This window comes from Miniopterus natalensis, chromosome 1 (genome assembly GCF_054644295.1).
Source record: "Miniopterus natalensis isolate mMinNat1 chromosome 1, mMinNat1.hap1, whole genome shotgun sequence".
NCBI lineage: Eukaryota > Metazoa > Chordata > Mammalia > Chiroptera > Miniopteridae > Miniopterus > Miniopterus natalensis.
The window spans coordinates 53,486,477-53,738,598 of record NC_142081.1 but is presented as its reverse complement, the minus strand read 5'-3'; the positions used below and the strand labels follow the sequence as shown (position 1 = coordinate 53,738,598).

Below are 252,122 nucleotides of genomic sequence, written 5' to 3'. Positions count from 1 at the left end.
ACACAAACATTCAATCCACAGCACATAAAAAAGAAACAGAATCTAACTTGATATGAAAACATCTGACACAAGAGTCAATAAAACAATACAAATCTTTACTGAAACCCTCCTGAGGAGGTGGAAAGGGAATTTTGTGCCACATTGCACACAGCAAGACTTTCTCTATTTCTCCCTCAAACCCTGTTTTCCCTCTCTCCAAATCTCTCAAATCAACCACTTCACCTGCCTTCACCTGCCCTTCCCTCCTTACCCTCTCTCTAAGATTCTTCAGCCTACCCCGCTGGCCTTTTGTTAGGTAGAGTTTTCCCCCTTCTCTCAGCTTCTCCCATGTTTTCCACAAAGGAAAAGCCTGGGATCCACTTTTAGTTGAAAGGTCCTAGTTATATCTAATATAATACTTTTAACCCTGTACATTAAGAAAATGGAACTAACACTATAAGGCAATACATACTTAAATGCTAAGTAGACAGAGAATTGGATTTCTAGATGTTTAGAGGAGAGAAAGGGATCTCTATGCAGAGAGGTCATGGAGAAGAGAGGAGATAAGCTGAGGGTTGAAAACATGGGGAAATGTTTTACAAGTGAACAGTAGAGCCCCCCTCTCCTATGGGATAAAGAACTCCTGTAAAAGGAAGGCCGAAGACAGGCAATTATACAACCTGTTTAGCAGGTAGAAAAACCAGCAGGCTGCATAGAGGGAAAGAAAAATAAGATGAGATTGGAAAGTGGGTTGGGGCCAGAACATTGAAGACTGTAGGGAAATAAACCCCATTAAAGAATTTAGAGCCTGGGAGTGGCATGATGTAGAAAATTAATTTTTTGTCACTATGCTGCAGGGACTAAAGAACAGGAATCCTTTAAGAAAGGAGGTCAGGAAGCTTGCGCAGTCTCTGGGTCTTGGTGATGAGCGTGTGCTCCAGGGACGTGGCAGCAGACACGAAGCAGAATAGAAGAATTACTGCATGAGCTCATGGTAGAACCACCATGGCTGGGGGAAGCCAAAGATGACTGGCTGGATGAGGCATGAACAGAAATGACGAATGGAGGAGGAAATTGGGAATTTGGGAAGAAGATGTCAAGTTCGATGCTTATTATATGTGGCAATTCTGAAGGCAACTTGGCCAAGGGGAGTAGCCAGTAGGCAAAGGAGATGCAGAGGGCTGCTTTGGGGACACTTGGGATTTAGATTTGTGAGCATCTGTAAGAAATTATATTCACCAGCTAATTAAAATTGCATATTCCCCCCCCCCCCATAGTTCAGAGTTTTGAGTCCTAATAAACCTTCAAATCAACCCTGAAGAGATGGATAACCCACTTGCTAACCAGCATTTGTTCTTTGAGTTTCAGATATATTCTTAGGAAGAGATACTGAAGGCAAGCAGGGTAGGAATTCTGAGTAATTAAAAAGGCAAGGAGGAACTCCTTCTAAATACCAGAAATGGACTCTGCTCCCAGAAAACAGCAAACGCCTACCCATCTCCATTGGGAGTGGTGGTTGGGATTCTGGGGAATGAGTACAAAATTGCAACCATGCAATGTATTTGCTTCTGGATGATTTGTGAATAACAAATATAAGTGCATGTGGATAATCAATTAAAGAAAACTGCAAAATGTATTATTCTTTTAAGAGAGAAGTCTTCATTTAAACCTGTCTACAATACACCGTATCAAATTTACATTACCAGAGTTAATTTTGCAGCTCTGGACTTAAGATTTGAGAATACATTAGAATTACTCTCTCGGTCAGGAAACTACAGGTGTATTCCTATTGCTGATTTCAAACCAAAATGCTTTCACCTGAGGCTTCAGGCCAGTAGCCTCCAACTTTTTATCACTAAAGGCTTCCTGTATTAATTCTTCACCAGAGACTTGTGCTTTCAAAGATTTTGTTCTGTATTTATTAAGTACAATGGATATCCATTTCCATTAGTCTAGGTGCTCATCAGCATGAAATAACTAGCATTGGAATGTAAAGTTGATATAGTTAGTTGGGCAGAGTTGTCACTGTTTCTAGGATTGACATTATGACTTTACTAGGCCCCTAGAAACTCAGGGAACCCAAGATAGTGAGCACTTTTTTGGGCCCTTTCTTTGCCCCTTAATCCTCACCAACCCAAATCCCATATTTTCTCTGCAAATCTCAACACCCTGATTTTGCTCAAGCTTTATCTCACACTCATATGTTTTTGCTTCCAAAGTGGAAAATGCTGTTCTCTGCTAAGATCTGGTTTTCTAAGATCATGTACCCATCCCCCAGTTCCTGGGAATATTAACTGCTAACAGCTATGTCCCTAAGTGAACACTGTCCTTGGCTGAAGGGAACAGCCTAACCCAAGGTGACACCCTCTCCCGGGGTGTGGTACAATATTTTCAACATTCTTGAAAGCCTGCTATAAATGATATAAGTTCAATACTATTTGAGATAATAGGAGAAAAAACACAAATTACTAATATCAGGAATAAAAGAGTAGATGTTATTAAAAATCCTATGAACATTGAAAGTTTAAGAAAATATTACAGATAAATTTGTGCCCACAGATTTAGCAACTTAAATTAAATGGAAAATTTTCTTGAAAAGCATAAATTACCAAACTAATATGAAAATAACAGAAAAGTTGAAGAGTCTTTTTAGCTACTAAAGGAATTAAATTCATAATTAAAAATATTTCCATAAAGAAAACACCAAGTACAAGTAGCTTCACTGGTATATTTTATCAAACATTTGTGAAAAAAATATGAACAATCCTGTAAAAACTCATTCAGAAAACAGAAGAGAAGCAAACTCATTTTATGAGCTCATCATTCTCCTGATACGAAAACCAAACAAAGACACGACAAGAAAAGATAGGGCCATATCCTTTAAAAATATCGAGGCAATAATCTTAAACAAAATTTTAGCAAATTAAACCAAACAATATATAGAAAGAAAAATGAATCATGAACAAATGGAGTTTATCCCAGAATGTAAGGTTGTTTTAACTTTCAAAAATCAATGTAGCCCGGCCAGTGTTGCTCAGTGGTTGAGTGTCGACCTATGAACCAGGAGGTCACAGTTCTATTCGCCGTCAGGGCACATGCCCAGGTTTCGGGCTTGATCCCCAGGGGGCGTGTGTAGGAGGCAGCTGATTAATGACTCTCTCTTATCATTGATGCTTCTCTCTCTCCCTCTCCCTTCCTCTCTCTGAAATCAATAAAAACATATTTTTTAAAAAATCAATGTAACTCACCATATTATCAGATTAAAAGAGAATCCCCATATGATCATCTCAAGAGATGCAGAAAATGCATTTGATGAAATTTAATACCAAATTATAATCATAATTAAAAGCTTTCAGCAAACTAGGAAATAAAGAGAATGTCCTGATGAAAGTCATCTATGAAAAACCTACACTAATATCACCTTTAATAGTGAAAGACCAAATGTTGTCACCTTTCAATCTGGACAAGGGAAGAATATCTGGTCCCGCCACTTATAGTCAACACTGTAGTGGAAGTCATCCCATAGTGTTATCAGATGAGAAAAAGGAATGAAGGATACAGATGTACAAATTGGAGAGGGAGAAGTAAAAGTGCCACAGACAAAATTATCATGCACATAAAGTACACTAAGGATGTACAAAAAAAAATGGCTAGAGCTATAAATTCAGCAAGGACACAGGACACAAGGTCATTATTAAAAATCCGTTATAATTCTATGTGCTAGGAAAATATTTATAGACTAGATTTTTTAAAAAAACGTTTCAGAGCATCGTCCCATACACCAAAAAGGTTGTGGGTTCTATTTCTAGTCAGGGCACATACAAGAGATAGCCGACCGATATTTTGCTCTCACATTGATGTTTCTCTCTCTCACTCTCACTCTCTCACACTTTCTCTCTCTTCCTCTATCTCTAATCAATGGAAATATATCCTCGGGTGAGGATTTTTTTTTTTAAATTTTAAACAATATTATTGGGTAGTCTAGTTTTAGTTTGGCTGAGTAGGCTCCTACTTGAGTAACTCTTCCACTGATAATAACAGTAAACCCTGAAAAAATATAAAAACAAAACAAACAAGAACAATAATAAAATTATGTTGAGAATTTTTGAGTGTGAACAAAAGCAGGTAAATTTTGGAGAGAAGCTATCATCTAAAGGAAGGAAATAGCACAGGGTGAGTATCCCATTTCTAATGGCTTTAAGTCTAAAGACAAGCTGCAGCCAGCACTGTGAAGGGTGAATAAAGCTGTGAGAAAACCCATGGTCTTTCTGCACTAGAGAAATAGAGTACAAAGTCTGGGGCAATACAACTGCTGAAAAGTGAGGGTAGAATCCCCAAAGGAGAAGTACAAGAGAGGGGGGTCATAAATTTTGTGTACATACTCATCCCAACCCTTGGACAGACTGCAACCAACCCAGGTAAGGATATGAGAATTGAACTGTAATTTGAACTACTGCCCAAGATACAGCGTCTATCGTTTGGATCCAACAAAGTTAATTGCCTATTAAATCAAACCAAACAAAACCACAGCTCTCTTTGGAGAAATACAACAAAATCAAAAGTCTTCACAACTTAACATTTACAATGTTCAAGATACAATCCAAAATTCTCAATATACAAAGAAATGAAAACATACAAGCAACTTTCAGGAATCAAGACAATCAATAGAGACAAACTCCAAGATGATCTAGATGTTAGAATTAACATACAAGAATTTTTAAACCAGGTATTATAATTCTGATCATTGAAGCAAATGAAAATATGCCCATAATGAATGAAAAGGCAGAGAAATAGGAATTATAAAAAAGAACCAATGAGTAATACTAGGATTGACAAATATAATATTTGAAATTTTAAAATGTACTGGATGAGCTTAATAGTAGAATTGAGAAGATAGAGAAAAGAGTCAGGAAATTTGAATATCAACCAATAGAAATTATCCAATAAGAAGAATGCAAAGAAAAAAGACTGAAAGAAACTTACAGAGCCTAAAGGACTTATGGAACCATATCAAAAGGTCTAACATACATGTATTTGAAGTTATAGAAGAGAAGAAAGAGAGGAGAGATTATACAATTTTTTAATAATAGTGACCAAAATTTCCTTATTTTGGAGATAGTTATATTTACAGATTGCAAGTGCTCAGCAAACCCTAAGAAGAATAAATATGAAGAAAAATGCCCGGCCGGGCATGGCTCAGTGGTTAAGAGTCGACCTAGGATCCAGGCAATCAGGGTTCGATTCCCAGTCAGGGCACATGCCTGGGTTGCGGGCTGCAGCCGATCAATGACTCTCTCATCATTGATGTTTCTATCTCTCTCTCTCCCTCTCCCTTCCTCTCTCTGAAATCAATAAAAGATATATTTAAAAAAAAAAAAAAAAAGAAAGAAAGAAAGAAAACTATGCTGATACTGCTGAAAACCAAAGATAAAGAGAAAATCCTGAAAGAAGACCAAAAAATGACATTATACACAGGGGAACAATAACACTTATGAATGCTGACCTCTCATCAGAAATAACGGAGGCAAGAATTATATGGAACAATATCCTTAGAGTGTTCAAACAAACAAATAAATTGTCAGTCTGAAATTCTATATCCAGCAAAAACATCTTGAAGACCAGATATATTTTCATTTAATAAGGATATCATTTAAAATACCATCAAAAATATAAAATAAACTTAATAAAATACATGCAAGACCTTCACACTAAAAATTATGAAATATAGCTAAAAGAAATTAAAGACTTAAATAAATGGAAAGATTATGCTAGATTGAAAGATTCAATATTAAGAAGTCAATTCTTCCTATATTGGCCTATAAATCTGCAACCTATAAACATAATCCCAATTAAAATCCTGTAGGCTATTATTCAGAAATTGAAAAACTGATTCAAAATTTACAGGGAAAATACAAAGAACCTAGAATAGCCAAAGCAGTTTTCTATATAGTAATTCTATTAATTGCTAAGAGTGAGGTATTAAAATCCTCAACTAGAACTGTAGATTTCTCTCTCTCTCCTTTCAACCTAGTGGTAGCAAGCACCACTTGGCATTGCCTCCTTACTTTTTGTTGCTTCTGTATGGGCATGAAGACTCAGCTCACCACTGGATTCTAGAGACACTACCCTGTTGTGGAAATCAGAGCACTGTTGGCTTCCATTGGACAGGGAATGGAAGATCAGCTTCCTGCTCAGCCTTGTTGACAGCCTAGAAAATTGGAAAACAGTCTGTTTTTGTGGGGTAGGAGAGGGGACTGTGGGTTTTCTGTTGGTGCTTGGACAAAGTAGGGTGGGTATTACCAAAAATATTTTTTGTTCTTTGGCCACCCTTTTTCCCATTCTTTGACAAGGGGGAATAGAGTTGTTTTCTGTTTTGGGCGGGGTTGGGGGGGTGGAGATTTTTTTGTCTGTGCCTGTTGGTGGTCCTGAGTTGGAGGTTCTTGAGCTCCCTATTCAAGATATATGAGAGTCTATAGGGAAATTCAGAAACTTACCACCTTATTCCTCCTTAAGTCCTGAGGTCTCTAGGGAGCCCATCTTCTTTCTTCTGCCTTTCAGAGACTTCCTATGTTCACGGTTGTATTATGTCCAGGGATTTTTAGTTGTAAGGAGAAAGACCTGAGTGTAATGGGGCTACACAATCTTAGACAAATCAGAAGTTTCCCAAATAATTTTTAAACAGAAATCTCAAAGTTAAAGGATGTACACTATAATTAAATAATCAAGACTGGATATACACTATAATTAAATAAACAAGAGAGTTCAGAAGTAGGTCCACATGTATATGAGTCATTGATTTTTGATAGAGGTGCCAAGGTAAGTCAATGAAGAAAGGATAGTCTTGCCAATAAATGATGCTGAAAAAGTGACAGCTACATGGATAAAAATGAGCCTTGGACTTTATCTCACACCACGCAAAAAAACTTAACTCAAAAAGGAGCTATGTAAAAATAAAAATTTTAAATTTTTAGACAAAAATATAAAGGAATACTTTTGTGAACTTTCAGTAGGCAAAGATTTTTTTAGACAGGAAAAACAAAAGCACTAATCATAAAAGAAAAAAAATGATAAATTGAACATCATAATTTAAAATTTTGTTTATCAACAGTTAAGAAAATTCAAAGGCAAAAGGAGAAATGGTTGAGATACATACTTATGACATAGAACTTATAGTAAAATATGTTATGAACCCCTACAACTCAATAATAAGAGAACAACACATTTGTAAAATGTACAAAATATTTAAATTTCATTAAATAGTTATCAAGGAAATGCAAATTAAAACCACAACATGAGCACTACATACTGGAGGAATTAATTCACTGTATTGATAACTAGCCCTGTGAAACAGGGCTGGCCTTGGAGCCAATACAAATACACAGATTTGGAATCTGAAACTTCCAAAAGCAATAACGTCCTGAATTCCAAGGAATATATAACAGAAATCCCTAGAGGTAGCCTTCACCCCAGAGGCCGCATACTCCATTCCTTTGTCCATCCATATAAGCTGCTAGTGATGAGATGTATGGAATGCAGCAGCTGAAAACAGAGAAGAAATAAACTGCATATTAATATCTGCGTACCCCATGGATACCAGAACATAATGTTCTTTTCTTATCACCTCAGCTTTGTTGGCTGCTTCTCAGGAACCAGGAAGTAAATGAACATGTATTTTTCATACATAGAAGCATGAGTCTCAAGAGAATGAAAAGATAAGCCATAGAATGTGAAAATATATTTGCAAAACTCTTAAACATCCACAGTACGAAAAGGTACTCCCAATTTAAAAATAAGCAAAAGTCCTGAACAGACATCTCACCAAAGATATACAGATGGCTAATAAGCACATAAAAAGATGCTCCACATCATATGTTATTAGGTAATTGTAAGGTAAAATATCAATGAGATACCATTACACACCTATTAGAATGGCCAAAATCTAAAGCACTGACACCACCAAATGCTGACAAGGATGTGGAGCAACAGGAACTCTTATTCATTACTGGTGGGAATTCAAAATGTTGCAGCGCTTTGGAAGACAGTTTGGCAGTTTCTTATAAAACTGAACATGCTTTTTCCCATATAATCCAACAATCACACCCTACTTGAAAACTTATTCCACACAAAAACTTGCACATTGGATGTTTATAGGAGCTTTATTCTTAATTGCCAAAACTTAGAAGCAACCAAATGTCCATTAGGATGAATGAATAAACAGTGGTATATCTAGAATAATAGAATATTATTTGTCACTAAAAACAAATGGCTGTCAAGCCATGAAAAGACATGAATGAACCTTAAATGTTATTACCAGGTGACAGTAGCCGATTTGAAAAGGCTACATACTGTATGATTCCAACTATATGACATTCTGGAAAAGATAACACTATGGAGACAGTTAAAGATGAGTGATTGCAAAGGGTTCTGGGGTGGGAGGGGTGAATAGGTGGAGCTCAAAGGAATTTTAGGGCAATAAAGTGATTCTATGTGATATTATAACGAAGGATACATGTCATATTACATTTGTCCAAATGCATAGAATATACAACACCAAGAGCGAATGCTAATGTAAACTATGAACTTCGAGGGCTTATGATGTGTCAGTGTAGGTTCAGTTGTAACAAATGTCCCATTCTGGTTTGGGATATTGATAGTAGGGGAGGTTGTGCATGGGGACTGTTAGGGGATACATGGAAACTCTCAATACTTCTCCTTCATTTTTGCTCTGAACCCAAAACTGCTCTAAAAAATAGTCTATTTAAAAGATATATGTAAGTGTGAGCAAGTAGGATAACTATTCCTGATGTGCTCTGCCTGGTGTACCCTACTAGTTACTGCAAGGCACATTCCCCCAAAAGGAGAAATAAATAGAACTTAAATGTGTTACAGGAGCCAAAAAATAATGATTTTTTTCCAAACTTCTTTTCCCACTCTTCACCTTGGTTCTCTAACCAAGTCTATCCCAGCTTTGGGAGTTTCAAAATTCCATAATTAGAAATTCACTTATTCATCATTTTTAGGGAAAAGTAATACCTTAAACGTTATTGACTATTTACTTCTCTTGTATGAAGGTATAGATTCAGCTTCTTTGCTTAGACCAGGTTTTTTTTTATTGTTTGAAATATTACAGATGTCCCTTTTTCTCCCCATTGACCCCTTCCACATCACCCCCATCTCCCTCCCCAGTCCCTCACTACACTATTGTAGACCAGGTTTTGATAAGAGATACTTGGTAGAAACCACAGATAGGCAGAGATGGAAAAAAGAGAGAAGGAAGGGGAAAAAAAACACAGAAATGGAAGACTGGACATAATGAAGATAAATTTGAGGACTTTACTAAAAGTCAGCCCCAATTTAAATTTTAAAACTTTCAAATACATTGATTTTAAAACAGTGCAGTTGTCAAAATGAATCATTTCTGCTTATAGGGGAATGTTATAAAGTTATCTGCCATTCCCTCTGATTTCTGATCTTGGATAAGTCCTTAATTTCCCTATGAACCAGTTTCTTTCCCAGCTGTGGGATAAAAACACTGCTTGCTTATTTCCAAAGCCATTCTGGGAGAGGGCGGAACCTGGAATAAATCAGAGTAGTGTGGTCCCACCCTAGATATTCTGACATCAATGAAAACTAATTCAAATGAATATCAAGTGTAGCTTTGATGGAGACATAAATCACAGAAAGGCAACCTGCAGCCGAAGAGGAACACATAGGTGGATGATATTGTCCAGCTGTGGCACTGTGGGTGAAATCTCACAGGAAACATAGAACGGATATGATATATTGGTCCCTGTTATTAGAGCAAGCTAACAGCACCCCCTTCACTCTCTCTACAGAGTCCTTAAGTCACTGCCACCTGTTCCCACATTGATTTGCCCTTCTCCTGAGTTCCCCAGGCTGAAAACCCCAGAATCAAACAAAGAGGGGAATATATGGACAGAAGCAGAGTCCCAAATGACAGCAAGACTGTGGAGCTCCACACCAGAAAGGGGCTGGGAGCTTGATATATATAGCCTCCAGGAACACAGGTGGCTTGTAGCCAAGTGGCATGTTTTTGTTAAACACTGTATATTTCAAAGCAGTGAACAACTTAATGAGCCTACTTTTCTGTGTAAGAACATTCTTTTCAGATGATACAAGTCCACCTCTCCCAGGGTGACCCATCTCTCCAGGGTGAACTGGCGGTCACTGAGAGCTACGTGCTTAAGATGGCATTGGTCACATCAAGCATTAGAAACATTTTACCTAACAATCCATAAAGGTTTGCCCCACAAAAAATCAACTCTTATTCTTCCAAGCATGGGCTTAGTGTGGGCTTTCCTGGGAAGTAGGTGTGTGCAGGAGGTGAGAGGCGCGTGAAACAGCCATGGGGCCCCCACTGCACCCTCATGAAGCTCAAGGCAGTCTGCATAGAGTTGGCAGCCCTACAGACTGGAGATCCAGAGATACTGGAAGTGTTGCTTCAGAGCTTCCTGACATAGTCTGAACTCTAACTATTGAAGTAATAGAAACTGAGTCTTCTAATTTAAGGAGTCAGCACAAATTTCCACAGACCATTATAAATGATTGCATGTCGCTCGTCCTGCATTTTCCACGACAACAGTGGCTTCAAGAACCACAGGACAGACAAGATGTAAATCTACACATTTTATTTAGTAATTAGGTGAGCATCACCATCGTTCATTTAATCAAATTCTCCTTGACCTTAACCTCATCTTTATCATGTCTTCAAAAGCAATAAGCTGTTCAGTTTTTACCTGGAAGTTTGTATCACATCAAGAAATGTCATAGACTCCAAGAATTAAGTAGCTAGAAGAAATTTCAGTAAGTCATTTAATTTAACCACCTCTCACCAGGCAAAACTATTTAAACATACATACATACATATATATATATGTATGTATGTATGTATGTATGTATGTTTATATATATATATTGTTTATCATATATATGATTTTTTAAAGACCTCCAAGTATGCCAATTTTATTTATTTATCTATTTATTTATTTTTAATCCTGACCTAAGGATATTTTTTTCACTGATTTTTAGAGAGTGGAAGGGAGAGAGGGGAGAGAGAGAGAAACATCAATGTGAGAGAGAAACATCAATGTGAGATAGACACATCAATTGGTTGCCTCTTGCATGCCCCAACCAGGGTCGAGGATCAAACCTGCATCCCAGGTATGTGCCCTTGACCGGGAATCAAACCCTGAGACCCTTTGGTCCATGGGCCAATGCTCTAACCACTGAACCACACCAGCCAGTGTAAGATATGCCAATTTTAGATATCACTTAGTGACTGATTTTAGCAATATATTTCCATCTCTTTGTTTTCATAATCTAGATATATATATATATAATTACATATTATATATTATATATTGCTTATATATTTTTAGAAGACCTCCAGATGTACTAATTTTAGACATCATATAGTGACTGATTTCAGCAATATATTTGTTTTCATAATCTAGATATATATAATTATAAATATTCTCCCATCTCTCTATCAAGAGATTATTGTTGTTGCACCTAAAATGGCCTCTTTGAAACAGGTTGGACACATTTTGCAACCCTTATAAAAAAAGAATATGCTCAACATATTTAAAGAAATTTAAAAAAATTTAAAGAATTAGACAAGATTAATTTATTATGAGTTTTATAGGAAATAGCCTTAAAATAGTTATTAGAAGTATTAAACCTTTACCTTTGGATAAGTAGGCAAGAGTAGGAGCAGGAAAACCAATTAGGAGATTATTGGAGTGGTCCAGGCAAGAGATGATGGTGGCCCAGACTAGAATGACACCCATGGAGATGGAGAGGAGTGGACGCAGTCAAGGTTTATTCTGGACATAAAACCAGTGGGAAGTGCTGATGGATTAGCTGTATGGGACCAGAGAAAGAAGTCAAGGATGAATTCTAGGATGGAATGGCCAGATGCCTGGGATCTGCTTCAAAATGCCCTGGATGAGGGGGTGGGGGTTAGTGGTGGAAGAGAAGTGAGATGCTCATGAGTTGATCACTGTTGAAGCTGAGTGATGGGCACATGGTTTCACTTTGTATTCTGCCTCTTTTCTTTATAAGAATACACCTTATAAGGCAAATACGCCTCTACCCAGTGATTTCAATTCCAAAAATCAACCCTAAAGAAACACTCAGAACTAAAAACAGATTTTTCTATAAGGATGGTCACAGCACACTTATTTCAATATTTATAATATTGCAACGTTAGAAATAATCTTGTTGACTAACAAAGGGCAACAGTTAAATATATAAATATGACTATATCATATGATCTGCCTATTAAAAATCATGCCATTAATGATTTGAGGAAAGGATGACAATATAATGGAAAGTTGAAAAAACAGGAAATAATATGAAAATAATTCATATTTCAGATTAATTGAAGAGAGAAAAAACTGGAGAAAGCAAAAAGAAATTTGGTGTTTAGAGAGCTCAGAGCAACTCTCTAGAATGATAATATGTTCAATTTGGGAGAACTCAAGTTCAATAGCATTAATAGCAACTCCCCACCCATTTCCTTTATTGCTGTTGCCTCAATATGGTCTCAAACCCACAGAAAAAAATACTTCATATGTCCCACTTCAATGAATTCTAACTTCATGATGAAAACTAGGAAAAAGTATCGTTCAATGACAGCTGCTACAAAAATGTGTCAGCATTACTTGCAAACCCTGGGAGGCAGAGATATACCCTTTTCTGGGAAAAATTGGGAAAATGAATAAACATTACAGGAATTTGTCATAAAAGTACTGAAATTACAATCCAAGTTGGCAGGATTTCTAAAGAGTTTTCCTAGCCTTTGCGGTCTTCTGGGAAGACTCAGGGCTTCCTCCACCCTGAGACTGGGCATCTCTCTAGCAGGCCTGACCAGGAGGACTATGAGGACAGCCAGCTACAAGGTGGCTGTGAACCCTGAGACATGGCCACTGACTCCTGGATGGCAACAGGTGTCTCGGTGAAATTCGGACTTCAGGCTACTTAAACACACAAGCGTTAACGCTTGGCCTGAGGGTTTTGTGTCAAGAAGCACAGGTTTTCCTTTTCTTTTTCAATTTATCTTTATTATTGAAAGTATTACAGATGTCCCCCCTTTTTTCCTCCATTGATCCCCTCCACCCAGCATCCACCCCACCCCCAGGCCTTCTCCACACTATTGCCTGTGTCCTTGGGCTGTGCATATATGCATAGAAGTTCTTCGGTTAATCTCTCCCCACCCACCCCTGCCTTCCCGCTGAGATCTCTCAGTCTGTTCCATGCTTCTGTGTCTCTGGATCTATTTTGTTCATCAGTTTATGCTTTTAAAAACAGGAATGGATGAGAGCCTCCAAGGAGTAAGGACTACTTCTATTCTTACTTCATTTTGTTTGAATGCAGCAAGTTTTCTTGAAAGGACACATTTTTATTTCTCCCAAGTCCGGAAAGGGACACATAGCTGTTGTTGACACAAAGTGCCCCCCTCCGGCACATCAGGCCCATGCTACCCCTGTGTTGTTCAGACCCCAATGCATATGCGCAAAGTAGAGTGTGCAGAAGGCATGTGTCAGAAGAGGGGACTGCATGTGGGCAGGAGGAATGTGTTTACAAGGCGGTGCCTTGGTGAGGAAGGGACAGGCACAAAGCCATGGGTCAGAGCTCACATTCTCTTTCATCTGAGCTCTGTAGATACAAATCACCCAGCACTGAAAAGATAATGTAGACCAAGCTACACTATGCACTTTTCTTCTGTGTCCTCCAAGCCCAAGGTGTTATCTTCCTCTGAGGCAGCCCAGATCCAGGCTAGAAACCTCAATATATTCATGAGATTTATGAAGAAAATCAGCCCTAGTCTCCTCTGCAGATTTTTCTATCACCTATGGACTCTCCTGAATTAAAAGGAGTATGACTTTTGCTTTGCAATGAAGCAAGATAGAGCTTTTTGACTCTGGAAAAACCTACAGTGGATTAAAATGGTGATTGACCCACATGCAGTAATTCACAGTTTATTAGCCTATTCAATATGAAACAGAGTTTCTGTTGTATCATTTTTTTTAATTGCTCCAAAGTGATGTTAAAAACAAAAACAAGAAGTACACTTGAAAGAAATCCAGATAGCCAAAGAATAGCAAAGATATGATTTACTACAACAGGGTATTCAAACATTGAGACTGACTTCTGATTTCTGATGTTTGTATGTTCTGAGACAAGAACTGGAAACAGTCTGTAAAATAAGTTAATTAGACTTGGATGGCTTTGATATCTAGTGGGACGCTCATGATGTATTTTATGTATCTTGCATGTGACACATGATGATTACAGCATATGAGGTAATGTTATACAATACATGGTGTGCATGAATTAAGAGAGAAATATGCAGCAACATAATCATTTGGTACACAGATTCTTGACAGTCCATTTATATTCTGAAAGGAACAGATTTTTAGCTTATTGAGTTTGAAGTTACATATATTGCCAAAAAATAAACAACCATATTCCCATTTCTTCCAGGCAAATTATTTCTCATGTTGACAGGCATAAAGTGACTGTTCTATGTAAATGATTGTAAAATCTTAGCTCCTCGACAGGAAATTATTTTTCTCCTTTGAGATCAGATGATGAGGAGAGTAAAAAAACAAAGAATGGGGGGGGTACCTAATTAACTAATTTAATTTAATTAATATTTTCTAATCAATATAAAAGATATGGCCAAGAACACCAGAATAAACCCCTTGCCTGAAAATGTATAATGTATCCGTATACATAAATAAGGATTCTCAAAGATGTAATAAACATGGCTACTTATGTACAATAAAAATTGAGCCCTGGCCCGTCTAGCTCAGTGGTTAGAGCATCGGCCTGTGGACTGAAGGGTCTGGGATTCAATTCCAGCCAAGGGCATGTACCTCGGTTGCAGGCTCCATCCCCAGCCCCAGTCAGGGTATGTGTGGGAGGCAACCAATCGATGTGTTTCTCTCATATCAATGTTTCTCTCTCTCCCTCCCACTCTCTCTGAAAAGCAATGGAAAAAATATCCTCAGGTGAGGATTTAAATAAATAAATAAAAATAAAAGTTGACTGTTCTTTATCTTTGACACAGTGGAGTTATGAGAGGACGGTGCAGTGCTTCTGGGGAAATGTGGGGTGGGGTAGAGTCTACCTAAATACAATCAACCAAAAAGCTGAGGTTCAAAAGCTTAGATACAAAATTGTATCGTACTAAATACCACAGTATAGTACAGTGTGGTATAGTGTAGTAAAATAGAATATATATTTTACAGTATAGTCTATAGCTCCTGCTCAAGGGGCTTTAATTTATTTGGGGAGATGTGACTAATAGTGAAACAATGGACAAACCATTAAAGACTAATGTAAATGATTGCTAAACACTATAGGAAGACTGTAGACCTGTGGAAGTTCACAGGAAGCGAGTTCAGAGTTGTCAGTGAAGGCTCTGTGGAGATGACACTTGATTTATACCCCAAATGATAGGTGTGTGATCTATTTAAGCTAAAGGGTGAATAGGCTGTCCAGGCTGAGGAAGAAATGCATGAACGTACATGGAATGCACTTTGTGCATGGCAGGGACATTAAGAGACTTACCTGAGAGCACAGAGTACATGTAGAGGAAAATGGAAAAAGCTGTTGGTTCAGTAAAGGGAAGTCAGACCGTGAAAGGCCTCAGAAACCTGGCAAAGGATTTATGTTTGATAGGAGGGAGTGGTAAGATGAAAGCAACTTTAAGGAACATTCATCTGGTGTCCACGTGCAGGATAGATTAGAGCAGAGGAGGCTGGAGTCAGGGAACTTCCCTGGGAAGTTGATGTACTGATCCAAGAATGAGTTGGAGAGAAGCTGGGAGGGTGGGGGGCAATGACAACAGGGAGACAGAAACAGACACAAGAAACAAGATGAAAGAAGTCAGTAGATTAGCTGACTGAGTATCAAAGATATCAGAAGTGACTGAAGACAAGGTTTCAAACTTAGAAAATGAGAGAGAAAAACTAGTGTTGATAACAGAGGTATCAAAACCAGGATGGACAGATGGTTGTGGAGAGACCAGTTCATCTATAGACATCCTAAGTGCTCACATGGACACCAGTTCATTTGTGGACATCCTAAGTGTTCACATGGACTAAACTCATATCTACAGTTTACTATTTTTAAACTCTAGATCTAAATCAGGGGGTTAAACAGCCTATCTTTGGCATTCAGAAGTCTAGGGTGAGAGTTAAGGCTATGATAGCCAAGCCTTCAGGCTCTCCAATGGTTATAGGATTGGAGGAAGACAAAGAGCCACAGAATCTGGGAAACCATATTTTTGGCTCCTCACAGTCATTGTGGGTGTGAGAAGAAAAGTGAGTGAAAAAAGGTGCGTTTGACTCTTAGTATACCTTAAAATGCCATCAAAAACACTGTCAGGTAACTAAGACGATACTCATAAAACTTCAGATCTTTTTAAGATCCATACAGAATAGCCACCTGTTGCATAAACAGAATGTAAGCACTGAGAGCACAGGATTTTTTTTTTTCCTGATCTGTTCATTCATGTATCCTAAGCACTAGAATAATGTCAATACATAGTAGACCTTCAATAAATATTTGCTGAATAAAATGAGTAAATGAGTGAACGAAGAGATCTGGAAGATGAGATATGATAGAACTGATGTTTTGTTGCTTGGGCCTCGCAGGTCCTTTGACACAGCAAACCATGCAAATAGCATTTCTACTGCAGAGAGACAGGAGGTGAATCCTTCCTGGGATCCGAGGCCAGTGTCCTGTGGGCAGGGGTCCAGCAGGGCTGGAGAAGGAGCTTCACTCTGCAGGGCAGGGGAAAGGCTCCCAAGGATATTTAAAATCATTGCTCTTTCTAACTCCCCTATTATAGATAACAGGCTGTGAGAAGAAAGCCCAGCACAGCCGGAATGATCTCATACTTAGTAAAATTCCCTAAAGCATGCATAGTCATTGTTTCATTCAAGGCCAATATCTGCAGCCAACATCGCTCCTCCCAGCACTAAGCTTCAGATTGGATCCGCTGGGACACCGCCATCCCAGAAAACACAGTGTTGCAGCCTCGCATACTTTCTGCATGTGTGATGCAGGGGTCTCCCCGAAAGGGTGAGATTTAGCTACAAGGGGACCTTCATTTCAAAGCCTAAAGGGTTGAGCCCTCTTGATCTTGCTGGGTGGCTGTCTACGAGTTAAATGTAATGAGCTGAAGCTGTCTTTAGTCAGACTTTGGCCTCTCTGGGTTGAGATGACTAAACTTTAGTAATTTTTCACTCCTCTCTGATTTGATGGGTGGTATTTCTGCCAGAAAGGGACAAAGTCAGTCCAAAGGATTCTCTTTTCCCATAAGTAATCCTGTCTGCTGTCTAAAAGTGTGAGGGGAGAAGACTCGGGATCAGACAAGGTTAGAACAGACCTTAGAAATCCTCTGGTCCAGGCTCCTAAACTCGTGTAAACAAGGGCCAGGAAGATGACAGAAAATGGTGAAGGGGAGTCACAGGGCCTGTGTCAAACTGGAGATGTGATAACCCACCCCAAGAACTCACATTGAAGGACTTTACGACCCCATGCTGGCCAGACCAAGCACATCTGTGCACTGGTTAGGCCCCTGAGCCAACGCAATCCCTCATTTTACAAGTGAGGTACCTGAGGCCTGGAGAAGGGGAAAGAACATTTTGTGATAGAAAGAACACTGCCCCGAGAATCTTGAGACCTGAGGTTCTAGACCTGACTGCACACATCAAATGACCTTGAGTTAAGGTTGGCCTCCTGGAATCTCATTTCCTTATCTGTAAAATGAAGAATTTCCCTAAGATCCTGTGCTCTAAAATTCTAGAACTACCCAAGGGCACCTGATTAGTACTCACGGCTTGTGCAGGTTGTGAAAACCAATAGGGAGGGAGACCCAAAACTCCTCAGAGCCACACGTGGGGCTTTCTCATTCCTAATGAGCCATCTTTGAGCGCCCTCATGTCTCAAGCAGGCCTTCTGAAGATGGGATCTCTGAAGACCTGAGTGTACCTGCTCCTTCCCATTGAGTGTGATTCAGCTAACACCAAAAAGATGGATCCAACTGGAAAGAGATATGGACCTCCTTGTTTTGTTTCAGTTTGATAGAATTTTCACCACCACTATTACTTCTCCTCAAGGAACCTACAGGCTGCTTGAGGAAGCAGCTCAGTATTTAGTAAGACACAATTCATCATGGCAAGTTCTGTACTGGAGGTCTGCACTAAATATTTTTTTTAACTATTAGACTGTAGCATCAGGATACTAACTTAGCAAACATGTGATGCCCACTTATCCTCCACTATGCCTTGAAACATTCTGATTTTTCCTGACCACACCATTGGAATCATGCGTGTCCTGTAAGATCTCACCACACACAGCACATCAGTATCATCTGGAAACTTGTTAGAAATGCACATTTTCAGGCTCCACTCTGGGCCTACCGCAACAGAATCTGCATTTTAATCGAAGCTCCAGTTGTTTTACACATGCATTAAAATTTTGAGAGGTATCACAAGGTTCAATTTCTTCATCTGTGAGATGGAGAGACAACTATTTGCTCTACCTGTCTCACTAGGGTTCACAAAAGAACTGAATAGGACACATAAAAACACCTCGGAACAAATCAGCTGTGAATTCCTCAGCGTGTACCAGATTGCTTTACACATTGAAATTGCAGAACACTGATTGACTTATGGAAGGATTGTCACAGCAGTCCATCCCATTTGACTTCTACATCAATTATTAAATATCTGAACCTTCATACTATTTTTATCTTGTAAACTACATATGTTCTCTGTGAACCTCAGGAAATTCCATTAAAATGATTTCTGTCTCAGACTATACTCATGTTCTTGAGCCTTCTTGGTCCCTGTGTGGTCATCTTTCAGAATTCAATTTGACCTACAGTTATTACTCCCACTCTATTTTATGGAACACTTTCAGCCAGCTACATGATTTAATGGTTTTAAACACATCATTATTGCCATTATTTCATAGCTCACATGCCTAAAATAATACATGACACATTTTTAAATGCATCTGAAGACATTTTAAATTTTTATTATCTAGAAATTAATCAAATCTACTTATTAAATTTTGCCACCCAGGATATCTAAGTCTTGGTTCTAGTTGGCAATTGGGTGGTCAAAAAAATTTTAAGGGGGATTTACTCTAAGTTATCACAAGAGGTTGAAGCCAGACCCCACAGAGGAAAGCGAAAACTCAGATATCATCATAGCGAATGCCCTCTTAGGTGGCCCAACATAAAAACAAATGATTCAACAGTGCAAAGCCCCCAACTGATTTCACAGAAGTGACTGATGAAGGCACTTAGTATAAAATGTTCCTCAAACTCTCTGGAGGGCCAATTATGAGTCGTGTATTATTAGGGAAATATGAGGAAGTGGGAAGGATCCAAGGCAAGGACTCATAAAGTCAGATTAAGAGGCCATCCCTGCAGGCACTTAGACTGGTTCTCACCACCCCTTCAGCTTTCTCTTCATTATAAAGTGCTGCAGAAATAAAACCAGTTGAATAAATACCAGAAAACTATGGGGAAATGTGCCATATTAGGGACACCATCATGACCATCTTCCCATGGTCTGGGGATCCTCTGTTCTGTTACAACATCCCCCCCACTGCCTCTGTTCACTTCCTAGTGTGGATCATTCCACCTGCTGTGTCCCAGCTAGCCTTGTCCTGGGGGCCTTTGGCCGCCCTATTGAAGGCATGCTGGGGTGTCATCAGCAGTAGCTCATCTCTGTGGAGACCAGAGCGATGCCTAGCTCTCTGCAACCTGGTACTCACAAGATGGAAAGCAAAACTTGGACTGAGGATTCTGCTGGCCTATAGTCTCCTCCTCTTGAGCTGTTTCATCTATTATCTTATGGTCCCTATAGCTGGACAGGATATAGATTTCATTTAGTTCAAACTCTCATTCACATATAGCTTACTCTCTGGGGCCCACAAATGTGTCCCAACTGCCATCTTAAGTCTCTGAACACTTTGTAACTTCACAGAAAGCTCAGAATTCTCCTCATCAGCCATTATGCAGGTTCTGAACAATCAAAGCAATCCTACCTTTACATAAAAGTTTCTTTTGCCTCTGGGTTTGCAGCTAACTCTATTATAATTAGAACATTTACTTTATTTTTAATATTATGGTGCATCAGGAAACCAATGATGTGATGGAAGTATAACACAAATTATCCAGTCAGAGGATATGACAATGCTTTTGATGCAAATTATAAATCCCATATCCCTGCAAAACCCTAATAAAGCATCTTGCCAACAACTCCTCCCTTTCCCCCTGCCACTTAAACAACCCTGGTGCTTCCCCATGTGTCCCCTCACCCCACCCTGCCAAGGCATGGCTTGCCCCCTCCTCTTGGGAACTGTGAGTAATAAACTATCTTTTAAATGGCAATCACTTCCTCATATGCTAGTCTTCCTATATCCAGAATGTTTTATTAGTATGTTATATTTTAAATTGGTCAAATGTGAGCCCGAGTTTGATTGCCAATCACTGGACTTGCCTAAGGAAAGGAGGTATTCAGTACTGCCTAAATCTCTCCTGGAAGGGTGCTGAGAAAGGTGTGGACACAGAGAAGGTCCCTGTTGCCCATCAGGTCACCTGCTGCCATCTCACTGGTCACCTGTATTGTGCCCACGTCCCAGCATCAGGCTGCTGCACCTGTGCTGCCCTGCTGGGCCCTGGCCGACGCACGCTCCTGAATGAAATGTCATGGCTACTCAGAGTGCAAGGACCTGGGCCATGTTGGGGTGGAATCCTCCAGAGCCAGAAACCATTCCTAAAAGGGAAATATGGCAGGGATGAGGGAGACTAGGCAGAAAAATGAGCACGGGGACTATGAACCAAGAGAGCAAAGCTGGGCTTCTTGTGGAAAATGGTCCATCCAGGCCACACCGTTCCCCAAACACACACACACACACACACACACACACACACACAACTATTTCTCTCTTCCCTGTAAGAAAACTTCATTAGGGTTTGAAATTGAATGGCAGAGCCCCACTTGGCTTTCTCAGACCTTTCTAGTTGTTATTACCTTCATCAAGTCAGGGTCAGGAAGCCTAGGTTATACCGCCCAACGTTTTTGAAAATCAGAGACGGAGTAGGCCTTTCAGGCAGGTCATCCTTCTTTCTAGTTCACTCACTCTTCACCCACACGCAACAGGGTGCATCAGCCGAGTCAGAGCCCACGCCAGGAAGTGCCGCCTCCCAGAGGTCCTCTGTGCAAACCAACCTTCCAGCCGGCACTGGGTGTTTGGAAAAATTCTTATAGGGAATTTGGGACATACTTCTATTTTTATTTTTAACTTTTTATTTTGAAATAATTTTAAACATTAAAAAATGTAAGAATAGTACCCTAAAAACCCATATACATTAGATTCACCAATTATTAGTTTGACCAATTTGCTTTATCACTCATTCTCTCTCTCCCTGCCTCCCTCCCTTCCCCTTGCTCTACACACTCACACTCACACGCACACACACACCACAATTGAGAAGAGTCCTATTAAAAAAGAGTCAGCAGCAAACCCAGAGATAATGAAAACTTTATGTAAAGGTGGGGTGACTATGACTGCTCAGAATCTGCGTATCAGCTCCCCCTTGTCCTTTCTCTCCTAGGGAAGTTAGAATGGCTCTAAAATCAGCAGCCAGCCAGACAGGTACGTTAGAACCCCTTGCAAGCAAGGATATAATGAGGAAAGGTAGGGCTGTCCTCCTCTATCTCGAATTTAAAATATTTAACTTAGAATTTCTGAAGTTGGGCCAGACCATGGGCTATGTGGAATATGAGCTTTCAAGGAATAGGAAGAGGTTGCAGGCTTGTCCTTGATTAGGACAAATATTTATACGTGTTGAGGAAAACTGTGTTTCTGCATTGTATTTTAAAGTTAATGTGTTTTAGCCACTTTTATATGAAAAGTAAATCTTTCAAGAAGGAAAGTCCTTTAGATCAGTTGTGTAGTCTTTTTTAATATTAGCAGAGTTAATTTATACAATAAACGAGTCAAAGCATAGTTACTGTATTAATTTTCACTAGGTTGGTGGGTGAAGTCAGCCTCTTAAGACATGGTTATCATTTTAACTGGACAGTTTTCCACATACACATTTTAATAAGTGTAGTTTCCTATAACAAACATTTATAGTCACAACTTAACAGTCCTTAATGCATTACAACAAAAATATTTTTACAAACATATTTAAATAGAAACTCAACTTTATGATAACAAGATACAGATTTAAATTAAATTTTAAGATATAATATGTAAATATTTGCTCTTTTCCCTAAAAAAAATCTAATGGCTAACCTAGTGCTTTATTTTTTTTATTACGACCTTTTTTTTAGAGAAGTTTTAGGTTCACAGCAAAATTGAGAAAAAGGTAAAGAGATTTCCCAATACCCCCACCCACACATGCGTAGCCTGCCCCACTATTAACATGCCCTCCCCCACAATGGTACATTTGTATTTACATTGCAGTTCACTCTTGGTGTTGTATGTTCTATGGGTTTGAACAAATGTATAATGACATACAGCCATCATTATGGTATCAGTAGTTTCACTGCCCCCCAAATCCTCTGTGCTTCACATATTTATCACCTGTCCCTACTATCAACCACTGATCTTTTAACTGTCTCCATAGTTTTCCCTTTTGCAGAATGTCATGCTTCGATATTTTTTTTAGCATGTTGCTTCTTAGTATTAAAGTTCCTTATTTGAAATAATTTATGGGCCTCACTTTAATTTTAATCAAAGCTGAATTAAAGATATTTGGAGCTTTTAAAAATGTGTTTATATAAGAGGTTTTTATGTGCAAAATTATATTCTGGACATCTTATATATTGTGAAGAAGCAGACTCCATCCTCATTTTAGAAGTGAGCAAAACTAAGATTTAGGAAGGCTAGGTAATTTTTCCCAAATCACAATACTTGTAAGCAAGTCATAGGATTGGGACCCAGATTTTTTACTCCAAAGCTCATAATTTTTTGCTACGTGCCCTTAGCTTCCTTCACAGAAGTGCAACCACTAGATAAACCATCCATGAGTCCTAAGGCAATGTAATTTGTTCTGTGTGAACCCGCAGAAGTGCATAACAGCAACTTGGGTTAGCATTAGTCATCTTGTTTTGGAAGCATGCTCCAGGAGAAGTGTGTTCTTCCCTGTTTACCATGTGTGGGCTCTCCCTCTGGTCACCCCCATCCTTCCCAGCGAGGAGTCTGCACCAACTGCCATCGATGTCTCTTCCTCTTCAGGCTGAGATGACAGGATTCCATAAGCTGCCAACACCTAGGAAGGGGCCTTAATATTTTGGAGCAAAAGTGGATGCTACTGCATTATTTCTGGGTGTTCTCTCTACAGATCCAGCTTCTCTGATCTTCTGTACAGCTTCAGTGATGTCATTTCTCCTTTTCTTCCTTCCACAAGCCCTTGACATATTTCCAACTTCCAAGTACTTCATCAAGAATCTCCATCTCCTCCTGCCCCCCACCTTCCTACCCTGAGTACTTGATCTGTCCTAAGAGTTTCTTCATCTCTTCTAAGAAGCCAGAATATTGGTTGTATCATAAACTTTATCATGTTATCTTCAAGCTCAGTCCCTACATGATTAGTAATTTCCTCATGCACAAAATCAAGCACAACACAAACAAGGTTACTAAGGAAGTGTTTTGTGTGTGTTCAGACTTCTTGAATTTTAATGTATTATCATGGTTCCCCTTGAAAATGTCACCTAAAAATTAATAAAACTTCCTGTTTACTGCTAAATTAATCATGCAGGGACTTCTAGAAAGTTCCCTATTAAACACTGCCCAAGTACTTAACAATAAGTGGTAACTTTCTATACATGTACTATGAATATTAGTATATCAAAAAAATCTTTTAAAGTTATTTTAATACAACTTCTCAAAAATATTTTAGTGAGAAAGTTTTGTGGCAAGCTATTAACATCCATGGAACATCAATTTAGAAACTGTTCGTCTAATTGTATGAAAGCATCTGAGTATATTAAAATATGGGAAATATTTTAAATGTCCTCCTGGGAACTTGAAGCTGTCATAATTCACAATGATAAACATTTGATGGACCTTTGAAGGCAAATAAACTAACCAGTATTTGATGAGTGGAAAATAAAGGCAGATCCTATTTTTTGCCTAACAGGCATTCTTGGAATCCCTAGGAAAAATTTGAATAGTGAAAACTAGAACTTCTGTCACTCAGGAATGTTGTAACCCTAGGCAATCATCTTTCAGTACTGGAAAGCACGCTTATTGTGATCAAAATGCTAACTCTATATAGGGCATGCAGAATGGACCCAATTCAATGACAAATAAATATGAGAGTGAATCACATGCATATTTTTAATGTAAAAATAAGTATATGTTAATTGTACTGTAAAAATTGATTGAAAGAGAATTTTAATAGAGAAAGATGAAGTAGAAAGGCATCAGGGGAAGGATATGCCTGGTGGGAAAAAGCATGGAGATCTTTCTGAAGACCATGCTCTGGTGAGAGTCCTTTTATTTCCTCTGTATGAATCCCATCATGTCTGTGCTTATCCAATGACTACTTATTAAATCAATATTAGGTCTTAAAGCTTTATGGCATGTGCCTTCTAGCAAAACTGAGATTTGACAAATGCACCTGGAAATTAGACTATTCCAGTGGGGGAGGCAAGGAGCCAGAACTTGTTTGTTGTTCGCATGTGTTGATGGCGTCATGGAATTCCAGCATATAAATCATATGATTATTTCCCCAAGGGTCTATTGTCATTGCTACATATATAAACTTATCAGATAATTCTGAATGAGACATCTTTTCTGGGGGCTGTATGGGGCAAAGGCACGAGCAGAACAGTCAGCACAGGCTCCTTCTGGCAAAAAGAACTTTTCCCCAGAATTGGTCTAGGGTTTTCCTCTGGTCTAACATGCCATGGGTTCCTTTCAAGTTAACTGCACAAAGAAGACAGCAAAGGAGAAAGAGGCCCAGGTATAGGCAAAGGAATCCAAACAGAGGACACTGTCTCTGCATGTGGTCCACAAATGCAACAGGTGCCCTCATTCCTGACCTGTTTGAAACTGAGAGCTAGATGGTAATAAACAAGTCCATTAAAACAGTCAATGGCAAGTCCTAAACATTTTACTTTAACCAAAGATATACAATGTAAACTTATTTACCATGTTTATAACTATTTTCTATGTATTGTATTTGTTCTTTGTTTCTTCTTTCCTCTTTTCTCTGTTTTCTCTGGTATTCATCGAACATTTTGTATAATTCCATTTTATCTATTCTGTGTACATTTCAAAAGAAATGTATTATCTGATGCTTTTCCTTTCTTTATATAGATCTGAGTTTCTGACAATATCAATTTCCTCCTCCCTAAAGAACTTCCTTTAAAAATTTTTTGCAGGACAGGTCTGTTGGCAATGAATTCCATCAGTTTTGTATTCCTGAGAAAGTCTTATTTCCCCTTCACTTTAGAAGGATAATTTTACTGGGTATAGAATCTAGATTGGTAGTTTTATTTTTAATTCACATCACCCTTTTCTTGCATGGTTTATGATGAGAAATCTATTGTAATTTTTATCATTGTCCCTCTGTAAGTAAGAGTTCTTCCTTTGGCTTCTTCCAAGATTTGCTCTTTGTCTGCAGTTTGAATATATGTGTAAGTTAGTCTTTTAGTACTTATCCTTCTTGTTGTTCTCTGGACTTCTGATTCTGTGGCTTGGTGTCTGCAGTTAATTTTGGAAATTTTTGGTTATTATTATTATTTCCAAATATTTCTTCTGCTTTCTCTCTGGTGCTCCAGTTATATGTATGTTACACCTGAAATTGTCCCACATGTTTCGGATGTTCTGTTTTCATTGTTTTTTCCCCCCATTTTTGTTTTCTGTTTGTATTTCAGTTTGAGAAATGTCCATTGCCATCTCTTCAACTCACCGATTCTCTCCTCAGCTGTGTCTAATCTACCAATGAGCCTATTGAAGGCATTCTTTTCTGTTACAGTGTTTTTTACTTCTAGCATTTCTTTTTAATTGTTTCTTAGAGGTTCCCTCTTTCTACTTACATCATCCACCTGTTCTTGCATGTTTTCTACTTTAACCGTTGGAGTCCTTAACATATTAACTATAGTTATTTAAAATACCCTATCCGATCATTTCAAATCTGTGTCATATCTTAGTCTGATTCTGATAGTTGCTTTGTCTCTTCAGATACTGTTTTTCTTGCCTTTTACTATAAATTATAATTTTTTTGTTGGAAGCATACACTATTGGGTACTGGGAACTGAGGTAAATGGCCCTTTAGTGTGAGGTTTTATGTTTGTCTGGCTAGGAGTTGGGTTGTGGTTAATGTTAGCTGTAGCTATAGGTGCCAAGGGCTTCAAATTCTTTTAGTGTCTTTGCTTATGTCTGCCCTGGGTTTCCCTAAGAACTTCCATTCAGATAGACTCTGAATCGTACAGCTCTTTCAGCTGTAATCCACTGGAGCCCCATTGGTGTGGTGGCCAGGTGATTAAATCTATCCTTTAGCAGGCCTGTATCCCTGGATTAGAACCTTCTCCAATGTTCATTTCCTGTTTTCCCCATCTCGCTTAGGGGGTACAGGGAGGATAGCAGGGTCTATCATCAAAGAAATGCCCTTTCTCCAGATGTGTTAGGTGTTTGGTTTTCCGCCCTGAAGAGTAGGCTTTTGTGATGGAGAATGCTTGTTCATATTTCACAATAGTTGCTTTTCCCTTCTTCCTGCCAGAGCTATAAGGGGATCTTTCTTAGATCTTCACCATGAGAATGTGGTAAGGTTCCATGAAATGTAGAGACTCTCCTCCTAAGATTAAACCCCCAGGAGGTTTTAACTCTCAAGCTAGTCCACAGTCAGCCTCTAGCCAATAAATCAAAATGACCATTAAGTGTTCATATCACTCTATGATTCCAGTAGTTCTCCAAGTAATCAGATCTCAGCTATGACTCTCTAGATTTGCCTGTCTCTTCAGATTTCAAGGTGGTGATTTGTCCTACAACCTCAGTTTGCTGGTGGGTCCAAAAATGATGTTAATTTTCAGTTTGTTCAGCTTTTCCTTGTAAAGGCAGGAGTGACAACTTCTAAGCTCTTTACATTCAGAGCTAAAACTGGAAGTGGGAGCTACATTTTAATAGGTGTATCAGAGAGCCAACAGATACCAACTGAAGAAATACCAGAATTTTTAAAGCATCCTTCCTCACTTTGAGAACAATTAACAAACACTTGAGAAATTGATTATAAATAACTTACGTTGGTTAGTCTGTAAAGCAAAACTCCTGGAGAGCATCGCTAAGCAGCCTTGATTCAATGACTCTGAACAAGGTGTGTGGGGTTTTTTTGGTATCTTCACCTGAGGATATGTTTTTATTGATTTTAAAGAGAGGAAGCAAGAGTGATAGTGAGAAAGAAAGAGAGAGAGAATCATCAGTGTTAGAGAGAAACATCCATCTGTTGCCTCCAGTACACACCCTGACCAGGGATTGAACCCACAACCTAGGTATGTGCCCTGATGGGGAATGGAGCCGCATCTTTTTGGTGTATGGGACAACAATCCAACCAACTGAGCCACACCAGCCAGGGCACAAATTTCTTAAATATTCTGCAGTTTAAACTTTTCACTCATTCAGAATTTTTTCCACAATTTCTTTTCACTTAGTGATGACTGCAGATTTAAATGAAAAGATAAATATGTATGATTATGGCTTTGCTAACATTAATACGTCTGGACAGATATTTGAAGGGAATTCAGAGAAATGAAGCATTTAGTACTTTAGCAATTCTTTTTATAATTAAAAAAATTGTGTAGCGCTGGTAGTAGAAATCACACACAGAGAGAGAAACATACATGTGTGCACACACACACACACACAAAGAAATTCAAGAGTTAGTCAGATTGTCAAACCAAATAAAAGAATTATTTGGACACAAACAGCAATGTGGTGGTTGCCAGAAGGAAGGAGGTGGGGGTAAAGGGGGTCTTAATACATGGTGACTGGAGAAGATATGACTTTGGGTGGTTGGCACACAGAGCAATATACAGATCTTATAACATAGAAACCCACACCTGAAACCTATATGTTCATATTAACCATTGGCATCCCAATAAATTTAATAAAAAATAAAGAAATAATAAATAATGAAAAGAATTCTTAATCTGCCCTAGCCAATTTTGTTCAGTGTAGAGTGTCAGCCCGCAGACTGAAGGGTCCCAGGTTCTTTTTTGGCCAAGGGTGTGTACCTGGGTTGCAGGCTCGATCCCTGGCCCCAGCCAGGGCTTTTGCAGGAGGCAACCAGTGGGTCTCTCTCTCTCTTTCTCTCTCCCTTCCACTCTCTCTGAAAAGCAATGGAAAAAATATCCTCAGGTGAGGATTAAAAAAAAACACAACTACAAAAAAGAATTATTAATCTGACACCATCTTCATAAAACATTTAGTGTCTTATTGTAGATGGCCCTCTAGTAAGTGTTTTGCAAATTTGATTTCATTATTTGTCCACTAAGCCATTGATAGGAAGAAAATTCTGAGGTTTCAATCTTGCTTAGGAAAAACATCAAACCAAGCCACAAAGAAAGTAAAATTTTTACATCAAATTTAAATCTACAAGTGTACATAGGTAAGAGGAAGTTCAGTTTGGAAATAAGGGACTCAGAAGAACTACTCAATATGTCATAGATTGTACAAGATAACAGCATTCTAACACTGATGAACAAAAGTAGGTGTTCAAATGAAGACTCCATGGTGGCGGTTCAGTCTTTCAGCGGATTTGACACACATTTCACATCTCCTGGGGTGTAAAAAATGTAGTTGAATGTTGAAAACATGCACTTGGCTCTATGCCCCAGGAAATTAAGCAGCAGAGAAATCAGAAACAAACAAAGCCATTAACAAAAGCCAGTGGATCCTTATGAAACCCAATTGGGTTGTTAAGAAATTGTTAGGTTTCTTAACAACTTCATTGTTTGTTGATTAAATATGGTTTTTAAGTGCTTAGTTTCCAGAAAAGACAATGAGACAGATCTCTTAAAAAGAGCCTGATTTGGAAATGACCTGGAAGCCTGCAATCACTGTTGGCAGGGATGCCAGTTGTGGTCACATTCAGAAAATCAGTCAGTAAACATTGATAAGCTAAATATCTGATGTTAGAAATAAGATGGTTTTTCTTTTAAAAAGAAAAACACCTTTTTATGATGAGATAAGAAGCAATAAGATTTCTTTCTTTAGATATACCTTTAAATTTTACTTGAAATCTATATTGTTTCTTTTTTTTTTTTTTTTTTTTTCAGGCTACATGAGAAGTGATAGATGGAAATAGATATGGCTAGAAGTGCAAAAAAATTTATGGCCATGAAAAATCTCTCAGGTGAAACTGAAGTTGAATAACTGTTCTAAGAATGTAAAGTTTAGCTACCGATAGCCTAGGAGCCTTAATCAAACTAAGGATAACTTGGGATAAATTGTTCTGCTCAAGCTTGAGGAAAGAATCAAGTTATAAACAGACCATATTGTTAATAGATATAGTTACTAAAGAGGTAGAATTTTTAAAATAGCAACTACTGTTTCTTTTAGCTTCTCATTTCAAGAGTAGTCCATGCTCAATTAAAACCCCTGAAAATCAGAGACAACCTCTGTCACATAGAGGAAAACTCTCTCTCTCTCTTTTTTTTTTTGGTTCCTATTTTTTTCCATTGATTTTTAGAGAGAGTGGGGGGTGGTGGAGAGAAAGAGAGAGAGAAAGAAACATCCATGTGAGAGAGACACATAGATTGGTTGCTTCCCACAAGCGCCCAGACCAGGGCCAGGTATCGAACCTGCAACCCAGGTACATGCCCTTGACCAGGAATTGAACCTGCAACCCTTCGGTACATTTGCAGATGCTCTAGCCCCTGTGCCACACTGGCCAGGGCAAAAAATATATCTTCTACAATGCCACCAACCAAAGTTAACTACTGCTATATTTCTGTCCAGTATTTTTTATGCAAATAGGCCTATGTTCTTTACCAAAAATCTCATCATTTACCTACTGCTTTTCTCTTAGTAATGTGTAGTGAATATATCCCATGCCAAAAATATTTTTCCATATAGCATTTTAGTGTCTGTATATTCCATTGTATAAATATTCCTTAATACTGTATATTTAATCAATATATGGGATTAAATATTTTTAAAGCCCAATAGGCCTTTCCCAGATTTTCTTATTATAATTAATTTTGTGGTAAACAGTATGAACATACATCTTACTACACATCTCTATCTTCTAGATTTGGAATTCCTGGGTTCAAAGGAAGTCCTCATATTTTTTAAATTGTTTCAATAAAAATTCTTTTTGAAAAAAGACTCAGTAATACAATCATATTATGTCCATGCTCTTTTAACATATTATTTTTAATAATATAATATTTTACAAAATAATAGTTTAATAACCAAATAGTAGGTTATCTGCAGCCAAGGAATGCCTGGCTACTTCCCACATTATGGGCCATTGTTCAAGAACCGCCTGGTGGTTGCAATTTAGACAAGTATGAACCATTACCAATAATTGGGTCCTTTTATAATCTCAGTCACCACATTCCCATATTTCCCACTGTCTCTCTTTAGAATTTCAATTCTGTAAGTTCTTTGACCCCACCCGGACATCCAACCTATTGACCCTGTCACCTACTTACTGTCCAGCAATAGTGTTGACTTGTTTTCTTTCTTACCCAGCTTAGGCACCATAAAAAAATTATTATAATTACTCTCTCACATTCACCCCTACTCCCTTTCCCTTCTGGCCCTCTGTAAGTTTTTTACCTGGAAAACTTTCTTGGGTTTACCTGGCCAACCACAATCCTGGAAAATCCAACTCTTCACCCACTCTTCCAAGCCTGCACCCAAGCAACTGAGTATGGGTGGAGAAAATCAGACCACCATACTGACTTGTCTTAGTTTGAATTCATGGGCTCTCAATACTGTCTGGAACTCCTACACTTTTCATGTTCAGTTCAATTCCACACGGTCTCCTCTCTTCTCAAACCTATAACACTTTGCCCTCCTCCTTAATTTTTTTTATTTTTATTTTTATTTTATTTTGCTAACCTTGGTTATTATGTTACTGAGAAAATAAAAGCTATCAAAAGGATAAATCTACATGTCCCCCTCCACTAACTCTATCATTTATGAACCGGGACATTGCCCTCCCATTTCAAAGGTGAACAAATCAACTTCTACATCTAAGGCTAACTTACTTCTCTCTACTGGATTATTCCCATTAACAAGCAGACATGCTCTAATTTCTTCTATCTTAAAAAGCCAAATTTTAAAATTTCTTTATTAATATCCTTCTTCAGCCCATTTCTCTGCAAAACTCCAAGAAAGAGCTACCTCTGCCTGTTATCTCCATGCCTTCTTCTCTTGTTCATTCAATGCCACTACTCCCCTAAACAGCTCTTAACAAAAAGTGTCAACAATTTCAATGTTATCAAATCCAGTGGTTATTCCTCAATCATCCAACCCATCCTACTCAATGTCTAGCAGTATTTGATGTAGTCAATCTCCCTTACTCTTTCATAAAACACTTTCTTCACTTGGCTCTGTCCAAGATGGCAGTTTTTGGTTTTCCTTGTCAAGTGCTGTTCACTCCTTGTCAGTTGTTTTGGCTGGCTCCACTTCCTCTTGCCAACCTATAATCACTGTGGTGTCCCAGAGTTCAATTCTAGGACCTTGTCTACCCTCTATCTGCATTCCCTTTTCAGACATCTCATTCAGTCCCAGCTCTATGTGACAACTGCTCTTAAATATCTCCAGTTCTGACCACTCACCTGAACTCTATATTCTATAGGCTTATCCTCAGACTATGTCCAGGATCCCACCTCTTTTCTCCAGTTCCAACATTACCATGCTAATCGAATACATATCACACCAGGTGTACTGCCATAGCCTCCTCTTTGGTCTGGCTTCCATTTTTATTGTAGCCTTTATTATAGCCTTCACCCAGCAACTAGAGTGATCCTTCTAAAAAGTAAATCAGCACTGGCCAGTTTTGCTCCGTGGTTAGAGCATTGGTCCATGGGCTGAAGGGTCCTGGGTTCAATTCCAGCCAAGGGCACGTACCTTGGTTGCAGGCTCAATCCCTGGTGCCAGTTTGGGGCACGTGTGGGAGGTAGCCAATCGATGTGTCTCTCTCACATACATGTTTCTCTCTCTTTCTTTCTCTCTCCCTCTCTCTGTTCCTTCCACTCTCTCTGAAAAGCAACGGAAAAAATATCCTCAGGTAAGGATTAAATAAATAAATAAATAAAAAGTAAATCAGGTCATATTACTCTTTTGATACAGGGTCTATAATGTCTCACTTTGAATAAAGGTAAAGTCCTTATCAGAGCCTATAAGCCCCTGTACCTTCTTGCCCTTATCTTTACCATGTCTCCCCCACTCACTTCATTTCACTTACACTGACCCCTTACTGTTTCTCAAAGAGGTCAAGTGCACTTCTAGCTCAGGGCCTTTACAGTGTGGGTCCTCAACCTGGAAAGTGCTACCCCCCATACTCACAGGACTCTCTCTCTCTCATTTTTATGTCCTTGCTCAAATGTTATCCTGTCATAGAAGTCTTTCCTGACCACCCTAGAAAAAATATATTACACGCTCACATACGTACACAGCTGTCACTATCTCCCAATGTCCCTCTTATTATTGTGCCTATTGCCACTTTTCATATTATACATGTCAAATATAAATTTGTTTATCCCCTCCAATAAGAAGGGGCTTGGTTAATATTCCCAATGTCTAGAATTCTGCCTGATACATAATAAGTACTAAACAATTTTTTGAATAAAGGACCAAGCAGGCTAACTAGGAATACTCATGCATTTCAACCATAAATGAGAGCTTAGAGAGTAAAGCAAATCTTTCCAAGTAATTGCAATCTGAAGGGGAAGTTTTTCTTGGCCATCCACATAAGTTTTTTGCAATTATAGTATATGAATGTGGACCATCAACCACAGGAAAAATTAAAATAAAACTCAGGCCACAAAGAAACTGAAAGCAATAATTAAGGGCTAGGGGAAGGATTAGACAATTAGTCACCACTTGCTTTGCCAGAGTGGTTAAGAGCACAGGCTCCGGAGTGAGGCAGATCTGAGTTTGAGTCCACACTGCCTCACACCTTGAGCAAGAGAGTTACTCTCTCTGAGTCTGACTTTTCTGATCTATAAAACATGGTTAAAACTTTCCAGAGTTATTGTAAGAATTATATGACATAATGTTCTTAACACAGTCCCTGCTACATAATAAGCATTTAATATATGCTGGCTTCATTCATTTACTATTTTTAATACATTATCATACTACTATACAATTCATCACCAGTACATTTCATTAACAAACACAGCAGTTGCACACACATGTCCTCCAACAGAATGCCGTAAGGAATAAGGGAAAGTTTAGCTTTACTTAGAAGATTCTTCATGCTATGATTATGTAGGCACACCCAGCACAGAAATCCACATAGAATACCATTAAGAGGTTCGTTAATTCACACTTACTGAGGAGCACATAAAATAACTGAACCCACACTTAGATGAGATCTCAGTTCAATGAACTATACATACCCATTTAGAATGTGTTTCTTACATGCTTCCTATCCTGCTGCACTAAGGAGCTGGTCAAAAGGCTTGGCAGTGAGGCCAACGGAAGAGTCTCTATGCTGATCTGTCAAAGTTTCTCCTCTTTGGGTTCCATGATACTCTTGCTCTATATTACCGGTTGATCTATGCTGGGGTATCTTTGACTTGGCTTTAGTTTCTCCTGTTGCTAATCTGATTTCTAGTTTATGTACTTCTTCAAAGTCTTCTCTGAATCTTGAGTCTACTCATTAGTGCTAGGAATAGCTAAGTGATACAAAAGTCCATAACAATCCCTTTCTCCTTTATCCATTCAACAGATGTGTAAAAAAGCTACTGTGTGACAGATCTCATGGCAAGGTAACAGAAATTAAGACAAGAACAGCATTTGACCTCTCCTTTGGGAGCCAGAGTCTAATGAGGAACACAGATATTGAATGTGTGTGTATGTGTGTGTGTGATAGGAACTATAAGGAGTGAATTACAGAGTTCTCTGCAACACACAGAGTACCACAACCAGACTTAAAATACCAGGGAATTGAGAGAGTTATATGTAAGGAAATATTTTTTCAAGCTTTTTGACTATGGCCCACACTAAGAAATACAATTTAGAGTGCAACACAACACACACACACACACAAAACCAAAACAGGTATTTCATAAAACAACGTTTATTTTTCTATTTTATTCTATTTCATTTTTTTCTATACTTTGTTTTTGTTGCTGGTAAATACCTATTAGATTAGGAACTAAGAGTAGCAGACACATATTCCAGGCAAAAACAAAAAAGTAATGCACAAAGTTCTGAAATGAATGCATGTTAATTCATTCTTCTCACCCTCTTGCTGTGATTGTGATTATTGGCAACCAGATTCTGCTTCCACCTCATTTTTAGGTGCCTTCCTGTACTACCAAGACTAAGAAATAAAAACTACATTTCCCAGATTCCCTTGCAGCTAAGTTTCTGCATTTGAAATAGGTTATGCAAGTTAGCTGCAGTATCATGATTAGAAAGTTTGAATTGCAGGAGATTTTAACACCCTATTGACATCAATGGATACTTTGGAACAAATAAAAATGAGAACACAACAACCCCAAAATCTATGTGACACAACTAACCACTAAGCCAAACTGGCTAGGGCAATCAATTCCATTTTTATACACCAATAATAAACTATCAGAAAGGGAAACTAAGAAAACAATCCCATTGACAATTGCATCACAAAATAAAATACCTAGGAATAAATTTAACAAAGGAGGTAAAAGACCTGTACTCAGAAAATTATAAGACACTGAGGAAAGAAATCAAAGAAGATACAAGTAAGTGGAAGAACATACAGTGTTCATGGATAGGGAGAATTAACACCATTAAAACGCCCATACTACCCAAGACATTCTATAGATTTAACAAAATTCCTATGCAATTGCATATGGCATATGGCATATATAATACCAAAGTCATATTTCACAGAACTAGACCAAATATTCCAAAAATTTATATAGAACCACAAAAGTCCCTAAATAGCCACAGCCATCTTGAGAAAGAAGACAAAGTTGGAGAAATCATACTACTTGATATCAAACTATATTACAAGGTCATAGTAATCAAAACATCATGGTACTGGCATAAAAACGGACATGTAGATCAATGGAACAGAATAGAGGGCCCAGAAATAAATCCACACCTTTATGGTCAATTAATATTTGACCAAAGGAGACAAGATCATACAATGGGGTAAAAATAGTCTATTCCATAAATGGTGTTGAGGAAATTGGGCAGATACATGCAAAAAAATGAAACTAGACCACCTTCTTACACCACACACAAGAATAAACTCAAAATGGATTAAAAAATGTTAGACTCAAAACCATAAAATTCCTAGAAGAAAACATAGGCAGTAAAATCTTGGACATTTCTCGTAGCAATATTTTTTCTAATATATCTCCTCGGGCAAGGGAAATCAAAGGAAAAATAAACAAATGGGACTACATCAGACTAAAAAGCTTTTGCACAACAAAGGAAACCATCAACAAAATGAAAAGACAACCCACTGAATGGGAGAACATACTCACCAATGTTACATCTGATAAGGCGTTAATATCCAAAACTTATAAAGAATTTATAAAACTCAACACCAAAAAAGCAAACAGTCCAATAAAAAAGTGGGCAAAGAATCTGAATAGACATGTCTCCAAAGAGGACATACAGATGGCCAAGAGACATATGAAAAGATGCTCAACGTGACTGATCATCAGAGAGATGCAAATTAAAACCACAATGAGATACCACCTCACACCTGCCAGAATAAATAAATCAACAAACAACAGGGTTTGTTCAGCTGTGTCTTCAGTCATGTTCACCTGAAGCAGACCCTGATATGAGGATTTGTGTGCAAGTGATTTACTAAGGAAGTACTTCCCAGAGAAGCCATTAAGGGGGTGAGGGAAGTGGAACTGGGAAAGGAAAGAAGCCAAGTGACGGTGCAATTTCAGTCACAGTTCTAGCCTCATCCAGATCCCACAGAAGTGCTTGCCCCAGGAAAAATTAAATTACCTCAGGAGGTAAATTACACTTCAGAGGTTGACCCAAATTAAGACAAGAGAGCTGGGCTTTCAAAACCTCACACGATCTTCTCCACTGGCCACATCTTCGGGGGATGGAGAATCCCCTGCACTTGCAAAATGCCTCTAGGAACCCCAGGGCAGCCTTCTGGAGAGAAGCAGGTGGTTAAAAGCAAAGGGCTACAGAAAGTGAGGGAGGGCACAGAAATTTTAGAAGGGATCCTCAGAGGAACGGGGAGGACTGGGTCCTCTACAGGGTGATTTCTGTAACTTACACCAAACCTTACAACAGATACCATCAGCAACAGTTCATAAATTGCTGGTTACTCACTGTCAGGTAGGTTATTAAGACCCACACTAAAAATACTATTCAAGCTGAACCTGAAACTAAAATAGGTTTGTTTCCAGAAATGCCATCATATATGTAACTGTTATAAAGCAAAGGCCTAGATTCAGCCCTTTAGACTTCAGATTTTCTACCTCAGATATAGGATTTTGTTGAAATATGTTGGCTTTTTTTTTTTTTTTCTTCATTATCATAGGCATCTAGCAAGAAAAAGAAAACTGACATCTGCAGTTGAATGGGATCTTGCACCCTTCCACGTGGTGGAAGGGATGCAGCCATATTAACCTCAACTCCAATGTACCACGCCTGTGCACCATGAGGCCCCCTGCTGGCTTCCTCCGTGAATGTGCAAAGAAGTATTTCCGAGAGACAGAGACAGAGACAGAAAGACAGAGAGATACGAATAATTTTACTTTCTGTTCATTTATTTCAGAGTCTAGTGAGGATTTTTTTACTGTTCCACAATACTTATTTCTCCCAAAGTACTTTTCCTTCTTCAAATCATCAGTTTGACAAGCTTGGTTTGCCACAGGCCATTAATAAGCCATTACTAATTCCCTTCCCTTCTCCAAACCTTTAATTTTAAAACCTAGCAAAATTGGATAAAAATATGTTTTTAAATGTCAGAGGGAACAAAAAGAAAGTAATTATTGTATTATTGATAGTGAGAATAACTGAAATTCTTTTTGATTATCTGATGAAAATTTCACATCTAGTCTTTAGCTGACAAGATGTGATTAGGAGCAAAAATATCAACTGGGATCATAGCAATGTATATCAAGAATATAACTTGAATATAATGTAGGAGTTTTAATTTAGGTATGAATGCCTCGTTTACTAATGGTAATATCATTAGAAAAGGTGGTTGGGTTACTTGTAGCTAGGTATCCTAGGTCATTAGTGCCTGGCTGTTCTCATTAGAAACCCTGAGCTCCCGGTTAGCAGCTCAATAGAGGAAACCCCTCAGCTTTCTCCCCAGGGCAGCCGAGGTGATAGAACCCATGCGTGGGTCCATGCATGACTGTTATACCTATTGATAACTGATGGCAAAATTGCTGCCTTTCCCCAAGCGATAAATATTATATTCCTTATATTCCCAGGGAGTAAGGGTGAGTGGGGGTGAGGGACTGGAACAACATTCAAGGTGCCTCTTGATTTATGCAATCCCGAGTCTTTGTTCTCTGTGTAAAAGCCCACTCAGAGAAAAAGCGCCTGTTCTCACTTTCTTCTTTAACTAAACTAAAACATTAAGGCAACATTATCAACCAACACTGAGGCTACTCGGGAATTTTCCCTTTCTGCTTATCCTGGCAATTCCATCAGCATTTTTTGAACCCATTTCCCATTATCACTTTCTAGTTTTATAATTCTCCTCAATAATATTATATTAACTACTCAAAGTATTACTGAAACCCAACCTATAAAAATTCTCATATTTTCTAATCCATAAGCCTAATATGCTTTTGATTGAAAATCAAGGGGTTTATTTTCAGAAAGTAATACTATCCCAGGCCACAAAAAAAAACCTCAAGTTCTCAAAACTGCAAAGACCATATTCTCTAACCACAGTGCCATAAAATTGGAAGTTTATAACTAAAGGACAGGTGGAAAAAGTCAAAGACGCTTAAAAACTAAGAATCCATTTTTAATATAATTTTTAGTGAAACAAGAATTAAAAGTGGCTGAAACTACCAATTTATATATAACAAGAGGCAACAAGAATGACAATGTTATACCTTATAAGGTGAGTTTCTGCCAAAGCTGAACTAAAGGGAAAAGTATAATCTTAATGCATTTTTTAATAAAATTTAAAAATAGGCTTGGGGAAGGGGTGGGAGCGGGGTGGAGGGGGGCAACGAGGGAAGGGAGAGGGGAATATCTATAATACTTTCAGATTAAACCTATTTTAAAAAAGAAGTTTTATAATTTTAATATGCTATTTGAAAAGTATAAATATAGTATGTGAAGAATCTAAAGTAACTGGGCAGTTTCACTCATTACTCCAATAAAAGGATGAATTGCAAAGTAAATAAATACCACAAGTGAAAAAAGAAGGAAATATATATAATTTAATATAAAATTTCTATATATGTGAAATATTTAGGAGGGACTATTTGAAAAGACCAATAAGAGAGACAAAACTAAGCACACACTCATACACAAAGGCAACAAGTAAACACATTAAAAGTAATAAAGGAGGTAATATTACAAGTAAGAAGAAAATATAGAAAATTCATGACAGAATGCCATATAAAACTATCACAATAAATTTTAAAATCTCCTTGTAAAGGATGATTTTCTAAGGAAACATAATTGTATTAGTTAAATATTGCTGCATAACAAATTCAGTAGTTTAAAACAGTAAACATTTATTACTGTTCATGAGTTTGTGCACCAGCTAGGTGTTTCTTCTGGTCTTGCTGGGCTCGCCTACTAGTTTGCAGTCAGCTACAGGTTAATTAGACAGTTCTGCTAATCTTGCCTGGGATCTTGTACATTTTAGGAGATGATGGGCTACAGGCTGGCCTAGGATGGTCTTGGATGGGACACTGTGATTTCCTCCATGTGCTCTCTCATTCTCCAGCGGGCAAGTTTTAGCTTATTCACAAAGAGGAGGCAGAGTTCCAAGAGCAAGAGCAGAATTACACTAGGCCATATGAGGCCCAAGCTAGGAAACGGCACACTGTCACTTCTATCAGATCTATTGGCCAAAGCAAGTAACGAGATCAGCCCAGATTCAAGACGCCAAGAAAGGGAATTCACATCTTTTTTTCTTTTTTTTTCTTTTTTTAATTGATTTCAAAGAGAGGAGAGAGAGAGAGAAAAACATCAATGATGAGAGTCATTGATCGACCGCCTCCTGCACACCCCTTGCTGGAGATCGAGCCTGCAACCTGGGCATGTGCCCTGGCCAGGAGCAGAACCAGTCCCTCAGATCATAGGTGGGTGTTCAACTGCTGAGCGGGGTGGGAATCCACATCCTGACGGGAAGACCTGCAAAGCCACACTGGGAAGCACATGGATACCATGGGGCCATTAATTGCATCCATCCATGCAATCAACCTACCACAAAAACTGACCAAGAGAAAATCTGCATATACCATGAAAGACACTGAAAGGGCTGTCAAAGAACTACCCCCAAAATATGTGTCAGACCCATTGCGTTCAAATCATTACCTATTCCCAGCAAGTTCTTTCAAATACTGGAGGAACAGAGAATTTCTGTGCTGTAATACTAATCCAGGGCAAAGAGAAAATAGGAAAAACTTGCATTCATTCTATGAAGCTGACATAAGGCTGATACTGAGATGTCAAAGAAAACTATAGGTAAATATCATTTGTGACTATAGATCCAAAATATTATATAAAATATTAGCAAATAAGATACAGAAGAATATAAAAGATATGAAATGGAATGGTTTCTTTTAGGAATTCAAAAATAGTTTAATATAAAAAGCCTGTTGCCAGGCCAGCGTGGCTCAGCAGTTGAGCATTGACCTAGGATCCAGGAGGTCATGGTTCGATTCCCAAACAGGGCACAGGCCTGGGTTGCAGGCTCGATCCCCAGTGGGGAGGGGGGGGGAGTGTGCAGGAAGCAGCCGATCAATGACTCTCTCATCATTGATGTTTCTGTCTCTCTCTACCTCTTCCTTCCTCTCTCTGAAGTCAATAAAGATAGATTTTTTAAAACCTGTTAATATTATTTATCATATTAATCAAAATTTAAAAATACATTTTATCATCTTAAATACTAAAAATATATTTGTCAAGACTTATCATTTAATTACTAGCAAAATAGGAATAAATGGAATTTCTGTAAAGTGGTCTTGAAAATTGTTTCAGGCCAACATCCAACAGCATCCTTAAACATATAAAGCATGGTTGGGTTAAGGTTATAGTTATTGTGTTAAAAAAAAAAAAGAAGAAAGGATAAAGGATTTACAGTTCATTATTAGGAAATGGTAAGCATATTTAAACAAATTTAAACAAGAATATTAACAACAGATATTTGAAGACCTTTATTATACTAATATGTGTTTTCAAAACATACTTGACTACTGAACTCTTTTTAAAGGATATCAAAGGGGACTGAGAGAAACACTACTACAAAGATATTCTCTTTTCAATCACATATAAGGCAAGAATGAATCCTGTTACCGCTGCGATTTAAAATCATTCCAGAGAGAAACAGGATGGTGGCGTAGCCAACAGCTGCGCCCGCCGCCTCCCGCAACCACATCAAAATTACAGCTAAAATACAGAACCACCGTCACTCAGAGCCTCCTGAGATCTGGCTGAACAGAAGCCCCACAACCAGGGACCTGAAGGAGCACCAAGACCGGTAGGAGGGGCGGAGACGCGGGCGGATCGGGGCTGAATTGTGGAGACTCGACCCGGTGCCTCGGGTTAAACTGGGGAGGGAATCTGCGTGGGGGAGGTTTCCCCGAGGAGTGAGGGGTCCCAGCCCCACAGCAGGCCCCCAGCCCAGGGCTCCAGGGCCGGGAAGAGACGTCCCCACAACTCCGGTCTGTGAAACCAGCGGGGACTGTCCCTGAGGGTCGCGGAGGCTGCGGGAGCCCCAGCAGCTCCTCTAAAGGGCCCGCGCACGGACTCACTCGGACGCTCCCTCTGAGCCCAGCGCCGGGCAGCAGCCAGAAAGGACCTGGGACACTCGGGGAGGAACTAACCTGCCTGAGATCCGGGCGAGAAGTGGAGGGGCGGCTTCCTCCCAGGCAGAAGAGCTGGCAGAGGCCACTGCTCCTGTGGCGAGTCCTCCCCGCACACAGCCGGCAGGCAGGCGCCATGTTTGAATCGCCAGCACCTGACTCTCACCTTTGGCCCCGCCCCGGGATTCCCGGAGGCCCCTCCCCTCCCCACCTGCAGCTCATCCAGGCCATTTCCAGGGGCTTTTCTCTGCAAGTGGCCTCTCGAGCCTCATGCTTAGGACTTTCCTCAAATCTCTCAAACAAGCAGCAGCCGGGCCCATACGGCTTGATAAGTGGCCCCAGGCCTGGCACTAGCGGCAGCCTGCATTGGCTCATAGCTTGGCCTCTCCTGGGCACCTCCAAGCCCAGCACAAGTAGCAGCCAACTGTGGTTTGCTGTGTAGCTCATGCTGGGTGGCCCTGGGCAAGGCACAGGCAGAGGCTGACTTTCCACCTCCCAGGAGGCTCCAGAGACAGTGCACCTGGTGGTCAGACTCGGCCACGCTGGATTACAACCCTACCACATCCAAGAGTGACACTCAAGGGGCGCACTTGGTGAACACCAAAGCTCCACTGAAGTAAATCCTGCTCCATAGGGGTGTCTCCAGCACAGCAGCTCTCTGGCTGTAGTTGCAGCTGGTCCTCACAGCTGATTGGCCTGGGGGTCAATTCCTCCCAGGGACGCCAACAGCAACCAAGGCTCAGCTACAACAGGACAGTGCACACAGCCCACACAGGGGAGCACCTAGAAGGCCCAGCTCAGGTGACTAGGGAAGCTGAGCCACTGAGCCCTACAGGACACCTACTACACAAAGCCACTCTACAAATTCCAGGAGACATAGCAGCTCTACCTAATTCATAGAAACAAACACCTAGAAGCAGCCAAAATGTGGAGGCAAAGAAACATGTCACAAAGGAAAGAACAGAAGAAATCTCTAGAAAAGGAGCTAAATGAACAAGAGCCAAGCAAGCTAACAGATACAGAGTTCAGAATTTTGGTTATAAGGATGCTCAAGGATATTAGTAAGACTATTATAAAAACAAGTGAGACTATTGATGACCTAATAAAATATCTATCAGAAATGAAGGCTACAGGAACTGAAATGAAGAATAATTCACAGGGAATCAACAGTAGAGTAGAGGATGCTGAGAATCAAATCAGCAATTTGGAACATGGGAAACAAAAAACACCCAACCAGAAGAGCAAAAAGAAAAAAGAATCCAGAAATAGTATAAGGAATCTCTGGGACAACTCCAAGCAGTCCAACATTTGTATTATTGGGGTCCAGAAGGGGAAGAAAGAGACCAAGAAATTGAAAACCTATTTGAAAAAATAATGACAGAAAACTTCCCCTACCTAGGGAAAGAAATAGACTTACAAGTCCAGGAAGCACAGAGAGTCCCAAACAAGAGGAACCCTAAGCGGCCCACAACAAGACTCATCATCATTAAAATGCCAAAGGTTAAAGACAAAGAGAGAATCTTAAAAGCAGCAAGAGAAAAGCAGTTAGTTACCTACCAGGGAGCACCCATACAACTGTCAGCTGATTTCTCAACAGAAACTTTGCAGCCCAGAAGGGAGTGGCAAGAAATATTCAAAGTGATGAAAAGCAAGAATCTACAACCAAGATTACTCTACCCAGGAAAGCTATCATTTAGAATTGAAGGTCAGATAAAGAGCTTCACAGATAAGAAAAAACTAAAGGAGTTCATCGCTACTAGACCAGTACTACGTGAAATGTTGAAGGGTCTTCTTTAACAAGAAGCTAATAACAAAAGAATCTGACAAACTAAATGGATCCAGAGACATTGATGCATGCAACAGATGATCATATTTCAGAGGGAAGAGGGAAGAGGGGTGGAGGGTGGGAGGAGATTAACCCAAGAAGTTATATGCATATATGCATAACCCATGGACAGGGATAATGACGGGGTGAAGGCCTGGGGAGGGGGTGGGAGCAAGGTTGACGGGGTCAATTGGTGGGGGGGGGGGAATGGGACACCTGTAGTGCTTTCAACGATAAAGACAAATTAAAATAAAATAAAATAAAATCATTCCAGAAGTACTAGTCAATACAATCAAAAAAGCTAACAAAATAAGGAATAAATATTTTGAAATGGAAAGGGCAAAATCATTGTTATTTACTGCTGGCAATTGCCTAGCTGAAAGGCCAAGAAAAACTACTGGAAGACTATTAAACTAGTAAGAATCCAGCCTTCTACTAATTAATACATAAACTCAATAAGCTCCTTATATCCCAATATTAGTCAATAGAAATTACAATATAGAACAACAAAAACTATAAAATATCTAGGAATAGACTTAAGGAGAATATAGGACCTATAAAATAAAAATAAAAAGCAATACAAAAAATTTTTTTCTGAAAAACATTAAATATTAAAAGGACAGATGTAGCATGTCTCAAATTGAAAAATTAAATGCTGTAAAAATGTCAGTTTACCTAAACTAATCATAAATTCTACAGAATTCCAATGACATCTAAAAATGTAATCAAATAATCAAAAATTTTATCTGGAGAAAATGTTAAATATCCAGGCACCAAAGGTGGAAACCATAAAAGAACAGAGTATGTCTATATGTCAAAAAAGAAAAGCCACCATAAATATTAAAAAGGTACACAACACATTCAGGAAAATATTTGCAATATATATGACACAAGGATAATACCTGAGAGATAAAAAAATACAAATAAAATAATTTAAACCTACATCTTAGGTAATTTTAAGAAATCCAGTCTCTTATTGACATTTCTTAAAATTTTTGGAAAAGATTTCCTTTTTTCTACCCACCAATTCCACTCCAATCTCTCACTTGTTTTCTCCTTGATGGCGTCTCCCATTTCAGAACAACCATCTAATGTCCACATATTTACGGAAAATTCTCTCTCTTACATACATTATCTCCTCTCTCAGCCCCACCCCACCCTAGGATAATAACCTCTAGGCCTCAGTAATTTCCAGAAGTACTTTCCCCCTACACAGAACAATTAAGGAAAACAACGCAACATGGGTATCCTTGCTCCAAATCCTATCTCCTCCAGGGTTATACACCAGTGTGAGCTGAAGATATGCTTCTTCCTCCTCATTTTTCCTGATGCCCACAAGACTCAGTTCACACAGAGACATAGACAACTGGCAAATATTAAATATAATGCCAGAACTGAGAAGGATGTGAGGTAATGGGTACCCCCATACAACAGGAGACGAAATGTTAAGCAGTTCTAGGCTTGACGGCCAATAGACATTGGGCATTGAAATGCATAAAAATATAAACACCCTTTGACTCAGAAAATTTCTTTCTAGAAGTTTATTCCAAATAAATAGTTGAGCAAGTGTTTATGGCTGAAGAATGTTTGTTACAATATTGTTTATAATAGCAATAACATACATATACATATCATGGAATATTATACAACCACTATCATGATGTAGCTCTAGATTAACTGGCCAAACATCAGAATCATCAGGGGAGGCTTCCAAACATATGCATCTTGGACTTCATCTCCTGAGAGTGTGATTGATTCTATAAGTCTGGTATGTGCCTGGGAATCAGAATTTTCCAGAACTTTCTAGGTAATTCTGACACAGAATTCCCCTATCCGATACAAAAGTTTATTTTGAAGTTATGTGAATTATAATAGTGTGTGATGTTGGTGCCAAAACTATAGACACTAATGGAACAGAATAAACTGTCCAGAAACACTCACATTGAAGAAATTACTCTGGGAACTAAGTGGGATTTTATACCTTTGGAGAAATGATGGTTCGTTCAATATAGAACATTGTGACCACTGCCTGACTACTTGGAAATATTTCCGAAGACTAAAAATTAAATGTAAAAATAAAACCTTAAGAGTGCTGAAAGGACAGGCATACACACAGACACACACACACACACACACAGAAATAGTTACAGACAAAAATAGTTACATAATCTTGGAGGAAGAACCCTGCTTAGGACCTCTCCCTAATGAAAAAATCATCCTATGTACACCTGAACTCTCAGAGGATTTATATTCATAATTTTTAAAATATGAAATAATGTATTTAAAATATTATACAATTTCTTCATTGTTTCTTTAAAATATCAAAATAACTTTCAACATTTATTTTTGAGTCAAAATGCAGTGGTCAAACTTTTCCTTGGGTTATGGGGTTGGAAAAGCCTTCTTTTTCCAACTTAAAGTACCCAACCTGAAAGATGACCATAAGTAGGTAATAATTTATAGCAGACTACTAATTTACTTAACTTTCCTTGTGCCTTCTGAGGGAAAGCAAGCTGATTAATTTCATATACGTCTGTCTGTTCAACATACTTTCTTGCATGTCTTCCCAATCATTCCAAAGAAGCAGAAAATACCCCAAAACTGAAAATATCTGAAATAAACATTGTTTAATAGTAAAAATGTAAAGATAACTTCAAATGTTGCTCTGATGAATACTTTTCAGGTTCCAAGAATAAAATTATCTCTTTATGCTTTGATTATGGTCTTTTATCCAGAGAAATGATTTTTCATATATTGGTAAAAGAAAATCAACCAGTATAGTCACCTCCATCCTTCTGAGGCTCATGGTAAAGGAAAAAAAGGAGAAACTTTAGCCAAACAGGGGCCCATGGGTCACAGTTCCTAACACTTCTTACAGAGTGGGGCATATGCTGATGGGAGATGTAGAGGTAAAGTTAGATGATGGTCTGTGGGTCCCCAAGGAAATCAACTCCCTCCAAATTTGTCAGAGACATTAAATGGGTTTAAAAATGTGAAGTACTTAAAATGTTCCTGATACATAAATAGAAATCCCTAGGCACATGCTAGCATCAGCCTGTGAAAGGAAGTATCATGGACGAGGTTCATGTCCTGTGATTTCCTCTAACTGTTGGACCAGTTGGTCATAACCTTGACCCTTCTCAAGAGTAGCCAGAATTCTACAATATTTACATGTGAAATATTATGCTACAATGTCAGGAATTTGCTTTAAAATGCTCCAGAAAATAAAGGTGTGTATTGGGGAGGGAAAAATAGATAAAACAACATTCTAGTATTTAGTTACACACGAATCATATTTTAACATTTCAAACATACTCAAAGTCAAACTAGCATATTACAATCTAGTTGCATCAGCCAGCTGTGTATTTACAAACCAGAGGCCTCACTTAGTAGACAGAGAGATTACTAATTTCTCTTGGGAAAATCCCAAGTCCCAAAAGGAGTCTGGGGCCCCCCACCAAAATGTATCTTAGAACTCATAGTTTAGCTTTGTCACTTTATTCCAGCCTCAGTTTAGGATTTTCCATAGAGTGGGACATCTAGACATACGTACAGCCCCCTAATAACCCCCCAAAACTCTGACCTTGTTTCCCTCGAACCCATTTAGAGTATCTTTCAGTTCCAGTGAGCAAGCAACCCCTCTCAGCCTACTCTCAGAGGCAAATCCAATCACCACAGCCTGCTTTCTATCAGCCAAGACATCGATGAGTATTTTACATTGGGGGATTTATCTCTGTTTTCCCCACATAGCATATTTTCCAGTGTTGCTAACCAACAAGTCATGAACCCACATAATGGGGTTCTCGAGATTATTAAGGCCAACTATTCTGAGAATTCCATGAGTTTCATTTTCTAAGACAGTGGCTACTGGGTGGAAAATATGCTAAGACCCAAAGTCCCCAAATTACTATCCTTATTTCCCCTTCACTCTAATTTTAACCAGAGGTCATTCTCATTAAAAAGCCTCTGGGGTCTTTGATAGATGTAAGTTTTATACTCGCTGAGAGATCCTTGGCCCTTTCCTGTGGCTGCACTTGTGCCGGTCATCCAGCTGCTATCAATTAACATTCCATCAATTTCCCTGTCAGTTTGGGTTAGGTTTGACTGAGTCACAGGTACAGTCTACTTGGCAACATTTTTATCTCACAATGTGCTTACCATAGTCGAGTTAGAATCTTTAATGAAGTTGCATTCAAAAACAAAAACATTTATTGAGCACTTATAAATTATGTGAAAGGCACTGTAAATTTGATCTCATTCCAATGACATAGACTCATTGTTCTAATTAATGTTGGCTAAACTAATTTTTTATAAGAGATTGTTTAAACAATTATTCTGTTAGACCAAGACTAATCTTTTGGCCCTTGTTGAAAAAGTACATGAATGATAGAAAGAAAATAGAAAGGAAAGGAATTGAGGGGCAAGAAAGAAAACTAAGAAAGAAAAGAAACATAAGAATAAAGAGACAAGAAAGTAAAAAAAAACAAGAAAAGAGATCAAGGACAAGTGAAAAGACAAACAGAATGACTAAACAGGAAAGTGAAATAGTGAAAAGGAATTAAAAAAAGAAAGTCAACAGAGAAGACAGAGAGGGGCAAAAAGAAAAAAGTTTTAAAAAATCAATAATGAAAGGAAGCAAAGTATTTCTATTTCCTTCAATATGTCAAATTAAATAGCCAGGAATTTTCTCCTAGTACAATACACTTCAAAATATCAGATAAAAGACATGTTATATATTTTTTATACAATAGGTCTTTACAGATGTACAGTCAGCTAATGATCCACAAAACAGCTAATGATTGTATTCCCCTCAAACCCATCTAGAGTATCTTTCAATTCCAGTGAGTAAGCAATCCCTGGAGTCATTAAGTAAATAGTTTATATGGCAAGAAAGTTAGGAAAATCCTCAGAAGCCCCAAATCACAAGAAAGTATGAATTGAGAGTGTAAGCCAGGACTGAAGTCAAAGGTTACAGTAAAAATATTTGTCAATCCCTAGTGGCCTGTGGGAAAAGGGGCATAGGGGAAGAAGCACAGGGCCCATGGAGAGAGAGTCAGATCAGATACCCCCACATAAAGCAAGACTCCTACAAGGTAACACTCTTAGTAGGCAAGATAGAAAATAAAGAAATGAAAGTCCTATAGAGAGAAAATTATAAAGAAATTTACCTATCTCAGACTTGCCTCAGGTAGAGAAAATAAAATTTCTCTCCTGAAATTTCTAAAATCATAGCATGGAGCTGAATTTCTACTGGGTTCAAAAACCTTTTTTAATTTAAAGGGTTCTCAGGTTGTACAGGCCCTATGCATTCTGTAGAAGCAAACACAGTTCTTTGCTAAGTAGCATACCTTAATTAAACACAGGATTCAGTGAATTTCTAAGAAAAAAGTTTCAAAGCACTTGAGTTCTTATTTAAAAATGTCACCAAACTTGAAGAAAGAATATACTTCAGAATTATACCTACAAAAACTGGGTATGTTAGAATAATAATTTTAAAAATTAATATAAAATAACTTTGCTTAATATGCTTTAAAAATAAGAACTATCAAAAATATGCCAAGGAATAAGAGTTTATCAAAAATAGCAAGAAATCATTTCTTGAAAAGCACAAAAAGTGTTTACAAATTAAAGTTAGAAATTCAATGACAGATTAAACAGATTAGACACAGCTGAAAAGAGACTTTGTGAAGTGAGTAATAAGACTAAAGGAATAACTAGAATGCAATTCAATAGATACAGACACAAAAAATATGAAATAGAAGATGGATTGAAAAGTCTGAACTACAATTAATCAGAGTCCTAGTGAAGGAGGTAATGGGGAGAGACAATATTTTGAAGAGCTTTTAGCTGAGACTTTTCCAGAATCTTTTTAACTCATGAATCTTCAGATTCAGGAACCCCAATGAATCCCAAGCAGAATAGATACAAATAAATATTCACCTAGATACATTGTAATGAGATAGCAGAACATCAAGTTAGAAAGATGATGATCTTAAAAGAACACTTCAGTTCCCCCCTGACCCCCCAAAAAAAGAGTAGCCAAGGAGTAAAATAACAGATTACTTTCAAAGAAACACCAATTAGACCAAAAGCTGATTTCTCACCAACAATAAAATCACAACAATGGGATGTCTCAAAGACTGAATGAAGTTGTCAATTTATAAATCTATACTCAGCAAAGTTTTCTTTTAACATTGAAGTGAAAAAGAAATTTAAAAAACCTTTTTCAGACAAACTGAAGGAATTAACTTCCAATATATATTTACCAAAGGAACATCTAAAGCAAGCACATCGGGAAGAAAATAGTCTCAAAAGGAAAGTCTGAAATGCAAGAGGAAATACTAGTGAGAAAAATAAGAATATGAGTAAATCTAAACAAACAATAACTGCATAAAAATAATATATAATATGTAGGATTACCTTTTAAGATAACTAAAATCTGCGCAACAAAAGCATAATACATAAAAATTGAAAGCAGAAGAGTGTAAAAGATATACCAGCCAAATACTAATGAAAAAAACTGGCATTGCTATATTAATTTTAAGTGGAAGGGGAATACATTATTAAAGATAATGAAGCCTGCTGGGTAGTTTTTTAAAGTTTTAGTAAACCAAGAAGAATAAGAATTCTAAATGTGTATGAACATAAGACAGCGTCAAAAATATATAAAGAAAAATTGAGACAACCACAAGGAGAAAATAATGAATTCACTGTCCTAATGAAAGATTTCACATACCTCTGAAAATAATTGACAGACTGAGTGAACAAGAAATTATAGGGACATAGAAAATTTAAACAAACACATTTGTCAAGCTTAATCACATGTAAAATAAGGACCTCCAAAATAGGTAATATACATTCTCTTAAAACACACAAGGAACATTTGAAAGGAAATGGGGAGATATTAGGTATAAATCAATGTGGATAGAAAAAGTAAAGAAATCATTAGTACCTCTTCCTGAGTTCTAATCCCTGCCTAAATACTAACCAGTATCCATTCTAAACAAGAATGAAATTCCTTCCTAGAATTTCAGGTGGAGGGACTTCAGAGTTATCTACTCCAACCCTATGCCTAATCTAAAAGTCTCCACAACATTCCCCTAAAGCCTTAATCTAACTTTGGTTTAAATTTATCCATGATGGGGAACTGTGGTGCCTGGGCAGCCCTGCCATGCTCAGCTCCTCCTGGCCTTTAACTAGCTGACATGCCTGCCAAAGAGTCATTCTTTCACTGCAGCAATTCAGCTGTGCCTCTGAGATAACTAGTCATTATCTTAGAGCCTGTGCACAATGTCACAGGATGGGTCTGGTGATGATGTAAGAAATTTTACGCAGAACCCAAACATTATACCTAGGTGACAGGGCTTACTAAAAGCAGTGTTATTGCCATGCAAGGCAATTATGTGGAGTTTCAGAACAATGTGGCAAGGCTTTGTAAGCCCCACTCAGAGCTTCCCGCAACCTGGAAGTACCTCAGCTTGGACTAGCGGAATGTATACACATCTCCCATTAAGAGTTTTAAAAACTTGTAATAAGCCCGGCTGGGCGTGGCTCAGCGGTTAAGTGTCGACCTAGGATCCAGGCGATCGGGGTTCGATTCCCGGGTCAGGGCACATGCCCGGTTTCGGGCTGCAGCCAATCAATGACTCTCTCATCACTGATGTTTCTGTCTCTCTCTCTCCCTCTCCTTTCCTCTCTCTGAAATCAATAAAGATATATTTAAAAAAAAAAAAAAAACTTGTAATAAAAAACAAATATAATGAAAAACAGCAAAATCCTGCCCCATCTTTTCCTACTCCCAATTCTTGTCCTCCAGGGACAACAATTTTCAAATGCTTTAGCTGTGTCTTCTGGAATTTACCTCAAATTTCTTAATAATGTGTTTATGTTCATTTTTCTTAATTTTTTTAGCTTTATGGCCCACAAATGATGTTATAAATATCCAAATGGAAATGGCCCTTGGCAGAAAAAAGATTCCCCACCCCTGCTTTAGCTGTCACATATTTTAAAGAAATTAAGAGAAAAAGTAACATTTTATGTTTACTATTTCTGAAGCTCTTTCTTTTTTCCTCTCTCCTTCCCTCCTTCCTCTTTCTTTCTTTCTTTCTTTCTTTCTTTCTTTCTTTCTTTCTTTCTTTCTTTCTTTCTTTCTTTCCTTCCTTCCTTCCTTCCTTCCTTCCTTCCTTCCTTCCTTCCTTCCTTCCTTCCTTCCTTCCTTCTTTCTTTCTTTCTTTCTTTCTTTCTTTCTTTCTTTCTTTCTTTCTTTCTTTCTTTCTTTCTTTCTTTGTATTTCCTTCCTTCTTTCCTTTCTTTCTGAAGAATGAGGTTTCCACCTGGTCTTATTTTCTATTATCCTGAAGAACTTCTTTTAGCATATCCTTAGTGTAGTTCTATTGACAACAAATTCTCTTAATTTCCTTTTATTTGAAAAATGTCTTTATTTGCCTTCATTTCTTAAAGAATATTTTTGTTGATATAAATTTTTTAATATAGAATTTTGGGCAAACGGGTGTTTTTTCCTCTTACAGTACTTTAAAGATGTTAATTAGGTGTCTTCTGTCTTCATTGTTTCTGAGAACTCACAGTCGTTCAAATCACTGTTCCCCTATATGTAATTTATTGTTTTTCTCTGGCTGCTTTCTAGATTTACTCTTTATCCTTAGTCTAAAGTAGTTTTACTGTGCTCTAGTTTGGGATTTGCTAAGCTTTTATAAACTGTAAAACTTATAATTTATACAAAATTGAGGTACTTTGGACATTATTTTTTTGAATGTGTCTTTGTGTTGTATTTGCTTTTTCTTCTTACTTCTGAGCCTTCAATTATACATATGTTAAATGTTTCAATGTTGTACCATAAATCCACAAGGTTCTATTTCTTTGTTTTTGCTCACTGTACTTCTGATTAGATAATTCTGTTGATTTATCTTCAAGTTCAGTGGTTCTTTCCAGTCTTCTCCTTTCTGCAGTTAAATTTTATATTTCAGGTAATTTAATTTTCAGTTAAAGAATTTGGTTCTTCTCATGGCTTATTTTCTTCCTGAAATTTCCTATCTTTTCATTCATTGTAAGCACATTTTCCTTTACATTATTGTTCATACTTATATAACTGCTTGAAAATCCTTTGTCTGATAATTACAAATGCTGGATCATATCAAGTTTTATCTTTTTTTATTGTGATTCTTCTCAAGAATAGATCATATTTTTTTGTTTCTATTATGTTAAGTAAATTTGGATTGTAGCCTTGACATTGTTAACCTTATCTAGGGAGACCTTGCATCCTGTTACATTCCTCTAAAGAGTATTATTTTTTGTTTTATTTTTGTTTTGTTGTTCATTTGGTTTGGTTTAGCAGATAAGTAACTTAGTCAGACTTAAACTGCAAGTTTTTGTGTCTTGGGCACTAGCCCAAATCTGTTATTTTATCCTTAGCTAAGCTACTTAATATCTGACCCACCCATAAGGAGTTCAGGGATCAGTAGAGTTTCAGCAAAAATTTTTACACAGAATTTTTGGTTTTGCCCTCTGGATTTCTCATTGCCAGAATTCTTCCCTCAATTTCCAGGGACTGATTGCCTTAAGCTCTATTTTCTGATTTTTCAGATCAGAAAAACTATTGGTTTTCTATAGGTATTTCAGCTTCCCCATGTAGCCAACTGTGGTCAGCCTTGAGGATAAAGCTGTAAAAAAAAACAAAGGGAACTCACCCTTTGCCATTTCCTTCTTCCAAGTACCAATCCTCTCCATAATCTGTTTAATTTGGTCAGCCTCCATTGCTTCCAGGAAATCTTCATTTGGTTTTTTTCTCCCCACAGTACTTATCTCTGAGGGGATGGATCTACTAGGAACTTAATCAGAAACTCCTGAAGTGAGCCACCATTCTTGGAGATATGAATTTTCTTTTTAATCCTTTAATATATTATCTACATTGAACCAGTTACTTTTATAATCAGGAAAATTATTTTTTATTATATTAATATTGTACCACAAATAAAAACTTTCCATTCCAAAACTAAAACTTTACATTTATACAGAGAGCACTGGGACGTAGACATTCTTTGGAGAATGATAGTAAAAGTTTTAGGAGAATGAAGCAGAGCTGAAAATTATACAGCAAGAATTCAGGCTCTAAATCAAAAGAAAAAGAGAATTCAGGCTCTAAAATAAGAACATCTCTACGACAAAAGAGACCTCTGAGAAGGTATTGCACCTATCAACATTAGCAAGGAGGAAATCAAGGAGAGCTTACCTGGTCAGTATTTTCATTTCTAGGTATCCTTGTTAGCAGTTACCCTTCCCTTCCTGGTGTAGGCCCCTCTCCTTCCAAAGTACTCATAGTCCATAATACACTTAGTGAATTTGATTTCCAACTTCCTCGAAAGCATAAGTCTCTCCTCAGTTGATGAGAATCTGAGTGGACAGCTGTAAACTTTCTAGTTCCATGAGAATCATAAATTTTTATGTTTAATATCATCATTAGTGATGAGAAGATCTATGTGAAACCAACTATGTGATCTTGAGTGAGTCATTTCCCCTTGACGTCTTAATTTCTTCACTTGCACACTGAGCAGCAAACTAACAGAACTTCAAGTTTAATTTTTTTATCTTTAAAACTCTACAGAATTAGACATAAATTCTATACAATATAAACATACTTTAAATATACTTTTTAATTCTTTTTCCCCCTAAAATCTGCTATCCTATATAAAAAGCCACTAGAGGGGAGTAAAACATTAGATGAAAACATACCACAACTCACCATGGGTATCTTGTATAAATTATATTTGCAACTGTTGCCTAATGTCTGTAGTTTCTAATCAATCCCACTTAATTGCTTTAAAATACAAAGATGGGAGGGAATCACCATTTCCGTGTAGAAATATTCTGCTTTGTGGAATACAGCCCCAAGCTAGAGGCTAGGGAGTCGTCTTCTCTTAAATTCACTAGCTAATGGAACAAGATCAGTTCCTTAGAAAGCCCATTCCATTTCTACTTTTCTATTTATTTACAACTGAGTTACAGCAACCAAAAAGATTCCCTAATCCTTAATTCAGAAGAGATGTTTCATCCTGACAACTAATTCTCACTGAAAGGCAGGAGCAACCCCCGTCTTCGCGGCCCTTGAGTAGTTCCATGTTTAGAGAGACCTCAGAACCCTGTCTGCATTCCAAGTTCTTTGCACCCAAAGGCTGAAACAAAGATCCCTTAGATGGGATTTCTCTCTCATTAAGATGATGAGAGACCCCTGGCCCAGTAATTTAATACTTTTACTTTGAAGAAATACAATTTTAATATAATTTGCTCATCTCTTTCATGGTCAAAGGAGATCTGAGCCTCTGGTTCTTACTCTCAGGGAACCAGCTGCAGAGAAAAGAAGGGAGGAACAGAGGCAGATGGTGCCCCAGTGGGGCCCCGCTGCAGAACTGGAACAGAGGACCAGGTATTAGGAGACTCCGTTTACATACTTGTTCTTTGAATTCTATTTCTGGGGTGGAGGGGGATTCTTAATTTCTTAGTTTCCCAGTAGCTGCAGACTGATAAAGTAGAGAGAGCATTAACTTCAGAGTCAGTTGGACAGATACTAGGTTAATGAATTGGCTTCTGTGTGACCCGGAGCTATTTATGTAACCTTTTCTGAGTCAAAATATGTGAAGCAGGGCTCTTGGTCCCAGGGAACATAAACCAAATTCAAATTAGGCTTCTATGTATACAATGACATGAGCGCCCCCCACTTTCTCTCTCTCTCTCTCTCTCTCACTCATCTCTTTCTAGCCTTTCATTATAGAGTCCCTGAATTTCATTCCAGTAGCATACTACTTTCTTCATCTTGCTAGTAGAGGAGGATCCCAAAATTGACACCCTCCCAGAAAGACAGTCTTTCTCTCAACAACTGTCTATAAAATTCTAGAGACAGACTGATTGCTTGGCTTGAGTCTGTGCCCATCTTTACGCCAACTCACAATCACCTTTATGGCCACTAGGACTAACGACTAGGGTTCAGATAAAACACAGGATGCCTTGCTAAATCCGAATATCAGGTGAACGACAAATAATTTTTTAAACATGAGTCCCATGTCATATTTGAGACATACTTGTACTAAAAGGGTATTTGTTGTTTATCTGAATTCAAATTTCCATTCTAATTGGCCCGTGTGCTATTTGGGGCATATTTATCTACCCTGCATGTGAGCTCGTGTAGGACTGTCCAGGAAATCACATGTGCGTCAGATAAGTTTCTGTTTGATGTTCTGATGCCTACATGGCTGGTGCCCCATCCAAAGACCACTGCCAACCTCCCTGGCACCACCACCTCTGCCAGGGGCCTACTTTTCCCTTTGCACACTGTTTGAGAGAGTAACCAGGTGTGCTGTCTCGTACTGCTGATGTGTGAAGAGGCTTTTGTGAACCAGTTTGCAGCGATTACGTATAATTGCACAGTTCCCACTAGAAGGGCACTCCACACTTGAGCTACAAATGATCTGTAGAGGACAACCCATACTTATAAGTGACTGATCTTTCTCTTTATCCAGTTTTCACTATTTTCAAGTTTTCATTGTTTTGTAGCATTAAAAAAAAACTATGACAAACTGTTGTTCATATGCTTGCTTTAAATTTTTTTATGTAAAAGTAAGGTACAGAACACTGGGTACAATATGCCGCCACTGAAAAGAAGGGCTATTTATATACATATCCCTGTGTACAGAGACTCAGAGTAATAGGTTTGCTTCAAGGATGGAAAACTAGAGGACTGGGAATCAGAGCTGGGGAGGAGACTTTTCACTGTACATCTTCTTATAATGTTAAACTTACACTTAACATTACTATTAATGTTTAACTTATCATTAATAATTTTAAAAATATAAACTTACTTTTGAATGAATTCTCACCAGATATACGGATCATTTTATCTGCTGCACCTGCAGCTCATCTTTGCACGGAGCGGCCAGCCAGTCCTCGCCTCTTCCCTAGGCCTCTCCCAAGCTCAGCCGGCTGTAGCAGCAATGAGATACTCCACCTACGACTCTGTTCCTCCTCAGCAAACACAGGGCTTGTGCCAGTTAACTTCATGGGCTGTAGTGACTGTGCTCACCACTGGGACAACCGCCCACACATGTGCTCTGTGGGGAAAGGAGAAACCCCGGTAACATGGAGACCCAAGATTTCTGGACCAGCATTAGTGAGAGCTCCAGAATAAAACGAATACATTTGTACCATTTAAATTGAAACCAGGCCTCTCTGCTTAGGATGTGCATCTTTTATTAACAAAGCCACACCCACGGCGGAGGCAGTATATATGAGATATATGGAGGGCTCTTTCTCTGGTTTTTCACTAATAAAAAACTCATGTTATGGGTTTGGCCTTCAACAATGATCTAGAGTCTCTAGGATCGTGGTAGCAGAGGGAATGAGAGCACATCAATTTATTTTGTGTTTTAAAAAAACACAGTGAAGCTTCGTGTCATTACAAAGCCACGAGTCCGAATGATAGTGAGATTTGCCAGCTGGAGCCACCGAGGAAAGGGCTCTTCGTGGTAAAGCAATTATGTGTCTTGAGAAAACAACCAGGATGTGTTGCAGGCTCAATGGAATTCGCTTAGTAAGTTGCACATTTGTCATTGTAGGTCAGTTCTTTGGGTGCCAGAAGACATAACTTCTTCATTATATAATCAAGTGTTTGTCCTCGCTGGAAAATGAGCCCCAGAGAACGTCCATCACTCGGCTGTCTCCAAAAGCCTTTCTTTGGCCAGCTCGGGGTTCTGCTGTGAGCCCAGCACGGGGAACGTTTTGAAAGCTGCCTGGCACAGGGTTTTGTGCCCTCGGCCATTTATCTTTGCACCTTCCCTGGAAGACTATGACCTGACCTCGTAAATAGGCTGATGGGAAAGGGGAGAACAGCAAAGCGGGAAGTCAGGGGATTCCAAGTTTTTCATCTTTTGTCTGCCACGGCAACACCTTAATTACTCTGAAGGACTCAGAGGCAAAACATTGTCATTTTTTGAGATCTTTTTTCATCTTCTAGTGCCCATACTCATATGCGTTTGCTCTAGAGTCTTTGAAGCCCTGGCCAGGTAGCCAGCTGGTTAGAGCGTCATGCCCATATGCCAAGGCTGTGGGTTCAGTCTCTGGTAAAGGCGCACACAGGGAGTGACCCGTGCAGGCCTAAGTAACTGGAACAACAAATCAGTGTTGCTTGTGCTCTCTCTTCTCTCTAAAAATTCAATAAATAAAAATTTAAAAAATAAAATCTGTGAAGACGTCTTCCAAGAACAAAACTTTTCATTTCTCCTAAGGCAGCCTCCTTGGTTAATCTTACATATTTGGGTTTTGAGCAAGTTCCGAATTTCTTCTGGTGTTCACTTTTGCTTCCGAGGGGACAAATACACGTAAATAATTAGATCTGCTCCAGAGAAAAGACTTTTGAAAGTAAACTTCCTGCAATATTTATTCAGGAGTTGACTTGAAGAAGATGAGACACCGAGAAAGTGGGTCTCACCACCAATCTGGAAGCTACACGTTCGTCATTGTAGGTCAGCTCTCCTTCCCAGTGAGAAGGAGACACACTTAGGAGCCTTTCCAGCCCTCCAGCCCTCCCCTTATATCGGTGCCCAGCAAAATCAAGTCATATGAACCAGTCACTGGCGGCTGGAATTGGGGCCACTGGGACCAGCTGGTGCCAAACAGGACTCAGCTCTGGAGCCGGGACTGAGTCATGCGGGAGGAACAGACATCCCCCCGCCCCCCGCTTTCTTGCTCTGCCAACAAGGAAGAAGTAGGTAGTAATGTTGACTACACAAGCAACAGTGTCAGCAATACGTCCCCACTTTTCGTCCCCACAGTTGTGGGATCTGGGTTCACTGGTAACTGATGGAATGAAGATTCGAACCAAATTTGACTCCAAAGTTCTGATCACCCTCAGCGTCTAACCTGAGAAATGTCTGGTTTGTGCTAACTGGGCGGGAGCTATTCAGCACACACCTAATCTAATCTTAGGAAGGCTCTTTTTTAGGACAGTGCGGCAACTCCTGTTTTTAGTATGAAGGCTTCTTATTATTGACACAGTAGAATCCACATGTATTTTGGGGGGGGATGCAATACCAATGTTCGCAATGCATGGTTTTGGTTTAAAGACAATGCTTGCTGAGCATATGGGTTCATAGTCACCTTCATATCCATGGCCACGGTGGATACCTGCCCAGCCCCATGAGAGTCTTTGTGCAAGTCCCCTCACCTTTCAATCCTTCCTCATCTGTAAAATGATTAGAAGACCTATTTTGAAAGGCTGTTGGAAGGATTGGGACAGAAGTGTGTGTGCAGATCTCAATATGATGACTGATCTATTATAGGTATCCAAAAAGCAGATGCTGTTATTTTGTGTTAATACCTAGGCCAAGCCTTAAGTAACCTAAGAGGTAAGAATTTTGGAAAACTTTTAATCAATTAAAGCAGAAATCTGAATTCATGGGAAGGTTAGAAACAATTAACATGTGAATACTTGAGCATCCAAGAATCAAAGTAACCAATGGGTAATCAGAGTCTTGTAGACATTGCAGAGTCGATTGTGAAATTGTACCACATTTTCAAAAATCTCCAAAAAGCTCATCAGCAGCCAATAAATCCATTAATGTCTATAGGGCCATTGTGATAATGCAAGAAGTGGGCTCACCCTATGTTCTTACACAAATGAACTAGACTCTAGGGTGCATGGGGTCGGGAAGCACAGGAAGCAGAAATTGGTCCCGCATGCTATGTACACACGATTAATAAAACTGAGAAATCAAACTCGTTGTGAGGAAACAAAATCTTTCAAACAATCCTATCTTTAAAACCACATTTTTTGTTGGTTCCATTAATTTACTCATCAGACATTTTTAAGAGCACAAGACTTAATTCAATCTCTGAATTTTCATATTATTGTTGAACTTTATGAAAGAAGTCCTCCCATTTCTGTTACTTTTTAAAATGAAGTTTCTCTTTGATGACATTCACTATTTTGATTCCTAATTAATTTCCTGTTCTGGCCCTTAAGGAAAAATGTTGTTATAATAATATCAAGAAGTTTTAGAATGACTTATTTACTGCTAGGAAATTTCTAAATGTCTTTTAAGTTTTCTTTTTAGATGAACCATTATCGGTTGAATTCTAAAATGACAAAAGATGATTCTATTGTATTATAGGTTTTCCGGTTGTGTTGGTAAATCCCTAGTTGCAACACAACCTCCCTACAATGTCCTAGTCCATGAATCTCCACTGAAGAGTAAGACCTGGTTCTCCTCTCTTTTTTTCCCCTATATTCTACCAAGAAAGCTAGTTCAAAGGATTTCGCATGTGGAAAAGCCTGCTGAACTCATTTTCCTTCTTGGGAGCATGGGGAGAGAAGTGGAAGGAGAGGAAAAAGGAAAGAACTCCCCTTTAAAATGAATTCCAGCTCACCTAGAAGCCAAGCCAAATAGAGACAGTATAGGGATTAAGACTGTGAGCTCTGGAGTTAAAAAAAAAAGACCTCAGTGAAATCGGTTCCTTAGTGTGGCAAATACATCGCAGCGCTGTAAGATGTTAACAATGGGGGAGCCTGGGTGAGAGGTGTACGGAGACTCTCTGTAATACCTTTGTAACTTTTTTGTAAATCTAAAACTATTTTAAGTGAAAAGTTTATTTAAAAAAAAGAGGCCTGGGTGTGACTTCTGGCTCTCCCCTGTGTGTGCTGTGTTAACTTTGAGCAAATTATTTAACCCCTCTGAGCCTCAATTTCACTCATCCAGAAAGTGTCCCTGCGGAGCCCACTTCAGAAACTGCTGCGAGGATGAAGCGAGCCGGCGAAGCTGCTGCGCCGCTGCGATGCCGGAGGCGCCCGTAAGGGGCTGCCAGCCCAGGGGGCGCCCACCGCCGGCCGGGTGTTGCAGGGCTGAATGGAAGGCGCACCCGCTTACGCCCCCCACATCCTGCTTCCTTCCTGATTTCTCAGTATCTGCTGATGGACAGCACAACAGTCTTCACAATCCGTCAAGCTCTAACCCCCTTGGTGCTTCTTTTACCCTTGACCTCGTATGCAGTCGGGCGGCAGGTCCTGCTCAGCCTGGTGCTGTAATGTTCTCCCCCTACCACCGCTCCTTCCCTAACATTCCTACGCTGGCTCTGGCCTTTTCCTGCCTAACTGTACCAGGATGTTGTCATCCTGGCTTCCCGGCCTGTTTCCTCTGCTCCTCAAAGCCCCCCTATAGCATGGCCTCACTTATCCCCTCAATCTCCCACTCTCCATTTTCTACTAACCCAATTTCTCATTCATCAGCTTGGGCATTCAAGACCAATTGTGACCGAGCCTCAATTGACCTTCCAAGCTGCATTTCCCACCACTCCTCTTTCCAGCCCTAGCTCTCCCTTACCTGAATCATTAGCTAGTTGTGTGATACACCTAAACATTAATAACAGCAGACACGAAGTCCCAGGGATGCTAAGGAAAAAGCCAAAGGTCATAGAGTTCATGGCAAAGCAGACTTCAGGTTATCGATGACGCTGTAAGTCAGTGCTTGGGGAGAACCCAACATCTACCAACATATAGCAATGATGGGGAAAAAGAGAAAGAGAAAAAAAGACATTAAAAAAAAAAAAAGATACCTCTCAGGGCTTGAAAAGTTAAGGTCCAACCTGTTCTGGATCCAAAAGCAATAGAGTCCAGGCATTCCTGCAGAACAGCAAGGGGACAAAGGACAAGCTAGATGTTGAAGCTAGTAGCCCCAGGGAGACTAAAAAGCTAGTCATTGCCTGAGGCTACAGCTTATATAAAATCTATGCACCAGAGAGACTACAGGATACAGGCAGAGCCTTGCAGCCAGGACCTGGGCCAAGCTTCCTGCTGGCTTAGTGACTAGATTTAGGATAACACTAATGGATCAGAAACCACCTACACAAAGCCTGATCTTGGACTGGGAACACAAGGGTCCGTGTGGAGGCAACCAGAAAAATCTAGACCAGGCGGAGGCAGATTACTCAGAAGGAAAAAAATAAAACAGTATTTTTTGCTGTTAGACTGCAAGCTTCCATTCACATGGGGGAAACTAAATCTAGGAAAGGCAATAAAGCAACCATTTCGATATGACCTCACTCCCAAGGGACACCATAATTCCTCTAGAAGTAATTTTAAAAGAAGTATTCTTAAGTCTTTAAAACATAAAGAAATAAAATCTATTAAAAAACTAAGATTACTAAATAAAACAAGCAGACATTATGCAAAAAGTGTAGGTATGAACACACCAACCAGCAATCCTGGACATGGAATGAACAAAGACAGAATTAGCAAACTAGAAGATGGTCCTGAGGAATTCCACAGGACAGCACAGAAAGAGACAAAAATATACCAAAAAAAATTAAGAGACACAGAGGATGAGATGGTGTTTAGTAAAAGATCCAGAAGCAGAGAATATAAGAAATGGTGAAGCGACATTCGCCTCCTTCAGATCTTTACCCAAATGTTACTATCTCAGCATGACGACCCCCCACTGCTGCATCTAAAGTTCTGACTGCCCCCTGCCACCACTCCTTCCCCTTATCTGGCCTTCATTTTCCCCATAGAACTTACCAGCTTCTACCATACTTCATAATGAGGTATATGTATGGTCTCCCCTGGCTAGAATGTGAGAGCTATGAGTAGAAACTCGTCTGTTTTGGTAACTGCTGTATTCTCCTAGAACATGGACAAGCAATTGCTACACTTCGTGCTTGTTGAATGAATTAATAATTAATTACTGGCTGAGTACTTTCCATCATGGTAGAAGAGTGAGACCTGTTTGAAGGTAAATGGCAAAGATCTAAAAAAAAAGTTATGCCCTGGCCGGTGTGGCTCAGTTGGTTGGAGTGTCATCCTGCGCACCAAAAGGCTGCGGGTTTGATTGCTGGTCAGGGCACATACCTGGGCTGGGTCCAATCCCCAACTGGGGCATGTATGGAAGGCAGCCAATCAATGTTCTCTCTCACATCAATGTTTCTCTCTCTCCCTTTCCCTCTCTCTAAAAAGATCCGTAAGCATATCCTCGGGTGAGAATTAAAAATAAATAAAAATTTTAAAAGTTATAATACATTACTGACAATCGGAGCAATTTTAATAGACTGTATGTTTATGAATATTCAGTTTCCTAAATATGACTATTGTGTTTATGTAAGAAAATATTTTTGTTCTTAGGAGATGCATGCTGAAGTGTTTAAGGATGAATTGTCATGATATCTGCAACTAACTTTAATAGTTAAGGAAATATATATATATATTTATACGTTACATACATGCATGTATATGTATATACACAAATATAAAGCAAATGTGAAAACTTAACAGTGAGTAAGTCTAAATAAAGGGTATATAGGTATTTATTTTCTATAGATTATGAAGTTTTCAAGATAAAAAATTGGGGAAAATAAGTACATAGAAAAGAGATAGAACTCCAGTACTAAGCAGAATAAATAAAAATAAAGGAACTGCTGGTAATGTGAAGAGGTCAGCAATTCCATCCCTCCCCCCAAGATAACTATAAAACTAGGGAAAGATAACGAAAAACAACCACTTCAGGGCTCTGTAAGTCAACCAAAGGGAAGCAACAAATTGAGAGGCTGCTGGACTTTGGAAGATCATTGGGGCTCTCAGATATTCTTACCTGGGGTTCCCACTCTCTTCCCCAGCTTGATGGGTGAGGTAGTGCTAACAGGGCAGGGATGGCAGTGAAAACAGCTTCCCTATATACCAGGCCATAAAACAAGCCTCAAGAAGCTTAAAAGGATTTAAATCATTCAAAGTATATTCTCCAATGACAAAAAGTTAAACAACAAAGAAATTTTGAACATCCTTAATAGTTGGAAATGAAGTGGCCTATTTCTATATAACCTATGGGTCAAAAAAGAAGTCACAAGGGATATTAGAAATTATTTTGAACTAAATGAAAACAAAAACACAGCATATCAAAACTTATAAGATATGACTTAAATAGCCCTTAGAGGAAAATTCAGAGGTTTAAATACCTGTATTAGAAAAGAAAGGTTTCACATCAATAATCTAAGCTTCCCTTAAGAAGAGTGATTTAAACCTAAAGCAAGTACTAGAAAGGAAATAAAGATCAGAAGGGGGGGGGGGGAATCAATGAAATAGGAAACAGAAAAATAGAAAATATCTAAGAAACCAAAAGTTCTTCAGGGGGAAAGATCAACAAAATTGATAAACCTTTGGCTGACTGGCTAAGAGAAAAAGCTGACATGGAATATCAAAATCCGGGATGGGAGAGGGCTTATCACTACCAACTCTACTGAAACTAAAAGAAGTGTAAGAGCTTTAAGTCAACAGCTTAGTTTAGATGAACAAATTCCTCAAAACCTACAAACTACCAAGACTAAAGAGAAAATCTGAATTAAATTAAACTTATTACTTAAAAATCTGCACGCATGCACACACAAGCCCGTTATACTGCTTCACCTAGTGATCTATCCAGTATTTAAAGAAGAAATAATACCAATTCTCTACAAATTCCTTCAGAAAATAGAGGCAGGGGAACACTTTCCAACTCACTCTGAGGCCAGCATTACCCTTTTATCAAAGCAAGACAAAGTTATCAGAAGAAAACTAGAGGCCAGTATCCTTCGTGAGCATACACATGAAAATCCCTAACACAATATTAGCAAACAGAATCTAGTAACACATAAAAAAGATTAAACACCACCATGAAGTTAAATTTATGCGACCATGTTGTCCATGGAGCTCCCGCTTCCTTTCTGTTCTGACTTCACCCTTCAGATAGATGCAAATCGCTAGAGCTGGTTCGGTCCCTTCATTTGCGCAATTATCTGTGTACACCTTCCTTGGTGGTTGTGTGTAAAGTGTTTGAAATATCTTAACCCTACTGATAAAAATGAAGTATGGATATAAAAAAATTAGGTTGAAATCATAGTATCAGAAGAGATTAGGGACACCATAAAAGGAGCAGAAAGCAAGATTTCCAGTTTCAACCTTGATGTTGAGGACTTAAATAACTGACTAGGATTTAAAACAAAGATGAAAAGGTAGGTGAGCAATGAGCTAGATTCTCAGTTCTTATCCCCGGGGCTTAGAATGATCATTCATCAACCGGATCCATGAAGTCAGCTGGTTTAGGAGTTTTCCTAGAGTCAGAAATTCCAGCCAACCTATTAAACAGGGGGCACTGCATCCTCAGGAGGAGTGAGACTTTGGAGAGATGCTGTGTTCCTTTCTCTGCCTGTCGACTCAGAGCCCTGCAATCCGGTGCTAAGTTTTAGGTTTCTCTGCATCTGGTCACCGGGGAAGGTGAGAGCTTCCCAAGCTCCAGAAGGTTCAGTTACAGGTTCTTGCTTTTAGAGATGACTGACAGCAGGAAAAGGGTTCATCTTGCCACCCGCCCCACCACCGCCGTTAGCCTGGTTCTGGGTAGAAAATATACCGAATGAAGCCACATGCACCGTCCGTAATGTGGTTGAGGGTGAGAGGTGCGGGAGAGGCACCTGCTACGCCTCGAGCCTTCACAGGCCTCTCTAAGGACCTGGAAATGGATGCCTCTAAAAACAACAGATGTCGGGGTCACTCATTCCTGCATGGGTTAGAAGGATAACCTTGAACCCACAACATTAATAAGTTAGCCAACTTCTACATTATAAATGAACATAACAATCTAACAGTTAACAATGTTTTGCTGTATGACAAGGTTTATCATTTCCATTTTTTAAAAGTAGTATTTCAGGTAAAAGACTGATTTCAATATTCCCTCTCAGTGCACTATTTGAACCAAGTAAAGGCATCAATATTGTGATTATTTTTTGATGTAACTGAAACGTGATTTATCATACAGCGCTTTATTGCCATAAGGTCTTCTGAATCGTTTTTTCGTCTCATTCCTGAAGAATATGTCCTAAAACATGGGAGCACTCACAGATTCTTTAAATAAGGAGAGTGTTTCAGATGGAAAAGTATTTCAGGATATAGAATCAGATGTTAGATAAATTTGGCTAAGTGCTTTCTTGGTGTCATTGTTTGGTGTAATGCATTTCATTAAATTCGGGGTGGGGGGGAAATCCCCAAAACCGGTTGTAAGAATGAAAACTCAAGCCGTTTGCATTAAATTTTCAGTGTCACTATTGTCATCTCACCTCGTATCCTGATGTTTCCCAAATTGTGAAATACTGTTGCTCACTTTGCTACCTCCCATCACTATGTAAGGAACTTAGTTATTTAATGGAATATCAAATTCTTTTAAAATAAATCACTTTAGGGGAAAAAAGAAGACTGTGAAACCATAAGAGACAGAAAAAGTCCCTGGATGTCATAGGAGATATGAGCTAACACAAATGTCAACTAAAAAATTTATGCTAATATGTTAAATAATGAAACCGGGACACAGCTACATATTTTATGGCAATCCTTACAAACCCTCTTTTTTACTAAATGAAAGCGAGGGTCAAAATTTTGAGAAGATACTTCCAGGAAAAGTACATCTAGCTATATAAAGCCTCATTAAACACAGCCAGTTTCAAAAATGAAACTTGGCTGATCATCCATACAAATCATCAAAGTTTACATTTTTCTTCTGGATGAATTTCAAACACAATGTCAATACAACATTTCTATATTATGAGTTACAAAATAATTCATAACAATTCCATAGACCATATGCAAGTTTATTTAAATAATTTAACACTGCACAGAGAGCTAATTTATAAGTATAAAAATAGATGGTTTAGCAACCAAATATAAACGCCACACGGAAACAGATTACACGGACACCATCAGGCCTTTGGAAGATGAAGGCGACATTAATCTCTCAAGTAATTTTATGAGAATACTTTACTCATATAATAGATGTTATTAAAACATCTCAAAATAGACTCCCACAAATTTTTCAGTATGAAGTCTTCCCTTCCAGTTTTTTTGGTCAATATAGTCTTCTTAAATACTGTACAACAACTAGTCCAGATTGACAAAGGGGCTATCAAAGCCACTGTCCTGTTGGCTAGGCAGAGGAGCCATCGGTTTTCTCGAAGGCTGCAGATGCACTGCAGATGGCTCTGAGCTGCTCGGTTTTTTGAAATCTGACGTTAACATCTCAGCCTTACGATGAGCTGGGTGTCCCAGAGCCACCTTCCCCGGCTGGGAATACACGGTTTCTTCTGACAGGTCTGCAGCGTGACCACTCCGACATTTCATCGGCTGACAATTCTTACTGTTTTTATCGGAAAGACAACCAGCTGCTAAAAACTGTTGGCAGTGGCCAGCCTCGGCGAGCGCATCCAGAGCTTCTCGTGGCCCTCCATGTAGAAATGAGCCTTCGTGACCGCGGTAGGGGAGGGTGGCACTGTTGGAATAGGAGCTCAGGGAGTCGCCAAGGTCCCCTCCGTCCCTGACGGGCGCGTCCTCCACGCCCAGGCAGCCTGTGGCCCCGGACCCGGCGTTCCCGCGGCCCGCGGGCGGGACACCCCTGTACACCGTGACCCCAGGTCTTCCGTTAGGACCTCGCCAAGTTATGGGTGTGGATCCGGACTCCGAGGGACAGGGGCCGTGTCTGGGCGAGGATTTCTTTCCGAAGCTTCCAAGAAAGGGGTACTCGGCTGGAGGCAGACAGGATCCCGGGCCTGCGTCACTGGCCAGGTCCTTCCTCCTGTGGGAGCCAGAGCCCCCCCTGCCTTCGTAGGGCACAAACTCCGGAGAAACAGTCCTTGGCAAAATGTCTAGGTGCTTGTGGCTGCTGTCCCCAAACTGAAAGTCTGACTGCGACCCTTTGGGACCCACGAGCTTTAGGTCCCCACGCTCCGAGGCCTCCAAGCGGCTCCTTAAGTCACAAGCAGCCCTCCTCCTAGGGACTTGGTCGCCCGAACTTTTGGGGGGAGTTTTCATACCGTTCGAGCTGCTTTCACTGTGACACGGTACATCCTGGTTCACGTCACTGCTTTTTGATTTTTCAACACCAATCTTCTCTGAAGTCAGGGGCAGTACTACAATATACAAGGGAACACAAAATTAGGGGAACAGAAAATTAGGAGAAAATTAACACGGAAAGGGAAGGGGAAAAAAATTACATTTTTATGTAATTCCCAAAGAAGGCATATTTACTTTAATCAGCCTCAAAATATATCAATGCTGAACATTTTAAAATAATCTTTGACACATATCCACTAGATCAAGTCGGGTAATTTTGTTATTGAAATCTGATACATTATTATTGCTAGCTGCCTGATCCATTATTTTCTGATACAGGTGTTACAGCATTTTAAGAGACAACTGGAACATTTCTAATCCTGTTCTCATGTCAAATACGGAGTTTCTGATGAAGGAAGTTTACTGGAGGACAAGTACCCCACTACCCAACACTTATGCCCACACACAGTACAAACTAATCGGAGTCTCTGATTTAATTAGCTGACATTACAAATGACCGGAGGCAAAGCAGCCACAGGGCATAGAATCAGGGGCTTCGTATCTTGCAATAGTGCAGCTTGGTCCCCAGCCCATGAAAAGGGTTTGCTTCTACTGGGAACACTGTTTGTACACGATTGCTCCGAATCTAGAAAACTCTTTCCTTGTTATATGCCACTGTCCCCTTCTACCCAAGGTTCCCATTCCCATTCCCAAGTTTTCACAGATAATCTTTGGGATCTGAAGAATGTTTACTAGTTTCAGACTCATAGGTTCCTAACCAATCTCTGCCTGAAGCTTCCCAGAGTCCAAAAATTCCATTTCCCCACAGATATGTTCAAAATCCCCCTGTGGAGAGTTTACCAATATTTTCATAAGCTTTTGTTTTATATATTATAAAGTACTTTTTTTCCTCCCCTATATAGAAAAAGAAACCATTTATATAGCTTCTTGGGAGGCAGTTCCTTTATCATGAACTTCGGTCCTTTTTAATGCTAACTCTGTAATTTACCTAATATTGTATTAACTCTATAATTTATCTGATATCAACACTGCATTTGCCAAGTATGGCATCCTCCACTCCTTTATTTTGAATTTTAAATGTTTTTCCTGTAAAAATAATGTATGTCTGGATTTTTAAAACTCTGTTTGAAAGCTGTGATCTCTTAATAAGTGAGTTTAAGCTTTTCACATTTCGTGTGATTCCTGGTATTTCAACCAATCATTGTTTTCTACTTACCCATGCTTTCTAAGTGTATTTTTCCTCTTTCTTGATTCCGTTAGATTGAAACCCTTTTCTTCCAAGTTTTTCCCCACCGGTTTGAAAGTTACGTACTCTATTCCTATTTCCCTGTGGTTATCCTTAAATTTCAATCCGCATACTTAAACCTGTATTTCTCTAGCAATGGCTAGACTGATCAGTATCTATACACTCTCCTTGAAAATAGTAAAAATCTTGACATACGGTTAGTTTCCTCTACAATATTCTCTTACATTTTTCTGAGAATACTATACTTTTCTAACATGCTCAGGTCTTGCTGTTTGTTCTATGAACTCCATTTCCTTAGGTGTGAGTTCTGTGTTTGTTTTGAGTTTGGTGTCTTTTTCCATGGTGCTGGCTTTCTATAAATATATAACGGTTCTAGGTTGAATGCTTATCTTTCAGATGCCCTGAATGCGCTATCTCTTTGTGCCGTTTGTTTAAAGGAGTTGGGAATGGAGTGGGGAGAAACGAGCTGCAGGACAGAAAGACCTAAAAGCAGGTACTCTGGCCCTGGCCAGGTGGCTCTGTTGGAGTGTCATCCCGTAGGCCAAAAGGTTGCAGGTCCGATCCCCAGTCAGGGTGTGTATGGGAGGCAACCAATCGATGTTTCTCTCTCTCTTTCTCTCTTCCTTCCTTTCTCTCTAAAATCAGTAAATATATCCTCAAGTGAGGATGTTTCTATCTCTCTCTCTCCCTCTCTCTGAAATCAATAAAGTTTTTTTTTTTTTTAAAAAGCTGGCACTCTGGGCATGTGGCTCCCAGTCTGCGCCTCGGTGTGGCTGGCCACCAGGAGCTCCGCCCAGCTTCCAGGCCCTTTGTTCCTGTTGCTCTCACCCAGCCCGATACTGGGGTTGAGAAAAGGAGAGAAAGAGAAATAAAGAGGGGGACCCTACCTGGTTGCTGCTGTTCTGGAACACCAACTAATTATCCTATAGGCATCCCCCAGGCTCCCTTCTCCTGTAACGTACACCTTCACATGGGCAACAGCTTTGAGATCGCTCGCTTGTGGCTTCACCTTCCGGCAGTCCTGACAGAGGTTCTCATCTTCAATCTTATTCTGTCTTCTTTCTATCAGGATTTCTCATGGCTTCTGGTCTATCAATTATAACTTTTCTAAGCCCGGTTATAATTTCTTCCTTTCTCCTTTTATAGCTGTTGTTTATAATCTTTTCTGGCATTTCTAGGGATGGAAGCAGCAACCGAAAGCTCCCTCGGCCTACCTGAACTGGAAACGACACACTTTTTTGTACATTTCCAGTTTAAGTGAAAAAACACACAGGAGTTAATAAATTACCTCTCACTCCCTACATTTCCTGCTCTTTTTCATTCTAAAAATGTTAAATATCTTTTTTTAAAAAACCCAAAAAGATACAAGGAGAGAAAGCCCCTTCAGGTGGCTCGTGCTGACATACCTGACTCCGTAGTTTTGCTCTGGGATCGATTAGCAACAGGCGTTTCCAGCAATTTCGCCATTGTAGCAAGCTTGCTAGCAGCGTTCATAATCCTTTTCTCAGCTCTGTGGGAATTCCAGAATATTAAATGAATTTAGTTTAAAGGAAAAAATGAGTTTCCTCCGCCCCAGGATTTCTGTTTTCCTAGTAGCTCTGCCAACTTAGGGGAGCACAGCCTTCAGGCCTCTCTCAGCCCCCAGCGGCTGGCCAGGTAGAGACAGCGAACAGCGTGACGAAGGGGAATGCTCAGAAAACGACAGCATGCCCAGACGGTACTCTAGGGACACAGTGTGTGTTTAGACCAAACTTACCCCTCCTGTTTCCCATTGTCCTGCAAGATCTGCTGGAGGCAAGTCAGATAGTAGGCGCGCATCTTGCGGGTGGTTTCCTGGCGCTCTCGCAGCACCTCTGCCTTGACCATCTCCGCAGCTCTCTCCTTGCTCTCCCGGATGTAACGGAGCATGTCACCTGGCGGGCAGGGGGGCGAGGGGGCGGGGGACCCCAAGGACGCACGGTTATTACCAGTTCTTCAAAAACAGGAGAGGCAGGCTTCAGACCAATTTTCTAAGAGATGAATTGGTTATAGGTATAATTTAAACACCACACTTTTCCACAGTCTTTGAAATGGAATATTTCAGATCACTATTTTGGGAGACTCAAAGGAAAAGGAATCTAAAGGTCCTTTTAGAATGACGGCAGCCAGATATGGTAAGGAAACAGAGCCTATTCCCTGGGGAAATTCCGTCATATTGTGAAACACCGAGGTGAGAAAAACATAAATAAATACAGGGTGGGGTAAGAGCAGGCTTACAGTTGTTTGTATGGGAAATACAGTAATTAAGAAATAATAATACAAGAATAAACCTTCACATACTTCCAGCTGTAAACCTACCTTTGCCCCACCCTGTACGAGGCACAGAAATGTTTTAGTTATTTATTATGTCCACTTAAAAGAGAAAAAAGAAATATGCAGAAAAGGAGGAGCCAGAAAGGAAGAGAGAGCAGATCCAGAAAGACAGGAGGCCACAGGTGCTGAAGAGGCTCATATTCTTCTGCCTACTTGTGCTCTGGAAATCCATGTCTCATTATTTATTCAATTCTTTCAGCACCACTTATGAGCATCCAACTAAATGTAACCTTACCATCCATGAGAGAGATGTACAAAATGCTGCTACTGCAGGGAAAGGAATGGGACTTAGGTTGCCTTCTAAAATTCACGTTTAAAATAGTTCACAAGCTTTCAAAATCTCTTTTTAGCTTTAACTCAGTATGCCTTGGTTGGCACTACCATTAGCTACGGTTGACATTTTTTTTACCACGTCCAGGCCTACAGGCTACATCTACAATATCGCCATCCCTGTTATATTAAGGATTCCAATTCATAAAGGAAACTCCCTCTTAATATCAGTAAGCTTTCCCTTAAAATCAGATGTTCTCTGCAAAAATATGGGAAGTGGGGAAAAATTAAAATGAAGTACAAGTCAACACAAAATCTCCAAACAACTTCTAAAATGTAAAACCACACACACACACACACACACAACCCAAACAAGTTATCATATTAGGATGGAAAAATGCTTAAAACTTCACTTGCCACCCTAGCTGGTATGACTCAGTGGTTAGAACGTTGGCCTGCGGACCGAAAGGTGGCAGGTGTGATTCCCTGTCAAGGGCACATCCTTGGGTTGCAGGTCCGACCCCCAGCCCTGGTCTGGGCACGTGTAGGAGGCAACCAATCGATGTGTCTCTGTTACATAGATGTTTTTTCTCTCTCTCTCCATGTCTTTTCTCCTTTCCACTCTCTCTAAAAATCAATGGAGAAAATATCATCCAGTGAGGATTACAAAAAAAAAAAATTCACTTCCCAATTAATATGATTGCTAATAAAAATTGCCCTGTTTGTAGTAATAGGGCCTCTGTTAGCACAAGCAACACCTGAGAAGCAAATCCTCTTCATTGATACTAAATGGGCTTCTCAAACATCTACACATGATTCCGATGATCTACCAATTATATTTGGGACCTAAGACCTGCTCTGCTTGTTTTGTTAGAAATAAATGCAATTTTAGGAGGTAAATATACATTTCTTCTATATAAACGTTGGTTATTGTTCTGGGACATAAATATATTCTATGCAATATTGTCGTTAAAAACCAGGAGGCAATCTACTGGGAAAGCATAACCAAAGAAATGCCCTGCAGGGTGTGCTACACCACCAAGTACTGCAGAGGACTTGATAAACAAATTTATGTCCATGATTTAAACCAATATCAAAATAATGAGAAACAAGAGAATGACTCCTAACTAGATCCATTTTCCATGGTCCTTAAAAGTTTATGGTAGGGAAAAAAAAAATAACTGCTAATTTAAAGCTTATGTGACAGTTTCTTTGCTACCAGTTAAGTTATAAAATTATAAAATTTTTAGTTTAATATTAATGTCCTAAAAAGAAACAGGATAATCAACAATATAAAAATAACTCTATCCTCATGTCACTTCCAAAGATAGTACTTGAGCAAAATGATCCACTACTGTTTAATTAGGAATGGTATCAGTGGTAAGAGCCTAGAACAAAGTAGTTTGAAAAATCCCCACAAATTACTACCGCTAGTAAGAAAAAAGTCCCAAACCACCTGAAAATCTTGGGAATCTATCTCGTTAGGGACTTACGCTTGATTTTTTTCACTGCTTTAATGTACTGCCCACGAAGTTCCTCCAAGGCCTCCTGGGTGTATGGCAGACAAGCATTTTCAATGGCCCCTTCTGACAAGGACCTAAAAACAAACGACAGATTGAAAAAACACAGACTGTAAGTGAAAAACTTCATTTGGAAAAAAATCTATCTATATATTCCAATAAAATAAACTGAAATGTGCTTAAAAATTCACATATGAGAATCTATGCAGCTGCTGAAAAGCATATTATAGGATATCTGATGAGATGGGGAAATGTTTATCTTAAAATGTTACTAAAAGGTCACAAAAAGCTTATATAATATTCTCAATTTTTAAAACATGTGCACATGGTGTGTGTATATAAAGGAGCTTAAATAATATAAAACAATCCATTGACCGAGGGTATCCTAGGGATAGGACTTTGGAAGATTTTCTTCTTTTTTATACTTTATGCCGTACAGTCATGCACCACTTAATGATCGGGATACGTTCTGGAAAATGTGTCACTGAGCTGTTTCATCACGGTGCGAACATCACGGAGCGCTTACGCAAACCTGGACGGCACGGCCTACTCCACACCTGGCTACATGGTATAGACTATGGCTCCTAGGCCAGAAGCCTGGTCACATGTGATTGCACAAAACAGCATGAGGTTAAATCAAGCACAAGACCAAATGACAGTCAAGAAACATGGTAAACATAAGCCAGTAACACAGTTATTATCATCATCAATATTATGCACTGTACGTAACTGCAGGTGTCACACTTTCGTATGGCTCAGCAGGTTGGTTTACACCAGCATCTCCACAAACACTGAATAACGTGTTGCATTTCCACAGCTACGGAGTCACTAGGAACAGGAATTTTTCAGCTCCAGTCATACGCGAAGTCCCATCATTAACCAAATCGTTATTCGGCACAGCACTACGTAACAATAACAATAACTGATCTCCTTGGTATAATATTATTGACATGACTGATATAACAAATTTAAAGATGCTTAGAAATAAGCAATTTCCAGTGAAAGTATACCTTGGTGGCATGTTACAAAGTGTTCTCAGTTCTTCCAATTTACTCTTCATGTCATTGTTTTCTTCTATTAATTCTTCAACAACTTTACTATTCTCTTCTAAAAAAACAAATTTATAGTATATTGATCAATTAATCTCTTTTCTTTTTCTCAGCCTCCCGTTCTCTTAAGTCCCAGCCCAAATGTTTATAGAGGAAACTGCAGAATTTCCCGTTGCTCCCCGTGTCATTCATTCCCTGATGAACCCTAATCTGACCACTCTGTCTTCTCAGCACTTAAAATCTGTATTGCATGTTCGTCTTGCTTTGGGTTACACACTGTTCTGGAGTGGTTCCCAATTGTTTCATAGGCATGGGTTTCGTTTTCCAACTAGACTGAAGCTCTGGACAAACTCCTAGGTTTTCTAATTCCCGGTTCCCCGTGGATCCTGGTGCAGGGTCTAATGACCACTGAACAAGCACCTCAATACAAAAGTATTTTAAAATTAGGCTTAAGCAGGTGCCATTTTCAAAATTAAGGTAAGATTTTCAATTCCTTGAACTTTTAAAAAAGCAGATGAGACTGACGGAGGCCATGACTTTCAGAAACGTGTATTTAAATGCTAGCTCTGCTTCTTTCCAGTTGGATGAGCTTAGGCAAATTACTTAAACTATCTGAACCTGAGTTTTTCATATGAAAAATGGGATAGTATTACCTACTTTGAAGGTTATAATAGAGATAAAGCAATAAATGCACGGCACTTTATAAAAGGCCTGGCAATACCACTGTTGGGTAAGTATGAACGTGGCACCTCATGTTTCCTACTCTCAACCCTCTCAATACTCCCCACTAATGGGGGAATGACTCACTCTCTTACCCCTAGCGATTGATGTTAACTTCTATATTTTTAAACCACTCACATTTACTCTATCACTTTCCAATAAGTGCCACCAAGACAGTGGAAAGGCAATTTCGGAAACAAAGGGAAGCAACCACAATAGTAAAAATATTATCAACAGATTTACATTAAGACAAACACTAAAATTAAACTATCGAATGCCTTTAATTCTGACCCTGACCCCTTTTAGTAGCCCACTGTTTTGAGCTAAGTGCCACTTTCTTGGATTATTTCTAAGTCCACAAATTACAGAAGATATCAGCCTCAAAAAGCACTATGTAGAATCACAAATTTATGATCACAAGGAATGGTGCTAAACATTACTTATAAATAAAAATCACATCCAACTGCCCCTGTCATTTTATTATATAAAACAGATATTTTTGGTTTTCACCTAATTTTACATTATATCGACATCTACAGTTGGACAAATGAACTAAATAGTTAAGCAATCACTGTGGGAAGTGTAATTGTGTAAAGTTTTTTTCTCAAAATTCCTAAAACCCTTTTTGCCTTAAAGTAATTATCATCTATCTTTATCAGACTTAGCAAGCAGAGGGTGGAAGAAGAACAGCTTCTCTTAGTCAACAGTGTTTACGGACTGCTATGGCGCCAGATACTACGCTAAGTGCAGGGACAGGACTCGGTCCCTGTCACCATCAAGTCTAACTCCAAAGGAGAAGACAGATGACCAGTAACTGCAAGGATGATGAATGTTATAAAAATCACAGGCGGTCGGGGGGAATGTCTGACAGAAGAACCTAATCAAGCCTGGGGTGGCTGGAATTACCTCCCTGAGAAAGTCACTCATCGAGGGACAGATGTAGAGAAGTTAGCCAGGCAATGTGGACAGGATGAGAGGACAGATGTTCTGGTAAAGTGAGAGAATGCAAAGAGGACCACAGAAAAGAGACAGTGAAATCCGAGCCAGGGCTCTGTGAGCAGGAGAGAGGGCTGGGGAAAGATAGGCCGCAGGGGCTGGGTCATGAAGGGTTTTTCAGACTCTGCTGAATTAAGTATTTGTATTTCACATTGAGGACCACATCTAGCCCCTGAAGGGCTTTAATGAGAGTGTGATGATCCAATTTACTTTTTTTAAAAGGTTGCTCTAGCTGCCTGATAGAGAATTAGATGGGAAGGGCAAGACTGAAAGTAGAAAGACTCAGCAAGTGACAGGCAAGCATTAGAGGTGAAAAAAGTAAACCTATCCACCTGGTCTTTTGTGGATGATGCAATTATTTGGGATCATGGATTCAGTCCTTCATTCATTCAGACAACTACTATTGTCTGCTATATAGTGGGCACCATACCCACAAGGGTGAACAAAGACAAAACGTTCCTTATCCTCAGGGAACTTACAGGTTGGAAAGGGCACCAGGCAAGTAACCACAAAATTAAATGCAGAATGGTAATGAAGGAGGAGCCAAGGGCTATCGGGCCACACAGGAGGAAAATCCAGGAGGGCTCTGCGGATAAGGCCTCTTCTCAGCTGAGTCTTAAAGCATGTGGAAGAGTTAGGCCAAAAAGAATGAGTGGATACGGCATGGGACAGAGTGACAACCTCGTACATAAGATCCAGCAGTAAAAGGAAACACCTGACCAGCTCAGGAACCTGAGCTATTTCAAATGTAGAGAGTACAGAGCACGGGATGCAGTGAAGAGCGAAGGTAAGAGGGTGCGTCCTCACAGCTTCCCTTCCTACCAGGGCGACGGAAAGTTTTAATAATTTCCCTGGAAACACGGTGAAAAAGGCACCAGGAGGAGGCCAGGTCAGACCCGCACAGCTTCGTTCATGTCTTTCCCCTCTGCCTAGAATGCTGTTCTCTTTGGCAAAGACTTTCATCTTCCAAGGCTTAGTCAAGCCTTCCTTCGCTCTAACAGGGGGAAGAGTTAATTAACATCTTTTCTTCCAAGTTTACAGGGGCACACGGCCAGCAGCGCTCAGTGCTGCAATTATTAATCTGCCTTCAGTTCTCCTCACTTGATAGGAAGCTTCTGGAAGGAAAAGAACAGTCTTGCGCATCTCCATCTAAACTGGAATTTTGTCTGACGCATTGACTTCAGTATCCCCGGGGCCTACGATGCCGCCCGACACACACTGAGCACTCAGCAGCTGCTCAACCAGAAAGGGGAGAGAGGAACGCGGCCTTCTCATCAGAGCTCCAATTTTCCTCTTCTGAGTTCAGTAATAATTTGGTTAGTGAAAATAAGGCCCAAATTAGTTTACACTAACCCCCAAGGAGGATCGGTGCCTACATCAGCTAAAACGTCACATCCGAACATTTCCACTAGGATCAGAGAGATTTATGCTGGGAGCGGGGCTACCTCCAATGCTAACCTCCGATTTTTTCCACCACAGCTTTGTGCTTCCTTTCTAAGTGCTGAAGATGCCTACAGCATTTCTCCAGTTTTCGTTTCAGATCTTGACATTCCTGCTTTGCCTTTTCGAGTTCTTGGAAGCCGTGTCCACAGCATGAATCTTTAAGTTCAGGGATCTTTTCCTCATCTGCAAAAATTAAATGGTAGCAAACATTTATATTGATTTAGACTAAGGGAGGGAGGGAGGGAGGGAGGGAGGGAGGGAGGGAGGGAGGGAGGGAGGGAGGGAGGGAGGGAGGGAGGGAGGGAGGGAGGAAAAAGATGACCAAATGGCATAACTAAGGCTTTAGTGTAACTGGAAAAAGTATGCTGCTTAAGAGTTTAACAGGGTTTAAATCCTGTTTCCATTATTTACTGGCTGTGTGACTCAGAGTGCATTACTTAACCTCTCTGAGACTTAGTATTTTAATATGTAAAATTGAATAAAACCATTTATTTTAAATTGCTATGAAAAACAATGCTCAGACTTTAGTACTAAATACCATTCCCCACTAAAAGGAACCTGGGATCTTCTAGAAATGGCTGACTCCAGTACTGGGACACAGTTATACCCAAGACAGGACTAGAGTATTTTGCTATACCAGAAAGTAAGAAATTATTCAAAAATATAGCCAGTTTGAAGAGGTTTCACTAGCTGAATGTGGGACAATTTGAACACTAATTCAATACAGTCATAAGTTACAAAATATTTTTTAAATAGGAATTCCTGAGTCATACCAATAATCCTACCAATAATGGTATGGATGGATGGATGGATGGATGGATGGATGGATGGATGGATGGACGGACAGTAAGTTGGCAGGTATACAGGAAGATAGATGGACAAATAAACAAACAGATAGACAGATAAATAACTACACAAACTGGAGGGGAGGATTCTTAATTATAACAACATGCCAAGTACCAACTGGTAAGAGTGGAAGGAGGACTGGAGTTGGAAAAATTATAATTTTGCAACCACCATAGTAAAGACTGGATTGGGTAAGTATCATCAATGATTGTTAAATATGAGAAAAATAGTTTCATTATCTTAAAAATGTCTCCCCACATACTGCTTATTAGTTGCAAGGAGGGGAAACCAGTGAAGACAACTGGACAAGACATGGACCAGGTGCTCAAATGAACCCCACCAATGAAAGATATCATGCACCTCCTGATGTGATATCACCCATGCTGCGATCCCACCAAGAAAACACACCTGAATCTAGTCATGAAGAATCATCAGACAAGCCCAAATGAGGAAAGTTCTGTTAAAAGCCTTTGGAGGGTGTGTGTGTGGGGGGGGAGTTGAAGAGAGTGGAGAATATGTCTCTCAAAAATGTCAATGTCATAAAAGGCAAAGAGTGGTTGTGGAAATATTCTAAGATTCTAGATTAAAGAGATACAACATCTAAACCTAATGCCTGATCCCAGAGTCCTGTGCTAGAGGGGAAAACATGCTATAAAAGGCATTATTGGGTCAATCAACAAAATTAGGATACAAATAGTAGATTGACACAATATTTTCACCTAATGTTAAGTTTACTGTACTAAGGTTATACAAGAAAAATTCAGTTTTTGGAAAATACACACTGTAGTATTTAGGGGTAAAAGGGCACAATGGGTGTAACCCACAAATGGTTCAGGAAAAATGAAATATTCACATAAACATCCATACAGAAGGGCACAAAATGGGGCAAAATGTTATCAATAGGTGGATCTAGGTAAAGGGTGTATGAATATTCTTTGCAAATGTTTTTATTTTTGTAAATTCTCTGTAAGTTTAAAATTATTTCCAAATTTAAAAAACGATTTAAAACTGTCAGGAGGTATAAATGTATGAAAATTGTTTGGCCCAGTACCTGGCATACAGCAAGAACACAATAAATAATAGCTGCTGCTATTAGTAACTGTAAAATTTAATATATAAAAGTGATACAAAAAGTAGATTATTGCTATTAATATAATTGATATAATAAAGTAGAAATACAAATTGGCACAAGCTCAGAGGCCAATGTCCAACAAGCTGTTGTAAGATCACTGGCCCAGCAACATTATTATTAGCTTTCTCCTGACTTTTTAGTTTCATTTTATTTATTTATTTTTTAAAATATATCTTTATTGATTTCAGAGAGAGGAAAGGAGAGGGAGAGAGAGAAACATCAATGATGAGAAAGTCATTGATAGAGCCCGCTACCTGGGCATGTGCCCTGACTGGGAATCGAACCCTGATCACCTGGATCCTAGGTCAATGCTCAACCACTGAGCCACGCCCGGCCAGGCTTTAGTTTCATTTTAAATGGTGTCATTTATGTCCATGAGCACTGAAGGGTTAATAAAGCATCACTTTGGTACCATACACTGCATTTATATTTTACTTTTATGATACTGTTATAAAACTAAAAACCGGGCAAATACCCACTAACAAGAAAATAGATAAATTACTGCATATTCTTATAATGGAATACTATACAGCAATGATAAATGAATGAACTAGAGCTATATGCATTAACACTGACAAATCTTAGAAGCTTGATATTAAGTAGAAAAGGCAAGTTACGAAAACTTTAATGAGTACTGAACCATTTTTACAATGTTAAAAGACACACAATATAAAGCAACAGCTTTTTTAAGAATCCTATACTTGATCAAAACATAAAGAAAGGCAAGAGAATAACTTTTAAAAATCAGATTATTTGTTGCCTGGGGTTGTGGGGAAGGTATAGGAGTGAAGTCGCCATGACACGCACAGCAGTCTTTAACAGTATTGGTAATGTTCAATTTTTTAAGTCTGACAGTGGGTTCCTGGTTGTTAGCCTTCATAACTCCCATGAGTATTACACATATCTTTTGCATATATCAAGTATTTCATAATTAATGTTTAAATTACTTTTAAAAATAATGAGATATAAGAAAACTATAACCAGTCAACAGTGCCACTCTCTTGTGATAGGATTGTAAAGGACTTTATCTCTTACTACCTGTTTTGGATTATTTAATCCTTTCTAATGCATTTGTTAATGTCTTGTTTTTGGGGGGGAAAAAAAGACTGAAAAAAGAAAAGTAAATCCTTTTATAGTCTGATTTGATTTAGTTCAAAACTCATTTCTTTCATATTGACAGGATTTCCCAAAGCCAAATATTATCTAAAACTACATTTCACATAATAAAATATGAGTCTCAGGCTATTCCAAATATAACAACAGACATAAAATGACACTGAAAAGTAAGAAGCAAGATACAAATTAAGGTGGTCTTAGCACACACCGCATTAGCAATTAGGTATTCTAAACCATCTAGAATTTAGAAATAAAGGAAAAGGGTCTATGAACAATGAGAGAAACAACTGTCAACTGACATCTTCAGAGGTTCCTAAGATCCTGGTAATATCGTCCAATGATTTAGAAATGTGTGGAAGCTAAGGTTGTTGGCTTAGTACATACAATTTGTTCCAGCAAGTCTTAGTGTTGAGGTGACAGACAGAGTGTGTGTGTGCTCGCAGGTGGGGGGAAGGGGTAGGCTGCAAGGGCTCAATGTCCTGCAAGGGATCAGGGCTACTAAAAGACATGCCAATTCTCAGCTCAAAACCTCAGTGACCAGGAATATAAGCCCTATACCCCTCGGTGAGCTCTGAATACCTTGAGTACATCACACTCATTCTTCTTCATAATGACAGCTCTAAGTCATTAAGGGAAAGTTCAACTGTTAATTCATCAAATATTCACGGAACACAAACTATGGCCTTTCACTCTGCCTTGTGTTGGCGAGGGGAAGATAAAAACACTGCCCCAGCCCTCAAAAAACTCACAAATAGATCAGAAAACACCTAAGACACTTTGGAAACATTTCCATTAAAAAAAACAGTTGAAATAAACCGGTAATCTGAATGAAAAAGTCTCAGTTGTCTGGCAATTCTCCTGAAACCCTTGATTTCTCAGTAAAGCCAGGGAATGAAATCATGACTGCTCTCCTAAAAGTCTCAGTATGCCCCTCCTGATCAGAACCACTTCTGAATGGAGGGAGGGCCATAAAAAGGTAGAAGTAACCCTGTCTTCTGAATGCAAAAATGAAATCTAGGGGGAGGACACACATCGGGGAGTAATATTACTCATTCATTCATTCATTCATTCATTCAAAAACTATGTACACCTTTGCTCTCCTTTCGTCTACAAAGCAACCCTCTGGAACTGCGGTTATGGGTGTTACAAAGATCAGTAGGAATCAAATTCCATTACCAGCTTCTGCTTCTGTTTCTTTCGAGGCCGAGGCCTGAGCACGGTGTCCAGACGTGGACGCAGGAAGGACGACCAGGACTCCAGGGTCTCCTTGGCCAGTGACACCCGTGGCAGGATCCTTACAGACCTTAGCCATATTTCTCTGAAACAGGTTATCTTTACAGTTAATGCCTAGTAGATATCTTCACACAGTTCTCTATTTAACATGCTAATATTAAAAATACAAAACAAAAACAAAAAACCCCACTGCCTGTAAAAAATCTTCCCTAAACTATCACCAATATTTTTTTTATGGTGTTAATGTGAATACTGTCATTATTATGAACTAATCTCTTAGGACCATATTTTTCAATTAAAACACTGTCTAGCAGAGGCCTGGTGGCCAGCTGTGAGACAGATAGGAGATCACATGAATTTAAGATATTTTTATAGTTTATGTGATCAAACCATAGGACAGACTAGGTGAAATCAAACTTGTTCTTGAAAATTCAGAACATTTTTATTGTAGCAGGAATCAAATTCATTAGAAACTATAATACAAATCTTTTGCCTTCTATGAATTAAAAGTAACAACAGTAAAAAAAAATTTTTTTAACTTACATAGTATACTATATGTTTCTAAATATTTTAATATATGCTGCCATTTTGAAAGGAAGGCCAACTGAATTCCAATGTTAAAGAAACTGAGGCTCACCGAAGTTAAGCATCTCTCACAACACCATTTTTTCACTAACACGTATTGAACACTTTCTGCCTGTTACAGGCAATATAGCTACTAAACTAATTAATGGTGAGGAATTACTTAAGGCAATATTTTCAGATTCTGGACAACTACTAAATCCCAAAGAATGGTCTTAAGAGGGCTGTCTTGCTTAATTACTTAAAACACATTATATATGTTTGATTCTAGAAGCCTTGATTTTGATTATGAGACACTCACTTAACTGACTGTCAGGAGACCTACCTACGATGCCCAGCAACAGCAGAGATCAGCAGTTAATGAAAAGAGGCAAATTCCGAGCACCCAAGATGACATGTATGGAGTTGAGGCCAAAAGGAGTAATACAAGTGGCGCCCAAAGGCAGTCAATGTTTCCAGTTTCTACTCAAAACTGGAGAAAAGCTAAGATAACAAAAAATGGTGGGAAGAAGCAACCTTTTCGACTTAGCTTTGACTTGACTTTGGTGGTAAGAAAAGATAGAAAGCACATCCTTAAGTCTGTTTGAAATTTTTAATCCAATTGACATTTCTCTCTTCTTTTATCCACTATGAGCCGTTGCATTAACATATCTTGGTAAGACAGTCATTTCCTTGGACACTTGATTTTTAATTCATCTCATCCTTTCCATTTCAAAAAAAACTTCTGATCATCTGTTATTTTATAAATACCGGTAGATCAGTGTTCCTGTTTTAATATTCATGAACAGTTGTAAAAACTATAAAATTAATAAATCACCAATCACAGCTCTTCACATTTATGGCACCTATACTGCAAATTTAATATCTCTGCTTTACCTCAAGTTTCTGAAATGAGTTAGCTTTAAAACAGCAAAAGTCAAGTATTACTCTATGACAAATGCCAGATTATGTATTTCAAAGCCACCCTTTTCTCAGGAATGGAATCTGATCCCACCCAACTAAAGCCGCAAAAGTCTAAGTTCTTAGCCAAATTACGTGATTCGGTCTCCATAGACATGTAAGCCACATTAAGTCATAAAAATGACCTTACACTGTTTGCACAAGTATAAGCCCTATAAAGAGACCCCAGGTTTGATTACACATTAATGGTAGGAGAGAGGTGTTACAGTCTCTTGATTTTTGTAGCAGAGACTGCCTTTTCAGGAAAGCAAACTTGAAAGCATATATAATGTGATTTTCCCATCACTTCTCATCATTAAAACCTCCGATAGATAATTCTTCTTAATTATCTATTTTTCCCCAAATTCTCAATAAAGTAGTATAAGCACTATTCATGGGAAGTAGTCTCACCCAAGTATTCTTAAATTGAAAGCAACTACTAAATAGTAACATCTTTGTGAAATCAAGAATTTAAAATATCAACTGGAGTGAAATGGGGTGGGGTGCACTAATCTTTCAGATCCCTTCAGCTCTAAAATTCTGGGCTGCATCATGTGTGTCCTACAGAAACCCAAGGGATTTGTATGTTCTTTTTCCAATGACCATGATACTATATGACTACCCAAGGTAGTAAGTTAGTTATCCCCACGGATGGGACTAGAACTCAGATTTTTTTCCCCTAGCTTATAACTCCTTCCAGGAGGTATTAATACCAAATGCTCAATCCTTGCGTCGAAAATCTTTAATCATGCTATCTTACTGAATTAACTCATATCTCAACTTTTTTATTATTATTGATTTTTAGAGAGAGAAGAAGGGAGAGGGAGAAGGAGAGAAACATCCATTTGAGAGAGAAACACTGGTTGTCTTCTGTATGCTGCCCGAGTGTGGATCTAACCTGTAACCTAGGTTTGCGCTCCGAATGGGGAATCTAACCTGCACCCTTTTGGTGTATGGGACAATGCTCTAACCAACTGAGCCACGCTGGCCAGGGCTCATATCTCAACTCTTCTGTCAGACAAACCTTATAATATTGGCGTGGGTTTTTTTCTTCCTCTAATTCCAAATGTTGAAACCAGCTGATCACAATGCCTAGAATATCATTCTGGATTTTTCACGGATCCCTATTTTCTTCGATCATAAGGGAGCGAGACTTTGACTTTATCAACTGTTCCACACAAACTGAAAGCTGGTGTCAGAAAGTACTCATACAATGAAAAGAACACAACTACTTCATTACACCTGCACGTATGCAGGCCACCAACAGAACTGGGCTTCAGAGCTCAGTGTGAGCGAGCCATACCTCTCCTTGCTGGTTTCTACATCAACATTCTGTGTACTTGGTTGGCATTCTTTTGCCTACGTGAGATATAAATTCCTTGAGGGCAAGAAATAGGTTTCTAAACTCTTTAGGAGCTCTTAAGAAACCCTAGTTGAATATGTTGCATAGTTCTTGAACTGGTAATGCCCAAAAAACAAAACAGGAATGAGAGTTACTCAGTTTCTGAAATCTTAGGCCCTTACAAAGGATAGCTTTTTTTAAAAAAAAAAAAGCTGTCTAGAGACTAAAAGTTCTGCCTCATATTTATGGCACTACGAAGAAAGTAATGTTTTTGGCAAAAAAAAAAAAAAAAAGGCAATCCTTTGGATTTGTTACAAAAAGTTTTTTAAAACCACTGGTCAAAAAAAAATAAAAATAAAAATCAACCCAAGTCTTACATCTATTAAATTGTAAAATGAAAGGAAAAAAATACCGTATGCAACTTCCACAGTCACACTTGATGTTTACGTGCTCTTTTCCCTTCTCGGGCACATACCTTTTCCCAGTCTGGGGTGGCATTTTCTGGAAGCAGGGACAGCATATCTTGAAGTGCCTTCTGAACGCAGGCCTTTAGTTTTTCAAGATATCGCACAGACACCCATTTTGAAGAGCAAGTTGATACGAGTTCTGAGAGCTGCCTGTTCCCTGGACCACCGGCATGCTCCTTTCGGGTGTCCTCTAACAGAAGTTCAAGGACAGTCAGGATGTCCTCCTCATACTGACAGATTTCCAGCTGGATCCGCCTGGCCTCCTGCACCGTCCACTCTCTGCGACTCTGGTCTAGGCAGGTTTGCAACTCTGTCTCCTTCTGAAGCAGCAGTTCAGTTTTTTGTTTCAGAAAGTCGTCTTTAGCTGCTGCAAGCACCTCATTAATCTTATTTCGATGATCATCTAAAAACTGCCGGTAATCTTGCTCATTTTGTTCCTGAATTCTGTGGATTTCTTCTTGCTTCTCTTTGTTCCACTCACTCCGGGCCTTGGCCAGCTCGGCCCTGACAACCACGGGGACCTCCTGGTCCTTTAACTCGAGCTCTCTCTGGAGAGAATGAATCTTCTCTTCCAGTTCCTTGCCAGGTGGTACATTTTTCTTCATGTTTTCAAGCTCACTTTTCCATTTCTCTTTAGCTTCAGAAACAGCAGACGATATCTAAAGGGTATAATGTACATTTAAAAATCTTTAAGATTCTCCTCATTAATAAAACAATTAAACTAAAGTAACTATTTGGGTTAACCTCTGGACTTAGTAAGAGATTTAAAATCAAAATTAAGGGGAAATAGTAAAGTTAGATAGTATATCTAAAATATTCTAACACTATGCTTAAGGGCTTTTTCCTTCACTTTAAATCACCTAACATTTTATCCTATATTATTTAAAAAACAAAATGTCAGGTTTTTAATGAAGAATTCGAAGTTTAAACTGACCAAAAATATGTATATGTAATACTTATTCAAAACTAATTTTAGAAAAAAATCCACATAACTTTTTTTATACAGATGCAGTCTCAAATTTTATCTAAATCCCCAAAACAAATTAAGTATCTTTTACTTAAAGCAAAAACAGCCTCATTAGGAAGTCTTACTGTTATTCAGAAATATAACACATATCTGCATATACTTGCTGACAAACATAATTGTATTTTAATGCAATTTTAGTGGTTAAAACAGTTCATTAAATGACAACAGCAAAGAGAAAAGGTCATTTTTCCCTTAATCTAATTTCCTTTTATAATAGAACAGAAATAGATCATAGAAAATAAGAGTATGTAACCAAAAAGTAATGGGGGATCAAACACCGGGGCTCTGGCTCCTGCCCTGCCCAGTACGGAACAGAGCTTATCAGAGGGGGCCCTGGAGACAAACTGCTGTGGGATCCCAGGAATTAACAGCTTTGGAACCTCAGGCGCATCCTCAACTTCTTTGAGCCTCAGTTCCCTTGTCAATAAAATGGGGTAGCCCTGGCTAGGTGGCTCAGTTGGTTGTCCTGTACCCCAAAAGGTTTCCGGTTTGATTCCCGATTAGGGCACATACGTAGGATGCAGGTTCGATCTCAGGTTGGGGTGCATACAGGAGGCAACCAATCGATGTTTCTCTCTCATATGAATGTTTCCCTCCCCACCCCCCTCTAAAATCAATAAAAAAACAATATATCCTTAGGTGAGGATTAAAAAACAAATAAAATAAATAAAATAAAATAAAATAAAATAATAAAATAAAATAAAAAAATAAAATAAAATAAAATAAAATAAAATAAAATAAAATAAAATAAAATAAAATGGGGATAATTACCATGTCCTCCAGGTAGAGTTATTTTAGGATTAAATGACAAGGAGATAATCCATTTAAAGCACTTAGCCCAGAGTGTGGCGAATAATGACTGAGTAATGTTATGTAGTTATAACTGCATTTGGCTCCTTGGCCTTGGAAAAGTCAATCTCTTTAGGATTTAGTGTCTTCATCTACATAATGAGCAAATTGGATAATGACCTGGAGTCCCTTTTACTTCTAATACTTCCTGAGTGAATCCAAAGAAGTCATAAGAATACAAGTGTTGAAAGAAGAATTGGGCATCTCCAAAGGTTTGGCCTAGAGAGTGGTAACTGCTATTAATTAACATTATATATATGCTCTGAATGTTGAGATAGGGTATCTGCTTACTAAGTGTTGTATTATATAATTATAGCAAACACCTCCACATATACAGATTTATAAACACACATTACCTTTATTCACTACAATAGTATGTGGTCCTAAATAGTTGCACATAATAAAAAAAGTGTTGAAATAATTCCATTTTAAGTTTACTAAAAGAACCCAATATCTAAGATGAGCTTTACAAAGGAATTCACAGTAAAATTCTTTTGCTACCAGCAGAATAGTTCAGTCATGAAGAATGCTTTAGAGAAAACAGGTCATGTCGCAATGGGTGCCTGGAAATCACTGCCAGGTAATGGGTGGAGGTGGTGATCCCACGGAATGTGGAAAGCCAGACCAACCTCACTAACGGTGCACATTCTCTCTCAGGGAGCGTCTGACAGCATTTATTGGCTCAGTGATTCCCGACTTTGCTGAACATTAAGAGCACCTGAGGACCTTCTAAAATTCTGATGCCCAGGACATACCCCACACCAATTAGAACATCAAGTCTGGGAGTGGGAGCCGGGCAACAGTAATTTTTTTACAGATCCTCAAGTTTTTCCAATGTGCAGCAGAGTGTGGAACCGCCAAGCCAACCTGACTGCTTCGGGACTCTGGGAATTGGCTTTAAGTTTCCACACACTTGATGATCACTCTAATCCTGCAAGAACCCTCCTGCCAGTGCTTTGGAACTGGACCTGGCCCACCTCCTGTGGTTTGAGGATGGATGCCCAACATGTTAACATTATGCTTTGTGGCTGAATAATTATCTAGAATAGTGAGTAACTCCCACCCCTAAGTGCTCCAAAGACCAGCAGTGTCATGTCACCTGGGAGCCTGTTAGAAATGCCAATTCTCAGGACTCACTCCAGACCCACCAAATCAGAATTTCCAGGAGTAACCTGTGTCTGCTCCATTTTGAGAAACACCACACTGTCCTCTCGTTTCTATATTTCTGCACTTACATACATTCAGGCCTTCTGTTCTTTTTGTGTTGTAAATCCTCACCTGAGGATATATTTTTCCATCGATTTTTTTTTTCCATTATATTTTTAATTCTCACCCAAGGATATTTTTTTCAGAGAGAGGAAAGGAGAGTGTCTGCCTCCCGCACACACTCCCACCAGGCATAGGGATGGAGTGGTCGGGGTGTGCAACTGAGATACATGCCCTTGGCCGCAAACGAACCCAGGACCCTTCAGTCCTCAGGCCAATGCTCTAACCACTGAGCCAAACTGGCCAGGGCCATTGATTTTTTTTTTAGAGAGAGTGGAAGGGAGGGAAAAGAAAGAGAAACATTAATGTGAGAGAGACATCAATTGGTTGCCTCTGGCACATGTCCCAACCAAGGGCCAGGGATTGCACCTGCAACCCATGTATGTGCCCTGAGCCAGGAATTGAACCTGCGACCCTTTGGTGCGTGGGCTGGTGCTGTAACCACTGAGCTACACCATCCAGGGCCATGTGGAAGGCAACCAATCCACGTGTCTCTCTCACACTGATGTTTCTCTTTCTCCCTCTCCCTCCTTCCCCTCTTCTACTCTCTCTGAAAATCAATGGAAAAAATATCCTCAGGTGAAAATAACAAAAATAATAAAATAAAAAGCATAGAGAATATAATAAACACCCAGGTATTGCCGCGTAACTTAAAAATATATTAAAATAGATTTTTATTTACGTTGAATTATTTCCTTCAGTAATTTGTGGCATAAGATTATGAATACAGGCAGGGGTGGGTGGGTGGGGAGAGAGTAACCTAAGAATTTATGTGCCTATATGCATAGTCCATGGACACAGACAATAGTGTGGTGAAGGCCTGCAGGGTGGTGCAGGGTGGAGGGGATCAATGGGGGAAAAAGGGAACATTTATAATGCTTTCAACAATAAAGATTAAAAAAATAAAATAAAATAAAGATTATGAATACAACGTATAAATAGTTTATAATGTCTGTTAGGCACATTATTTTCCAAAATGGATGTGACATTGGGAGAGTAGTGTATGCTTGATATTGCAATCTAGTATGTTTTTTATCAGCTGTTAAATAACCAACATTTTTTGTTAAGAGAGATGTTAATTTTTTTTTTTTTTTAATGTTTTTATTGATTTCAGAGGGAGGAAGGGAGGGGGAGATAGAAAATCAGTGATGAGAGAGTCATTGATCAGCTGCCTCCTGCACACCCCCTACTGGGGATGGAGCCTAAAACCTGGGCATGTGCCCTGACCGGGACTCGAACAGTGACCTCCTGGTTCATGGGTCGACACTCAACCGCTGAGCCACGCTGGCCGGGTTCTATGATGTCTTTTGTATTACAACTAAGAAGAGAGGATTTGTACATATGGCACAAAATGGCACCTTAAGTTTGCATGTCTCCAGTCTCATAGGTATGAACATCTTTCCATTGGTTTTTGCCATTTGGAATTCTCATGAAGAGTATTTGTTATTCTCTTTGGCACACTTATTCATAGATGCTTGTTTTTCATAACATATATTAGTATTAATGTGCCTCATGTTTGACTCATTTATTTTCCTTATTTTTATCACCTTCTTTGATTTTTTTTTATAAATAAAAATGTTTTAAATGTTTGTACATGTTAGCCTATTACTTTATCTATGCTACTGTGTCTGTTGCCTCAAAACATATTATGATAGAGATCTGAAATATTTTATTTAATTTAAAAAAATAACTCCTGCCTGGCCGGGCGTGGCTCAATGGTTGAGCGTCGACCTAGGATTGAGGCGATTGGGGTTCGATTCCCGGTCAGGGCACATGCCCGGGTTGCAGGCTCCATCCCCAGTCAGGGGCGTGCAGGAGGCAGCCGATCAATGACTCTCTCTCTCATCGTTGATGTTTCTATCTCTCTCTCTCCCTCTCCCTTCCTCTCTCTGAAATCAACAAGATGCATTTTAAAAAAACGATCTTTAAGCATGCGAAAGGACAGTGTATAGCTAATAAACAGATAAGCAAACACCTATCCTCAATTTCTCCTAAAGATCTGGCAAGATAGAATGAAATTTAGTTTCACAGGTAAAGTTATCTCCTATTATGCAAGTTTCAAGGCCCTGAAATATATTCTCTCTCCCTGAACAACTTGACGACGATGAGAACTGGTACCACTGGCCAAGCTCTGCCCTAATACATAACACCCATTCTCACATTCAATCCTTCACCAGCCCTATGAGTGGGCACCAGTTCCCAGGACTGAGATGAGAGAAGACGGAAGGAGAGGCCTCCTGAAGCTTCCTCCCGGGACAGTGCTCACCCGTTTGGCCACGGAGCTCTCCTGTTGTTCTTCCCACCTCTTCTGTTCTGCTCTGACACGTGCCTTATACTCTGCAAGCTCGGGAAGCTCTTCCAGCCACCGACGACGGGCATTCTGCACAGCGGTTTCTACCTGGAGGATATTGCGAGAGAAAGAGCTACTATGACGTCATGTGTCTTTTACACTGCACTGCACTACATCACAGTTACGACTGACTTCAAGGACCTCGCCTTACCCCAAACAGTGGAGTCTAATCCTTCTGGTCTAAGCCTCCCTTCCCACACTGTCCCATGGAAACCCTCAGCAGGAAGTGGGGATGGATGAATGTCTGATGGCCAGGACTGTCTCAGAAAGCTTCATGCAAAGTACCAACTGCCACTGCCCTCTGTATCGTGGGGAAAGGAGAAGGCATGCACGAGGAGCCAGCTCCTCAGTCCTCACGCCCTACACACTCACACTCACACTCACACACACACACCCAGGCACACACCAACATAGTTTAGAGCCTTGTATCTGGCAAATTTTCCTGCTGTCAAAAATGAGTTTGAGACTAAAGAATAAGGGAAATACATGAATACAGGCAAAAATGTAAGACTTGATGAATTAGAAGGGTAATCTGCTTGCAAATCTGTTACAAGTTTCTACCAGATCATTTATTAAATAATCATTCTTTATTCTCTTGTTTTGAAATACACACAGATACACATATCCATATATCCATGCACACACACAAAAGCACAGTTGATATAAGAGACCGTGTTCCTCACTAAAATGTTAAATACATTTACAGGTAAATTCCAAAGAGTTAAAAATATGGGAAAAAGAATAAAGTTCCTATAGAAATGTATATCCCTTAAAATGTTACTGTGAACAATTTCCTTTACGCTGTACCACGCCACTGGTTTCTCTTCGCAAGACCTGTCATTTTATAAATACCAAAGCTGACCCCTTCAACATGCCTCTTTGTCTATAGAACATTTTCTTACTCTGTTCAAGTCTTACAGTCAACATTTCAGAAAATTATTTTGTAACTAATTGAGGATATCCTTGATATCATTACATACATTTGCCTGTTTCCAGACTTTAAGGATGTCCTGTAAAATCATGTGGAATAATTTAACAAATAAGCAGAATTTCAAGTATTTAACAAAAGCTGAGTATATTTTTCAAAATGTTACTTCAATATTATTATCTTAATTACTTCTAATAAGTAATAGTTCTAAATAATAAATACACAACAGATACTATCATATTAAGGTTCCAGGAATTTCTAAGGACTAGAAACCCTATCAGATAGTCTGGGCGATCAAAACTATTTTCAAAATAATATGCAGACATTCTCTATCTTTTTTACTCCTGTTCTCTCGTGTGGAAACAGTATCTCTCTCCAGGCCACATGTTATGTGACGGTCTTACTGCTCCGACAGCCAGTGGAACATGTGCTAGAGGAGTCTTTTTTTTTTAATTCTTATGTAAAGGTAATCCAAGACCAAAAAATTCGAGAAGTACTATAATTGATAATATAGATAAAACAAATAGCTCATCTTTATTCTGTTAACACAGAGCTATACTTTTCTCAGTATGATAGTTCTTGGAAACCAAGCGACAAGCCCCAGTTAAAAGTGAACTGGCTTCTTGAGTGTGTCCAAGGGGAGGCAATGGCACTGCTTTTGGGCAGAAGATGGGATTTATAGACCAGGTCCCACTTAAGGGGCAGGCCCGCAGACTCAACTCCACAAGTCTCAACGCAAACACTGCCAAAGACCTTATTTAAGTTTGCGTATCTATAACTACTTTAGTGGGATATTTTCTACACAGTTAGACATGAAAAATCCATAATTAAATTGTGTTTAATTCAGCTGTCGAGCCACCATCTTTAATCTTAGGTATCTGAATGCCCGGAGTGACCTCAGAGAAGCAAACATTTTGTAAACTGAAATATATAGAAACATTGAGAGGGCATTATGTTTATAACAGAAACATAATGACGAAAATTTTAGGAACCACATAAAAGTTCTCTACCCTAGCATGCACAAAAACTTTATACTTTAAAGTCATGAACCAGTTCAATGGTAGCATTTTAGAGGCTTTTGTTAATAGATAAGCAGTTCCAATAATTTTACTAAAATAAGCCTATTACCTGTTTGGCGATGTTCTCACAATATTTGAGTTCCAGCTCAACCTCGAGTTTCTGCAAGGCCGCCCTGACAGCCATTTCCCTTTCCTGCTCTAAGTCTTGCTGGATCTTGCGCTTCTGTTCTTCCACCATGACTGCCATCGCTTTCTGGGAAACGGCATCAATGGTGGTTACTTGGTCTGTTTGGCTGTAGCAATCGGAGGTCTTCTTTTTCGTTGCCTTTGTAGTGTGATCCAGCTTAGACTGCCACTCCTTTTCAAGCTGTTGAAGGAGTTCTTCTTTCATCTGTTTTCAAAAGAAAAATCATATGAGAAGAAAAATATTCAAATAATTATTACCAAAAAAAAAAAAAACAAAACTGGAAAGGCTAGCCAAAAAAGCAACCACAGCTGTGTCTGAAAACCATCTAATTACATGAGGTTTGGAAATTCAGTCTGTGGAAATATATTCTCAAGCAAATCCTGAAAAGCACTCTTTGACCTTACCTATGTGACAGAAATCACACGGAAGGTTTCAATATGTTGTGTAAAGTCAGGCTATCTTGCTCTCAAGATGCAACCTGCTGGAGGCTTTGACATTGACAATACAAAGATGGCATGATAGGGAGAGGGGGGGAGAGGGGAGAGGGGAGAGGGGAGAAGGGGGGGCCTGTGTGGCTTAGTGGTTGAGTGTCGACCAGGAGGTCATGGTTCGATTGCTGGTCAGGGCACATGCCCAGGTTGCTGGCTGGATCCCCAGTAGGGAGCATGCAGGAGGCAGCCGATCCATGATTCTCTCTCAGCATTGATATTTCCCTCTCTCTCCCTCTTCCTTCCTCTCTCTGAAATCAATTAAAAAAAAAAAATTAAAAAAAAAAAAAGAGAAGCGGGGGAGGAGGAGGGAGGGAGGATGGAGGGAGAGAGAGGGAGAGAGAGAGGAGGGGAAGGGAGGGCAGAGAGAAAGAGAGAGGGGGAGAGAGAGAAGGGAAGGGGAGGGGAAGGAACAGAGAGAGAGAGAGAGAAGGGGAAGAAGGGGAAAGGGGGCACTTTTGCTATTAAAATGTGTTTTCCCATGAACACAAGGCTTTCCACAAAGCAGGCACTCAGTATATCTAAGTAGTGAACCTAATTTTACTCCCTGGAATACATTAGAATCTTGTTATGATACTAAATTCTACTGGGTGGACCAGGCATTCAAGAGGGGGCCGTTCTTCCATCTTATGATTTCCACTTTCAGAAGTGTAGGAGGGTGGATCCAAACATAATCAGTCTTAGGCAAAACTGAAAGAGTGAAATCTGCTTTCCCTTTCCGGTTTCTCACCCTCCTGGACCCAGGGCTCTCAAACTGCTTCCCTGGCGCCCAAACCCTGGCTGTGGTGCGTCACTTAAAGCGGCCATCCCGTGTAGCCGTTTCTGCTTTCCTGACATGCAGTAACACTGGCCGTCTACCTCATCCCCGGATAAATAACTGGTTAGCAAATCCAACTAAAAAGCAATTTGCAATAATGTAAAAATAGAGCATTTGTTTTGTGCCATCCAGATTTTAAATATGTTGTGTAAGGACAGGCGATGTATATCCATATTCCAGAATACATATTTTTATATGAAGAAATGACTAGTAGGAAGAATGTTAGGTGCCAGTACCACAGCATGAGATTAATGAAATGCTCTTTGGGAAAGGGGATGGACAATGGGGAACAGGGAGGCAGAAACATAGGACATCTTCAGGTATCCCCAACCCCAATGAATAGCAATCTTGTGGGATCTAGTTTAAATAAGCTTCAGAATACATTTCTCTTCCAACTCAGTTTTTAAGATCATAATTTGGTTCTTAATGTTGTAGGAAACTGTTAGCATTTCCTAATCTCATTCGCTACTTAGGTAATAGAAGTACTATTTCATGTTTCTGAGTCTACCCAGTCATTACTTTTTGATTACATCAAAAATCAAAAAGCACCCTAAAAAGCCATTATATCCTGAATTGGTTGAAGAAGCAAGATGGGAAGGGGGTTTAAATAAAATTGGGGTGAGTAAACTACTAATAACCCAATTCTGAGAAGTTATAATGAGTGGTTATGTACCTGGCAATGAAAAGTTATATGTCTGCTCAGAAAGAACTGTCTTTCAATGGCCAATACGTCATTTTTTAAACACAGTGACAGAAAGAAATTTTAACCCACAGCTCTTTCTGTTCTTATCCCAGTGTGCTTTGGCTAACATCACTTCATTTTCAAACTGCTATTTAATATCACTCTCTTGCTCTTTTAGCCACTTGGGTGTGCGTGTTTTTTCTTTCATAATAAAGGTATCTTGGTACTTTTCTTCAAGTTCCACCTGCAGTTTGCTTATATAGTCTTCTCTTTCCTCCAATAGCTGTTCCTTTAAACAAAATCCAAGTAAATATCTCTGTGTAACACTAATATTCTCCAAGTCAAATTTATAAAATAATGGTTACATGTATGCAATAGAGAGCAGAAACAGACACAAATGATCTTTCCAAATACTGTCAACTGGTCGAAGGAACTGCTTGTAAAGGCCTGTATACATCTCAAATATTAGATAAAAAAATGTACGGTGGCTCTATGAAAAGAAAAAAATCTAATATAATAAATATATTCCCAGAAGACGAAATACTCTTTTTAAAAAGTGAAACTGCCATTTACACCCCACCCATCAAGGGATTTTATCAGCTATCATAGACCAGAAAAAATTTACATTTCTGAAAGCCTTATACTTTGAGATAAGCAAAAAATTACTGCTCCATACTAAAAGCTATGCATTCTGTGATAAATCCAAATTGGGATTTTTCATTGCCAAAGACAAAATGTTTTCTATCAAAACTAGCTAAAGCATTATCAAATAAGAACTGTCAAGTGTGTTTCTAAGCTATTCATAAATAGTCTCTGTGCATTCTAGGAACCCAGTTCATCTGAAAACTGGAATCCCTTGCGTTATGTTACATCACTGCAAATAAAACTCTTCTCAGGGGTCAAAATTGTTATGGGGAAATTTTTAGGAACAGTTTCCTTGAGGTGCCACTGAGATGCCGTGAGCAGCTACACACGAACGCCCACAAACCACAGTGCCAGAGAAGTGCACCTCACACACCCACTGCCTGCGGCAACTGAGCTTTTGCTCTGTAGCTCTTGGCATTATTTCTAATTCATGATTACTGGTTGTCTGGGTTTTTTCTGGTTCACAGTTGACCTGGACTATTTGTCTTAATTGCTGGTGTATTCCTCTCCACCACTGGCACATGCCGAGAATATGGTCTCTGTGTCTGTTCAGCGCTCTGTGATTTCGGAAACTCTCCGGTGACTGAGGGACCCATTTCTGCACATTCAGGTCTTGGAGCCTGCAGCTGTACTGACTGCAGGACAGTCTTAGTCACACGGGTGAGAAGGTTGTCCAGTGTCACATCACGTAACACTGGTATTATTTTTTGTTTGACTACAAAAGAAATCCTCAAATTTTCCTCTGTGTGTGTCTATCCCTCCAGAGTTGTTTCCATATGTATCTGCATTGCCTTTGGACCCACATCAGAAAACTGCTGCCAATTTTTTCTGAGTTTGTGGGTATATAGTTAATTTTGCTACATTATAAACCAGCCAAAATTTAGTCACTGAAAACAACAAACCTCTCTTATTTCTCATGATTCTGTGGGTCAGCCAGAGCATGGCTCTGGTCTTAGCCAATGCAGGTGGTCTCTGCAGCTAACTGGGCTACCTGGCCTAAGCGGGCCTCACTCATATGTCTGGTGGTTAGTGTGATGTCTCCAAGGACAACGGCGATGACTTGATCACGTGTCATCACCCAATAGGTTATCTCAGATCATTCACATGGTGGCGGCCACAGGGTTCCTAAGAATACCAGGTTTCCAAAAGCCCCAATGCATCAATGCTTTCTAAGCACCTTTTTGCATAATATTTGCTAATATCCCATTGACCAAAGTAAGTCATGTAGCCAACATCAAATTCAAAGCTGAGAAACAGACTCTAACCCTTACTACCTTTTATTGAGAACAGCCACAAAGTCACACTGCAAGGGGACGTGCATTCAGGGGTAGGAAGAAGGTCTGGCCATTTTGCAATTGACCACAGTGAGGAAAACCTTGCTTTCCTCTCTTCACAGAGAAAAATAGTAGATTTATTGGGTATAGGGATCTGCCACCTGAACATACTACAGAAATATCTAATTCAGAAGGTTTAACCACTAAAGGGAAAGAAATATTTGGATAGTTTAAAACATTTACACTTGTTTTGCATGGCTCCAACAGCCGAATACCCTCTAACTTGTAAGGGCTGACTTAGCCTGCATTACAACTAAATACATGAGGCTTGCTGTGCATAAGAATGGCATTATGAATGGGAATATTGAACATCTCTGCCTTGTCTGTGAGTCTGAAGGGTTTGTGTGCCTGACTGTTTTTCCCTTTCTCTGAACAAGCCAGGTTAACACGTGAGGAAAAGTTCTGTGTGTTAATAGCAGCTTTAAAACTTGGAATTGAGCTCCTTCTTAACCCCCAGCAGACTCAGCAATTGCTTCAGAAAAGAGCACATATGAAATAGGAAAATGCAGCCTTGGACTCCTGGTGTTGACTGTCTTATAAATTCTGTATCCAGACTAAGTCCCTGACCTGAAGCTCAGTGGCAGGAAAAATGGCTTATGCCCTGCAGAGAAGGGCTACCCCAAAAGTCCCTTAGTTTTCTCCAGGGTCTAATAACATTCTTCCACTGTGAGTGTGAAATATATCATAGGAAAACAGGTTGGTATATCTTTACCTACCTCTGAAGGATATGAAATAATTAAGGTCTCTTAAGTTTAAACTTCTGTTCTAACTGGCTTCTCAAGACTCATAAGCCTTATAAAGGGCTTACCTACATCTAAATAAACTAAAGAAAAGGCAGGAATTAAATAAACTTCTCATGCTTTAAGTAAATTGGCCCTTTAAGTTTGGGAGTGTGTAACTACAAAGGGACAGATAGCACAAGGGACTATTCCAGGGTGAGGAAACTGTTCTGTATCCTGATCAATCTATACACATGTTAAAAATATATAGAACTGTATCCCAAATTTAAAAATGAGTCAGTTTTACTGTTGGACAATTTTTAAATTTTAAAGAAAAAAATTTAACCTGTGTCTTTGGAAAGGCCAAAGAGCAGTTTTGACTTTCCTTCTTGCCCCAGTGTAAGCACTCAAGAGCCAAAGTATCGGTCTCTAACAGCTATTAATTGCAACCGACCAACATGACATCCAATTTTACAGCCAAAGTAATACTTTTTTTTTTTTTTAACCCTCACCCCAAGATACGTTTTTATTGATTTTAGAGAGAGGAAGGCAGAGAGAAAGAAAGAGAAACATCAATGTGAGAGAGAAACACTGATCAGTTGCCTCTCACATGCGCCCCGGCTGGGATCAAACTAGCAACGTAGGTATGTGCCATGACTGGTCACTGAACCTGCAACCTTTTGGTGTATGGGACGATGCCCAGCCAACTGAGCCAACTGGCCGGGGCCAAACTGATTCTTCTGAAATTACCAGGAAATATATTCCTGAAAAGAATGACTCCTTTGAGAGAATTGCTCTTATGTTCTTGCCAATTTATATATTTTCTTAAAAAAAGAAAGAATCACACTAGAGATCTTCCCCCTATTTTAATTTTTAAAACATTACTGAAAGCTATGTCCTTAATTTCTAGGTAATTTAAGATCCCTTCTAACTCGTACACTGCCAGCACTAACTAAAACAGGTCCTTTTAGAACTTATTTTTCCAATACACGATATGTATACATGGCATGTTTTTTTTACCGTATTAATCTACTCAAAAATAATCAAAATATTAAATGAATCGAGTTCCTCACCTGCTCTTTGCTATTCTTTTTAAGTCTGTGGTAGCAATAGCTTGCTTTAATGTAACTTATTCAAAAACCTCTGTCTAGAACATTTACTCAGGCCTTTAAAAATATTTTCTAATCTTGACGCAGGTGGCTTTCAAACTGTGGTCTGTAGCTGGTCCAAAGCGGGAGTCAGCTGTGTGTCTGGATGAGGCTCTGGCCAGGAGAGGGAAGACAAGAGGAGGTGCAACTCTTTACATGTGGCTTGACTCCTGGACACTCACCAATGGCAACTTGGAAGATTCAGGCAGGAGTAGAGAGTCCACGGCAGCCCCTCCCGTTTCCCTGGAAGAGGTCACACTAACACTGACCTTTCTCTCCACAGCCTCCGGGCCACCACCTTCCCTGCCATGAAACCAAAGTTCAAACGCCTGCTCTCCCCCCAGAATGAAATGATGCTTCAATACTGGCAGAGAAATGGGTCAGAGGAAAACGTCTCTGAAGGAATACTTTGAACAGGGCTCACAGAACTAGGTAGGGTCGCCCGAGTAGCCAACAAGCAAAACGTAAAATAAGGGTCCTTGGGTTTCGGACCCAAAGTAACTCAGGTCCACTCTTATTTTCAGAACTCATTTTTGCCTCCTAGAATAAATCGATGTGGAAGAATGATTTTCTCCTACATGTGCCAATTCCTAAGAAGCTTTTAATAACCATCTCAACACTTAACTGGATTTTGTGAGCTCTATTAGTGTGATATAGCCAAAGGAAAGAGACTTCTACCTACGCCTTCCCCATTGCACAAGAGAACAAACTCACCGGTTTCAATGACAACGGGGAGACCGGAGAGGTCAACAGAAGGAAACACAGTGGGAACATGTACTTTACCTTCTCCCGAGCCTGCTGCTCCTTTTCAATGGTCTTCCTGAGCGTCGATTCGAGATTATCCTTCTCTTTGCACACTTCCAGGTAGCACTCCTGCACAGCAGCCATCTCCTTAATCACCTTATCTAGCTCAGACCTGGGAGACACAAAACCAGCAACTGAATGACAGCAAAAGCATACAAGGGCCGCAGCACAATTCTCTCTGAACGAGGAAAGGGGCAATGTTGTCTTATAGTTTCAAGGGCAGCTAGACTTTTATTCTCACCTAAGTTGCAAGCGAGTCCCCTCATAAACCTCAAAGAGCTGCTGCCTCTCCAAAGCATGCTTTGCCAACAGGCTCTCGCGAATCTGGGCTTTCACAGCTTCGTGGTGCTGCTGGTAAGTCCTCTCGCACCTGTGAGCAAGACGGACAGCAGGTCCTAAGGCAGTGCCCGGCGATACTAGGAACACCGGGGCCACCTGGTTTCCCTTCCTTTCCCCCACTCTTCTCTAACGCAAATTATAGTTTAGGTCAGATGGGTTTTCCCCAGCCAAAAACGGTAATAATTAATTTTCTCTCTTTTTTTAAAAAATATATCTTTATTGATTTCAAAGAGAGGAAAGGAGAGGGAGAGAGAGAGATAGAAACACCAATGATGAGTCATTGATGGGCTGCCTCCTGCACGCCCCCGACTGGGGATGGAGCCCACAACCCGGGCATGTGCCCTGACCAGGAATCGAACCCCGATCGCCTGGATCCTAGGTCGATGCTCAACTGTTGAGCCACACCCGGCCGGGCATTTTTCTCAATATATAAGAATCTCTTCAAATTTTTTTCTTCTTCTAATGTTTCCAGAAAAAAAATAGAAACTTGGATGTCCCAGTCATTCAAATGGAGTTAATAGTCTCTGATGAACTTGTTTATAAAAAAATGAACTGATATAATCCAGGGTGTGGTTCCAACACTGCAAGTCATCTACATTAAACAGAAATGCTTAGCAGTACCAAACTCACAAGTAAGTTATGCTCCAAAAGTCCGTTTCTAAGGTTACGATTTGGTATTTGAAAGACATATACCCTCTCATAGATTCCTTCCTTATAAAGAATAGCCTTTAAAACATTATTAAGCTATACCGTCTCAATGAACCACCATTTGATGGAACTATAGAATCCAACACACTACGTAACATCACTTCTATGGAAAATGAGTTCCAAATTCTAATTTGAGAAGCCAGGGACTCATCTTCTCCAATCCAAGGTCTCAATAGGGAGGGTTCACTCCATCAATTCTCTGGAATCTTTTTTTCAGGTGGGAGGGGAGGAGGATTGGAGAAAAGAGAAAGGGAAGGGTGCCCAGGAGGCAGGCATTAGGCTTCTACATAGAATTTACCTATCAACAGTTTCTTGTTTATCACGGTCAAAATCTTGTACCATTTGTCTCATTTGATTACATAAGTCCTGATTTGTGGTTCTCAGTTTTTCTTCAGTTTCTTTAAGTGCCTAGATACAAAAGAATAAAGTACTTAGTAGAAATAAACATTTTCAATACTTAGTCTAATCTCATTTTTTAACATCATCTGTACTTTAGCTCTACCCTGTAACATTATCTGACATATCATTTTCATAATTCTACAAAAGTGTCTTCATGCCTTGATAAGAGAACGGAATCATTTATTTGACAAGGAGCTTTCTGAAAGAAGTAAAAATTGAAATTTTGTATTTAATTTGAAATATATGAAATGAGAACACTTAACCAGAGAAGTATTGGCTAACTGATGCCTTAAAATAAGTCTTCAAATTAACAGTCTTCTGTAACCTTCTAAATATGCAAAGTTTTACTTTCTGGTCGAGGGCTGGCTAAGGCGGAAAGAACACCTCTATTAGTCATGCTACTGTATGGACAAAAGACTGGATTTACACTAACCTTCTAATGAAGAAACTACTACCCACGACCAATACTAAAGGGAAATAGATGGAATCCTTAGCCACCTACTAATATCCTTGTCTACTAACTCACATTGCCTCTGTGTTTTTGAAAAGTCTATTATATGCTTTGCATTTAAAAAGGCCATGGAAATTCTGACAAAATATTTAAAAATTTTTTAATTACCTGATTTTGTTGTTGCAAAACTTGAATTTCATCTTTAAGTTGCAGAATATCATCTTTGACAATCATTTCAGAAGTAGAAGTGTCAGGCCATAACAGATTAGTTGGTTTCTCTGAGGTATCTGTTTTAGGCTAAATGTTTTAAAAAAGTCAAAAGTTTTTCAGGTTTCTAAAAAAAGTCTAAGAACTTGTTTTGAAATAATGTCACACTTATAAGGAAATTACAAAAACAGTACAAATAATTTCCATATACCTTTCACCATCGTCCCCAAATATAAGAGCCACAGTACAATGACCAAAACCAGGAAGCAATACTATTAACTAATTTACAGACCTTATTCAAAATTTTCTAATTTTTCTCGAATGTTCTCTGGTTCAGGGTCCGATCTATGATTCCACATTGCATTTAGTTGTCACATCTCCTTAGTCTCCTCCAGTCTGGGACAGTTCGTCAGTCTCTGTCCTTCAAATCCATGGACACCCTACAACCAATTATGTTGTAGGGTGTCCCTCGACTTCTTTTTTTCTGATGTCACTTCATTAGTAAATGCAGCTTATGCATTTTTGGCACAAATGCCACAGAAATTACGTGCATGCTTTTCAGGGGAGACATGATACCAATAGGTCTCGTCACTGGTGATGATCAGTTGATGGCGGCAGTGTCTGCCGGCACCTCCACTGTACAGTTACTATTTTCCACTTATAATTCATAGTATCTTATAAGGAGATAGTTTGAGACTCTGCAAATATTCTATTTTTCTTCATACTTTCACCCACTAAATTTAGCATTTATTTATTTATATAATCAGTATTGATTCATAGATACATATTTTACTCACTAGGTACAATTTTAAAGACTCATGATAATAGACTCTGGCAAATTTTTTCCAGAAAGCTCATACAAATGTATGCTCTCATGAGGTTGTCCACCTCTTAACCTCCAATGGCAGTGACTGTCTGGAAATAATGTTTGCATTTGATGGGGTAAAGGGTATCTAGCAATTGCTTTCATTTGCATGCCTTCTATTGCCATCAGAGTGGAACCTCTTACATACATACCTTCATTGTTCATTTGTTTTACATCTGCCCAAATTTGTCTGTTAATATGACTTTATTTTATGAGTTCCTTATTTTATGAGTTCTTTATTCACTGAGGGGCCACAAAGATTTTTTTTAAAAATACCTACATTATTGGACTTGTTGGTTAATGTATTTACCCCAACCCTGAGCTCTCTTACACAATGTTTAAAAAATATCCTGTACCAAGGTTCATTCTACTCATTGGGGAGGAAGAAGTATGTGTATCTCATGTCCATGGGGGGTGACAAAACACCAAAGCTATAATCAGCCTTTATGGAAATTGATGAGACACCTAAATGTTTTTGGCCTCATTAAAGATTTCAGCAGGACTGCGCTTACCCAACATGGATTTCTATTCACATGTCCTACCAGCTTATTTGCTACGTTCTTTTAAAAAAAAAAAAAAAAATGTCTTTATTGATTTGAGAGGAAGGGAGAGGGAGAGGGAGAGAAAGAGATAGAAACATCAATGATGAGAGAGTCATTGATCGGCTGCTTCCTGCACGCTCCCTGCTGGCGATCAAGCCCGTAGCCCAGGCATGTGCCCTGACCCAGCATCGAACCGCCATCTCCTGAATCATGGGCCAACTGCTGAGCCACGCCAGCTGGGCTATTACATTCATTTATTTACATCTGCTCAAGGTTGAAGTTTCCCTTCCCACCTGGCTCTCCTAGATTCATCCTTCAGGACAGAAATCAATTGTTGCCTCCTCAAAAACGTCATTACCATTCGCCATCCACCCTCGCCCCCAAGCTGTTAGTTTTCCTTCTCATAGCACTTTGTAACTAGCATCACCCTTATCACACTAAGTAGAAGTGTCCATCCCATTACCGAGCTGTACTGTTGAATATGGCAGCCATTACCCATGTGTGGTTATGGACACTTGCAAGGTGGCTTGTCCAAACTGAAATGTGCTGGTAAGTAGAAAATACACACCAGATTTCAAGGACTTAGCACAGGCACACAAAAATGCAAACCATCTTATAATAATTTTATACTGATTACATACTGAAAATATTTTGTATATACTGGGTTAAATAAAATATATTAAGTCAATTTCACTTATTACTTTTACTTTAGTGCAAATACTAGATTTTAAATTACCTATGTGACTCCACTGTATTTCTATTGGATGGTACTGTTCTAGACACTAAGTTCCTTTAAGAAAATGGCCATTGTTTCTTTTATCATTGAATCCCACAAGACCTTGCACAATGCAGCTTAAAAAAAAAAGTTTAAACTGCATAATTTGTTCTTTCTCCACATACTTCCCAATCCTGTTGTCTGACTTTAAAAAACTAAATAGAAAACTCCATTAGAAATGATATGGGAAGTAAGTGAAAAAGGCATTTGAAGGTGTCCATGGGCTAATTAGATGTTTGCGAACTTGAGTGTTTATTTTAAAAAACCACCTCTTGGCTAAATTACTGTATCCTCTCCCATTCCCCCATCTAGCAAGTGGATCGATGTGTGTATTAATTCAACAAATGTTTCCTGAGGAAATATGCAGAGAATTATCAACACAATCCTCACAAGAATTTCCTATATAGTAGGCTGAAGCAGAACTGACATAAGCAGCAAGGGCTGAAGTCACATTTTAAGAAAAACTGAATGCAGACTGCTGGAAAAGCGCTCTAGCAAAAGAGAAGCTGGACGAAAGGAATATTCAAAGAGGAGATAACTCCCTTTGCTTTATTGATCAACTAGACCACAGAGGCAAAGGGACAGGCTAAAACTAAGGAACTACATAGGGCACGACCATCATCACCGCCACATGTGAAAGTGTATCTGTAAGACCAATGCCATCAGTAATTTCAATATAAAACACAGAAGGCACCAAGATACCTGAGCTCAGGTTCAGGCTCACAATCAGGTTCCTACTCTCCTAAATCTTAGCATATTCTCACCAAAAAAGCTTAAGCTAACTCTGATCTAACACAAATTGAGACATAAACTTTCATTCCCATCCTTTTTAAGAAACATATGGAAATAGTTAAAACGGTTTGATTTAAAGATGTTAGATGTGCTGGGGAAAAGGGGTTGCTCTCATTGGGTTGTTAACACTGAAATCAATGTTGTCCTCATCAGAGATACTCAGAAGAGGGAACCAGACTGGGCAGGCCTTTAACAGTAAGATCACACTATTATTTCTGGAAAATAAATTAGACGCAATTAAAATTCCACAATAATAAGGCGCCGCAGAACATCCTGCAAACTTTGTTTTAATAGCACTGTTTTAAGGAACACGGTTCCTAGTTTAAAGGATTGGGAGATAAAACAGTACTAACGTAGGAAGTAAAACATTATTTCCATCTAGGAGTTAAAGGAATACACCATCTACATTAATTTTCCTCCTTCCCTTTCCTTTTAGTTGCTAAGTCTCTTCGCACTTTTTTCTACTGGGCGTACAGATGGGTTTGAATTTGTGAAAAGGCAGCTGTCCAAGGAGGGCCACCCTAAAGATCTCTGTGACAGCACCATCCTGGGGAAACAGCAGTCACCTATTTATTATTCAAGTGTTTTCATTTAATCTTGCTTCGAGATTGGCTCCGTAATCCCAGGAGGGTCGCAAACTGCTCCAGCTCATTTCCTCATCTATCAAGTAAGGAGGGTAACTGATGGATCTAAAGGTGGGTCAACGACTCTGACACAGCCTGATTCTGTGCCTCTCCCCCCGTAACACCACCATTACATAATCGATGTCCTTACATAGAATGACTTTCATTATAGAAATATGGCCAGAGAAATCTCACAGACAACATGCCCACTGGAGAATTTAGCTAGATATTAGGTAGAATTTAGTGCATGTCGGTCCAAGCCAATCTTGAGGAAATGCAGGCACCTTGTTACATAGGATGGATGCCTCCTTGGATTTGTGATAAAAAAAATCTTATCTAATTGGCATCTCATTTACTAGGTGCCAAGGGTAAGCAGAAAATATATTCCTTTAAGTGGCATTTCCTTCTCTAAATTTTACTTCTAAAAAAAGTCAAACGAACTCCTGAAAGACAAAGGTTTAATTTACATGTGAGAATTGTAAGCATCTCCTTTATTAAGCCTTTTATTAAGCGTACGAACCTCAAGCTCCATGCTTTTTAGACCCTTCTCCACTTGCTGTAGATCTTCGATTTTCTTCCGACAGCCTTTGAGATCACTCTGCAACTGAGACACCAGGCGGCGCTTCACCGAGTTGCTGTCCAGCAAACGCTGCACTTCTGCTTTCAGCTTCAGGATCACCTCATCTTTGGAAAGCTCTTTATTTGGGTCTTCTTGTTGAGCAATACTAATGGAGAAATTACCATATTTAAAATTAAATGAAGTAACAAATCAAGCGTGGTTACTCCTTAAATGCTACTAACTGCAATGGTGGCCATGTGTTGTGACCTATACAACTATATACTATCATTTCAAGAACAATTTTAAACTTGGTCACACACAAGGATGTCACTTTTGCTATGCCCTCAGACACAGGAATGCATTTATTTATTCATAAGAAGACCATTCTACAGCTGAGTGCTGCTGCCTCATTGAAAGTTCAGTCACATGTGCCCGGCCGGGCGTGGCTCAGCGGCTGAGTGTCAACCTAGGATCCAGGCGATCGGGGTTCGATTCCCGGTCAGGCCACATGCCTGGGTTGTGGGCTTGATCAATGACTCTCATCATTGATGTTTCTATCTCTCTCTCTCTCTCTCTCCTTTCCTCTCTCTGAAGTCAATAAAGATATATTTTTTTTAAAAAAAGTTCAGTCACATGAACTTCAGTAGAGCACACACTTGTGTTTGGTAAGCTGCACGATGTATGTGCATGTCCTTTATGACTTCAACAGAAATAACACAAAAACAAAGCAGGAAAAAATAGTAAATACAAGCCATCCTAACCTACAATTTCTGTATCTCTTTGACTAAAAACACAAGTCTGAGTGGATATCTGAGCAACTGGGGGAAAAAAATAACAAAAATAAAAGCCATTTCATCTCAACTTTAGTTTCAATAAATTTCAGAATTGGAATGAGAATTTCTGTTCCTTCTTGTGACAGATTAAAAGAGCCAGATTTTCCTGTCTTAAAAAACTAGAAAACCAAATAAAATATATGAAACAATGATTTCCCATTATTAGGTAATAGGCAGCAGAGCACAGTGACCCCTGAGAACAGGAAAAGAGGCAAGGTGAGCCTCTGATGTCACACTTGGTGCCTGCAGAGCTTCCGGGGGGGGCGCGGGGACAGCCCAGACAGACCCAGCATCTCACTGAGCTGCAAAGGCTTCAGCGTGGGGAGGGCAAGGCGGCTGGAATTTGAGGAGGAAAGGGAAGCCACACCGAGAGCTCTAGAGACCCGCGTGAATGTGAGGAAATCACCTCAAGGCCAGGGAAAGAGCCACCGGAAAGACTGGGGCTGGGAATATCTGTATTCCAATGAGCCACAGCGGAGAGACTCCTAATCCACAGGGCATCAAATACTGCCTGAGTAATGGGGCCAAATTAGCCCCAGGTTAAAGGTTGCTCTAACCCTAATCTAACAAAACCCACCAAAAAAGGCCTCCAAAGGATATAATGGATTCCAGGGAACTTAACTGTGTCACAGAAAAAGAATAACAATACGTTTAAATATACAGTAAAATCCAACATGGAAAATATAAACTTCTAAATGTCCAACATCCAATCAAAATTTACCAGACATGCAAATAAGCAGGAAAGAAAATAACCAGGAGATAAATCAATCAATAGAAAGTGAACCACCAATGACACAGGCAAGAGAATTAAATAAATATATAACATATGTTCAAGAGGGTAGGGGGAAAAACACAATGAGGAGAGAAATGGAAGGCATAAAAAAGGTTCAAACTGAACTTATAGAGACAAAAAATTACAATATCTGAAATGAAAGATATACTGGATAAGATTAATAGCACAGTTAACATTGCAGAAAAGACGATCAGTGGACACTAAGATATAGCAGTAAAACTACAAAATTAAACACAGAGAGAAGACAAAAACTGAAATACACAGAGCATATTAACTTTTTCAATCTAAGCATAACGGAAGTCCCAGAAGAGGACAGGGGATAGAAAAAATATTTGAAAAAATAATGACCAAAAGCTTCCTATTTGATGAAAAGTAAAACCCTATAAAGCCTAGAAGCTCAATGAATCTCAAGCAAAAAATAAAAAAAAGAAGAAAAAAAACATAAAGAAAACTACCATAAATCACATCAACATTAAATTGCTGATACAGAGAGAATACGGGAGGACGACTAGAGAGAAGATATCCAGAGAAAGGAATCCTGAATTGTGTATAAACTTGCACAAGCTTCAGTCTAAATTCTGAACTATGCACGCACAGAACAAAACACACTCAACAGAAACATATGCACATTGTGCCAAGAAATAACTCTCAGAATCTATGGACAGTAGAATGAACAATAAACTGTGAAATAGTCACACAAAGCTCTCTCTCTCACACACACTCACATAAATAATTGAGCTCCAGCCACATGCTACATGAGTCTCACAAACAAAACGTTGAGTGAAGAAAGCCTCAAGAACACCTGTATCTATGAAAGACCCGCAGGTAACACCCACACTTAATGGGGAAAATGACTGGATGCTCCCCTCTAAGATCAGCAGCAGGACAAAGGTGTCTGCTCTTGCCACGTACAAGAAAAAGAAATAAAAAGCATCCATATTGGAAAGAATGAAGTAAAACTATCTCTATTTTCAGACGACATGATCTTGAATATAAAAAATCCTAAATCCACTAAAAAACTTGGTCAACCAGTAAATAAGTTCAGCTCAGCAATGGGACAGGATTCAAGATCAATAGACAACATCAGTTGTATTTCCATATACTAGTAATGAACCGCCTGAAAATAAAATTAAGAAAACAATCCAGCAAAGAGAGTAAAACACCTAGAAATAAATTTAACAAAAGTACATAACTAGGACACTGAAAACCACAACTATCGAAGTAGATGACTAGCCCCAGCAGGTGTGGCTCAGTTGGTTGGAGCATCAGCCCCAAAAGGTGGCAGGTTCCATTCCGGGCCAGGGCACACACCTAGGCTGAAGGTTTGATCCCCGGTCAGGGTGCATGTGGGATGTTTCTCCCTCACATCAATGTTTCTCTCTCTCCCTCTCCCCCCCCAAAATATCAATAAAAGTAGATGACTAGTACACTAAAAGAAATTAATGAAGATCTAAATAAATGGAAAGCCTGGATGGGCGTGGCTCATCGGTTGAGCATCGACCTGGGATCCAGGCAATCGGGGTTCAATTCCCGGTCAGGGCACATGCCTGGGCTGCGGGCTCGATCAATGACTCTCTCATCATTGATGTTTCTGTCTCTCTCTCCCTCTCCTTTCCTCTCTCTGAAGTCAATAAAGATATATTTTAATAAAAAATAAAAAATAAAATAAATAAATAAATAAATAAATAAATAAATAAATAAATAAATGGAAAGATGTCCATGGTCAGGGATCTGAAGACAACATGAAGCTGGCAATAATCCCAAACTTGAACTAAGCTTCAGTGCAACCTCTATCAAAATCCCGGCCTGTTCCTTTGCAGACACTGACAAACTGACCTAAAATTCATATGGAAATGGAAGAGACAGAGAATAGCCAAAATAACCTTTAAAAAGAACAAAGTTGAAAAATTCACACTTCCCAATTTCAAAGCTTACTACAATGCATGGCAATCAAGAGAGTGTGGTATTGGCATAGGACAGACATACAGACCAACTGGAATATCGATCTCAATTGAGAGCCCAGAAATAAACTCTCACATTTACAGTCAATTGATTTTCAACAGGGGTGCCAAAACCATTTGACGGGGAATATTCGTTTCAACAAACGATACTGGGACAATTGGATATCTACATGCAAAAGAATGAAATTAGACCCCTATTTTACATCATATGCAAAAATTAACATAAAGTGGATCCAAGACCTAATATAAGAGATAAAACTCTGAGAAGAAACCGTAAGTATAAATCTTCAGGACCTTGGATTAGGGAACGGTTTCTTAGACACCAAAAGCATAAGAAACCAAAGGAAAAACATGAGCGGGACCTCCTAGACGGTTCCGCTTCAGAGGGTGCTATCAAGAAAGTGAAAAGGCAACCTACCGGAGACAATATTTACAAATCATTCATCTGACAAGAGACTTTATATTCAGACTATGTAAAGAACTCTTAAAATAAACAATGGAAAAAATCCAATTTTAAAATGGGATAAAGATTTTAATAGCCCCAGCCGCTGTTGGTCGGTGGGCTCGCGCACAGAGGGTGCCGGGTTCGATTTCCGGTCAAGGGCATGTGCTGGGTTGCAGGTTCCATCCCTGTCCCACTTGGGGCGTGTGGGGGAGGCAACCAATCGATGTTTTTCTCTTTCTCTCTCCCTCTCCCACTCTCTCTCTCCCTTCCACTCTCTCTAAAAATCAAGGGAAAAAAATACATCTTCCAGGGAGGATTAACAAAACAAACAAAACAAGAGATTTGAACAGACATTTCTCCAAAGACGTACAAACAGCCAGTCAACACATGAAAGGATGTTCTACTTCATTAACCATCAAATCAAAACCACATCATTCAAATCAAAGCCACAATGAGAAACCATTCCATACCCATTAGGACAGTAATTTCTTTAAAAATTCATAAGTGTTGACAACGGAGAAATGGGGTCCCTCATACACTGCTGGCGGGAATGCAAAATGGGGCAGCCACTTGGGAAAACAGTTGGACCGCTACTCAAAATGCTAAACCTAGAGTTACCAGATGACCCGGCAATTCCACTCCAATGAATATATCTAAGAGAAATGAAAACATATGTCCACACAAAAATATGTGCACAAATATTCATAGTACTACTCATAATAGTGAAAAGGTAGAAACGATTCAAACAAATGTCTATTCGCTGATGTATGGATAGACAAACTGTGGCATATTTCCACAATGAAATGTTATTTGGCTATAAAACGAAATGAAGTGCTGATATAAAGTGTTAAGTGAAATAAGCCAATCACAAAAGACCACATATTATATAATTCCATTATGTGAAATGTACAGAACAAGCAAATCAAACAGAAACAGAAAGTTCACTAGTGGTTTCCTAGACCTGTGTGGGCAGGAAGGAGTAATGGGGAACAGGGTTTCTTTTTTTGGGATACCGAAATGTTCCAAAATTCAGTTGTGGCGATGGTTGCACAGCTCTGTGACTACACTTAAAATGGGTAAATTTTATGGTTTGTGAAATAAATAAATAAAGCTATAGAAGAAAAAAAACAAGCACAGACACCTAATGTATGAGTTCCATTCCTATGAAGGCAAACCCAATCTACAGTGTTTAGGTATGAATAATTCGGTCTTAAAAGGATAATTAAAAACAAAACAAAACAAAAACAACACAGAAAATAATTGCCATAACAGTCAAGATAGCAGTTACTCTCTAGGGTATGACTGGAAAGAGAAATATGGGCAATTTCTTGACCTGGGCAGTGGTTCCATTAAGTTTATGCTTCACGCACTTTTCCTTATGTGATATATTTCACAACTATAAAGGTTTAAAAAGTAAAATAAAACTATGAAAGTACTAGAAAAATAACATCAACAAATAAAATTTTAAACAGGAAAAGTGATAACTCTCAACACCGGCTAGGTACATAGAAACAGGTACTGTCAGGATGTGGGAAATAAGGCAAGCAAACTATAGGGCTGCTTGGCAACATATATGAAACGCCTCACATAATGTGCAGTACCCTTGAGCAAGAATATTCATGCATCTTACAGAAATAATCAAAGATGTGAATAAAGCTTTGCTACAAGGATGCTTGTAATAATAATACTGTAGTATTTATAATTTTTAAAAATTTAAACAGTATGTTACTAACTAAAGTATGTTAAATTCATCCACATACCCATTAGTAAATATATATAACAATATTTACTGATATCTAAAGATTTCAGAATATATTAAGGCACATTATAAAACAGTATATTCTGTATTATTTTATCTCCTAGAAACATCAAAACAGATCATGTGGAAATTATATACCAAAATGTGCCCTGGACGGTGTGGCTCAGTTGGCTGAGCATTGTCCCATGCACCAAAAGATCTCCGGTCCGATTCTTGGTTAGCGCACATGCCCAGGTTGTGGGTTCACATCCCCGATCGGGGTTCGGTCAGGAGGCAACGGATTGATGTTTCTCTCTCACATCGATGTTTCTCTCTCTCTTTCTTCCTCTCTCTTTCTAAAATCAACAAAAATATATTTTTAAAAAAGAAATCATATAGCAAAATGTTAATAGTTTTCTTCATGGGAAGTGAAGTAAGATTATGGGTGCTTTTAATTTTCTTGTTTTCTTAATCTGTATTTTCTATTTTTTCCATAATAAAGGAGAAAGTTACTTTTAAAAAAGAGAAGTATTGATAGTATACACCCTTAATATGGTGTTATGAAAATGGAACCTCATCACTGTGGTCTTCCTCCATAAAACCCATGAGGAAAACATAATTGTGAGATAAACATCAAATTCCAATGGAGGGGCTTCCTACAAAATAGCTGACTAGTATTTCTCAAAACTGTCAGGGTCATCAAAAACAAGGAATTTCAGGAGGAAACTAAGAAAATATGATTCCTAAATATAATATGGTATCCGGATGTGATCCTGGAACAGAAAAAAGACATCAAGTAAAACTAGGAACACCTAAATCAACTATGGATACATTAGTTAATGATACTGTATTAATATTAGTTCATTAATTGTAACAGTACTGTGCTGATGTAGGGTGTTAATAGGGCAAATGGGTGCAGATTATACGGAAACTCTTGGTACTATATATATATAATTTTTTTTTGTAAATCTAAAACTGTTCTAAAGAACTAATGTTTATTTCTTAAATAAGAAATAAATAGTACTGAGTTGTAATTTTTACTATTTTCAGTTTCAGATTATTCCAAAGGAAACATTATATATATACTATGTGTACACATACACATATATACACAGAGAGACAGAGAGAATGGAGAACATATTAGATAGTTTTAAAATTATGAAAGGAGTGCCTTCCAATCTGCTACATATTTATTGATATACACTTTTGTATATGTAATATATATAGTGTAAATATTCTGTATAGATCTCACTTATTTAAACCACTTCTATTTATATAGAAATAGAATATATAAACATAAGAAATAGAAATATATTTATATAAGAAATATAAAACATTTTACAATGCATGTGCCTATGCCGTAAGACATGGTGAACTAACTTGAAGCAGAGCACTGATTTTGCTCAGTTAACAAATTATGCATCCCTCATTTCTTTTCTTACTGAATGCTGACCGCTGAAATAGCACATCATGTACTCCTAGAGTGAGCCAAGTCAGAGGGCAGAGAAAGCACTTGCTAAAATAATTTTCTCTTCTTTCCCGAAAGGGAAAAAGTCAGCGGGGGTGACCAGTCCTGCATAAGGCTCTCTTCTGAGCCCTGTGGAAGTTGGTTCCCCTGAATCCAAATAAACTGTAGTCCCTTGTGAAGCCTGCTGAGAAGACCAAAGGGAAAAGGCATTCCACTTGTTAAATGTTTATTATTTGAGCTTCGTGGCCAACTATAATACGGGAGAGGGGAAGCTGTCTGCACGCCGCATGCAGATTTAGTGACTCAAATTCCACGAATGTGAAACAGGACACCGGGGCTAAACCCTTCAAGCTTACTAGGCGGTAGCTCGAGGGAGGTAGTGGTTGGGAATAAAAGCGTTGAGCCGCTAATAATTGGGTCAGGGATTGGAAAGCAGCTCAAGTCAACAAAGGACTGAAACTCTCGACACTGGAAAAGCTGTCGCTTCCTCTTGTTCTAGGAATCGCAGTCCAGTGGAGAGAAGGTGTAAGTCTCTTCTCTCCTGTATCTCCTCTCGCTTTGACCTAAGAATAAATGTTTTTACTTTCTCCTCTAAACTGAATTCTTATCTATTAAACTGCTGGTAGGTGGGGTTATTATAACTAAACCCTTCTTCACATATCCTGTGTGTCACTGAATTTCTTCTCCTGCGCCTCGGTGACTACCTACTGTCTTACTCTTCTCTTCCCCAGCTCTACAGGGCTGGCACCCCTGGTACTAGAAAGCGACGTGACGTCTCAGGTTTAGTATCTATGGGGATGGGCTTTCAGTTACTAAAGGATTTCGGCTACGAGGACTATGAGTACTAATTAAATAGAAAAGGCAAAAGTAGAATACATTTTAGTAGACATCATGATGAAGTCAGTCTGCTTGAAAAGATACATCTATATAATTTATATTATTATTATTAATTATTATTATTACCACTTACCCAATTCCCAAGCTAATTATGGCACAAATTAAGATAAAGCAATAGCATACTGGAAAGAAATCTTTTCTGGCAACAACTAAATCTTTAATCCTCTTTAAAAAAAAAAAGGCATAATGAATAAAGTTTAAGGCCAAAAGGTTTGACTGTCATGTAAACATGGAACAACAGGTTTACGGGACAGTCAAGTTTTGGGTTCGAGTACTGGCTCAGCTGATCATGGTCTGCCTTCTAGGGCAGAAGAGCTTACCTCTTGGAGCTCTAGTTTTCCCAGTTCTAATAATGTGATAATGGACCTGATGCTTTTCTCGAGGGTGAGGTGAAGATCAAGAACCTTTTAGAAAGTATATGTTGAGTAATATAAGATCTGATCAATGGTATATTTTAACCAATCAACTATTAAATAATAATAATAATACTACCTTTGATCAAGTACTGCACGGTCTGGGACACATTACATAAGGCCCTTCATATTCATTACCTGTTTTAATCCTCACTGAAACCCAAGGTGCAGGCTGTCATCCACTTAATAGAAAAAGCCTGATGAGAAAACAGGCTCAGAAAAGTCAAGAAACTTGCCCAAGGTCATAAAGCTACTAATAAATGCCAAAACTATGATTCAAAACAAAACCTGAATCATCTGGCATTAGCAGGAAATGAGGCATTCACAGCAGTGAATTTTCCAGATGATACCTTAACTAAAATTTTATGTAAGTCTATCTAAAAAGATATAATGCATACACCCTCTTGCACTTTAATTAACTAACCAAGCTGAAAGCTTTCTTGGACAACTGGGGATCATGACTGGATTCTGATGTCGACCAGCAGCTCCAGCTGCTGTGCTCCTATAGACCCCTCCTTGTTGAGGCTGAGCTGTCTGGCTAAACCATGGCAATACCTCTCCCAACCCCCAGCCCCAGCTACTCTTCCATGGGTTAGGAAATCAGATAACTCATGGGGTGCAAACAAATCTAAGTCAGTATGGCCCTGGGATAAGAGCCTGAAGGTGACGCCTACGAAATACACCACACAACTTAGCTCTGCAATTTCCTTCTTTCCTTTCCTCTGGGTTGTAGCTGCTGTCTTCAGAGGTGGCAGTCGCTCAAGACCGACCTCCAGACAAATGGAGCCTTACTAAACTAAAATAATATCTTGTTTCACATTATTTCCAGATCACTTGAGTTTTCGATTTACCAAATTTCACCCTACAGTTCTGAAAACAGAATCCAGTACTAAAATACATAAGTTCTAAAACCTATTGAAGAGCAAACCCTTCCGGAGACTCATATACTTGTATTTAGCTGCATGATGCCTGAAACACACAGGTAGTGGGAACCAAACAAGAATGACTGAGGAGGGGGAAGGAACGGGGGGGGGGGGAGGGGGCATTGGGGAGAAAAAGGGACATCTGTAATACTTTGAACAAAAATTTAAAAAAATTAAAAATTAAAAAATAATAATAAATAAATAAATAAATAAATAAATAAATAAATAAATAAATAAAAGAATGACAGTAACAGTCTTGAACTAGAAACCCTAGGGTGGGCCAAATGCATTCAAGAAAGGCTTTCCTCACCCAGAATGTAATCCCTTCCAAACAGCCATCTCTCATCTTATCCCAGACGAGTAAAGGGAATAACTACCCCTTCATCCACCAGGCATTACACTGAGCAGTTAGCTGCTTTCAAGTACATCTCCCTCTCTCCACCAGACAAAAGGTAAACTCCCTGTGGGAAGGGAGTATTTCTGTCTCATCTTTTGTATACAACTCCCAGAGCCTTGCATCACACCTTCCAGGGAGCAAGTGCTTCAAAAAGGTACATCTTCTCCCTCATTCATCTTTTAAGTGCTTAATGGTTCCTAAATACACTCCCTCCCCTGACAGCACCACTTCCTCCCATCTGTCCCTGGGAGGGACCATAAAACAATCCATTCCAGAAGACTGCTAAAATAGCTGTGTTAAGCAGTGGTATAAAAGACAAAAATTCCTATTTTAAAAGTAAGACCACAGTAAGATTCCTAGGGAAAATTAATGCTTATTTTCTCGTATGCCACTGATACCAGGCACCTGCTTTCAACACAGTGTTACATAACAAAAATAATACGCTTCGCCTTAGTAGTAAAACAGATACATAATCTCGGTTGTAGAATTTACCCTGTGCATTTTAGCTAGATTAATCTTTTTTTTCTTAATGAAATTGATGTGCCCATTGGGGCTGAAGACAGTACAAATATCAATTCTTGAGGTTTCTGTTCGCTTTGATCTCAGACATTTACACTTCACAGGATATTACTAAAATGTACTGCCCCACATTCAAGGACCCCCGTCAGCTCCTCGTCTCGTGCCTGATGCCACCTGTTTACCAAACATCATCGGAATTACTAACGTGGACTCTTCCACAGCGAACTATTTTCTCTATACCTCTTAACTTCGGATTTTTTCCAGTTGACCTTTGGAATACCCAGATCCATGTACGATTCGGTGAGTTCTGTGTTTGGTTCTCCTGCTGAGTCACTGGGAAGTACTCCCAGTTTTGCGGCAGATTCATAGAGAGAAATTTCATCTTTTAGTTCTGTCAATTCTTCCTACGACACAAAATTATCAAAAGTTATTTTCATTATTTTCCTATAAGAAGGAACCAGCCATTCCATCAATGCTTCAAATTCATTTTAATGGTCAAGACAAGGCAGAAACGCTTCTTCAAACACATTTTGGCACACATTACACGTAGCTTCGTAAAGGCCAGCACGGCTTAGGCTTCCCAGTAAACTGAATGCACGCATGAAAGGCGAATGAGAAAAGCAAAGGCAAGCAGCTTCTCTCGCTCCCTCCTCACCGTGTGTCCTCCACAAGGAGTGTCCCTTGAGCTGAGAAACTGGGGGCAGCACTTTTTGGCTCACAGAGTAGAGGACGGAGTAGACTCATTTACCAACAACGTGCTGTACTTGATAGCCTGCCAGTGGTGAAAAGGCAAAATCCCTCTTTCCAGTGGAGGCAACACTGGACCTCTCCCTCCAGCATCTCCCTCTTCCTCCAGCGGAAAACATACAGAGCGCTGCAGGAGGTGACAGAATTGCAGCCACACCGTCGGATTCCCACACCTGTGGATAACTCACCTCTGGGACACACCCGTAGGTAGGCCCGGGCTTGACTACCCAACGGTGTGGGTGAGATTGTGACTGACTCTCGTGGGCTGCTCTGGAGATGGCCCAACCACCTTTTTTTATGTAGAGAAACCCAAGGTGCAGAAAGGTGATGTAATTCAGTTACCCGGAGTCTCTCCCAAGGGGCAACACTCACCTGCAGAGCCTTGTTCATGCTTTCACTCATAGCATGTGCCTTCTGCGCCTGCTGGAGCTGGAGCCGCAGCTGAGCCACCTCCTGCACTGAGCCTATGGGGGGAAGAGTCACGGAACACACCAAATGTAAGTGGCCAGGGCACCTATGGCATACAGAAGACATGAATCCACAGAGGCTACAGAAGGTGGGATTCTGCTTTATTACCTTTTTATTACCTTTTCAGGAGCACGAAGGAATAGCCAGTGGACCCAGAAGGCACAGGTCTGGTCCACACATTTCCAAGACTCAACAGGGCTCCGCATATGTCCTTGGGAAGTTGGAGACATGGGCCACTGTGACCTTACTATGAACCGAATCGTGTCTCCAGACCTAAACACTCCAAAGTCCTTTAACAGGAGTGTCACATTCCAACTCATAGAAAGCCAGAGGAAAAATTCTCTGGAACCCATTTCTACCCTCTAATAAGAAAACTACATCACGTTGCCTTCAGCTTCTTTCTAAATGCTTTCATTTCCACAGTCCTGACCTCCACAAGTGCAAGAAGCCTATTAGGACTGTGTCTGAAACTCGGTAACCTAGTGTTTTAAATGTACCAAGGGAGGGTCCCATTTAAATTTTTTCTTTTGTTTTTTTCTTTTTTTTTTTTGGTAGGAGGTAGGTTTCCGTTTACAAGGAACTTTATTGGTTTCCTCAAAAGAAAATGAGCATCTGGGAAACGTTTAAGCAAAGTAATGATGGCATATTATGCAACTAAAGAAAATCATACTTTCAAAGCCTTTAATGGCAAGGAAAAGGGCTCATAAGTTATAACATTGGAAACAAAATAACACAAAACTAAACAGGGAGGGGAGACCTAAGTAGAACACCCTTCAAATTTTGCCCCCACCAAAACATACACACACATATTTAGTCTTTGATGTTAGCACTTTTGACTTTTTTTCTAAGAGAGGGGAAGGGAGAGTGAGAGAGAGAGAAACGTCGATGTAAGAGAGAAACATGATCAACTGCCCTTGCACACCCCCAGACTGGGGCCAGGGACTGAACCTGCAACCTAACTTTTTGGTTTTTTTGGTAAGAGGAAGCTTATTTAGAAAGTCACAAAGGTAGAAGATGTGAGCTGCACAAGAACTAGGCTCAGGAAACAAGGCACAGAGGCAAAAGAAGGGCCCTTGAAACTTAGGAGATAGAAAGCAAAGTACACTTAAAAAAAAAAAAAAAGATTCCAGAGGGCGTGCTCTAAGAAACTTAGGTTCTCTGTCTTGAGGGTTTTAAAGGTGGGGATTTTAGAGGAGCTCTCAGGGATGATCTCAATAGCATATTCATCAGCTTTTCCAAGTGTGTGCTTTCAGGGTCATGGTCTTCACTGACTGGCACCAGGGCAGGGGGTCATTATCCAATGCAGCTGGTCCTGATGTCAGCCATGGCTTCACTTTTCTGGTTTTGTTGCTTTTTTCTGGGCCTGGAGCTGAAACCCAACTGAGGCCTAGATATTATCTCTAGGGGTTAATGGTTAAGGGAGTGGTCATGCAACAGCCAGTATGGGGGTTGCAAGAGGCCACTCTTTGGCCCTTCGTTCCTCCTCCAAGGGGGCTCTATCGCATGACTAGAGACATGCCAGGGGAGGAAAGGTCAGGGAAAGGATCCCAACTGCATGACCAGCGATATGAAAGGTCAGGGAGTCTAAACCACAGGCTGGGGGAGGAAAGGTTACCCTGAGGCAAGGTCCTTGTCTTCCTAGCTTTGCCTGTTGCTAGGCACCCAGGGCTTTCTGCCCAGGTGACCTTCTGTACCTGGCCCATCCTTGCTCTGCTCATGTGTACCACATTCCCCCCTCAAGGGTTTTGGCTCTTTTGAATAACCACTCTTACATGCATTGTACCAATAGTCAGAAATGACTTAGTATGCCAAAGTGTGACTTTCATATATCAGTTAATAAACAGCCATTGAGCTATTTTCACAGTGTGAGCTACTCACCAGCAAGCAAGGCCATCTTGTCTGTATGGTAGTTTGTATAAACATTTGATTAAAATTTTATTGCCTTTTAAAAGCTCTAATATCATTTTATAAAAATGAATAGGAAATAAAAGTACTGTTGCAACTAATGACAGAAAGTATATTCTCAAACTTAATACCATGGAGACCATAGGAAAAATCTTAAGCCTGACAAAAACCATATCTCACTGGCTTCAATTGACCAGGTAAGTGGCTATTCCATTGTGAGAGGGGGAAAAAATTTAAAAGTTACACAAAGTGACAGAACTACATGATCAAAGATCAATTCTAAAAAGGAAAATATAACAGGATTTCCTATCATTTTTATCTTTCAGAGATAGAATCTACCTTATAACAGGTATTTTATTACTGAATTTGTGAACATTCAGCTTTGGAGTATTTTCACAGGCTGGGAATTGTTACGCATGTGCCTTCATTTCCCTTGAAGGAAATACATTCAAATGTTAACTGTAGTTATCTCTGGGCAGTAGAACTATTGGTTACTTTTATTTTCTACTTTATACTTGTCTGTATTTTCCAAATTATCTAGTAAATATGAACAACATCTTTACATATAAAATAACAATGTTTAAAAAATTGTCACCAGTGATCTTTGCTATCTCTTCTGGATGTTTATGATTCAAGGCTCCTACTGTGTTCTCTCTGCATAGTATACCAGCCTTCTGGGGACACAACAGAGCACCCGGACACCCACCTGAGTGCAACAAGTTGGCGCACTGCTTCTGACTCTCCTCCAGGCTTCTTGACAATCTGTTAATGATCTCGGTCTTTTCTAACTTGGTTGCTTCTTGATTCCTCTCCAGTTGTTTCACCTTATCTTTCAAATGACAGCAAAGGTCTTCCTAAATAGAAAAAGTGTTCAAGAAGTCATTTTCACGATCAGTCGTTAAATATTAAACTAACAATTATCATACATAATTGGATTTTAAGTCAAGGAGTAAAATCCTCACACGACAACATCACCTGTCCTACAAGGGTCAGCGCTGGAGCCTGGGAGTCGGGCGGACCAAGTCACGTGACCTTGGTGAGTCACCCACTTCTCAGTCTGCCTTTTCTTTTGTAATTACACTAATAAAGGTTGAATTCCATGGTTTCTAAAGTCCGTTTCCGCTCTTCATTCACAAGACACTGCTGTCCTAAAACCAGATCGTGCTCACGCCAAAGGAAAGGTATTACACTCCTATTCGCACTCTAGACTGTCAGTTAAGTGTGTGTACACATATTCCGGGGGACCACTCTGACTCTGAGCCGTGGGGTTTATCTCCCAGGACACCAAGGACACAGGTAAACACATGGAGACTCACTCCACTCGGAGCACCCAAAAGCTCACTCTGTTCTGAGCAGCCCAAATAATCTCTCCCCCTCTGAACCTCTTTTAAACTGAACCTGTTTTCCTTTTTCCCTTTTACATGTCTTATTTCTCTTAATAGTCTCTTCGCAGGTGCCTATGCAGCGTCTTACACACAGTGTGTGCTATGAGGGAAAAAACACACACAAAAATAAATGACAAAGAAAAACAAACAGGATAAATGTGTGTGTGCACATGTGCGTAACTGTAGGGGGATATATAGAAAACAGAGAGCATGTATGTAATGTGTTCAAGTTCCTTCAAAAAGAAAATGTGTTTGGGAGTAGTAAGTCACAGGAGCGCCAAGCCCAAGGAGAAGAAAGCATCACCCCTCATTCAAAAGCAGCTTCACAGGCTGCATTCCAGGCCAAAGGAGCACGAGGGAGGCAGAGGAGTAAATTAAGGTAATTGTTCAAGGTTTCCTGAAAAAGGCTGAAGAAATAAATAGAAAGAGGAATATCAAGAAAGGGCCTTGAAGCAGAAAGAAGGCATCTGGGGCCTGATCCGTAGGATAACCTAAAGCCCAATAGAGCCTCAAGGATGCCAACCCCAAGCACACCTCATAAGGACACTGAGAATATCCTTAAGCAGAGGAAAGCCTCCTGTTTTAGCTTAAAAATTCATGTGAATTTTGTATTCTATTTCATAATGTAGCATGTTTGCTTTAAATTTTTTCTACCAAACTTGTGAGCAATATGAAGCTCCAGGAAACTTGTCCATGTTTACTCAACACTGCAGACCTCCTGGCACCGCCGCTGAGTCCCAGGCCAGCTTGAGAAGCGTGGCTCTGAAGCACCAGAGTAACTCGGCGAACACAGTGAGTGGGCTAATGTTAATGGCAGTGTGGACAGTGCGCAAGAGGGGTCGGGAGACAACTAACACTTATGTGCTGGGGAGGTCATAAGAGATTTTACAAGAGACTGCAAACTGGTTTTTTAAAAAGGTTGATATGAAAAACACCGTAAACAAAAGGCAAGCCATGGCAATAATTTGGCTACATGCGTCAATCAATTACACCGTGCTGATTCCTGTTGACAAGTTCAAGAAAACAGATTATACTCATAAAACTGCAATTTTAACACCAAAAATAAATAAAACAAAATGGATGGTTCCATCTTTTCCATGATTAGCTTGAGTGAGAGATCACTCAGTTCAAGACAAAGACAGACATCTTTTAAGACTGAACGAGACAAGTATGCTCATAAAAAGAATAATAGCTGAATCCATGGAAGCAAATAAAATTGAACCAATTTCTAGGGCACAGAAAAGTGAGGATTACACCACAGAGGTCTATGAGAGCCCCTTAGCCAATAGAATGTGTTTAAAGTTGAGCTTTTAAATATAACGTTAAAGGAAAGGTAGGAAATAGATCAGGTGAAGGTCATGACCTAGAAACCAAAGTCCATGCCGTCACTGAAAGCTGAAGATTTTAAGACCAGAATGAAAAACGGTTTTTTAGCATCAAGGAGATGGCGCTCTTCCCATGACACTTCTACGAATGGGAGGCGTACAGGCAGTTTAGAGAGAAAACCAGAGATCTTAGAACTTGGCACTTCTACGAATTAGAGACAGAAGGCAGTTTAGAGGAGAGAGTCTGGGAGACAGTCTGCTGTTAGAGTTCTGTCCCTGAAGGAACACTGCGAGCTCCAAGCAGCTCGTCTGTTCTCATCTTCCCTGTCACGCTGAAGAGCCTGAGAGAAACTCAGCCAAAGTAAAAAGAACTGTTACAATATGCTGTGAATGTGTACAGTCCCTCTGACCCTGAAAAGCTGGTGGCTGAAGGAAAATACTAAATTAATAATATAATTTCACAAGCCATATATTTTTCAAAATGTACTAGTTACATAAACATTGGGGGGGAAAAATCAACTGTATCATGGATTGCTAAATTAGGCAGTACCTGTGTTGAATTTTGTCTTTCAAAATGTAATTAAATATACAAGCCTGTTTACATCATGATGTTTAGCTGTTGTTCAATAAAGGTTTGCCGAACAGATGAAATAATATAATTAGTCTACAACCACAGTCCTTTCCCGCCAAGAATGTGCTTTTCAGAAAGCAGTGATTTTCAACCTTCTGCAAGGGAGAAAATCTGAAGAAGCTCACGGGTTTTCTAAAAAAAACTGCATATACTCACACCCCAAAGAAACTCATCCCCACAGTTTCAGAGGACTCATCAATCCCCTGTAGCCTAGCCATGGCTGCCTTGGAAGAGGCCAGGGTAAGGATCTTTCTAACCAGAAACACTTACTGCATTGAACATCTAGTCTGTTAACACTGTGTTCGTCAAATACATAGTCCACGAGTACACAGTTATGTGTAAGTACATGAGGGCCACTCAGAACCTAGACATTGGCAAACGTACCCAAGTTCAACTACTGAATTACCCAGTTACTTGTACCTTGCTACTACTTTCCAAGACTTATTTTACTTTTCTTTGTAATCTGCTAAATAAAGTGTAGTGGGAATATGTTTACACAAAAGGAAAATAATTTACACCTCCCTCTTTAATAACTTTTATAAAGAAAAGGAGGGTAAGGGGTAAAATGGGGTAAGCATGTATGGCTACTGGTTATGTAAGAAAATCTAAATCAACTCTCTCTGTGTAGAACACACTCATGCATTTTTCTGATTACAGGCAGGCATCTCCCTAGCTCCTGGTTGATTTTTACAGCACCTCTAGGATCAGGAATGTCAATTTCTATTCTGAAATTATGGATTGACCTTTCATTAAAAGTACTACTGAAGCAACTGAGATCAAATGGAAAGCACAAAAGGGACACCATAAGAAACACTCCCAGGAAGAAAAAATGTTAAGCACTTTGGAATCAGCACTTTGCAAAGTAGTTGTGCAATTACATGCAGAGGCCTACATCAGTGCTATGCTCTGTTTAAAAAAAAAAAAAAAAAAAATGGTCACAGAACGTAACTGTGGTAAAAAAAACCCTTGATCAACACCTTTAATGTATGGTTCAGGGGTCTGAAGCCCAGTCAGCACAGAGCAAAGACTGAGAATACAGAATGGACTGGGCTCAGGCGTTGAACCCACCAGGACTTCCTCCCAGCCCTCTCTGTAACTGTGTCTAAGTCAGCAGAGACCCGAGAGACCCTCAAGTAACCCAGGATGGAAAGCCACCAGATTCCACTCCTCTCGTCATCCAAGGAGGACGATTCTCCCAGTCTAACTAACTTTAATGCTATTATCCACACACAGCCAAAGTTAATAAAACTATATCTCAAATTCCATTTGTTTAAATACTATATAAAGTACATTTGCAATAATTTGGCATAGCCATTGTCTTTCCCCACTCCTAGATATACTCCACACTGATCAAATTCACAATAATTTTCTATATAAAAGGAATAAAAACATACTTAGGAAAATAAATCTAATAAAAACTCATATAAGTACACCTAAAAATAAAATAAAATGGTATACAAACAATTATTATTGCCAATAGTGCATCTTATATAGCTCTACCTAAATAATGGAAAACTTTAGAGTCAACTATATAAATAAGAAATAAGAACCCAAATCAGGATGAATTTTAAGTGTAGTGGTATTTTCTGTACGCTCACATCTTATTTTTCTTCTTCTCTTCCTTTGGGTTAAATTAATTCTGAAACTGCATTAAGAAAAATGCACTCTGAAGTTTTGTTCACTGAAATGATTACCTGGCGCTTTAGAGCCCAGGCAGACCCACCACCTGACTCACCATCAGCTTACAGCATTTTATTTCCTTTGGGGCAAAAGCAATGAAAACTGTGAAATATGCTCGAGTTTCAAATCTCAATAATTTTAGATCAGACTACCTCCCCTATTTTATTATGCTATTCTCAAAATGAACTCGTCTCTCAAGAACCATTTCTACACAGTCTTAGTGATGGGTTTCTTACCAAACTCTGGGAGACCCAAGAAAAGCTTCCTAGTGGTTAAGCTCCCAGGACAACCTCTCAAGTTCATGCCATCTCCCTCCCTTCAGTCTGGATTTATTCTAGGACAATATGCACAATATGTATAAGTACTCTAAGTAAAGGACTAGTCCTGTGAGAATCCATCCCACAAGAGGAAGGGTTTCCAAAAATATGTCTGATTCAGGGTGCAGTCATGGATAAAAATCTTTGCCTTTCAAGTTTTACTTACAATTGAAAATCTATTACAACATCCAAAACTTCTATATGAAGAACCACAAAATGTCCGTTACAAGACAGAACCAGATTTGCTTATTGATAATCATTGCTCATTTGAAATCATCCCAACCTGTTCCTGAAGAGCAGTCACCGTAGCGTCCAATTTGTTTTGCAAGGACACCACCTGCCCCTCGTACTTGTTGGTGAGCCCCACAACCACACTCTCGTGCTGCTCCCGGGCGCGCTGAAGGGATTCGGAGTGATGGAGGTCCACCAGCTGCTGCTTCAGGCTTTCCAGAGCCATTTCCATTGTCCTGGACTTCTTAATCATCTAGCAAATATACACAGGACAGCCACGGTTACGCTTCTTACTCTGTGCTCTCTTTACGAACTTTGACTCAAAAATACTGTGTTCCCTCCATGGCCATGTGGCCCTGCGGCCCCCACATGCAATGGACTGATGGGCTGCAACTGGGAATGCTAACTAAGACAGCTGAATGCTGGACTGGACACTGCTCCGACATGGAGCGAAAACTCTGGGCAATGGCTTTAATTCTAGCCCTACTGAAGCCACAGCTACACTTCTTCTATGATAGGACAGAGGGAAATGGGACCTTAGAAACTCAGGGGTGTGATTCCAGAGAAATAATACTTTCTACAATATCTCATCTTTCCATGGGGGCCTCCGGAAATTCTTATCCCAGTGGCACCCCAAGAAACCCACTTCCCCAGTAACTGCTGAGGACATGGAGATCTCCCCACTGCTAACACCACAGAGCCTCCAAAAAGCAACACAGCCCTATTCATACCATAACTTCAGCCCAGTGAGACCCTGGGCTAAAGTTACACTTCTTTAGTGTAAAGTGTCAGACTTCTGACCTCTGGCTGTAAAATAATAATCTGTGTTGTTTTAAACCACTAAATTTGTGGTAATCTGTTATAGCAGCAATAGAAAACCAAAATACTTGGTGATTCTGTTAGTTTCTTTTATTTTATTCTTCTACTTATGCTACTTTATTTTTTATAAATGCAGTTTCTAACTCAGAAGATTACAGTTATAAGCTTTTACTACATAAAAGCAATTCAACTTTTTAATCTAATAAATTTATCAGTTTTCAAAATTTTTTAAATGCTAATAATCTACCGTGATATTGTGATTTCTAAGAAATATATATTTGGTCATACAAGTGACCAATATATTTGGTCTTCATCTGCAGTCTCTGACTCACAGCTCCTGAAACCCTAGGAACTTCCTAAGTGTTCAAAGTGATAAAAATGTGTCTTTTGTTATGTGATTGAGGCTGACTTCACCTAAGGATGAGGGCTGGTTGCCAATGGAGCCAACCATATGATTAGAGGGTTGGAACTTTCAGTTCCATCCCTTGACCTCGGGGGAGGGGAGAGGGGCTAGAGGCTGAATTAATCATTGGTGGCCAAAGATTTAACCAACCAGGCTGTGCAATGAAGCCTCCATAAAAACCAAAAGGACCAGTCTCGGAGAGCTTCTGGGTTGGTGAACACATGGAGATGCAGGGAGAGTGGAGCACTCAAGAGGGCATGGAAGCTCCACATCCTTTCCCCACACCCTGCTCCATGCATCTCTGCCATCTGGCTGTTCCTGAGTTACATCCTTTAATAAGGAGTGAGTCAAGGGAACCTCTCATTTATAGCCAGACAGTCAGAAGGATAGGTAACAACCTCAGATTACAACTGGCGTCTGAAGTCGATGTAGACAGTGTCAGAACTGATGAACCCTTGGACACCTGGCTGGTGTCTGAGAATTGTTTGGTGTTGGTTTGAGGAAGAAAGCAGGGGAGACCCGGGAAAAGAAAACCCACGAGCAGGGCTTGCTAATCAAATAGCGGTATGCCGTGGAAAATTCTGTGCACCTATAAGTACATAAAACAACAGACAGACTTGAGTGTGGGGAGAGTAAGAGAAGAGATAGGCAAGGATCAGATGGCCATCTTGATGCCATACTTCATCCAACAGGTAAAGTAGGGTCACTGAAAAGCTTTGAGCACGGGAAAGACATAATCGGAACTGCATTTTAGAAAGCTTACCCAGATGGCCGTAAGAGAGAACCTGGAGAAGGGATAAAGAACAGAGACTAGTAAGAGACTTTCGCAATTGATGATAAAGTCCCAAATTAAGGACTTGTGAACAGAACAGAGGAGACTCAACAGAATGTAGTAGGTGAAGGGGAGCACAGAAGCTGAGGCCTTGTCCAGATGTCTGGTGTGAAGATGACGGGGTGGGTGGGAGCATCCTTCCTCCAAGTAAGGGAAGGAATAGCCAGCTTATGGAGGAAGAAGGTATAAGCCTCAAAGTTCTATATTTAGTCCGACCATACCACAAGTTAAGTAACTACAGTTTCCAGTTATAAATGGTTAAGATAAAATATTTACCTGTTCTTCGTTGACTTTTAATGCTTGTATTTGGGTCTCCAGTGCTTTTATTTGTGCTTCAAGCTGTATCTCTCTTTCTTTCCCATTCTGAAAGAGTTTCTGTGACTCTCGAAGGCTGAGGGTCAAACCGTCCTTTTCATCTAGAACATTCAAAATGTTTAAAGAAATCATATGTTATTACAAAGGGACCCCAATTGTCACAATCTCTATCGAATATCACATATAAACGTTGTTGCATTCAACTTGACTCGGACCATGAACTTTAGCTGACCTAGAGAAAATAAGTTCCAAAAAAAAATGAGTGACACCAAAAAAATTTAGAGAACCAGAGCCATGTGCTTCAAAAATCTGATTGTATCCCTTCAGGGACCCAAACATTTCCTAACAATGACTTCAGCTCTGTTCACTTGAGAAGCTGCACAGATGTGACAAACCCGTTAGTCAAAAAAGGAATCTGAGGACTAATTACTTTCTATACATACTTGCAATGAATGCTTAAACTCACCTAATCTTAAATTCTTCCCACATACTTTATATCATAGCCCACAAGTTCTTCTCTCAAAATAAATTTTATGGTCATTACAGAAAGACACCTTTCATCACCATCCACTAAGTCTGAAATGAGCTGGAGTGCAGTCACAAAATTATTCTGTAAGTGAAAGTGCAACGCTGACCAAAACTACAGAAGGCACGAAGAGTGAGCAATATAATGTGGCTCTGTATGTACTCTGCGCGCTTCCCCCGCGTCTGCTCCATTTTCTCCCGGGCCCACCGAAAGGAGGCCCGGGTCACTAACTCTCCCTTGGATTAAAACAGTATGCTAATTTGTAGGCTCCAAAAATGTCTTGCAAACTAAGCACAAGTCTCTCTGGGAATTGTAATACTTCATCCAAGATAAACTAATCAACAACTTTTTAGGACAGGACGCTATCAGCAAAGTTAAATAATATTCATTTATTCTAACAGCCTAACCGAGAGGAGGAAAATGGAGACAATGAGGACCTTAAAATAGTACATTTTGCAGAAAAGTAATCCAAGGAAAGGTATCAAAAGTCCTGGGATTTGTTTCCTTCTGACTGACTCACTAAGACCCCTCTGACCAAGTACCTCAACTCCCTCAGCTTCATATTAGAAATGAGGTTCCTGGAAAGAAGACATAGCTCTAGCGCACCTCATAAATGACAGCGGTTGTCTTACCTTTGGTTATCAGAAGCTGGTGATTCAGGTACCTGACTTGACGCTCACTTTCATTTAACTTTTCAGCTAAATTGTCTAGTTGTCTCTCTTTTGCTTTGTTAAGAACCTGAAGTTGAATAATCTGCATATTTTCTGGAGAGCCTGATTTGGAATGAAAGACAACTTATTAGATAAAAGCATATGAAAATATAAATCCGTGGTCATTTATGGCAGTGTTTTTCAAACTGTGGATATAACTCGTCAGCGTATCATGAAAACAATTCAGTGGACTGTGACTAGCATTTCTTAAAAAACCAAGAAAGAGTAAAATAGAACGTATCAGAGTGCATCATGTAGTACAAATGAATATTATTTTGTGGAACTTCTGTTTTAGACACACACTTATTTATATAGATAAATGTTGTAAGCCGCATCACAATGTACAAATGTATTTCTTACTGTGGTCTCTGCCAGGAAAGTCTGAAAAATCACTACTTAGAGTATAACCCCTCATCACGACCATTTTGGCTGATTAAAAATAAATATATACCAATGTGAATGAAAAAGGGGCTATGTGATAAACCTGACAAGCTCAGAGGAACACATGGCAGGCTTGACAAGCTCTGTGACCAAAGCAACCACACAGAATGATCTGGTCACAAATTCCCAACTGGGCCGGTCGCAGCGGGAAGCCAGGACCCGGGGATACAGCATCAATAGCAAAGGTCAACCTTTACCTTAGGGGAGCCCTGTCCACTGTTCTTATGCATCTAGGGCAACATACCTTTGAATTCAGAGTAATTTTCTTTTCCTACCCCTCGAAGGCACAACTGCAGGCACCGGAGCACAAGACCACAGAAGCCCGCATTGTTAGCTTGCTCCCCGCATGTCACCTCTCTGTGTGTAAATGTGAACTATCCTGTACCCACCAATGTATAAGTATGAGTTTCTCCATTTTGCTTCGAATCCAATCCTAGCGATTTTCCTGCTATGCTTTCTCCCACCCCCTTAATCTACCACCAACGGATTTCATGCACCTTCCTTAAATCTTCTCCTTTGACTCTAATGTGTAAAATAAGCTGCAAAACTGCCATTCTCCGGAGCATATGACAACCTATGCTCCCCAGCATAAGACATCAGTTTGGCTCAAATAAATTCGTAACAATTCTCTACAGGTTTGGATGTTTCTTACGTTGACACCAAGTACAGTGGAATAGAGTTCTATAATCTTGTATCTCATAAGATTGAAAAATAAGTGTATCAATTTCTATAACACCATTTTTTAAAAAATATTCTAGATAGCCTTCTCAAAATATTTTATTATAAGCAGGAGTGGGGATTACATTGTACTCATATTTATGCTGGCACATACTGCTGAATTACTAAAGTAATGAATAGATTAATAAAGGATATTGAGGTCTTCTTTCATAAATGATTCAAGTCACAGGGGCCACTTAAAAATGAGTGGGCCACAGGGGCCACAGGGGGGGCGTGGGGAGAAAGTGATTCACAGGAGAAAGAAAATGCTTCAACCACAATGATAAAGATTCATTTTCTACTAGACCAGTGCCCCTGCAGGCTAGCAAGCAAAGCAGGCCTCTTTTTATAAAGATAAATGGTTAAAACACAAAAACCTGAAGACTGAAAATTTTGTTACAAGTCAAACTCCTCTGGCCTTAGAAGAGAGCCAGCCCAGGGACAAACAGAGTGCACAAGCCACACCTCTCCTCAAAGGCATTTTTTTAAACTGTTGCTAAGAGGCCGTAATCACCAAATCTGGCACTGCCACCAAGTTACTCAACTAGCTTCCAAATGTCAAATTTAGGCAAATGGGTAACTGACTTAAACAAAAAAATAACTCAACTTGACAAAATGCAGATTAGTAAAGTGACAAAAGGTTATATATGCAGAGTGACCTACTGAAGGCGGGAGCTAAGTCAACACCAAGACTCGGGCCATGTGGTGCTCGTTGGCAGCCGCACACCAGCTCCGCCCCGGCCCTGTCCACTCCCTCAGCTCTGTCGCTCCACAGCAACTGATAAACAAAGAGGCCACCTGCCTATTTGCTTTGCCTCCACGAGGCCGGGAGTCTGTAGCCCGAGGGTGTGATGGAAGCGGAGGGGTGAGGTTAGAGGTGAGTCCAGTTTTCTCTGTGGCGTAGCCCAGGGCATCTAGATTATCCAATTGGACTCCCCCTGCACCCCCACCCCACTTCTTAAGTGTGAAACAAAGAAAAAACTTGCTGTCGCACCCTAGAATCACTCTGGTTCTTCAACATGCACAATAATTACAAGTTATTTCACATGCCAGAGAGTAGACAGTGAAAGTTGGATGTATGAAAACACCAATTCAGGTCAGTCAGAGTACAAGTTTTGATTTTTGGATTTGAGTGTTTTATCTCTTTAAAATGCTCTTGTAGCTACTTTTCTCATTCTCATATTTATACACTTACCAAAAAAAAGTCACATGACTAAACCTGAGATTGGAATCCAGTTTAAATTCTTAACATAATGTAATTTATATCAGAGTTGTCTAATTATTACACTAAAACTCTAAATATCAAAAGGAAAATTAAGATGACAATGGCTGATTTACTAAATTACATTTCTATATATTGGAAAATTTAGGATTAAAGGGAATACTATATTTCATTTTCCAAATTAGACTTCAGTTAGAAAAATATAAAGCTACTGGCAAGTCTTAACCAACTACAATGACTCAAATGTACAGTTGAGAAAATTTTACTTTAGTTTTCTATTATGGAAAATTTCAAATATATAAGGTAGAAAAAAAGAGTACAATGAATCCCATGAACTCATCACCCAGACTCAACAATTATGAACTCACAACCAGTCCTGCTTTATGTATATCCCCACCCAACATTACCCCCCAACTCTGTATTATTTGAAGTAAATCCTAGACTTCATATCAGTTTATTCATAAACACTTCAGGATGTATCTCCAACATTAAGGGTTCTTTTTAAAAACCAACCACAATTCAATTATCATACTTTAAAAAACAGTAATTCTTGAACATGCTTAAAGTATTTAAAATTCTCCAATCATGTTATTAAAAATACAAACAAAGTTGATACATACTTTCATTAGCTCCTAAAAATTGTTGTTGCAGGCCTTCAAACGTGTCACCTCCTGCTATCTCCTGGGTTGGTAAGTCGTTCTGAGCAGGAGGTTGATAAGGTTTATATGTCACTGTATATGGTTCCAACACTTGACAACTGGGACCCTGTGATGTACCAAATTGCTATTAAAAGATGATAAATGAAACTGACAATTAGGATTTGGCCTTTCCTCAAAAATTATCTGACTCAGACATCTTAATTTTGTTACGGAACTTAATTGTGGTACAATTACAAAATTTATACATACATCTTTGCTTTAAAATAACATTGTTATTTAACACTACTGAAAGTCTGAAAAATATAATTTCTCACATCTTAATTGTACTTTTGAGCATTTAATGGGCGAAGTCCCCAAATAACACTCAAGAATTTCAGTAAGATTGTATAGAAATTCTTCAGAATGATTTGCCCTGGCTGGGTGGTGGCTCAGGTGGTTGGAGCATCTTCCCATAAACCAAAAGGCTGCGAGTTCAATCCCAGTCAGGGCACACGCGGGAGGGAACAGGTCGATGTCTCTCTCTCTCTCTCTCTCTCTCAGGAGGGAACAGGTTGAAAATGACCACCTTAAAAGAAAAGAAAAAGTTATCCTCTCACTGGGTGACACGGAATAGCTATTGGCAAAATGAGGCATTCATTGTCATTAAAAAAATCTAAGAAACAGCTAACTGTATCCTAAGGTCTTGCTTCATTAAACTCTGCCCGGCGGGGGAGGGGGTGGGAGGCGGAGTGTTTCTTTCCTGTCATTCTGTCTACTGCCATAGCATCACAAAACAGATGCCAGCTTTGAAGTGTTTGACTTCAAATTTGTTATAAGTGTGGTGAATTGGAAAATCACAGCAACTAAACGATGTTGTCTACATAGATTTACTGCTTTAAAACTCTATCAAGATACCTGAACATAGCTTCTCACTGAAGCATAGTGAAGTGGTAGAAGCCAGAAGCAGCAGTAAATGAGGAAGGTTATTCTTTGACAAACTTAACTTTTAATGTGCAACTAGCTGTCTCCATAAAGCCTCTGTCTTATAATTCTGACTTAAGATCATGATTTCATTGGATTATAAACAGGAAACAGCATGACTACTTCAGCATGAGCCTGAATAAATGTATTCTCAGAAATTTTTATAATTAAAGTAAATCTTACCGTTGCACTTACATACATTTCTTAAATGCACACATATAAGCAAATTCTTGAAAGTCAAGTTCTTACGATACCTGAAAATGATTCCTTTGAGGATCTGAAAATTTAATTACATTGTCTGGTTGGTTATTAAATTCCTGCTTCTGACCATTGGTAAATGGCCTGAAGTCTTCAGGAAGGTGATATAAATCAGTCTGTTCAAATTTAGTCGGAGGACTATAGCCCCTTCCGCCTTCATCTCCACCTTCTTCGGGATGGTACCCAGGATGCTGGCCTTCAGTCTTACTTTGACTCTCTTCCCAGCCATTGCCAATTTTCTCTCCAATATATATATCCCGAATCTCATTATAGTCCTATTAGATAACAAGAGTAAGGCAGGAGTGCTAATATCTAGTCCCACCCTCATCAAAATCATTATCACACCAGATACTCACATTTGCACCTTTAGGTTTAGGCAGCACCTGATGGTCATTCCAGTTCATCTCCAATGGCTCAGAAGCATGAGGTCTTGAGAAAAATCAACACTTTAGATTTAGAGCCTGTCATTTATTTGGACACAAATATCACAAAGAACCCTGAGATTTTTAACATGTTTTCCCTCCAACCTTCACCTACAAGTTTGAGAATTAGTCCACAATTTTATAACCACATGTATTATTATTACCTGCAGAGAATCAAAAGGCAGACGTTTACAGAATTGTAATACTCAAATGAAAGGGATTCTTTCCTTACCCTCCCTCTGCATCGTCCTCACTGCAGTCCAAATAGGGGAGCTCCGGGGAGGACAGGTCATCGTCCAGCATATCATGAGGCAGGTCTGTGAGGAGCTGCTGCAGCTGAGACAGGAAAGTCAGCGTCAATAGCACATGGACTTAAGAGACAAGGTGCCAAACCAAAGCTGCCTTGGAATGAGTAATGAGCTGTAGCAAAGAAGTTCCTAATTTCTACATTTAATAAATGTCTTCGATTCCACACCAATTATGTTCATCATTTCACTTGCCGAAAGGGGAATAGATAATTTCAGGATTTATATTAGAAGGCTTTATTTTTTTTCTACAAAGGTCTTGATTTAAATACACATACATTACATTAGAATTTAAAAACTTCTTTCCCGCCCTGGGCAGTGCACCGTTGGTTCAGTGCCATCCCATGCAGCAAAAGGTGGTCACTGGTGCGATTCCCAGTCAGGGCACATACCTAGGTCTCAGGTTCCATCATCAGTAGGGGGCATGCAGGAGGCAGCCGACCGATGTTTCTCTCTCTCTCTTTCTCCCTCTCCTTCCCCCCTCTCAAAAATCAACAAAAACATATTTTTTTAAAAGAGGCTAGATATATGAGATTTATTTAAAATAAATAAATAAATAAATAAAAACTCCTTTCTGGAAACATAGCAAGTGGTATTAATGGCACAATCACGGTATTATGTTATCACAGAGTGGAGGTGAGTCTCAGAATCCTGTTCTACCAGAAACCACCCCTTGGGGACTTGATAACCAGACCTCCCCCAGGGAATCCGAACAGCCAGAACCGCTTTGGCCAGGTGGTGAGAACAGCAGAAGAAGCAGGTGGCCTAGGAGCCCTCAAAAGGTCTAGTAATGCGACAGAAACCTCTTGAGGAGTGACTCACTAGTGGACAGCCATCTAATTCCAATGATGAGAAGATACACAATACTCAACTGTTGTAAAAGAGAGAGCTGTAAAATCCAGTTTTCCATAGTTAGAGCTCTCAAAATCATAACTCGAAAATTGACAATAAAAGCATGACTTCACTCGCCAACGTTTTTTCTAGAAAACTCACAAAGTTAGCCTTCTGACTATAAAAACTAGAAATAGAATAAATTCACTCACGTTTCAAGATAAACTGTGATAAAGAGATGAATGGTCTAATTTATTGAATTTTAATATCAGTAAATGTTTTTCCTTAAATACCATTATGATATCAAATCCCAAAAGTAACTGTAACAGGTTAAAATATGTTACTAGATAGTCGGAAGACTGTTTAAAATGACTTCTCTTTCAAATTAGCACTGGTTAAATTAACAAGTTGACTGAGCCCCTCCACAGTACATAAATCAATCCCATAAAATTATGCAATGAGTGAATTTTAAAGATATTAAATAATCTGTGTAAAACCCTGGAGGAAGAAAATGAGGCACTTCTTAGTCTATGATAGATTTTTTCACCCCACGTTATCATTATAATAAAAACAAAATGTAGCTATAAAACATATCCATGTATTATATTTATAATAAAAAAACTTCCATAAACAAAACACATATGGCAAAAGTTAAATAAAAATCTTTTACGAAAGGTCTGAAAGGTATGCTCCAATTGTTAACTTAGTTTTGGTGAAGTCAAATTTGGGAATGGAAAATAGGTATGTGAGGTGGGAAGGGGGGATGCTTCCTCACTGCCTTATATATATTTCTAATATTCACTGGGTGATTTTAAAAAAAAAAACAAAAAACATTTTTCCTCAATCCACTTGGTTCTTCACAAATGAAACAAGAAAAAAATATTCTATTCAGTGAAAAGTTATCTCAACTCAAAATTTATTTGATACTAAATATAAACAAGTCAGGCCCTGATTTATTGACCACCTGCTCATGTAGGGTAACTGAAAAATGATTTTGAGAGTTAGCCATATCAAAGTTGACCCAAAGATATAAAGAATAAGAAACACGAAAGGAACGACACTAGAAACAAAACAGAACATCATCAACATATTAGTATAGTACATGCAAGCCTCAAGTGAAAGGCAACAAAGTGATTTTACAAACACACAAAATTTACTAAGGAAAAAAACATCTATGACGTCTTTTAAAATACTCCAGCCTGTTTTGTCTATAATTATATCTCACTGCTATAAGGGAAAAGACTGCCACCAAACATTACACAGGAAAAAATAAATAAATAAGTCATTTATACTTACTTCAAGTAAGGACTCCTGTATAAAAAGAATGTTTTCTTCTAAATCTCCAATGAGGTTCAAGTACATAGCCTTGTAATTCAGGGGAACCTTGACAGGGACATCTGAACAGTACATTTTCCCCCCTCACAAAGAAAGAAAAGGCTACATAATAATTAAGGAGCTCTGGCAGCTTTCTTTGTGACGCCACAAAGGTGTAATTGAAAAAGTATTAACAAAATTGGCACCTATAAAGGAAATTTAATTTGAGTATAAGCAATAAGTTCTGAATGCTTCTGGATCCATAAGTAAACTTATCAACCAGCAAAATCACCCCTATAGTGTTCAGTGCCTTACGAAATACTTTACATATATGCTGACATTTAAATCACTTCATTCACCTTCAAAAATATTCTCCATCAAGTTCTTTGGCATAGCTGGGCCATATTCCTTGAGTTCCATAGCTTTCAGGGCAAAGAGAAGCTAAATGAGATGAATCTTCCTAATAAGGTATTCAGGAACAAAATCCCACCCCCAAGGCTTCCATTTCCCAGGATCGAAGTGTGCCCTTCTCCTTACCAGGTGGCCCCAGGCCAGATGAGGCAGTGCCTGACCTTAGCTTGCATGAGAGCTTCTCCCGCTCCAGAACCAGCACACCTGGTGGTCAGCTTCAGACCACACCAGAGCTCTACCCAATTAGTGCCACAAATGACACATCCAAAGGGTGGACTCAGTGGGCACCAGAACCCCACTAAAGTAAATCCCACTCTGTGGGGTCAACCTCCCCAACAGTTTGTCCACTACAGTCACGGTCAGTCCTCATAGCCAGTCAGCCAGAGGGTCAATCCTACCCACTGAAGTGCCAACAGCAATCAAGGCTCAACTACAAGAGAAGGGTACACACAACTGACACAGGGGAAAACCCTGGAGCACCCAGCTCAGGTAAATAGGGAGATTGTACCACTGGGCCCCACAGGACACCTGCTACATGAGGCCACTCTGCGAAGACCGAGAGATGTAGTAACTCCACCTAATACATAGAAACAAACCCAGGGAGACAGCAAAATGAGACCAAAAAAAACCCAAAAAACCAAAAATGTCCCAAATAAAAGAACAGGACAAAACTAAAAAAAAAAAACACCAAAAACTAAACTAAATGGAGGCAAGCAATCTACCAGATGCAGAGTTCAAGACACTGGTTATAAGGATGCTCAATGAACGCAGGGGAAGAACAGATGATCTCAGTGAGAACTTTAACAAATAGACAGGAAACAAAAGTAACCATTCAGAAATGAAGGATAAAGTAACTGAGATGAAGACTACATTATGTGGTGTCAGCATCAGACTAGATAAAGCAGAGGGTCGGTTGGTTCAGCTACTTGGATAACTAGGTAGCAGAAAAGATCCAATCGGAACAGAAAAAAAAAGAATCCAAAACAATGAGGATAGTCTAAGGGGCCTCTAGGACAACATCAAGCAAAACAACATTCACGTCATGGGGGTACCAAAAGGAGAAAAGAGAGTGCTAGGGGTTGAAAACCCATTTGGAAGAAATGATAGAACACTTCCCTAACCTGGCAAAGGAAATAAGACACACAAGTCCGGGAAGTGCAGAGAGTCCCAAACAAGATGAACCTGAAGAGGCCCATGCCAGGACACAGCTTAATTAAAATGCCAAAGTTTAGAGACAAAGAGAGAATCTTAAAAGCAGCAAGAGAAAAGCAGTTAGTTACCTACAAGGGGGCTCCCATAAGATGGATTTCTCAACAGAAACTCTGCAGGCTAGAAGGGATTAGCAAGAAATATTCAAAGTGATGAAAAGCAAGGAGTTAAACCACGATTACCCAGCAAGGCTATCATTTAGAATCAAAGGACAGATAAAAAACTTCCCAGACAAGAAAAACCTGAAGGAGTTTATCGCTACCAAGCCAGTATTACAAGAACTGTTAAAGAGACTTCTTTAAGAAGAGGAAGAAAAAAAATAAAAAATATGAATAAGAAAATAATGTAAAAAAAAAACACAAAACACACGTCTCACTGACAAAAGCAAACACATAATAAAATCAGTGGATCAACCAACATTAAAGCTAGTACAAAGGTTAAAAGGCAAAAGTAGGAAGGTCATGTGTAATTACAACAGTAAATTAAGGGACACATACTCACACACAAAGTAAAAATAATGACAAAAATATAAACGTGGAAGAGGGAGTCAAAATGGTAGTGATTTCAGAATGTGTTCGAACTTTAGCGGCCATCAACTTAAAATAGACTTCTATACACATAGATTGGTATATATGAAACACATGGTAACCACAAACCAAAAATCTACAAGAGATATACAAGAAATAAAGAGAAAGGAATTCAAACACAACACTACAGAAAGTCATCAACATACAAGAGAGGAGAGCAGAGAGTAAGGAAGGAACAGCGAACTACAAAAAAAAACTGAAAACAATAAAATGGCAATAACTACATACCTATCAATAACTACTTTAAATGTAAATGGATTAAATACTCCAATCAAAGGACGAACGGATAAAGAAGATGCTGTACATATGTACGATGGAATATTACTCGACCATAAAAAAAAAAAAGAAATCTTACCATTTGCCACAACATGAATGGAACTAGACGGTATTATGCTAAGTGAAATAAGTGAAAGACAAAGACAAATACCGTATGATTTTCACTTATATGTGGAATCTAAAGGACAAAATAAACAAACAAAACAGAAAGAAACTGATAGATACAAAGAACAGACTGATGATTGCCAGAGGGGAGGATGGTTGGGGGACTGGGTAAAAAAAGGTGAAGGGACTGAGAAGCACAAATTGGCATTTACGAAATAGTCACAGGGATATAAAGTACAGCAGAGGGAATATAGTCAATATTTACACATGGTGTCAGGTGGGAACAAGACTTATGGGAGGGGGATCACTTTACAACTTATCTAAATGTCTAACCACTATGTTGTACATCTGAAACTAATAAACACTGAATGTCAACTGTAATTGGAAAATAAAAATTAAAAAATTTTAAATGTGCTCTCCTCATATTCACTGCCAAATGAATTTTGCTTTTGGTCATGGAACCTTGTGCCACAAAACACAGAATTACCACATCAACTTATGCATGTTACCAAATTGAAAATTTTAGAAACTATAAATTTTCCTCATTAAAGATCAATCCAGTACCAAACAGATTCAAGGACAAAGATAAGAATCCTTACAAATTACAAGATTTAATTCCACTCACTACTTTCAAATTCATCAAACTGCTTTTTGGTTGCAAATGTAATCTTCTCAGTGGGATATTATTGTGTATCAACTGAATTTAGTAATTAAAGAGGTACCTTCCCTAGAAAAAAAGATAATTTGCTACTGCTAAGGCTTCTATTGAGGTGCATTCTAAGCCATTCTATAAACCCTTCTCCCTTTACTACTTCACATGCTTCTTCTTTTAAAACGAAGGAAAAAATGAGGGCATTTTACTCAAAGAACTTCAGCCAAAAAAAACACAATGTACAATAACCCATATAGAACATCCAAAAAGCCTATGTGTGGGGGGAATGTAAAACAGAGAACACGTAAACCTTTCGTTAGGGTTTTCAACTTAAATTAATTAGACTGTATTCAGAGCCTGTAATCCTCGATATTCATGAAGGCAAGACTCTCAGATTACAAACTGTACAACACATCTTCTCCCAAGAGCACAGCAGCAAATGGACTGCCGACATGCACGTGCCTTTTGAACAGGTTACCTCAGAAGTATGCTGAAAACATTCTGATAGGTTAAAATATGAATTATTAAATAATGCTTTCATGGCTATGCACTAAGCAGAATCTAAGAGCCAAGTCAAAAACATCGTTGAAAAGGCCCAATATGGGATTGATAACAGGCCAAATAACTTGGCAACTTGGGAGCCAGAGCTTTAGTGGATGAATTATACTCTGTGCAGGAATCAAATACATATATACATATATATGTATCCATCCATTCCATTAGTTAAACTAAATTTTATAATGTTAGTGGGGAAGACTTTGTCTAGGTTGCCACATCTCTGAAAAAGAAATATGGCAACATTAGACAAATACCGGCTGCACTACAGATGATGCATAATAGAACTTTAGGCCTGGAAGGAACACTGGAGCTCCTTCAAGCCAAACCTCTCCTAAAAGTCAGAAAACCAAGGCCCTGAGAAGGTAAGAGGCAGGCCCATGAAAAGTGAGAGTTAAAGTCCCAGAGCTGACACCAGAACCTGATCTCTCCATTTCCACACCTATTTCCTTCTACGTGACATTTAGTCGGCACTGGAAGACACTTATTTCTACTGTTTGTATACAAACTTCAGCCTGCCGGAGTTCAATGTTTCTGTTCCCATTTGTTAACAGTCCCTGAAAAATACCTGTATGTTATGGGAAGCATTCAAAGGCCCAATCTAGATAAAGTGTAAGAAATTGCTAAAGAAAAACATCAGAAAAATATAACATGAATACTCAACCATTTGTTTCTTTGATTTTCTTGGGTGATGACAAGAAATTTCCACTAAATAAGTCAAATAATATAAAATGTAAACAAACAGTAGCTTTACAACTCCCTCTACTGGGGAACAAAATATCAAAATCTCTCCATAATTATATCAAACAGGGCAGTAAAAAAAAAAAGTGGAAGAAAGGCTATGCAATGGAAACCTTATCTCTAAAATGCACAAACCCAAGCTCACTTGAGCTTTACTATTCTCTCAGAGAAGTACCAATAGAAAAACCAAGAGGGGCTCACATCAGGAGTGCCAGGTGCAAGTTTCTGTGTGCCACCTGCTACTTAAACCACCTGCCTTTCTATTCAAGATCATTTTCCAGGTTTCAAATATATCCTACCCAAATGCACCATCATCAGCAGGTATTGTCTTGACGGCACAGATTACTAAGTACTTCTGCCCCCAAACCACCAGCTCCAAAATACGTACATACTTACATAATTTTATTATCAAGAGCAAAGCAATGATCACAGAGCTACTTCCGGTGACACTGCAGAAAGTACCTGTAGACTCCAGGAAACTGGAGATCCCAAGTGACAAGCAGCTACCTGAAGCCGTGGCTTTGCCAATAACCTTGAAGTTATTGGTAAACAACTATCACAATAACAACTATATTTCTATAATATCTGACAATAAAATCCCAAAGTATAGTGACTTTAGGGGAACAATATTTTGTAAAATCACAGTGTCGCATTACGAGTGAGTTAATAAAAGAACTTTTCAATTCCTCTTCTCTGGGCCAGCTTTACAAGTAAAAGTTGGCCTAAAACACTTTGGATGAGGTCTGCTTAGTAGCAAGAGAGACAACTCTATATCAGTAGTTCTCAAATGGTACAGCAAGAAAGTCACGCGCTCCAGTAAGTTGTAAGGAATATGAGTGATATGAATATTGACTGACGTGATACCATATCCCCACAGTCATCACCCTCACTCACCTGCACCCTGATCTATTCTGTTTACTGGACAGGAGATGGAGTTCCAGGTGAGACACCGGGTGAGGCTGTGGGGGATGCGCTTCTCCGCTTTGCCTTGGCCTAGCAGCCAAACGTTTACCAATATACCATTTACAACTGTGACAATTTAGAAATGATTATACCGCCTTACTTTTTTGCAAAATTCTTGGAGCTTTTTCAAAAAAAATATGGGTCTACCCATGGTGGGCTGTGGCTTGAGATTCCACTGGTCTAAATAGTCTCTGAATATTAAATTGCTTTAGTAAATCCTTTGTTTTTCTGGAGAGTAAATGCATTTTTCTCCATCTGCTCTTCAAAGCAAACAATGGAGGGATTAGAAATGGAAAAGACAAGGTGAGCATAAAGCTGCTAATCAGGATGGCGCGGACGTTGGAATCTGACTCTGGCTTATTCCCTGAAAGCGTGGACAAAATCCCAACTGACCCCAAAGCACCACAATCAAAACTCACCGTGGTAAAACATGTCGTATTAGCAACTGACCGTTCCTACCAAAAGGTCATAACCAGGATTATTCTGCCATTTACAAGAGAGGTTGTCAAAATCCTTAGCAAGGTAGACTGTGAGTCCCCGATGGCCTGCCTGGCCACCCTACAGCACATCCTCAGGGATACAGGCGTTCCTCCCACATAAGGGACCTGAATACAACAGGGTTCCCTAAGTAGGGAAGGCCATGTGCGTCAGCCCACTGCTAACACTCATAACGCCACCGGCAATCCCACGGCTAGTGACCAGGCAGGCAGGAAAAGACCACCACTCTTTTCACTAACTGTTCTGCTATTGTAGGGCCAGGGAGTGAGGAGCATTGAAAAGGCTTTTTGATACGCAAACAAACTTAGGTCTGATCAGCCAATTTATTGTTTTAACTTACAGTAACAAAATTTACAGCTGGATTTTTATGAATGATTCCGAACTTTGTCGCCGAAAATCTAAAATTCTCTAGACTCTAATCTTACTTCTTACCTTGCAGCAATTAAAAAAAAAAAGGTAAAACCACTTTTTATTAACGTGAACCATAATCATCATGTTAGAGTCAAGTTATCTGAAAGTTCTCTTCTTCCACTCTGCCAGAAACACTCATCCTGAGACACTCATCTCTTTTTTTTTTTTTTTTGGATGTTTTTATTGATTTTAAAGAGAGGAAAGGAGAAATATTGATAGCCTGCCTCCTGCACCCCCCCACCCCCGGGAATTGAGCCCACAACCCGGGCATATGCCCTGGCCAGGGATGGAACCAGCGACCTCTCGGTGCATAGGCCAACTGAGCCACACCAGCCAGGGCAAATTCTTCACCTCTTAAGAGCTTCTTTGCCTCTGGAAATTCCCTACCCCAGCACATAATCTATCAGAAAGTGATCCAATGGCTATTTTGTATATTATCTAGAATTAATGGCTTCCTTAACTAATATCCCTTTAAAACTGTAATACACTTGGCAGTAAATTCTCTCCAATACCCTACTCATCTCTCTAATATCTTTTCCCATGAAAAATCACCTGTCAGATTACTGTTTCTTTTCAAAATCGACTATAGTAATTACTTAAACTGATCCTCTTAAGGATCCAAGTAGCTAAATTCCAGCAAACTATCCAAAGCCACCGGGGTCATGAAAACCTCATGCTGTGAGTTCACCAAGTCACAGAAAAACCCTCATCTCCATCCTTACCACAACTGTCGTGAAGGACCCTGTCAAAATCCAAAATCCCTGGCCAGGGTCACAACCTCCAGTTCCATCCGAGACCTGGCAGAGAACTTACAAGAGTGAAGCTGGCAGGCCCAAGGGCTGAGCCCGGGTCTGTGTGAGGGGTGGGGACCGTGGCGGGAGGGGAGGGGAGAGCCACTGTTCATCTCGGGCCCACCAGCTGCCCGGTGCACACGCAGGCCACATGTGGCCAGGGCTTAGGATGTCTCAAGACAATCCAGAAAACCTGAATTGTTATATGAAAATTCCCAATCTTTAAATGTAGATTCAATATTTTAAGAACAGTATACAAGCAAACAATACATGTCTATGGACAAAATCCACTGAGCTGCTGGATTTCTACCTCTGCCCTCACTCTACTGCCAGCCGCAAGGGTGACTGACCCTATCCCTTGCTTCCTGTTAACACTAATGGGCCACCGTAACTATTAACAAGGATTATTTTACACATTAGAAAATGGGTGCTATCAAGATTAGACTCAATCCCAAAGAAGCCTGTTAATCAAGAAATTTGACTCAAACTGGAAAAAAAAAAAATCCTAACAGGTAAACTGACTTGCACCAACTGATCCTATGACAATTGCCACCATTTATTGAGCGGTTACTATGTGCCAAGAATTCTGTTAAACACTATCTATATAAAATCCCCTCCACTGACTCCTTTTCTCCCGTAGTCTATTCACCACACAGCGTTTAAAAAGATCATTCAAAAATACGATCTGATATCATTTCCTTGCTTAAAATTCCCCACTGGCTTCCCACTGCTCCTAGGATAAACCACACGCATCTCGCTGTGACGGAGCGAGATCGGGCCCCGGCCACCTCTCTGCTCTGTCTCCACCACTCAAGTCCTTGCTCACACAATCCCAACCACAGCCTTCCGGCTGTTCCGCAGACACACAGGCTCTCGTCCTGGCTTCTGGGCTTGACACTCGTTGATGTCTTCTTGACCTAGAATATTCTTCCTCAGGCTTCTGCAAGGCTGCTCCTTCTCATGAGTCAAGTCTCAGCTCAAACATTTCCTCGTTCAAGAGACCTTCCCTCACCAGCTCCCTACCAGTTGCTTTACTATAACCCTATCTTGGGTCCCTGTCATTTATCAGTGCTAAATTATCACTCACTCAAACGACTTAATTCACTGTTTACTTGTCCACGGTCTGCCTCCACTAAGATGTAAGCTAAGGACCCTGCCACACGTGGTCAAGGCCGTGCTCCAAGCAACCAGATTCCAGGCCTCTGCCTCCAAAGGAACATCGTAGAGAAACTAGCCATTCATCTAGTGGCATCATCCAGGGCTGTGTTCATTCTTGTTGCAAAAAAGGAAGCATTCTACTCATTCACCTTTTTTGTTTCTTCCCCCAAATATTTTTAATTGATTTTTAGAGGGAGAAGAAGGGGCGGAGAGAGAGGGAGAGGGAGAAACATTGAGGTGACAGAGAAACACGGATGGGCTGCCTCTTGCCCACCCCCTAACGGGGGATCGAGCCCACAACCTGGGCATGTGCCCTGACGGGTAATCAAACCGGCAGCCTTTCAGTGCCCAGGGACATGCACAACCAACTGGGCCACACCAGCCAGGGCTCATCCACCTTTGTGAAGTACAAGTACTGATCAGGCTTTAGGGGTTTAAAAAAAAAAAAAAAAAGACTTACAAATTCCTTCAAAATGACGCAAGAGGACATCATTTTGATCAGGAAATAAAATTGTTTGAGATGGGGTTCAGAGCCTATTTTCTGAGCAACTTACCTCTTTCTCCCTCTCATAATCCTCCTTGTCGTATTCTTCGTCGTCATTTTGGGTCTGCAGTGCCACACTGCCAAAGTCCAATGACATGGTCCTTCTGCGGGACGAGAGAGACATCCGGTTTCCAAATATCCCAAAACTGTCGCCAGACCAAACCTTATACGAGAGACCCACACGCGAAGAGACAACAGCAGCCGCCGGGACAAAGACGGATGCAGCTCATGTATGGCAAGTGGTTAGTATTCCGAATATAAGGAGTTCTGACACATCAATTGTGATTCACAGAAGATAGCTACCTGACACCAATTCACAGAAAAAAATGCAAAAAGCTAATAAACCGATGACGAGACCTTTCCAGTGTTCTGGAAAATATAAAACAGTGAGACTTTTGTCCACACACAAAAAAAATAAGATGATAATAAACCGTAAATGTCCCAAAACATAAAAGTGTTAAGCACTAGAAATGTCCCCAAACATAAAAATGGTAAGCCCGCGCTCAAAGTTTCTAATTGGATGCATTCAACATGGCACAGGGAGCATCCTCCACAACTGGCTTCACCCTCTGACGTCACAGATCCAAAGTCCACGTTGCACAAAAGGTGAGCCACGCGATCCTGAGCTCATGCCTGGAACCCCAAAACCGTTTTCAATCTGGTAGACAGACTCCGTACAGCACACAACCAAAATGTTAAGTGGTTAACGTCCCGCTCTTACACTTGATAAAATCAGGTTCCAGAAAAAAATAAAATAAAATGCTCCAGAACAACAGCAGTGGAGGCTCTGAAGCGGTGCCACTGTGGGGCTCCAGGTCCAAGGCAGCAGCCGGCGCTCCCTGGAGAACGGCAGGGGCTGAGCAGGAGCAGCCGCAGGAAATGGGCTTTCAAGTACTCGCAGTCCACAGGCCGCTGATGATTTGAATTATATTTGGGGATCCTGACACTACACAGAAACAACCCAGCACTTCAAAGCCCTGCACAACCCTGCCCGAGAAGCAGGCGGGCGCCGTCCGCCACCCAGCCACTGCCCTCCACTCGTCCTGTCTGCCGGCCAGGGAAATGCGCTCTGATGTGGGCCTGAGGCACAGCTCACGCGCCTCGCTTTTCAGGCTCCAAAATGTCATTAAGCTGGAAGTGAAATAAGAAACACAGACCTGGCCATCCAGAAGCATTTTGCCATAAAGAACTCAACTCCTTCGTGGGAACAGCCGAGAACAGTGATCACAAACCCACGTATAAGCCAAGGGCCCTACAGGAAAAGGTATTCCACTCCGGCAGGCCTAAGGCGCCCCTGGTGGTATCACACGGCTCCACGTGTACCACCGAGAAAGAGAGGTGGCCAATTAAATTATGACACATCATTCATTTTAAAACGCAGCCTGACTCTGTAGATGTGAAGATGTGAAAAGAAAAATTGTGTGCCCTTTAAAGTAGGGGAAATATGGTTGTTACAGATCAACACACATAGGACTTTCAGTGCTGGACTCCCCATTTGTCCAGCTTTTGTTTTTCAAGGACTGGATTATGTTTCTCGGCCAAACTCTTCCTTGCGGTCCAACTTTTTTATCCCTCCCTCCCTGATCCCTACACCAGGCCCATCCCTTCCAACTCTATCAACTCAAACTCCTTGGCACCAGCTGAAAACCCATCCAGCCCAGGCTGTGGCTGTGCCAGGGCTAAAAGGAGGAGAGACATGTGCTCTCTTTCCTTGAGACAGAAAATATATTTAGTCTCCAGGAATAAATAATCTTTCTTGCTTTTGATTCTTACTTGCCTCTTCCTGAACTTTATAATTAAAGTCAGAAAATGGAATTTGGGTTAATTTCTCCTTTATTAGGTAAAAGAAGGGAAGGTGGGGTTTTTTTAATCTTTCACTAACATGCCATGAATATGTTGAATATTAAAAAAGAAAGTTAAGATTTACAAGATCCTACTTTTTCTCACATAGGGGATAATGAATTCTACAAAGTCTTTTCACTTTTTTTAATTTTAAAATCATTTATTGAATTTGGGGGCAGGGGAACATCGATGTGTTGTTCCGCTTAGTTATGCATTCATTGGTTGATTCTTGTATGTGCCTTGACTGGGGATCGAACTTGCAACCTTGGAGTATCAGGACAATGCTCTAACCAACTGCCCTACCGGGCCAGAGCCGGTATTTTCATTTTTAAATGAAGAGAATGTAAAAAAATTGTAACTTTTTTTGAATGACATTTTAAATTCAAACCATGTCATTAAAGAAGAAATCTGAAAAAGCTAACATCTCTCTCCATTGGGGAAGAAAAGATACAAACAAGCTCTTCTTCCGAGAGGTGCAAACTACCAAAGACCTTAAGAAACTATTATAGGCATAAAGGGGAATTTGGTAAACTTACTGAAGTTAAGAAAAAAAGACTAAAAAGATAATTATTATTTTAGTTAAAATTTAAAATAAAAGCTAGTGTTTTTTTCAACTTATTAATCACTACAAATTACCACTGCTATCAGAGACTCTACTATAATTCTCAGAACGATAAAAGAGGCTACTTTAGAAAAATAAATAAAAATAGCAAGACAGTAAACCCAGAAGCCACACAGGAAAAACTTGACAGAAATTGAACCACAAAAAAAAAATGTTTGTATATGTCAAAAGACTTCATTAAGAAGTTAAAAATTATATATGGAAAAATACATCACTAACAAAGTCAAAAGGTAAAATAATAATAATAATGAGAAAAATGTTTGGAAAGCATGACAAAGTCCCAACCAATATACAGTTTTCACAAAGAAATGAGAAAAAAAAAATAGTCAATTGACATGACAATTCATTTAAAAAGAAATGTAAATGCTCAATTAACTTGACAAGATGCTTACGTTATGCTCATGAAGAAGTCAAAGTGTCATTTACACAATAAAATATGACTTTCAACCAGGAAATTGAAAACAAACCTTGATAACATCTATGATGGCTATTTTGGAGGAAACAGGCATCCTCATGAATTGCTGATGAAAGTATAAACTGTGAAAACCAGGTTGAAAATGATATATTTAATATTAATATATTGAAAAAGGACATTTGCCCTAGTAAGCATACTTTTGAATAAATTTGGCAATACTCTGCCACTAATAAAAATTAAATATTTCTACATTCATTAACTGATCACTTAAGAAATCAAGATGCAGAATAAGTGTACAGTATGCTTTTTTTAAATAGCAAGCTAGTTAATACTTTCTTCGTAGATAGGTAACTTTTCTGAACCTATTAACAATTCTGTCCTTTCATTACATTCAGACCAGAAGGGCTCAGCCTCTACCCATTTTGTGGTCCCTGGTTATGCTGTCTTTGCCCTCCCTGCAATGAGAAGGAAAACCAATAGGGTTTAGTTGGACAAAACATTCGAAAGCAAAAGTAGTATTGTTTTAGCCTCATCTAAGAGCCTATAAGCACTCTGAAGGCAGAAATTAAATGTATCTACCCTACCCTTTGGACATAGCAGGCACACAGCAAATATTGGTTGAATGAATTAATACATTCATGTTGCCCTATATGGATTCATTATTCAATTAAACTTTACTGAGCACCTACTGTGTGTCAGGTTATATCCTAGATCTATCCAAGACACAGCGCTAGACATGGGGAGCTAACAGTCCCTGAGGGAAACAAAGATATAAATTAATAGTTACAACGATCATTGTAACACATTCTGTAATAGAAAAAAGTAACAAAGCAAATATTAACTTTGCCTAAGAAGAGAGGAAGGCTGAGAGAAGTTTCACAGAAAGAAAACATTTCTAATTGGAAACCTGTTCAAGGACACAATTGACTGGAAATGGTTAAGAATGAGGGCACTCGGACAACCTGGGCTCAGTTCTGGCTCTTCTATTTATCAGCTGTGCAACTTTGAGCAAAGTGTTTCCATTTCTTCATTAGTAAAATGAGGGTAAAAATAGTACCTACCTCAAAGGTTGGTTATGAGAATTCACAAGATAATGCATATAAAGTGCTTAGCAATGTGTAGCAATCAATACATTTTAGTCGTTATTATTATGACATTATTAATGATGAATAAGCGTCAGCCAGCTACAAAAGAGGTTAAAGGAACAAAGCATTCAGAATATTTGAGAAAAGGTGAATGTTCAGCCTGTGGGCAACTTTCAAATAAGGCAACCCCTTCTGAGATAAATATGCCACCTCCTTCAAGATGCCCTCCCCATCCTGCTCCCCCGCGGACTTAAGTCACTCTTTTGCACTTTTGGTCTACATTTCTTATGCCTTTCTCATGGCTTCAATTCCAGCCATAAGAAAATTCCAAGGCAACTCGCCGAATGCATTCCGGTATCTAGGGAGTGCATATATATTGTTCCACATTGGGAAAGGGTACGACGAAATTCAGCTTAAGTCACACTCGAGTACATGACTATAAAACCGAAAAGGTTTAAGGGCCACAAAAAGAGTTTATGTGAGCCCTGAGAGTTCGTAAATTCTACTTATTTGCTTACATGCTAGCTTCTCTTCTAGAAAGGAAAGAGCCAGCGACACTAGCCTATTCTAGACTTGCAATACCAGGCTTAGGAGGCCTGTTCATTCATTCGACAACTGCTTACCAAGCGCTGTTCCAGATCACAAAGTTTAGCAGGACTCGGTGGAAGAAAAATAAACATACGAACAAACGATGGCCATAACCTGTATCGGTGCTAATGACAGCAGCTGAGACAAACCGATTCAGGGATCCCAGAGGACGCAGCGAGCAAGCACCCCGGGGCTGCCCAGTGAGTAAACGCACGAACCTACCCAGGAACTCCGCGCGGCGTCAGCTAGGGCTCGACCGGCGGGCCCCGCGAGGCCCGAGCTGCAGGCAGCGCGGAGGCCGGGCTGCTGGCGTTGGCCGCGGCGTCACACGCCCTCGGTCAGCGCGCGTGCACAGAGCACCCACTGTGAGCCAGGCGCGGCGCCAGGGTGACCACGGACAGGGTCCCCAGGGTAGGGTCTCAGCGTTACCCCAGCAGCCTATAAGAGGAGAAGGGGGGGCTCCCCGACGTCACTGCCAAGCAGAATGACACTTCAAAGTCAAAGGCTGACCCCGCAACCCGCAGGCAATCCACCACCGCGGGGTTTGGGGAGGGGGCGGGTCAGCCCTCCAGGAAGCCTCAGCCAGAATCCCGGGGACCCCGCACCCCTCTAGCTCCACCCCCAAGCCCAGCGGCGAAGCGGAACTCACGGGGGGCGCAGATGCTTTCACCGCGGGGAAAGCCCGGCCCCGGCTGAGGTCCAACTTGTAGCAAACCCCCTTACCCTGACTCTACTCCGCTCGCTCCTTCCTAGTCACAACCGAACTCGGAGCCCTGGGGTGACTGAGGAGCAGCTGCCTCCTTCAATCGCCCACGAGAGTCCCCCCTGGTAGGCGGGGCCAGCCGGGGTGGGGCGGGACGTGGGAGCGAAAGTCTCCGCCCTGCTCAAGCTTGGTTGAGAAGTCTGCCCGCAGTTGCAAAAGCAGGACTGTTTCAAAGCGGGCGCCAAAGGTGGCGGGAAACTCCTCCTGGGCGCCCATTGGTGGATTCGCGAGCCAATTACAAGAGAGTTGACTCTGGAAGGGCGGGTTTAACTGTTGCCTAGAGACGCACAAGCGCCCGGCCTCCTGCCTTGGGCTCGGATAACTGGTCCCCGGGCGTCCCTCGCCCCTCCCCCCTGGCCCCTCCCCTCACCTGGGTGCGGTGACTCCTGCCCCCGGCGCTTGTCACTCCGAAGCCCAGGGCACAGAATCCAAACCTTCCCCATCAAACCCTTCCCTTGGAATTTGGCCTTCTGATTCTCCAAGGTGCCTGCCTCCCCATCACCTAAAAAGGCTCTGATGTTTCTTACTTTGTCTTCCTGCTTACTAGGCCCCACTTTGTTTGGATTTGTGGTTTTTTAATTACTAATTAGGTGGCATATTTTCTCACATGTTTATTCACTACTTGAATTTCCTCGAGTGTGAATGTTCTTGTCACTTAGATGTTAACCTGTCCCTTAAGACAGCGCTGCCCAGTTTGCAGTAAAGCCCCTTTCATCGTGTTCCTTCCATGGTTAAAAGGGATCCTGTGAACATCAAGGAGCTAGTAGCAGCAGGTTCACAGATCCTTTAGCCCTTTCCCATATACGCAGTAAAATGGTTGTCCAAGGCTCTTCATAATCTGCCCAGTTTTCCTTTGCTACTGTTACAGAACTCCCCACTTGGGCGTTCTATTCTAGAACTAGACGTAGTTGATTTCTTCTTTGCAATTGGCTACACTTATCTGATTGAGTTTATGTCAAGCTCATCCTGTGCTACATTTTAACATTTAGCAAAATAACATTTAATAAGAACCTTCCAGACCTTGAAACCCTTGTCCTAACACTGACTCAGCATCCCACCCCTGTGATACCTACACTGACCCCTATAACTCCATCAACTAGCCTAGTAGGTACTTAATCCATAGCAACAGAGTGAAATCACTGGCTGACCTGCCTATGGTTCGCCAGAGTGCCTTTGTTTTGCTCCAGCTATTTCTTTCACTTCTACGGCCCTACCTTACTTCTCCACCTATTCAGTCTTCAAGATAGATGAGCACCTCGGTGTAGCCTTTCATAACTCACACCTCCCTTCCCTGGCAGAAATATTTCCCACCTCTGTACTCACTGTGCATATCTTATTATAGCTCTTATATCTACTATAATTAGGTGTTGTGTGTCTGTTTTACTCAGTCCAAAGTTAATATCTTGTACTTACTTTGTTTCTTGGACATCCCACATGCTTCATGGCCCCTGGTAGGCACTCAAAATGAATTTGTTGAATGAGTAAATGAATGAGCAAGCAAATAATGAAGGTGTTTTTTGTGTGCCAGAAAAAGCAAATAAAGGTATTCAGGTAAGAGGCAGTTGCTGAAACCTGAACCAAGGTATCTGTTAGTGAGAACTAGGCTTAGGGACTTTTATATATCAATGTAATCCATGAGCAAACTGAGCTGAGCGTCCTATACTAAAGGTTAGGATGGAATGCTATGGCAAGAATGCTAAGTGATCCCTGCCCACAAACAACTGTTTCTTAGAGAGACAAAAGCATAAAAGATGTAAGGAAGAAAAGCACATGAGGAGACAGTGTTTACTATCCCTTACACAGTGCTTTAGAATTCAGAAAGTTCTTTCACAGACACTAGCTCATTTGGTCCTCACAGCACAGTCTTGTAAGGGGCGAGGGCAAGAATCAGTATCCCATTTTACATCAGAAGAAACTGACCAAAAAAATTAAATGGCTTGTCCATGGCTGCACAGCTAATGTGAGACAGAATTTGACCCAACTTATCTCCAAATCCAGAGCTTGTCAGTAAATATAAGTAAGACTTAAGCACATAAGTCACAAAAGATGCAAAAATAAAAAATAAAACAGAGCCCCTTGCCTTCCACTCTGAATTTGAGTGGAATTATGGATATATTTTAATCAAGGCAATTTACTTGACTACCTATATCCTGTTTAATTCCTGGCTTAGGTGCTTAAATACAGGGCAGGACTTCTACCCTGAAGGTACCTAAACCCTTTTTGAAGTGCAAGATGCTTACATAAAAAGACAACACAAACACATAGTTGACTACATGTCATATGAGTAGAACAGGCAATAACTCTGGGGGCAAGTGAACATCTAATGGAGGCTCTATCAGGGAAGGTTCCTAGAGGAAGAGGGAGTCAACAGGCAGGTCGACTAGCATGAACGATTGCAAATGGGAAGGCCAGACAAGCAAAAGTGAAGGATTCTTATACTTAGAGGTGAGACTGGAGAAGTAGGCAGACAGAAGGTAGCCAACAGAGGAGCTTGAGGCCTGGAGCACTGAGAAAGGCGTTCTGCAGGGGCAAGGTGTGATGCACACGAGGGATGGACATGTCCAGAAATACACAGACAGACAGAGGTATTCTGGGGTAATAAAGACAAATGTGGGAGAAGAGAGAAAAACCACCAAAGACAGTGAATGCCGGACAGGAGATTGTTTGTGGAATGCTGGCTTAAAGTTTATCCTGCGTTTTTTAAACAGACACACCTGTGAGCTAGGAGGGACGCCACCTCTCCCAGACTTGTTTACATTTCAAGTGTAAATGTCGCACTGTTGATGAGATGTCATCCCTCCCATTAAGAAGCGTTTACAAAGGTGGAGTTAAGTTAATCATTTCTCTTTTTTTTTTCCTACCTTCTCTTTGGTGTCAGAGCTATCAGGTCGATGCAATGCCATCATTAAATAAGCGTTGTCCTCAAAGGAGCACTGAACTTAAAGTAAGGAGATCCAGGTTCCAGTTCCAGCTCTCCTACCTCCTAGCTTTTGTCCACACAATTTCCTTAACCCCTCTGAGCCTCCAAGTCCCTACCCAAAAACAAGAATGCTATCTATTTCCCGGGATTGTGGCAAGGACGAGTTAAGATTGTGAAAAGACCTTTTAAAATGTAGAAATACTACTTCAAGATCAATTATTTATATTCTCTCTCTCCCCGTAGTCACGGCTGATCGGACTGGCGTGCCTGTTGGAGTCCAAGGTAGTCAGGAAAGATCGGGAAGTTATACTTGCCGTAACCCAAATGCTGCAGTGGTCTGAGAGTGGGTGGTAGAGAAATACAAGTGTGAATGTGTGCAGAGGGCAACGGGAGCTAAAGGAATGAGACAAAGGAGAGAGCTTTATGAGGACAAGACAGAGATGTGACGTGCTGGAGGTGGAAAAGGAGTGCTTGAAGGAGCCAAGGGAGATCAGACCATTAGTTGTCATATAGTCAGTCAATAATACTTTGGGAGCAGCTACTTTGTGCCATGCACTGTTGCAGAGGGTCAAAATGCCTGCCCTGGTCAAGCTCCTTCTCACAGATCTGCTCCTGCCCACAGCCACTATGGGCTCACCATCATCACCTCCCTGCCCCTGAGACCCGGCCGTACCTGACTGGGTCAACATGAGCATCAGGCCCAAGCTGGGCCAGTCACTTTCCCTTCCCAGGTGACTGAAATGAGACTTCGTGAAACTGAGTCAGGTGGTAACCATACAGAAGACAAGCAGACTTTCATTACATTTGACTGTGTTTTATGGGAAATATGCTATCAAATTTCCTATCTGGGTCATGCATGTGGCAGAGCCTAGACGAAAGAGCACCTGTCACTCAGAGCCGTGGATCTATATGGTTCCTGCGCTTTGTGAAGCCCCCACTTGAGCTTTTCCTTGGGTTCTGTGATACCTGGACTTTAAAACATTTTTTGACTTGAGCTGGCTTGGGTCATGTAGGGGTTAAATAGTGTCCCCCAAATTTTCATGTTCACTGAGAACCTCAGAATGTGACCTTACTTGGAAACAGGGTCTTTGCAAATGTAATTAGTTAAGAGGTTATATTGGGTGAGTATGGACCCTAAATCTAATTACGATTATTAGTACCCCTAAAAGAAGAGGAAAGGACACAGAGAGTCACACGGGGAGAAGACAGCCGTGTAAAGACCGAGGCAGAGATTGGAGTTACACCACCACAAGCCAAGGAACACCTTGAAGCTAGAAGAGGCAAGGAAGGATTCTTCAGGACCGTTTTCAGAGGGAGCACGGCCCTTGAAATCATGGTCAACACCTTGATTGCAGACTTCTAGTCTTCAGAACTGTGAAAGAATCAATTTTTCTTGTTTTAAGCCACCTAGTTTGTGTTACTTTGTTGCAGCAGCCCTAGGAAACTAATACAGGCGGGTTTCCATTTCTTGCAAGCAAGCTTTTCTGACTAAGATGCATTCATGATAATAGGCTACATTTGAAAAGTCTAGACCAACGACTCTCCCATCGTCCACGGTCCACTGTTGGTCCACTGTTGGAACTCAAGTATCTTCCCGATGGGCCCTTAAATGATACAAACAAGCAAGTCATTTTTTTCAGTTCCCATGAAATGAAAAGAAAAACTTGCAATTTTATTGGTTTTTATTTTTACATACAACTAAGGTTTATCTATCAGGAATCTACCAAGTAAAATATTAGGGATTACTGATGTTTAGAATTCATAAATTAATATCAGCGCCTTATTCAAGTTTACAAAGGATGGTTGTTCATTATTTCGATGCCCAATATTGCAAAGCTCCTGTCACATAAGCTTGAAGATAACCGAAGTTCCCCTTTTTTGGAGAAAGATGTTAATAGTGATAAAATAACTTCTTAGAAAAATTTATAAGGCAGAATTTTGGAATATAAAATCACACGAGCGAGATCATATTCTTCCCTTAAAAGTAAGTAAATAAGCAATTCCCAGCATTCCTTTCCAGTTCTTTATTGTCACTATTACTTTTTGCCTACCAAGCAAAAGGAGTTGGGAATAAAGTGTGTGTGGTGTGGTAGGCCTCTCATCCTCCTAACAGTCTTCCACAGAGCAAACATTTGTAATTTTGATGAAGTGCAATATACCAAGTTTTTTCTTTTTCTTTTCTTTTTTTTCACCAGTTTTTTGTTTGTTTTTTTAATGGATCATGTCAAGTCTAGCCCTATCTCCTGAAGATTTGCCCCTATGTTTTTCTTTCATGAAAGTTTCATCATTTTACATTTCACATTCGAGCCCATAATGCAGCTGAGCTAATGTTTATGTAAAGTGTGAAGTTCATTCTTTTGCCTGCAGATGTCCAATTGCTCCAGCACCATTTGTTGAGTAACGACCCCAGCCCCTTTCTTTTGGTCACCGAGACTGGCTGCATCCCTCCACCATAAGCCATAGCTCCAGAACAGCAGCCTTTCCACAGGCCGCTCGCCTGCAGCTGCTGTTCCCTCCCCTCCCCGTCACTGGCCCCACACAGCATCCTCCCCTGTGGTTTCCCTCGCTCTGCCCACATCTTTGTAGAACAGAGTCCCTTTATTAAAATCTCAAATTACCCACTTTAAGCGAGCCATCTGTTTCCTGTCAGAACCCTGACACATCCCACAAATGACAAATTTTCCAAATCCCAAACATCGGACACATACTGTCAATTGTCACAAAGTAATAATCATTTATTTCATTTTGAAAAGTCATTTACAGGTATTTATAGGCAAACGGATTTCCACTTTAAGACAGGTGAAGATAAGAGTGCATCATTAAAATAGCATGCAATCTAACATTTCCTTTGCTGTTTCTTTTGGTTTTAACTGTGTCTGTGGTATTTGCAAGTGCAATATTTGCTCATCCGACTATGATACCATTACAGTCACATACCCATTACCCAGATGTACTGCTCACATCATGTATCCTCTCTGCATCTGTGTGTATCAGAAACTCTTTCTTGCTACCCAGGTAACACCGCTCAGCCAGATTGAGACCACAGCCCTTCCCTGTCTCTGATGAAGGTGATTAGATCACCCATACGTTTCTATGATCTATACCTCCTGAACCCCTCCCTTTATGAAGACAGATAAGCAAGAACTAAGGTATATGCAAAACTGATGAAAAATACATTATTTCCTAGTTGTATAAAAGGAAACAAAGCTGTCTAAGAAATTAACAGCAGAAGAAATAAGGTAAAATCATGAGCTTTTTCATAAAAATATTAGAGTTCAGTATGCTTGATTTCTCATTATTTCTATCCAAAAGAAGTTTCCCATATTTAATTTAAAACTTAGCAAATATATCACAATTACAAACTTTAAGTTGTATCTACATAGCCAACATGAATTGTTAAGACTGTTGTCGAGATAACTCAGAATGAACAAACACCCAGGAGTAATGGCCCCAGGTCTATATGCAAAGGCAAGTAAAGGACTGACACAGTTTTCTGCTACTCAAAACAACCAAATCCACTTCTACCATATTTACTTAGATTCTTCCCGAGTTTCAATGTTTTTGACCGAAAGGCTTGGGATGTCCACTCTCCGAACGCTGATCTCAGTTGGGTGATTCATTCTGAGTACAGACACAGACTAAAGGAAAATATTGAAGCTCTCACCTTTACTGTACCGACTAGTTATCAACATGGACCCCTAATAAATGGAAATATTGCTTTTTACATACTGTTAGGGCTGAAATGGACCTCTGAATTCACCTAGCCCAGCTCTCTCATTTTATAGACAAGGAAATGGGAGTCCAGACAGGTTGAGCAACTTGCTCCTGGTCACACTGATGACAGCCAGCCCAGCGCTCGTCCCTATACAATGCTTAATTATACCATTAGTCCACCAGGGCTTCTACACGTGGCAAACTTTTCCAGCTGTTTCACTGACTATGTTTTCTCCCTTCTGCACTTTGTCTGATCTTGTCTAGAAAAGGTGCTATGGACACATGTAGGTGAGGGACTATCATGAGTCACAGCCAATCAGGAGGCTATCTCCCCATACTTTCAAATAAATTCAGTATTTTACATAGTAGTGGAACCAATCTGGATATTAATATAAAGAACACTGGTTTGTTTGCCATCTTTTAAATCTGTGTACTCATGAGCTTTTTGGGCTGCAGGAAGGAGGAAGGGAGAAATACGATGAAATCAGAAATGACTGCTAGCTTTGGCCTCTTCAGCTTGTCATGTGCTGCATACAAACAGTCCAAATAGCAAAAACCGAGAAACACTAGGCCGAACAATCTGGACCCCAATCCTTTAACCAGCAAATGGAACAGGCCAATGAAACAGGCTTATGCTTTTGGTGGCTTCTGGTTTGATTTTACTGCCATACACACAGTCCAAATTCAGTGTCAAATTTGTTTTAACATTGCAGTGAAAGTGCTTCCAAACAGAAAAATACAATAAAGTCAATATCCAACCAGCAAACTGCTTCTTATTTTTGTAATAAGGAAAAACATTTATATATATTTTTTGGCAAATGGTTCTGTAGTTATGGAATATGAAGACACTGAGAACTAAGCTCCCCGATATGAAAATGTCCCCAGATGGCCCAGGTGAAAGGCACACCCACTGCCCCAGCAGTTCATGCAGGTTGTCTTCAGCATGTGATTTTAATTGTGCTTTGAGCTTGTTATCAATGCAATACGGCCTTAAAAAGTGACACCCGTGCATACGTGTAACTTCTTTTCAAATGGACCCATCCTCTTACCCTCTTCTGACTTCCACTTTCTGAAGATCAGCTTTTGTTAGTCCATGGTGGTCTCAGAAAGATGCACTTCATAATCTGGATTCTGTTTTATCTAGAAACTAAGTTTTAGTTATCCTTGTGTCCAACACAAAAAGGAGTTTCTTGAATTGTCAGTGCAATGGTTATTTCCAAATGATCATTTGTTTAAATGCAAAAGTCCTGGAATATTATCTCTTCTCACAGGTTGTTTAAGGCTGACTTCGCTTCCAGAAGAGATGATTGGCAAACTGTTATCCATGTGGTACCTGATAAGGTGGCCGACGTTATCAAATATGTGGTCCTTGGTCCTCACCTTGAAAAAGAAGAACAGAAGTATTTAGGTTAAATGATAACAGTTCTCCTGACAGATGTCAACAATCTGGGGAGGGAAAGAACAAACATATCCCTGAAGGAGATATTTTGCTTAATAAAAAGAAGAAAAGGTATGTTTTAGCACTGTATCCCTTAGTAAACAATTTTTCATTCCCCAATCCCTTTTTAAAGCAACTGTCCCTTCTGGTTAGGAAAATGGTGAGCACTTGTCACTCAATCCAAATTTTCAATCAACTTCTTTGCCATGTTACTGTTTCATATATTATGTCATGTCACCATTCCTATAAATGTTTTTCAAATTTTAAAAAATATTTTTTATTGATTTTTTAGAGAGAGAAGACAGGAGAGGGAGAAAGAGAGAGAAACACTGATTTGTTGTTCCACTTAGTTATATTCATTGGTTGATTCTTGTACGTGCCCTGACTGGGGATCGGACCTGCAACCCTGGCCTATCAGGACTACAATTTAACCAACTGAGCTACATGGCCAGGGCCTAACGCACTGTTGAACTGGGTTTGCTAGTGTTTTGTTGAGGATTTTTGCATCTATGGCTGTTCAAGAGTATGTTGTTTAATTTCCACATATTTGTAAATATTGCAGTTTTCCTTCTGCCATTAATTTCTAGTTTCATCCCACTGTGATTGCAAAAGATACTTGGTAGGATTTCAATCTTCTTAAATGTATTAATACTTGTTTTGTGACCTAACATATAATCTATCCTAGGATTTGTGACCTAACATGTTAATGTTCCGAGTGTGCTAGACAAGAACGTGTATTCGGCTCCGGTTGGGCCGAGTGTTCTGTGTATGCCCATTAGGCTCATTTGATCTGCAGTGTTGTTCAAGTCCTCTGTCTCCTGGTCAGTCTTCTGTGTGGATGTTCTATCCATTATTGACATCCCCAAGTAGTATTGTTTCGCTGTCTATTTCTCCCTACAGTTCTGTCAATGCTTGTGTCATATATTTGGGTGCTCTGATGTTAGGTGCATATATACTGACAACTGTTATACCTTTCTAGTGAATTGATCCTTTTATCATCACATAATGTCATTCTTTGTCTCTTTTGCCAGTTTTCACTTAAAGTCTACTTTGTCTAATATAAATATGGCCACCCATACTCTCTTTTGGTTATCATTTGCATGGAATATCTTTACCTATCTTTTCACTTTCAACCTATGTGTGTCCTTAAATCTAACGTGAGCCCCTTATAGAAATCATATAGTTAGATCTTCTTCGTTATCCATTCAACTGTTCTACATCTTTTGATTGGAGACTTGAAACCATTTACAGTTAGAGTAATTACTGATAAGGACTTACTATTACCATTTTGTTGGTTTTAGTCCAGGATCATTTCTGTCTTCAAACATCTTTTATTGGCTTAATACCATTCTACTGCTCTGTATGCTCCTGTGGCTCCTTCCCTGCACTCCAAATGGCCACCCCTTTTAAGACTTTGCTTTCTTCAAGGCTCACCTTACATGTCAGGCCCTGCAAGAAGCCTTTCTCTGTGTCTCATCCAGCGCACTCCTCTATCCTGAGAAGCACCATAATGCTTTGATTGAACCATTCTTATGTCATTTATCCTTATAATTATTTAAGCACCTATTTTATGAAATTATAAGCACCCTGAGAGCAAGGACTAAGTATGTGATACTGAGCAATAGTCAACTGTGAATCTCTGTACTTCCATGTATTCATTTAATTCACTGAACTGAATTGAGAGGGGGCAGAAAGAGGTTGCCCTCTACTTGATCCTATAGGGTGGCCCCTACTCAAACCCCTCCACTAGCCTCTATTTAGAACTTTCTGCTCCAGCTGGAGGGTTCAAGGAAAAGTGAACCCTTAGCCATAAACACTCTTCAACAATATCAGGTCTGGGAACTATCATTCAGAGCAACCTTAATCACAACATCCTGTAAAGACGATAATGAGAAGTCAGTAATACCTTGCCTTCAGGGTCCACCAGGAGAAGATGTTTGGCCTGGCCTCCCTGGAGCCCACTCAGCACATACTGGCCAGGAGATGTTGCACTCTCGCGAACCAAAAAGTCGCCATCCTTCACTAAGAGGCTCTCTGCCGCCTTCCTGCTCAGCTTGCCATGGTAGCAGTCTTCATGCCGCAGCTGCTGCTGAATGTGTGGCAAAGAATGTGAGCTGGCAGGCTGGGCGGTGGCACCTGGCTGGACGGTTTCTGGTGCTTCTGAAGTCAAAATACAAAAAAGAGACACCACCAAGTTACCTACTCATCCACCCATTTATTCAATCATTCATTCGCTAAACAAATATAACTTGATGCCCTACACTATGTGCCGGGCGCTATTTAAATAATGCTGTTTCTGGAACAAATGGGGCTTTTGTTTTCAGAACTTCCAACAGGCTCTAGTTTAACAGTGGATCCAAACATTACCTTTGGCTTCTGTGACCAGGAAAGGCTTGCCCAGGTGCAGGAGTGTTTCTTTCATATGAGAAATGGAGCCCAGCCATGTGGCTCTGTGGTTGAGCATCGACCCACCAACCAAGAGGTCACGGTTCGATTCCAGGTCAGGGCACATGCCTGGATTGTGGGTTCAATCCCCAGTAGGAGGCGTGCAGGAGGCAGCCTATCTAAGTTGATGTTTCTCTCTCATCGATGTTTCTCTCTCTCTATCCCTCTCCCTTCCTCTCTCTGTTTTTAAATTAAAAACACATTTAAAAACAAACAAAAAAACAGATGAGAAATGGGTCTGACTCACAAGAACTGCTTTTACAACTGCGGAAGACGCTCTCTATGTCCCTGGGGCTGTCTGTCGAAGAGAAAGAGGCTTATGCTGTATCCGGATTACAGATAACCTCTAAGACTTTCCCAAAGTCTTTGAAAATGTCTACAGTGACTTTGGGTGATGCCAATTTTTTATCATTTAGCATTAAAAAAACAAACAAAACAAACAACACCCAGGACAAATTATCAATGTGCTTCAGAGATTCTTCTAACCAAAGAAATCACAGTCCCTCCTGGCCTCTGGCTGTTTGGCCTCTAAAGCAAACTCCAACCTCTTGAGCCCACACCAACAGGAAATAGGCTGCAAAAGTTGTGAAGCCCCCAAGAAAGGCACATTCTCCAACATCCACTTTTAATGTACACATGGAGGATAATGGCAGGAACATCCCAGAAGGCACAGCTCCGGCCCATGGATAACAACAGACAAGGAGGTCCTGTCCTAAAGCCTAACCAGAGTCCAAGCAAATCATCTTCTCCTGCCTCCAGCTCCGGGAGCCTGCACTGTCACTGCCCAGCAAGGACTTGGTAATCACTAGAGCCAGCGACCGCTGGGCATTTCCGCGCTTCCCTTCTGTAAATGTGAGTTTGTATTATGGTCATCTGATTCCAATTCCACCAGCAATTCTGGCTGTGGAGGAGGGCAGGCAGCTTGGCAAATCATAAGGATCCCCACCCAGACTTGATGGAGGGGACTCACATCACCCAGATGTCACAGACTTTTAAGCTGGATGCTGTATTTGGATGGGGTATTTGCAATGTCTTCCTTTGGGAGAGGGCTAATACGCCCTATGAGAAGAGAAGAGCTCATGGATATTGGGGTGGCAGGAAGGTAGCAGAGACAGTTGTTCACCACTATCTATTCTCCCTTTCATTACATGATAGTTCTCGCTGGCTCATGGCCACCCAGCTAGAGTAATGTTTTCAGCCCCGTGGGAGCTAGGTATAGCCCCATGACTAAGTTCCACGAATAGCAGGCGGGAGGAAATGATAGCTGCACACCTGAGTCATGTCCTTTAAAAGGATGTGTGTGCACTCCTTTCACCTTTCTCTCCTCCCACTGGTTGAATACAGATGTGATGATGGTGACAGCCAAGCAGCCACCTTGGACCAGAGACTGAAGCCCAGTGTCAAGGACTGACAAAGGTCCTACCAGACCTGAACCACCAATTTTGGGGTTATTAGAAATGAGCTTCAGTCCTTTTCACACTATGGTATTTCTTTGTTATGGCAGCTTAGACTGAAACTAATATAAAGGGGTACAAAAATTAGCATCAGTAGTGATGATTCCTCTGCCATGTTTGAGAAGAGTAAACATTGTACCAGAGTTTTCCTGGCAGTGCACCCAGATGAACTGAGGAGCCCCGAAGTCACGCTTGAGAGATATTAGGTCCTTGTCTCATTTTACGGAACTAATCAGTGAGCTTTTGTCTGGATAAAGGAGGCTAAGAATGCCTAAAGAAGCTAGAAAGAAATAGGAGGAAACATTAGAGGAGAAAGGTTAAAAGGTCATTTACGATACTTAACAGAAAAGTATGTACAAAGCTGTCCCTACTCCATCTCCACTAAATTTTCTTAAGTCAACATTACTTATACTTTTGGAGTTGGATTTAAATTTTTGGAGGGAGTAATGATAGGCTGAAGTTAACCTTGAGGGGGTAGCAAGAAGCCCAGGAAGGCCACGGTACATTAAACCCTAATAGGAAATAAAGAGTGAGAGATACTAGAGGCCTAAATTATTAAACTTGCTGCCACCAAGGCAGGAGGAGGGAAAATAATGAAAAAAGAAGGCTGGAGTCAATGAAAAAACATTTTGATATTACTATTTTGGATATAGCAGGACTGACTTACTTTGCACCAATGGCAGGAATGATGGACTAATTTTGCCTTTTCACATTATTAAATTGTTTATGACAAAAGGCAAAGTTTCTTTGCTTAAGTTGGGAACATTTTTAAAAATACGTATGCTTTTATTGATTTTTAGAGAGAGAGGAAGGGAAAGGGGGAGAAAGAGAAATATGGGTGTGAGAGAGAAACACCTATCATCTGGGCCCACAACCTGGGCATATGTCCTGACCAGGAATCAAACCAGTAGCCTTTTGGTGCAGGGAACAATGCCCAACCAATTGAACCACAAGGGCCAGGTCTGAGTTATGAACATTTTTAACATTAAAGACTTGATTATAAAGGAATTGCAGCTGAGAATCAAGGAATAGATCAGATCACCTGACTTGGGCCGTATTTCTAATAATATGTTGTTGCTCTGAACAGTCCATGACAGGAAGCTATCAAGTGTATGGTCCTATAAAATTACTTTTTTTTTTTTTTTAATATATCTTTATTGATTTCAGAGAGAGGAAAGGAGAGGGAGAGAGATAGAAACATCAATGATCAGAAAGTCATTGATCGAGCCCACAACCCAGGCATGTGACCAGGAATCGAACCCCAATCACCTGGATCCTAGGTTGATGCTCAACCGCTGAGCCATGCCTGGCTGGGCTATAAAATTACTTAAACCTGAGGCCCACAAACCTTTTTTTCAAAAGCTGTCCCTCTAACAAATACTATTCTATCCACACAGGACACTCTCCTAGTTAAGCTCACTGCAGGAATCTGCATTCATTGCATATCTCATTGTCCATGACCCAGATTCCCCTTCAGGGAAGGACCCAGAGCCCCAGGTATCAGCAGCCAGCCTCCAGCCAACCATCCCCTCAGGGTCTGCCTTAGCTGCAAAGAGCGGCCCTACCTTTGGGCAAGACCTCGTGTGGCCCACCTCCAAAGACTGAGATAAGTGAGCCCAATGTGGGCAACTCTGACAGGCCCACGTGCTCTCTGCAGGGTTGGCGAGGCTTTTTCAGGCCCTCATGGTAGCGCCATCTCTCCCCCTGCCCAAGCATGCTCCCTGCCCGTCCCTTGCTGAGAACTGATCCCAATATAGACCCTGCATGACAAGCCCCACCTCAGCATCTGCTTCCAGAGAACCCAACAGGGATGTTTGGGAGCTGAGAGTGATCTTGGAAAGCTTGCAAGAAGATGGCCCATTTGCTAGATGGCTGGCAATGAGGACCTCTGTCTTTTAGCCTAGAGAGCTAAGGTGATCTGGTTAAGCCAAGGCTCAGCAAAATCTCCTTGTAAATTCCATCATGCCACCTGGCCATGCAAGCTATAAAGTTGCCCTTGGCAGTTCCCAAAAGGCTTCCCGGGCCAGTGAGAGGACGCATTCAGAGATGGGTTCTACACCCTTGGAATGAACCAAATTTGACACCAAGCCACTCTCTGAACCTAACAAGCTTCAATATTTTATGAAAAGTATGTCTTGTTTATTTATTTTTCAGTTGATTGTAGGCTTTTGGCTTGTCTTTGCTTTTATTTATTTGTATTCCTGTTTCTGCATTTATCCCAGGAGGCAATTGGCAAGAAAGTGATGCCTTTTAAGATTAAGTAAAATCTTACTGTTTTTACTCACAGTCCATATGGTTTAAAAGGAGCCATCCTTATTTTAGTGCTCTATAGATGACTTACCAAGGGGCTGTGAAATGAATAAAACTAACTCCATCGGGAGACAGAATGGAAATCATGGCCATTGTTCCTCATGCAAACAAATTCAAAATTATCCCCTGACTTCAACCGTCCTTCCTTCAGCAAAAGCACACAGTAGAAATAAAAACTGGGAGTGAATTTAAAGTATTTGAAAAGATTATTCAAAATCAAAGTCCCAAAACCTTGAAATCCATTAATATCTTGATGAAGTTCAGTGAATATCTGTTATTAACCGTTACTGTGGTGAAGGAATCCTTTTAGCTCCCTGAAAATGAGGCCATGGAAACAGCCTTCTTTCAAATGAGGGACAGTTGCCCTGGCCGGTGTTGCTCAGTGGTTAGAGGGTCAAAGGGTTGCAGGTTGGAATGCATGCGGGAGGCAACCAATCGATGCGTCTCTCTCACATCTCTCTCTCTCCCCCCCACCCCTCCCTCCCACTCTCTCTAAAAATCAATGGAAAAATATCGAGTGAAGATTAACACACAAAAATAATAATAAAAATGAGAGACAGAGACAGTGTAGTGAGTTGAACAGTAACCCCAAAAGTATAGGTTCAAGTCCTAACCCCCCCCATACCTATGAATGTGACCTAATTTGGGAAAAGGGTCTTTGCAGGTGTCATTAATGATCTTGAGATGAGGTCTTCCTGGATTTAGGTGGGCCCCAGATTCAGGGGCTATTGCTATAAGAGAGAGAACAGGGAAATCTGAGACACAGGGGTGAAGGCCATGTGAAGATAGGTGGAGGTTGGAGTGATGTGTCTACAAGCCAAGGAACTAGAAAAAGCATGGTATAGATTTTTCTCCAGGGCTTTCAGAAGGAGCCAACCCAGCTAACATCTCGATTTAGGATTTCTAGCCTCCAGAACTGTGAAATAATACATTTCTGTGGTTGGAAGATACCAGGTTTGTGGTAATTTGTCACAGCACCCACAGGAAATCAATAGAGATAGAAAGTAGCTCCTTACTCTCACGGTGCCACGGGCTCCCCGGCGGCTGAGCTGGGCTTTGGTTTCGGGCAGGGCTGAGTGCACTGTGAAGAGCCTGCGTGTTGATGTAGCAGGGATCGTCGAACAGGTCCACCCGGCAGGTGGGCTTCAATAAGGAGGCGTCGCTCTGGGAGTGCACGGCTCTCTCGTGGGCGTTACCTGGAGTGATTAGTCGTGATCAGTGTATCATGCTCTACTTTGTAAACAAATTAAAATCACATTGAGTCTAGAATTGACAGGAAGCAAAAGGCCACCCCTATCCTCTACAAGGATTGAATACTGACTTAGATTTGACCTGTACAAATAAGATAAACTCCGGTCTTCGAGGAAAAGCTCCCTCTCGTCGGTCTCCCTGCCCCACTATTGCAAACAGACAGGAAAAGGAGCCGGAAGATCCCAAGAACAGCCAAGAGGAAAAGGGCCGACTGTCCAGCGGAGAGCACAAACCCACCTACAATGCTGCCCGGAGTTGCAGGCCAGGCACCAGGAAAACACACACGCCACGTGGAACTCAAATTCCCGAGGCCCTGCTCCCGGCCGCCGGCTTCCCTGTAACCTCTCTCCTCCCAGTGTCTGCGACGGCTCACGCTGGCCTTCTCGTGGTATGGCCTCCACCTCAAGGCCATCTTCTCTAATTGGCATGCTCTTCTCTCCTTCCTCATCTTCATCCTGCAGGCGTCAGTTTAACGCCCACTTTCTCAAGAGAGCCCTCTCTGACCTTCTCAGACTAGCTAAGTCTCTGCTTTCCTAGCAGTTTTTACTTTACCTTTAAGCCCGTATCACAAGAGTAATATGTTCTGTTGCTTATGTTATTATTTTTTAATGTGTGTACAATGTCTAGACTGCATGTTCTGTGAGGAAAGGGATCCTGTCTGTCTTGTTCATGCTGACTAGGAGCTGCAACTCCTGCTCCTAGCACGAGCCTGGCACGTACAATGACATCAACAGTTATTGAATGAATGGCTATTAGCACCGTAGTTCACTACCTGATGGCAGGTAAAGTACTTTGTACCATCCAGATGGTCCAGCCTTGAGAATGCCAGGATAGGATGTTTTTGCTTTTCCGTTGAAACTAGTACATTTATAGTTTTGGCCACGTGTGCAATGAGTCCTCCAGGAGGCTGCACGTGAAGGAGTGGCACTGACATTCCATCGTCTCGCCGTAAAGCAACATCAGTCCTTCTACTGTTTCAGTCATTAAACCCCTTTTATGTGGTCCAAAAGGGACCAATTTCATATTGGATTTCACATCACGGTGAATAGCGCTATGATTCTTGTAATGCATAGTATGGAAACCTAAGAGTACACCGAATAGGGGAAGCCCATCGGAAGACAACAGCTCTTACTACCCGCTTACACCTGTTTGTCAGCACCACATGCCACTTTGTGCCATGTCATACTCTGTACATGGGATACCTTGAGGGAGGAGTGGGATTTCTACAGAGGGAGGGTTGACAAGGCATCTCATTTGTTTGCAGCATTTTGCAACACATGACAGTTTCCATTTGCTGGGTTAAGTGGATTTATGAAGTGTATTATCCAGTGTAAAGTAAACTTACTTTCACAAATGGGTAAGTGGCTAAAAGATCACTGCAAAGAAACCAAGGATTGAAGATTACTCTTCTTAGTACAATCTCCTCCTTAGCTGCATTAGAGTTTATAAATAAGAGTAATCTATTAGATCCAAAGTTTGACCGACCAGAAGTTAAAATTATCAAGATGTGAAATGTAGACTTAAGTCCATTTTATTTATCAATAAATGCTTTACATGTGTATCAGCCTTGAGATATTCCCTAATGACAGTATTCAGCCAATGTAATTAGTAAGATTTTTTAAAAAAATGTTTATTTATCTAACTTTGAAATTTCCTATTTTTGTGTGTTTTATGATACATGCATAATCATAAGCATATGTGTCCATAACTTATGCATGATTGGATACCATTTATTTAGGACTGCCTGCTCATAAACTTACTGAAAGTGGAGTGTGATCAAAAGGGTTTGCAAGCGCTGCACTTCGGAATTAACACGGACCTGACTTCAGGTCGCTCACTATTCGTGTGGCCTGAGCCATGCCACTTAACCCCTCCAAGTGTCAGCTTTCGTGTATGTAAAATGGGGGTGCCTGGCTTAAAATACGGTCGTGAGGATTAAAGGAAAGAATGTGGCTGAGGACTCCCTGAGCATAGCGCCTGCCGTAGAGCAGGCATTCCACACACAGCTCCTATCAGGGCTCAGCTGTGTACTCACTCACCGATGCAGGGCCTCTGCACATGGTGCTTAGCTCTGCTTGTAATACCTGCCCCCTTCCCTTCTTTACCTAACTTCTATTTATCCTTAAGATTCGGCTCTGAACCCACCTCCTTCAGGAAGCCTTCCCCTCAGCTCTTCCCTCGCCAGCCAGGCAAGGTGCCACCCTCTGATACACTGAAGGTATCTGTTTACTTGTCCGTCTTCCCCTTAGACTACAAATCCCCCGAGTCCCTGAGAGACTAGAATCCACTTATCCGTGCATCTTCTGCATCTTCCATGCCTGGCAGAAAGCAGATGCTCAAAAGAGCATCTTTTGATCAGCTGTTTGTCAGCTGGGTGAACAGATGACTGAGTGTCCGTCCGCCCGGTCTGCCCCCACCGTGTCCTAAAGACCCGGAGCCTGCTTTCAGCACAGGGCGCCGACTCATCTGCCGCTCTCGGAGCGCTGACACGAGCGGCCCACACCACGTCTGCCGCCGCACAGGACTGCTCAACAGCGCCAACGTCCGTACCCGGTCTTTCCTGAAAACTACCGGTCCTTTTTTTCAAACGTGCCATTATATTTAAGTCAGCAGTGTTGTCTTAAATGAGGGAAAAACCCTATCTCACCCTGTACCCGACTGTAAAGCCTTTCTAGGATGAAGTGTGTGGCTGATGAGAGCTTTCGCACACCCGCCAGCCACCGTGCGTTCCAAAGCCCCCTGTGCCGAGTGGGATTCTGAGAACTGTCCCGCCGGCCGAAAAGGGGATTCCTGGCAGAAAAGAAATACACGCACAGTGGGCACACTGTGAGTACCAACGTTTGTAAGAGCAGGCCCCTAGGGCTTGTGGGCATTTAACGTCTTTTTGATTAAAAATATCAACATTTCCATTTTAACTTGAAGGCTGGGGAAACATTATTCTATTTTGCTAATTATTTCTTTCCATAAGGGAATTTATATTAAGAATAGGGATATTTTATACACCTGGCAATAAATACAATTAACTCCTTCAACAACCAGAAGCCTATTGCAGTATTTATAATACACTGGAATTCAAGTTTTAAGTCAATATTTGAATAAATCGATGAACTGGGAGGAGAAAGCCAAACCTTATTGAAAATATTTGTATAGGTGTCCCTCAAATGCTTATGTATGAATCTCTGGGAAAAGCCATAAAAAATGTCTATTTGCTGTTCTGGCAACTGCTATTAATTTGCTCACTGGTCAAGAATTTCGGATCACTTTTTAAACATATGCCCAAGGAGTCACAGGCAGGCCCCACAATAGGAACATCTGCCTTCTGGATGAAAGGACACGGAGTCAGGGACGTCCTTCCTGCCACAGTGGGAGGAACCATACTTGTCATGGCCCCTGGAGCAGGGCTGAGTCTTTCTGTCCTCCCATGGTCCCAGTGGCTGAGGTCTGGGGAGATGGCTTCCTAGTCTCTGGTTCCCACTAGAAGTAAGGAAACTGCTTTTCTAAAGAAACAATGCTGTAGCTCAGAGCTTGATCCACAGGACAATAAACAGTCATTGAGTACATTGTTGAATAAATGAAGAACATAAAATGACATAAAGACAGGGCATGGAGACAATTCCAAGTGAGCTGCAGCACAGGAAGAAAATTGTTAAGTGTCACAGGGCTTTTGTGGTGTGTTTCTGACTATTAGCTCCTTAGGTTAGGGATTTCCAGAGTAAGGGAAAGGAGGGTGGGTAGGAACTACAGCTCCCAGGGAGCATAGTTTTAAAAATACATTTACATTCACCATTAACTTGTTTTAGTCATATTATTAAGGATTAGTTTAAAATTTTAAAGAACTTTAAAAAATGGCATGAAATTTTAATTTCTATCAAAAGAAGCCATGTTTTTGAAGAATTTTAAGTACTGCATTAGCTCACTACTCGTATTATTTTTGCAGGTTGGAGGAAGGTGGCAATCATAGCTGTACCCAAAACAATAAATGCTCATGTTCCCCCACTGTAAAAAATAATGAAGTTAATAAATGGCATTGGCATAATTCCATAAGAAATACCAAAGTATCCCTGGGAGTGACCACCATCTATCTACAGGACAAGTTCCTGCTAATTTACCTAGCGTCCCTAAGTGTGGTCATCCAACTCTACCCTCCTCTGTATTACTTACACTGTCCAGTTATCACACCTATAAAGCTGCAAAACTTCCCTTCCCAAATAAATAAATAAATAAATACCTTCAACGATTTATAAGAATGAAATGACTACCTGGCAGTAGACCTTGGTTTTATGAAAATACACTTCCAATCTGATGGTTGATGCCCTACACTTGTGTTGTGGGAAAGCTTTGCCCAGTGCCAATGATCAGGGTCATAATAAGATATTTAATGCCCTGGCAAGTCTAGGGTAGGTGGGACCATAATGAAGACTCTCACATTTCAGATTTCCTTTTGTTCCCTTGGCCAAGCAGAAAGAAAGGTTTTATTTTAATCCTGATGGATTTGACAAGCATTCATTTTCACATTCACCTACTGTCTGATCTTTGGAGTGGGAGTCCCTGGGGTTGGGAGCAGAGAAAGCCCCTTTCCCGTGAGAGTGTTCATGTCAGAGCAGTGAAAGGCCCACGAGGTAAGGCCACAGTGTGTGCGGTAGAGGGAGAAGCAAGAGCCTTCCGAGGGACACACGTGGCACTCAGGTCTCTCAGAATGTGGGGAGCCTGCAACTGAAGTGGTGTGGTCAGTGACAGACACCTGCCTGCCTTTCCCATGAAGTGTTAAAGCAAGGTCCACACATGGCCACATGACTTACAAGGGGTAAGGAGAGTGGCAGATGGGGAGGGGCGACTGTACCTACCGATTGCCCTGCTTTGCTCCAAACAGTTCTCATAGACACTGCTGCACTTGGAGTTTCCAGGCTGCACGAATGACAAATCGTGAGACATTTACAAACATAGTATATGTTCCGAAACTTTCAAAAAATGCTAATAATACTCCAGCAGAATACAGCAGACAGCTTCACTTTCTGATACAGGACATGTCTGGCAAGTAAGAGAAGGAACCTGAGGTCTGGGATGGGGAGTGTAGACTCCTCTCGCTCATGTGTTGTTTTGGAGCTGCAGAGATGGGGTGAGGGTTGTGGAGGCTGCCACTGTCAGGAGCACACCCTGAGGGACACTGCTCCTGCTTCTGCTTCTGCTTCTGCTTGGGAGGTCACATTCCAGGACTCCATCCAAGTCTCAGCAAGGTGTGGTTTCCAGGACACTTGTATAAACACCGGCCAGTTGGCAAACCTCTATCTCGCCATGAATGGCAGACTGCAGCCCTGCTCTGCTGAGGTTGGTGCCAGGCTCACTTTCATACTTAAATGTCTCCTGCTCTCCTCAGTAATGGAATGGGATCCACGGATGCCTTTGAGGAGGGGTGTCTATGCTTTAGAAAGACTATTCTGTAGTTTTATGCAGGAGCGTTTGGGGGAATGAAGTTAAAGACAAGGAAGGTGCTTTCAGAACCATGTGTACAAGTGAGGACCAAACTTAGAAAGATGCAACAGGAATGGAAAAGGCTGGGTGTATTCAAAAGATATTTTCGTGGTAGAATCCTAGGTCTCGAAAACTAAGTTGATATGGGGCTCAAAGTGTGAGAAAAATAAAAGACTGTAGATTACTGAAAGAGTAGCAATGCCATTCTTTTTGTTGTTGTTGTTAATTCTCACCTGAGGATAGAGTGGAAGGAGGGGGGAGGGGAAGAGAGAGGGAGAGGAGAGAGAGAGAGAGAGAGAGAGAGAGAAAGAAAGATTGATGTCAGAGAGACACATTGATTAGGATCAGACCTGCAACCCAGGTACATGCCCTTGACCAAGAATTGAACCTGTGACCCTCTGGTATATGGGCTGATGCTCTAACCACTGAGATACATGGGCACAGCAGCAAAACCATTCTTGAATAAATCAGTAGAGGAATCTGGCTTGGCATCCAGAAGAAAATGCTCAGTTCAATCTTGATATGAACAAGCAACGTAATGTTTGTGGCATCACAGCTGCAGAGAGAGGGAATAGCTGAAAACAGAGAAGCTGCAGGAGTGTATACATAGGTGTCAGGCTGCAGGAGAAAGCTGGCCGAGGGCAGTGCATTGGAGAGTGGCTTCACGGTGGTCAGGCAGAGGCTCGGGTTCCCAGGGGAGGGGATGCAAGAACGCAAGACAGAAAAAGAAAAGATGCAACTTACTTTGAACCCACATCAAAAATAGGATGGATGGATGGATGGATGGATGGATGGATGGATGGATGGATGGATGGATGGATGGGCGGATGGCTACAAAGGATGACAGAGCAAATATAGTAAAATGTAAATTGTAGAATCTAGATGGTGAGTATATGAGTGTTCGCTGTATAATTTTTTCAACTTTTCTGTATGTTTGAAAATATTCATAATAAAACTTGGAAATCACGATGAAAGAAAAATAGCAACCAGAGATGCAGGATCAGTATCACACAATGGAAATGTTTTAGAAGCTAACAGAAGAGGCAGCCAACAGGTATCAAATGCTGGAGACAAATTCAGAATACCGAAGGCGGAACAGATTTAGCAATTAAACCACTGGTGACCAAAAAATAACTGGTGACCCCTGTAAAAGTAATTCCTATCAAGGTGTCAAGTGGAGCTCAGATCTTAGAAGTGTAGTATAATGGGAACATGGAGGTAAAGACAGTTTTTCTCTAGAAGTTTGTGAGTAAAAGAAAGAGGAGGAGGCGGGATATTATTAGCTGGGTTGGGAGAAGTGTCCAAGTTTACGTGCAGGCCGAAGGGAAAGAACCGGGAGGCAGAGAGAGAATAAAGATTGAGACAGAGGGTGATGGGCAGAACAAGGGCACAGGGTTGGCAGGAAGGGGTGGGATTGGGAGCTCAGAGGAGAGACTAGGTGTGGAGACAGTAACTAAGGAAGAGAAACAAGGAGGACTCTGAGGCAGGGAAGGGTGAAGTGGAGGGTAACATGTTGGACTGCCCTGGGGTTCCCAGGGAAGTGAGATGTGAGGTCAGTTGCTGAGGCTGAGGCTGGGGAATTAGGAGTAAAAGTTATCTACTCCAGTCTCTGTCAGTGATTCACTCTCTGGCTCTGTCCTGAGGAAGATGATACTTTCTCTAAATTAGCATTTGGAAACCCTCAAATTCAGCTCTCTAGCGATAAGAACAGGATCACATTGCTAGTTCTGATCGTAATAAAATGTTACTTACCAAATAGCACAACTTTTCACAGCGTATGGGGCAGTAAGCCATTTGTTCTGTGACTTGAACTCTGACCCGCACATCTGAAACACCACCCACAGGTGGCTGCTTTCCTGGTATCTCATTGTAATACTCATGATCTTCTCTGTCCTCAGCATGGCCATCAACATGCACCTCCTCACTGTAAGGGAAAAAAGAATCCCCAAGAGGCTGGGCGGGAACTCAAATGCTGTAGGGGATGCAGAGGGATCAGAACCACGTAAATCATCCTGAAAAATGTTGCATTCATGTTGTAAGTTTACAGATGCGCTTAAGCGATGTCAAACATCTGGATGGAAGCAACCACATGCTGAGTTGTTTAGATTTCCGTGGGCAATTAAAGTGGGGCAAGCCAACCAAAATGCCAAGGATGATGCTTTTTGTCCCCCCCCACCCCAGTAAGTAAAAAATATATACACACACACACACATATGTGTAAGTGAACTCCCTGAATGTAAGACATTTCTGTCAATGGGATATAAAAATACAAAGTTTTCCCTGGTATCTCCAGCAACCTTTGTACCATCTCATAAATGCTTTGCTCAAAGAAAATACAGATATTGGACAGAGGACCTGGCCCAGTTTATTAAACCAAGAAGAAAAAAATTAAAAAGCTATTGGCCAACTACCTTGTCTGCACAAGTCTGGAGGAGTAGATGAGATTCATAAAGAAATATTAGAACCATATGTGGCAAGAGGGCAGATTTATGTAAACATGCATTGTTTTTAAAATTGAAATAGGGGAAGAAAACAAATGTACTTTTCTTCCAAATTGGAATTAGTAAAAGTTTCTTATGAAAAAGAGTAAATCAAGTCCTTTTGGATTGAACCAATTCCACTGACAACATGCATGGTTTCTTTGGGTTCATCACATGTCAACAAAAGGGCAGCACTAAGATGTGTGTTATCCTGGGAGAAATCCAACATCTAGGCTTTTTGGTAACCACCTCTCCTTTGTTACCCTCTACCACCTCATAACAGGCAGCTACAAACCCAGTGTTTGTTGATATACCAAATGACAAATTAGAGGGAGAAATGCATTTTAAAAGGCCCAAGAGTTTTGTTTCTCAGGTGTGAGTTCTGCAAGCCAGGGGCCTCACTGCATTCCAGGGACCCAGAAGCCTTTGGCTTTCACTGCAACCTTTTTGTGCCTTAGAACAACCAGATAATGGGTGAGGGTGTTTTAGCTGCCGGAGCTGATCTTTTTGCATTGCAAACCAACAAACTAACAGGAATGCCTGCAACAGACACTTGACTCTTGTTATTTTGCTTTTCATTCTTGATTTTTTTTTTTTTTTTAGTGATATGCTAGGGCTTTGGGGTAGAAACAAATCTGAGAAATTTGTTGATGTTTATTAATTTATGATGCTACTTAATTAATTCATAGCTTTGTATAACATCCGAGAAACATGGCTGATCCCTTCTCACTTTTAGTGTCTCCTTTAGTTTTGTTACAAACCAAAGGAAATATCTGGATAAATATGAGTAGAAAAAAAATCTGAAAAACGCTACTATTAGTTTGTACTGAAACTGTGCCCATTTGTAAGAAAAAAAGTGACTAATTTCATTAGTCTATTTTAAAATGCCGTATTAATTTTAAAATTAAACAAAATACAGTAAGTCAAATAATTATAGAACTGCTGGCTGACCTTTCACAAGAAGTACTCAAAGAAGGATTTTTCAAATATTGTTTAAACCGGAGCTCAAAAGCCTGCCCTATGGTACTTATGACATCTTGGGCCATCCCGTTGCGGCATTCCAATATGTGGCAGGCTGCAAAAGGACATACGAAAAAATTATAGCAAATGTTCGGTAAGAGAAGATTATAGAAAGTCAAAATACTTCCAGAATGTGAACCCGTTACTGAAAAGAGGGTGTAGGTTTACAAGCCCTCTTCAGCTCCGAAAGGGCATAACAGTACCTCATATTTCATATTAATCAAACAGAAGAAACACATTCTGTATCTAAAGATCTCAAAACACAAATTTCAGTCTTGGGGCAGGTATTTTGGGCTCACATTTTTATAAATGTAGGATGGTTTTAAGGAATACGCAAGCTCAGGGTTAGCGCTAGAATTCCGTACAGGAAACGCTTAGGATAGCCATCTGCAGGGAAGAGGAGGGTTTCAGTCTCGTCCTTGCACGGGAGGCTGCGGAAGGCTGAAAACAGGGAATTTTCCGAGCCTCCACACCCCTCTCCCCCAAAAGCAGCATGAACTGCTAGCGAAGACAGAGGCTTTGGTATGCCCCTGCTCTCGCCATCCCTTGGCCTATCACTGCTGGCAGTGATGGTACAGTAATACCCGTCTTCGAAACCCTATGTAAGAACTATCTCCAATAAGCAGCAAAATCAAGATTTCGTGAAGGTGACATTACCAGAAATATTACAGTTTTTATTAGATACTTTCTCCAAGAAGCAGTTACTAGGAAGGGCTAGTTTTCGCAAGCAAATTAGAGACCATCACAAACAAATGAGCAAACCTGCTGCCGTATGTAAAACAGGAGCTCGCGTTCAGGGACTAGAAATCCCTCTCCCCACCACCAGGAATATCATCCTTGCCTCGGTTATAGGATGGTGTCATGCTTAGGGCCTTGCAATATGAAGATCGCACTAAATTTGAGGTTTCCTAAGAATGGCTTAGAAAGAGTCCTGGGGATGACTTCAAGACAAAGGTAATGTCTCGTGAGAATTTTTAAAAAATATATATTGGTTTGTATAGCCTGAACAACTGAGGGATGAAGAAAAGCTTGAAAATGGTCAGATATATGCAAGAATGTTGTAAAAACTGTCAGCTATTCTCTGAGAACAGGAAAGGATTGAGTGTGTGAGTGATGGGGAATCAGGTTAGATACTGGGGAAGCATCGTGGGTCTCAGGAGCTGTAAAACCAGCACTGGGACCCATGACTAAAAGGGATACCTGAGGAGAGGAGAGATACCTGACTTTATGGAATGATTTAACTGTGTTGACTTGGAAGCCTGATTTTATGCTTTGAATTGTCTTGGGAAGAATGTTGTATTTATTTAAAGTAAGACACAATTCACTCACATCTGACTGACTTGCACAGCCTGTAATAGTAGGTTATAGTAGAACCTACTATGGTGTTTCTTAGCCTAGTGTTGATAATCATGTCACGAAACATCAGATAATTGTCATTTCATATTAGCTTGATATTTACTTAAAGGATTTATGTCTTTGATGCTTTTGGAAGGGATGGGGGGGCAAGATGCTATTACAAACAACGCTAAGGTGTCAAACTTCCAAGAGCTATTGATCATTTCTTATAAAGCTGTCCCTTTATTTAAAAATTTTTTTTTAATATATCTTTATTGATTTCAGAGAGAGGAAAGGAAGGAGAGAGAGACAGAAACATCAATGACGAAAGAGTCATTGAGTGGCTGCCTCCTGCGCGCCCCCAACTGGGCAACCCGGTCAAGTGTCCTGACAGAATCAAACAGTGATCTCTTGGATCCTAGGTCAATGCTCAACCCTTGAGCCATGCCAGCTGGGCTAAAGTTGTCCCTTTAAAGAAGCAACTTGGATCCTGAAGTAGACTAAAAGCTAATTATAGTTTTGAAAACACAACTGAGAATATCTATAAATTTCTATCCTTTCTACCAAAGGAAAATGTTTGATCTACCTTTAGACTGACAGGTTACATGGCCCCTTCTTTTTCTCTACAGTAGCTTCACATAGTGACCAAAGCATAGGTGTTTTAAAAATGTTTTGATTAAATAAATACCAATTTCCCTGCATCACATAAATAATTCTACTGTCAGAAGTTGTCTTCGATTTTATTAAAATAAGACCTACAGTGAGCCCCCATAGTGGGGCAGGTTCTTATAGCACTGAGTGGCACAAATGACTGCAGGGGTCTTTGTGGAAATGGTCCCCTCCTTCCTGGTCAAGCCTCATAGCCTTAAACCTACAAAGTACCCTTGGAGATGTAGCCTCTAATTGTGCCAAAAAAAGTTGTCACATTGTGATTTAAAAATATAAAAAGGTAATTCAGTTGAATTCTTTTGTTTTTCATCTCATAAATTCCTGGCCCAATTAAACATGAAGAAAAGACCAGAAATAATCTCAAAATGGCAAAAATTTTTATAATTTTATTTTTTCTTAGGATCAAGGACATGCCTAGAGATAGACACGGGGAAGACAATGAGAAAGGCAGAACATTCAAACATACATGAATGAATGAGTGAACAGAAAAAAGGGAGGGAGGGAGGGAAGAGTGGAGCCTGTCTCCATGAAAGAAACGATACTGACAGAAAGGCTGGCCCTGTGCAGAGGTCTGTGCAGCCTTGGCACCTTGGGGAAACACACATTTTTACAGCGCCACCGCTGCCACTCAGACGCTGCTCTGTAAATGCGGACTTCATTCTTTTTAAAGTTGGTCATGGGCCAGAATAGGGACAGGCTTTAAATCACATACAGATATGCCCGTTTCCCAGGGTTAGACACACCTCCAAAAGATCAGATAAGCGGCCAGTTTGGCCAAGAATTGCCCAATCTTTAGCTAGCGGAAGGAAGAAAGGCAAGTATATAAAAAGTACCAGTTCCCAAAAATGAATTTGACTTTCCAGTGATATAACTTTGCTTGGAGGCTGAGCTTTGCTCTCCACGACTGGCATCAGATGCAGATCTGGGTTCTTTCCATTCTGCCTGGGAGCCAGATAGACCCACAGTTCCACCCTTGGGTATCAGGTACTGTATTAAGTAACATTTAAAATAATCTTAGATTCATTTTCTTTCGTCTTTTACTTTTGGTTTCCTAATGAGATAGTCATGAACAATGAGACTTCATAAAGGATAAGAGGCTTTTCTTTAGTATGTTATATTTGTTTTTAATAGGCAAATTTTTTGGTTTTGTTTCTGTTTGGGGTTTGTTGTTGTTTTTGGTTACTAGAAAACAAGGAATTGAAAACTGCAGCTTCTCACATTAACCACCAGATGGTGCTGTGGGATCGAGGCATGGAGCCCACCACCCCTCAGGGAGAAACCTGCCAGAAGGCGGCGGCCAGTAGTCGGTCCAGCCCTACCTTATGTGAGCAGGACAGCAGTGCATATATTTACGGCCATAAACATAAATCTGAATAAAGGTGTTAATTTAAATTGGTTTTACAGTCTCTCATTTTTAACTTTCTTCAGAGACTCAGAACCATGGCCTTCCTATATCTAGGTAGCCCAGGTAAACCAGGGCCTCTTACCAGACTAGATTCAGAGAAAATATTTAAACCTCCTGGACTGCTACACATTTGAAGTAAGAGGTGAGGATATTTCCTCATTTGTGGCAACTACAGGGGCAGGCTGTATTAGTCACTAAGTAAACTCAAAACATTCTTACTGGAACTTACCTTTTCTACAGAAAAGGCCTTTTATAAAATGAGGAGCTCACTGAAGGGTCCCAGCCAAGACGGAACAAAGTGGCGACTGCCCCGACCCGAATGCACTAGTGCTAAAAGTAGACCAAGCACACAGGAGACAGTGGGGACATTCAGGATTATTAGCATGAAGCCTGGTCTCCTCTGCCTGGCTGCACTTCCTGTCAGCCACGCTCCCATCCCTGAGGTCTGGCTCCTGCCCTTACCAGTCCACTGACATCTGCTTCACAAGGTAACCAATGGCCTCTTGATTGCTGGACTGAATGGCATTTTTCACCTTCATTCCTCTTAATTCCTTTTCAGCATGAGACATTCCAAAGTGTCTTCTTCCTTCTTAGGTGCTACTCCTCTCCTGGTTTTCTCCCCTCTCCTGACTACCACTCTGGCTCCCCACCGTCCCTCTGCCTTCTCACCCTGACACCCTCAGCCCTCTTCTTTCTGGGTTCCTTCTTTGGTGACCTCACTCACCCTTAGGGCTAAGAAGCTGTAGTTTTTCCAAACCCCCCACATCTCATATTCTCTCTTTCCCCTACCCCCCTCTCTCTCTGCCTGCCTCTGCCCACCACCATCACTCTCATCCCCAGGCTTCTCCTGTTTGCTGCATATTTTCCCCTGGACGAACCAAACTCACTAGGTAATTTTATAACACTTTCTGTTTTCATTATTTTTGTATTTATTCAAAAATTTAGACCACTTTTGTAAATGTGATAAATATTCATTGTAGACGTTTTAGACAAAAAGACAACAAGAAGAAATTAAAATTATATAAAGTCTCACTGTTCAGAGACAACTACAACTAACATTTTGTCATGTGCCTTTCCAATCTTTTTTCTATGTGTATCTACTTCCCAAAAATCACCTGGAATCATACTATACACATTGTCTCATAATCTGCTTTCTGCACTTAATAATTGTGAACATTTTCCCCATGTCACTATTATTCTATAACACCAGCTTTAATTTACATAAATAATGGGAAAAAATAAAGACAGTGATCTTTCCTGCTTAATCTTTGTGCATGCCCTAATTATTTCCTTAGAAGTGAAATTGCTGGTTCAAAAGTATTTACTTTTTTAAAAAGTTTTGATGCAAACTGTCAAATTGCTCTCCAAATTATTTGGATTTACACTACTAGAAGTGTTCAGGCCCAGCCGGCATGGCTCAGTGGTTGAGCATCAACTTATGATCCAGGAGATCTCAGTTCAATTCCTGGTCAGGGAACATGCCTGGATTGTGGGCTCGATACCCAGTTGGGGGCAGTCAGGAGGCAGCCGACCAATGACTCTCTCATCATTGATGTTTCTCTCTCTCTCCCTTTCCCTTCCTCTCTCTGAAATCAATAAATATATATATATATATTTTTAAATACTTTAAAAAAATTAAAAAGAAGTGTTCAGGAGTAACTATCTCTTTAAACCACATTTTACCTTTTATCAATGTTTTCATAAAGCTCAGAATCTGCAAAGGTTCCAAGTGACCTTTTGACCAGCATTCAAAAACCTCCACAATCTGTTTCTGGCCTATCTGTTCAGCCATAGCTCTCCTACTTCTACCCCTTCCCTTCTCTGCAGTCTCACCTTTACATACACACATACACACTCACGCACGTAGGCACACACATCGTCCAAACACATAACCCAAGCTCTTGTTACATGGCTCTGTGACCTGTGTCTTTACTAATTTCTCTCACAAATTCTGACAGCACCTGCTATGTTCCAGGCACTGTTTTCTGGGTTCCCCCCCTTATTTGTGCACATCCTACAGGTTATGTTTCTCTCTCCCACTAAATGATGAGCCTGTGGTGGCCAGGAATTTTTTTCTTGCACAGTGATTAATTGGCTCAACTTCTTGTATATTAGTATGTCACTAATAACTGTGGACTTGAAGGCTGTATCGGTAATTCTGGGCAGAAATTCAAGACCAGAGGCTCAGGTGAAGGGAAAAGATTTAACCCTAGAGGGGTGTGCAAGTAGGGGTATGTAGAGAAGAGAGTGGCTACTCACAGAGGTTTCTATAACCAAGATAAGAGAAGGGACAAGAGGACAGGAAAAGGAGCAGTAAGTGATGGAGAAACATACTAACTTTTAATCCAAGAATTTTTCCCTATGTTTGAAGCCATCTATCTACTAGACAGACCTATTTCCCCAAAGAAGGAAGGTGAGACGAGGGAGGAAAGAAAATGATGCTTTCTGTGTGATATCTCAGTTACTCCTCCCAACACCACAAGTATATGTTACTATTTCCACTGAAAGAAACTGAGGTTCAAGGACGTGAAACCACGTGACTAAGGTGATATGGTGAGATGATGGAAGAATTAGGATTCCTACCCAGTCTGTCTGGCTCCAGCATCTTTCTTATTTTCTGTACAGTCTACGGCTAAAGAAAGAAAAAACTGAAACCTATTTGGACTGTTTCTGTCTCTCAAATCCCATCCATGAACTTGGTCAACAGTTCACATAAATACTTTCTCACAATCCCAGCCAGGATCCCTGCAGATCCCATTTAAGCAGCTGGACTCTGATGAATTACTCAAACACCAAAACAGGATCTTTCAAAGCAAGTGAGCTCCATGGTCATTTCCTCTGCCTCTCGTTTCACTTAAGCAAAGGGGATATTCGCAAGCATGCAGATCCTCTTTGGCCACTACCCCCAGCAACCAGCATTAACCTTTGAATTTCTCACCACCATTTACTGAAGAGCCATGACATGCCCAGAGATATTCACTGACTGATGGCAGTTAACTAAAACATCTAGATTTCCTGATCTGTTCTTCCTTTCACCCTGTCCTTTTCAGTTTAAGATTAAAGACTTTGTCCTTCGGAGGCCTTCCTAAAAATAGCATGCTCAGGTTTAATTAAAAGAGGCTGTTCTTTTCTGGTATCCTTTGTTGTCTCCCCTGCACTAGTTCCTGTCTCTCCTACCACTCTTTGACCATTGTCTGTTCTTCATTATATCATTAAGAGTCCATGTCAATGAAGTATTGCATAGTGTCTGCCACCTGTTCCTTCCGCTCCATCTTATCAGGGCCATGTTCTTTTGGCAAGCATATACTGAGCATCTACCGTGTGCCAGGTTCTGTGCCAGCAGCTGGTCCTCACAATTTTATTTCTAACAATCACAACAGCTTCCTGCTGTTGGATCTCCTGCCTTAAGGGTTCTCTCTGAATCCACCTACTGCATCCTGCTGCCCAGTCCGTCTTCCTGAAACACTGCTTTGCAAACAGCATTCTCCACCCATCTGCTCACAGGATTCAATCCTTACTTATTAGCTCTCTCCAGTGTGCCCTCTTGATGCCTTTTAGACCTTTCTTTTCCTCCATACACAGTCTACATTCTACCATGTTCTATTCATTTGCTCCCTAGCATGCCATATACATTTCCACCTCTGTGTCTTACAGCTTTTTTAATTTCCAAATTCCACTCCATGTGTACTTAGTAAATGTATTGGGCAAACTCTATGCCTGGGATGGCAGTGGATGTTGCCCAACTAGTAGGTTTTAGTTAAGGAAGAGAAGCATCCTAGCACCCTTTCTAAGAGGGGTCTGAATGATCCAGAGGTAGGGGTGAGAAGCAGTACTAACCACCTCTGTCTAGAGAAGTCTAATGGCCTAAGGAACTTCAGGCCCTCGATCCAAAGTGCTGCTAGGAGATGAGTTCCTTGGGCTACCTTGCTAAATCTTGAGATGAGAAATCCAATCAACTCACTCTTCCATTCACTCAGTCATTCAACAGAATAGTTACTGGGTACCACCTATGTGCTAAGTGCTGTGATGAGCGCTTGGGGGCAAAAATGGTGAAAATGATAAACAGTTCCTGCTATCATGGAGCCGTTAGTAGAAAATACAGACATTAAACACATCAATAAGTGAATAAATAAAATAATAAAAATGTGGAAGAAGTGTTAAAAAAGAGAAATGAAGTGTTATGATGCAGCAGAGTGGGATACGGTAACTGGGGAGAGGAGGTACTCTCAACCAAAGTCTCTCTGAAGAAGACATTTAAACTGAGATCCAAAAGATGAGAAGCCAAACACTCAAAGTGACATGCCAGGCTCTTGAACAGCAAGTGCATGGGCTCAACACACATAAACACACAACACACACACACACACAGGCCAATGCAGGGCAATAACTACTCAAGGTTGGGTCTTATCTGTAATTCATTTGTCCACTGAAGATGTCCAGCCCTTTCTATCAGAGCCAAAACAGCTTTTCTTTTTATTAAAAAAATATTTAAGACTTTCGGTTCATGGGTCTTTCAAATGACTGGGATTTAAATCACACTTATATATATTTTTTCTACTTTGCTCTGCTATTTATTTCCAACTCAAATTTACATGATATTTCCAGAACCCAACAGAGCATTACTCTAGTAATCCTCATCACTCTGTATATTGTAAATAACGCTTTATCACTTGTTAAAGTTGGTATACACCAGCTCTTAAGAAAATCTAGAAGTTGCTTTCCATACCTCGTTGATTAACTGGATCTTTAGCTACGTAGGCAACATAGTCTGTAGTATCCTATAAAAAAATGGAAAATGATCGCATTTTAAATGAATGGATTGTACTGTTGAAAGATAAGAGTACATTTAGGACATGATACTGAGGCGAGGACTTAAATACTAATGTTTCTTTTCAAAGAGAAAAGGAAAGCATCTTAGGAGGGAACATAAATACACACATAACTCAGTACTTGTGGAGTCCACTTTCTCTGCCCCATGGGGAGAGAATCTGAAGATTAAAACTTAGAGGCAGACCATGTCACTAAGAATAAAAGAATACAGGTAGGAAATAGGTTAGGACATATATCCTAAAAAATGGTGAGGGGCTGTGACTCTCCTGTGTTGAAAGCTGAAATACCAGGGGTTATGTGATCACAAAGGTGTCTTAAACTAGGATGTGGGTGGCATCATGATTTCCCAGCTGTTCAGACACCATGTACATCAGAAAACAAGTAGATTAAAGAAACGCTTTGAGTTTTGTGGTTGTTAGTTTGCTTGCGTGCAGGGACAATAAAGCCGTGATATAAGCATTTATTTGATCAAGATAGAGAAAGGAAAAATCAGTTTTGAAAAAGGGAGCCCATTAAAACCTAAAGAGTTTTTTTTAAAAAAGAGAGATGTGTTGCTGATTTTGTAAAAACAAACAAACAAAAAGCCAATTCTAATTTTTATAGAAAACAGTAAGCTGATGAATAATAAGATCTGAATAATTAAAGATGCTTTTTGTTATCTCAGTTCTCAGGGAAAAAATGCACATTGCCATTTGGAGATTAGAAGTATGACTCTCTAGAGGGAAGATGCAATCTACTGGCAGGAAATAAAGGCCAGTGTTTGCAATACCCTCAAGGACAATCACTTAACCCACGATGAATCAGACAGGAAGCGTATCTCAGGATCAGCATAACTAGTCTTGAGTTATTTCAAAACATAACACACACCTAAGTAAATTTCTCTTATGCAAAAAGGTAAAAGGTTTGAAATAGCGTGTAAATATGTAAGTTCATCTCTCCAGGCTTTGTTTTACATTAATATAGGAAAGCCACAGTTGCTGGGGGCTTAGTTGCTATTTTTAAAGTCAAAGAGGCGGCATGATGCCGACAGTGGTGTCTGGTATAGTAGATGATGGGAAAGAGGTCACGGGCCCTCTGCAGGCCTCAGTTTCCTCATCTTCAAGTGAGTGTTGAACAGTCTCAGAGCTCTAAAATTCCATAACTGCAGGTATCTGGGAGAATCTAAAGAATGTTAAAAGTAAAGCACAAATAGTGGGGGAAACTATGAGAAAACATTTTTTTATTTATGTTTTATTAAACTTATTGGGGTGACAATGGTCAATATGAACATACAGATTTCAGGTGTGGGTTTCTGTTGAGAAAATGTATTTAATCTGGTCATATTCGTGAATGCATTTTGAAATGGAGAAGGTATATCTAGATACAGAAGCATTACTGAGAACTGTCTTCAGGGCTGACAGAGGAAGACATATAAACTGTGTTTGAGAAGAGAGTAAAGGTGAGGGTGAGCAAAGGTCACTAAGTAAGGAAGAATGTCCAGTGTTTTTTAAACTTTGGAGAAAACAGGGTAGAAAGAAGGGCACTACATTAGGCCATGGAGACTTAGCTTCCTACCCCGTGTACCCAGTTAGCTGTGAAGCTGTGAATTATCTCAGTGAGTGTCCTGAAAAAAATACGGACATGTGTTAGCAACCACGGTGATAGTTCTTGCTTATCACTCTGGGCCAGGCACTACCCATTTATGCAAGTCATTTCACTCAATTCTCCGGACACTTCGGGGCAAGGATGGTCCTTCCCCATTTTACAGATGGGAACCCTGCAGCTTAGAGAGGATACATAGGTAACGTCTACTTGACTCCTGGCATTCTACCCTCCAATTTCCCTGACCTGAGGGTAAAACTTCACCCGGAGACCTCTAATGCCAATGTTTATGGAGGCTCCAGTTTTTATTTCGAATCAGCAGGCTGTTGCCCCAGCTGTAGGAAGCACTGAAGTCCCACGCAATTCAGTAGGTAAAAACTTCCCCACAGTGGGAAGCTACAAATTCTCTACTGTTTGTTTTTGGTAGGGGCAATGCTTTGGTGGGCTGAAAGAACTACAGAACTAAAGGCACATGAAGACGTCTAAAAATAATTAGGATTCTGGAAAAGTATGATAGACATCGTGCAGGGCATGCTTATGATAAATGCTTATGGTAAATAAAAGGGTTTGCACACCAATCCTAAAAATGACAGTAACACTTGAAACTCAAAAGGGGACATTTAAGGCAAATGGCAACAATTATTTTTCACACTACACTTATGGAACTCATTACTTTAAGTATCTTAAGGAAAGTACTGGAGTTCCTTCATGGATAGTGGAACTAGAATGAGTGAGAAGAAGAGACAGGGCTGGGCTTTTCAGGCTCGATTCAGGCTACTCTCTCTGCCACCAAACACATCCTTTGGTGTTGCCGTGATCAGACTTCAGATTCAGTACTGGGGTCACACTGCAGCTGCTAAGGGGCAGGCACCTTGTGTGCCCCTGTTTGCTGGTGAATCCACAATGAGCCCTTTGTGAAATCTCTTGGGGAAAAGGTGGAACTCTTAAAATTTGGTGTACTTTTAAATGGTGGCACCACGGAAGTAAAATATTCATTTGAAAGTACCTATACTCAAGGCTGAAAGGTGAGGACATAGTGAAGCCTAGAGGGAAAATTAAGTACTCATTGATAAAAGAAAAGAAACAACAGTGATTTAAAATCCCATAAAGGTTGCTTCTCTTTCCTACAATTCGAGGAAGGAACGAGGCAGGTTGTCCAGGTGTGACAAGCTTAAACAGTTTGAGTCACTGGGAGCCCATGGGAAAACAAGTAATTATTGAGATGATTTAAAGAATGGGCTGATTGAAATACCATTTAACTATGTATTTCACACACACAAAAAGTTATGCCAACACCCAAAAGGAAGAACTTGCTTAAATACATTAGACACCAGTAAAGGAAATGATTATACAGAGAAGCTTCAGAACCGTATTTCCTTTTAGGATAGACTTATTTTTCCTTTAAATATTTAGCCTCAAGATTAAAATCAATCAAAACACTTACCACCAGATTTAGCGTTTAATACCATTCCATACCTCTCTTGGGTTTCTGGTTATGTATCCTATCATTTATGACCCTAAATTTTGCTCCTTAATTGGAAAAGAGAAGCTAAATATGTTGGAGAGGAGAAAAATCGACTGTTACAAAGTGGATTTTATGCCTCATTTCTGAAGAATATACTCTTTAATAATAAATGCAGAAAAGTAACATATTGTCGGTAAGGACAAGGTCTTCATATGTTCCCCATGTTTTCCTGACATTACTGATGATCAGCCGTTATGAAAGTCAGACTCTGCCCTCCTCTAGCCTTCTATATGTTTGCAAGTAGAAACATGTCATGATGTCACAGAGGAGCAAAGTTCTCCTACTCCCTCAGTTTGAACAGATTTGTTTTTTGTTCAGTCACAGGCTCCTTAGCTTTAATGCCCCTCTCCTTTTGCTCTGGCCCAGAAATGATGCGGTACCAAATCAGGAAATGACCCTCCACTCTGCAAAGTAGGCCGGCAGAAAGAGCACCACCAGCTCAGTCCCATGCCGTTCATGGAAAGTGAGCACCATGTGGCCTCGTGGTGGAGAGAAACTGCAGTTCTCTCTCCCCACCTGAGCTTTACCTTCTTAAGTTCCTGCAAACCTGGTTGCTCATTCTAGACTAGATTTAGTTGCCCTGTAGGCAGACAGGCTTCCCCTCATATGCCAGATCCAGCTGGTTAATAGCACCTGCCTGGAGCTCTACGTGAGGATTCTGAAGAAGGACTGGCAACACATGTATGACATACTTGTTTTCATAACTTTGATGTTCTCTATAAAAAGCTTCTCAGATTATAACTCCATGGCTAATACCACAGTGGAGCATTATTAGCTCACCTACTAATCCAAATATCTTAAAAATCAGTGACAGGATACATTTCATCAAAATCAAATTTTTGATTACCAGCTACATGTAGCTATTCACAAATTCTAATAAGATATTTGGAAAGGACATGTAGTGGCTAATATGTTTTACGTGGAAGTTCTTTTAACTCTTACAAAAGAACTTTTATGAATCTATACTTACAGGATCCCCTCCAGAGGCAAATGAAATAGACTGCATGTGATGATTTGCAATAATCTGGAAAACATAAACAAATTAAACATGTATAATGCTATAAATTAATTACTCCTACTTACATACAATCTAACAGCCAATAGACATACATTTGTTTTGGTTTTGCCTGGACAGCATCTCTTTGGAATCTACTCCACCCACACTCTATATTAATCTCACTTAGATGATGAGATTTGGGTGGGTTTGACATGCGCATCTCATTGCTCTTCTCCTTGCAGCTGGATGCATGATCCACGCCTAGCTAATCAGAAAACATCTGGACACAGCAGAGCCAATCAGTGTTTTTGGGGAGAAACTGATACGGACAATAGGAAAGGATACATCTCTCTCTGCCATTAAAAACCACAAAAGCCCAAAGTTCCTGTAAGCCACCTTTTGCTGACATGTCGGACAATCCTACTGGAAAAATGAAGCTTTCCCTCTGGAGAAAATCAGCTGAGAATTGAAAGTAGAAAAAAGTACAGACCAACAGTTGTCAGAAGGGAGAGGGTAGGAAGGCTAGGTGCAAAAAGTAAAGGGGTTAAGCCTCCCCCCAAAAAACCTCATAGACAGACAACAGTGTGGTGATTACCAGAGGGAAAGGGGTGGGGGAACGTAAAGAGGGTAAAGCGGGGATAAATGGTGATGAAAGAAGACTTGACTTGGGGTGGCGAACACACAATATAGAGATAATGTAATATAGAATTGTACACCTGAAACCTATATAACTCTATTAACCAATGTCACCCCCAATAAATTCCATAAAAATAAATAAATAAATAGGAAAAAGTCTGGTGGTAACATTTGTTTCATCATTTCAACCAATATAATTCCTGTCCCCCCTTGATCTTTTTTTCTATTTTATTAATTTATTTTTCTATAAATTAGTTTGAATTGGGTTTCAGTCATTCACCACCAAAAGTATCCTAAGGAATTAACATTAAGATTTCCAGTATGAAGTAAGATGATTCGAGTGAACTGCATTACTTAGCCAAGAAGATTATTTCTTTTACTTGAGATTCTAGCATCACTTGTTTGTACTTTCCATAACGTAACAACCAATTTGCAGAGATGTATTTGTCATACTGTTTTGAAGATTCATTAAAATACCAACTGTGCGCCTATTAATTAATCCTGTCTTGAGAAGTGTTTAACAGAATATAGTAAAGTAGCTTACATAAAGTGACCAAGCAATTCTGCTCCTAAATATATATACAACAGAACTGTGTAAATATGTGCACCAAAAGGTATGCTAAAGAGATGATTACTGGCCTTTTCGTAATAGCCTGCAACTGGGAACAATCCCAGTGATGATGACTATTGTGATAGTCCAGCAACAACTTGTTTCTTAGGCAAAATAAGCCAGACACAAAAAAATATAGGCTGAATGATTTCATTTATATGAAGTTCAGAAACAGCCAAATTATTTTATTCCGTTTGAAGTTAGGATAGTGATTACTTCTGGGGCAAAGGAACAGAGAGCAAGTGGTTTTCTGGGATAAAATGGTGTTTCTTTATGTGGGTAATAGTTATGCAAGTATGTTCATTTTGTGAAAATCATTATTATGTGTGCACTTTTCTATATTTATATTTTCTATGTTTACATTTCAGCTAAAATGATTACTAAAAACAAAATCAATATACAAAGATCAATGCCATTCCTATATATCAGCAATAGCCAATTAGAGACTGTATTTAGGGGTAAAGGAGGTACATTTTACAAAAGTACCTCTATAAAGAACTGTGTGAAGCTTTTTGGAAAACTTCATTGAAGGGTATAACTACTACCTGAACAAGTAAAAAGTAAAAAGATATACATCACCTTGATGGATTAAAAGATAATATTATAAAGATGTCATTAATTAATCTGTAATTTCCATGCAATTCCAATAAAAATTCCACCAATGTCACTCAGGGAATTTTTCATGCTGATTCTAAAATTCATATGGAAGACTAAATGTACAAAAAAAGCTAAAGAAATATTTTTTTAAAAACAAAGATACTAGACTTTCCTTATTAGCAAGGTACTTTTAATCTATGATAAATGTAGCACCAAACAGACAAAAGAACAAGTGACTAAATTAGTGGAATTCGCTGAATTAGCTATATATATGGAAAAATATATCAATAAATCCTGTCCTCATACTATCTATATAAACAAATGTATGATTCATAAAAATCTACTAATACATCAGAAGACAGATAAAAGATTACACTTGTGATCACTGAGATAGGAAAGGCCCATCTTAATAGACAGAAAAAGACATTTTTTTAGAAAAAACACCCTTAAATTAGATTACATAAAAACTCATTTTAAAACTTTGTATAAGAAAAGATCCCTGAAACAGGACAAACAACAGGAAGAGAGAATATATTTGCAACATGTAAGACAAAAGTACTCATATAAAGAGTTTATAAGGAATTATTACGTTATCAATAAGAAAAAGAAATAAACCCAAAGTAAAACCAATTAATTTTCAGAAGTAATACAAATGTTCAATAAACACATTGAAAAATAATCAATCTCCAAGAAATCAAGACTCTTCAAAATAAAACAAGATATCAAATTGATATAACTATCATGTTCAATATAATCACATGTGGCAAGGGTATGGATATTCTCAAACACTGCTAGCCAGAGCTTAAATTTGTATGGCAACTTTGGAGAGCAATTTGACAGTATTTATTAAAACAGCAGTATGCACACCCTGTGGTTCCACCTTTCCACCTCAAGGTATTTATTCTAGAGAAACGCTGGCACACATTGACATTCATTTAGCCACAGTTGATAATATCAAAAAATTGGAAATTATTTTTGCATAGTTAGACCAACCACAGTATAACTATATAAATGAAATGCTATGAAAATATATATATGTATATATGTGTATATATATACACACACACACACACATATATATATATATTACTAACAAAGCTAAATCTTCAAGACATTGCTGAGGGGTTTGTTTTGTAAGTTGGAGACAGTTGTGTGAGACGTTCAAGAAAGTGAGATTTTTCCACGAGGACCTAAGCTCCATGTAAACGCAAAGGAAAAGGATTTAAAGACTACACAGACCCGGGTGGGCGTGGCTCAGCGGTTGGGCATCAACCTAGGATCCAGAGGATCGGGGTTCGATTCCCGGTCAGGGCACATGCCTGGGGTTGCGGGCTCGGTCAGGAGGCAGCCGATCAATGACTCATCATTGATGTTTCTATCTCTCTCTCTCTCTCCCCCTCTCCTTTCCTCCCTCTGAAATCAATAACGATATATTAAAAAAAAAAAAAGAATACACACGAAATTGATAATGGTGGAAAGTCACCTCTTGGGAAAAGAAATGGGACCGAGTATATCCTCGCTGTAACTTTCTTTAAAGAGCACAGATAATACACTTCTTTGTGACTTTAACTTTTCCTAATGGGAAAAACTGGCGGGGAGGGGGAGGCACGGATCCGTTCTCGACCTGTTGCCTAGCGGCTGAGCACCCCGCGGCTGGGGGTGTGGACTCAGAGGCGAGGAGCGCAGACAAAGGCGGTGAGAACCGACGAGCAGAGCCGCGGCCCGCGCCGAGGGCTGGAAGAGGGGGGAAGGCCGGAGGCGGGGTGGGGGTGGGGCGGGGAGGGGGCGGGAAGAGGCAGATAAAGCGTTGTTACCGCGGGCGCGTATTTCCCAGTTTATAGCATCATAAGCAGCACAGCGGTTAAGTCAGAGGGAGACAAAGTCACGCTCTCGCAAGCACAGTCTTTACGTATGAATTTGACCGAACGAAACGCAGACCAACCCCGCCGGCACCGCCCCGCAAAGCGGGGAGCGGCGGGGGCTCGCAGCGCGCCGGGCGGGAGGAGGCGGGCGGCGGGGGGCGGGAGGCGGGGTCTGGGGGTCGCGCAGACGCAGAGGGTCGCACACGTCGCGTGCGCACGCGCACAACCGCACAGCCGCGTAGCTGCGATCTTGCTGAAAACGCTTGGCGAGAGGGTGAGCGGCTGCTACAATGTCGGCGATGCAGGAGCTGTCCGAGCTGTACGAGGAGAGCAATGACCTGCAGATGGATGTGATGCCTGGCGAGGGTGACCTGCCGCAGATGGAGGTAGGCGGCGGGAACCGGGAGCCATCGCCGAACCACTCCCGCAACCGGGCCGCGCCACAGCTCGAGGAGGAAGGCCCCATGGAGGAGGAGGGGGCCCAGCCAATGGCGGAGCCAGAGGGAGGCCGAGGCCTTGCCAAGCGGCCCAGCCCCGGGGAGCAGCCGGGCGCGATCGCGGGCCCCGACTTCGACAGCGAGGACGAGGGCGAGGAATTTGACGACTGGGAGGACGACTACGACTATCCGGAGGAGCAGCTGAGCGGGGCCGGCTACAGAGTGTCCGCGGCCCTCGAAGAAGCCAACAAGATGTTCCTGAGAACATCCAGAGCGAGGGAAGCGGCCCTGGATGGCGGTTTTCAGATGCATTACGAGAAGACCCCGTTCGACCAGTTGGCTTTCATCGAAGAGCTTTTTTCACTTATGGTCGTCAATCGCCTGACCGAAGAACTCGGCTGTGATGAGATTATTGATAAAGAGTAGTTAAATGCTGTCACAAGAGGAGGAAACTACTTGAGGAGAGACCCAGCATTCCACTGTCTCTTGGGTTTATTCCAGATAGTTCCGTGCCAATGAAAAACTTGGTCTTCAAAAAAAATTTTTTTTTTGTTTTGCAGAATTAGAATAGGGCAGTGACTGCACAGTTGCGAAAAAGAACTGTTAAAGAAAAAGGATCTTAGGACGGTTGAAACCTGTTTTCAAGAATATCCTGAAACACCTACGGCTTTGACTTTGTGGTTGATCCAGATTATTTTCTTTGCATTGGAGAAAATTACTTCCATATTCACTGTAAGGAATGGTTTTGCAAAAGTAAGTCGTGACCCAGACAAACTGACAGTACAAGAGCCCACTGACATTAATTACATGAGAAGAAGTAATATATCCAACTTAGGACACCCGATGTCTTTAGTTATTTGGACAGAAAGCCTATTGAGAAAACTTTGAAGATTCCACTTTGTGATCTATCCAAGCTATAGTTATCAAAGGCTAAATTTTTAGTGTGTGATAAATTGAATATTCTTAGTATCTCAAAAGTATAAGCAAAACCCAAAAGGAATATGTATCATGTGTACTGTATCTTAACATGTTTCCAAGGGCATCTGAAATTTTATTTGTACATGTATCTTGATTATTTACAAAGCTGTGATCTGTAATTCAAGAAAATTCATTATCTTTACCATTTTTTAAAAAGTCAAAAATGAAAAAATGCTTAGTAAATTTTCCAATTCAGACATTAAAATGTATGGGAAAGTACAAACAAAACAAACTATTTCTAATACTTTCATACCCTAGAAAAATTTTCTGTTTTTGTTGCTCTCTGTTTTTCATTTAACTTTACAGGTAAAAGACTGGTTGAACTTCATAATGAAAGAACTGTTAAGTGAAAATTGTCAAGTAAAAGGAAGGCCCTACATTTTAAAACAACTATATGAACAATTATGCTGTCAACCTTTAGAAGTTTTAAACCTTTCCAGAAATTTCTGAAGTTTCCCTCTGTCTCCTCCTCTAATTAAGCTTGTTATTGGTTATACACCAGCATTTGAGATAATAAAATTTCTTGTTCTGTGTACTTTGTTTGGCTAATAATTAATATGCATACACACTTTATATACTATTTTTATTGTATTCTATTTTATTGTATAATTGCAACCACTTTATGATTTAAATTTAACCACTATAAGGGAAAGTGTTCCAGCTTCAAATACGTGATTTGCAAATTAATATGTGGAAACTAAATTTAGTAAATTCCTATAAGAATTTGCCAGCCTGGAAAACCTGCTCTATTAATGAGCATGTTGCTGTGGTTATTTTATTAAGGTTCTAAACTTCTATGATAATTATGTCAGAAGGCTGTGACCAGTAAAACAGTATATCGGCAGGTCTTACGATCAATAGAAACGTACTAGACGCTCCTCCATCATGGTAGTAAAAGACAACAATTGGGAGCCTTAGAGAGGTGGGTGGTTTTCTGTAAAATATGGGATTGACAGGGATGATCATAATCACACTAGCTTGGTGGGGAGGAAGAGAGAGGTGGGGAAAAGGCCAGACAGGAGGTAACACTTAGTAATCCTGCCTCCCCCATACCTCACTTCTTTCACTGCATTTTCAGACAGCTTATAGCTGCAGTTAGGTGAGTCGGGTTAAAGAACAATTGCTAGTGTGATGGGGGATAAAGGACGCCAGTACACAATGAACTGACCAGCATTTACCTCCAGGTAAAGATGTCAGGAAATAGGCTCAGGAAAAAAACAGGTCTACAAACGGGGGTGTGATTCTGTTTCTCTGGGACCGACGGGAGCAAGAGGAGGGGAAGGAAAAAACCACTCCCTGTTGGGTTTCAAGGCTTGTTTTGTGGAGAAAGACCTGCATTCTGCAACTGACTCCTAATAATTGTTTGTTGGTCTTAAAAATAGGCAGTGAACTGAGAGACCACTGAAGTTAATACTTGTTAATTTACTGAAAGTAGAAAATGGCAACATATTTAACGCTCCTGTTAGGGGTGTAAAATCACTTGTATTTCTATTGTATATTAAAGTTATCACAGACTGGAACCAATCTACCTGTTTCAAATCTAGGCTCCACTACTTACTAGCTTTGTAACTAGGTAAATTATTTAATATTTCTGCCTTGGGGTCCTGAATTGAAAATAGGGATAATTAGGTATATGTATATTTTCATTTAATAGAAACTAAAGAAGGGATTCTGGGGAAATTCTAATCCTGGTTTTGTGACATGGGGAGAGGGAACTTAAGCTTATGCGTGAGTAGTGTGATTTAGGGAGCATTTCTGGATCTATTCATAAATATTACAGACGTTTGCTTAGATATCTCACATCGGCTGCCCTAAGGACACAGATCTGTTTTGTTTGGCTCATGCTTATAATTTTAATTTCTTAATTAAGGAGCAACACTTTATAATTGAGAGAGAAGTAAAACTCCTAGGTTTCCAACTTTATTTTTTTTTCAAAAGTGGGAGATCTGGCGGTCCTCGACCTACAGTGGCGTGGGGAAAAGCATCTCATTGACCTTCACATAGGAAAGGCGGTGTTCCCCCGTGTTGTCTCCCTAACAGGGAGTCTGAGTAGCACTCACCAGTGATCGCTGCGCTTGCACCACTTTTCTCTTGTGCCTGAGCACTGCATTAGCTGCCTGGCCTCTAAATATTTGAGACTAAAGGATGTCTCTGTTTCCTGCTTCTTTTACCCTCCTCTCTTTATTACCCTTCTCATTTTCAGTAGCCATTAGAGCTGGTGGTAGGAGATGTAGAAATGAATACAGAAATATAAGAATGGAAGCTACTGAGACTGACATTTTTGCTTAAGGCCCTAAAATACTATATTAAAGTATGTTGCTTGAATTTTTAAAACAAGGAATATACCAAAAAAAAATTTTTTTTAAAACCCTATCACTTGCTTTTCCAAAATGTATTTTGCCATCCCAAGATATGGTCAGTTTTAAAAACTGCACGCATTACATGTTTAATATAGTTTTATTTCCTGCCTCTGAGGTTCTGTGAGACATTTTCTGGAAGCGAATGGTTAGTTATATTTTTAAAATTCTCAGTGGCTGAAAATAAATATGAACCATCTGACTCAGAAAAGCTCTGTCATCTATGAATGTATCTATAAACGCAAACCTGTTTATGTTTTCAGTCCAAAGTATATCTTAGAAGTTAAGGGAGGGGGAGGCATTAGTAAATCGTTGTATTTATTTTAGAACTTCAAAGGGTAGCTTATTTAAAGGAGAATTTACTTAATAAATCCCTTTCTCATGCTACATCCATAAAGTCGCTTCTCTGCTGCCTTCACCCCTCGAACATTTAAGTTGCCCTTTTGACTGAATGTGTAAACCTTCTTGAGTGTAAGCATCTGGAGCTGGCACTTACTGTACACCCCTCCCCCAAGCCGTTTCCCCCAGGCCTACAGAATAGTTCAGAATTATCATGTCTCAGTGAGATCCTAACTTTGGTCCCCCTTCCAGTCGTGAGCTGAACACAACCCCATTCTTTGCCGCCTGTGCAGAAAAGATGGGGTTCACTCCCAAAGGCACCTCATTGCTGTAACTACTGGTGGTGGAAGCCACCCACACCCATGGTCCCTATTTCTGTTCTGCCAGATTATGGGTGCGTGGCAATACCATCTCTAAGGGCAGTGGCCTGGGGGGGGAAATGTGGTGGAGGAGAAGGGAATGCCGAGAATAAACTAGACCCCCTACCACACACACCACAAACCATTTTTTTAAAAATGCTCATTAGATTCTGCTTGTAAGGCTGCCACCAGATTGGCTCTAGCTCTGCCTAGTCGTCCTTCCCTACAAAACTGAGATAATTCAAGGGCTCCTATGCTCAATGGAATCTCATAACTAAAAGCATTAAGTGTCCCTGGTACCATACACGTGGGTGAAAACTAAAAATAAATTTTAAATCAACACATATCTTGAAGACAAGCATCTGAAAGACTGAAGGAATGTTTTACCTCCCACCCAGATATGTTGCATCTTCTAAGTACAGCCCCAGATGTTCTGTCATACCAATGGTATCACTTCTTTTGGACAACCAATAAGGACCCAACTGGGCAGGAATCTATTTTGAACTGCTTCATGTTAAGCATTTTCCTCTGATGATTTATACTACTGTGTCATCAATGTATTTTATTCTGCTTTTGAATTTAGAAAATAAAGCAGCCTTCAAAACTGCAAGTGAATTTTTTTGGCAAAAAAATGGAAGTCAAAATGTATATAACTGTACTTACATGTTACTTACAATTCTATAATTGTATATAATATGCTTCCCCTGTTAAGTACTGAGTATATGTAAAGGTCTCAAAGAAGAATGCTTGAGTAAATAATAATAGCTACCATGTGACTGGCGCCGTGCTAAGTGATTTACATCCATGATCTTACCTAGTCCTCTAAATAACCCTATGAGACATAGTTTTGCTAAATCCATCCCCGCAGAAACTCTATGAATAGGCACCATAACCCTCATTTCACTGATAATAAAAATGAGTGGTAGGTAACTAGCTTATTCATAGCAAAGTCAGGATTTCAAACTATATGTGACCTCAAAATCTCTTAGTGTTTTATCACTGCCGAGTACACATTAAACCTTTCACGAGTCCCTCATCAATAGCACTCCATACAGTAAAGCCTTAAATATTAAAAATCTCGAATCAGTACATATTAGAAAAAGAAAAACTAGACTCTAAGACACATAAATAACCTGATGTAAGGAATTTAGTTTAAAAAATAAAAAGCAAGTCAAAAAGTCCTATTTAAGGTAGGACTCATTTAGCCCAATGCCTGTATGTCTTTTATATTTGCTTCAGCAATGCTGTTCTTTTGAGAAATAAGGTTAACAGTGAAAACTCAGACACACCATAGTATTATAAATTATAAAGATGAAAAAATTATGTTTATACAATAACATTTTAGAAAGCTTTCAACCTCAAGAGTTGGAAGAAAATGTTTTCTGCTTAAATTTCAGTTAGCTAGAACAGTAACCTTAACAATCACCCATCCTCTGTCCTCAATTCTGATAATAAATTGCTTTTTATTTTTTTAATCTTCACCTGAGGACATGCTTAGAGAGAGGGAGAGAGGGAGGGAGGAGTGGAGGGAGAAGGAAAGATAGAGAGAGAAACAGCTATTGGTTGCCTTCTGCCAACTGGGGATCAAACCTGAAACCCAGGTATGTGGCTTTGACCGGGAATGGAACCCGCAACCTTTCGGTGCTCAGGATGGTGCTCAACCAACTGAGCCACTCTGGCTGGGCTGAAATTGCTTTTTCTTTAGGGAGGGTTGGTAGAGAGTAATAAATGACTGATTAAAAATAGGTGTTGCCAAACGGTATTTACTATATTCTTTGTACTTTGGTTCTTATTACAAAGCCAATTAGGTAAGAACAAGTATGCAAGCAGTTAAATGCCCCAGTGATGGGTTAGAAATGCTGTCCTAATTATCTTTGTCGAAATCCTTGGCAGATATTTTCCCCCTATGCCTTAGTAAATTTTAGGTACACTGTCTGAAACTTTATTCTCTTTATTATGCTCCAGAGAAATAAAGAATATGTTAAGCTATAAATGACATTCATGATCTTACCTGTTGGTTGTCAAGATTCATCAGTGTGAGGCTGCATGTTGAGATGGTCAGTTTTATATTCATTCCAGAAAACTGAAGATTACTTTTGCCAAGAACTGTTGATAGGAACTTAACTGGAGGCTTTAAAAAGAACAAAACATTCTAAGTTATGAATTCTGTTACAGAATGAATGTTTTTTAAATGTTAAAAATGGGTCAAAGCCCATACTCTTCCTCTTTATTTTACTCTACATGAATCCAATGAGATGAAATGATTTTTTTAATAAAAACTTTTTTAAAAATTGGAATGTACCCTGGCCGGTGTGGCTCAGTTAGTGGAGCATAGTCCTGTACACGGAAAGGTCGAGGGTTCAATCCCTGGTCTGTGCGCCTACGGGAGGCAACTGATCGATGTTTTTCTCTCAGAGTGATGTTTCTCTCTCTTCCTCTCCTTTCCTCTCTCTCTCAAATCAATAATAACATATCCTTGAGTGAGAATATTTTTTTTAAATTGGAATGCAGCAAATTCTTTAGTAAGTAGTGGAATCTAAGCCCTCAGAACTTTTCTCATGCATTCCTTTCCCCCCAAGAACTGGGAGTAGGGGCCTGGTTTATATAAAAGGAATTCCTGTGAGAGTTTGAACTAGCTGAACTCTCAAGCCCTTTGGAACATCACAAGCATTAAAAAAATAAAAAGTTGCTGTCTAGGATTTTTGTGATGATTAAGAATATGAAAAACAATATATCAAAACTTAAGAGATGCAGCAGTGCTTAAGGAGAGAATTTATAACTATAAACACATTGAAAAAGAAGAAAGACCTCATATCAACAACCCAGCTTAATAATTTAAGGAACTTGAAAACAATAAACTAAACCCAAAACTAGCAGAAAGAGGGGAAAATGAAAATTAGAGCATAAATAAATGACACCGAGATTAGAAAAACAGAAGAGAAAATCAACAAAACTGAAAGTTGGTTCTTCAAAAAGATCAAAATTGGCAAACCTCTAATTAGATGGGCTAAGAAAAAGAGAAGACTCATGCTACTAAGATCATAAATGAAAGTGGGTACATTACTCCTGATTCAACAGAAATAAAAAAGGATTATAAGAGTACTATAAGCAATTGAATGCCAACAAATTGGATTACCCAGATGAGATAGACAAATTCTTAGAAACATTAGACCTACCGAGACTAAATCATGAACAAATAGAAAAATCTGAGTAGACCTATAACTACTTTAAAAAACACAAAAACCCACCAGAAAATAACAAGTGTTGACAAGGATATGGAGAAATTGAAACCCTGTGCACTATTAGTATGAATGTACAATGGTACAACCACTATAGAAAACAATATGACAGCTCCTCAAAAAATGAAAAATAAAATTACTATGTGATCCAGCAATACCACTTCTTGTTCCATACCCTAAAAACCTGAAAGCAGAGATTAGAACAGGTATTTGCACATCCATGTTCATAGCTCCAATGCGGAAGCAATCCAAGTGCCCATCGACAGATAAATGGGTAAGCAAAATGCATTAGATACATACAAGGGGACATTATTCAGCCTTAAAAAGTAAGAGAGCCTGATACATGCTACATCCTGGATGAACTCTGAGAACATTATGCTAAATGAAAAAGACAAATACTACACAATTCCGCTTAAATGAAGTACTGAGAGTAGTCCAAATCATAGGGACTGGAAGTGGAATGGTGGTCGAAGTGTGATTCCTGTTGCCTATTTCCTTTATTCCAATAAAGCAGAGTTACACACACACACACACACACACACACACACACACACACACACACACACACACAGTAGAATGGAGAGAGACGAATGGGAAGTCATTGTTTGATGAGTGTGGAGTTTCGGTTTTACAGCATGAAAGAGTTCTGGAGCTGGATGGTGGGGATGGTTGTGCAACAACATGAATGTCCTTAACATCAACAAACTGTACAATTAAAATGGCTAATAGGCAAACTTTATTTTATGTATATTTTACTACAATTTTTTAATTGGGGGGGAAAGGAGTATAAAAAAATGTAAAGTGAAGTAATCTCTCATATGGGTCCTCTGCATCCCGAAAAAGAAACTGAGGCAATCTGCCTGATAAGACATTTCCCTAAGGGAAGGTAACCTTGCCTAAAACAGTCCTTTTTTTCTTTTGCTAAGAACTTTCTTGTCTGGCACAGGTCTGCCCATAAAAACCTTCTTCTATATTGTACAGTTTCTCGAAGCACCTCTCTATTTATTAGATGGGATGCTGCCCGATTCAAGAATCACTCAATGAAGCCAATTAGATCTTCAAATTTACTTGATTGCATTTTTGTTCTTTAAAAGAGGCAGAGGCAGGATTTAAATCCAAGTGTATCTGACATCAAAACTAGTACTCCTTCAGCACGAAATCTCCTTCTACCCATGCGTTATTATCTCACCTCTAGCAGCACCCATGTTTCCATTTGAAAATAGGCCAAGGAGTTTAAAGAGTCTAAAATATTAAAATGCAGAATGTATATATTATATTATTCTAATTGGAAGGTACCAAACTGGTCATCTGGTTCAAGAAGTTAACTTTACAGGAACAAGAATGAAGTCTCAGAAAAAGGAGATACCACGTTTGAAGGAAAGTAAAGACCCAGGCCGAACCCCAATTTTCTAACCTGAAACCCAGGTGCTTTCTTTGCCCTGTCACTCTAGGCACCATAATTTAAGACAACGTCGGGCAAGTCAGAAAAATTTGAGGGACCAGAGCAACTCCGAGTTGTATCTCTAATATCATGCCAACTAATAAAGGCCATTCTGGACCTTAAGTCATATGGTGTATGAACTATCAGCTATTTTGATATCATCTTTCCCATAGTGGGGAAACATAAAACAAGAAAACCACGCCAATATTTACCTTCCGTTTTTTAATGGCTCCGTTTGCCCCAGGGACAGCTTCACACAGACGACTTATTGCTTCCCTATGGAACAGAAACCATATGAAGACTTAGCGTACTATCTAGCACGCAGTAAATGTCCAATAAACCTTAGCAAGTATTCTGACTAAACTGTACACTCATATAAGGGCGAGTCTGACATAGACGGCCTTCCGCACCCCCACAGGAGAGAACACCATGCTTAGAGCTTCTGCAGCTCAACCTCAAGAACGCCCAGCAACGCTCTCACACTGAAAAATTGCTTTACACTAAGCAGTCCTACCATTCACCATCATCTCATTTTTTTTCCTTTGGCTTTTCAGGTTTGGTTTTTAGTGTTGATTTTTAACCAAAAAGGAGGGGCAGAGTTTTATTTTCTGGGAATATTTCACAGTTTACCTTTAGCATAATCCTCTTTGTGGTGTTATGAATAAAAGGCTTCATAGTGTCTCAGCACCAAAGACAATTAAATACAAAACCTGACACTAGAGGAACTCTGAAAGGATAGAGGGAGAACTGAACTTCTGCGTGGCCTCAAATGGAACTTTATTGACTAAGTTGCTGCTACGAGCCATTGAGCTTTCACGTAATTTCACAGAAGAAAAGAAAATCAATAACAGATTTCCCCCTTTGCTGATTTTTCTGCCCTTACTATATATTGCACTTCCTGAGAGAAAGGCACCACTAAAATAAGTAGTTGTTCCTTAATGGAAGTGGTGAACACGCTGGCGCCCTTCTCTCCAGAAACGCAGTTAGAACTAAGAGCTTCTGTGTCTGGGCCTCAGCATTCACAGCCGCCAGGCTTTCACTCCTGTAATCTGAACCCTCTCCTTGTGGCTTTCAATACGTATATTAAACTTTGCACAGAGCAAATGGAAATTGCTAAGCTCTTTCCCAGACCCCCTGGAGATCATTGTTTAAATTAGTGAACTATATTAACACACACACACTACGGGTTTGATATATATTATTCTATTTCATGAAAATATTTTCTATGAGATGTTTTCAAAGTGAGGATTAGTCAGAGAGAGGAGGAGAGAGAGAAAGAGAGAGAGGCAGAGCAATTCTAGTAGACACTTTGGAAAGATAAGTAGAAGAATTCCCAAAGCTTCTAGGCATCATTTTGGATTTATAATGTATGTTTAAGTTCTGATTCTTTTATTTTTCTGGATAAATGAAACTCGTCTCCAAAGTATTGTCTTGTCTGATGTTTGCATAATTACCTGCCACCAAAAGATAGAATGGCTTTTGGGTTTAGCATATTTTCTCAAGATTCCATGTTTATGTTTCTCTAGGATTCCAAACTTTGTCTCCGGATTCAAATAGAAGGACAGCATAGAGGGCTGGGCTCTTTTGTTTGGTTGATTGATGTTTTGAGTCATCTTAATGATTAATCAAAAATAGATGAGAAATATAATTTATTCAAATTGGCCTTTAGTGTTGCCAAAATAACTAGTGCACGTACCCCACTACGTTGCTGGTATTTAATAAAGAGGCATTATAAGAAAGGCATTATCAGATTCTTTATGCCATGAGAGCCTACTGGCCTACTGGAGTGCTTCTGTCTAAAAAGCTCCTTGTAAATGGTTTGAAATAAAAGTAGAAGGAACCGTGGGCATTGATGCTGCTAAGTGTAATAATAGTTCTTATTAGAAGTTGTTACTTTTTATATAGGACCCTCTCCTTTTACAAAGTGCTTTCCCAGACATTGTTTTTCTGATTCTCATACCAACTGTTAATATCTTCTAACAAAAAATAAAGTTGTGAATCTGAATGAAAGGGAATGCTTTACTTATTTATTTTAAACCTGGATTTTAATTTTTTCCTTTTTATTGAATCTAGTGGGGTGAAACTGATTAACAAAATTATACAGGTGTCAGGAGCACGATTCTACAACACATCATCTGTACACTGTATTATGTGTTCACCACCCCAAGTCAAGTCTCCGTCCATCACTATCTATCCCCCCTTTACCTTCCTCCACCTATCTCCACCCCCGACCCCGACATGCCCTGGGCAATCACCACACTGTTGTCGTGAGTTCTCTCTCTCAATCTAAAGGGAATGCTTTATAGCATGAGCACCTCTCGAGGAGGGTTTGGAAGGAAGAACCTCTCTGGCAGAGTGGAGTTTGGACATTCTACACTGAAGGAAGAATATGTGCAAAGATACCAAAACATAAATTACCATTATATGAGGGAACTACAAGCCCTCTTTGATATTGCTGGAGGTTGAAGTGTGGTAGAGCAAGAGTAAATGAAGCTTAATTGAAGTCTGAAAATTTTTTCGGTAAAGGACCAGATAGCAAATATTTTAGACTTTGCTTATTGCAATGACTCAACACTGCCACTGTAACTCAAATGCAGCCATAGACATTATGTAAACAAATGAGCATGGCTGTGTTCCAATAAAACTTTATTTCTAAAACCAAGCAGCTTGCTAACCCATGGATTAGATAATTCACACAAAAGGAAATGGAAATAGTTTCATTTTAAAAAAACACAGGAAAATGTTCACATTCATTATCATTTTAAAATTGAAAATTAAAACAACCTACAAGATGTTCACTTTACTCTCATTAAATTAGCAAAAATGGAAATTACAAAATTCAGTGTTGGGAAAGATGGGAATAATTCCACTTTAGATATATTTATCCATTGTTGGGGACGTTGGTTAGTATTCATATGATCTTTCTAGGGAGTAAGTTGGTAAGATGACATAGGCCATAAAATTTATCAGAGCTTTTTGGGGCCAGTATGGCTCAGTGGTTGGAGCATTGGCCCACACACCAAAGGGCTGTGGGTTCAGGTCCTGGTCAAGGGCACATACCTGGGTTGCAGGTTCAATCTCTGGCCCTGGCCGGGGCCTGTGAAGGAGACAACCAATCAATGTGTCTCTCTCACCTCGATGTCTCTCTCTCACTCTCTGCCTTTCACTTTCTCTGAAAAAAGCAATGGAAAAAATATCCTTGGGTGAAGATTAAAAAAAGAAATTAATTCTGTATAAATAGTGATACAGAAAGAGCTTATGAACAGTGAGTTGGCTGAGGTGAGTTTATGTGTGTGCGGTTTATTTCATGTTTTTGATTCTATTAATGTTTAGATATAAAGAGCACATGTTTTACTTTTATTGTGCAGTTGATTGGAAAATCATCTTTTAAAATATTTAAAGGAATGCAAGTAGGTTCCTTCGGCAAGAGTTTTGCTCTTGTGCTGTGGTGATGTGAGGACACATCAAAGGGTCAATGGGGGAAAAAGGGGCATCTGTAATATTTTCAACAATAAAGATAAATTTTTTTAAAAAAGGATGTCCCAGTGGAGAGGTGACACAGCCTTTCTCTCTGTTGCCAACCCCCACAGAGAGGTGGGACAATGCTCATGCTACAGATAATGCCAGATCTTCATTGCTCTCTCTGCTCCCATCCCAGCTTAGCCTTTAACTCCTCCACCTTTATAGCCACTAAATCCAGGTCTCTCTTTTCAGTTTATTTGGTAGACTTGCCTGTTTCCTTTTCCCAAAGTCTCGTGAAGAAAATAATCTTGACCAGATTTAGCAACACTTCCACATTAGAAATCCTTGCTTCAGAACGCTGTAGCAGAAAGCCAGGGTTTTAAAGAAGGCGCAGCCCTATGTGTAGGGCCAGGCCCAGCACTAAGCATCTCATTTAGTCTTAGCAGTGCCATTTCGAGGTAGGTAGTCTACCCCCATTTTAGAAATGAGTAAATGAAGATGCAAAGAATTTAAACCCCTGACTCCAAATAAAGAGCTGATAGTAGGAGAGACAACATACAAATCCGATCATGTGTCTCTCTCACATCGACGTTTCTCTTCCTCTCCCCCCCTCCCTCCCTCCTTTCCACTCTCTCTAAAACCCAATGGAAAAAATATCCTCGGGTGGGAATTAACAGCAACAACAAAGTTGTTTTTTGTGCACCGTGTTCATAGCAGTATTATTCACAACAGCGAAAACGTAGAAGCAACCCAAGTGTCAATCCACAGATGAACAGATAAACAAAAGTGGTCTATGCATAAATGGAATATTATTCAGCCTTAACAAGGAAGGAAATTCTGCAATATGCTACAGCGTGGACGAACCTTGAGGACACTATGCTAAGTGAAATAAGAAGGTCACCAAAGACAAATACTGCATGATTCTACTTATGTGAGGTATTTGGAGTAGTCAAAATCATAGACAGAGCGGAATGGCGGCTGCCAGGGGCCTGGAGGGAGGGAGAATGGAGAGTTATTGTTTAATGGGTAGAGACTTTCCATTTTACAAGATGAGAAGAATTATGGGTTTGGTTCATAATGATGGCACTGAATATATACTTAAAAATGTGTTAAGATGGTAAATTTTATGTTAAGTGTATTTTACCACAATAAAAAAAGAAAAAATGTATTTTAAAAATGTAGTTACTAATTTGAGACTCTAAAGAGAGTCACAGGCTCTCTCTCCAATAAAAGGCCTGTTTGTACAAACTTTTCTATTCAATTTTCGAGGGCCCACCCCGCCCCCTCACCGCCACCCCCAGAAAACCACCTGTGGGTCTCCTGGGAATCCACAGATCCCTGGTTAAGAACCACTACTTTAAAATAACCTCTCAAATTCTGCTTTCTTTGCTGAGATCAGTGTTAACAAATCTCCTGAAACTCCCTCCAGGGAAGACAGATACACGCCTGCAGTTTGTTGCCTTCCTTTACAAAGGTCTTTTCTTCCCCTCCGACTGGGACCAAGAGATTAACTGTAATATTTTCAAGAACAAATAGTACTTTCAACGCTTCTCTGAAGTTGCAGCTACACCCCCTGACCTAAAGCACTGACTTTACAAATGCTGAGGAAAAAGAAAACAGAGAACCCCAAACAGGGACTTCTCACAGGGCGGGGGCTACCCTCCCCGGAGCTGACCTGACATGAGACTTCTCCAGCCAGCAAACAGTCAGCAAACCTCCTCCCTGAGAGGAGCAGAATTTGGGGAGTGTAAATGGCTCAAGATTTCCACCCTGGGAGCCTGTAGCAGAAGGAAAGACGGAGAACCACCCCACAGCACCAACAGTGGCCACTTTGTTTATTGTTCCGCCACATGAGAGGGAAGGGGAGAAGTGGGCTGATGTAAGAGAACGAGAATGCAGTTGAAGATTTGCTTTTAAGCATATAAAACCCTGCCTACGCCACAGGACCCAAAAAAGATATTTTGTCTGTCTTAACAGAGTCCAAACTAATCATGCAAACAAAGCCACCTTTCTTCATCAACCCCTGGTCGCTACAGCACTTAAGTTATACTGTGTGTGTGTCTTTAACCCGTAAACAGTTAAGCGCCCCTGGAAGCAATGCTGCCTAACCGCTCCTTCCACCTTTATTTATAAGTTGGGAAGGCAGGAGCACAGTCCAAGACCAAGCGGAGCATGCAGTGTGGGGAGGGGCCGTGGGACAGGTTGTTTCTAGTGAAATGGTTAAAGGCAGCTCTCTCGGCCTCTCTCTCTCTCTCTCTCTCTCTCACACACACACACACAGCGAAGGAGAGGTTTCAGTTTTGTCCAGGCCAACAGAAATGAGAATACATTTTAATCACAGCAAGAGCCTTTCCAAAATAATATTCAAAAATATTTGGGCAAACAAAGCCACCTGTATCTCCCCAAGGGACTTTCCCTTACTTACCATCTCCAACATGAATCCTTACAGAAACCAGTGATCTATGTGGAAGGGACAAGTTGTCACCTGATTGTCTCAAATACCTTCATATTGATGACTGAAGGGACTTGTAATTCAGGCCCCACATCAGTGTGGTATTATGTTGTTCTGATTGTTCTAGGGAAACTAGTACCTTTTTATTTATTTTTTAATCTTTGCCTTTAGAACATCAAGGCTCATTGATCTGTGTGTTCAATTTCGTTCGGCTTGGCGAAATTAAAGACACCCAAGAGCTCGTGCAGGCCCTCAGACAGGACACTTTAGAACATGAGCCTGCATCTACGGCGATAAGCACACAATGAAGCAGTCAATGCCATAGGCCAGCTGAGAATGGAAAGCTTCAAACTCCCTTTGTGCTGTTATCAGGGGGCATCGCCCATGTACTCTAGAAGGGTAGACCCAGCCCATAAAATATAGCCTTTCATTTTAGAAACAGGCACTTGGGTCCCGGGGTGGTCAAATAAAACCTTTCAGTGCTGCCCACAGCATTTACTCTCGCACTGACTTATCGCAACACTCCATTCAACCTGAATGATATTTAAAATCTGATTCTAAAATACATTTGCAATTCTACCCCAGCTCAAGCAACCACAAAACACAGATTGTTCTGTCTACTCCACGATTCTGCCCTTTGGCTCTGATGCAAATGTTGACCCATCAATTGCACTTTAATGAAGTAAAGACCATCCTGTCCCCAGCATGGCACCTCCCTACAAGTCTCCCCTAGTGAACAGAAATGAAGTCATTTTCTCCTATCCCTGCAATGATTTGCTATCATAGAATCACATGTTTCAAAATGCAAACACCTATACCCACAAACTGATGGCTTATACACCTTCAACATATTTAAGCCCTGTGAAAATGACACTAGAAAAATAGAGTTGATTTCACTTAAAAAAACCCAACAACTGGAATTTATAAATCCAAAGACTGTTCTCTTTTACTTTAGGATAAACTGGAATTTTCTAAAACAGCCCTGTTTTAGACAAAATATTCAAAATCTTATGAAGGCATAATTTTTGGAGTTGGGGAGTGTACTGTTCATTCACTGTGGTCACTTGAAAGTCAAAGCTCATTTAAAAAACAACAACAGATCCAACATAATCACCCACTGTATTCACTGCATTTCACTACAAGTGATGTTTATAGACTTACAAAAATTAAAAAGGAAGATTGGCACTATTTAGATACTTAGAACAGTTTGCCATGGAGGTATCATAACACTAAGGAAGGCAGCAATTGGTGGAATGAGTATACTTCCATTACTGTTTTTAAAAAAATAACTCTGGTTTTTTGAACGGCCATGCGGCGCATATATATATATAACAGATTTTATTTGATAATTTTATCTTTTTTTTTTTAATGTGCATGTGCATCTCTGGAAAGCAATAACTGGTCTAGCCAGTTGAGTCTACTGTGGGAAATAATGGTAGGACAACTGTGGCCTGCATATCTGCTAAGCATTCACTGGTATAACCGTTTAGGTAAGTGGTGATCAAACTTTAAAGTTCTTAAGAATCAACTGGGATATTGGTTAAAATGCAGATTCCTGGCCTGGCTGGCATGGCTCAGTGGTTGAGCGTCGACCCATGAACCACAAGAAGGTCATGGTTCTATTCCCGGTCAGGGCACATGCCTGGGTTGTGAGCTCAATCCCCAGTAGGGGGCGTGCAGGAGGCAGTAGCTCAGTGACTCTCATAATTGACGTTTCTATCTCCCTCTCCCTTCCTCTCTCCGAAATCAATAAGAAACATTTTTTTTTTTTTAATGCAAATTCCAGGTACTGTTCCTACAGATTCTGATTCTATATGTTTGGGGTGGGACCTGGGAATCTGCAGTTTAACAAGCCTCCCAGGTGATTCTGAAGTGGATCCGTTCATGGACCACACAGCTGATGAAAACTTCTACATGGATTCACTGCATAAAATGCCTGGTTTTGTGCTCTACAACTTCGCCCAGATGGTTGCATTAGTGGACGCTAAGGCATTAGGTCACCTGTTTCTAGTGACTAGGGGAGGGGAGGAAGGCTACACCACCTGTACATTTGATGATGTTCCATTTGGGCGAAAATCTGTCTTCAATTTAGGCACTTGATATGCTGGGATAAACATTTGGTATAATCCATCCTTTCCTCTCCCCTTGGTTCCCTTCCTCCCTGCCATCTCCTCCTTGGGAAGGGCTTTCACCAGAGGGCATCTGGAGGGCCTCAACCTCTTTGCTCACATTGCCCCCGGCACACACAGGTGGTGAGGAGTGACCTGCATTTTCTCTCCATCTGGCAGCCTGGACCGTGAGAGGCCTAGTCCATCTGCCCCTCAAAATGCATTCATGCTCTAGGCAGTGGTTCTAAACCTTGGCTGGACATTGGAGGGACATGGAGGAGCTTTAACAAATCCTGAAGATTGGGTCTCATCTCTAGACATGCTGATTTAACTGGTACAGGCTGGAGCTTGGGGACTGGGAGTTCTAAAATCTCCCTCAAGTGTTTCTGACAAAGCTAAGGCTGAGAACCACTCAAAGCACCACTTGGCAGGCCTTTGTTGCAAAGGGCAAAGTAGTAAAAATGTTATTAGGCTTTGCGAGCCATACAATCTCTGTTGCAACTACCGAACTCTGCAGCTATAGCTTGAAAAGCAGCCACAGACAATACATAAACGAATAGGCGTGCTCGTGCACCAGTAACACGTAGGGATACTGAAATTTGAAATCTATATAATGTCCACATTCACAAAATACTCTTTTGATTTTTCCCCCCAACAATTAAAAAATGTGAAAAGTCATTCTTGGCTCAAAAGATGGCAAAATCAAAATCAGGGTTTGGCTGGGTTTGGCTGGCAGGTTATATTGCTGACCCTTCTTCTAGAACAGACCAGAAATGAAGGTAAGAGGCTTGGGGGTCAGGTCTGCTATTAGCTTGTGCATGGCAGAAACTCTATTAGAATTCAACCTTTTAGTCTTTACAGATGAAGATTATTGATATGTCTTTTGGACTTGGCCTTGTTCAGTTCCTTGGTACAGGAAGCGGGATTTTATGAGATGAGTCTTCTACTGTGTGACTATAAGGATTATGGAACTCCTTTTCCAAACTGCAAATTATTATCTTCCATTCTTTGTCCCTCCTACCAGCACTCATTGGAGGGAGAGAGAGGGGAACTAAAATTCTTTTTAAAAAATTCTTTTTTAAGTTCCATTACGTGACACTATGTGCACAGTCCAGTACAAGGTGCTTGAGGAAATACAGAAATAAACAAAAGTGCAAAATTATAGTTAATGATAAAAGGGGAAAAAGTTAAAGCCTCTAATTTATCTATAACTCCTCTAGGATAAGAGAGAGTGAAGAAAAGCTGGTTAAGTGGGCTCTGCAGTTGGACAGCTGGAGGTGAAAATCTAGCTGCTTCTTACGAGCTCTGTGACCTTCCGCAAGTTTTAAAGCTCTCTGTCTCAGTTTCTTAAATACATAAAGTGGGAATAACAGTGCTTTAAACAAGGCCTCAGTAAATGCTCGCCATTACCACTGCTTTATCCTTAAAATTCCGCCTGCTTTAAGAACTGGGTCTAACCTGCTTTTTGCAATGCCTAGTGCCCGGCAGAGTCCCCTTAAGTGTTATCACTGGAATGCTATAGATAATATGTTATACATGAGGTCTAATTATGTCTATCATGCAAATTGTTATGGATAGACAAGTTTCTAGAAAGGTAGAATGCCTATTTGATTTTCTTTAGATAACCCATGGCACCTAGTAGACCTTTAGACAGCCCTATGGTATGAACCAAAGTATGAGCCTTGTCCCCTTATATAACCTATATCCCCCTTCAGAACAGAGGTGCCCATTGCCCCAGTTGTTGGGCGTGTTCACTGCTAATGGCTCACAGCCGAGTTCCCAGAAGTTGTCCTCTCTTTAAGGCAATTACCTCGCCTACAGACATGCCCCTGCCCTGGAGGCAGCAGGCAACCAATGACAAGTCAATATGGGCTTTGAAGGTCTGGTCTGCTTGCCCATGAGATCTGCTGAGGCCTTGGTTGAGACAGCATCACTATTCAAACTCCCCCTGCCCAGTCTTGCACCCTCACTCCCTTGGGATCTTGAGAGCCCTCCCAGTAAACCTTTTGCATTTCACTCTCCATCTCAGAGTCTGTTTCTACACCCAGCCTAATTCATGCTAACGAGCTGCTGCCAGAATTATGCTACTTTACATTGGCATATACACTTAACCAGAGGATGTCTTTCTTTCTTTTTTTTTTTTGGTAGTTCAATTTAAGCAGGTAAGTTTAATGATCAAAATTTTCCTTTTAAGTGCCTGTGCTGTCACAGATGACAGTGAAAAATAATCATTTTCAGAGAAATTCTCATAAGTAGTCAGGTGATCTGGATCAAAGAGATCCACCTTCTTACTGTTCAAATATATGTGAACATACACATTTTCCTAGAGTAGGTGCTGCTTTCACAAGCTACAACTCATGTTTAAATAAAGGGGTCAGAGCTTAGCACTTACCATTAGGCATTTCTTTCTAAGGAGACTACCACAAGGAACTGAAACATCTGGGGGGAGGTGAAGAGATGTACCAACTGTCCAGACATTTCCTGTGGCCACAAAGCTCTAAAATCTAAGGGCTCTCTCCAGCTGAGATTAGCTTTTAATGAATTTTGAGTGCCTCCCATCTAGCTCACTCTCCCCCAAAAGAACTGTGTCATTGATTTTTCTAGCTATATATACATAGACAGGAAGCAGAAGTAAAACTCGTTGCTTGGGTGTTCCTAGTCTTTGTCCTGGTCCTTACAAACACAAAACAATAAAAACCTCATGCTTTGGAGACTTTGAAGGGAACCAAAAAACTAGGGGTTTCCATATGATTTGTGGTCCAACTTAGGACCTCATTTTGAAACCACTAGGTAGGCCTCCCTTACACCTATGGTTCTCAAAGTGTGATCTGAGGAACAGCAGCTTCAGCAACATCTGGGAACTTGTTAGACATGCAAATTCTTGAGTCAAAAACTGGGAGTCGGGCCCAACATTTTGTGTTTTAAGAAGCTCTCCAGGTAGCTGATTCTCTTGCACGCTAAAGTTTGAGAACCACTGTCTGACATGATCTCTTTTTTCCTCAGTAGAGATCAGAAAAGGACACTAAAAGTATCCTCACCTACCAATTTATTAGCATCTGTATGAAGGTCTCTCAGAGGAACTCACAAACCAGGAATCTGGCATCTGGAATCCAGGCCAAATTCAAACCTGAGGATTGAACGTTTCCCGATTCTGTCACTTCTGGCTTTCAGCGTTTCCCTGAGTTTCGTTCCTTAATATTCTGTCATTCTGATTGAGGCATAGTACACAAGAGCCAGGCAGATATGATCTCTGGTTCTACCACTTATTAACTTGCTAGGTGATCGTGGTAAGTTCTACAATTTCTATAGGTCTCAGTATCCTCGTGGGCACAAGAGGAATAACAGTAATATCTATTTTATAAATGTTAACTTTTGTGATGATGCTGATGCTGACTAGTGCTTGCTAATAGTTGAAATTCATGTTTGAGCCCCTGAACTAGAAAGAGTTGAAGTTCAGCCATTTCCAAGTGGATTGAGAAATCCCACTCTCCATCTGAATCAACTTCGTGGACCCCAAGGCTCTCTGAACCAAAACGATTATTTTCAGTGAATTTATTTGTATTTCTTTGTTCATACAAATGGTGGCCATGTGCAAGACATTCTGCCAGGAACCAGGGACCTGGCTCACTTGTCTAAGAGCTCCTCATTCTGGAATTTGGCCTCATTCAGGATATCAGATTCCATGTGTATGATTGTCTAGGTCTTTTTTCTGACTACCAGCAGTGACCCTGGAGCCTTCAAGACCTCCAGAGTTATCTCAGAATTTCTGAGAAGCCCTGAAACCTCTCTGTTAATAAATATTTATTTTTTTAAAACATTTTTATTGATTTCAGAGAGAGGAAGGTAAAGGGAGAGAGAGAGACAGAGAAACATCAATGATGAGAGTCATTGATTGGCTGCCTCCTGCACGCCCCCTGCTGGAGATCAAACCTGCAACCCAGGCATGTGCCCTGACCGGGAACCGAACCTCAGTTTCCTGGATCATAGGTCAATGCTCAACTGCTGAGCCACACCAGCTGGACAATAAATATTTATTGATCTAACCATGCCCCAGGGACTGTGACTCTGAAAACTGCCACACTAATGGACTAGACCCATGGATCAGAGAGAATCTTCAAGCCCAAAGATGATGGATGATGGAGCGCTTATGATTGCTCCACTGAAATAGGACCATAGGGGACTCAATCTGTTCTAGGCCAGACACACTCTGGGGCACCCTCCGAGTTTTCTCAAGAGGCTCTCATACAACTACAGTGTGTTTCCAGGAACAATTCTATTCCAAAGGCCTATTCTACTTGCATTGTTCAATGACTCAGACCAGGAGGTGGTCATTGTGTCCATCAAAATCAAAATTAGAAATCCACTCTCTTGCTCCTGGAGAACATTTGAAGAGTATAATTGAGAATGCATGGGTGCTACCAACATTCAGAACTAACTCCTAAAGAAAACCAGAGGGCCACAAAAGGGAGATACTTGAATGCATTCTCATCTGGCTCTACATGTTGTAAATAAAGCTTGGGTGGGGCAGGGGATCACTGGAAAAAGCTGTTTCATTCTGCAATCAGAGCTAAAAATACTGTGGTCTCCCCAAAATGCATAGGCTTTAACATTCATGCATTAAGCACTGAATTAATCTGTTTCTCCTCAAACACTTAAGGCCTTTCACTACCATCCATACTTGGGCATGGACAGATAGCTAACTATTCTCGCTTGGATTAGCGAATGTATATATATCATCTACTTGAGAATGTGTTTGTGTGTGCATGTGTTTGTGTAATAATATCTATACATCTGTAAGTTTCTATAGATTTATATAGATAAATAAGTAGGCCCTGATTTTAGGTGAAACATATTTTTAGAAACCACTCCATAAAGTAGATCATATTTTCCATGGAAAAGATGTTATAATGAGGAGTTTCATTCCTGACCAAGGGCTTTTTGGCAAATAAAATATAGATGCTGTGAACAGCCTGTCGTGGAACAAAGATAATAACCATTTTTCAAACCTCTATAAATATCTCAAGTATGAAGACAATGCCCTAAGTCCTAGAAAAGGAGAATAAACATATACAATACCTATTCATGAGGTCCCAAAGTTCTTTTCACTACATAAAAATACAGCTCCTTTGAATTGTGTTCTAAAATTAATGTGGTAGCCACAATAACACGAAACATTTGATTTACAATTTTGCCAACCTTAGATTTTAGTGAAGCATTTGGGGGATGATTTAAATTGTCCCAATCTCCCTCCCTCTCTCTCTCTCTTAAGGTGTCGAAAGAAACTGACCTAACATCATTTCCCTTTGGGGCAGAAATTCATTTTGTGCTGCATCTACTACCTCTATTTTACAAGCCTCTTGCTCCCCTTGCCTTTCCCTCTCCTCCCCCTCCCCCTCCCTCAGCCACTCCCCTTCCCAGGACATGTCTGTTATGGAATTACCATAGTGCCACTCTGTCCTGACCAAAGATGACTGATCCAGGATTAGGCCCCAATTACCACTTCACCTAATAATTTGATATTTGAAACTGAGCGAACCAGAGTTGGGGAGTCTCTGCACTCCTGCTGTGGAGGCCTAGGGAGACCAGACCCCTGCCTTCCCACTGGATTGTTCAGTGCTCCTTGGGTCCCATGAGCTGCCCCAATAGCCTTTCAAGAAATCCCCTTTTGGCCCTGACCAGTGTGGCTCAATTGGTTGAGTGTCATCTTATGCATCAAAAGGTCGCTGGTTCAGGTCCTGGTCAGGGCAAATACAGGTTGCAATTGATTGATGTTTCTCTCTCACATCAATGTTTCTTTCTCTCTCTCTCTCTCCTTTCCTCACTCTCTAAAAAAAAAATCAATAAAAAAATATATATATTTTTTAAAATCCTCCTTTTGGCTTAAGCTAGTCTTCAAGGTTTGCTATAGTCTGAATGTATGTTGGACTCCTAACCCCAGAAGGTATTAGCAGGTGGGGCCTTTAGGAGCCCTCCTGAATGAGATTAGTGCTCTTATAAAACAGAACCCCCTAGCCCTTTCTGCCACATGAGAATACAGTGAAAAGTATGGGACCAAGGAAACGGCAAGTTGATAGCAGACATTCCAGCTTCCAGAGCTGTGTGAAATAAATGTCTGTTTTTTATAAACTACTCAGTGTGCGGCATTTTGTTAGAGCAACACGAATAGACTAAGACAACAAGGTTCATCCTTGTTGTAGCATAAGCAAGAATTTCTTTCCCTTTTTCCCCAGCTTTATTGAGGTTTAATTGACAAATAAATTTGCAATATATTTAAAGTGTACAATGTGATGACTTGATATGCATATACATTGTGAAAGGATTCCCACAATCAGGTCAATTAACACCACCACCTTACATATTTACCTTTTTATTTTTGGGGGGAAAACACTTAGATTTAGTATCTTAGCAACTTTCAATTCTACAATACAATATTATCTACCATAGTCACCATGCTCTGCATTAGATCCTCAGACCTTAACCATCAGAAAATTGAAAGTTTGTGCCCTTTTACCGACATCTCCCCATATCCTCCAACCCTCAGCCCTCAGCAACCACCATTCTACTCTCTGTTGCTATAAGTTCAACTTTTTTTTTTGATTCCACATATAAGTGATACCATGTGCTGTCTGGCTTACTTCACTTAGCATAATGCCCTGCAGTTTCATTCATGTTGTCACAACTGGCAGAATTTCCTTCTTTTTTAAGGCGAATACTCCAGTGTGTGCCACATTTTATCCATTCGTTTGTCAATCAATACTTAGGCTGTTTCCAACTTTTGGTTATTGTGAACATACGTATACAAATACCTGTTCTAGTCCCAGCTTTCAATTCTTTTAGATATATACTCAGAGTGGAATTGCTGGATCACATGGTAATTCTATTTTTAATTGAGAAAATCCCATACTGTTTTCCACAGTGGCTGCACCATTTTACATCGCTACCAGTAACGCACATGAGTTCCCAACTCCACATTCTCAAACATTTGTTATTCTCTGGGGGGTTTTTTAAATTGTCATTCTAATGAGTGTGAAGTACTGTCTCATTGTGGGTTTGATTTGCATTTTCCTAATGATTAGTGACGCTGAGCATCTTTTCATGTGCTTATTGCCCATTTGTATATCTGCTTTAGAGAAATATCCATACAAGTCCTTTGTCTGGTTTTTAATAAAGTTTTTTGTTGTTGCTGAGTTGTAAGAGTTCTTTATATATTCTGAATACTAACCCTTTACCATATATATGATTTGCAAATATTTTTCCCATTCCGTGGCTTGCTTTAGGAACTACACTTCTGGGCCTTACACCTGTTCAGGCAAACAGTAACTGTGCGCCCGTATGTGAAAGACGTGCTAAACAATGACGTGCTCAGCTGTCGACTTTCATGCCCTCTCTCTCTTCATCTGACTCTTTCCTGCTTTCAACACTCATCCCAATTGCTTGGAAACATTTTTTATCACTAGACCTTTGAGGTCTTCTAAAAGGAATTTAGTTGGTTATTTCATCTCAGATATCTGAGAAGTGAGATCTCAGTCTTAATAGGTTGTGAGGAACAGTGGAACTGGAAGCTGGAAGAGGCGGTGGTCGTGTACACACTCACACACATACACACATTGAAACCTCTGGCAAGGGCTTCCTGACACCTACACAGGTGTGAAAGGAAGTGCTTCCACTCACACCAGGGCGTGCCTACGAGCATGTGACCTTTATGTTTTATTGTAATTGTTCTCACTCGCTGATAAAGGTCATAAATTTTGACCCTGGGACACCAGACCCTTACTGGGGTCTCAATACTCTTTCCTGGCCAATGAACAGTGAAACCTTTTTATCCAACCACGTGCATCCCATCTCAGCCAGGGTGCTCATTTTTCTGTCCTCAGCATGACCACTAAGAACTAGGACCTTAAACCTCCTGAGTTTTTTTCATCACCACTCTTCTCAGTAAATTTCTTCATTAGGGAGTATTTCCTGGCCTGGTAAGGAAATAAACTTGGCCTTTTATCCCCTCTCTGATGGTCTTCAATGTGCATGTCATGTGGGCTGCAATCCTGCTCCTAACTCCACAGCCTCCTCACAAGTGAACACACGCGCACCGGATGCCATACAGATACTTCAAGTTTTAGGCAGATACACACACTTATCCATGCAGAGCTGCAACCAATCCCATCCCTACAATGCTCAGGAAATTTACATAAATGCCAGTCTGTACTCAAACATATACTAACTTAGTTACCTAATGTGATATTTTACCTGTATAGAATATTTTCCTTCCTAATGTTCACATTTCTTAAAACCACATGCACAAGTATTTATGTAAATGTTTAGCTGCATCCTGGACCCACTTTCATCTATCTAGTGGTTGCTTGCACTCATGTGTGTGCTCACACACACACACACACACACACACACACAAAGTATGCATTTGTCTCTGAAAAACTGCCTTTAATGTCCTGTTGAAGCCAAAGAATCAAAACTTCAAGCTAGTGAACTAAATTTGCAGAATCACTGCTTGGGAGCAATAACGTTTCAAACAGGAAATTAATCCAATTACAATATCCTCTGCATTATGATCTTTGTGTCCTTGTTGCTTTACCTGGAACCAAATCACCCAACAGCTTGCTGACTGTCTGCAGCGGCGCTTCAAAAATCGCTAGTCAGGGTTCCTGCCCCCATGGAAGGAATGGGGCAGGTAAATAACCCATGACATGCAGCCCCTTAGGATCAGCTAGAGAAAAATGAACCTTAGGCCAGGACCCCAAAAAGGAACATTCACCACCCACCCTCTGACAGTTCCCATTTTCCTTCACAGACTCCCCAGGGATGGCAGTCACAGAATGAGGCAATCCCAGTGCCAGCCTCAGTTTCCCAGATGTCCTGGAGTACTTTGTCTGGCTGATTTTTTTTTTTTTTTTTAACCAAATAGGAGTTACAAATATAAGGCAAAAAATGCAGGCGGGTGACAGAGTAGTAAGTCAATGATCTGGAGGGCCCTCCCACCAGCAGTGTGCCCTGCCCCTTGGGGATACTGTTACATCCTGAGGTGATGAACTAAATGTCTCCATTGACAGTTTCCTGTGAAATCCTGTTCTTCAAGGTTGGAAGCCAAGCCCTGTCCCACCAGCTCCACTTATAGGCTTTGCCCTTGATGGACTTTAGTTTTACTGAGCTAATTGTGTGTGTGTGTGTGTGTGTGTGTGTGTGTGTGTGTGTGTGTTTCAGATCAAATGAGGTTTTCCGTTTTCTTTAGCTTTGTTTTTAAACTCACAATGAGAACATTTTTATAGGAGAGAACAAATGACTATATCATCCTTAGCATGATTTTCATTCCCCCCCCCCTTCTTACTCCCCTTTGGTATTGTTTTCCAGACATTTGAAGACAACTGTGGCAGGGAGCCTTTGTTTCCCTAATGATCTTGTTTCTTGTTACTGTGGAGGAAAATCTCCTCCTTTGCCCTTTTGCATGAATACTGTTACTAAAAATTGAGATCTGGTCCTAAATCAGTCAAGAAGATAAATGTAGGCGAGAATTAGTGGAGGAACAACAGCAAGGTAACAGCCCTTCACAGGGCTCTCAGGGACTAAATCAGGACTGAGGAGCAGAAGTGCAAAGGAGCTTTGAAAGAGAGTGAGTGGCCCCCTGTCCTCGCCTTTTCTCTGCTGCCCTACTTGAGTACTTCTATGTTCCAGACCCTGAGGATTCAGCCCTCAGACACGTGGCAGGCAGGGTCCTCAGACGGAGAGCTGTGCTCCACCTTCTCCTCTGCTTCAAATGCTGGCCCAGTTGCTGTGTCTTAGTCAGAGCTCCTCCTTTGCTACCAGGAATCTCATGTTTCTGCCTTCCTGTTATCTGGAATAAGGTGTGAAGTAGGATAGAGATGGTAAGGCCATTTACCAGGGTAGGACATGGGCCTGAATACAATTGTTTGTATCTCTTTTTTAAAAATAGGTTTTTATTGTCCTGGCCAGTGTGGCTCAGTGGTTAGGGCTTCAGCTCACACACCAAAGGGTCACAGGTTTGATTCCCGGTCAAGGGCATGTACCTGGGTTGCAGGTTCCATCCTTGGCCCTGGTCAGGGCACATGTGGGAGGCGACCAATCGATGTGTCTCTCTCACATTGGTGTTTCTCTTTCTCTCTCTCTATCTCTGTCTCCCCCCCTCCCCCTCTCTCCCTCCCTCCTTTCTACTCTCTCTAAAAATCAACGGAAAAAATATCCTCAAGTGAGGATTAACAACAACAACAAAAGTTTTTATTGATTTTAGAGAGAGAGAGGAAGGGAGAGGAAGAGAGAAACATCCATGAGAGAAAACCATTGATCAGCCATCCCCTGCATGTCCCCTACTGGGGATGGAGCCTGCAACCCAGACATGTACCCCAAGTGGGAATCGAACTGGTGACCTTTCAGTGCATGGATAACACTCAGCCACATGGGCCAAGGCCACTGTTTGTATCCTGAAATGGCCATTCATTACACAGGTTTACCAGCATTCACACCTGACTGATCTTAGGGTGGGTGATAAATGTCAGGAGGTAGCTGTAACGATGCAGAACAAAGTCCTTCCTCTTGGAATTCTCACCAGTCCATTGAAAATCATTTTCTTGCATTAAGTAAAATCATGAGCAAAATGAAACTTTGTAAATATGTGAAAGTTAAATTTAAAACCACTTGAAACCTTATTACACAGGAATGTTTTTTTGTGTTTTTCAATCCTCTCCCAAGGATATTTTTTTCCACTGCTTTTTAGAGAGAGTGGAAGAGGGAGAGAGAGAGAGAAACATCAATGTGAGAGACACACATCGATTGGTTGCCTCCTGCACGTGCCCTGACCGAGGCCAGGAATCGAGCCTGCAACCAAGGTACATGCCCTTGGCTGGAATCAAACCCGGGACCCTTCGGTCCGAGAGCCGACACTCAAATCACTGAGCAAAACTGGCCGGGGCCACAGTAATGCTTTAATGATAACATCTAAGACAACTGGTAAGAAAGCAACTTGAGTAGTAGGTGATTGTGAAATACACAGAAGTTGAGAGAGGAAAGAACGAGATAAAGAAGAAAATTTAAAAAGAGACAGAAGAAGAGTAAATATTTGGGAAGTAGGGTGGAAGTTAGAGGTTTTGGGGAAAGTGAACCATTTTCTTGTGCTGGTCACATGAGAACAATGTGACCAGCAACACACATATGACTTTGAGGTACACACTTCACTGAATGCAACAGTCTAATATCAAGGCTCCTAAATATCAAGGGGGACCTAAAGAAGAGATCCTAATCCCAAATAAAATGTTCCCACTCTGGTAATATATAAAGAGAATTATTGTGCACTAACACCTAAGCTTATATTCACTTGTAGAATGTCCTACACGACCTAGGGTTTCAAAGATCACTCCCACTTTCAACAATATGGGAGCTCTTAGAAAATACTTTCTTTCGTCTATTAAATTTTCTTTGAAATACCAACAAGGAATTCATTACTTAAAGGAACCCAGACATGCATTCTGCATGATAACTGTCCTGTTCAGTCTATTTCAATTTTTGTTAATTCCTTAAAGTGGGACATACCTATTTTACATCTTCTCCTTTGCCTTCTATCTCACTTTCCTTGGTGGTTTTTCTCCTCCCATCTGGATCAGGGAGTCTCAGGTCTGCTGCTGAGCCCATGTAGCTACCAGATACAGCACCTCAAACTCTACAAGCTCCAGAGAAGGGGTTCAGGAGCTGGGAAGGGGCAGCCTAGAACATATGGTTCTGAAGCAGGGAGACTGATGTTTAGCCTTGGTGTATGGAAATCAGCTTCACTGCTTTCAGGCCATACCCCAGACAAGGTACCTGGCTAACGTGGCTGGAGTCTCCTGACTTCAAGTCACACCACTTGTACCATAGGGGATCTTGAACCCTAAATCTCCCATCCAGTCACCCTTTCCCTCCCCTGAGTTGGAGCCCACTGGACACTTTTTGTGTCCACTCTTTGGAGAAGGTGTATGTTCTTCACACTCTTACCAGACCACCTGCCCAGGTTTTGGGCCTTGTCAGTGCTGATGCTATGCGCCGATGGTGTAAATGCCATCTTCCCTCTGCCTGAGCTCTCTTCTCCCAGACACTCCCATGGCTGGATCCCTCACTTTATTCAGGGCTAAGCTCAAATATCTTCTCCTCTGACAGGCCTTCCCCACCACCAAATCTAAAAAAAACCCCCACCACCCTCGAGCTTCTTCAAATCCATCCAGAGCACAATTGGCCATGCCCGAATCATGTACAGACACATCTGCAAGGAATAATATCCAGAAACCATGCCACACACCTTCCTCGGGTGTGTACATCAGTCACACATTGAAACTTCATGGCATAGAAAAAAATAGTCTTTTACTATTTATTAAACAATAGAAAAGCATAGACTTACAAGTTTACAACAATTAAAAAATAGATCCTAACAAAAAATAGATACATGGCTGGGAAGGAGGAGTGTCATCTAGTACAGTTCTTCTGCAGAGCAATCCAGTGATACACATCAACAGCCTTCAAAATATTTGTATTGTTTGTCCCAGTGATAAGCATTGAGGACATTATGCTATGTGAAATAAACCAATCAAAAAAGACAAATACTGTATGATTCCACTTATGTGAGGTACCTAGAGCAGTCAATTGCATACACATAAAGTAGAATGGTGGTTGCCAGGGGATAGGGGGGGATAGGGAATGGGGAGTTATTGTTTAAAGCATACAGAGTTTCAAATTGGGAGGATGAAACATTTCTGATCTTTCTGTCAGCTACTTCTTCAACTGGTCTCAGATTCTGTGAGGCCTTATTTCTAGGCATACTTTTAAATACTCTTGGTACCTGGGGAACCAGCTGTTTCTATGACTGCATCATCTTATCAGTTCTTAGATAAAATGCAGGTGCTCAGCCACAGAACTGAAAAATCTTCCATGTGATGATATAAAACCACTTATCCAAGGTCACTGGACTGTTCTACCTTCCAGTCATGTGAATAACAACCCATGGTGACTTTAAAGGCTTGCATGAAATTTCTCTGGGGAGAAACTCTTGTGACCTTAAAAAACAGTCCTCTAAAAGCAAACAAACAAATGAACAAAACAAAACAAAAATAGTCCTCTTCTTTTGCCTCTGTAACTTGTTTCCTGAGCCCATGCAGCCCAGGGGGCTCACTTTTTCTACCTTTGTGACTTTCTAAATAAACTTTCTCTTATTAAATAGAGTAGAAAATAAAAAATAGTCCTCAATGCCCCTCCCATTTTTGTTCTCTTACCTTGTAACTTGAGTTCTCATTCCAAAATCCAGTGACCTCATTGATTGCAGCACTTCAATACAGCCCATGTACTAGAATAAGAAAAGAAGAGAAAAAAAAAGAACAGGTAGGAAAAAAAATAGCACAAAGATGTCTCCTAGTTTTAGAGTGATTTCCTAGGAATCACCTTAAGTCAGCTCCTGCTATCATATAACATTTACACACTCAGCCTACCATTGATATTTCTGACCATTAATGGACACATGCCTTAAACTTCAATTCAGTTATAAAACATCAGCTAAAGCCAAAGGATGACATCAGGAATGTAGTTAATGAAGACAAATATGAATTCGATGGTTAAGAGCTTGAGCTCTGGGGCCAGACTATGTGAATTTGAATCCAGGCCCTGATACTTATTAGTTATGGAACCTCAGCAAGTTATTCAATATCTTTGAATCTCAGTTTTGTCACCAGTAAAATGGGGATACAGTTAGAATTGTGAGAGTAAATTATTTCATACAGATGTCCAAAGAGCAGCACGTGGTACATACATGTGTTCAAATATTAGAGAAAGTAAAAATAAATGTGAGACCAATAATATGGAAACACTGACTCTTCTAAGGGGATAAAACAAGCATATAAATGCAGACAATATAGGATTTAGTAATATAAGAAGATCTTATTTTTTTGCAAAATCATAGAAGAGGGTTTAAGAAAAGACAAAACCTTATTTATGTCCTACACCAGGAATGAGTAAATTTAGTTGAACCTGAAATATTAGAAAAGGAATTGTGACTTATAAAGCTCAAAGATGGCTTATATTTAATGTGGTAGCCATGGGAGCCAAGTCAGGCTGCTGGTAAGAGACTGATGTGATCAGCCTGTGCGTGAGGAGCCTTGTGTCAGCAGCCGTGTGAAGGAGGGTTAATGGTGAGGGAGTAAGGGAGAATGTCTCTGCCGAGAGGGAAGTAATGACCGCCCACACCGCAAAGGGATGGTGGCAGTGGGAAGGAGGGGACAGATTCAAGTGGCATCACGGAAATAGATACTACGTGATTCGTGAGTTGATTTGATCTAGAGAATAAGAGAGAAGGGTGAGTCAAGGATGACTCAGACGTTCCCAGCGAGGGGTAGCGGAGGGAACAGTGATTCCATTAACAGAGAAACAGGAAAGCCACTTCAGGGGAAGATGAGTTGGTTTGGGACCCATTGACTGAAAGACACTGGGGGGTATCCAGGAAATAACAAGCTGGCAGTTGAAAACTGGACTCTGGCATTGTGGAGAGGAATTAGGCCTGGGGATGCAGACCTAGCAGTCGGCTGTGCAGCTTTGCCCAGGTGGGGCTGGGGAGTAAATCCTCTTAGCAGAGCCTTAGTTGATGAGTGTTTCTCAGCGAATGGGCTCGGAAATGTTATGAGAGCCACTCGGTCTGATTGAAAGTGATCTGTCGGCTCCTTGAAAAATTACCTGCTTCCTGTTTAGCTTTCCTTTGGAAGTTGTCCAGCCTCCCTCTGCATGGAAATGGCAAAAGCAGTGTGGAAAGGTGGCAGGAGCCAGGGGTGCCTCCCCAGACACTTCGGGTAGGATATCTGAACAAATTCTGTAGATTTAGCATCCTAAGAGCAGGTCAATCCACCAGGGTTGCCTAGAGCCTAGGGTTGGGGAGGGTGCGCTGGCCAGGACAATCACCTGGCAATTTTCAGCCACATTCCTGTTCATCACACTCCTCTTGAGGTCTCTAGTATTGACAGAAAAAAATTTTTGAATGTCTTATTCTGTCCCAATCACACTTAACTTCCCAAGGCTGGAGTACCTCAGGGAAGTAAGTGGTGTCTAGAGATTTCTGTTCAATGAACTGTAAGACTTAGTAGGGTAGGAAAGCTAGATTTAGGGGGTGTGGTAGACAGCCCTTCTCAGAACTGTCATGAACTGAGATTCCAAGGGTCCAAGCGCCACGTCAAGGTGGGTTGAAAAGATGGTTTTCTTAACCTCACTAGCTGCCCTGGCTTTTCCTGCCTATCCGTGTCTTCTTCAATTCCAGAATTTACCTCCCGCTACCCAATTTCCTGCATGCCTCACGCTGGAAAGGATGGACTCCCCACACCGGTGGGAGATGGGTCTCAGCTACACCTCCAAGCCCTTGTCCGTGCACAGGTGGGTGTGATTTTTCCCTCTAGTGCATGTCATCTATTTAAGATGAGGTGGCAGCCTATCAGGGCACATCTTTTGAAAACATGACCAAGCACCCACATATTTCACACTCTGCCAGAATGATTTTTCAAAAATGAACAGCAGAACACACCCCTTTACTGCTTAAAATCCCTGGCATTTATCCTCAAAACAAACTCAATCCTATAAACCTAGACCCTGGGTTTTCTGGCCCTGCTTGCCCTTTCCACTCCATCTGCATCACTCTCCCCCTATGCACTTTGCTGCCACAGGGGTCTTCTTTCTAGTCCTCGAACACACCTAACTCTTTCCAAGTGCAGGGCCTTTGCACTTGCTGCTCCTCTCCCTGCATTGATAGCTCTGCCTAGCTCTTCCCTATAGCTCTTCAGGACAGACTCCTCATCTTCAGGTTTTAATTCAAATGTCACTGCCTCAGAAGCTCCCCCCCCGCCTTCATCACAGCCCTCATCCGTCACCTTCATGACCATCAGGTTTACTTATTAATTTGCTTGTTATCTGTCTTCCTTCCCTTGGCCCTAAGCACCATAAGGGTAAGGACCATGATCTCCACTGTGTTCCCATCACTTGAGACAGTGCCTGGGACATGGAAATGCTGGTGAAGAAATGACTACAGCTTCTATTGTTCAACTCCAACAGTATCTTTAAAGTGAGCAGAGGGAGGGAGAAGAAATGGAAAGTTTCACCAGGAATAAGTGAGGAGCACACAAGAACTGAGGAGTTGGAACGAGATTCAGGAATTGTAGGCGAGGAGGACAGTGGAAGGTTCTAGATTTTTAAAATTTCCTCCACATGTGTTATTTTTGCTATTTCCGCATCTGAGAGATTGACAACAGCCTAAACAGAGAGGGTTTCGTAGTGAAATGGACGGTGGGGAGAATGGTGACTACTCCTCAGGTGTCGTGGGGGAGAAGCCCTCTTGGTGATGAGCCCTCCTGTGCCAGGGACAGTGTCTAAGTGGGGCAATCCCAATAGGGGAATTTTTAGTGGACAATGAGAGAGGAGGACAGGGAGAGGGGACCTTCCACGGTTTTCTTCTTAATCCCATTTCATGGTGCCAAACACCTCATCTCCTTCCCTCTAAGGCAGACCCAGGCAATGCTTCTGATCCCACCTGCCTTCAATGAAACCTCTGTCTTGCTTTGCCAGCAGCAGTACAGGTGACACCTTCTGGCAGCCTCACTGAGATAAACTGGAGTTTCTGAAGAAAGGTGAACCATAGGGTGCCCAATGGGAAGGTTGTCTGAGCACAGCTGAGCTTCGCCACTTTCTTGCCACCCCTGTAGGCCTCTCAGACAGGCCTGAGGTGATCATGACAATGAATGAGTACATTTCCCCTTCCACCCTGGGCCTGTGTGAGGAAGCCATTCTAACAGGTGAAGGAGGGAATCGATGCCTAATTGTTGCCACAACTACCCCAGATACCAGAATGGGGTTGGCCTCCCCGTCGACTCACTCAGATACCATTGCTGTGAGGGAGCAGGGAGTGAGCAGCACATAAAACAATCTGTCCACTTCTTTGTTTAGGTACCTGGTGGCTGCGTAAGCGGATAGTGGCTGAATGTCAAGGCCTGAGGGAGAAGGTTAGGTTGTTGATTTAGGTATAAACTGGGGATGATAATACCTGTCATTCATTTATTAAATGCAGATCTGAGTAAGACATGGTCTATGTTCTTAAGAAACTCAGCCCTCTAAGGACAGGACAACTGTGAAAGAGATGACTTTTCTTTCTGTGAGGTTAGTCATTGTCCATTCCATTTAATAGATGAGGAAATTAAGGTCTATTACAGGAAAGTGCCTGGCTAGTTTCATTCACTCAGTGAGACTAAATCAGGGTTTCTTCTAGCGTCCAGAGTCCATTTCTGGGGCTCTGTGCGTAAGTCTGGTATAACAGGAAAATCAAAACAAGAAGGGCTCATCCAGCTGACTCTTCTTTGGTCTACCCAGGTAGGTAAGAAGGTGACGAGCCTGGGGGCCACCTGGTAAGAACCGGCATGAACCCAGGCTCCTCTGGGGACTGCAGGAGGTGGCACACGAGACAGAACACATTCCCTAATTCCTGACCATAAGATGAGGAGAGGACACTGAAGACCTTTATTAGAGACGCCCAAGGGTGGTGAGAAAGTGGTGGATCTCAGCAGTGCTCAGACAACCTTCCCATTCAGCACCTGACAGACAACTCACCCAATACCCAGCTCACTCGCCCGCACGCCCCAAGGCAGTAATAATATTTTTGTACTGTCTGAGCTTCAACCACTAGCTCCCAGGGAGAGGTGAACAGCCTATTCATGACCATGTGTATCTTGGGCTTTGCATTCCAGAAAAGAAATTACTGGGGTTTTCAGAGAAAAGGAATGATAGCTAGCTTATGGGAACTTCTCATTCTGACTCTTTCACAGAATGATACATTCTTCTATCTTCAGAAAGAACGTCTGAAGGACACATAAGAAACTGTTAATAGTGGTTACCTCTGGGAATGGGAGAGAGGCAGCTTTTCACTTATTACTTTACATCTTTGTATTATTTATATTATAAAAAATAAGTAGGTAGTATTATTTAGGTTTTAAAAATTAAAGCCTACCACTTAACCTCTAGGAACCACAGTTTATTAATTACTAAGTAGAGTTAAATCCCTTTTTCCCCCAGGGCCATATTCCCGTCCTTAGAATGTGCCTGCCCCTGCGCTAGGGGTATGGAGGGATGTTATTCAAGAGAAGGTACAGGGCGCAGGTAGGTCCTGTCCTTGACAAGACAAGGGAGAAGGGTGCTTTGAAGCCATCAGGGCCCTGAGAACAGTATATAACCAAGGACAACATGACAAGGGGCTGACCTTCATGCAATTAGCGTTCAACAATGATAGAGGTCACCAATGTGGCCTGAAGACAATGCAAGGTTTTTTCTGCCACCTTTATTTATTATTATTATTTTTTAAAAATATATCTTTATTGATTTCAGAGAGAGGAAAGGAAAGGGAGAGAGAGATAGAAACATCAATGATGAGAGAGTCATTGATCGAGCCCACAACCCGGGCATGTGCCCTGACCGGGAATCGAACCCCAATCACCTGGATCCTAGGTCGACGCTCAACCGCTGAGCCACGCCCGGCCGGGCTCTGCTACCTTTAAATAACTCCTAGTCTTTCCCATTTACAGTAGTTCCTGCCTCAAGACTCGACTGAAAGGGCCTGGGCACGCCAGCCGCCTCCTCACCGTCCGCTCTCGTCACCTGCGTCTGCTCTTCGGCTCACCTGTCTAAGGCACCCACCATCGCTGACCTCTAGCCACCTTCTCTTTACTTTGAACCTCGCTCTTTTCTTGGATGTGTTTTTAGAGCATTTTTTGGTTCCTCATATTTATCCTCTGACTGTTCTGTCTCAGTCTCCTTGGCTGAGAGAAAATAGTTGCAAATGATATATCTAATAAGAGACCTTCACCAAGAATATATAAAGAACTCTTACAACTCAATAATAAGACAAGTAACCTATTTTTTAAATGGACAAATGATCTGAATGGACATTTCTCCAAAGAAGATATACAAATGGCCAATAAGCACATAAAAACTGCTCAATATTGTTCATCACCAGGGAACTGCACATCAAAACCACAATGAGATATCAATTTATACCCTCTGAGATGGCTATAATTTCAAAAACAAACAAGCTGAAAATAGCAAGTGTTGGCAAAGATGTGGAGAAATTAGAACCCTCATATATAGCTGATGGGAACGTAAAATGGTGCAGTCACTAGAGAAAACGAGTTGGTAGTTCCTCAGAAAGTACAACTTGGAATTATCATATGATCCAGCAAGTCCACTCCTAGATATATACCCGTGAAAACTGAAAGCATATGTCCACCCAAACACTTGCACACAGATGTTTATAGCACCTGTATTCATAATAGTCAAAAAGTAGAAACCCCCTAGATATCCTTCAACTGATAAATGGATCAATAAAATGTGGTATATCATGCAGTGGAATAGTATTTGGCAATAAAAAAGGAATGAAGTACTGATCCATGCTATCACCTGGATGAGCCCTGAAAATATTCTCCTAAGGAAAAGAAGGCAGTCACAAAATCCCACATACGGCACGATTTCATTTATACGAAAAGTCCAGAATCAACAACTCTATAAGAGCTAGAAAGGAGGGCTGGAAGGTTGATGGGGCATAACTGCTAACGGGTATGAGATTGCTTTGGGGATTGATAAAGATGTGCTAATATTGGGGATGGTCGCACAACTCTGTGCATATACTAAAAGCCATTAAATTGTGAGCTTTCCATGGGGAAATTGTATGGTATGTGAATTATATCTCAATAGAGCTATTACCAAACAACAATCACAGCCACACAGACAGTATCTGCATGTGTGTGGCCCTGATATACGCTACTCAAGGCAATGCGTGTGAGTGGATGGACCACGTATCAATGAGTGAGGCCTCAGGGGTCATTACGGCTGTTGAAACCTCCTTCAGCACCCTTGAGGCAGAGGTCACCGCTCTTCCTTTGGGCTCCCAGAGCACCCTGGTCACGCCCACGGTGGCACTCACCCGCCGGTGCTGCAATTCATCTGTTGGAGTGTGTACGCCCACTGCTGGACTGTGGGCCTCTCAAGGGCAGGGAGAGAGCCTTAGTCATCACTATCCCCGGCACCTCTTCCCGGGCACTCAGTGATTTATTTGAATGAGGTAGCCGCGCAATGATGCTCAGGAAGTCTCAAAATAACCTGCATCCCAACTGGACCATCTGTAATGTGTTCCTTCTTAAAGGGATATGTTGCCAGTTAAAATAGCCCTGACGTTAAGCTGATCAAAACCCCTGCTGTGCCGGGTTTGAGACAGACTGTGCATCGTGTGGGAAGGGCATGGAAGGCCCTTCCCCTTTTAGTGTCGATCTGATGAAAACCTGGGCAGCAGACAGTGGGGATGAGGGGCCCCACCTCTGGAATGGGGGCTCCATGGGAGGGCAAGATTAGAGGGAGCTCAGTGAGACAAACAGGAGGACAGGCCTCAGTGGAAGAGGCGCAGGTAGTCTTGCCAAACACTGACTTTTCTTAGAATGATTTGACAGCACCTTTGAAACTTGCCATCCAAGAGCCCGGGGCTGCGGACACCTCCCCTCTCTCCACTATTCTCTGTCCCCTTGTGCTTTTCCTCAGAGCACTTGTTGCTGACAGTATTGCGTATTTGTTTGTTGTCTCCCACGCTAGAAGGTTAGCGGCAGACACCCGGACTGCTCTATCCCCAATACCTAGAATACTGCGTAGTAGCCCCTCAAAATAAACTTTGGTTGATTGAATTGAACATGTTTTTAAAAACCCAAACATCTATACTGCTGAAACTTCTTCTGCTCCAGGTTCAAAAGTCTAAAAATCTGGATTTGTTCATTCATTCACATTTAAGGTCTTGGAAACTTCAGCCCTCTGAGTCCTTAATGCTCACAGAGATGGAATGTTCTAAAAGTAAGTTGTGTGTTCTGCTTGTTCTTCCAAAGGCCAGGTCTGCCTCTTCAGGTGCCTGACCAAGCCCAGGCAGGGCTGTGCAGGGAGCAACGTCTGGCCCTGGCCCTGGCCCTGGCCCAAGCCCTCACCTTGATGTGCTTTCCCTGCTAAGTAGACTCCTTTGTCCATAGCAAGTGGAGAGAGTACCCCCTTTTTTAAAAAAAGATAAGCTTTATTTTAAATTTAAAAGAAAACTGAATTTTTTACAAATTATATCAACACAGAACATAATTTGGGAATGTTGAACATTAATTTTTAATTCAAAATAATGACACATCCTGGGGTTGGCTAATATGAAGTTTATTTAAATCTAGAAGTTTATAAGCATAACCATTTAATCCTTCCTAAAATTCAATGATTATGATTCAACTATATAAGGTTAAACCTGTCTTCAATGTGAAACCCCATATAACTTTTTGAAATATAATACATTTACATCAGCAAGGAAATGAGAAAAACCTATATAAATTATGTGGGGCTTGATGAAAAGGCTGCCTACATACAGACAGATGGATTTCACCCTAGAAAGCACACAAAAACACCTGATCGAATATAGATGCCACTGCATTCTCTTACACAGTAAATTGTATGATCATAAATGTCATTCTATTATGTGTGAACTGAAAACAGGATATATTAAAAAAACAGTCCTTGAGGACACAGGGGAGTGGAATATGCCTGTGTCAAGAGCAGCAGCGCAGAGGTTTTTAACAGGACGTTGCCGAGCTGCTTCTCCAGCTGGCCCCCAGTTCCCACGGAAGCAGTTGACACCCTCAGAAAGACAAGATAGTCTTGTTTATGACCTCCACGGCCTCCTGAACCTCATCCTTGATCACAAGAGGGGAGAGCACCCATTTTTTAAAAATCCATTCCTAGTTGCTCGAAGGCAAGCAGAACTGGTAACACCTCAGTATAATCTCCTGGTGATTTTAGAATTAAATAAGGGAAGTTTTAGGTTGATTCAGAAGAAAAGTTCCTCTTTGACAGCGGGCACCTCAGGATCCTGCACATAGAGTCCTGAACACCCAAAGCCCAGATAAACAATAAGGATCTTGGTCTGGTGACACTCAAATATACTAGGATACAGGCTGTCTACAAGTGTCAAAAAACCACCTTCTGATTCATCTGAAAAAAAGTACTGGTTGTCTGTGGGCAAGAAAAATATGACAACCATCTGCATCACATGAGGCGGCTCTGTGGTGTCTCATACCAACAGTCCTACTCCCACTGAAAACCCTTACACATGGGGAATTGTCTGAACTGAGAGAGGTTTCATTTTTGCCTGCAGACATGAGTACAGATATAGTCACTTGGATGGAGGTCATTTCTGTGGCAAAAACCACCCCGAAAGCATTTGGAAGGCTGTGACCTCTCCTAGGAATAAGTTTACACCCTTGTGTAGGGAGACGAGAGTGGCTGTTTCTGTTGCTGGGCACAGCAGAAAAGCCAGCCTCTGTGACCATGTGTTTTTGCACAGAGGTTTACACTCTATTTTCATGAGTGTTATCACAGCGAAACTGTGACAGAACCTGAACAGGTGTATGATACCCCTTTTACAGATGGGAAAACTGACTCCCAGAGATGCAGTAGCCTACCTAAGGGCTGCAGGGCTGGTTAATGGAGAAGAACCCAGATGTTTTGATGCTTTCAGCTGTGCTATTCCATGTCATCTCCATGACCTGGAGAAGGTTACCATCTAGGGGAGACACCAAACCCTGCCTCTGAAATATACACAGTGATGATGAACGCTGCCTTAACAGGCTCAAGTGTTTCATTCTGTCGATGACACATCTGCTGACAGCAGTTCCTTCACGGTCCCTGAGTCAGGGAGAAGTTTCCCTATGATGCTTACCCATGCTCCACCATGGGTAGAGTTGGTGGAGATATTTAAAATGAAAATGAATTAAGGAAACTAAAAACTTCTGGATTGAAGATACTGCATTGTGTCTCTCCTCTACCCACCCACCCAATCTCTCTCTCTCTCTCTCTCTGTCTCTCTCTCCTCTCTACATTTAAAAATATTTTTTCCATAAAGAAAAGAAAAAGAAGAGTGTCATCCTCTATAGGTGGTAGATGTTTTATGTTCTATAATGACTGAGAGTGACTGGGAATGACTGCTGCATCCACCACCTAAGACAGTAAGTACCACACTCAGTTCCACGCTATGTTGATCACCCTTTGTGTTCTCAAAAAACAGGAATTGCACGTACAAAGGTGAATTCTCCTTGACCAAGTGTGCTTTTGGCAGAAACTCCTTGGGAGCCTTGTATCTTATATTCTATTTTAATGCTGAGTTTCAAAAGCCACAACCAACAGCTTTAAGCTAAGTCCTTTGTGGGGAGCGGCAAGTGCTGCTGTCACGGTGTCCCAGCCTCCTCAGAAATTTACAAGGGATTTTTTATCCCTGTGTAGGCCTAATCCTACGAGACCAAGAATGCTGTTTTCTGCTGTTCTTGGAGAAAGTCTCTAACCTGGTGGGACTGGCTCCCCATAATGAAAGTTAGAGTTCAAAGGCCGGCCCTGCTCGGATTAAGTTGCGTTTGTAATGGCGATTGACTACTCTCTCCTGATGGGCCCAGCGAAATCCCAGGTTGTGTCAAAGCGTTAATGCATTCGGAGCAGAAGAAGCCTTCACGGTGCCGCTTACAGGAAGAACCACTGCATAATTGATCCCAACAGCCCTTTAACTAGAGGCCTCCGGTTAAAAAGGCAAGTTCCCCTGGAAGGCGCTCATTCCTCTCTTCGCTTTACTTTTCTCTTTAGTTTTCATCTGTACACTTCCCCCAGTCCTTTCTTTATGTAATACAATGTGGGCATTATTGGTGCTGTTCCACAAATATTTCCAATGTTTCTCCTTCCCAGCACATAGTAGGGGCACTTCTACTGTTCCTTTGAGGTTGGATACGGCTCCTGATTTAGTCAGTGACATTCAAGTGGATTGTCCCACTGGGAGTGCGTTTTCACATTTCCTCTCTCTTGCAATTGGGAAGCACAGAGACAGAGCCTCCCTCGGGGAGAATGACACAGATTAGAGGCTCCCCCTGCCCTACCCCCACCCTGCAAACTTGCTGTGGACACATGGCATAAGCAAGAAATAAGGCTCTTCTGTCTGAGCCACTGAGATGCTGGGATTGCTTATTAACACAGAAGGACCCAGTCCATCCTGAGTGATGCAGTGACCATGAAAGGGAAGCAGGACTGTGCCGCAGTGTAGGACCACGGGCTCTGAGAGACAGGCCTGGGTATGAATCTCAGCTGTGCGTGCTCTAGCTGTGCAACCCTGGGCAAATAACTTTACATCTCAAGGCCTGTTTCCTCATCTATAAAATAGAAACAATAACCCATGTGCTTCATAGGGTTATTATGAGGCTCAAATAGGGCAATGCGGTATGGTGCTGGGCACAGTGACTGGCACATGGAAAGGACTCAGCAAATGGCAGTGACTATACTGGATGACAGTGTTTTTCTTTCCGATCCTCTTCTGTTTCACCTGGCTCCTAATTTGGGGAGCTGATGGATAAGCCTCTACTGTGGAGGGACCTCAATCAAAAGCACTCTTTATAGGAGTGTGACAAACCCTGGGACCAAGGTGCTATGGGAATGGATAGGAGGGTCTCCAACCCAGCCTCTGGGGATCAGTGAAGATTTTTCAGAAGGGTTGCTGCTGTGAGTCATGACGGGCAACAAAGGTGAGATTGGAGGAGGGTATTTCCAGGCAATGAGCACATCATGTGCAAGAGGTAAGGGCAAGAATAAGGGGTGCTGCAAAAACACCCACTTCTTCAACATGACTGGGGTCCAGAGATATGGCTGGGGTTACAGGCAAGGGCTTCAGTTCAATGAGCCCTTGGGGAGCCAGAAGCTGGGTTCCATTTGCCTTGCATCCTTAGAGTCTGGCACAGTATGTGGCACACAGTAGGCTCTCAGTAAATGTTCACAGACTGTCAGGTGACTGTAACCACATTTCAGGCCACCTAAGCTTAAGTATGATGCTAATTTCTCCCCATTTTCCCATAAGTTTCCAAACAACACTTCCACCCAGCCCACTTCTCAGACCCAAATAAATACAAGCTAAAAATATAGCCTAGGTCATGAATCATAAATGAGATGGAAAAGGAGTGACTCACAGAAGTTAATCTACTTCCCAGGAGAGTGTTGCCGGATGTCCTTTGCTCTGAAAGGTGAGGCAAAATGCCAGCACCATAACTGTGCAGGTAAAGTTAATGCAATTCCCAGGCCTGCCACTGGGTGCCCACCTGGCATCCTAAGGCTCCCATTCAGAGAGGCCAAAGGGCAGCATCCCTGTGCATCCCCACGGAGGCTAACAAGGGTGCCCTGGGTGTGTGCTCAAGACCATGGCATAGGGCCCTGACTGCTGTCTCAGCGGTTCCAACGTATCCATCATCTTGCTGACTATGGCCTTAATTTCCTTACTACTGTAGCTAAGGTAACACCTTTGCAGAACGGCCTCGCAGACAACCTACCAATTACAGTTTGTATCCTAGTCTAATTAAGTTGGAAACTTAACCTAATCTAATAGTGATGGCATGTGTATGGTCTCTCCTGCCAACCTATAACACAATTAAAATCTTACATCTTTGGAGTTTTACAACCTTATTTCTCAGTTCTGAGTTCCTCAAAAATATTAAATAAATTATAACCTTCATCCCCAATAACACAAATCTGACTCAGCCTTGAGAACCTAGAGTTTTGGGTTTTTCAAGGACCTAGAGGTTTTGGTTGAATCAAACACTTATTGAAGAAACAATATGCATCGCAAATGAGGGCGTGGGCAAGTACTACCACAGGGAGACAAAACTGAGCACCTCCATCAACCTGTTTCTCCTATTCCCTTTTTCCCACCCAACAGTATCTGTACCCACCCCACTTTAAAAATTCAAATACCCTTAAATTTTTGCTCCTGCCCCTGCCTATCAAATTAAATCCCGCGCTTTGGGAATAATCTAAAACCTTGGATAGCAGTATATATAAAAACTGGGTGCCATTTCATTGTCACTGAAAAAGACCAATTGGAAAGGCCAACATTTTTGTCATCTGCTGCCATGTGTAGTCAAACATTATGTCCCAGTAGGAGCATCTGCATGCTGGTGGTTTCAATCTTCCCAGCTCTCTAGGACTTTAACTATGCCCAGTGTGTGGTCATGTCTGGAGGTCATGGTGGCCAAAGAACCTCATTCACACCACCCCCCCTCCAAGTCACAGCACTGAAATTTTACATGAATGGTTGGCTGTTCTGTGTTACGCTAAAACCACAACTCACATTAGTCAGTCTCCCACATGGTGATAAACTGCTGAATGATGCCGTACTGGTTTTCAGCTTTCAGCTTTTCTGACTTGTGTGAAAGAGGCAGCCAATAATATGCCTTTGCAGAACTGCAGCCCAAATGTTACTCATCTCTCATTACACTTCTTTCTACACGAAACACAAGAGTTCACTGTAGCTCAAGTGAATGAATTCTGACTCTTGATAATGTGACTTAAAAGGATGCCAGAGCTTGAAGGGACCTAAGAGATTATCCATTCTAACCCCTCTTCTTTTCATGGATTAAAAAATCAAGTGGCTGATCTGACATCACTCAGCATTTAAAGGGCATGCAGAGTAGAGCCCACTAAAGCCACAAAACAGAAGTCAGAAATGTACAAGGAGAACCAGATGATGATGTAGTGGAAGTCAAGAGCACATAGAGCTTCAAGGAGAAACACGTAGTTAGCTGAACTGAGGGGAGCAGAGAGGGGCTAGAACATGTCCACTGGAATCTGGCCGCTGCTGACTTTGTCTGTGAGCGTCCGGCGAGCAATAGCAATAGAGTAGAAGAGCAGAACCAGAGAGCGGGATGTTTAGAGTGTGCTACTAGGTGAGGAAGTAAATCAGCTAGCAAAGTGCTTTGTTTAAATTTTTCTTCTGAGAAATTTATATTTTAACAAAAGATGAAAGATAAGCTAAGGGAAGGAGGTTATTTTAAGGACGGAACAGATTTGCACATGCTCACAGGATAGAAAGGTTGACAATGACAGGAGGGGGAGGAAATGGAGAGGTTGCAGTCCCTGGGGAGGCAGAAGTGGACACTCTCCATGACATGTTGTAAGGCCTGATTCAAATAAATTCTTTTAATCATGAGTCAGATTCTCCCAAGTGCCCAAATCAAATAGCCTTCAACTTTGGAAAAAACATTTGCCCTTTTCATATGTCTGGATACTATTTAGGGATCCTTAAATAGTCTTCTAAATAACCAACTTGTGTAAATGGAAACGTTATGGTGACTAGCGGCAAAATCCTATGACTTCAGCAACCACAGAGTTGTTCAGAATTAAATCGCGGAGGCCTAATGATCAGACCTAGAAAGAAGTGACCTCCTAGTCAATATTTAAAAACAAAACCTTAGACTCATAAAACCTCTGCATTGGAAAAGTCTATCTGCCCCAACCCCCTTATTTTTCAAGCATTTAAGTGATTTTGTCAAGTTCATGCAACATCACAAAGCTCTGAACAAGTATAGAAAATTGCTAACCTGTCCCCTCTGTTGCAGACACCAAGTTCTCAACAAATTCCTACCTAGATTTGTGGATCAGACTCAAATGATGCCTGTAGATTACTTAAAGTGACACCTTCAGAAAACAACTCTAATAGAATCTCAGGTTTAATTTGTTTATTTTGTAGCTTATACTCTTTTTTCAAAATCTCAGCACTTTTAGCTTAACACAAAGAGAACAAGGAAGATCCCTATTTCCTTTAAGTCCATTTTCATGAGGTAGATTATTAGTCCTCTTGATTATTACATTAAGTAATGACTTTCTACAAGGATATATAGTTCAGTGTAAACAATAAAAAATATAGGAACGTGAAGAACCATTCTAGGGGTAGGAAGAGGTCAATTGGTGCTAATAGCTAATAGTGGGAGTCTAGTTCAGGTTTGAGATTCTCATGGAAATCAATAAGCTTCTTTCCTTTCCCAGCCACTGACTACACTCCGAACCTCCAACCATTGCCCTGAATACCCCTGACCAATGGCACTCACTGAGCACACAAATGGAAAGCAAGAGTAGGTGACACCATGCACATGGCTCTAGACCAGCCATTCTCATCATACTTAAAGAAGGTCTCTGTTCATAGCATCGTTTCCTTTAATATCCATCTGAAATTCCATATCTGCCAGGAAGTCCTCTGATCCTCCCACTGAAGAAATGAGATGGACAATTCAACCATCACCCCAAATCATCCTTTTCAACAATCTAAGCCTGCAGACTTTGAAGTGGCCCAGGGATGGGCTGTTGTAAAGCTCTGCACAGCTCTGGGTGTAACATTGTGTGATGACCTGTCTTTGTATCATCAGTCTTAAACCATGAGCTCCTAGGAGGTCAGGGCAGAGACACTGGGTTGCCTTCCTTTCCCTGTTTTTCCTTTCCTCTTTTCTTCCTAACAGAACTCCCAATATACTCACCTTAAAAACTACCATTTCCCAGCTTCCCTTGAAGCCAGAAGACCAGTGAGATGTAAGAGAATGTCATTGGGTTCAAGGAAAGCTATTTCAAAGGGCTAACTTAGCCTTGAGGCACACCTTTTTTGTCCTTACCCTTACTCCCTGCTACCTAGAAAATGGGCATGATGAGGGATGAGTGGCCGTGTTGCAATCTTGAGTGAGCCTGAGGATGGAAGCCATGTTAAGAACGGCCAAGCAAAAAGATGGAAGGAGCCTGAGCTATTGATGACGATGGGACCACTATGTAGCCCTGGCTTACCTACCTCCAGACTTCTTTCACATGAGCCAGAAAGTAAACCTCTGTCTTGTTTAAACTCCAGTTATTTGAGTCTTTGTCATAACCTAATCCGAAATGATGCAGAAGCCTTGTAGCTTGTGTTTTGCAGATGGCAGTCAGGGAGTCAGGGCTCCTCTGCGGCTCCCTTCCTACCAAATGAGAGTTTTGTGAAAAGGTTTGGGATGAGAATCAGTTCAGCAGTCCTTCAACTGATTTTCCTACATAGCAGCAAAAGTAACATTTTAAAAGTAATAATCTCTATTATCTCTACAAAAGTAGAGACTTTATACAATAACACCTTAACTGGAGGTCTCACAGTTGACAGCTTCAAGTATCCTAAACATGACTGAGAATTCAGAAGTAGCTGCCCAAATAGATTGTTTCAATCAAGTCAGCACTGGAGCTTAGGCTTGTGTTTTTTCCTCAGGAGAGCAACTCAATCCTTCATTCAGAGCCCATTTACTCTTGACTTAGATACAGTTTTAACAGGTTGTCCTCTCTCAAGCTCAGAAGCCCAAATTGAAGTTTTGGGTTCTCTTGGAGACAGGCTCACTGTCGAAAGCAAAGAGTGAGAGCTGACTGAGCAAAAAGAACCTGAAAAATTATAAAAATACAGACATACACATTTTAAAAGCTCACCTATTTGGGGACTTGGACTTCAGGGGCAACTAGCCCATCACACTCATGAACTCCTGAGAGTCTGTCCTGGGTCCCAGCACAGCACCATGACTGTTAGGATTAAAGTTCCATCCAATCTGTATCCACTCATAGGCGGTACTTAGACCCAAGAAAGTTGAAAACATGTGTCCACAAAATCTTATACATGAATGTTCATAGCAGCATTATTTACAAAAACCGAAAAGTGGAAACAACCCAAATTTCTGTCATTTGGTGAGTGGATCAATAGTATGTGGTATATCCACACAATGGAATATTATTTGGCCATAAAATGAAATGAAGTTCCGACACTTGCTAAAACATGGATGAATTTTGAAAGTATTATGCTAAGTAAAAGAAGCCAGACACAAAGGACAACATGTTATATAATTCAATTTATATAAAATGTCCCAAATAGATGAATCCATAGAGACAGAAAGTTGATTAGTAGCTCTCAGGGGTGGAGGGGGGTCATAGGGAGTGACTGCTAATAGGTCCCTGGCTTCTTTTTGGAGTGATGAAAATGCTCTAAAATTAGATAGTGGTTATGGTTGTGCTATTTTGAAAATATACTTAAAACCACTAAATTGTATACATGTAAAGAGTGAATTTTACGGTATGTGAATTATATCTCAACAAAACTGTTACAAAAATGAAACAGAGATCTAGAGGGGAAAAATGTGGCATTTCCCTCTCAAAAAAGTTTCTTCCCAGTCACTCATCAAGCATCTTTGAAGAGAAAGAAGCATACAATCTTCATTACACAGAGGTTTCTCTGTGAAATGTTTTAAGTTGCAGAAGATTGACTTCTAAAGGGAGGAGCTTCCGTTATCTGAGAAATTCAGTGATTTCCTGGTGATGTCAACTAAATGAGCTTGCCAGTATCAGGATTCCCACCAGTGGGTATTGACAGCATGTGCGGGCACCTCATTCAGAAGAAACAGCCCCGCTCTTAGCTCACTTAACAGTTGGGTGCTGACTCACAGAGTTCCTGCCCTTTCACTTTTTTCAGAGTTACTCAGTGTGTGCAGGAAGCATTAACTCACTAGCAGGTGAGCCACATCGAAGCCTTTCTGGAAGTCAGCAGGCTATAATTCATAAATAAATATATTATCCGTGAGTAGGCACATTATGCTTCCTGGAGGCCTCCAGGATCAATACCCACTCTGCCAAGACCCAAGGGCCTCCTACAGCAATGCGACATCCTACCCCGTCCTTCCTCTCCCCCTCCCTCCCTTCGCTCTCCACCTCCTTCCTGCCTAGAACCCCCTTCTTTTGTCGCATGTTGGGGTTTGCTGCCTGGCGCTCTCCCCCTCCTCGGGGTCATCCTTGCTCTCGGTGCAATACATTCTGAACGTTCCCTCCTCCAATTTCCATCACTGAACTAGGTGCAGCGATAGGGTGCCTGCAGTCTTCGTCTTTATTTTCACAGAACTTTGCAGCTTATTACTGCTTGTCATAAGAGAGAACGAATTGGAGATCTGGTGTTGAATAGGGGCTTCTTTGTTTTTGAGTGAACAGCTCATAGCTGTGCCTAATAGGTTAACATATTTTCTAAAACTCAGCTCTGTATTTGAAGGGATTGAGAAGAGGTATTGAGATAACTCAGGTCCTGAGAGTCCAGCATTATGCAGACGGGTATGTGTTAGCTCCCGTGGGCTGTCTATCCATGATGTGTAAGTTGAGGAGTTGGGGTGGGATGCAGTTAAAGCTACTCTGAAAAGTTTTAGATATTCCTTTCCAACTTTCAGTACTTCTAAGATATTTTATTTTCAAATCAAAAACTCTTTCCAAACATCTCTTCATCTAGCCAGAATAAGTATCTTTAACATCATTTCAGAAACTAAAAGAAAACCAGAATAAAAATAGATGAGCCTCGGGTGAGGGTTCCCCTCCATCCCACCCACAGATTCCACTCCTGGCCGAAGCCCCAGGCCTGTGTTCTCTCCAACAAAGCCACGCAGGTCAGTGGGCAGCAGCGACAGGGTCCTGCTTGCCCAGGTGTATTCATCCATGGTCTGCACCTTCTCTCATTTGTTCAAGGGGTAGTTCTGTTCACATATGACTAGTTTTGACTTCTAGAAGCTGAGTTGAAGGTGAATGGTGAAAGAGAAACTCAGAGCCTAAAAGGATGTCACCCTTTAACCCTAAATAAGCTAGTCTGTACACTAGAATGAACCAACTGGTAGCCAGGAAAGCACACCAGAGTACATTTAATTCCAGTGTTATTCTCTGATAGAAATACATCAGACAAAAGTATGGGTTTTGCTTTCTGAAACAACATACACGCTCACATTTTCAGACCTGCACCCACACACAGGGCGGCTAATCTTAGTTAAGACTCTCTCACCTTCCTTGAGGAAAGGGTCTGTCTTAACGGACCTCAGCATCTCCAGCTACATAGTAAGTGGAAGAGCATGTTCCTAGACTGAGGACCAGGATCCCCTTGTCCATTGGAGGCCCCACCTCCTGGGGACCAGGCGCAGGGAAGCAGCTGTCTGCAGGTAAGGAGAGCAGCTGAGGGCAGGAGACAGCAGCTGAAACTGCAGGGCGGAGGTGAGGGTCTCCTCCCAGGGTCGGGAAGTCAGGGAGCTGTCTCTTATAGAGGAAGGGTGTCCCCTCCTCTGGGACACTATGCTGCCATGATCAGCATGTCCTGCCTTGCAAGGGTGCCCCAATCTACCAGCGGAGAGAAAAAGCATGGTGTAGACCAGCGGGCACGGTCTGTCTTCATCTGTGCCAACAAGTAAATCTGTGCGTGTGCATACATATGCCATGCTTAGGACGAGGTCTGAAAGGACACAAAGCAAACCGTTAGCAGTGACGATTGCCCTTCTGCAGTGTTCGAATTTTTTGCCAAACAAGGAGTATGTATGTATTGCCTTTGACGTTACAGAAAATACAATAAATAAAAAATAGATTAAACAAAAAGAACTCAGAAAAGTTAGTCCTCCCTGTGCTTCCTCCCTTATTCTTCTATTTTCAAACAATACAAGTGAGAGAGCAATCCCCTTCACGGGGATCCATGCCTGGGAGGCCGGGTAAGTAAGGGATCAAATATACCCATTTTGTTGAGTAAAGTACCTTGGTTTCTGGCAAACAGGTATGTAAAACCAAAGTGGTTTTTGCTAAAGCATATTTCCAATCAGTGTTATCACACCTGAGAAAGACATATATTTTTCATAAATGACAAATAAAAGCTACTGATAACAAATTACATCTGCCATTATAACAAACTTATTCTATTTGTTTAATGTTTACAAACTGTTATGGAGATACAAACGGGACCCTACAAAATGCACACTTCCATCATAGATGAGTTTCTAAATTTAAACCTCCATCCCCAGAGATACCCTTCTAGTTGCTGATCCAGTTTCATCTTCTGAAAACAGGGCCTTGGACAGGATTCTGCAGGGCAGTCAGGATATTTGCTGTGTTCCCAGCTGTGTTTTGTATTTTCTAGTCTGCCTTGGGACAATCTATGTATCACTCTCCCTGAACAGAGACTGTTTGGAGACTAAGTACAGCAGTATTCATTACATGCTGTCTGCTCTTCAAGGGCAAGATGTTGTTGTCAAGTTCAGTAGCGGAAAATTTGTAGAATGTAAAACATACTCATTGATTACAACTATGCAACAAAGCATCTATATGTGATGACAAAAATCGGAAATGTATTGTGAGACATATCAACAAACCACGGTGCTGAACTGTTAACACACATACTACACTAAGACTGCTAATGGGTTGCCACTTAACCATTTTGCTGCAGCCACCAGGCTACTAGGATGCCCCTACCTTCTGCTGCCACCATTTGAATTGTGGACTTGCCAAGAATCCCACTGCATTGGTGCCACACCTGTGTATGGCAATTGTAATAGCCAGTGAAATCACATCACATAAGTAGATATTAAACAAACTGATACAATATGAGTGTGGATTTTTAAAGGTAGTCATTTCCATAAAAATTAAGAAGAGTTTTGGAAAGACTTTATGAAGGCAAATTGTTTTTAAAAATAATGTTAGATGTGGATAAGACAACTCTAAAAGGTTGTAAAATAAAGCAGATTCTGCACTCGGATTGCTTGGAAGATGTCTCTAAGACCTCACTTTAAAGAAACTAAAAGGAAAAATGTGGATAAGAAACTATGAGTAGGGTTCATGGAAGAACAATGAAAGGGGATATTAATCATTGTGTTTATAAAACTGAGAGAAAGGCCTAGACTGTACGAAACAAAAGCACACTTATGTAAGTTTAACTTAAGTGTCAAAAGAACATATGAACATTTTCATCAGAGGAGAGGCCTTCTACTGTATAATATTAAGAAACACTCCATTTTCCCACCCTCAGAAATCACCATAAATCTATCTGCTTCTTGGGACAGTTGTCAAATAAGGAAGGATGCCCAATCTCCTGGCTTGGCCCACAAAGTGCACACCAGGCCTGAGGCTCTCCCCGACTCTGCCTGCCTGCTGGACACCAGCCTCTCTTCTAGATGACCCTCTGCAACTTCAAGTTCAAAGTATCGGAAATCAGACGTCTTACCTCCTCAACACTGTTCTCCTGTGATCCTCCACGTCTCTTGCGGGCATGTCGTCCCACCACATCCCAGGCCTTTTACCTCAAAACCTCAGGCAGGTTGTATTGAAACCTGCCCTTCCTCTTTGCCCTCTTCATCAAATTTTTCATCTATAATATCTCTACCATTGTTTCTTAACTTCACTTCCTCTCTTAAGACCCTGATACAGACACTTCTTGCCTTGACTATAATAGCCTTTGAGCAGGATTCCCCACCTTCTATCCCTCTCTTCTCTACACAGATGAATCCTGATGCCTCTGCTTAAACACCTAACTTCTTAGCCTGGTATCTAAGGCTTGCTATAATCTGGCTCAAATCTTAGTTTATTATCCACCAGTCTTTTCCAAGCAGCTTCTATTCTAACCAAGCTAAAATCAGCACTGTCCCTTGTATGTAACCCATACTTCCTTATCTATGGCCCCTCCATGTGGATTACCCTTTTTGAAATATATAGTCCCTGTGGTTAAATTTCAATCCATTTTTAGGGACATATCAAATGCTATCATCTGCCTTGGAAGACTTTTCTGATCACCCAGCTAGAAGTTGTCTCTACCTCTTAGAGTTCATTACACTGATGGATTTGACTCTTTTCTGTAGGTATGTATCGTTCTCTACCATGTATTATGAGTATTCATCTCCTGGTTTCAACTGAAAGTTTCACAAACTGTTTGACAAAACAGTAGTTCCAGAAAGCAGCTGAACAGTAAGTTTGAAAATGTTGCCTGCTCGAGTCCCCACAGTTAGGGCACCACAGTTAGGGTACCAAGCCAGCCTGTAAAGCCATGTAGCCCAGAGAGCACCTGAGTGGAGCTGGAATCCGCTGCCCAGTGGCTGTGGGGAGACAGATGTACAAGTGAGCGCCGGCCGCGTACGGCCCACTTGCCCCGCGCTCATTCCTATCCCTTGAGATCCCGAGGTGGAAGCCTGAGTAGTTTTGTTTGGGTGGGGGTGAGAGAGTGAACTATAATATTTATAGAGAATCTGTGGATTTAAAGAAAAAAAAATTGAGAACATTAAAAGTAGCTTAGGTTAGATTTTTCAGGAGCCGAAAGACTAATCGATTATTCATTCTTCTGTTCACTATTACCTCCTAACGCACTTCACCCCACAGATCTGGGGTTCTCAGCCTCCGTACTACGGACACTTTGGGCCTGAGAATTCTGTGTTCTGTGTCCTGTGCACTGTAGGATATCTGGCCCATCCCTGGCCTCTAGTCACCAAAGGCCAGCAACACACACACCCACACTCACACCAGTTATGACAACCAAATTTGTCTTCAGGCATTGCCGAATGTCCCGAGTGGCACAGCATCGGCAGCTGAGAAGCACTGCACTCGGTGGGTCAGCAGAGGTTCCCAAACTTCCTGTGCATCAGAATCGCACGGGAGCTTAGTCCAGAGGCAGGTCTCTGGGCCGGACTCGGATCCTGAGCCAGTAAGTCCAGGTAGGGGCTGAAATCTACATGTTTAACTGATACAGGCGGCCCTTGGCAAACTGGGGAATACTACAGTGAAGATCAATGAAATGAATATATTTGCGAAAACACACTTTTCACTCTTGCGTGGAGGGGAGAGGAAACTAGTGGAGGAATGACAGGCACCCTTAGGAGGGCTGGCCTGCCCTGGGGAGTCCCAGGGAAAGTCCACCAGGCTGGCCCTGACGCCCAGGAGAAAGGATGCCAACAGGACATGGGAAAACAGCAAAGCAAATTTCGTCTACTCCCATGTTTTTGCCCAAATGCAGTCCTGGACCTTTGAAAGTTCCTTCTTCTTCCTCCAGCTGAGACCTACCGTGTAAAAGGCTCTGTGCTGAGCTTTTCTCATACATTTTCTCATTTGAACTTTCTCAATTTTTAACATTATTTCCCTGGGAAAATTCATTGGCCCAAAGAACTGACAAACAAACTACCTCTTCACAAAATCGGGACGGCCTGTATTAGCCTGGAGCTCCGCTGCCCCTAACACTCTGCAGCTTTGTTAGGATGGGGAGAGGCTCTCTGAGCAGGGAAGGCAGGACCCCTCTCTGTGGGTCTCACCCAGCCGCCACTGTCTCCTTGTATAAAAGAAGCCCAAAGAGAAGACATTCTCAGCTTTTCTCCCAGGTATTCTGAATTAGAAAATGAAAGACACAGCGCTTAGACATTTCCTCTCATCGCAAAGCCACAGGTGGGTCTGCACACCCAGCCACCTTGGGGGCGGACAGCTGATGGACGTGAGTGAGGTGGGTGGGCTGTGGCTCAGTTCCCAGCTCCGGCCGTCTGTGGACCCGTGGGCCGGCCGGCCTGGTGCTGCCAGCTCTCGAGCAGCCAGAAAACCAGAGTTGTATTTGGAAATACTTAGTTTTTAAATGTTAGGATTAATGTGGAATCTAACAAACAAAATAAATGAACAAGCAGAACAGAAGCAGACTCATAGATAGAACATGCTGACGGTTGCAAAATGAGAGGAGTTGGGAGGATGGATGAAAGAGAAGAAGGGATTAAGAACACAAATTGGTAGTTACAGAATAGCCACAGGGATGTAAAGTGTGGGGAATATAGTCAGCAGTGTTGTCATAACTATGGGTGGTGGCAGGTGGGTACTGGGTTTATTGGGGGGATCGCTTTGTAAGTTACTTAAATGTCTAATCACTGGGTTGTACACCTGAAACTAGTATAATATTGTACATCAACTGTAACTGAAAAATTAAAAAAACTATTTAAAAATAAATAAATAAATGTTGGCATTTAATCCAAAAAATTTTTTTGTTCTGATCTGACCAAACCAACCATGTCAGTAAGCTGCTGGTTCAGGACCTCTGTGTTCAATTCTTTTCTGGACAGGACTCTGCTTGTACTATGCATTCTCTCCCCCTCCCCCCAGCAATGCCATCAACCTCCCACAGGCTCCCCGCTAGAACCGCCTTCGGCCTCATTTTCCTTCAGAACCCTAGGCTGCCAGTGTCTGACGCTGACGCTCACTCAACTGAGCCACAGAGACCAGGGCAAAAGTATCTATATTTTAATCACATTTTTTTATACACCTCCATTTATGGTTGTAAATGTATACCTATTTATCATCATTGCTATGATATCAATAAATTTCGCATGACCTCAACCAATGCTCTCAATCCAAAATCCAGTTCTTTGAGACCTGTTAACTTTTCCAAATACTCCCTTGCAAAACCCTCCTGTTGCACGTAATGGCTCTGTGTGGGCAGCACTGAGACCTGCATCTTTTGGTCACCATGACCTTGATACATCAGACCCCCCTGAGCTCCAAAGCGTTTATCTTTTAGGAGAAGGGAAGATACCCCAGCTACCTCATATCCTTACTGCTGCTGGGGAGGGGACGTGGAGTCGCCTTGCCTCGTAAGCTGTGTGCACGATTTAGATCAGTGTCCTCGTGATGGAACTGTCACACTGGGAACTGTCCTGTATTGGAGAACAGGGTTGGTTCAATACAATCCATGTGGTGACATGCTATTGGCTTTAAAGTAATAGGAAAATGGAAGTGAGAAAACAAATCGTATTGGAGGAATGACCCCAAAGGAAAGAATGAAATGGGGTGAAAGCATAGATGTTGTACAAGTACTGGTCCAACAAGGATGTTTCCATCCACAGCCACCTCCATAAACAAAAAGGTGGAACTGGCAAAAGCAATGCTCTTTGGGCTCCTTGCCACTCCTTCCTTGCTCTTTTCCCTTCTCACTGCTTTTTAAAAGAGTTTTCCTATTAGAAAAAAGTTTTCCTTCTGATCTTTTAAAAAGCACATGCAGAGCGTTTTAACCCAGTAGACACATTTGGCATCACACATTTGGCTCAGGGAATGAGGGAAGGTGAAGCAAGATGGGGGTAGAAACAGCATTGCACGCACTGGGAGCTCTTGTCTGGGCTCCACCACTAAGTTGCTGTGCAGCATGGGGCAAGTCACTTCATATCTCTGATCCTGTTTCCTCAGCTATAAATAAGGTTTTGAAGTTGGTGGTCTCTAGGACTCTTTCTTCTAGTTAATGCTCTAGTGGCCAGGGGTGGTCAAGGACTGGACAGATACAGGAGCGACAGGTCAACTCTGCCAGGATCTTCCTAAGCTCCAGCAGAATCTGCTTCTACATCTACTCCAAGAAAGAAACGGGAAGCAAATATAACACCCTCCATGCCAATTGTCAGTTTTAGCTGGAATTATTTCCTCCCATACATTCTACCTCCTTTTTAACTGCCAATAACTTAGAAAAGAGGGAAATTAGCAGAGGCAGAAAGCCATGTCCGTTAGCTCTGAGCACCTGACCCACACCCCTCAGATCCGCCTTTTATTTTGCATAAACCCTGGGACTATCTCTCCAGGGGTTTCCTGGAGTTACAAATCTCCCTTTCAAGGTTAGAGTTACCAGACTGTCTGTGTGTGTGGCAGGGCCTTTTTCTCTTAGCACTTTGTCTGTAGAAAATAGAGACGGGTGAACTCTTGCTGCTCCTACAAGTGCTCAGGTTGGACACCAAGGCCCAATCTGGCCTGGCTGACCAGACCATGTGAGCAATGCCAAGTTCTCAGGGTCCCAGACACCATCATTCACTCTGGCCTGTCCCCTGGGCCAACCTGCCCTCTGCCTTCCCTACAAGCCTACACTCAGATGCTGTTCCACAGCCTAACTCTTCTCTCACTATTTCTCTAAAATTGACCATCTGTGCCCGTGCCAGTGTAACACACCCCTTTCTGCTTGACTGGAGAAGCCATCTCAGTGTTAGTAAGAGGGTGCTACAGGCATTTCTTCTCCTCTCTATTAACAGAGAGATGTTTAAAATTGTTTCCTTCAGGAAGCTGTCCTGAATCTTTTTTCTAACCAAAAGAGATCTAAGAGAAGGAGACTTAAGACCAGTGGGAAAGGAAGCCTGGAGTCTCAAGATCTCAGACAGCATTTTGTTCAAACTTCTTGTTTTAAGTCTGAGAAAATCAGAGAGGCAAGGTGACTCACCCAAGGTCACACAGCTATTTAATGTGAGAGCCATTACTCTGACCCAGATCTCGTCACTCCTAGACCTGTGCTCTCTTGTGGGAAAGATACTTGGGGCAGGCAGAAAATGTAGCTCTGCAGGCCACATCTAATCTAGACAACAGACAATATTAATCTGTTGGGTCAGTATTAAGGCAAATCATTAAACACAGGCAGATAGACAGTAAGAGAATACTGTGAGATTTACAAAGAAAATAAAGAAAATACCTCAACACAAATTCATATTTGCATACAAAGCTGATTACCCAAGAACATCTACATGGGCAAACACATTGCAATAAATGTTCTGAGGGACTGCAATAAATGTTCTGAGGGACTGTTATGGCTTGACTTACATTGCCCAGAAAGGTAGGTTGAAGCCTTAACCCCCAGAACCTCTGACTGTGACCCTAATTGGAGGTAGGGTATTTGCAGACATAATCAAGTTAAGATGCAGGCATACTGAATGAATATGGGCCCTAACCCAGTGACTGGTGTCCTGGGAAGAAGAGGGAAATTTGAACATGGGCGCACAGGAGAGAAAGCCGTGTGAAGATAGAAGCAGAGATGAGAGTCATGTATCTAGTCAAGGAATGCCAAGGACTGTGGGCACCCACCAGAAGCTAGAAGAGGCAAAAAGAGATCCTTCCCTAGAGCCTTCAGAGGGACCATGGCCCTGCTGATAGCTTGACCTCAGAGTTCTAGTTCCTAGGATTGCAAGAGAATAAATATTTGTTGTTGTGAGCTACCCAGCTTGTGATATTTGTTACAGCAGCCCTAGGACAGTAACACAGTCTGAGGAATTGCTTGGGCTGGGTTGGGATGAAGTGAGGAGACTGAAATGATGCAAATGAATGCAACACAGCAAGTTCCATGGGCTGGTCCTGTAACAAAACTCTCCTGCACAGTGTGGTCCTTCACTTACATGACTCCATTCACAAAATTCCAGGATTGCCTGGAAGAAGATGAGCGGTGGAGGGAGCCAAACCTGGATTTGAATCCTATCTGCTACTTAGGTTGTAAAGTGTAGGCTAGATAACTTCCTTATGGGGTCTCAGTGTCCTCACTTGGAGAATGCAGCCTCCATCCGAGGGTTAGTGTGAGAGCTATGAACCTCTAGCAGGGTTCATTTCTCTGTCTCTGCTTTAGTCTTTGAACTAAATTACAGGCAATGTGGGGGTTGGGATGGGAAAGTTTAAACATTTCCCGCTGGAGAAAGGAGCCTAGAGTCATTAGATTCTGGTGGTAGGGGGCACCTCGAAGGCCATGCAGACCGAGTCTCTCATTTTAGAGATGAGTGCCATGGTCACATTGTATATTTTCCACACTCACCACAGACATGTGGGGCACCTGGGAGACCTCCGAGTGAATGTGTGTTGATGGATGAAGTGAAGACCTCATAAAGAAATGAGACTTGATCTTACGGGGAAAATAAACCATTTGGCATCGTTAAACAGGCTTCACTCACCTCACTACTTTGCTCAGACCTGGCTGTCCATTTCTGGCCCAGTACCTCTCAAAGAATGATTTGCTAGCCCACTTTCCTCGGGAGGCCTTCAGGGGGGGTCAAGGCCTGAGCTTAAGTGAAAGCGACTCAAAAATAGGGGCTCAGGGTTCCTAAAGTATTCTCAGCTGCATAACTGAGTCTACATCATAAGATCAAAAGACGAGTCATTTTAAAGAAGGATATTTAACCCAAAGTCAACCCTAACTCAGAGTAGATGGCAAATGCAGTTCCTACTGTGAGAATAAAATATTGAAGAAAACAAAATGAACTATGCCATTTTTACCCCCCCAAGCTGTCATACCCGCCACCTGCACCCAAGCCTCTGCTGTGTCACTTCCCTGCTGCATTGCTCTCCTAGCACTCACTGCAGGTGACCTGTGGTATGGACTCGTTTACTCAACCCCCCCATCAGTCTCCGTCACCTAGAATGTAAGTTCCGCCAAGGCTCAGGCCTGGTCTCTGATTCACTATGTATCCCCAGGGCCTGGAACAGGCCTGTCACATAAATTGGTTCGCAGTACATATCTGTCCAATAAATGAGTGAATGAATAAATAAGTAAGTATGGCAGGGAGGGGGGTAGTCATATGATGTGGATACGAAAGTGGAATCCGTGGCTGCCTTTTTCCCACAAAATTTGCCCCTATGCCTCTCGCCACTGAGCACATCTCTGTCCCTTTTCTGCCCTGATTCTACCATCACCAAGGAGCCTTTGATTTAAATCTTCCTATGCACATGTTCCCATACAGGGGTCACAATTTCGTTTTGATATTTTTCACTGTAAATTAACAGGTTGGCATTTCATTTTCTAAAACTGGTTCACATCCCAAAGAATTCTGAGGAAGAGAATCTCAGCCAGCATGAAAACCTGTGGTGAAAAAAGCAAAAAATGGGACATAAAGGACTTGGGTTCTAGATCTAACTGTCCTTTTGACCTCTGCGTGGCCCTAAAAAAATCACTTATCTCAGCTTCAGCTTCCCTGTAGAGGCATTGAACTTGATAACTTCTGAGTCCCTTCCACCTTTCAAAGTTAGGATTCTATGAAAATTATTAAAGTAGGCTCTTTTGTGTATTTTGACTTCCTGAGAGAGGTGTTAACTGGTATCTTGTGTCCCTATCTAATGGCAAAATAGTGTGGTTCACTTGGGTCACAGGTCAGCACTTTTCCTGGGGTCAGTTGTCACCACCAGGAAAAGACAGATGGTGTTCTCATTAAAAATGCAAAATGCCAGTGGAGGCATTCCCCAGGGACAAAGATCACACAGTAACTCTTTCACATTTAAAATAGTACAGGTGCATGGGTGTGGGGGTGGTGGGAGGAGGCACTAGAGGGAAGGAAGGCACAGCAGAAGGTAGAGGGTGTCAAGGTGATGGGAAGGCAGCTGCCAAGACCATAGGTTTGGCGAGTCGTTCATTTTCCTGTTAGGACCTAGCAGACAAAAGAGAACGTGCCCATGAACTTTTAGTAGATACATGAAACTATTTCCATCCTGAGCCATGTCACTGTGGGGGAGGGCAGGAGCTGAGTGTCCCATAAATTTATCTTACTTAGAGGTTTTCGCTATCCATTTGCCAAGGCTGCCCCAAGCCTGCTCTCTTTGGAACCCTTCCAATGTTCATTACTGGTCTTCCTAGCAAGCTTAATTGTCTGGAATGCAGGTATTGAGCTAGCTCTCAAATTTACACCTTCAGATGAGATTTCTCACCTGAATGCTTGTCTTATGTGACTGCCTCCCTGCAAATAAGTACCACTTAGATATCATTACTTTAAATGTAGCATGTCAAGGGCAAGCTTAGCCTAAGTCCCCCCAGTTCACTCGGTCTCTATCACTGACATTACTAATCTCATTCTGAGGCTTACGTTTGTAGGTATTTTTTCACTCCTCACAACCCCCTTCATCAATAGTCATCCACAATTTCCATAAACAACAATAACAAACTCTCCAGTCTTCCCACTGCTCAATAAATGTTGACTAGCCGGTAATTTGTATTATGACCTGAAGTCATCTGATCCACCACCCAAAAACTGCTGTGGCTTCTCACAGAGTCTCTCCCATTTACCTCCTTTCTCTCATCTCCACCTTCATCCGTGTTTTCATCTGACTCGCCTAAACTTCCAGAGCATCTTTCTTACTGGTCTTCCAACCTCGAATTTTTCCCTGCTCCACTCCATCTCACATAAATCCACAGGTTCATCCTTTTGAAACCACTTTCATGAAGTCACAGTTTCCCTGCACACCTGGGAGGGATCCTATTTGCCAGTGTTTAAAAACTCTTTATTCCGCATCTAAGAGCTTCGGTCAACTGCTCCCTCCTCCCCAAGCTGCCCATGGCCTATATTTACCTTTATTCCACTCATATTTGTTTGAGCACCAGCTATGTACCAGCCACTCTCTCTACCACCCACTACCCTCCAGCATTCCCCCTTCTCTTCAGCTAAGCCCAGCTTCGGGGATGCTCCCCTGCAGCCACCACAGTGACACCTGCCTTTGGGGCTGTGCTCATATGTTCTTGCCCTGCCAGGAACTTCTTCCTTTCTGCCAATCCAGATCTGTTCTCTCTTCCAAGATGCACCTTCTCCTGAAGGTTTCCCATGTGAATGACTCCCAGATCACAACCTTTCTCTTTTTTCTGCATTCACTAAGTATTTTCACACTAGATATCTATTGCTAAGTATATTTCTCTTACTATTTCACATGCCTTCGTTGGACTATTCAGTTGAAATGTGAGCTCCAGAAAGGCAAGCACCAAATCTTCTTTTCTTCCTTTACCCAGATCTGGACTGGGCAAGAGCAGAGATGCAAGGCCCCCAGGCACCCTGACTTTGCACACCGCTCATGGACAAGGCCCACTTGCCACAGTGCAGGCAATAAAGGCCAAAAAAAAAAAAGGGCACCAAAGACCTGAGACCAGCTCCTCACGCCAAGGCTAGAGACTTGGCCGTGTTTTGAGAAGTGCTTGTTAAACGCTAAATTAAATTTTAAAAAATAATTCAAGTTCCTTACACAGTATGTATTCCTCTAGCACAGAGATCTCTACTGAAATACAGTGGCCGCTATAACCTACCAAGTCTCAATCACTAATCAGATTTGAAATTCTTGCCTGTTCTTGGCCAGGATGCAAGCAAGGTCCAGTGGGGACAAGAAGGCATTTCCTTGGCCCTCCCATCAGAAGATGCCCCCACACCTGGCAACTACCCACAAGTTAGCACCAGTTCATGCCCTTGAACCAAAGTTGTCCGACTCCGGTACAAGCCAGATAGTTGCAGAACCTGTAAGCCCAGCTCCCCTCCTCCCCTTGGTCCAGCTGCACAAGCTCTCCCCCAAACCTAGACAGACCGCAGCCCTGCGATGCGCGGCCCCTTGCAGAACGCAGGGAAGATGCCCCTTTCCCCAGGAGTTCTCGGGTGGAGAGAGGGAAATGGAAACGGACTCACCTTCACATAGTAGTTCATGCCCGTCCCCAGCAGGTGCTGCAGAAAGTGCCTGTCCTGCCCGCGCCTCGGGGTGGGCCCCCCAGGGCCGGGGAGGGGACAGGCCTCGGGAGCCGAGCCGGTCGCCCGGGGCCCCGCCGCGTCCCGCCGGGGCTGGGGTGCAGACCCAGGTCTATGCAGGCTGTTTTCGGGGGAAGCCGGGCTGCTGGGAGCCGGGTCCTGGCTTTCCTGGAGCTTCAGCCGGGGTACCTCTTTGGTACCCAAGCAAAAGTTTTTCAGACTCAGCAGGGCGGCTGGGTTGGCGAGCTTCACGCTGGCCATGCGCGGGATCAAGGCGCACAGCGGGGTGGGGCCCTCCTGGGCCGGCGCGGCCGCATCCTCCGCGGGCAGGTGCGGGGCCAGGGCCGGGCAGGGAGGCTGCGGCGAGCCCTTGCTGCCCGCGGCGCCGCCGGGACTGCCTTCGTCCAAGGACGTGATGGACTCGTTCCGAAAGCGGCTGTACTTGGCCCTGTGCAGCATCCCGGGGCGGCCGAAGAGTCCTAGGCGCAGCGCGAGCCCCCCGGGCCGTCCCGGCCGCGCTCTCGCATAGCCTCGGCGGAGCCCGCGCCGGAGGCTGTGGCATAAATCGCCTCGTCGTCGGCCAGATAGACGGTACAGAAAACAAAGGTCCCGGCGCCCCGCGCAACTCCCGGCGGCCGCCTCTCCAGCCGGGCTCCGGAGCCCCGGGGGGTGACAGCCCCGAGGGAAGGCGCCTCCCCGTCTTTCAGTCGCTCCCCCGGCCCGGCGGCATCCCCCGGTGTTCCTGCCTCCGAGTCCTCGCTGGGAAAGCCGGGGTCCAGGCTGGAGCCGCGGGGATCACCCAAGGCCAACTCTTAGGGACAGAGCGGGGGCCCGCGGGTCGGGCCGAGCGGGCGGTGCAGGAGCGCGCGGAGATATTCAGGCCCCCCCCCCCCCCCCCCGGCCGCCCCTCCGCGCGCAGGAACTTTCAAACCTGCTCCCTCCGGTTCCCACAGGGCGGGGCAAGGACCGGCCTATTAACCCTTTATTCGCTCCAGGGATTGCTCGTTTGAAAAAGGGAAAGAAAAAAAAAAGACAGAAAAGGTCTAGATGAGCCAAAGGGCCTCGCGCCCGAGTTCGTGGATTCTGACGGCTGCCCTCTCTTGGAAGATCTTGTCTCGCATCCCGCCTGGGCCACGAGCCAGGAGGGCTAGTGACCCGAGCCGCTCGGCCTCATTTCAGGGGCTCGCGACGCCCGGTGCCCTCGGACCCCGCCCCGCCGCCAGCCCGCGCGCCCTCGCGCGGCGCACCCCCCTCCGAGCGTCGCCCGCAGCCGCGGCGCTCCGGCAGCGGCGGGCTGAGGCGTGCGCGGCCGTACGGCGGTGCTGAAATTTTTATGAATGAACTTTGCTGAATGAATTTCTCTGTGTGTGCAAGCTAATAAATCTGTGAATGAAGCTGAGAATAGCTGTAATTGACTGATGGTCTCAGGGGTGCTCGGTTCCTGCCCAATCAGGCGGCGGCTCGGTGACTCATGCACCATAAATATACTAAGCTAGTAGCCAGGAGAAAGCAAGCGGGAAGGAGAGGAGGGAGAGACCCTGTTCTGTGATACCCGATGAAAGGGTTAAAAGGGAAGGCGATCATTTACTTACAAGTCGTCGGTCAGCTGGGCAGCGGCAGGTTAAAAAGGTCTATTCTCTTTTTTTGCTGTTGGCCAGGAAAGCCAAGCAGAAGAGCGAAAAATCAGATCCATTGTTCCACGGTTATTAGAACATATGGTACATAACTCCTGCGGGAAGCCAGTGATGCATTTTTC

The 252,122-nt window shown here is 40.9% G+C and overlaps 3 protein-coding genes across 3 annotated transcripts; 1 reads left to right on the top strand and 2 right to left on the bottom strand.

Moving 5' to 3' along the window:
* Nucleotides 1-65,687: 65,687 nt before the first annotated feature.
* On the bottom strand, nt 65,688-148,393 carry CEP152 (centrosomal protein 152). The gene is made up of 27 exons (XM_087821615.1): nt 148,214-148,393; nt 143,450-143,543; nt 132,321-132,424; nt 132,023-132,095; nt 131,663-131,941; nt 130,410-130,572; nt 127,332-127,472; nt 126,135-126,274; nt 123,857-124,057; nt 118,942-119,089; nt 116,235-116,326; nt 115,356-115,519; nt 104,690-104,894; nt 100,534-100,662; nt 99,814-99,923; nt 98,710-98,838; nt 98,448-98,580; nt 91,754-92,035; nt 89,614-89,745; nt 84,214-84,864; nt 80,819-80,960; nt 76,564-76,731; nt 73,351-73,447; nt 72,314-72,417; nt 69,955-70,111; nt 69,605-69,708; nt 65,688-67,008 (listed from the first exon to the last, which is right to left on the bottom strand). The coding sequence occupies exons 2-27, from the start codon at nt 143,534-143,536 to the stop codon at nt 65,984-65,986; spliced, it is 5,160 nt and encodes a 1,719-aa protein (XP_087677741.1). The 5' UTR covers nt 143,537-143,543; nt 148,214-148,393; the 3' UTR covers nt 65,688-65,983.
* Nucleotides 148,394-154,388: 5,995 nt separating this feature from the next.
* On the bottom strand, nt 154,389-250,390 carry SHC4 (SHC adaptor protein 4). The gene is made up of 12 exons (XM_016211067.2): nt 250,310-250,390; nt 219,731-219,801; nt 198,665-198,728; nt 195,784-195,903; nt 185,571-185,624; nt 181,391-181,442; nt 173,187-173,310; nt 171,508-171,679; nt 169,131-169,191; nt 164,052-164,231; nt 158,733-158,986; nt 154,389-156,768 (listed from the first exon to the last, which is right to left on the bottom strand). Exons 1-12 carry the CDS (start codon nt 250,325-250,327, stop codon nt 156,613-156,615), a joined length of 1,326 nt encoding a protein of 441 aa, XP_016066553.2. The 5' UTR covers nt 250,328-250,390; the 3' UTR covers nt 154,389-156,612.
* On the top strand, nt 189,541-191,252 carry EID1 (EP300 interacting inhibitor of differentiation 1). Its single transcript, XM_016211077.2, has one exon. The coding sequence runs from the start codon at nt 189,593-189,595 to the stop codon at nt 190,163-190,165; it is 573 nt and encodes a 190-aa protein (XP_016066563.1). The 5' UTR covers nt 189,541-189,592; the 3' UTR covers nt 190,166-191,252.
* Nucleotides 250,391-252,122: the final 1,732 nt, after the last annotated feature.

What these genes read in the sequence shown, in the direction of transcription:
- EID1 (XM_016211077.2), top strand. Translation starts at nt 189,593, where the DNA reads ATGTCGGCGATGCAGGAGCTGTCCGAGCTGTACGAGGAGAGCAATGAC.
- SHC4 (XM_016211067.2), bottom strand. An exon ending in AGATCCAGTTAATCAACGAG is followed by an intron (nt 173,311 to 181,390) that starts GTATGGAAAGCA and finishes GTCCTTTTGCAG; the next exon opens with CCTGCCACATATTGGAATGC. An exon ending in GTGAAAAGTTGTGCTATTTG is followed by an intron (nt 169,192 to 171,507) that starts GTAAGTAACATT and finishes TCATTCGTGCAG; the next exon opens with CCTGGAAACTCCAAGTGCAG.
- CEP152 (XM_087821615.1), bottom strand. Translation starts at nt 143,536, where the DNA reads ATGTCATTGGACTTTGGCAGTGTGGCACTGCAGACCCAAAATGACGAC. An exon ending in GGGACTCGCTTGCAACTTAG is followed by an intron (nt 98,581 to 98,709) that starts GTGAGAATAAAA and finishes TGTGTCTCCCAG; the next exon opens with GTCTGAGCTAGATAAGGTGA. An exon ending in CTTTGTAACATGCCACCAAG is followed by an intron (nt 72,418 to 73,350) that starts GTATACTTTCAC and finishes GTTTGTTTTTAG; the next exon opens with GTCCTTGTCAGAAGGGGCCA.